We start from the raw sequence: 288358 nt of genomic DNA on the forward strand, positions 1-288358 counted from the left end.
GGATCTGATCGCCTCCGCCACTACCGACGGCTCTGGTAAGCGACGGAGGGCACCGGAGAGCGGCGGGAGGGGGGGCCCCTTTCACGCCGCCGATAAAAGTGATCTTGTGGCGAATCCGCTGTAGAGACCACTATTATCAGAAACCGGACCTCCCGCTGAAGAAGAGGATACCGGGGTTATGGCAGCTAGCTGCTGCCATAACAAAGATATCCCTCTTCAAAGAGAAGATGTATATTGGCGTGCGATGGTTCGGAAGTGGCTAATATGCATAACATAAATATTTATTGGTTTAACCACTTTCCTGCCCAGACCAATTTTCAGCTTTCAGTGCTGTCGCACTTTGAATGACAATTGCGCGGTTATCCATCACTGTACCCAAACTAAATTTTTATCATTTTGTTCCCACAAATAGAGCTTTCTTTTGGTGGCATTTGATCACCTCTGCGGTTTTTATTTTTTGTTAAACAAATAAAAAAAGACCAAAAATTTTGAAAGAAATAAAACTTTTGCTTTTATTTCTTTTATAAAATTTTGTAAATAAGTAAGTTTTCTCTTTCACTGATGGGCACTGATAAGGCGGCACCGATGAGGTGGAACCAATGAGCGGGCACTGACAATGGGCACTGATATGCAGCACTGATGGGCATTAATAGGCGGCACTGATGGGCACTGATATGCAGCACTGATGGGCATTAATAGGCGGCACTGATGGGCACTCATGGGTGGCACTGGTGGGCACTGATAGGTGACACTGATGGGCACAGAAAGGCTGCAAAGATGGGTTCTTATGGGTGGCACTGATAGGCAGCACTGCTGGGAACTGATGGGCACTGATAGGCGGCACTGATGGCACTGATAGGCGGCACTGCTGCGCACTGATGGGCACTGATACGCGGCACTGATATGAGGCACTGATAGGCATCCCTGGTGGCACTGGCAGTGGTAGGTATTGTGAGTGGGCACTGATTGGCAGCTGCCTGGGCACAGATTAGTATTTTCCTGGGAGTCTAGGGGGGGCATACCTGGTGGTCCAGTATGGATGGCCATCCTGGTGGTCCTGGGCGGCATGATGGTGGTCCTGGGCGGGATCCGAGGGGGGGGCTGTGCTGATAAGCAATCAGCACAGACCCCCCCCTGTCAGGAGAGCAGCCGATCGTCTCTCCTCTACTCACGTCTGTCAGACGCGAGTGAGGAAAAGCCGATCACCGGCTCTTCCTATTTACATCGTGATCAGCCATGATTGGACACGGCTGATCACGTGGTAGAGTCTTCCTCAGAGACTCTTTACCTAGATCGGAGTTGCGGTGTGTCAGACTGACACACCGCAACAACGATCGCCGCGATGCGCGCCCCCGGGGGTGTGCTGCGGCTTACTTTCCTGAGGACGTCATATGACGCCCAGTCAGGATATTGAAACCACTTTGCCGCCGTCATTCTGCTCTATGGCGGGCGGCAAGTGGATAAAAGTAAGTTCCCATACATGGAGGAATAATGAAAACACCGGCCACGTATGGGAATTTACTTTTAAACCAATAAATCTTTGGATTCACATGATGGAGCTCTCTTTATTTTCTTTGAGTGGGACATCCTTAGACATCAGAAGAGAGAGAGCCTGTAGGATCACAGATCTTTGGCCGCACCACAACCTTAAGGCCCTCACAGGGTAATCAGCCACAAGTGCTACTGGCCTTTCTAAAGGTCCAATGTATCTGGTAAGCAGGCATTCCTTACATTCGGTGGTGGTCTCATATGGTGTCCATTGCACAGGGGATTACATTGTGTCTGAGAGTCTACATATGGACTAAAAGCTCAAGATTTTGACACTCTTGCTTACCTATCACCCTGTTCTTTACCTCATTCTTCATCCAATAAGGAGGACTGTGTAGCATCAGATGTTTTAAGCTGTATATGCTTTTATATTTCTCTTCTGTAATAAGGAGGACTGTTTACTACTGGATATTTGATGCTGTACACGTTGGGAGGACTTTTTATCAGTAGATATTTATGTTATGCATATTAGTTGAGCGCGACTCTGTTCCAGCTTATGTTGTTTTTTTGTGATATCACACATTTGAGTTGCTGCTGTTTATTTTAGCAATTTTTTTCTCCCATATGCATTACAATGGATGCACCTAAACAATTTTAAAGTGTTGATAACTATTGACTCAGATCCACACAGTATGAGACCTCTCCAAGATCCTGCGTATTCAAATGCAATAGGTAACTAAGCATCTATTCACTGATAGCTGTAGCAGAAAAAAAAGAGTATAAAGTCTGCTACAATCCTCACTCTAACTACAATGTAACTAAAGGGGGTTGAACGAGGTCAAATATACCTGGGGCTTTGTATAACTAGAGCTGTTCAGCATTCTGGCAGAGTGGTGGCAATAGCAAGGCTGTTGTAGGTATGTGCCAGTACCTCTTGGTGGAGTTGGGGTACCCCTGAAGGTGGTAACGTGCTTTGCCAATTAATCAGATTTACTAAGTGTAACAGTAGAATGGGGTATGAAAAAATGTATCAGTTGCACTCCACTCTTAGCTGTTCTTGCCATATATATTAGTTGTCAACAAAGTGTCTGCATACATCAATGCCTCCACCTGGGAACCAACCTTCATTGATGCATTTTGCCATGCCTGGCTTGCTCACAAGGATAGAAGAGGATAGGGATAACCCCCCCCCATATCCTTGTGAGCAAGGCAGGGGTGGTGAAACACATCAAAGGTTGGTTCCCAGATGAAGACATTGTTGCATGCAGTTACTCTGCAGATAATCAATAAATACAGCAAAAGGAACTAAGAGTGGAGTGTGGCTGATACATTTTTCATATTTCTGATGGGGAGTGGTGATGAACTACAGTGGCCAGCAACCAAACTGTCCATGTAGAAGACGGGCAAGTCTTGAGTGGAACTGTGGATTTGGGTACGTCCCTAGTAGAATGGGGTGACGCATTCTCCTCACCGCGCATCAAAACCCACTAGGGCCTAAAATACAGATACACATCGATCATAATTAATGACGTCTGATACATGCCAAAGCAAAAAATAAGCTAATCCACTGATGTGTCTGCTCCTGATGGAGACTCACCACGAATGACTGCTACCCTCGTGACATCATTGCCCAAAGGTTGTCATGTCCATGTTTAGTCAAGGATGTCACCAGGAATACCCTACCTGGATAAGTCATTTTTATTTTTTAATATTTTTAAAATATTACTGTCAATTCATGAATTTACAAAACAATGTGGCTTGACACTCCGTACAAGGCATGATCATTCGATTTTGGTATAGTATGTACACAACTTTCGACATCCGGTTCAGATTTTGCAAACGTAAATTTCCGAAGGAACAAACTTTGATCATATGTGAATAGACTGAATGATTTTGGTTTAATGTGTACTGTTTTCACATGGTTTTTGTACGAGAAAAGTCAGATAAGAAAGACTGATCAGACATGATCAGAAACAATAAACAACAAAAAAAAGCCTTTGTCATCAGAGAATTTTCGCAAATTAGTTCCTTCCTCGGTTCCGACTAGCTGTGAAACAACACCATGCTATCGTCCACCTGATTTTCTTATAATGTGTACCCACCTTAACTCAAAGAATGTTCTATTTGTGTGGAGGTGAGTTTTCTAACCTGAACTAGAATATTTCTTCAAAGTACTTAACACTGAGTAAATCTACTCTGAGCTAATTCACTATCTGCTAAAATGCTGCAGTCCAAGTTAAATCTAGTTCCAGAAGATGGTTGCCATAGTCCATCTACTCTGGATCATCTCAAAAGGTCTCAATACACACTGAAAAATAAAGTACTCATAATAAATCTGCCCACCCAGACGCGTCACTCATTCATAGTCCTCTGTGAATGGAAAACTACAAGGTCTGGCAGCCCTTGCGGCTGTTGGCTTGTAGTTTTCAATGAACTACGATGACGCTGTGGTCGTTCGTTAGGTCTTCCTGTCAGATTGTATCAGCTTCCTGGTTGTCATGCGATAACCCTCCCTTGCTCTGTCCAAAATTTAAAAAAACATCAAAATGATATAGTAATCTTGCAAAATCAAAAAAAAATGTAGATGGGCTAATCTCCCGCTGCACCCACATTTGTCAGAATACCTAAACATTGACTGAATCTGACTGAATACAAGCGTTATTTGGTTGGGAAATTTCCGCCTGGCTCTTTGGACTTTCAGATGGAAAGGTGTTAGGGTGGAGGGAGCCGGCACGGCTTGAAATTCAGCCTGTGTATCAGGCACCAATCAAAATTCGCTCTCTTTATATGACCTGCCTTAGTTAGGAGAGACTTCCTGTTGTGTCCACAGGACAGGAAGTGAAGGGAAATCATTTGAATGGGATACAGATAGCAAAAATTTGACTCTATTCAAAATGGAAATAAAAAGTTTTGGTCTTTAGATACACTTTAATAACCAGGCAGAGAACACCTTTAAGTCCTCTAAGTTAGCACTGTATGGCTGAAGGTCTGTGGAAAACATTGAATACGTCAGCAGCCACCATGTCTGAGAAACCAAAGTGGGGTGAGTGAGGGAGCCTGACAATCCCATATCTTGTGTGTGGAGATGGGAGAAGTGGCACCTCTGTGAAAGATGACTGGGGCTGCAATGTATGTCTGCCAATGAGCACACAATGCCGGGGCTGTGTGGATTTCCCATGCACTGAAACTATTTGTACAGTGAAGGGGGTCAGTGTGGATTTTCCTAGCAGGGGAGAAGAAGGAGGAGGAGGAGGAGGGGGGCACATATCTCTCTGCCAGCACACTGTGGAGAGCAGTGGGCGGAGCCGTCTGGGCCGTCTGTGCCCGGCAGCTTCTGCGCAGGCGCACCTCCCCGCATTCCAGCATGGCGCTGCAGCCCGGCAGTGGGAGAACTGCGCACTGAGATTGCAGCGGCCCCGGGGAAACCACGGCGCAGGAAGACGGACACCGGGCGACCTTGCGTCTTCTTCACCCCGTCACCCCCCCCCCTCCTCCTCCTCCTCTTGGCCCCCCTGCCTCGGCTTCCTACCGACCGCACCCAGGTAAGCACCGCTACGCTTCGCTGACACCGCATTCCAGCTGAACAGTACGGGACACCGGCTCCCGGTATGCCTGGCCTGGTCACATGACCAGGGGGACTCATCGTCGTCATAATAATAATGCAGTTGGCACCTGATTGCAGCCTGTTGCTGATTAGGGGTACATTTGTGATCTGGGGCTGTAGTCACTCCCTTTTTTTTTTTAATTCTTTTTTTTTTTTTTTTTATTATTGGAAAGATCTGATTGGTTGCATCTTCACTTTGGTTAATCAGTTTAAAAAAAAAAAAAAATATATATCTTTTTTCCTTCTATGGTTTGAGTTGGCCAGAGAATGCATGTGATTTTTTTTTTTTTGGTGTTGCAAGGGTTAAAGAGAGGAAGGCAGGGGTTAATAGCCCCGATGGGGGTGATGGATGTGCCCCCAGTCTGCAGCGCCCCTACCTTTGCCTCCTGGAAATGCCACGTAGGCTGCAGACAGCTCTGCGCCTCCCCCCCCCCCTCCTCCTCTCTCACTCCTTGTAGATTCCTCTCCCCCCCCCCCCCCCCCCCCAATCACAGCGCTCTCTCTCTGGTTTTTAGAAGTCTTCCTCCCAGCCATTCCTATTTATTTTATTCAGGGATCTCCTTGAGGCGGCTCAGTCTTCACCCCCTCTTCCTCGCTCCAAGTCATAACAAAGGGCTATTGACTTTTCAGGTGACGTCACCCTCATGGACAGTTACTTGTTGCAGGCGGGCTCCAATGTCAGTGGGGGGGGTAAAGTGAATGCCTTGTGGGGGCCAGAGTCTAGGATTAGGGCTATTCAGGAACTGAATGAGCTTCTGGATTGTCAATTACTGCCACCCCCTCCTCAAGAATCTCAGTCCCATCACTTCCACAGATGGAAGCCACCGCTCCTTTTTTTGTTGTCATTGTAAATATTTGCAGCAGAAGTTTGGGGGGCCAAAATATTTGGTTTTGTTTGGTGTTAATGTTTTTCTTGAAGGGATGTTAGGGTAAGGAGAGCATGGCTGGAAAGTTTAGAGCAAATTGAAATGCTGATTGTCTTCATCAACGGGTAACAAAGCAAGAATTCTACAACCCAGGCTTGTCACAGCGGAATTCAACCTAGAGACAACAATGTAATATATCGCCGCTTACCAGTTCTTAGATGTGGTGTTGTTTGTTTTTTTTTTTTTTAAGCGGAACCATGCTCGCCTTAGTTCTGGAGATGTGGCGTCCCCACTTGCCATTGACATCTTCTGGTGGCCAGTTTCTGGGTATCAATTGCCAGACCAAGATGACATCACTCCAGTGTATGTGCGGGAGTTCAAATCAACTCAGCATTGCTGAACATCTACAATGAATTGTGTATGCGCAGCTCACTGTGCAGAGATGGACAGGCAGGTAAGTAACTTTAATGCAGAAGAGACTTAGGCTGCACATACCTTATTCAGTTTCCCTTTTTAGATTTACCAAAACCACATAATATGAGGTCAAACCTAAACACTATTTCAATTGTAAGCAATCGGGCAGGCCCTTACACTATATAGCTGAAGGTAAATCTGAAGAAAATTGAATAGGAAAATTGTAAAATGTATGGCCAGCCTAAGTCTCTTCTGAATTAAAGCTACTTGTCTGCCTGTCCATCCCTGCGCATGCACAACTCATTGTAGAAGTTCCGCAATGCTGAGTTTTTATTTATTTATTTAAGTTACTTATATAGCGCCGTCAATTTACGCAGGTCAGTCTAAAGGAAATTGATTAAGAAAATTTGTTTATTGTATGGCCAGCCTTAGCATGTCTCTTCTGCATTACAAATACTGCCTGTTCACCCATGTTATGTTTTATTTTCATAAAGTTCTTTTTTTTTCCCAGTTCACACTGGTGCGACTTGTCATGAGATTTGGAACTTTCAAATCGCATGACAAGTCGCACCCCATTGCTGGCAATAGAACCATTCATGTTGCGATTTATGAAAGGTTCCTATGCTACTTTTTACCAGTTTCATTGTGACTTGCATAGACTTCTGTTAATTGAAGTCACAAGCCGCAATGAAATCGACAGTGCATTTTGTGCTGAAGTAGCACGATTTCAAAGCCGCACCGATGTGATCCAAGGCTAAGTGCTGGTTTAGATGTGCAAAGCCCTTGCTGCCTCTCTGAAAATAGATCATGGTAGATCACTGTTGACTGGTTGCATGTTGCCGCTTTACTGTCACCTCCACCTTCCAAGTTACATCCCTCATCAGCTGCTGTTATTCTCTCCCCAACTACTTCTGAGTTCTGAATTTTTGACCTCTTGATTGACTGGTGGTGGAATGACTTCATACTGCATATGCACACAGGAGTCGGTCATTCAAACACAGCCAGAGTGTGTTGAGAATGCACACTGAGCTGTGCATGCGCAACTCAGTGTGCATTCAATAGAAAATTGTGAGCAGACAGGTAAGTGTTTGTTATTGCAGAAGAGACATTGCATGCCCTTCTACAATCAAGAGCCACCTACTCACAGTTGTTAATAGTAAAGTTTAGTTGGGGGGGTTTAATTTTTGCCACGTGTATTGTCCTTGGAGACGGCAAGCCCTGTTTTTTTTTTGGGGGGGGGGGGGATGTTGGTTAATACCGCAGCTAAGCCACCTGCTTTTTACTGCCCCATGGCACTTATTATAAATGAGCCCTCAGGCCTTTTTTCCCTTTATTTTCTCCTGGAGACTCCGCCGGTAAGTCTGTTTAATTTTTTAGCTTCCGTTTTTACAGACCAAACTGTCCAGGAAAAGTAGCAGTTAGAGGTTTTAGACATGTAATACTGAGAGGGGTGTTTACAGTGGTCAGCTTTTATTCATTTAGGCCCGTTTCACACTGGATTGGCCCCAGTACGGGTGTATCCATGGTTTTTACACGTTTTAACCATGGTCCCATAGACTTCCTATTAGGTTGTGCGTTTTCTGAAAGTGCACCAAAGATGCAGCATGCAGGGTTCTCAGTGTGCGTTCAGAAAAAGCGCAACCTAAAGAAAAAGAAAAATCTATGGGCTTGCAGCCAAAACCATGGCTACAGTGGCCAAAGAGCAGCAATGTGAAACCAGCCTTTTGAAAAATCTTTATCCCAAAAGGGGAAAAAAAGCTGTTACTGTAACTACTTGTAAAGTGTGAGCTGGAGTTTGGCTTTAATTTGTTAGCCAAGTCCATATAACTCTGCTAGTCTAACATTATCCACAGGTTGAAAATGCTGCTGTCCCAAGGTATCTCTATTGCTCCTCCATTCGAAGTTGACACACCCAAGGCAAGACGTTTTTTTATTGGCAAGATCCCTAGGTGAAAACAAAGAAGAAATAGCCTAAAGAAAGCTAATGTAGTTAACAAATTTTATCTTTATGTTTTTTTTTTTCTGCATGTGAGCACCCTAAATATTGGTGTTCTGTGGTATAAGGAATGGACTTTTTTTTTTTTTTGGATAGAGGAGGGAATAGAACTCCTGCCAGTCTTTGTTTTTGTTTTTTTTTTTTTTTGCTGACTGTTTAGTTTTGGGGAAATTTCCCATTGCTTTGTGCCAGAGATGCAACAGGAAGTTAGAGGAAATCTCTCAAAGTGAGAGGAGTTCCCCCCTTAGGTCCTCTTCAACCCTGAGGGATTTGAAGCTCATTTCCCAAAGCAGTTCTATGCTCATTATCCCAGGTGCTTAAGCTCTCAACTACAAGACATTAAAGGGGTTGTAAAGCTTCTTCCTTTTTTTAAATTTTTTTTTATAACAAACATGGCCTACTTACCTCCTCTGTGCAAGGGTTTTGCACAGAGTTGCCCGATCCTCCTCTTCTGCGCCCCCCCCCCCCAGCTCATGGCTCTTCCCTCATATGGAGTGCCCCCTGGGAGACCCGCTTTCCAAGGGCACACTCGTGCGGGCATGCTCCATTCGTTGACACAGACAGTAAGACTCGGCCCGGCTCCTGTGCCAATGGATTTGATTGACAGCGGGAACTAATGGCTCCTGCTGCTGTCAATCGGTCCAATGAGGACTCGAGAAAGCGGCTGGAGCTGTTGGGCTTGATCTCATAGCTGAAAATATCGGGTTCAGGTAAGTAAAACGGGGGGCTGCTGCACTACAGAAGGTTTTTCACCTTAATCTATTAAGGTGAAAAACCTTGAGGGTTTACAACTGTTTTTAATAGTACAACTGAGCTAGTAAGAATTGCCTATGTAGCGTTAGTCTCCTGGGGTCACAGCAGGACTGATATACAAGTGGTGTGTTGTCCATACCACCGGCATTCTAGTTATCAATTAGTTTTGCGGATGATGTGTAAGTTGGAGAGCTGTTGGGTAGGCAGAGTTTAGGTGCAGGGTAGAAAGTCAGGGCCTCACCAGCAAACACATTTTCACTAATTTCCTATTGCAGAGAGACAAGGAACAGATGGGAAATCTCCCCTTTAATAGTGTTGTTACTGTATTGGTTTTCCCCACTTGGAAATTTCCTGTTATGTTGGTTGGAAAATTTTAAGTTCCCCCTATTTTTTGTCCTGTGGCATTGGTCACCAGAAAATGTCCCTGATGAGGAACAAGTAATCAATAAAAACCTGTCAGGTTTTGACCCTCCACTTTTCAAATGTAAAAAGTTTTAGCTTTTTTGTTTTTTGTCTTATACAAGGTGGTTTCTCATAGTAAAAGGTTGTTTTTTTTTTTTTTTTTTTTTGTTTTTTTTTTGTTTTGTTTTGTTCTTGACTGGCCTCATTTAGAGGTAGTCGTTTTAATTTTTTTTTATCCAGAACAAGGAAAAGTGACAATGTATAATTGTGTTTAATATAGGTCAGCAATCACCTTAGCACCAAAAACTTTTTAGAAAGCCACGAAGGCGCTGCTTTCAAAGTCATTATAGTTAATAGAAAAACAAAAACTAGCTGTGATTTGTATAGATCTGTTGGCTACCTGGCTCCTAGGATTGTCCAGACCAACCTTTTCCCACCAGGGATCCTCCAAAGGCTGCAAGTGACTTTGAAGAGAGAAAAGTGGCAGACAATCTAATGGATTCCTCTATTCTTGCTAAGAAGCATGGGTAAAAGAGTCTCATCTGCTGACTCTTGTATTCTGACAGCTGGCACGTATGGCTATTAGAATACCTGAACAGTGTCCGCATCTGATTGGATGCAGTCACTGTTCGGCTGTCAGTGTTTGCATTGGCTCCACATTAAATTTTCATTAGGAATCGGCTCAAAATTTAGCTGTTTATATGGCAGGTTTTAGGCCCTGTTCACACCTTAGCGATTTTCTGCTTATAGCACTAAAACGCTTTATCAAGTCAAATTATATTAATTTCAATGACCCCTGTTCACACCTGAGTGTTCTGTCACCTGAAGCAAAATGCCTTTCATTCAAAGTATGTGAGCTTCTTTTTGGCAGATTACAAGTGTTTTCTGCTCAAATAGCAGCTCTACACCCATAATTTCCTCTCCTCCCCATAGTTCTTTCTTTTTGCTAAACAAAAAACCCTTGTAATATACTTCTAAAAAGCTTTAAAAATGCTTGGGGAAAAAGCTGCAAAACGCTTTAAAAGAAAATGCCTGAAAAAAGCAGGTACATCGCTACGCTCAGGTGTGAATGGAGCTTCAGGGATCACTTAAAATTTCAGTTTATTTGTTTAAACTCATAATTTTCACTTGGTAATAGAGGAGGGGGTTTGGGTACATCACATTATTTTTTTTTTTTACCTTTAAAACTTTCTGCAAGCTATTGATCACTCAAATGTACTGATGAAGATATCATTTTTGGAGGGGGTTTCCTGAAACGTGAAAGCTTTTTCAAGGTTTTTCCTCCTTGGTAAAAAGGTTGAGTAAGGCTGCTCCAGTTCCTTTGTAGGATGTTTTAATACTTTAGCGGAGAAAGGTCTCAAAATTGTTGTAGTAGAATGTCCAAAAGTTATCAAGCAAAGAAAAAAAAAAAAAAAGAACTTTCATTGGTTGAGGATCTCATTATGCTTTGTTGTTGTATTAGTAACTATCAGAAATTATCTGCTGAAGGCTGCAGCAGTAAGATAAAGGTACATTTACATATTTACATCAGTGGTTTGTAATAATTGGAATATTTGTGATTATGAGGGGTTAGGCTGGATTTAGTAAAAGTAAACTTTTAAAAAGTTTTTGCTAATATTGGATACGGTGGATAAGGATTTTAAAAAAGCGCATAATTAGATGCCACTGCAGCCCAACCGTGCATGTGACTTGCAACGTGCTGGTGTGAATGAGCACTGACTGTACAGTGTAACTTTGTCGCAGCTCTCAAAAAAAAAAAAAAAAAAAGGCAGGACCAATGGGTTGATCTGTGTGAGTCACGCATGCGCAGCTAAATAAAATCCACTGCTCGGATGAAGGCATTGTCAAACGATTTATGAATGGAGGAGGTGGATCTTTTATTCACTCATTCATAGATCACTTTTCGTTCATAGACGCTATAGTGTGGATTCTATGAATGGAGGTGGTGGACCTTTTTAATGCATCCACCTGTCCTCTCCTCTATTCATAAATTGTGTTTTATTCATATAAGCTATAGTACAGTTACTAATTTGGAAGGGGGGGTAGGGGGGGTTTGGAAAATGCATGCACCCTTGATGAGTGCACATGTAGGTACCTTGTCTCTATTAACCCCCATGGCGCTGGACGATTATGGCGGAGGGAGGGTAGGGGGCCTTCGGAGGAGGAAGATTTTAACTAAGTTTGCAGCCATAAGATCAAGGGACTCGTAACACTGACTGTAAGGCCCCTTTCACACTGGGGCGTGGGGGCGTCGGCGGTAAAACAGCCCTATTTTTAGCGCTGTTTTACCGTCGTTTTTGCGGCGGTATTCGTCCGCTAGCGGTGCGGTTTTAACCCCCACTGGCAGCCGAAAAAGGGTTAAAACCGCTCGTACAGCGCGGCTATAGCCGCGCTGTCCCATTGATTTCAATGGGCAGGAGTGGTTTAGGAGCGGTGAACACACCGCTCCTTCACCGCTCCAAAGATGCGGCTGACAGGACTTTTTTTACCGTCCTGCCAGCGCACCGCTTCAGTGTGAAAGCCCTCGGGCTTTCACACTGAACAAACAGCGGGGGGCGGTTTGCAGGCGGTATTTTTAGCGCAATAACGCCTGCAAACCGCCCCAGTGTGAAAGGGGCCTAAGAAATGTCCATTGTACCGATTTTTTTTTTTTTTTTTTTTTTAATAATGTTTTGACTAAACTTAGGCTTTAACATTGAAAATGTGACATACTGGATCTTTAATACAATGCAATATGTGCTAATTTAGAGGAAGGTCTGTTAGTCCACATGTGTAGTACCTAAAATATTCATTTTACTGTGTAATGGGCTCTCTTTAAAAGGTATCTAAATCAAAAAACCCTTTATTTATGGACTGGAATTTTCACTGGGACTTTGCTTTAGTTTTTCTATTTATTATTTTTTTTCATCTGAAAATTTGAAAATTATAAGTTATTCCATTAGTGCTGCAATTATTTTGTATTCTTGCTTGTATTGCTGCATTTTCCCCAATAACCCTTATCTGGAAATGAGTGTCCTTCTCAGAATGCTAGCAATGCCAACAAGAGGAAATGACTGACTCAACATTCTGTCCAAATATAGGTTTTTTATCACACAAGTGAGGTGGATTAGGCTGCTGTAAGTTTAACTGTGTGCTTGCTTGACTAGGAAAGGCTGTGTGCTCGACAAGGAAATTAATTTATAAATATGCATATATTTATATATACATTTAGCGAAAAATACTCACAGGATTGCGTTATTTAAAGTGGAAGTAAACCCTTTTTTTTTTAACTTGTACCTACAGGTAAGCCATTTATAAAGCTTACCTGTAGTGAATATCTCCTAAACTTGCACTGTTTAGGAGATATTCACACTGCAGCCGGTGACGTTACTGGCACATGCACTCTGAAGGGACAGCATACCCGTGTGCCATCCCTTCAGAGCTCCATGCCGCGGTCCGTGACTCCAGTGTATAAGCACAGAAGTGACGTCATCGTGGCACGGGCAATCAGACTTCCAGAGGACTTGAGCCTTGAAGGAAGCACGGATGAAGATGGAAGCCGTGACATCGTGCCGCTGGAGACCTTTTTTCTAAAAAGGAAAAAAAAAAGTGCACTTTACTATCACTTTAATTTCTGCTCATTGACCATGCTGGATATGCACTACTTACTGCGCTGTATAAAAAAAGATCTGTGTACTTATCTCTTTTTCATCCACTCTGGTTTGGTCACATGCTGCTGTAGGGGAGAGGAGGGAGCACTAACAATGGCAGGGCCATTGGAGCCTATGAGTGCCATCACGGCTTTCATTTTAATGAAAGTTGCAGATTGAAAAATACTGATTTTTTTTTTTTTCAAATACATACTTTTTTTACTGCAGTTATCTAGCCGGTCCACTGATCCTAGGGCCGTGCCTCCTCTTTCTCGACATCAAGGGTGTAGGCTTTCCTCGACTGACTGGAGCTCAGTCCAGGAGTACTGGGATCCCAGACTTTGATAATGCACCCGCAGGTGTGTGTCAGTGATAGGCTGGCATCACAGGAGATGGGTAGGATGATGCTCACTGTCATTTAGCCCAAAGAGGACCCGTGACAATAGACAGAGGAGGAGGTTGAGGACAGTATGGGGAGGGCAAACAGAACTTGGCAATTTTTTTCTCTCAGGCAGAAGGAATTGGTGTTCTACTTTTAAAGCATATAAGAGTTTTTTTAATAATTGGATTTAGATTTAATTCAAAGGAAACCTGTTAAGAGCGAGTTTGGAGGCCAACCTCTCCTCCTAAAAATGCTATTTTTTTGGGTGTTATGCTTAATCACTGTCTATTGTACATTCTGGGCTATTGACCCAGAACAATAGTGCAGGAGTTTTGACCATTATAATTTGCACGCTAGTTCTAGGTCACTGATTTAGAAGGTATTGAAACCAGAAGAACAGAATTCTAACCAGGCAACTGACATATTCAGAAGGACAGCATTGGCAGCCTGGATATATTTCTCTACACAGGTTTCCTTTAATATGTCAATCTTATCTTCTCCTTCTGCAGATGCTGAGACCCCAGACCTGGGGATTGTTTACATCCCACACCTCAAGTCCTTTTGTCTCCTGCCTGGCCAGTAGAGTCCTATAAAATTATTTCATGGTGCTCATTCACCTTCATCTCCCAGCTGGTGATGAAGGGGGACAAGCCCTACAGGTTTCTATGGGGATCTACTGTGTGGGCAAGAGACAAGAGGATTGGCAGCATGGTATGTAAACCACCTCTGCTGTAGGCTGCGTTGCTTGGGTCTTGGTGATAAGTAATTATCTGCAGAGAGGAATTGAAGAGAAGGATCGATTAGCTTAGGTCATGGGCAAAAAGAATAAGTGCCCAGTGTTCAAGTTTGTAAGCATGGCTCATTAGTAGGGTTTTTTTGTGTCTTCAGTCCTGGAAACGCTACATCAACCACAGGTGACAGTCCCACCAACTCTCATAGCTCTGCAGCACCATAGTAATCACCACCATCATAATCTAGGACTAATGAGCAATTAGTAAAGCATGGCTTTATTTTTCTGAACAATTGTACACTGGTGTAATTGTACACTGGGAGCCGATCAAGTATGCCTTCGTCAAAAAATGCTGACAAGGGCCATGAGAGAGATGAGCAGTAGGGATGAGCTCATCCGTATGCTACTACTCCTCCACTGTCCAGTCACAGGTTGGGGTGGTGACAAAGCGTTATTGCTTAACCGCGACAGGGCTGAAGCTGGGTACAAATCGCTCAAACGGTCAATTCAGCAGAAATCTGTCAACTTTTAGCCTGTGTATACAGCTTCTTGTCCAACAGAAGCTGTTCTCGTGACCTGCTTCTGTCGAACGAGCATGCTGGAAGAATGTCATCCAATCAGCGCTCAGTCAGTGGCTGCAAGCGCTGATTACTGTTCTGGCAGAGAGAGGGGGGCAGTCCTTCTGTCAGAACACAATAGCTCAGCAGGGAGATTGCCGTACTAACATTGGATATGTTAGTACGGCGATGCCTGCTGGGTTAAACAAAAAAGAAACGTCCCGTGTGTACCCAGCATAAGTCTGGTCACCAGCCTTGCTGTGCTGTCTGCCAGGAATATTTAAATCTCAGGACTGGCTGAATAGAAGCTCCAAGCTCCATTTATGTGTAATTTTACTGTGTTATATACAAGAACTGTCTGTTGCCCTAAGTTGGCTAGTTGGACTTTTCCCTTTAGTTTTATAGGAAACGAGAGTTTGGTTGCTGTAGGTGACACAGAAAGTTCTTTAGTTTGACGATTTATATTAAAAGGTCCCTTGTTCGCTATAAAAGTCACACTTTACTCTACTCTCCAGCTGTTCCCACCTATGATATAATGATGTTCTCATTCCTGACCAGTATGGACTTAGTCCCAGTTGAACAGCTGTGCAGTTGGCATATTCCCCCCTTTCATATGATTCAGCCTCCACTTATCAATTCTCTAAGCAGCCCTAGCCGTCTGTATTGTATTCCATTACAATGAATCAAAATCCGCCTTGTAAAATTCCATGCAATCCCTGTATGCTGCCGACACTGTTGTTACTGACTGCAGCGTATGTCTGCAAATACTCTTCCATTTTTCCTTTTTTTTTCCATGGAACATGCCATCACAAGTGGGATGCTTAGGTGAACCTGCTTCTATATTGTTGTAACAAGTTTAATGCCCCCAATCAGTTAATCTTCCCTAGGCTGTATTCAGGCAATACCTTGCCAATGACATTGAAGAATGAACGTCTAGAAGTGTTTCCTGGCAGACCTTCGGCTCTCCTATAAATAGCCTTTTCAAAAATGAGTAAGCTAATACTCTGCAGGGTTGGCTTTATTTTTTTTTTCGCTTATATAGATGCTCTTTTCCCATAGACAAACAGTGACTTCCTTGTTCTCTCTAAGATATCAGATCTCCTTAGCTTATCGTTCTGATATTCAGTGATTAGCTGCCACTCTGCAATGCAAAGACGTTTTTGTGCTGAAAATGGCCATTGTATAGAGATTGGAACGAGACGAAAGATGTTAAGTGGCTTTATGCTATATTATTTTTAAGCTGTTATTTACGAGCAAAGCTGAAATTTTCGGTATTTTAGACCATATTCATTCTGATATATTGCAGTGGGTACAGTGCTGTAAAACTTGCCTCATCAGATAAACCTGTTGGTGTTTTGTTTGTGTTTGGAGAACCTAAAGATGGAAGAAAATGCCAACTACCTGGAAGATTGGTGAGATCTTACCATGCATAGATTTTTAGTATGACCTTGTACTAGAGACTTTCACCCTCAATGGGAATTCAGCACTATACATTGCAATGGTAGAAGCATTGTGATGTTTAGGACTAGCTGCACTGTGAAAGCTACAGCACTGATTTTGGTTTCCTTTTGTTTTTGTTTTTTTAAGTGTTACTAAACCCAGGACCCTGCATTCACTATATCTGGTCCCCCCACAGGACACAGAACATGGAAGTACAATTATTTTAGTAAATATAAACTGCTAAATACCTTTTCTCATTGGCAGTATATAGCAGTCTTGTGTCACTTCTATCAGTGTCTAGTTGAAGCTTGTAGGAGGGGTTTTAATTCTGCTCTGTCCTTTGAGCCTGCGGGACCCCTGACCCTCTGTCTGGACAGTGCTGATTGTCCCTGTGTTGATCACATGCACCCTCCCAAGAAATAAAAAAAAAACTCTTTAGCAATACACACCAAAGTAAGCATGTACAGAGTGACTCCAATGCCCTTGTATGATCAGGAGATGGATTGGGGACAGTGGAAGAAGGGGAGGATCAGAGAAGACACGTTCAAACCCACTTTTTACACAATGCACAGGGTTCCACGGTATATATAACAAGCGTGCTTTACCGCATATACAGATTAATTTTACTGTTGGGGGTTTAGTAACACTTTAAGTTAGCTTTTTGGGAGGGGTATTTAGATTATTCAAGTTTCATGCACTTGAAATTCACCTTTATACAAGCTTATTTGGGACCTTTTGGGATAATAATATAGCACCTGGCATTGATCACAAGCTCTAAGGGTGTCACCCACATCCTTGCTTTACTACTGCCTATGTGACTGAAGTGGAGGAAGAATGCAGTTTTTCAGTGGCTGAATTCTTCTATCAGGGAAGCTCCTTTTAAAAATAGTGACGCATGGATGATGACAGGCCCAAGGCTTATATTTTTATAAAAACAAGTTGGCAGTTGCAGCTCTGAGTTCTTTTTTTGATGGGTTTCATTAGAACGAACCTGTCACTGCTCAGTGTCTGCATTTGAGGCCACATTCTTGTCATATTGGGGCAAGTGTAGCCACTGCGTCCTAATAGAGATGAATGGGCTGCCTGCACTAGGGATGCAGAAAGAAAACGTCCTGTTCCTGGTATATAGGCCTTGGCAGCCGTGTGAACAAGGCCTTAGTGAAGAGCAAAGGTTCAGAACCCAAATCTGGTCGCTGTGAGAAGGTCAACTTTGTCTTAAAGGATAACTAATGGGAAATGGCAGAGCTCTGCCCATCAGAATGGCCTAGTTGTTGGCCGTAATGACACGACCCTGAGGTGGCTGCAAATGTGTGCGTTGGAATTTCTTTTTACTCCAACCAAGGAACAGCTAGTTAATTTGCTGACTAATTTGCTGAAATATGCAGAACACATGAAGCTCTTGGTGTAGTGGAAATCTGTGATTTTTTTATTTACCTTTTGGTCTTCTATCAGTATGGAGCATTTTATTGCTATCAGACGCTTGACTACTTTTCCTTAACTCTGTGCTAGTCACAACATTGATAAAAGAACCATGCAATTAGGACTTATGTAGTCTAGTCTTCTCACAAAACCCAATAACAATCTTCTGAAGGGTTGCCATGGGAACGCTATGTAACAAAAATGACTTTACAACATCTGTCATCAAAATGTGCTGAAGTAATCCCGTGAAGTGAAAAATCCTGGAGCAGAGTCGTGCCTTGCACTTTCAAAGAATATGACTTCTGCGCCTTTAAAAAAAAAAAAAAAGAAAGCAGTTTTGGTGTGAAGAGATAGAGGTGACGTGACCCCAGCATTCCAGACAACCTGATGTAACGTCCCAGCTTTGTACCTATTCGCTTAACTTAAAGGTTCATTTAGCATCTATAATGTTTTGCTGTGGACATTTGGTCACGTTATTTATCTGTGCAATGTTTACCTTCATTATATTTTTTTTACATTAAAAATACATTTTAAAGGATGCTGTAAATTATTAAAAAATGTAATGTTTTCCATATTCAAAAGGAAAAACTTGGTGGTTTCAGGCTGGACTAAAGCGGATACCCAATTAAATATTGAATTTAGTGTTCCAGTCTTCTGAAACTCTTGCAACTCAGTTCTTCTGAGGTCCACAAATGAGGATGTTTGCACTTTATACAGAAGTTTATTATACAGGAGGAGATCATTGCACGATTGCGAAAAATTCAGAGCGAAAATTCAAACTGCTTTTACCATGGGGAACTGTAAACACAGCTGTCTATAGATGTCTATGGAATGTTTGAATAGGCATCGTATTATGTGCTTAGAGTTCCTCTACTGCACAAGCAAAAGTTTGAGATCTCCCAGCAAGAACAGCGCTGTTGCTTGGGGGGGGGGGGGAAGTGTTACCTTGCAAAGGCTTACTTACGTGGTAAGGAACAAAACAAAGACTTAAAAGCCAAAAAAGTTATGCTACAGGTGTGACCTGTAGTGTAACTTCTTTTTCGTTTTGTCTATAAAAGTTGAATTCTTGACAAAGCGAAACTACTCCTAAGAATGCTCCCTCCCAACACCTATGCTGACTAACCTGTGTAAGAAAGATCTTTATACGAAGAGCCCTTTCACACTGGGGCAGTTTGCAGGCGTTATTGCGCTAAAAATACCGCCTGCAAACCGACCCAAAACAGCCTCTACTGTTTGTTCAGTGTGAAAGCCTGAGGGCTTTCACACTGAAGCGGTGCGCTGGCAGGAGAAGAAAAAAACTCCTGCAAGCCGCATCTTTGGAGCGGTGAAGGAGCGGTGTATTCACCGCTATGCGAGCGGTTTTAACCCTTTTTCGGCTGCCAGCGGGGGTTAAAACTGCACCGCTAGCGGCCGAATACCGCGGCTATAGACGCGCTATGCGAGCGGTTTTAACCCTTTTTCGGCCGCCAGCGGGGGTTAAAACTGCACCGCTAGCGGCCGAATACCGCCACAAAAACGTCGGTAAAACAGCGCTAAAAATAGCGCTGCTTTACCGCCTATGCCCCCACCGCCCCAGTATGAAAGGGGCCTTATTTTTACGCAGCTCCGGTCTGGTCATGTGACCCACCTCCCCTCTGTCATCTTGCGGTGCTACAGGGGGAAATAGGGACTGCCAACAACAGATGGGCCATGGTAGCCTATGGCTGATGTCATTGCTCCCAGGCATTATCAGCCATTGTTGAGCAGTCTTTCTTCTCTCCTGCAGCCGCTGCTTGCTGACACGGGAGATCATGTGACCAGACTGGAACAGTTAGATAAGTTTAGCCAGGAATTTTAATTTAAGAATTAGTTTTGTTCTTTACCAGTTTAGATTAGGTTACTGGTCAAAGCCTATACATTTATTTGTGGAAGCCGAGTTGATGACCTAGAATAATAGTAATACTCAGGGGAACTCCCTGTGGGTTTTTTGATTGACTTTTTTTTTTTTGATCATGATATCTATATGGCAAGTGATGTGTCTTGAAGCACTATAGCCTCCAGTAGAATCTTTAGCATTCCACATACTTCTGGGTTTGTTGGATTTCTGGGTCTTTCTCACCACACCGCTGTACACTGTGGTTCATCACCTAGGGACTGATAGGAGAAACCATAGAACACAGGATCCATACATGTGACAATTCTGCTGGAGCCCTTGGCTCTTGAAGAGTGTAAGGTGAGGACCTAAAGTGAAGTCTGCAGATACAGTACTGCAGATCTCAGTGAGAACAGTTCTGAGCCCTGATTGGAGAAAAGGGACAAACCTCCCTCCTCACAGTACACTGGAGCATGCACAGCTGTGGCTGTCAATCATAGGCTGTGTGATGTAGCCATCTTCCCTGTCACCTTTTTATCTCTTGGTGTCCAGAAAACCTCTCAGGAATCTTTCTATAGCAGAAATAAATACAGAGCAATGAAGGTGTATCTGTTTCTTGTTTGAGAATTGCTAAGTTGCAAGTTGACTCCCCTCAACTTTTGAGGGCAGCTATCTGTAAAGGGGAGCACTGGGTTAAGGGTAAATGAGCTTCCTGTGTTTATTATTCTTAGCTCTGTTATCCTGGTTTTCCAGCCCAGAAAATACTGATCCATTTGACTCGCCCTCAAGATGTCAAGAACGTGGAAAGTATGAAGTGCAGTTCAGTGGCACCAGTAGTTGCCTAGAAAGACAACACAAGATCAGTTTTAGGTTTCATGTACCCTTGAACTACTTTGACCGCTGGCCGTGGGAAAAAGCAAAACGTGGCAAAATCACACCGCGATTCTGCGCTCCTATCTTGAACGCGATTGTTCTGTGTTGAGGAGAGGGAGGTTAGGGGAGGTTGAATCTCCTCTAACCTCAGCAGCTCCTAAACGATCCTAAAAGCCTATGTGTACATGGACACATAGGCTGTTATGAAGTTGAGCTTAGGAGCTTTGATGTAATTTTGTCCAATATACTCACCTCCGTGTGCTTCATCAATCCCCTTCTGGATTTCTCAAATTGTCCATACATGAAGAATGGGAAGGAAGACTTGTTTCACTCGCTCACCTTGTTCTGTATTGACCCACACCTACCTATTGGTGTTTCCATTTAGCACTCTAAAATTGAAATTGATTGCATGCCTGTTGTTTCCAGTACTGAAACACCCAAAATGATTCTCATTTTCTGTGTAACACCTGCAGTGATGAAACCTAGCTTTTCTTACAGCAGCTGTGATTGTACAGTCAAATTGTGTAGTTTTAGTTAACCATTAATAGAATCCAATTAAAGTGTGAAGAGCACTGTGCCTTCTAATTAACCACGTAAGGACCAGCCTCGTTTTGGATTTTAGGTGTTTACAAGTTTAAAACAGGTTTTTCTGCTAGAAAATTACTTAGAACCCCCAAATATTGTATATGGTTTTTCTTCTAACACCCTAGAGAATACAATGGCGGTCATTGCAATACTTTTTTTTTGCACCATATTTGCGCAGCGGTCTTATAAGCGCACTTTTTTTGGAAAAAATTCACTTTTTTGAATAAAACAGTAAAGTTATCCCAATTTTTTTTATATTGTGAAATATAATGTTATGCCAAGTAAATTGATACCCAACATGTCATGCTTGAAAATTGCGCCCGCTCGTGGAATGGCGTCAAACTTTTTCCTTCAAAAATCTCCATAGGCGACGTTTAAAAAATTCTACAGGTTGCATATTTTGCGTTACAGAGGAGGTCTAAGGCTAGAATTATTGCTCTCGCTCTACCGGTCGCGGCGATACCTCACATGTGTGGTTTGACCACCGTTTTCATATGCGGGCGCTACTCGCGTATGCGTTCACTTCTGCGCGCGAGCTCGTGGGGACGGGGGTTTTTAAAAATTTTTTTTTTTAATTTTTATTTATTTTACAATATTTTATTTATTTTTACACTGTTTAAAAAAAAAAAAAAAAATTGTGTCACTTTTATTCCTATTACAAGGAATGTAAACATCCTTTGTAATAGAAAAAAGCATGGCAGGACCTCTTAAATATGAGATCTGGGGTCAAAAAGACCTCAGATCTCATATTTACACTAAAATGCAATAAAAAAAAAAAAAAAAAAAGTCATTTAGAAAAATGACATTTGAAAAAATATGCCTTTAAGAGGCGTGGACGGAAGTGACGTTTTGACGTCGCTTCCGGCCAGCAGTGTCATGGAGACGAGTGAGCGCCATCTTGGCCTCACTCGTCTCCAGACACACCACGGCACAGGACGCGATCGCCTCCGCCGCTACCGACGGCTCGGGTAAGCGGCGGAGGGCACCGGATCGCGGAGGGAGGGGGGGGGCCCTCTCCCGCCACCGATTAAAGGTGATCTCGCGGCAAATCCGCCGCAGGGACCACTTTTATCTGAAAGCCGGCCGCCACACGAAAACGGGGATACCGGGGTTATGGCAGCTAGCTGCTGCCATAACAACGATATCCCCGTACATCGTCGTGGGGCGGTCGGGAAGCGGTTAATCCCTTATCCGGTTTCCACATTATCTGTGTGCTCAGGCCACAAAGTTTTGTGAGTAAGCTGACTTTTTTCCCAAAGGTCTGAAATATTCTGAAAAAGAAGAAAATAAAACTGCGCATAGGTGAATGTGTAAACGAAAAGTGAAGCTGCAAGTTCCTATGTGTAACACAAACATAGGGTAAACAATTAAAAAATGGAACTGCGCTAATGAAACAAACTATATAGATGACAATTAACCATCATAAAGTGTAAAACCTTGTGAAAGGTATATGAAACATATATGTAGTGCACATTACTAAACATGCATTACATGGACATAAAAAAGTGCATATTCATGTGCAACAGTGCAAATTATAGAGTATGAAAAAGTCCATGAAGTTAATAGGATGGTCACCCAAGTGTTAATTAAGGTGTGGAAAAATCTTGATGATTAGGAATAAAGTGTCTGATCCACCATCACCAATGATAGTATCGCTATGTTGAGATATTGGGAGCCTCGATGTCAGATGGATCAATGGCACAATGTCTTCTCTCTACTTTCTCCCGACTCACCTCTCACCGTGAGAGGTGAGTCGGGAGGAAGTAGAGAGAAGACTATGCTGGAAGTTGCAGCATACGAGTCAACCTCGTTGCTGAGAGTTTGAGGCAATTGATCCATCTGACATCGAGGCTCCCAATATCTCAACATAGCGATACTATCTGGTTCCTTGATGGTGGTCCGGAGTAACCATTCTTAACAGCCTACTCAGACCCTCTGTAGTGGGGTCATGGGTCTCTGGTAAGCGGCCAGCATTTTCATTGGTGATGGTGGATCAGACACTTTATTCCTAATCATCAAGATTTTTCCACACCTTAATTAACACTTGGGTGACCATCCTAATAACTTCATGGACTTTTTCATACTCTATAATTTGCACTGTTGCACATGAATATGCACTTTTTTATGTCCATGTAATGCATATGTTTAGTAATGTGCACTACATATATGAAATATTCTGAACAGGAATATTTCTGATGTCATTACCTTGGCTTTAGAAGGCCACTGGTATCCCCTGCCTGTTATGTGACCACTTTCCGTCTAAAATGGCAATAAATCCACTTGGTTTGGGCAGGTACAAGCAATAAGCAGCAGCTTACAGTGAAAATATTGCAACTATGCTAAAGTCAAAAAGCACTGCTTAAATTAAAAGCTAAAGCGTGTGTTTTCGGTGATTGGGTGTTTTTTTTGCATAATTATTGTAGTCGTTACCTGTTAAGGTAATTTTTGATTTTTACATGCTTGTTCTACTTTTTTTTTTTTTTTTTTTTTTTATGCTAGAGATGTTGTGTAATAGTCATCCCACCACAGGGGTCACTGTGACTTGCAGAGCTCTTGCTGTAGACTAACTACTGTAACTTTGCTCTTGCTAGAGACTTGACATGCAAATTTACTACAAATTGGATAAGTGTCATTTAGGGCTGGGGAAAAAAATCGATTTGAATCTTGAATCAAGTCGAGAGACCAAATCGATTTAAAATTTTCAGCAAATCAACTTTTTAGTTTTTTTTTTCTTCTTTAACCGCCGGTCCTGAGGAGCTGCAAGCAGGCCGCCGTGGACTAGGCCGAAGCCACGGCCTCGCCTAAAAACTCCTGCCCGCAGCTCCTCAGGACCGACGCGGTTCTGATAAAAAAAAAACCTTCGAATTGTGAATCGAGTTTGTTTTTTTTGTTTTTTTAATCACTTTTTTTTTTTTTTTTTTTGAGAAAATCGCCCAGCTCTATTGTCAATTAGAACTTTGTACTTCAAGTGCTCTGCAATTGTACAACTTGCCAGTGAAAATGTGCAGTAAATTAACAAGACTTACAATTCAACACTGCCACAAATTTGTGGCAAGTTATCCTTGCTGGGATGCTGCTGTAGGCTCAGAGTAGATTAGTGCTTGAACAGGTGAACATGTTGGCTAAGAGGCCAACGCTGGCTATGCACGCATAACGTTAAAAAAAAAAAACCTGAGTCCTCCATCCACACTACACAGCTTGGATGGATGACTAATGCCTCATACACACGTTCCGAATATCGTATGACCGTTCTCGCTTAAGAGTCGCAAGTAGAAATTGAATAGCTAAATAAAGTCACGAAAATTCTCGTACGACAGACAAAAAAATCGGAAGTGATGTCATGTGTTGTAATGTATTTGTTTTGTATTTTCGGACGACAACTATACTGACTAAACGAAAATCGTACGATCTGGAATCGTACAAGGAAAATTTTTGTGTATGTCCAATCGGATGAACGGTCGTGATCGGCTGTTGAAAGTAGTGTATACACGAACCAAATATCGTATGATCCTTCCTCGGACGACTGTTTTCGTACTATATTCGGATCGTGTGTATGGGCAATTAGTCTGCTGCAGCTATTGTATTTTGACAGCCGACACCACCAATTGTCACAATATCCGGATAGCTGGTGCATCTTATTGGCTGCAATCGCTGTTTGGCTAGCAGTTTTCCACCTGACTCCTTCAATTCCCCAATCGAGGGATTTGTGGTGGGAGATGGCCGACATGGCCGACGCGGCCACCCACTGAATGTATTGTACCAGCTGAATGCCGAACAGTGTACACTTCAAACTGAAACCACAACCACGTGGTTGTAAACCCCATTCATGAAATCTGACCTGGGCACATACAGTATCTCAAAGTGAGTATACCTCTAAAATTTTTGTTAATATTTTATTATATCTTTTAATGTGACAACACTGAAGAAATTACACTTTGCTACAATGTAAAGTAGTGAGTGTACAGCTTGTATAACAGTGTACATTTGCTGTCCCCTCAAAATAATTCAACACACAGCCATTAATGTCTAAACCGCTGGCAACAAAAGTGAGTACACTCCTAAGTGAAAATGTCCAAATTGGACCCAAAGTGTCAATATTTTGTGTGGCCACCATTATTTTTCAGCACTGCCTTAACCCACTTGGGCATGGGGTTCACCAGAGCTTCACAGGTTGCCACTAGAGTCCTCTTCCACTCCTCCATGACAACATCATGGAGCTGGTGGATGTTGGAGACCTTGCGCTCCTCCACCTTCTGTTTGAGGATGCCCCACAGATGCTTAATAGGGTTTAGGTCTGGAGACATGCTTGGCCAGTCCATCACCTTTACCCTCAGCTTCTTTAGCAAGGCAGTGGTCATCTTGGAGGTGTGTTTGGGGTCATTATGTTGGAATACTGCCCTGCGGCCCAGTCTCCGAAGGGAAGGGATCATGCCCTGCTTTAATATGTCACAGTACATGTTGGCATTCATGGTTCCCTCAATGAACTGTAGCGCCCCAGTGCCGGTGTTCTGCCGAGAAAGTTCCCCTCGGCGGGTAAGGACACCCCTCTACTGCGCAGGCACTGCGCCGCGCAGTAGGAGCCGGCGGAAATAGCCGAATAGTTGGAAATCAGCTGTACACGGCGCCTGTAAGAGGGCCCCTCGCGGGCTCGCTTCGCTCACCACGCTTTATTCTCCCTCTAGGTCCACTTGGATGGTGGGGCTTGAACCTGGACCCAGGGCGCAGGCGCCGTGTACAGCTGATTGAAGATTTTCAGCTTCGGCTATCTTCGGCGGCTCCTAGTAGTTCGTACTGTGCCTGCGCAGTACGGGGGGGTCCTTATCCGCCGGGGGAACTTTCTCGGCAAGACACCGGCAGCACTCATATAGCCCCAGACCATGACCACTCCCACTACCTTGCTTGACTGTAGGCAAGACACACATGTCTTTGTACTCCTCACCTGGTTGCCACCACACACGCTTGACAATATCTTAACCAATTAAGTTTATCTTGGTCTCATCAGACCACAGGACATGGTTCCAGTAATCCATGTCCTTAGTCTGCTTGTCTTCAGCAAACTGTTTGCAGGCTTTCTTGTGCACCATCTTTTAGAAGAGGCTTCCTTCTGGGACGACAGCCATGCAGACTAATTTGATGCAATGTGCGGCGTATGGTCTGAGCACTGACAGGCTGACCCCCCCCCCCCCCTTCAACTTCTGCAGCAATGCTGGCAGCACTCATACGTCTATTTCCCAAAGACAACCTCTGGATATGACGCTGAGCACATGCACTCAACTTTTTTGGTCGACCATGACGAGGCCTGTTCTGAGTGGAACCTGTCCTGTTAAACCGCTGTATGGTCTTGGCCACCATGCTGCAGCTCAGTTTCAGGGTCTTGGCAATCTTCTTATAGCCTAGGCCATCTTTATGTAGAACAATTCTTTTTTTCAGATCCTGAGAAAGTTCTTTGCCATGAGATGCCATGTTGAACTTCCAGTGACCAGTATGAGAGAGTGAAAGTGATAACACTAAATTTAACACACCTGCTCCCCATTCGCTTGAGACCCTGTAACACTAATAAGTCACATGACACCGGGGAGGGAAAATGGCTAATTGTGCCCAATTTGGACATTTTTACTTAGGGGTGTATTCACTTTTGTTGCCAGCGGTTTGGACATTAATGGCTGTGTGTTGAGTTATTTTGAGGGGACAGCAAATTAAAACTGTTACACAAGCTGTACACTCACTATTTTACATTGTAGCAAAGTGTCATTTCTTCAGTGTTGTCACATGAAAAGATAAAATATTTACAAAGATATGAGGGGTGTACTAACTTTTGTGAGATACTGTATGTATGTAGTGTTCTCTCTCTCCAAAGCTCTAAATGCTGTTGGTCTCTGGTGCTCAGTTCCTCTGTTCTCAGCAGGGTCACCACTTGTTTTATTTTCTTTTAACTCTATTTTAGTCTTGATAAATAAGATCTATAACTTTACGCACAAGGAAAATTTATAGATGGCAATATAAGTAGTTGCACACGTCAGTACACCAAAAATAACCAAGATACTTTATAAAACTTGAAAGCTATCCGTGCAATAAAACAATGAAGGGCAATGCAAATATTTACATAATAGGACTACCAGCATGTTGGTAAAGTTCACGTTAACACATTAGCAGCAGTAGCTACAGTACTGGTTATATGTGCCTCCGTTTGTTCTTTGTTTTTTACTGGAAGGAGAGGCCCTGTGCCCTGGCCTGGAGCAACAGCTTAGTAGCTCACTCGGTGAGATTTTGTATCCTAGAACAGTTAAAAGCATTACAAGCACAAAGAAATGAAACTACCTCAACAGTAATTTCCATAAAAATATACATCCAGGTTTTATAATGATTTTTTAATTTTTCTTTTTAATTTAGCAAAGTTCAAAGATAACCCACAATAAAAAAAATGGACACCTTTAGGGCCTGTGTAGACAGGCTTGTGCTTGTGTTGATGGCATCAGTTTGAGATGCTTCTGCAATCATTACGAATTCATTGACAGGGTGAATTTACCATACAGTTTATCCTCTTCTAACCTGCATTTGACCCATTTTAAGCAGATTTTGCATTCCTATAGACTTGAATAGGAATGCAAAATCCATCTGAAACAAAAGACTGTCGACACAGGCTGTTAAAGAGAACCTGCCTCTAGGCTATTCATTTTAATACCAATCTGCCTATATGATTATATATGCATTTAGCAGATATTATGAATGTTTTCAACTTCAAAAGTCTCCATTGTGTAGACCACAAAAGGACTGGGACTGTTGCCGAATACCACTATCTTGAGATGTGAATATGAGGAGCCGTAGCAGACTCAGACCTGTCACTTAAAGTGGTTGTAAACTTCAGACATGAAATATGAACAAAGCACATTCTTCTATACTGTGTACTTGCCTCTATCCAAAGTACTGAGCGTGATTTCCCTTTGTTTGCTCATACTTCCATTATCTGCATGAGTCACCTCTAGGCAGTTGAGTCTAGAAGCATTTTTTGGAACGCAAAAAAATGCATTCAGGACGGATGTTCAGAGGCATTTGAAATACAAAATGCCTGTAACAGCTTATAAATGCTGCTAAACGCAGTAACTCGCGTTTAGCAGTGTTTCGTTTTCAGACATTTTTCATTTTAACATTCATTATTTTTATTCTTTTTAAACGCTTCTAAACGCAAAAGTGTCAAGTTAAATCGTTGATGAGAGGTTAAACAAGGTCCCGTGTACATGAAGCCTTACAACAGCTCGGCATGTTCCTTTGTTCTTCTGCCTATGTGGAGGAGGGGTGTGTCCCTTTCCTCCAATCACCTCTCACGAAGTGTAAGCCCAGACTCCCCACCCACTGCTGAATGAGGAAGAGAGATTTCTAACAGGATCTGCACTTTTCAAAGAGTGTAGAAAAGGGAAGACAGCAGATATACATGTAAAACCTATGTAGGGAGATTTGTTTGATCTCTGTGTATCATCTGAGGCTATTCACTTCACTGGATATATGTGAGGGTTTACATCCACTTTTAATTCATTTTTAATATTCAAAGCAAACTCGCCCATGCATCTATTTATTTATTTTGTATCCATCCTTTATTTTGTTTATTACTTTGGAAAACATCCTCCTAGCATTTCTAGAAGCGGACATCCAGAGTATGTGATTCATGTAGCATTTCCTTCCTGAATCCATCTGCTCTTCATTCAGGCATATAGGCAGGAGGGGATGCTTACATGAGAAATCTCCTCTTCCTCCAGATAAAAGAAACAAATGAAGACTCTTGGGATTTGTGACATAATTTTGGCCTAGGCCAGAAACCAGGAAGCAAATGAAAAAAAAAGTTAAAACAAGTAAATATACCTTCCTATCTATTTACTAATGCTAGCAGCATAAAGATTAAAATGTTTAATGTTGATTGAGAGAGTTAAAGTGATTGTAAGGGTTTGTATAAAAAACAATAACAAACCTCATACATGCCTTCACTGTGCAGCTCGTTTTGCACAGAGTGGCCCCGAACCTCGTCTTCTGGGGTCCCTCAGCGGCTCCTCCCTGCATCAGATAACCCCTTCGGGGAAGCGCTTCCCTGAGGGGGGTTACCTTGCGAGCGTGCTCCTGAGTCCAGCATTCGGCGTCCATAGCCACCGATTGTATGACTTGGCCCCAGTGCCCAGCGTCATTGGATTTGATTGACAGCAGCTGGAGCAAATGGCTGCGCTCCTATCAATCTACTCAATCGAGAGCCGAGAACCCTGGGCAGAGAGATGGCGGGTCAAGTTCCAGAGCTCAGGTAAATAAAACGGGGGAGCTGGGGGGGCCGGTCACTGCCAGGTCTTTTTTCACCTTAATGTTTAGGATGCATTAAGGTGAAAAAACATGAGGGTTTACAACCCCTTTAAGTTCTGCTTTAGGCTGGGTTCACTTATATGCCAGCCCAGTTTCGGTGCAGTTTCCATTCAGCGGTTCAGGTGCGAATTTGACACTGAAATCACACCTGAACCAGACTAAAACACACAGGACCTTTTTTTAATTCACACCACATTCAACCAGCCTGCATGTATTTGAACTGGCTCCTTTGAAAGCTGCTCTAGTTCACGTTATGCGAATAGGATGCGGTTTAAAACACATCTGATCCGCATATATGTCAACCGAGCCTTAAAATTCAACGTGATTCATATAGGGACTTCTCTAGCTGGATTGCCAGGTGCTGAAAATACATGCTAGAGGTTAGGCTTAAATTGATTTTCTAATAGCGAGTCTTTGCCACTATGTCACTGAAAAAGTTAAAAACTTTAGCAGGAAGAAATAAATAAAACCCCTTGACCATAAATGATGAATGTGTTCTGCACAAATATACTGCATGATGAAGCCAATCATCTAGAATTATTATACCAGCACACCTGTACCAACCACAGATAAACTTTTCAACCAAGCTAACATGAGTTCAGCAGGGTTTCATTGCTGTTGGTAACACCTACTGATCTGCCTAGACTTGAGATACATTGGTTTTCTAACCCTAATGCCCCTTTCACACTGGGGCGGTGGGGGCGTCGGCGTACAACAGCGCTGCTGTACCGTCGTTCTTGCAGCGGTATTCGGGCGTTAGCGGTGCGGTTTTAACCCCCGCTGGCGGCCGAAAAAGGGTTAAAATCCCTCGTACAGCGCGGCTATAGCCTCGGTATTGCCGCGGTATAGCCGCGCTGTCCCATTGATTTCAAGGAGTGGAGGAGTGGAGTGGAGGAGTGAATACACCGCTCCTTCACCGCTCCAAAGAAGCGGTTTGCAGGACTTTTTTCACCGTTCTGCCAGCGCACCGCTTCAGTGTGAAAGCCCTCGGGCTTTCACACTGAACAAACAGCGGAGGCTGTTTAGGGGCGGTTTGCAGGCGGTATTTTTAGCGCAATACCGCCTGCAAACCGCCCCAGTGTGAAAGGGGTCTTAGGGGAATAAAATGTACCTTTCCTACTGCTGTCAGATGGGTAGAGGTGTAATATAATGTAGTTCTTGGGATAAGTCTGGGTTACATAAGCACCCATGATCACTGCTGTGTTCTAGCATATGTTGTCCATTTATTTTACTTTTCTCTATTTATGTAACCTTAATTTTTTTTTGCCTTTCCTTCCTCCTCTACTGTACGGCCATCCGCATGGATAAATGATCCCACAGGATATATTTATGTGTGAGTCAGAATTCCATGACAGAACTGTCTGGTCCTGTGGCCTCTTAAAGCAAAGCTTCAGCAGGTTTGTTTTGTGGATTAAGGCTGAAATCTCAGGAGCATAATAATAATGGTGGTTTTTGCAGCACAGTGCTTTTCGTGTCTGGAAGAAATGGCAAAATCCCCTTCTTTCCGAATATTGGACATTGCTATATAAAATCACAGACTGAGTCTGCAGATGTCAGGGGATGATGTACTGAAGCCAGAGTTGGTCCTTTTTGGTTATGTCCATCAGTCTTTAAAGAACCTAAAACCAAAGAAGCAGGCTGTATATCTAAAGTGCCCTATTTAACAAATCCCTATTGAAATTTTATAGAAATAACAATGCTGTCCCTGTGAAAACACTTTGAAACCTGTATAGGAAAAGCTTGTACATTTCCTTATTTTCCATAGCTAGCAACCAGCTTCCAATTGTCCCATCTGCAATGAAACTGTGATACTTATTAGTTGCTACATGCTTCTGAAAACATCGAATGTACTTTTATTACACTTTACTTTTTCTGGGGTAAAACGATCAAACTTCCTAAATTGTTGTGCGTCTACGTTATCTCCTCTGAACTCACTGCAGGCAACTCTGTCTTTTAAATAGATGGGATTTTTTTATTAAAGATATTTATACAGCGGGTAAAATAAGTATTAAACACGTCACCATTTTCTAGGTAAATATATTTCTAAAGGTGGCATTGGCATGAAGTTTTCACCACATGTCGGAAACAACCCATGCAATCCATACATACAAAGAAACCGAAACAAAGAAGTACAGAAATTAAAGCGGATCTTCACACAATTTTGCAAGTTAAGCTCACTGGTTTATAAATATAGCACAGAGTGCTCCAATGGACCTTTTTTTTTTTTTTTGCTCATACCTTAAGATATGTGGCCTGGTCTATGTTGCCTGTGTTATGTCCCTGCGGCTGTGGGTGGGGATTTTGCGGGTATTCGCATCATTTCCTGTCCTCGCCGCACTGTCTCCTGGGATCTCGTGTCATTCATCCCAGGAGTCAGTGCGGAGAGCCGCCACGAAATCTCGCTGGATTTCATCACACCACACCAGGGGCGGGAACTTCCTAAGACGACACCCGTTGTGATGACAACAAAGATGTTTACGCCGCTCGGCACAGTTACCACTGAGCATGCGCGGGAACCAGCAAGGAATGCTGGTACATCTACTGTACTGGAACCAGGAAGTGATTGCTTGTGGGCTTCAAATGCCCACAAGCAAGATGAAAACTGCAGTATATTATATAAGTTACGATTTTAAAGAAAAACGGACATGGATGGAGGAAAAGAACACTAAAAGTGAGTGTGACATTAAAAAGATGGAATTTAAAAAAAAAAAAAAAAAATTGTGAGTGCACATTCACTTTAAAGTGGAGCTTTAGTCAGAAAATTAAGTCTTGCTAGATCACTACAGGCAGGCAGGTATAGGTAAAACTTAAAGTTCCTATACCGTTTTAAAATCCAGTAATAAACTGTCTCACCCTGTTCTGCACATGCTCAGTTACTCTCCATTTTTAGACACTGCTGCGTTTGTAGAGGCAGATCTGCTGACAACCTTAAAGCAGAATTAAACCTTCCTATCCTTTAGGGCTCTTTCACACATGCAGACCATTTAGGTCCGCCTGTCAATTTTCCAGGTGGACCTGAAGGGTTGCTCCATGTACCTCTGTGGAGTGACGGATGTTAGCGGTGACATATCCTCTCCACTAAATCTAGGTGGATGGAAACCCTATTTTCCATCTATCTGGCAGATCGGATGAAGACGGACAGGTGGATCCATTTTCATCCAATCCCCCATAGAGGAGAGCGGGCCTCTGTGTGCAGAGATGGACCTGTCATCTGCCGGCTCAGCGTGGATCAGCGGAGCGTTCCCTGCTGAGCAAGTGAGTCTGTGAATACGGACATGAATGTGTGAAAGGACCCTTAGGGCCCTTTCACACTGGGGCGGCGTCGGCGGTAAAGTGCCGCTATTGTAAGTGGCGATTTACCGTCGGTATTCGGCCGCTAGAGGGGCGGTTTTACCCCCCGCTAGCGGCCGAGAAAGGGTTAAAAACCACCGGAAAGCGCCTCTGAAGATGCGCTTTGCCGGCGGTATAGCCGCGCTGTCCCATTGATTTCAATGGGCAGGAGCGGTGAAGGAGCAATATACACTCAGCTCCTAAGATGCTGCTAGCAGGACTATTTTTCCTGTCCTGCTAGCGCACTGCCCTCGGGGCTTTCACACTGGAGAGACAGCAGTGGCTGTTTCGGTTTGGTTTGCAGGCACTATTATTAGCGCAATAGCGCCTGCAAACCGCTCCAGTGTGAAAGGGCCCTTACAGTCAAAGCTGCTTCTGTTTGAACTGCAACTGCCATGGTGCTGCACATGTAATCAGTAATGACACCAGCCATTTGATGGTTTGACAATTTGGTTGAGGACACAATCAAATCAAACTGTTTTGAAACTGGTAAATCGATGGGTTTAGTTCTACTTTGATTTACAGCTGGAGTTTTGGGCTTCAGCAAAATGGCAGCCTCCAGCAAGAAGGAACAGGAACAATGCTGGAGGCACTTTACAGCACACACTAATTTTGGTAGCATAATTATTCATGTAGAATGGATGTTCCATGCTTAAGAATATTTATTTTTTGTCAAGTTATGGATAAAGTTCCACTTTGTTATGTGTAATAAAATGGAATGGCACGAAAAAAGTACTGAACACGCTAACTGAAATGTATTTAATACTTCGTACAAAATCCTTTTGTTGGTAATGAGTTTCAAGACACCTCCTGTATGGAGAAACTAGGCGCATGCATTGCTCAGGTGTGATTTCAATAGTTTGTCTAAATGTTGTGCAGCAAACTTTAAACAAGCTTCAACATGCTTTTTCTTCAGCAATGGAGTCTTGCGTTGTGAGCGTGCTTTGCAAACCCTGGCGGTTGAGCGCATTACTTAGTGTTTTCTTCAAAACAATTGTACCTGTTAATTCCAGGACTTTCTGAAGCTCTCCACGAGTGCTTGGCTCTTGGACAACCTTTCTGATAGTTCTTTTCACTTCTCTCAGAAATTTTGTGGGGAGCACCTGGTCATGGCTGGTTTATGGTGAAATAATGATCTTTCCACTTATGGACTGTGGCCCCCAACAGTGCTCACTGGAACATTTAGAATTTTAGAAATCCTTCTGTAACCAATGCCATCAGTATGTTTTGCAACAATATAGTTGTGAAGGTCTTGAGAGAGCTCTTTGCTTTTACTCATCATGAGATATTTCTGGTGTGACACCTTGGTAATGAGACACCTTTTTAATAGGCCATCAGTTGAGACTGAACCAGCTGATATTAATTTGCACTGCAAAGGAGCAGGATTGCTTTCTAATTACTGATATATTTCAGCTGGTGTCTTGGCTTTCCATGCCTTTTTCTGCACTTCCTTTTTTTCATTTGTTAAATACTTTTTTCCCTTTCATCATTCTTCTTTATTAACATAACCTAATTTATGAACTTACCATATTTATCAGCGTATAACGCACATTCATTTTAAGAGGGAAGTTTCAGGGAAAAAATGTACTTTTTAAATAAGGAACTTTGAAGCAAAATAAGGGTCAGTGCCCATCTGCAGCCTCACCATTGCCATCAGTGCAGCCTGATCAATGCCCATCTGCAGCCTCACAAGTGCCATCAATGCAGCCTCATCAGTCCACATCAATGCAGCCTCACCATTGCCATCAGTGCAGCCTGATCGATGCCCATCTGCAGCCAAGAGGGGACAGGGAGGGGGGCGGGACGAGCGCCGACAGATTACATACAGTGAGAATCTCCTGTGATACACAGAACAGTGGTCCAATGGAGGCCCAGGAGACAGGAGGCAAGCAGAGTAAACAGAAGTTTACAGAGTAAACAGGAGATTCTCACTTTATGTAATCTGACGGCGCTCGTCCTGCCCCCCCCTCCCTGTCCCCTCCGAGGCAGCTAAAACTGAAGTATTGGCGTATAACACGCACGCATTATTTGCACTGATTTTTATGGTGAAAAAGTGAGTGTTATACGCCAATAAATACAGTATTTGTTTTTGGTTTCTTTGTATATGTATGGATTGCATGGGTTGTTACCGACATGTGGTGAAAATTTCATGTCAATAGACCATAAAAATGGTGATGTGTTCAATACTTATTTTACCCGCTGTGTAGTGCCAACAATTTACAGTATGCATTGCTTTACATACTATACATTTACATAAGTCCCCGCCATCAAGGAGCTTGGCATCTAAGATGCCTATCTTACATGCATACAAGCGCACACACACATACTAGGGCCTATTTGAAAAGGAGCAAATGAGTCTATCAACATGTCTTTGGAATTTTGGGAGGAAACCCACAATTGCACAAGCTCCATGAAGATGGGATTTGAACTGGGCATCCCTTGCTTTCTAAATCTTTACTTTAGCCACAATATGATGGTTCCTCTTTCCCTCTCCTCAGTGGTTCCTCCCGCTGACCCCTATGTCATTATAAGACACTTTAACGTATCATGCACACTGGATGTTAAAATAACGTTATAAAAAAGGGCAGTAGCTTTGCAATGAGTTCTCAAGATTTTTACATTAGCGTATTTTTTTTTGGATCAAAAACGTCAAATGGCTGTGAGCTGCGTTTTTTTAAGCGTTTTTTGATGTTAGAGCGTTTTTACAGCTCAAAAACTCCTCTCAGAACCTACTTGTTTTTTTATTTATTTTTTTTTTTTAAAGCCAAAAACTGCCCCAGCCAAAAACTGCCAACAGCCTATGTGTGCATGGCCCCATAAGATAACATGATGGAGAGTTTATTGACTGTAGAAAAAAATGTCAGAAGCCAAAAATGGCTGCTGTGAAAAAACGTCTAGTGTGCCTGAGGGCCTAAATGTTTCATATTTGCATAGACACTTAAATGACATTGGTTACAGGTATAGGTTTGTTTTAAGCGTGGATTTGTTTCTTGCAGACTGGTAGTGGGAGGATATGCAAGTAATTGCTTGGGGCCATATGGTTGGCCATGTCTGAACCGGTGACAATACCACATTTTTTTTTTTTGTCTACATCTGTCAGCTTATAAGCTTATTCCTTTGTTGAAATAAAGGATTTAATATGAATGACAAAATTTGTGTTGTATTCAACCAACTCAGCCAATATACGTTTATGGCTGAACTTGGCAGTGATACATGACCCTTATGTAGACCAGACATAGGAGAAATTTCAAAATCTTGTGTGTTTTGTGATCCGATGGTGCCACCATTGATTTTGAAATTCATCCAACCAAGCAAGAAAATTCTTAGTTACAATTTTTCGAAAGAAAGTTCAATCAGGATTTGACCCATGTATGGCCGGCTTTGAAGTTCAGTTTTGGATATTTTTGGTTAAAAAAATCGCAATAAGCAATTATTGATTGGTTTGTGCAAAAGTTATGACGTCTACAAAATAGGGGATAGTTTTATGGCATTTTTATTAATAATTTTTTTTTTTTTTTTACTAGTAATGGCGGCGACCAGCGTTTTATTTATTTATATATATATATATCTCTATCTATGTGTGTGTATATGTGTGTGTGTGTGTGTATATATATGTATGTATGTATATATATATATATATATATATATATATATATATATATATATATATATATATATATATATATATATATATATAATATAGAGAGAGAGAGAGAGATATTAGCGCTCTCTCTCGCTCTCTCTCTCTCGCTCTCTCTCTAGATAAAAAAAAAAAAAAATATATATTTTCTATCGTGGCTGCGACAATTATGGCGGACAGATCGGACACTTTTGGCACTATTTTGGGACCTTTCACATTTATACAGCGATCAGTGCAATTAAAAATGCATTGATTACTGTGTAAATGTGACTGGCAGTGAAGGAGTTAACCAGGAGGGGGCGCTGCAGGGGTTAAGTGTGTTTTAGGGAGTGATTCTAACTATAGGGGGGATGGGCTACGTGTGACACGACACTGATCACCGCTCACGATCACAGGGAGCTGTGATCAGTGTCATTAGGCAGAACGGGGAAATGCTTGTTTACAACACTTCCCTGTTCTTCCTCTCCGTGAGACTATCGCGGGTATCCTCACGGACATAGAGTCCGCGGGACCCGCGATCACACTCACGGAGCTTGCGGCAGGGTCACGCATGCCGCCGCCGTGCACACGGCAAATTTAAAGGGGCGTACCTGTACGCTCATTTGCCTGTCCATGCCATTCTGCCGACATAAATGTTCGTACGGTGGTCGGCAAACGGTTAATGGGAACAGCTTCTTGGAGACTAGTAAGGTTTAAAAGATAAGTTCACCTTTTGTAACCTGTTACACCCATATTTTAGGGTGTAACATGTTACTGTAGCATGGCTCCGCCTCCCCCATGCCGTGCCATTAAATCACAGTATTCTGTGAATGGAAAAACTACAAGTACCAACATCCTTTGCGTCTGTCGGCTTGTAGCTCCACATGAACTACCAGAGCGCTGTGGTAGTTTAATTCTTCCTGTCAGTTTGAAATTGCCTGCCCACACGAGATGTGAGCAGACAGCTTACACTGACAGTTTGTAGGAGTCCTGCATGGCACCGTGTGCACTGCTTTCCAAACACCTACAAAATAAAATAATAAATGCACATTTTACCTGCGAAAAATGTTCATTTTATTTTCTTTGAGTGAACTTATCCTTTAATCTGCTCGGCTTCAGTGAGTCAAGTCGCCTTCCCTGAATTCTCTGGCTTCTTCACAGGCTTTTGAAGCAGGTGGCTTATTTGTGACAGGTGCTCTTTAATTTCAATTGTCTGTTTTTTTTATGAAGTATGAGTGAGTCTGCTCTGTTAAAATGTCAGGTCGCTTGTTGATGAATGAATTTGTGATGTATTATTGAAATTCTCAAAGGCCATGGACAATGAGATGATGCAAGTGTTACGCACAGCTGTATATTTGAATAAGATTTGACATGGTTAGCTGTACATATCCAGGATCTCATTATGTCAAATCAGCTCTTAACTTCTGGAAATATCTCTGTAAAGAGTCATCCCACTGTGCCCTTTTCAGTGAAAGTCGTTCCCTCACATAGGTTACAGGGTTGTGTTTTTGAAAACAACACCTTGAAAGGGACACGATTATTAAAATATACATTTAAAATTGAATATTTATCTGTAACAGAGGCTATTCTATTTATGTCAGCTATCCCTCAGTTACAGAGAATTTTCGAGGTTTGCCCCTGGATTGTGTAATCGCTGCTTTATTTTTGCTTTGTAGATGGACCCATCACCGTGTTGGGGGCCATTGAAAACTAATTGGCACACTCATTGTGTTGAGCTTTATTTTTTGCTATGTAGATGGGCCCTTCAACATGTGTTGAGGCCATTAAAAGCAGGCATTAAAGAAAACAACAAAAATGTGTTTAAGAGGCGCGAGAGTGCCCATATTGTTACCATACGTGAGGGCTGCAAATCTTTCCATGGCGAAAGGTTTTACCCTGATTGTTTTTCTACTCATTATAGAGACAGATGAGTCCTCAAATATCTGTGCTTTAAAGGAAATGTACAAGTATTTTGATTATTATTTTTTTTTAAACATTTGTGCAGAAGCACAAACGCTTAATGAAATAATCATGCTAACTTTTAAATAAAAAATCTTTTCTGTGTATAGTTTGTGATTATATCTGTACATGGGGCAACTATATTTGGTAATTTCATGCTTGGCCTCTACTACGTCCTTTTTTGAGTGCTTGTCAAAGAGGCTATGGAGCTGCTGGATTACTTTTACAGGCGAAGGAAGAAGGTGTCTCACCCATTCCAGCCCCAATTTCGGTTTGATCTGATGCTTTGAAGGCCAGTGGAGACATCTGGGGTCTCTCTATAGGGAGGACCTGTTATGGCCCATGACATCACAAGGGATGTCCATCCCTTGTGATAGCAATAAAGTTGATCCAAAAAAAATGTAAAGGTACAGTGCAGTGTGTAAAAATAAAAAATGTAAAGCCCCCCCCCGTGCTCATGTGCAATGGCAGACACACTTGTTGGTCCCGCACTTATATGTAATCATACATGTGAGGTATTGTGAACATCATCAAGAGCAATAATTCTAGCGCCAGACCACCTGTGTAACTCTAAACTGGTAGCCTGTAAAGGCTTTTAAAGCGTCGCCTATAGAGATTTTTAGGTAACGTAGTTTGGAGCCATTTTAACGGGCATGCCCAGTTTGATGTGGTAATCTGTCGCAAAGGGGGTGGTCACCCGTTTCTTTAAGTAGAAAAGGCTTTTTTTTTTAAAAGTGGTCCTTATCCCCCACCTTTTTGGCAGAGAAGGAGTTAATATAGCTTGAAGAAAACAATTCCGTTATGGTGGGTTTATTAGAGTCACACGTTGTGTCTGTGTCATCAATCATGTATTGGTACAGAGCTGGCATCGAAAGCTTAGGATAATTATATTTCGAACGTTCTGTTTCATCTTCAGAAACATGCCAATTTCCCCCTTTCCTTTTTTTTGTACATCACAGCCTTTTGATTTCCGCTCTCACTGAGTCATCACATCTCAGATTTTTGCCTGTGGGATGGTCTTTTTTTTTTTTCAAAACTACACAATGCAAAGGTCACCCAATGTACTCTGGTCACTTGATTATTTATCAGTAAACAATCTTAAACTGCAGAGTCTTCAGAAAAACCATCCAGTTTCATGAACTGCCCAGCCTGCGCACTGAAAGTGTCTTGAATTTCCATTCTTGAATTGCAGCTGTGGAATGTTAAAATGGCATAAATTATCAGTAATTGAGTTCCAGATAGCCAAAAGCTGGATTTACATCTGCTCGATTCCTCACTTCCCTCGTGGGTTTCTGAGATACGTCAAATAGACACAATTGTTTCCTGCCTTCCTCCTTTGTCACGTCTTATGAGCAATGAGCTCCATGAATGAGGGCTATATGATCTGTTGAAAGAAAGGGGTTTGTTTTTTTTGTTTTTTTACATTTTAATAGATTAAATGGAAACTGGTATGATTTAGAGTTCCATTTTGAGGCTTCATGCACACTGGGCATAAAAAATTCTGCTTATAGAGGTGTTTGGTGTTTTTTTTCTTCCAGCTTGTAGAAGCAACTCCATGTTGGCCTATGTGTCCGTGCACATTTTGACATTTACAGGCGCATTTGAAGAGTGTTTACAGGTTAAAAAAAAAAGCTGGGGATTGTTGAGTTCGGTCAATAGGTTCATTTATTTTGAACAAAGCAGGTATGGCTGGTCTGGCAATTATGAAAAGAATGTCACTGGCTATAATGGACAAAATATACATGTGAAATTATTCAAACTTTTTTTTTTTTTTTTTGCCCTTGGACTAATAAAAACCACTAATAAAGAGTGGACGCTGAAGGTATTAAAGTGCATAAAAGGAAACCATGCCTTTGCTCATTCAGGGATACTAATTTTCCCCTTCCCTTCTTGGTACTTAGCTTTGCTTTATCATTATGCTCACTCTGCTCCATATGTCAGAACCTCCAGAAAAACCTGGTACATCTAGTTATGGGGTTGCACTTGATCTTCTCTTCCTCCCAGGACCCAGTACTTGGGCCGGAGTAGCCAATCATCACACATGGGGAGGGGAGGTTATCAATTTCAAATGGGCAAGGTGTAGATTCACTTTAAGCAAGGAAGACCGTTTTGGATGGTAGTCCCAGTAGGAGGCAGAGTAATGAAGAAAAATCCAAAGAATTGCATCTCTCAAATGTCTTCGCCAGTGGCCTGAATGAAAAAAAAACCCAACAAAGGCATTCCTCTATCTACTCAAACAAGGGGACTATCAAGCGGCTGACTTCTGTTGAGCGGGGATGGTCATACCCTGATCAGTGTTCAGTTGGTCCCTGCTGAGCCAGACAGATTTCAATCAGTGGATGGCCAGCGTTTATATTAGGTAGACTTATAACACAAAAAGTGAGCATGAAACTCAAGAATATGGGGTTTATGTTACAAATATTTTGATACACAAGGTAGCTCCAGTGTATGCCTTTTTTATTGTATCTTTTTTGTGAATACCTTGATTTGATGACGTTGAGAAGAGCTTCCTTTGTATTACTAAAAATTGGTGCAGATTTCAGTAAGCCCCTGTTCACATTGAGTGCAACTTTGAAATTGTGCTACTTCACTTGACGTAGTACGATTTCAAAGCTGCAGGTCAGTGTGATTTCAGGTGCGACTTTATGCACATATGTCTATGCAAGTCACACCTGAAATCGCAAAAAATAGCGCAGGAACCTTTTTTTTTTTTTCTTCAAATCAGTTGCACTGATTGAACAGTTCCATTGTTGACAATAGGATGCGACTTGTCATTTGATTTGGAACTGTCAAATTGCATGACAAGTCGCACTGGTGTGAACAGGGACTAATGGTCCTGAACTCATTCTGCCTAAGAGGAGTAATCTGCATATAAGATTTCAGTTGCGCTCTGTACTGGTTGGTATTTGATGGAGTCTATATAAGTACTTTATGCCTCACAGCGTCAGTGAGAATGTGAATTGGGAAAAAGGGCCAGTTCAAACCAGTACGTTATAGCGCAGCTGTAAAACTCAGATCAACAGAAGGACATCTGAGGAACCATAATTTCCAATGTGTTCTATTCACACCACAGTGTTACGTTGCATTAAAATGCAAAATGTATGTCGACAGACATCAGAAAGTATGTCAGTGGATGTCAGCGCGTGTTAACACGCCTAAAATGGATGGAAATGTACATGCATTTTAGCGCATCAGTGTAAACTGGTCCTATAGGCCAGTGTTGGAGCTCATGTTCCTCTCCAACTTTGGAGTGCAGACAGCTAGTATCAAATGCATAAAAAGCTACTTTTTAAAGTACATTTTGTCCGAATTGGCCTATGATTGTTGCATATCTAGTCTTTTGTGGCTTCATTACATGCTAAACTGTCATTAGGAAGCTGTTTGAGGTTACTATGTAACATGCTGCAAGTTAATGTATGTTTATCTTATCTTGTGTTGTCAGCACCATAACACTTGAGATAATGAATATGTACCTGCGGATTACTTGCTGCGTTATCATAGAAGAGATTAGGAAACCCTCCAACGGCTAACTGACCTGGAAAAAGTCAGTTTAAAGAATTTGATTAACTTCTCTATCCAAAAAGTGTCATAATTACATGGTTTATGCTTCTATTGTTAGTGTTGACGATGTTTTACTACTTGATAATTGAACAGCCATAGAAAAATTCACCCTGAGTAAGGATGGGCTCGGGCGTGTTCGCACAGCCCACATGCAGAGCCGCCAGGAAGTCGGCACGGCGCTGCGCTAATCACAGGCAGTGAGACATTTTCCCGCTGTGCGGCTGCAGAGATCGGGAAATGTCTCACTGCCTGTGATTAACGCAGCGCCGTGAGACTTCCTGGCGGGCTCTGCACGTGGGCTGTGTGAACACGCCCGAGCCCATCCTTAATTCTGATCATGAAAACTGGTGAGACATCTGCTGGTTCTTCTTTAAATCTGGTAGTGTTTGCTCCCTTTTTTGATCTTCCAGTGATGTGTGGTGTATGATTGTTGTGCATGTGTGGTGAAGAGACTGTTCCTTTCCTTTAGAGAAAAGTAAGTGACCTTTGATCAGTCAGATCTTTACTACGGTGGAAAATCTCTGAATGAGCTAATGAGCATTTTCAAAAAGCTTAGTGCTTGAAAAATAAAGGTTAGTCCTTGAAAAAGCTGATATTTCGTCCAACAAGGCCATTGAGATGTTGTCAGTGTCTTGTAGCTGGAGATCATAGATGTGTTCTGCATTTTGGAGAAATGTGTCAGGAGGCATGGCACCAGCATTGGACTGTGTAATGGCTGTGTTGTATAGGTCTAGGAGTTTTGGTAGAGGTATCCTGGTCATGAGTGATTTAAGATGTACCAATAACATGCGTCTAGGTAAATTGGCCCTAGTATGTGTGTGTGTATGCATGTTAGGTGGAGCCCTTTGATCTTAAGCTCCAGCGGAACTTTACCCCTGACAACAAAATTGTTCTCCACCTCCTGGTGGAGGGAGATTTCTACAGCATAGTTGGCAAGTACAGAATCGCTGTATATGTAAAAATATGTAAAGTGGTTGGAGGGAAGCTTCAGAATGGCAAAGATGTTTTAATACAAATTATGTGAGCAGACTGCAGTTCCTCTTTAAGGGCAGGGACTGGTGTGAATGTACAATATATGCAAAGTCCTGCGTAAATTGTCACCACTAATAAATGCCTAATAGTATCCGTTGAGTCTGAATTTCTCTGTCTTCAAGACCTTTGGTATTATATCACAACTCTGTCCTGAACCTCACTTTCTGGGTCTCCCCTGCAGGTATTATTTTAATGGAAAAAAAAAAACTGAGCCTTTACAATCACTTTAAACACATTGTATTTGTGTATTGTGCTGTAGATGAGGATCAGATGACTTTTTATGGCAGACTACTGCAGAAACCCAGTTACTTCAAAGTGGCTGACACATTTTCTTACCACTGTGCACTATTCTTCCACCTTTGTAGTCTTAGGGTTCATTTGCACTTGTGGTTAGGGAATGGTAAGAACATCCCATACTTGGGTGGATGCAGCCTTGGTCTGATGCTGCCTCTGTCCCCCTCCAGCTCCAAGACTGAGAACTGAGTGATCAAACACCGCTGATTGCTCAGTTCTCACATCTCCATGAGTAGAGTTGGTGACTGTCAGTCACCGCTCTCAGCTCTGTCCCAAAGCCGCCCAACACCCCCCTCCCCCCCTCCATGCTCACTGGAGCACTGGCCTGCGGAGGGAGTGGGAGCGCCTGGCTCAGGCTCTTGGCCGCTCAACCCACTGGCTGCTGAAAACTGGTCAGGAGTGCAGAACGAAGTGCACTCCTGTGATCAACAGGAGAAGTACATCCAAATGAGCTTTGGCTGTACTACTACGTTAAGCCACATTTTTACCACTCCCTAACAGCTCCCCCTTAAGCTGCAAAGGTAGTGGTGTACACATGCCCTCAAAGTGTACAGAGTTGCGCCACAACTGCATGCAAGGGGCTTGCTTTTAGGGGTTAAAATAGGCAGTGAGGAGGTGACAACGCTTCTTCCCTGTCTATCAAACGCTCTTAAAAGCGATATGGTGTTTTGCTGTACCCGTTTTCTAGGTAAACTTATCTTTGTAACTCATTAAAAGAGCACCCTATGTGGCAGAGTTTTTTTTTTTTTTTTTCCTTTTTGCCAGGGAAGAGGAGTGATTGTGGGAATATAATTGATAGTTACTAGATTTTTTAAATGTTGTCTCTTTAATACAGGAATGGATATATGGTACAAGTATATAAATATGGTCTGTTTAAAAAAATGAGGTATTACTCTATAAAAAAAAAAAAAAAAAAACTTGAAAAATCTACTGCCTGAAAATGTAGTTTCCCTTTTAAATGGCTCCGACCCGAAGGTTCTCCTGTGGAATAGATTTATACAATGCAGCCAGTCCCACTTGGGAGTCCATTTATTCTAAAGCCTGTGTTCTGGCCGATTGTGTAACTTTGCATGCTGTGAACCCTCATCCTCCAGTGAGCACATCGTTCCATGGAACATGTTGCCCAAATGTTTACTTTGTAACAAAGCGTTTGCATTCTGTCAGGGTTCACATCAGCATCAAAACAAACAGTCAGTGTGGATTCCCAGGCACAAGAGCCTGCTAAAAGGGTCACAGCGACCTTTGCTTTTTTTTCTGTGCAAACACAGGCCCGGAAACGAGGTCCTGGAGCTATTGTACCCCAGTGTTCTTTGTTAATTCTTTGTTGTAAATTTGGACAAGCGCTGGCTGGTTTTACCATGTCATTGCTTTGTGCCTCCCTTCTACCCTTTAATGTTTTTATAACTCTTTCCAGATCTTTCGCTAATTTTGTGGTTTCCTGTGTATTGATCACTTTCACTTTTGGCTTTCTTCCAGATTTTTGTGGATTATAACTCACTAAAACTAGACTGCATTTTCCACTTTGAACCTTTTTACTTTGAATATTTCCTTGTTTCCCTATTGAGAAAACTGAAGCTACAACATACTGATTTTTTTTTTTTTTTTTTTTTAATCCCTAGGCCATTTAAGCAGTGTTTATCATATCTTCTTCAGAATTGTTAAAATGAAGATGACTTTTGTATTTAAAACATGTGCCCTAATCAAACTAGAAGACTATGCAGACACTATACATTACAAGGCTACTATTGTGTGTAAAAGTCACAGGATACTGGTCGTAGTCTGAGAACACCCACCTCCTAGTCTTATCTAGGCTGTGTATTCACAACTCCACCCATCAGATACTCATCAGTCTAATTATGCACAACCCTGAGGATTGAAGTTCACACTGGTACGACATGACAGTCGTACAACTGTGGATCTGACTTTGCCCTGCGACTTGAAGTCCGACATCCCTCCAACTTCAATTAACGGGGATCCGACCTTAAGCCCGACAATGCAGGCACGATGTGTCTGGTATAAATCTTTAGGGGAACTCCACGCCAAATTTAAAAAAAAAAAAAAAAATGGCATGGATTTCCCTCCAAATTTAGAAAAAAAACAAAGCAAAAAACAATGGCATGATTCCTCCTCCAAGACCATACCAGGCCCTTCGGTCTGGCATGGATTTTAGGGGGAACCCCCGCGCCGAAAAAACAGCGTGGGGTCCCCCCCAAAATCCATACCAGACCCTTATCTGAGCACACAGCCCGGCAGGTCAGGAAAGGGGGTGGGGAGGATCGCCCCACCCCTCCTGAACAATACCAGGCCACATGCCCTCAACATGGGGGGGGGGGGGGGGGGAGGCCCTCTTCCCGACAAACTTTGCCCTCTTTAGAACCATCTGCCTGCATTGTACTGCAGATGGGTAGCTCATACAGGCACAGCGATGTACCTGTACCTCTTCCAGGTACCGGGCGTGCACGTGCCCCCCCTTTAACAAAGATTTTTAGTAAAAAGCCCCTGCTCAGTAGTAGCCTCCCAGCTTTGCTGATCCCCCAGCTCAGTAGTAGCCCCCAGCTTTACTGATCCCAAGCTCAGTAGTAGCCCCCAGCTCAGTAGTAGCCCCCAGCTTTGCTGATCCCCCAGCTCAGTAGTAGCCCCCCAGCTTTGCTGATCTCCCAGCTCAGTAGTAGCCCCCAGCTTTACTGATCCCAAGCTCAGTTGTAGCCCCCAGCTTTACTGATCCCAAGCTCAGTAGTAGCCCCCAGCTTTGCTGATCCCCCAGCTCAGTAGTAGCCCCCCAGCTCAGTAGTAGCCCCCCAGCTTTGCTAATCCCCCAGCTCAGTAGTAGCCCCCCAGCTTTGCTGATCTCCCAGCTCAGTAGTAGCCCCCCAGCTTTGCTGATCTCCCAGCTCAGTAGTAGCCCCCAGCTTTACTGATCCCAAGCTCAGTAGTAGCCCCCCAGCTTTGCTGATCTCCCAGCTCAGTAGTAGCCCCCCAGCTTTGCTGATCTCCCAGCTCAGTAGTAGCCCCCAGCTTTACTGATCCCAAGCTCAGTAGTAGCCCCCCAGCTTTGCTGATCTCCCAGCTCAGTAGTAGCCCCCAGCTTTGCTGATCCCAAGCTCAGTAGTAGCCCCCAGCTTTACTGATCCCAAGTTCAGTAGTAGCCCCCAGCTTTGCTGATCCCCCAGCTCAGTAGTAGCCCCCCAGCTTTGCTGATCTCCCAGCTCAGTAGTAGCCCCCAGCTTTACTGATCCCAAGCTCAGTAGTAGCCCCCAGCTTTACTGATCCCAAGCTCAGTAGTAGCCCCCAGCTTTGCTGATCCCCCAGCTCAGTAGTAGCCCCCAGCTCAGTAGTAGCCCCCAGCTTTGCTGATCCCCCAGCTCAGTAGTAGCCCCCCAGCTTTGCTGATCTCCCAGCTCAGTAGTAGCCCCCAGCTTTACTGATCCCAAGCTCAGTAGTAGCCCCCAGCTTTACTGATCCCAAGCTCAGTAGTAGCCCCCAGCTTTGCTGATCCCCCAGCTCAGTAGTAGCCCCCAGCTTTGCTGATCCCCCAGCTCAGTAGTAGCCCCCAGCTTTACTGATCCCAAGCTCAGTAGTAGCCCCCAGCTTTGCTGATCCCCCAGCTCAGTAGTAGCCCCCAGCTTTGCTGATCCCCCAGCTCAGTAGTAGCCCCCAGCTTTGCTGATCCCCCAGCTCAGTAGTAGCCCCCAGCTTTGCTGATCCCCCAGCTCAGTAGTAGCCCCCAGCTTTGCTGATCCCCCAGCTCAGTAGTAGCCCCCAGCTTTGCTGATCCCCCAGCTCAGTAGTAGCCCCCAGCTTTGCTGATCCCCCAGCTCAGTAGTAGCCCCCAGCTTTGCTGATCCCCCAGCTCAGTAGTAGCCCCCAGCTTTGCTGATCCTCCTCTCTCTCTCTGGTCCCCACTCACCTCCCACTATATTGCTCTCACGTGCATTGCATGTGACATTCTCCTACTCCGGTCTGCTAGCTCTGCTGATCCTCCTCCGCTCGGTCCTCTTTACGTACCCAGCTCACTTTCCGCTATAGCATTCCCATGTTGCACTGCATGTGTGCCCTCTGGTAGTTGCTCCAGTCTGGACCCCGCTCACTTTTCTGCTGCTCAACGCAGCACACCATATGTGACGTCTACACCAGACACTCCCAGTGCATCGTATTGCATACCTGCAATACCTCCAAAAAAAAGTAAAGCTAACTCTGAATAAAAGCCCCTCAAAAGTTGCAGGTGCTGTTAGCAAGCTTTGTCATAGACTTCTATGGAAGCTTTGGAGCCGCTTTGAAGCACCAAGAAAGTGACACGGGGAATCATTTTTGAAGCAAAGCATACACAATTTGTGAACAGGATTGTAAGCTTACTGTTTTGTTTATTGACAGGCGCTTTAATTGGCATTTAGAGTGATTTAAAGTGTCCAATGCCACATTTTTGAAGCAAGTGTAAATAACTCCTTCTGCTCCTAAAGCATTACTGAACCCAAAACCGTAAAATCAGTAATGTGGTAAAGTGTGCTTGTCATACTTACTATGGAACCTAATAGGGTTAATCCTCTGCATTGTGTAAAAAGACTGTTTGAGCCTGTCTTCTCTGATCCTCCTGTTCTTCCATGGTCCCCAAGCCATCTCCTGATAGAACAGAGCCTTGGGAGCAAGCTGCACATGCTCAGTTTAGTGTGTATTGCTAGAGGGTTTTTTCTTTTCTTTGGAGAGTACGTGTGATCAACACTGTGCAGACAGAGGGTCAGGGATCCTGCGGCCTCATAGGACAGTCAGAGTACAATGAAAACTCCTCCTACTATCAGCCACTGATAGAAGTCAGATATAAAAGGCCCAAATGAATGCAGCTATATAGGTATTAAATTAAAGCCCAACTCCATAAATGAAATGAAAACCAACCATTGTAAATCCATTACCTTGCTCTAGCGTTTTGGTTGCAAACACCTCTTTTTAGGCCCTCCTGCAGTGTAATAGGGGAAAGTCACCTTTTCCTCTGAGCCAAGCTGATTTATTGTCCTGAAGACTAGACATGTATCCTTGCTATCTTCTTGGACACTGGTTCCCTCACCGCCCCCATGTGTTCTCCTACCTGTGGAGCCTATGAGAGAGGACCCAGGTGCTGGAATTGTCCCCTGCACCAATAGAAGGTGTACACATCATGCAGGCAGTGTTATAGACGTCTAAGGAAGGACCCGCACAGATAAACACTCAGGGGTGCGCTTGGAGATCTGTGCAGGTCTGTGTAGCCAGCTGCCTGCTATTGATTTCATCATGCTGCCTGCATACCTCTGCATGGAACACCTGAGCATCCCACACAGGTGAAGACAACCCTTGTCATAGTTGTATGGGTCCATATGCTTGAATAAATGAGATCTGAATGTGCATTTAAAATACAAGCAGTGTGAGTACCTTAATTTGAGTTAGTATCATCATGTTGCAGCCCTTGTACAGCAGAGTTCAGGGTGGGGAAGTAGAAGCAGCACAAGGAGCCAATCGTGTGTGCTGCAGTGCAAGGAGCATGCTGATAGGAGGAGGTGGCAGAGTGATAAGCTCATCATTGTGTTGCTTTCACTGTCCATTCTCAAGTTGCGGTGGAAAGGGAGACCTAAAAGTGAAACTTATGCAGAGAAAGATTAGGTTCCCCCCTGGACTAGCAGAGCTGTGTAAATTTTAGGACTGGGTGTACAGAAATACAAATCTACAAATCCTTTGAGCGGGTAAAGCAGCTCTCATATATGTATTTAATCTGTATATTTAGTGGTTTACTTGAGATTTAGCTTCCATAATCCTTGCTCTTTGCAGTTCCATATGACATAAGCTCAGAGACACCCCACTTCTCTTTTCCATATTCACATCTTTGCAAGTGTCAGGGTGATGATTCGTAACTTTGTTTTCTGGGGAAGAAAAAGAAAAGCGTTGGCCTCAGTCACACTTGTGCAGCCTAGTTTTTGTTATCGTCAGATGGTTGTGAAATCATTTCGGAAGAAGCAGCATCTCAAGTCTGTGTTACATAATAAACTAATGCTTGTGACACCCTGGGACTTCCTAAAAAAAATGACATGGTCTCTGATGAAAGTGAATTTATGTTCCATGCAAGACTTGCTCACAACAAAGTACAACCAGCCTCTGGAAGTTAAAGTAGAGATCCTGGCTATTCCTTACTATGCTTAACCACTTACCGCCCACCATATAGCAATATGACGTCGGCAAAGTGGTTTCAATATCCTGACAGGGCGTCATATGTCGTCCAGCAGGACATCAAGCCGATGCGCGCCCCCGGGGACACGCATCACGGCGATTGTCGTTGTGGTGTGCCCGTCAGTCTCTGACGGAGACTCTTTACTACGTGATCAGCCGTGTCCAGTCACAGCTAATCACGATGTAAACAGGAAGAGCCCGTGATTGGCTTTTCCTCACTCGCGTCTGTCAGAGTAGAGGAGAGACGATCGGCTGCTCCTCTGACAGGTAGGGTCTGTGCTGATTGATTATCAGCGCAGCCCCCCCCCCCCCAGGATGACCACACTGGACCACCAGGGATGCCAATCAGTGCCCACAATGGGCATCACTGATTGGCAGGTATTTTGTAACAGAAACAAAAAAAAACATTTTTTTCCCTGAATTTATTATTTTTTTTTATTTGTTTAAAAAATCCCAGAGGTGATCAAATACCACCAAAAGAATGCTCTATTTGTGGTAAAAAAAGATAAAAATTTAGTTTGGGTACAGTGTTGTATGACCGCGCAATTGTCATTCAAAGTGCGACAGAGCTGAAAGCTGAAAATTGGTCTGGGCAGGAAGGTGTATAAGTGCCTGGTATTGAAGTGGTTAAACCTGCTCCCACCCCCTTCCAAATCCTATTCTAAATACCCTGTGGAACTGGGGTCTCCGAACTTTCTAAACAAGGGGCCAGTTTTCTGTCCTTCAGACGACTTAAGGGGGTAGGGTGCTGGCCACTGGGAGTAGAAGAGGGCCTGACATCTGGAAAGAATAATGCCCCATCGTTTGTGTCAATGGGAGGAATTGTGCCTCATCGTTTGTGTCAGTGGAAGGAATTGCGCCCCATTGTTGGTGTCAGTGGGAGGAATTGCGCCCTATCGGTGTCAGTGGGAGGAATTGCGCCCTATCGGTGTCAGTGGGAGGAATTGCGCCCTATCGGTGTCAGTGGGAGGAATTGCGCCCTATCGGTGTCAGTGGGAGGAATTGCGCCCTATCGGTGTCAGTGGGAGGAATTGCGCCCTATCGGTGTCAGTGGGAGGAATTGCGCCCTATCGTTGGTGTCAGTGGGAGGAATTGCGCCCTATCGTTGGTGTCAGTGGGAGGAATTGCGCCTCATCGTTGGTGTCAGTGGGAGGAATTGCGCCTCATCGTTGGTGTCAGTGGGAGGAATTGCGCCTCATCGTTGGTGTCAGTGGGAGGAATTGCGCCTCATCGTTGGTGTCAGTGGGAGGAATTGTGCCCCCATCGTTGGTGTCAGTGGGAGAAATTGTGCCCCCATCGTTGGTGTCAGTGGGAGAAATTGTGCCCCCATCGTTGGTGTCAGTGGGAGGAATCGTGCCCCTTCAGGGTAGGGGATGAAATATTACCCCAGGGGCCCGATAAAAGCAAGAAAACATCCGTATTTGGCCCCCCGGACCACAGTTTGGAGACCACTGCTGTAGAAGGAAGATAATTATACTTATCCACAGGGTGCTCCTGTCTGCTCACATGATCAGCTGTTAGCAATGGCTTCACTGTAGAGGAGGGATAGCCAACAGTGGTTGCCCCATAGTAAGCCTATGGGTCATCAAACAGGCATTGCAGCCATTGTCGGCGATCTCTCCTCTCCACTGAAACCAGCTGCTGGGGAGATCATGTTATCAGATTGGAGCGACATCAGAATAGGTAGGCATCTTCCTTTCACAGGGTAGTTAGAATTGGATTTAGAAGGGGGTGGGAGCAGGTTTAAGCATAGTTAGGAACAGTCTGTAATTCCACTTTAAAGCAGTTTGGGTTTTGGCAAGAAGTGAGCAATAGCAAAACATAGGAAAGGAATGGTGTGTGTTTTTTTGTTTTTTGTTTTTTTTGTGGTTAGATATTTTGTAATGGAGATCAAATTCTGTTAGTTCATCTTGGCCTGTCAAATGTTTGTCATATGTTTAAAAAAAAAATGTAAAAGAATCCTGTCAAGCTACCTCATAAATTATTGGATATTCCTTGTTACACATAACTGTTTTAACACAGAACCACAACCTTTTATTTGCTTTTTATTTCAAAATAGTTTTAACAAAGACTCCTTCCTTTCTCCCATCAACCCAGTGTTGCTGTGGGAATCCCTCCCGCAGTGCTATTGTGTTCTGCTGGCAGAGATCCTTTCCCATCGGCAGCATACAATGATCACTACTGGCAGCTATATCTGCTGGCAGTTATTGGGGGGGGGGGGGGGGGGGGGGGAGAGACCCCCGACAGGCTGGTTGTACTGAAGTGGATGGATCAACTTCTGCACAACCTGCCTGCCCATAGACTGATCAAAATTTATCTGGTTCCTGCTGAACCAGCCCAATTTCGATCCATCAATGGCTGGCTTAAGTCTAACAGCAGTGAAGCAATACTGACAAAACAGTTGGAACATAATGCAGTGTGTGCGCCACTGATAGCTCTTCTTTACAAATAAGCAAAACCTTCAGCCTTCAATTGTTCTTTGAATACAGCCTGTTGTTTGCATATGGGTTAAACACTAATGTATTTTATTCCATCCATGTTAACAAATGTTTCAATGTGAAATTGTGCTAAGGGCGAGTGGGCCACTAAACTCTTTAGGCCGGCCATAGCCACTTTATTTCCCCATCAACACAGACAGTGTGGGGGTAGGAGAACACACAGATTATTGCTAGCATCTATAACAACTGCTAGCAATAATCACATAGAAAATCTGGCAGACTGGTTGTACACAAGTTAATCGATTTAGTCAACTTGGGTACATTGAATCTTGGCCAGTTCCGCCAAGATTCAAACCATCTATGGTTGGCTTTAGGTACTGGGCTTAAAGACAGTTACCATCTCTAAAGTCTAGTACGCACTACTACTTTTTTTTTTTTTTTTCGTTCAGCCCAGCAGGCTGAATGTAAAAAAAAAACAAAAAAAAAAAAAAAGACAATTCAGGTGGAGGCGCTGTACTAACTATCCAAGTTCAGTACAGCGATCTACTCGTACTACTGTACTATTGTATTCTAAGGACGGGGTGGGGTGGTTCTCCAGGACACTCCGGTCAGTGCGCTGTTATAGGCCAAGAGTGCCGATAGCCAGACCTTATTCGGTCATGCCCCTTTGACGGAAGCCAGCCTGGCTGCAGTGCACACGGGCCGAACGTCGGCCGGTTTTTATTTGACCCATGTGTGCTAGGCTTAAGGGTTGAAGCTGTACAGTGTTGACCTTTTTCGTTTCTTTTCATATTCAAGGTTCAGCTCTTTGGTCCCTGTTCCTCTTTGTAGCGTGAGAACTTTGAATGCTGTCCAGAATCAGTTAAGCGTATTATGCCTGGAACCACAAGAAAGAGGTGGGCAAAGTTCTCCGGTGATCTTGTAGAATTTGTTTTAGAGTGAGTGCAAACCATGCCCAAGCACAGAACTCTCCATAGATGACGGAGCACAGAAGTAGGCATCACTGTGGTCTGGTTGTCAGCAATGATGTAAGTTTGCCTGGGAACACTTTCCTATAGCCCAGATAGTAGGGGAAGAGGGGACAATCTAACTTGGGCATGGTTCAGTTCAACCTGGCCCATTGTGAATGCACATGTCTGGGCAGAAAAAAAAGCACATTGTGTACATCTCTGCAAAACATGCACAGTTCTCCCTGTTTTGTCTATAAAGAAAAAAAAAAAGGCAAAATGTTTTTTGTGCCTACCAGAAATGCAGTGAGCTCCTAAAGTGACACTAAACTCCATTTTATTCCATCAACGTGTCTAAATTATTAGGTATATGGCTCTGTTTTTTGTTTAAAAAAGTCTCTTCCTGTTTTTCAGGCTTATTTTTTGTTTGCTCCCACTGTTGCACCTCACCGCTAATAGTGTAAAGTGAGCAGTTTCTGGTCACACGCTCTGCTTTATGTGTAATATAGGTGGATTAAAGGCAGCAGTTTTTTTTACCCTGATGCATTTTCTGCATTAAGGTAAAACACCATCTGCACTCAGTTCCCCAGGCCTTCCAGCCCCTCCTTTTACTTACCCGATCTACTAGTCCGATCTTAAACAAGCAAAGTGCACGAGAGCAGAGGCGCTTTCCCTCCTCATTGACTCAGACAGCAGCGAGAGCCATTGGCTCCCGCTGCTGTCAGTCACAGCCAGTGATGAGGGTGCGGGGGGCAGGGCTGAGTCCCACTGTCTGTTACTATTCAGACAGACAGAGAGGTTCGGGAGTGAGCCCGCTTGAATCCTGGCATAACAAGTGGCTTTCTATGGGCACTTGGCGCCGGTGGGTGACCTTTGAAGAGGAGGATCTGAAAAGTGGCTTGCTGTGGGGGCACCCAGTAAGGAGGGGGGGGGGCCATAAGCATTGGTGGGGTACCTGAGAAGAGGAGGAGGAACCTTTGCACAGAGCTAGTAAGTATAACATGTTTGTTATTTTTTGTTTGTTATATTTTTTTCTCTTTAAAATAAAAAATAAAGTTTAGAAACACTTTAAATTCCCTTAGAACTTAATGTACCTGCACCTAGATGTGAATTGTATTTTGGGGCAAGCAGGAGAGGGTTGGCTATATTCACATAGCCACCCTAGAAAAGGAAGTCTGAGAATAGCAGAAAAAGCTTGTGCTTGAGAGATGAAACAAAGGAAGAAAGATATAGAAGGCACATTCTTCTTATATTTAAACATATTGAATTTTTGTATTTTATAAATACAATGTAAGTTTTTAGTGTCACTTTAACTTCCTGTAATGAGCTGACAATGATGTTACTGAACTAAGCAGTTCAACTAAATTCTCTTCTATTGGACTACAAAACACCCCATTATGTTATGGAAATGAGTAGAGAGGGTGTCCAGCAGGGGAGAACTCAGCCAGAGCTAACAGAACTATTAGACAGCCAGGCAGCTAGCATTTTTTCAGAAGCTGACAGCAGTAGCAGCCTTTGTTTTTCACCTTGCAATTATTTTCACACCCTGTCCTGGAATTATGAGGACGCATTTGAGATCCTGACACCTACTTGGTCTTTATTTTTTTTTTCTTTCTAAATGGTGTGCGTACCTATCCGTCTAGACTAAATGGGGGGGTATAATGACATTGTCAGCGGGTTTTGTTTGGACAGGGCTAGAATGTAGGCCGTGTGTTTTTCATCAGTGCCTCTTATACAGTAACTGCATGTTCTGGCTGACAGGAGAGATAATCCATATTTCACGTTTGATATTTCAGTAGCTACTCCTCAGACTGAGCCTTGCACTGTATACTTTACGGTTTGAGACTTTTATCCTGTTTACCGTCGTCACTCGTTTTGCCTTTTGGAAAAAAATGTAATGTAAGGTATAATTAGAATACCACGCCTGTTTGCTGTGTTTTCCCTTGGCGCTTTTCTGTAACAATTTATGCTCCTGACACCTTAAAAACAAAGCGGTTCTTTCCTTCATTTAATGTATGGAAGGTGGGACTGAGGGAAGTGCGTAAACTTTTTATTGCCTGTATCCTTTGGAAAAACACCCATGAAGGCTTCTTTTTAATTAAAGCAATTCTTTATTTTTTGTTTCATAAGTCCATTGTATACAAATGCATGCAGTGTATCTAGTACTTTAATTGTATGTGGCTTGCGCTAATTTGTGTTTTTTGTCCTAGGAAATATTTTTCTGAAATTCAAGATGTTTATTGACTTGGATTTCAGGGGTCAGTAGCATTCATTGTGATAAGTATTCCATTTCAGTAGGGATTTGGTGAATTCTTGACCTTAAATAGTACTTTAGGATTTCCTGTATGAGTTTGTGTGTACATGGGTGGGCTGCCCAGCCCCCCACTAAAAGGGGAACAGTATTGTCTTCCTGTTAAGGACACTTAGTGCATGTATCCCAGTTTTGTGCTGACTAATCTTGGTATTTATAAGGTATTCGGTTTCCTCAAGCCTACAGCTCTGTTATTTCAAGAATGACACTTGGAGATTCCTAGCCTTAGGCAATATGTGCAATGAGGGGAAATGCTTTTGTTTGCCCATATCATTTATGCAAATTTAGGTATAGTGTAATTATTGAAGTTGAAAATATTCCTACAGAGCCACAAAGGATATAATTCTACTTTGTGTGCATCAGATGTGTTTGAAACCCCAGATATTACCATGGAGTGCTGGCTTTATTACTAAGAAGTCAAAAACAGTTGCCCCTGGGATTTCTTTTAGGAGGCCACACAAGATATGTATAAAATATATAAAAGTTAAAGCGGAGTACCACCCAAAAGTGGAACCTGCGCTCATTGGTCTCCTCCCTCACTCCGGTGCCACATTTGGCACCTTTTCGCACCTCCCCACTTCTGGGAGTCCAGGCCGATGCGAATTACATCACAGCACGGCTCCCCCTCCTCCTTCCCCGCTGCCGGGCCAGTAGAAGAGCGCAGCACTGCCAACGCCACCATTCAGTCCAGCGGTGCCGACATCGCTGGGCTCCAGGACAGGTATGTGTCCTATTAAAAGTTAGCTGCAGTAATGAGTAGCTGCTGGCTTTTAATTTTTGCAGGGGTTGGCGGACCTCCTTTAGGGCACCTTCACACTGAGGGGCAGTGTTTTTTTTAGTGGCGCTTTACTGTCGTTTTAATTGCACTAGGAAGCTCCTGCCCAGAGGTAAAGTTTCACAGTGAATTAGAGAACTGGAAGAAACATGAAAAGCACACCAAGATTCAAGGAAAAATACACAGGCCTGCTTTGTTTTAGACACTGTTTGCTTTTTCTGAAATTCGGCTTTAAGTAAGAGCTTGGCTGTAAGGTTAGACACAAAATATGGCACTTGCTTCAAATATTATTTCATGGTTCTGTCCGCCTATATATTAAATATTCTCCCTTTGCACACAGGGCCTTTCATGATTAGCAGATAGAATTAAGGAGTATCTAAACCAAAAAACAAAACGGTAATCTATATTGAGCTTAATAGTCCTTAAATGGGTACATTTTTTTTTTTTTTTTTCTTTTTCATGAATCCTGTGAATAACACTTTTTCCCTGGGTGGCCATGCACGATTATTCACAGCTTCTATGGAAGGAGCCACGCAGGCATGTCCACCTTTTGTTCAAAATAACTCTTTTTTAAAAAAAAAATGATTTGGAATGCCAATGAAAGGAAGAGTGGAGGCACCAGGAAAGGCAAAATACAAGTAATAAAATTACAATAAACTTCAGCTTTAAGAGACTGGTGTTAACTCACGCTGTAATAGTGCAACCAAAATTGAAATAACAAGTTGAACTGACTCCTTGATATTGGCCCAAGTTGCTACTAGATAAAAGGGGGTTGTTTGGAAGGGGTGGTTAAATAAAATGCTCACCCAACCTGTTTGAGCTCTCCTCTCCTAAATGACGGTGTGCTTATTGGCGAGTGATTGCTTTTTTTTATGCACCATCCATCCAGAAAGGATAGCTATTACATTACATCAGCTTTAGGCTGCCAAATGCTGTGCTGGAAGAGAGTAAAATCAGATTAGGATTTTAGGCCTTGCACAGCTTGGTACAAAACAGTTTTCCATCCGGACTATGAATTTTTCAGTTGGTAATTTTTTTTGCAGTTTTTCCGAGCTTGACACATGTTTTCCTTTTTAATGCAATTTTTCCATTTAGTAACACAATCTTTCCCAGACTTGAGACAATACTGATGGAAATACACCACATGATGTACATCTCTATTACTAAGTATTGTACAAGGGACACTGCTTCTCACAAGCCAACCCAGCCTTCAGTTACCTCTATTTAAAGGATGAGTTCACCTTTGGTAATATGTTACAGCAGTATTCAGTGTGTAACATGTTACTAAAGCAGCAGCTGTCCCCCCCCCCCCCCCCCCCCCCCCGATTCCTCATTGCGATAGCAGATAGGGAACCTTTACCCGTACCTGCTGCACGATTTAAAAACCACGCAGCTGTGTGGTGCTCTGTTTACACAACCGCATCAGTCATTCAAAGTCCTGTCTGTCAGTGTGGCAGACAACTTCTAGTTCTAAGTGAACTGGGAGGGCGCTGGTGAGCCTGAGTTTTTTTTCCTGCTCTCCAGTATCTGTCTTCCCATACGGGAGGTACAGACAGACCGTGTACTGAGAGTCTGCAGGTGCCTGACATTGCGGCTGTGATCTGCTGATCGCAAATGCAATGCTTCACCGGCTCCTAAGAAAAAAAAAAAGTGAATTTATCTTTTTAAGGGCTTGACTTCAGGCAGGATTTACAACAGCTTTTTTTTTTTTTTTTTTGCATAATCTGTGATTTTTAAAGGTACGATGTTTGAGATTTAAAAATACAACAACAGTTTGAAAGTGTCCCTTTTTATTTACATAGGTTGAAAAAAGACAGGTTCATCCAGTTAAACCAATAAAAAAATAAAATAAATAAATACTATCCCATATACACAATCCTTCACCCACAGTTGATCCAGTGGAAGGTGAAAAATCCCCAGCAAAGCATGATTCAATTAGCTACAGCAGGGGAAAACATTTCTTCCTGATCCCCCAAGAGGCAATCGGAATTTCCCTGACTTAACTTTACCTATAAATGACAGTACACGGTAATATTATGTACATTAAGGAAAGAATCCTGGCCAGGACCACCTCTGGAGGGAGTCTATTCCAAATTTTCACAGCTCTTACTTTGAAGAAACCTTTCCATAAGCATGGTTTGCTCAGAGAAAACAAGGTTTTATGTAATATTTTTATAAATATCGAAGGTTCTTCTATTGGTGACCATAGACAATCAGTTTCTTCCCCAGCAAAAATGGATAAGGGTAGCAATGCCTAAATGCATGAGAATACACTGCATTACTTTGCAAAATAGCCCAAACTGTCTGCGTAGTGCATTGAAAAACAGGATTGGCGGGTTGCTCAGATGTCCTCAAACAAGCTTGACTGAGGGGTTTGAGTAAATCTGAATTGCCAAATCCTCACAAATTGTTGTTGAATCCAGAAAAGTAGATGCGATCCTTAATGGCTGTTTTCCATATGTTGACGGCTTACCGTTAGGACAATTCACATTTTATACATGTGTGTTATCATGCGCTGCTTTATTTTTCAGGGTCCGTCCGCTAATTTCCTAAAGGCCCTGAATGTGTGTCCATTAAACAAAAAAGGTATCTGACCCTTGTTGTCGAAACCCCCCCCCCCCCAATGTACCACCGTTCTTTTGCTAGTGAATCCATTATTATCCATTTATTTTACGTTCTAAAGAGATGGGAAGGTAGGCTAATTGAACAAGACTTGTGTCCACCCAAAACAGAAATATCTATTCTAAAATCTCGATTTTAATCTCTTAGACCTCAAAAATTGATGGTTGGACCCCGTTTTACATGTAAATGAGATTACAAATAATGCTGGGGGAAGTTTGCTATTCACATAATGAGAAAAAGTCCCAATTACAATTTGAGGAAAAGCATTTTGCTAACTGTGGCAACCCCCTGGTGTTTTTACAAAGGCATTTCCTATAACTTCAGGTTTTAACTCTGTTTTATAATGCTGCTCAAGGAGGCTTAAATGTGACATACCGGAAACCAGCAACATGTAAAAATATATCTAAGGGCAAACATTTTGTTGTATTTTAGATAGAGTAGTAAATAGATAACTGTTCCCTTCACAATTTTTTTTTTTTGCTTACCATCTTGTAGACACATTTAAAAAAGAGAGGAAGGTTCTCCAAAGTAAAGCTGGTCATATGGGTCTTTTTTTTTTTTTTTTTTTCCAGATAGGTCCAAAGAAAAAATGGATTCCTCCATCCTCCCAAGTGAGGTGGATGGAGGTATCCCCTGCTCTTCGAGAGAAGTTTTCCAATAATCCTTTTCGACAGAAGTTGTTTTAACAACCAGACGTATTTCAGTCCATCTATGGGCAGCTTAAGTTTTTTGCCTTTTTGTCCATTTTTGGGAAAAATTTGTGTCCCCTTGGAATATTTTCTTTCTCAAAGTTTCGGTTATTTCCCCACTTAGTCTTTGTGGTCATCACAGCAGTAGGAGTGAATCACCCTATCATGGACACAGGAACAATAAAAACCTGTGTTAGAACCCATCACCGTTGTGTGTGTGTGTGTGTGTGTGTGTGTGTGTGTAGTAGTATTATTATACAGGGGATATATACTGTACAGACTATAGCAAGCAGCCCTGCCTTGTGCTAGCCATAGATTTCAGGGGCAGCCAGTCTTCATGCGTGATAATTTCAGGCAAAATGAACACCCACTGTGGGATAATATGCAGCGTAATATTACAACCCCAATTTCTGAAAACGTATGTATGATCTACATAAAAACAAAATGCAATGATTTACAAATGTTATAAATCTCTATTCACAATACAAAATAGAAAGCACGTTGAATGCTTAAAACTAAGAAAATGTACCTTTTTTAGAAAAAAAATAAAATAAGGTCATTTTGAAATTGATGGCAGCAACATGTCTTAAAGTTGGGACAGGGCAACAAAAAGCTGGTAAAGTAAGTGGTACTAACAAGGAAGAGCTGGAATAACATTTTGCAGATAATTTTGTTAATTGTGCAGAGAGAGGTTCACCAATCTGAAAAGCTGTGTCTTAAAATTGTCAACCATTTCAAAATAATGTTCAACATAAAGTTGTGAAGACCTTAAATATATCATCATCTACAGTACATAATGCTTTAAGTTTCAGAGAATCTGTACATATATTTGCGCACAAGGGACAAGGCCAAAATGCAAAATTGCATGCCCATGATCTTTGGCCCTCAGATGGCACTGCATTAAAAAAGACCTGATCCTGTGATGGACATCATTTCATGGGTTCAGGAATACTTCAAAAAATCGCTGTGAACACAGTTCGCGTACTATCCAAAAATGCAAGTTAAAGCTCTATTATGCAAAGAAGCAGCCATATCTGAACATGCTCCAGAAACACCACCACCTTTGGGCCAAAGCTCATTTAAAATGGTCTTTTGGAAAGTGGTCAGACAAATCAAAATTTGACATTCTTTTTAGCTACCATGGACTCTGCATCCTCCCGACTAGAGTTCAGAAGCCTGCATCTCTGATGGCATGGGGGTGCGTTAGTGTGTATTGAATCCGCAGCTTGTACACCTGGGAAAAAACATCGTTCAGCATTGATGGTGCATGTTCAGGTTTTAGAGCAGCATATGCTCCCATCCGGACAATGTCTTTTTCAGGGCAGGCATTGCATATCTCAGCAGGACAATGCTAAACCGTATAATGCATCTATTACAAAAGTATGGCTTCGTAGTAGAAAAGTCCGGGTGCTTAACTGGCCTGCCTGCAATCCAGACCGTTCACCATTTGCAAATATTTGGCGCATCTTGAAACAAAAGGTTTGATAGACGATCCAGAACTGGTGAGCCATTTGAATCCTATATTAGGCAAAAATGTACCAACATTCCTTTCCCAAAGCTCCAGCAACTGGTCTCCTCTGTGCCCAGATGCTTACAAAGTGTTCCTATGGCCTCATGCACACTGGACGTTTTTACAGCTGCTGTTTTTGGCTTCAGATGTTTTTTTCTGTAGCCACTAAACTCCCTAGCATGTTATTCTATGTGTCCATGCCCACATAGGCTGTTATCGGTGTTTTTTGTCAGGGGCGTTTTCTGGCTGTAAGAAACCCACAACTTATAACCTCCAGTGTGCATGAACCCTAAAAGATGAGGGGATGCTACACTTTAGTAAACATGGCCCTGTCCCAACTATTTTGAGACCTGTTGCTGCCGTCCATTTCAAAATTACCTTATGTTTTCTTAAACTGGTACATTTTTTTTCTGTTTTCTAATTTTATGAATAAAAATGGGTTTATTAGATTTGTCAATTATTGCATTCTGTTTTTATGTAGATTTTACAGTGCCCCAACTTTTTTGAAATTGGGGTTGAAATGTTATGCAGATAGGAGCTGTATGCTTCACTGGCATTTTTGCTGTGTACGAAGTAAAGAGGAGTGTGAATCTTGGAATCTTTTTCATATAAAGGCAGTGTTATTTTAAATTGAGTTGAGTGTTTTACTAATCTTCAGTATAGTGCAAATATTTGTGGATTTTTGTTTTTTAGTGTGTGTATATATATATATATATATATATGTATATGTATGTGTGTGTGTGTGTGTGTGTGTGTGTGTGTGTGTGTGTGTGTGTGTGTACACACACACACCTGTTGGCTCTATAAAATCCTGTGATATATCTGTCTGCAATATACTCAACAATTTGCGTAATGTTTTTAAAAATAAAGGCAGTAGTTAAAATACAATTCAGTTCAAGAGAATTCAGAGGACTGTGTTTGTGAGAGCAAACAATTTAAAAATGCAATGCTGAAGAACTGTTTACTTTTTTTTAATCTTTTTTTTATTTTTTGTTTTTGTAACATTTTGTCTTTGTTTTAATCTTCTTTTTTTGGGGGGCAACTTTGTGTTGTAAACTCTTTTTTGCGGCAATAGTTTGCACTTAAACAATATACCCGCTCACAAACTTACAAACAAATAGTTTAGTGTTAAATGGACCATTTAGGATTTAATTGGTGAGAAAGGTTAATTATTCACAGTAACATTTAATTATTCCCTGGTTTTGTTAAGCATTGTGCAATCAATGAATTAGGGATTGACAGTGTGCCAGTAAGCAAGTGTAAGAAAATATGAGAGATTTCATCTTTGAGCAAATTCCACTGCAGAGTAACTCACAAAGACTCTATTTAGAACTTTTGTGAACCATTTGTCAATTGGTCAGATTCAAGAACAAAGACTGCACCCCGTTTTAAAGTTAATCTGTCATCTGCGCAAAAAAAACAGTAGAAACCATTATATGTATTTTGTGCCAATTTTTGGCCTGCATTTACTTGTACGTTTTTATGTAGTGACCTATGTTCAGTTAACCATGGAGGCAAGCACATGTCCCCTGAGAGCTGATGATGGTTATCAGGTCCATCAGATCAATGTTGGCATTTAAATGGAAATGTATACAGAAAGTTTGTAGGCTGCCATCTCTGAATTCATGTCTGTGTCACCGATTTTCCTCTGACCTCTCGATCTGCATGCTTGTCCAAGGTCAGTGTCTCAGAAGTGTGTACGCCACCTGGTCCAACAGAAGCCTGTCGAAGGGCCATGACCGAAAAAGATCTGCCGATCTGCATCTGATCAGCGCTCTCAGCCAAAGACTAAGCGCACTGACCGGTGTGTTCTGGTGTGTGTGTGTGGGGGGGGGGGGCATTCCCCCATCAGGACGCAATAGCTCAGTGGGGGAGATCGCTGTACTAAGATTGCATAGTTAGTACAGCAGCCCCTCCCGAGCTCTTCTTTTTTTTTTTTTTTCGTTCAGACTGCTGGTTTAAACAAAAAAAATTGTGTGTACCAGGCTTTAAAGTGGGGTTCCACCCAAAAAAACAAAAATACCTGAAAAATTCTAAAAAAAAAAAAAAAAAAACCCAAAAAAATTTGGATATTTTTTTTTTTTTTTTTACTTACCTCTAAATGCCTGTTGCTAGGTGGTCCCTCGTAGTCTGCCTCTTCCTTTGCCTGGGCTGGTGACATCACTTGCCCCTCGGCACAGGAAGGGCTCGGCTCTGCTCCCTCCCTCCTGTCAATCATCTGGGACCCATTACAGGTCCCAGGTGATTGAGCGGCCAATCACGGTGCGCGGCGCCGCTCGCGCATGCGCAGTGGGTGCCAGGCTGTGAAGCCACAGCCGGGCGCCCACAGTTGAAATGCCGACGAGCGGGGGGGGGGGGGGGGGCGAGCGGGGCTTTGATCCCCCGCATCGCTGGACCCTGGGACAGGTAAGTGTCCAATTAAAAGTCAGCAGCTGCAGTATTTGTAGCTGCTGACTTTTATTTTTTTTTTTTTTTTTAATGGACCCCCTGGGTGGAACTCCTCTTTAACAATGAACTCATCTTATGTTCCTTTTTGATCTGTTAAATATGCCGCTAAAAGAGTTTTTTTTGTTTGATAAGTGAAAAAATACCCGTTGATCCTGCTAAAAATCTTGTGAGATAACTTCCTATTCTCTCTCTCCCTGTGCTGACTGTTATCAGTTAGCAATGTTCCCAGCTCTCTGTGGACTACAGAACACATCCCATTTATTTTATTTTTAGTTCAGTGGAAAGGGATATGTTCTGTAGTCCTGAAAGAGGTCCTGTCCTTGGGTGACAATGCTGTTCCTCCATAGACACACAGTACAGTGTCTAAGCATTGTTGCCTTAAAGAGGAACTAAACCCTGATGGGTTTTACTTCCTCTTTTTTTTCCTCTGCAAAGTAAAAGCATAATGGGCTAGTATGCATTGCATATGTTGCACTTACCTACAAACGAAGCCCGCGATGTCCCCGCTGGTGGCTGCATCCATCTTCACCCCTTTTCCTTCCGGGGCCGTGGACTCCGGCTCTTTGACTGGGCAGAGTTGCGTGACGTCACTTCCGTGCATGCGCGTGGGAGGTGCTGGTCACGGCACGGGCCCTTTAGAAACGGCATGGTCATGCCCTACCTTCAGTTCTCATGCGCCAATGATGTCGGCGCAAGCGTATATGGTAAATATCTCCTAAACCATGCAGGTTTAGGAGATATTTCCAGTACCTACAGATAAGCCTTATTATAGGCTTACCTGTAGGTAAAAGTGGTGTAACTAGGTTTACAACCACTTTAAGACAATAGGGTTCATTTACTAAAACTGGAGTTGTGCAAAATCTGGTGCAGCTGTGCATGGTAGCCAATCAGCCTCTAACTTCAGCTTGCTCAATTAAAGTATAACTAAAGGCAAAACTTTTTATTTTTTCGTTTTTGGATAGAGTGGAGAGGCATTACAATGCTTGTCAGTTTTTATTGCTGTCTGTGCCCCTGATAGGGAGATTCACCCTCTCTATTTGTCCTGTTTACCATTATCATTGAAAGTGAACATTAAAGAAGGTTGTCCCCAGAATAATAGGGGAGAAACCTTCCAATGGGGGCACTAGTTCTGGTGACCTGGGGGTTTGTGGGGATTTACTGTTTTGGCTATGGGACAGGAAGTGCAGGGAAATCTCTGCAATGGGGCACAGATAAGAAAAAAAATATGACAGGGTTTATAGCCCTCCCTTACTCTGTCCAAAATGGAAAAAATAGTTTTGCCTATAGTTCTACTTTAAGCTTTGACAAAAAAAAACAAAAAACTGCAAGCTGTTTGGTTTTAATGCAGAGTGCACCTGTTTTTGCCCACTCGAGGTTTGGTAAATCGACCCCAATGTGTCTTAGCGATCGGATGACCAGGTGAAAAACAGAAAAAAATGGTGAAGCCGCCATGTCTAAGGACTGTTAAGCAGATGTTGAAGTTTAAAGTGCAAGTCCACCCTAACACTAAAATCCCTGCATTTACAGACATCCACACTCTAACACTAACCTATCTAGCCCTGTAAAAAAGAAATCCGTATACATAACTTTTTTTTTTAAGCCAATCCTATCCGGTCTCCAGCGGCGGAAGCTCTGCAGAGGACATAGCCGACAATGGCTGTGTAATGAATGGGGAGTGACATCACCCATTGACTTACTATGGAGCTTCCGTTGGCTGTGTCCTCTGCACCCACCTCCACAGAGAAGCCATCTCTGACAGCTCAGCATGGGATCAGGTCTGATCGGCTTCAAACAAGGTATGTATACTGGTTTCTTCCTTACAGGGCTAGATAGGTTATTGTTAGATCGTGGATGTCTGTAGATGCAGGGATTTTAGTGTTGGGGTGGACTTACACTTTAATCTTTTTGCGTTTGCTTTCTCGGGTTCTTCCTTTCCCTTTCCCTTTCATCATGCTAATGAAACCTTTAGATAAAACTTTTGTTTTCATCACATACTTTTTTTTTTTTTTTTTTTGGACCCAGTAATGTTCTCACTGAATCTGTGCTTTCCTGTGCAATGCTGGCAGTTTGACTAGTTGGGAGGGAGGGCCAACAGAATGCTGTGCATAGCTTCTAATAATATAGCACCCTGCTATAGTACTTCTCTCAAGCCTTCAGTCCCAAGAGTGAGCTGGCTCTTGGGAGGAGTTAGACAAATATCAAAATGTCTTGATGGGTAGATGGTAGTCTGGAAGAGTGGTCGTTTTATGGTTTGCTACATTTGCATGCAGACCACATTCCGGAACATCTACATGTAATTAAGAGCCTCCGTACTTTGAAAGAACTGAAATCCAGTGAAAGAAGAGTTTCAGGCCAGAGATAGGAATGCTGGGGAGGAAAGAGTTAGATAATGCTGCACTTCTGCCAGCCAGGAAATGAGGCACGCTCATGATCTGATCTGAACTGATTTGAAGCAGCTTCTAATGCAGACTGTGAGAACTTTAAAGTGGTTGTATACTGTTGGACATTTTTTTTTCTTCTTCCTGCGAGGTAAAGTCATAATGTGCTAGTATGCATCGCATATTAGCACATTATGTGAAACTTACCTGGAAACTAAGCTGTTCCAGCACCGCATGCCAGTGCTCTAGCCGCTCCCATTTTCACCCGTCTTGCTTCCTGGTTCGCGGGCTCTGGCTCTGTGATTGGCTGGAGCAGCGATGACATCACTCTTGCACATGTTCGCAGGAGCCACTGTTGACGGCACGGGGCTCGGAAGAAACGGCACCTATGGCCTTTCCTTCAGCATGCCACTGGCTGCATGTAATGTAAATATCTCCTAAACGGTACACATTTAGGAGATATCTACACTAGCTATAGTAAGCCTTATTATAGGCCTACCTATAGGTAAATGTTAGCAGAGGAAGTTTACAACAATGGCAGCACCCATATTCCTATTATCATAGGTTTACTTTAAAAGCTAAATTCTCAATTTATGTATTAGAACCCTCTAGGTTTTCGGGAGCTTTTTGGAGTCAGTAACCATACGTCGTGCAGTTAATTACCTAGCCACATGTGGCTTAGGATAATGAAGTGTATGCTAGCTTTAAGATTCACTAGAAACCATATGAGTTTTACAAAAAAAAAATCTTAGTAGGCAATGGGCCTCCTGTTACTTAGATTAAGAGTGTTCTTCAACTAGGAGAACCCCTTTATTTTATTTGACAAGGTTGTCAAAAGCAGGGGCACACTTTTTATTTGGTTTAGAAAACCCCTTCAAATACCCCTTTCAAACACTGTGGTTGTTTCTGTGCAAGCCTCAGGCAACTGTGCTGCTAAGACCTCCAGATGTTTCTGATCTGAAAGTAACGTGACAGAAACTTCAGTTTATATAAACCATCGAGGTAGGTATTGGGACAGCAGATGCTTTGTTACTAGTCTAGTTTTTCACAAAGGGTGTTTTTAGATTAAACAATTTGAATATATGAGCTATTTTCCTCTGTTAACAAAGACGGGATTTTCCCAGTACCTCCGTGCTTTTGTGTCTGGCTTTGTTTAGCACGTCTGAAAAGAAGAAACCAAATAAGCACAGCATGTTCAAAGCATAAAGTTATTTTAAAAGTGCTTATTAATGATCATCAATGAAAAAAAGTCAATACTCTTGAGATGTACTTTGAGGCTAATATTGATCACTATTGCAGCATTGCCTGGGTCTTGTTGGCTTTGTCTGTGCTTTATAGTTTTGTTGCTGTGCAGAATGATAGGAGCATGCATAGGCCCATACCTATGTGTTTTACCTGCTTAACACTATTAATAGCTCAAAAACATTAACCTCTTCAACCCCAGGTTTTACACCCTTCACGACCAGACCATTTTTTTCTATTTAGCACTGCACTTTTAACTGGCCCTGCAACGCTGTACCTGAACAAAATTTGTATATTTTTTTTTTTCACACAAATAGAGCTTTCTTTTGGTTGTATTTGATCACCACTGGATATTTATTTTTTGCAATATAAATGAAAAAAGACAAAAAAAAAAACTATTTTGAAAATAAACCTATTTTTTTCTACTTTTACTCGGACGGCTGACTGCCAGTGACACTAATTCAGTGATCAGTGCTAATAATTTGCACTGTCACTGTACTTATGACGTTGGCTGGTAAGTGATCAAGAGGTATTAGATTTGCGCTCTTTAAATATCTACTTGCCGTTCTTATGTAAGAAATGTTGAGAGCAATGTCTGATGGGCTGTATATGTTTGGTATGAGGAGAACACTTTTATTGGTTCCTGCTCCAACTTCTGCAATCCTGACCTAGATGAGGATGGCACTGCTTGCCCTGCCCCCTCTTCCCTCCTGAGACATGTCCTATGTCCCAGGAGGCTGCGGGACCATTTACAGAGCACTGTGCGAGCTCACATGTGCAATGGGGGGGCTAGCAGTAGTTAGCCAAAGCCAGCTCCCATATCCAAGATGGCGGCTTTAAGAACCCGCATCTGTAAGAAGAACTGACTGCACAAAGACAGAGATGGACTCTAGGCAATGGTGAGTACCTGATATATTTTTTTTTTTTTTTAAGTCGGCAGCTATAGTATTTATTTTTTGTAGCTGCTGACTTAGAAGTTTTAGGACCATGTCAGATGAACAACTCTGCCGCTGGTAACACATTGCTATTGATAGACTCATCCAAGGAAAGGGAGCCGCTAGTTGTAATAGAGTCACTCTCTCACTGGGCCAAACACTATTCCAAGTGACATCTTGCTTGTCCAACCAGTGAGGGAACAACTCCTTATAAAAAGTCAATCGGCCTCTTAGCCATTCTGTTAATGGTATGTGTCAGGTTCATTTCGTTGTCAGGTTCAGACTTAGTATACACACATTGAAATCTGACTGGTTCAACAGGACCTGGCCCAACTTTATTCTGTTTGTCCTCCTTTTTGTTCAACAGAAGCCGATTGGTATGTTAGTCTTAGTCGCTGCCAGAATGCAATAGCACAGCAAACATCGTTTGTGTGGATGCAGGAATCTGAGTATTTTACTATTCATTCAACCTGTGAGTGTGTTGTGGGATCAAGTCATTTTTTTTTTTCTTTCAACGCGCCGCTGAATGAAAAATGACACATCTATGGCTGGCTAAATCTCGCCAATCTGTTTGTGGCCAAATGGGAGGAGGATGTTGTCTATTCTGAACACAGACCGTCACTCATACTGTGGGCCAGATATATAGACGACATCCTCCTCCTATGGGAGGGCACCCCCGAATCTCTCAAAGATTTTCTTCACATTCCTTAATGATAATGACCGGGTTATCTCATTGACATATGAATTTAGTTCTTCAAGAATTCATTTCTTGGACCTCGAGATAGATTTGTTTAGGCCAATTTAAGTTTCAGACATATTTTAAAAGTACGGTTTGAAACAGCTTCATACCTACAGATAGCTGTCACCATCAGTCATGGCTACAATCTGTTCCTCGGAGTCAGTTTTTAAGACTGCGTAGAAACTGTGCAGATGTGGACACCTATCTTGCCCAAGCATCCACTCTTAAACAGAGATTTATAGAGAAGGGATACGACCAGATGTCAATAACCTCAGAATTACATAAGGTGGCAATGGTAGATAGGAGCTCTTTACTTACAAAGAAACCCCCTCTTGAACCAGACAATTCTTATAAATGCTCTATGCTCACTGCGTTTTCAGTCCAGCATAGAGAGATTAAAATCATCATCAGTCGTCATTGGGATATTCTCAAGAACAATCATATCCTGGGAACTGTGCTTCCGGAATGTCCGAAAGTCATATTTAGGGGTGCACCCTCCCTACGAAGCAAAAATCTATCCCAATACTATCAATCCTCCCACACGCCCTTCATTTTTTCATAACTTGGTGGGCTATTTTCCTTGCAAGAAATGTGTAGCATGCCAGCACAACTCATGTGGGAGACGCAAAAGTTTGGCATTTAGGTCTAGTGTCACCAATTGAGTGTATCCCATCAAAACATTTTGCACCTGTGCTACCAAACACGTTGTGTACATGATCACCTGCCCCTGTGGAAAACAGTATGTGGGGCGCATGAATCGTGCATTTTCCGTGAGGGTAGGTGAACATATCGCCAGGATTAAGGGAGGTGATATTAAACATTACGTGCCAAGACATTATAGAGAACATCGTGGTCGAGATCCCAGGGGTTCACAACTCCTTATTATGGATAAGTATATTCCTCCGTGGAGAGGAGGGGCTATGACCAGAGGCGTCTCATGTTTAGAAACGTATTGGATATACCAGCTGCAGACTTGCTCCCCCTTTGGATTAAACATCGAGTGGGATATCAACCCTAATCAAGCATAAAATTTTAGAATTTTGGATATTATCTGGGTGCAATTGGTACATTTAGAATATTTTTGCCGTTTATATGCCCCATCATATATTTTCATGTTTTTATCAACTGAGTCTCTGTACTAATTCCTTATTAAAATAATTCCTTTTTATTGTCTTTTTGTTATTACATTGGACCTTATTGTGAACATCTGGGATATACCTCAAATATTTCTTCTATAATTTTTTAAAAATGTTTTATGTCTTTTACGATTTTTATATTTACACATCATGATATGTATTTATTTTTTTCCCCTTAATTATGTCAAACACACTGTCTGTAATTATTCCACATGAAACAATTAAGATGTAAACGCCTGGTAACATAGTTTCTTCAGGTAGATGGCGTTGTTTCTGAGATCTGACTCCGAGATTCTTGTCTGATTTATGAACGGCGCCATTTTGCTAGTTGTTTTTAGGCCGTTTATATTTGACCTCAATCAACTCATGTTTCCTGCCTGTTTAAACGAGGCTAGGGACATACACATGTGGATGTTACTAATCTTAGTCTCTGCTGATGACACAGTCTCTGGACTGTGACACAGTCTCTGGAATTCACCTCTTTCCGGTTTGTGTCTCACTAGCGACGGCGCCATTTAACTTGACTTTACGTCACTTCCGCTTCCAGTTTACCACAACCAGGCTTGAGACGCACGTGGAGGCGCCATCCTGACCAAAACCAGAAGTGACTTTAGATCATACAGTGTGACAGACAGAGCTGCTGTTCATCAAGGGGTTATCCATTACCTATAAATAGACATTAACTACAGTGGATCAGCACCCCAGATGATGCCTTATGAGGCGAAACGCGTCAGTATGCTATGCTGATTCCACTGTTATTGTCCTCTTATAAACGCTTTTTGTGGCAATGTGTGTATTTCTCTTGTTTATATATTAAATATCCATTATTCCTTATGGAATTACGCTAAGTGCCTTCCTTCTTTTCTTTGTTTATCTAAATGGTTGGGCTGATTGCCTATTTTTATCTAATCTGCTGATATCCACTGTCTTGAACATCCCTCTAAAGGTTGTGTCCATACAGTGAGCCTGAATCATCCCGGGTACTTCACAAAGCTTGATTGACTCATTAGGTGTATACCTATATGAGTTCAATCCCTCTGGTAAACGATTGGTGCTTCTGGTGGTGGATCTCCTTTCAATTCACATAACTATTTTTGATGCACATCTATGACCCAACTGACTGTCGCTAATTCTATTGGACCATATATTTGTACTTTTCTCTGTCCCCAAGTTTCACTTATGGACACTTTCTTGTATTTTTGTATATTGAGTTTATGTTATTAGTATACTTATTTTTTTCATTATATTGATTTTAGTTTAGCTCTGAAATCGTTCATTTGTTAGCACTGCACTTTTCCAAATTTTTAACATTTTACAATTGATTTACTACTGTGCTGGCTGCTATTGTGGTTTCTAGACAGCACGGTATATTTGTTTTTATAGTTTACTGGCTAAAGAAGTGACTGTACTTTTTAAGTATGCAAAGCAGCGAATATAAAATTGTTTAGTCAAGGAAGTGATGTGAGTATATGATGCAATTCATGTGAAATCTGGTGGTATCAGCCATGACAATGGAAAGGAAGTTGACCTTTTTAATTCAGTCTCAGCTCTGTTATATTGATGTCGGCTTAATCACTGATTGCAACATCCTTTGCATATATCTTCAATTCAATTGTGTAGGCTTCTACTGCATCAGTTCACTGCATGTAAACTTGAAAAATGACTGCAGTGAGCTTGCTCTGCAGCACAGTGTTCTTTTGTTTTATTCTTGTGGAGTAATGCCAGATAAATGTAATATGGCATAACAAATTTCCTGTATCCTGTTATCTCATTTTTTATTTTTGTATTTTTTTCATGAGAAAGCTGGACTACATTTTTCTCTAAAAATGATGTTGTTGTATAAGGTTTGGGTTAAGGTTAAACTCTAGCCTTACCACAAAATTGTAAGTTTGTATGCTGTGCCTTGTGTACTGCTTTGAATTTCCTATCTTAAGTGAATTGCTGTGGTAACCACTCGCCTTCCAACCTCTCCATTGACACCCAGTGCTATGTAGACCCCTCATCAGCGGTCGTAGATGCACTAATGCTAGGGGTATGTTATCAACCCAGCATCGGTGGTCATTACTAGGAGTGGTCTGTATAGTCATGCAGCCCACCCAGTAATAGCTGCTTCCTATGATGCCAGGGTTTCAGAACATTCAAATCCCTTTTTTATATGTAATGTAAAATTGTGTAATTAAATGTGATCATATTTTGTGTAGCTTTCATGGTGTACACAATAACCAAATCAATGCAGTTTGTATGTTTTAGTAGGTCACTATTTTATTCATTTTTTTCCTTTTTTTAATGCAATGAGTGTAAATACTTTAACTCGACCTGGAATCATCCTCTTGCTATTCTCTGTACAGCATACTGGAATATGGAAAAGCAGCATATGGAGCCAGTTAGTTGTTCTGCAGTGCAAGGAGCACACTGATAGGAGGAAAGAACAAAGTGACAGTGAGCTGAACGCATCACTCCTTTCACTGTCCAGTCTCAGGGTGGGGGTAGTGAGGAGGCCTGTAAGTGATAGAGAACTGCACAAGAGGAAGATCAGGTTCCCTCTGCTGTCATACAGGACTGTGAATTGTGGCAGGTCTGTTTAAATCTCAGGACTGGATTTACAGAAAGACAAATCCCACTGAAGGGTAGAACTGCTTTTATATATGTATTTCATCCATGTATTTGCTTGGAGTATAGCTTTAGGGTCCATTCATGCTACAATGTGGTTTGGGAAACACGCATAACGTGCCAAGTTTCTAGTACCACATTTAAATTGCAATGCCCTTGCGATCTGCAGTGGGTGTCAGTGCAAAGTTAATGACACCCCAAACACAGGTACAAAAGTACCATGCAATCCAGTTGCAGTGTGTTTCCAAAAGTTAAAAGATCATTCTATAGTGATTCACTGTGTGTTTTTTATATATTATTCATAAAGGTAGAAGTTGGCAGTCCTCTTCTGCCTGGCTGTACTTGCTGTTCACAGAATTACACACTGAGCTTACAAGACTGTATGCAGCATCAAGGAAAAAAAAAGTTTGTCACTCCTAGGAACGCAAGGGAGTTTTCAGAAATTTTTATTGCATTGTGTTATCCCATATAAAATGTTAAAACAGGTAAACGGAGTTCTAGCTGAGTAGGAAATGGCTGACTGTAAAAAGTAAACATGGCATTTTATTTTATCATTTGCAGGTGGTGGATGCAAACATCTGTCGATGAATGATTATTTCAACCATGATGGCCGACCAGCCTCCTCCATTGGAAGCCACAACTTTACTGAATGACGTACCACTCGTACCACACATGGTGAATGGTGACAGTACTCAACAGGTAAGAGCGCACCTTTTGACATCTAACATGCAGCTCTATAGTTGGATCTACGATCAGAAAATTTATAGAAGTAGTTGGGATTTTAGTGGTAATGTCTGAATATTTCAAGAGCTTAACATTTTCCAATAAAACTATTAAAAAGAATAGGTCCATCACAGTGGATTTCTTGTTTTTGGGTGAACCCAGATGGCTGCTTCAGCATAGTTCACAATAACAAGCTTCTGTTTGAAGATTCCATAATGGCTGCTCTGTAAATCTAAGGATTTGGTCTAGTAGTCTATGTTGAGGTTGTCTGATCCACTCAGTCTAGAATCTGTATTTGGTCAAACGATCGAATACGATTGATATGGACCAATTTAATTTGTATGTTCCATTAATCTGAGGGAGCTTGATGTGCCTGTTTGTGGGGAATTATATTTGATGATGGGTGTAACGAAAAAATTAAGAACCAGTCACTCCAACCTAAAGCTTCACCTTACAGTTTTGATTGTACAATCTTTGTTAAATCTACCCAGAACTATGTGGTGCAAGGGTCTACCTGATTAGATACAGATTGATTGGTTAGCATAAGTAGGTGCTCGTATTGCATAGTTTTGGTAGATCTAAACTTATTTGTACAAAAATGTTATGGTCAGATTATAACATGTATGGTGACCTTAAGAGTAAACCGGTTGGTTTCCTTTACAACTTGATCGACTAGCCCTGCATTGTAATAAACAGTTTGCGGGTTTGCTTAACTCACCGCACACACCTTTCTGCTGTCATTCTACCTGGCCTGCTTCTTCCACTCCTTTACTGGCCTTCTTCCCTCCCAGACTTCTCCCCCACCCCCAGTCAATGCGTTCTTCTCCCGACCATATTTTTCCCCAGTCAGGGTTACTCTTGCTCCTTCCCTGACTCCAAGCAACCTCTGGGAGTTTCTGCAATGAATACTGTAGGTTGGTTTTCAGACTCATTCATGACATGAATGGGTTTTTGAAGGTAAACAAAGCCATTCATGTGAATGTCAGCAAGTGAAACGAGGAAAAGGATGACTAGTATGGATAGATTTGTTTACAAACACAAATCCATTCATAAATGTTAAAAAAAAAAAAAAAAAGACAAAAGCAGTGTAAAGAACAACAAAAAAAGACAAAATGGAATAGATTTTTTTATTTTCCTTCTAGTTTTTTTTTTTATGTTTCTTGGTGTATTTTATTACTTGAGGCATTTTACACACAAAAGCCCATATTAACCGCTTCCAGTCAGGGTTAATTCTGACATTTCTCATCTACATTTTTTTTTTTCTTTACTAAGAACCCCAAGGATTATACATTTTCTAAAAACAGAGGCCTTGGAGAATTAAACAATGGTTGTTGCAATTTTTTATGTCAAGCGATATTTGCACAACCGTTTATCAAGCGCATATTTTCAGGAAAACATGCACTTGCGAGCGTTTTTGCATTTGCATGTGAACACAAGGGATGGGGACACTTTACATTTTCTGTTTGAATTTTACTATTCTTTTTATTTAAATGCAGTATTTTTTTTACTCCTTTAATATTTTATTTTATTTGGATCCATTTTATTGCTATCATAAGGGATGAACAACAACATCCCTTGTGATAGCATGGGCAGTGACAGGTACACTTTATTGAGAGATCTGCGGTATTAGACCCCTTTCCTCTCATCTGCCTTCAAAAGCATCTGATCAACTCAAGATTGGTTTGATCAGATGCTTGCCTAGCCGATTATGGCTAATAAACAACCAAAATATGCGTAATACACATCGCTTCCGGCTTCATTTGTCACAGAGAAGGGTAAGGAAGGGACGCCTGGTCGCTTTTACAGTAAACCCCATTGCCGGCTGAAAATATTGATACCAGGATCACGACTACAGTGCATAATCATTTGTTCCCTAGTACGTGTGGGTACATCCCAAGGACGGGAAATGCTTAAAAAGAGACATCAATGCAAGTGTTGTGTGTGTATGTGACCATAGTTAGTTATGCTAACTAAATTGGACAACATGGTTGTAAAAGGTATATACAAATTAGCCAGTATTGGGTAAATCCTTTATTTTGAGATACATTTGCCGAATATGGTTAGAATAGGGTTTAAACATATTTTGTTCTTGTGATCTGTACTTGGGTCATATGCTGTCACACTTGAAGCATTTTTCTGAGATCCAGATGGGATCAAACAACGTTGTTCCGGTTGAAGTTGGAGTCGGACTAGTACTTAATGAACTATTATCACTTCTTTTCACTTCATTGGTCAGTGGCATTTAGTTTTCTCACAGTCACTGTAGCACAACCATCCGTAGCATTCACAAGTCTTAAGTGGTTTTGGTTTAGAGCACTTCTAAGAAGTGTGATACTGAAGTGAATGCAGAGGTCAGACATCAAGCTCAGGTGGCAGAATTACCAGCTATGTTGTGCTCTCTTATGAGTTTTTCTGACCTGGTCCGTCATGCATAGCACAAACAATCTTATATACTTAGTACAGACGGTACAATTTAGTGCTGCATTTTATTACATACATTTCTGTCATTTTTATTGTAGGAGTACAAAAATATATATTTTTTAAAGGAAGTATGAACAATAGCAGTTAATGGCACCAAGAATATAACCTCCTGTTTTTAAGTGTTTCATTACAATAAGGCCCCGTTCACATGGGGTGAAATCCGCTTCGCTGAGCAGAGGGGGTAGATGACAGGCCTGTTCCACTCTGCTCTGTTAATGCAGAGCCAACGCAGCCTGCTCTGCTCTATGGACAGATCCCCTTCCATATATATTTTTTTTTTTTTTTGCAGATCAGATTGAAGGTAGGCAGGTGTAAACAGAAACCAGTTGTTTACACTTGCCAGTCCATAGCAGTTCAGTAGGGCCCAGCCAAATTTTTCATCTGTGTTCGTCCCCCTCAGTTGAACAAGTTGCTGTCAGAATATTATGTCCCACTAGGGGGATTCCTCCATCCACCTCTTTTGTTTGGATATAGGAATCAGCTCCCTGGACGAATTAAAAAAAAAAAAATCTAACTTTAAACCAACTCTCAGCCACATTCTAAGCCTAATCTATCTAACCGTGAAAAGTTAAAAATCGCAGTACTTACCCTTTCTGCAGCCGTTAGTCTCGTGCTGAGCCATCAGCAGCAGCTTCAGTGTTTAGGAGTGGCAGCTGACAACGGAAGCCCCATAGTAATTCTATGGGTGACATCACATCCCAGCCGTTTCCGGCTTACTCCTGCACACAGAGGGCACTGCTGGAGACCGGACCGGAGTGGCTGCAGAATAGGTAAGTATAGTGATTTTTCTTTATATTTTTTTTCTTTACAGGGCTAGATAATTTGGCTTAGAATGTGGCTGAGAGTAGGTTTAGAGTGAGTTAGGTTTTGCCTTTACTTCCACTTTAAGTGCCATTCTTGCGTGTTTTATTAGGAATAATGTATTTTCTGCAGTCTGCAAGCACTGGCAATGCACCTGGCAGGCAGAGACCACTTCATTTTGTCTGGGCAAAGTGATTTGAGGATCAGAGCAGCATTTCTGGCAAGAAAGGAGAACCTTTCTTTTTTCTTTTGTGTACCCTTCCCATCACTAGAACAGGGTGAGTCAGCTTACCCAACACACAGTGTAATATGGCACCCATAGCTGGAGACTAAACAGCACTCTCACACTGCTTGTATTGGCTTTCCCTCGATTTTCCATGACTTCACGCTGCTAATTACATGTGGGTAGCGGCAGCCAGGAATAATGCCATAAATCTCCCTGTAACATGGCTGGACTTTTTAACTCCCCTCCTGACTCTTCCATTCTTCCCCATCATAATTTATAAAACTGGGACTGCTGATTGTACTAGCAAGTCTGAAATGAATTTCCACGCAAATAAACTTCACATTGGCAGCCTGAATAGACAAATTACCTCTCTGCAACTGTGAAACAGATGTTTTCTTGTTTAAATCCTTCAGTTGCGCAACATTGCAGCTGAAATAAGCTTCTAATTGTTGAGCTTTTCTCTGATACACCCGCCAGTGACAGGATGGCCACACTCGGAAAGCAGCAGCTGTGCAAAGTAGAAGTACTGTTTACTTATCTCCCATTTTAAAGGCACAAGATCCCTTTGGCAGATCAGAAAATGGGGAAAAAAATCACATCAGATTTATGCGTACGTAGTCTAATATATACTAGAGTTAGACCTAGTGTGCCTAGTGACAGAATTTACATACATACGATTCAATGAGATCGCCAAAAATAAACGTCCAAGACGTTTGGCACTCTCCTTAGGTTGTTCAAATGTGGATTCTAAACTCTGGGTCCTTCCCCTTTTTTCCTTCCTTTTTGTGAGTGCTGCTGCTGAATCTGAGCCGGTTTCAGTGACCCTGAGAAAATCTGGTTCCAGCACTCTGTCTGTTCTTGTGCTCAATTGTTTTGCTGCAATACAAGTCTCTGTGATGACACTTGTGGTAGGGGTTGTAGCTGGATATCAGTTATACCAGCATACAGCACTGGGGTGTAAATCAGGAAGCAATATTTTTACTAAGACAATAAAGGTATATAAAACCCAACCCTGGCCAAAAAAAAAAAATGCCTTGCAGTTTAGCTTTGTCCCGAATTGCAAGGGTTGATAGCTCGTTTTGTCCAGGGGAGCGGAGAAAGAATTCTGCTGATCTGTTCCTCCACTCTCCCAGCAGACAGCGCTTCCCCGGTGGTGGACTGTCCCTTGGTGTCCTAACCTCCAGAGCAGGGATGTGGATCCTGCTGTAGTCTTGAGTACGCTATAGAGTATGGGTGTGCAGAAGCTGTGAGAAGTTGGAGGATTGGGTAAGAATATTTTATTTTGGGGTGCATTCACACCTGCGAATGCACCCGAAACTGATTACATGCGAGAACCCCCAGTGGAGCTACCTGGCAATTAGCTACGGGAGGCAGCCCCATTGAAAGCAATCAGAGGCTTCTTGCATGTAATTGCTGGCAGACAGTCTGGGTCCAGGGCTGATCACTCACATGTGATCACAGCTTGAATGGTTTACTTATGAGTGGCCGTAATTAGCTGTAGGAGCCAGCAGCCTCTCATTGCTTTCAGTGGGGTTGCCTCCTGCAGCTAATCAACGGGTACCCCCTGTTGAGGTTCTCACATCGGTGACTGGTGCATTTAGAGCCAGCAGCCTCTCATTGCTTTCAATAGCTTTGCCTCCTGTAGCTAATCACCGGGAACCCCCTCCTGAGGTTCTCACATCGGGGTTGCGTGCATTTATAGGTGTGAATGCACCCATATTGTTCTCCTAGACATAAGCGAGAAGTGGGGGATCAGGTAAGTTTATTTCCTGTTGGGGTGCATTCACACCTGCGAATGCACCTGAAACGGATTACATGCGAGCTCCCCCAATGGAGCTTCCTGACGATTAGCTGTAGGAGGCAGCCCCATTGAAAGCAATGGGAGGCAGCTGGCTCCTGCAACTAATCGCTGCCACTCGCATACCATCGCTGCATGAGCGATTACATGTAAGTGGTAGCAATTAGCTGCAGGAGCCAGCAGACTCTCATTGCTTTCAGTGGGGTTGCCTCCCACAGCTAATCGCCGGATACCCCTGTTGAGGTTCTCACTTTGGTGTCTGGTGCACTTATAGGTGTGACATAAAGAGCGATTGGCCTTTGCAGTGCGGGCCCAGCCCCTACAAGGGATCATTTTTTTTATTTAAACTTCGTCACAAATCATAACAAGTAGGGATAAGGAACAGTAGATGACTGGAAAGGTGTAAAGCTGGCCATGCACGACTGTCGGCACTGTCCAGTTTAGCAAACTTTGATTGAAAAATCGAAGACGCTGGGTAGTAAATTGTCAGCCAAATTATGACTGCTGGCAGCTTGTTACGTAAAATGCAGATTAGGTAAGCTTCCATTGCACAGCTTACATATTATTAGGTGGCTTGAAAGACAGACTTTAAAGTAATTTCACAGTACTAAGTCTTCCCTTTAGGTTAAGGGACTATTACTAATTTTAGTTCTTTACTGAAACTGGAAACCCCTTTTAATATGTGTACATTTTTTCTTCCTCTCTTATATGCATTTCCTTAACAGTAAATGTCTACTTGGCTGTTATATTAGCCTTCATTGTCTCAGCATTATTAGGAAAACAATGGAGGAACCAGTTTTATGTAGTGAACTGGCGTTCAATTCTCTGGAATCTAGTGCCCTGACATGTAACATAACCCAACAGACTCGCCCATCAAAAGAAAACCTGCACTGCAAGATATGTGTAGGCTGCCGCTCTTGACCTTTTTCTGAAAAAGCTGCAGTTGAAATAGTTTATGAACCTTTTAGAACTATTTGGATGAATGGCAAGTGAAATGCGGCCTGGTCTTCAACTAAATTAATTTATTAAACTAATAAACTAACTGAACTCTTTCATGTTTTTGTTGAACACCCTGTTCAAAGATTCAGTCTAGGGCTAGGAATCTCTATATTTAGTTACTAGTAGAACCTTCCATAAAGGCATTGTACACTGTCAAAAGTTTGTAATTCTTAACTAGGTTTTTGTGTAGTTGTATTTCCTGTTGTTTGCCTTACCTAGTAATGATAGGTTTGCATGTTGTGGCTGTAGTTTGTGATGTAGTTGCTGATCAAATCCACTCTGTCCATGTATTCGTTCACCTAGCTTGCCCCTATTCACCAACGAAATTGTCAAAGATAAGTGCCAGTTCTTAGAATACAGAGGTCATGCATTAAGCTGTGCAGTGCCATGAAACATCGGACATAGGAATGTGGTGATTTTCCTGTACTATAGGCTGTGTGTACAGGACATCAAATAGCACCATGAAACCACATGAGCAAAGCACGTCTTATGCAGGTGAAAAACACAAAGCACAGGTAAGAAGATTTACAATGCCCTTTAATGGCTAAGTTCACCTTACATCTCACCAAAGCCCCCCTACCCCTCAACCGGGGTGAATAAAAAAGGAAATAAAGAAACATTGTAATATTTTAAAGTTAAATTGGCGAAATAATAATAAATAAATAAAATAAAAAAAACATACACTGACTGTCCACATCCCCCATATATATATATATATATATATATATATATATATATATATATATATATATATATATATATATATATATATATATATATATATTGCATAATGTGCCACTGTCACATCATGACGTTATAGAAAAAGTATCGGGAATCGGTATCAGCGAGTACTTGAGAAAAAAAATATCGGTACTTGTACTAGGTTTCAAAAAAGTGGTTTTGGTGGCAAAGATGAACATACTTAATAGTTGAGTGGTCATAAAGTTATAGCCAGGAGCAGACTGACCATTCAGGCACTCGGGCACTGCCCGAGGGCCCCATGCCACTAAGGGGCCCCATCAGGGTTGCCAGCCCCAATAAAACCAAGGACAGTATGTAAAAATCTGTGTTTTTTTAAAAATCCCAAGATTATAGCTGCCCTGCCTTTCCAGTACCTTTTCAGTGTATACTGTGTGTGTGTGTATACTGTATGTATGTTTGTGTTTACTGTGTGGCCCCATAATCTATTGCCGGGGGGCTCCATAATCTCCTCTTGGCCAGGGGCCCCATAATCTTCTCGTATTGCCTGGGGGCCCCATAATCTTCTCGTATTGCCTGGGGGCCCCATAATCTTCTCGTATTGCCTGGGGGCCCCATAATCTTCTCGTATTGCCTGGGGGCCCCATAATCTTCTCGTATTGCCTGGGGGCCCCATAATCTTCTCGTATTGCCTGGGGGCCCCATAATCTTCTCCTATTGCCTGGGGGCCCCATAATCTTCTTTTGCCTGGGGGCCTCATGAGTTGTCAGTCCGCCCCTGGTTATAGCTGATGCAAGAGCTGCAATCTTGCAGGTACTCACAGGCAAACTACAACAAATGCAATTGCCATTTTGCCTCTGCTGTACAGCACATTTTACCATTAACTGTGTCATCTGCATCCTGTCTTTTCCAAAACCACTGGTATTCCTTTCCCTGATGTGGTCAGCACTAGTAGATTGAGGTTTAGCCTAAGTGTAAAGAGACTTTCTTCCCATCTCTCTGCCAATGACATTGGCTGGGCCCACTGAATAGGCTCACTTTGTTCTTTAGGACCCCACTGCAGCTGCACAGACTGTATGTCCATCCCTGAGGCAGGGTCTTGCAGGAGGCTAGGTGCCTATTAAAATTAGGCTAGGCAAGGCAATCTATCGTCGGCATGTAAAAGGACTGGCGGTCTTGGCAGCCACTAGCTTTCTGGTATCTGTAATCCATCTGCAAATTGAGGTGTAGGCCTCATGCACACGAGACGCTGTTAAACTCGTGTTCAGAGGCAGTTGGACACTTTTTTCAACTGCCCCTGAACCCATTCAATGTTATCCTATGTGTCCATGTACACAGTCTCGTTTTTAGGCAGTTGCGTTTAACCTCATTTTTCTAGAAGCAAAAAAATGGGTTCAGACGCAAAAGTTTTCCACGTTTCAGACTCCAAACGTGGCTAAACGCCAGTACAGCGTTTAGCAGCGTTTGTATTTATAAGTGTTTTTCAAGGAACATTTTATGACCCAACTTTGGGGCCCCATATCTCGGAGCCACTTGGTGCTAGGAACCCCAAATTTGGTAACACAGTTGGACTAACACTATAACATATCCAAATTTGGGGTTCCTAGCATAAAGTGGCCCTGAGATATGGGGCCCCAAAATCAGGTCGGAAAATGTCATTCTCTGCTGCAGAAGTGCTTGACATTTTGCAACCCGACTTTGGGGCCCCGTATCTCGGTTATATGTTGTAGTGCTAGTTCCACAGTGTTAGCACACCAAATTTGGGGTTCCTAGCACCAAGTGGCCCGAGATACGGGGCCCCAAAGTTGGGTCGCAAAATGTCATTCTCTGCTCTGCAGGCGCTTCTAGACGCGAAGGCGGCTAAACGTGGCATGCAAACGCGGCAAAACGTGTTCAGCAGAGTTTGCACCGGCGTCTCGTGTGCATGAGGCCGTAAATACTGATGCCTGTAAATCTGCAGAAAATAGTTCATTTTGTTCTGATGTAACACGAGCTCTTCCAAACAGCCTTTGTGTTTGCAGGTAATTGTGGTACAAGTCAACCCGGGGGAAACCTTTACAATCCGCACAGAAGATGGTCACATTCAGTGTATCCCAGGTAAGGAAAACATTGTTATATTGTCTCCCTGCAGTTGTGGGGTTTTCCATGCTCACTGCTACAATGAATGAGAAATTGACACGCCACAAAACTTGTACAGCTTCCTGGAACTCTGAGGCTGCTGCTTATCAACATATTTTGTATTCTGCCTGGTGCTGTGCTATATGTAAACTTAGTGACACTTAACCACTAATGGTTTTCTTCGTAAAACCAAGCATGTACAAAACATCAAATTTACTATAAAATTTATTATTTCCAGGCAAGAGATGGGTGGGATTCCCCAAATCTAAATTCACATTTTATATGGGCTGTTGTGTCGTCATTGTAAACTTTTTTCTTTTTTTTTTTTATTATGAAACAGTTGTACTTATAAGGGCTATGAGGTGCATCAAACTAAAGGAACCAATCAGAACTTATTTTCTGTAGTGTTCCTGGGCTAAGCTATTTAAAGTGAATTTGTGAGATCAGAAACATTGATAATTTCTTGTTACAAGTGACAGACCTGAAGTTGTCATAGTCTTGGCTTCACTTATTCGCCTAAAACATATATGCAACAATTAATGTCTGGACATTCATCTCACCTGCTTGTTTCAGGTCAGGTCCTCACTAAGTAATAAAGTAAAGTCATGATGGCATCCCTAGGAACTTGAACCTCTACACATGTCAGCATTGGCAGCTGCTATACTTCTACCATCACATTTGCACTTTAAGGCCCCTTTCACACGTGGCAGAATCAATCCAAGCAGATCCGCCTGGTCAGCGGGGGATCTCTCCGCTGATCCCTGCTGAGCAGGCAGATGACAGGTCTGTGTTCACTCTGCATAGCCCACTGTTCTTTATGGGGCGGTCGGATGGAAACAGACATCCAATTACCATCCGATCCACCCGGTGGATGACGAACATATTCCCATCTGTTTGTAGTGGACCGTATCAGATTGAATGCCGGCGGGTGACAGCGGACACATGTCCGATGACAACCGCCGCCCTTTAGAGAACAATGGGTGGTCTGATCGGTCCACTGGTGTGAAAGGGGCCCAAGGCTGAGATGTTTATAGTTCAGATTCGGGAGCAGTATTGATCTTCGTACCTTTTTTGTTAATTCACCATAACAATTATTAAAGTTTTTTTTTTTTTTTTAGGTTAAAATTGTGTTTTTACATACCACTGTGTAGTGCAGTAACTGCCACCTTTACTGCCCTACAGCCAAAACTGTACCCTGGCCTAGGCCGACAAGGCCCAGGCCTAGGGCAGCACTTTTCAGGGGGGCAGCACGGAAAGAGTCCCTGTCGGCTTGCACTACACTGTTAGTGTAGCGCCAGTCTTATGGGGTGGACTGGGAAATTAGTCTTGTGCCCCCATAAAGCAGCCGCACTGCTTCCGGTATGCGGGCAGCTGGTCGGCATTCCGCAAATGGTGGGGAGGGGGGGGGGTTGCCGCTTCTAATTTTGACTGTCCTATTCTCCGGGACCACAAACCTTCCCCACCTGAAAATTTCAGGGTGAGTCTTAAACAGCAAGGGGTGGGTCATATTTAAATTAGGGGGTGCACAAGTTTAGTCAGGCCTAGGGCAGCACAAAACCTAAATACACTACTGCCTACAGCCACCAATTAGATTTGAGTCTGGCTTGAAAAACAACAGATATAAATGTAATATAAATAGTGTAACACTAACACTGTTGGTGTAGTGATCTCCCCCACTGTGCTTTTGAATTCTGACGGGGGTGCACCCCCCTCCCAGCCAAAATACACTGATCAGCACCTGCAGCCATCAGCTACAAGTGCTAGTCAGATGCTGGTTTTCCAGCATGTCCCTTTATCAAAAGCCAGTTATTAGACCTGCTGTACATGCTGAACGCAAGACGTCCTGTTCCTGCTGGATTGGTCGATTTTTGGACATTGTGTACCCAGCTTTGGAGCTTTTGTCAGGTTCATAAATGCTGTACCAAGGAGATTTTTGTCAGGCTTTTTGGGATTTTGGGTGATTAGTCAAGAAGCAGAATCCACAAACCTTACATATCCAGTGAAAAGGTGACACCAATGGAAGGATATTGCCAGGCATGGTATGGACACTCTGTTAAGTTTTATATTGGTGTTTACCTTCCTGTCCTGATGAATTATTGTCAAAAGGATAAAAAGGGAGGAGATATTTTTTCCAATGTGGTCACAGATGGAGATTAAATCCAGGAAGCAGCATGTGTAATTAAACCTAAGATTATATCAATTTAAAAAACTGCTTCTTTTGCCTTTGTTTTGTTAGTTTTTCTTTTTTTTTCGCTAAAGAAATTTCATGAAGGGCATTTTGGGGTCACGTGGAAATATTACAATATTAAAAAATATATATCTATAGCTGCCAATTTTAAAATGTATTGCCACCTCTCACTTTATATATTTTTGCCTTGTTTTTGTGCTTCTTTCTTCCCCCTATAGGTCCAGCACATGTTCCCATGATGTCCCCAAATGGTTCTATGCCTCCGATATTTGTGCCACCTGGTTATGTGTCTCAGGTATGATTTGTTTTTATTGTTTATTGCGTTGGGATTCTAACTAAAATTCTTAGTTTAACAAACCTTGCCGGTCCTTGAACACTCTAGGGATCTTGATCATTCATCTGAAAGTCAATAATGCACGTTGGGAAAATTTTAGCATCTTCTATTCTAATCGGGTCTAATAAAATTTACAGTTTTCATAATTTTCTTTCTTCTCTGCCCTTTAAGCATATGTTTAAAAACTTTAAACATTGTTCTAGTTTCCCTTTTAATATCACCAACTCATCAGCAAAAAAAGCTACATATATTTTAATTATTCAAAATGGCTGGTGCTTGCCTGGGTTTCACTCAACTATTAATGGCCACTTGCTTGATACTCCATGCAAAGTCCAGTCTGGTATATGGAATCAAAATCTGCAGTCTGTCGCTTCTGTCGCTGCAAATAAAGCAGCATATTGTCCATTTAAGATTTTGCTTGACTAGAATGATCTAGCCTGCCAATGGATTGTGCGGTTTCTTACAGAGTTATGTAGGACACAGAGAGCACCTTCACATAGTAACAAATTGGTCTTAAACTGGGAGTTTGCATTTATTATAATGTAGGGAGTCCATTTAAAAAGCGAGAATCTGAAATTATGCTGAAATGATCCACAGAATAGTAAATATTGCCAACCATTTTAAACCAGTATGAAATGGTAAGTGGTAGTGTTCATTGCACCTTTTAGTATACACTCACCGGCCACTTTATTAGATATATCTTGCTAGTACCGGGTTTATCCTCCGTTTTGCCTTAATTCTTTGTTGCATCGATTCAACAAGGTGTTGGAAACATTCCTCAGAGATTTTGGTCCATATTGACATGATAGCATCACATAGTTGCTGCAGATTTGTCGGCTGCACATCCATGATGCGAATCTCCCATTCCACCACATCTCAAAGGTGCTCTATTGGAATGAGATCTGGTGACTGTGGGGGCCATTGGAGTACAGTGACCTCATTGTCATGTTCAAGAAACCAGTGGTGAGATGATTTGAGCTTTGTGACATGGTGCTTTTTCCAGCTGGACGTAGCCATCAGAAGGTGGGTACACTGTAGTCATAAAAGGATGAACATGGTCAGCAACAATACTCAGGTAGGCTTTGGTGATTAGACAATGCTCAATTAGTACTAAGGGGTACAAAGTGTGCCAAGAAAATATCCCCCCACCATTAGACCACCACCAGCCTGAACCATTGATACAAGGCAGGGGGGATCCATGCTTTCATGGTTATGCCAAATTCTGACCCTACCATCTGAATGTTGCAGCTGAAATCAAGACTCCTCAGACCAGGCAACGTTTTTCCACGTTTGTGTGCACACACCCTCCACCAGATATACCCTCACCTTAAGGGCTTTATAAATAAGCCTGTAGTTAATATCAACAGCTTGAAAGATCCTCCTGTAATTCCTTTTTCTTATGGTGGCTATTTAACTTAAATACAGATCACGGATCGCCTTCTCCTGGTAATAGCGCAGATTGAAAGCCACTACTCCTGGTGTTTCAAAAAGCCTTTATCTCCAACACACCAGACCTGTCTGCTCCCCAGGATGCCCATTCTCCTCTGACATCAGCAAGGCATTTTTGTCCACACAACTGCCCCTTGCTGGATATTTTCTCTTTTTTTGGACCATTCTCTGTAACCTGAAGAGATGGTTTTGCGTGAAAATCCTAGTAAATCAGCAGTTTTTGAAATACTGAGACCAGCCTGTTTGGCAACAACAACCATGCCACATTCAAAGTCACTTAAATCCTCTTTCTTCCACATTCTGATGCTTGGTTTGAACTTCAGCAAGTTGTCTTCACCACATCTAGATGCATTTGCTGCCATGTGATTGGCTGATTAGCAATTTGTGTTACCAAGCAATTGATCAGGTGACCCTAATAAAGTGCCCGGTGAGTGTATATTGTCTCCTTCGTGGGTGGTACCGAGGTATGAATTTCGATAATTGGCTGTGGACTTTCATCAGGCAAGGGTTTCCCACAACCATGTGACTGTCAGCGATGGAATAATTTGCTTTTATGTCCCTCAGTGACAATTTCAGCAAGATTTTGGCATAAATAGCCATACCACATCCGTTATTCTTGTTTTGGGCTGGGAAGAAATTGCTGTGATAACATTTTGAAGCCAAACAAAATATAAAGCAAGGCTAAGGCTCAGATTAATAGCAAAGATTCAAGGGAAGAAGATTCATCTTTAGAAATCAGAAATAGTAACGTTTACCCATGGCAATTTGGTAAATCGGCTTTCATTTGTTTGCCCATCCAAACAAGATGAAAGCTCTTAGAGCTTCTTATTTGAAGCCTTCTTAAACAGATTATAGCTACATATCACTATATAGCAAGCCAAAAAAACAAGTGCTTAACCATTAGATGGGGCCATGCAAATACTCTTATTCCTCATTGGATAACTCTCCATCCAGGTATAGCTTTTAGATTATCAGTCATCTGAATGTAAACGAAAATTTTTTTTTTAATGAAGACTTCTACCTGGTACAGCAGAGGAGGTCAATTCATCTGTGCCCATTCTTGCCACAGAGAGTTAATCCAGCTTTGAGCAATCCTCTTGCCCTTTTTTACTAGGCTAAATACCGACACACAGAGAAATTTGTGTCGCCACATGCCCCACTGCTGCGATTGACATCTGATTTCTTTCTCTCATGCACGAGCATGAGAGCTGAGGGAGTGTGTCTATGATTCCAGCTTCACTTTCCTCCTCCTTTCTTCTCAGGCTCTCCCAGGATTCGCTGCTCCATACCTCAGCATGATTGGGCATGCTGAATTAATGTTGTGCCTTTCCTGAGTTTTGACTGGATGGATGGCCAAGTAGATGTAACGTGCGCACATTCACTGGGGGGCGTGCGCACGCTCTGCTTGTGCTGTGCACACAGTATGGGCTGATATGTGCACTTTTCATTGTCCATGCGCGAGCATCGGCCTTGCAACGCTGCCTGGTGAGGGGGGAGTGTGGAGGTGGGCGGTGAGTCGTGTGATGTCATGACTCCACCCCCAGCATCAGCAAAGAGACCCACCCACCATAAGGACCAACTAATACTGTGTCTTTCATTTGTACAGGGCGATCGGTGGGTTTACATCCACTTTAAAATATAATTCCTTAAAATCTTTTTACCTTTATTTGGTTTGTCTGAGGCTGATTCTTTGAGCCTAATCTGAGGGCCGACTGCCCCCCTGAGAGTCTGATAGTTGCTTAAAGCTGTAATAAACCCAAGACCCAAAATGTAATATATTGTACTTCACCAGTCATTAGATGTGGTGGCTGCATTAGTTTTCTTGCTTTTCCCTCTGTTTTTACCTGGTGATCCGGCCAGAAACACACCTTCTGTATTAGAGTGCTCCCACTCTGCATGAAGGAACTCAGGGGCACCTTTGGACAGCAGTGTTGTCAGCCTGGAGATGGGGGAGTGTTAAATTTCCTAGCAGATCTATATACACTAAGAAATTGAAGCCAGACTCCAGCTCAGTTACACAAGCAGTTAGAGCAAACCGTTTGTTTTCTGATTTGTTTTACCTTAATAAAAAAAAGCTGACCATTGTAAGCACCCCTGTCAGTGATGAATGACACTTCCCTACTCTATCCAAACACACACACATGCTTTTACTGTGCATACGCTTTAACTTTCAAAATTGTTCTTTGGAAATAGTAGTTGGATTCCAGATGGATTCTGTGAGCCAAGTCTTTTTTCCTCTGTAGTTTCTGTAATAAGAACCTGTCATTTGTCCTATTTATACATTGAAGAATAAGATCTTGTGGGCCATTTAAGGGTAGTGTACAGCCTTTTAATGATTTCTCAACATGTCATAGATTGGCTTGAATAGAATAACTGTATAAAATGTTAAAATATATTTTGTATAGAGTGTTTACAATAACCCAAATACAGAAGATCAAACATTTATAAATGTAAAAGTCACATAAAAATGTCATTAAGGCAAATACTGCAATAACAACCCAAAAGTATGTGCTTGATTTAACTAAACCGCACATTCCCTTTTGAGTCCTCATTTTTGTTTTTATAGTAATAAAATATATATATATATATATCATTTTATACATTTTCAGGTTGTAGAAGAAAATGGAGTGCGTAAGGTGTTGGTCTTGCCACATTCAACAGAGTTCCACCCGTCATTGCACCCCCCTCCACCTCACGTGACACATTTTATGCACCATCACCCCGCTCTACTTCCTCACCCTCCACATCACGTCTTCTCACAAGTGGCAAGCACAGGAGAGCTACCACCACAGTTTATACACCAGCACCCCCCACCCCCACCGCACATTTTCCAAGAACAAGGTATGTATTGTTGGGTTTCTTCAGCCTTTGGCAAAGCATTTTCAGCTAAAGTGTAACTTCAGCTTTTAATATATTCCATCTTTATCATTTGCTATGTGTTTTTTTTTTTTTTTTTTTTTTTTTTTTTTTTTTTTTTGTGTGTATGTAGTTACCTGCCTTTACCTTTTTTGCTATAGGTGAAAAGTAGCTAAGTGGACTTTTTTGAGGAACAGTGCAGAAAGCCTAATTTGAAAAATGATGCATCTTGTAGATTAGATTTTATTTAATTTTTATTCAACACAACACAGGACAGGTTTTTTAAATGGCAGTACCCTTTTAGCAGTGGGATGTGTTTAAAGCGGTAGTAAATTCTCTCTTAAAAAAAAAATTCACCTGGGGCAATATAATGTGCTAGTATGCACCGCATACTAGCACATTATGAAAGACTTGCTTTAACATGAAGCCCTCAAGCAGCGCACTCTCACTGCTGCAGAGGCTTCCATCTTTACCCGTTCTTAGTTTCGGGGACTTTGGGCATTTGATTTGCCGAGCAGTGATGACGTCACTACCATGCATGCAGGAGTCTCAGCCGTGGCACACAGCTCTGAAGGAATGGCACAGGTATGCTGTTCCTTCTGAGCGCATGCGCTGGTGGCGTCACCGGATGCTGCTTGCAAAAATCTCTCCTAAACTGTGCATGTTTAGGAGATAGTCGTTTTACCTACAAGTAAGCTTTGTTATAAGCTTACCTGTAGGTAAAAAAAAATAACATTTCAGGGTTTATTACCACTTTAAAGACATGGAGCTTCTATGTATGTACAGAACGCACTGAAAGCCAATCTTAACTATTGCTTAACAAAATTAGGATCTTTCCACATAACAGCTGAACTAAAAAATTTTAAAAGCTAAGCATATGGATAAATATTATGTATTAAGCTCTGTAGCTCAAGGTAAAATTTACACACAAAAATGGATCAAAGCAGGGACTCATCACTTATAGGACTTCTCTGTTGAGGTTTTTATCAGACATGGGTGACCCCTAAGGCATGGAGCTTCTGCTGTGCTTACTATAGATGATCTGTAGTGCTCTGTGAATCCTTTGTTGTATATTAAATGTTTATTACCTATCACAGATCCCTCATATTGGAAATGCCCAATATACTGTATATGTGAGTGCACATACCTTCAGATATTTTCCTGAATTCATTGGGAACGCCACTCATGGGGGTTCTCTGATTTATAAATTAAAATATTTCCCTGTTCTAAAGAGTGCTTACCTGCCCCTCTTGTGCATTGCTTCTGGTCCATCACTATGATGGGTGGGATTACTCTCCAGTAGTAGAGTTTGGGATTTGGCTTTACAATGCATGTTCATATTCAGCTTGTTTGCATTTGCACTGTAACTACCGATGCAACAAAAAAACAAAGCAAAAATGATCTGTTCACTCATTTAAACCCTGGAGGAAGCGATCACAAGCTGCTTGATTTAGGTAGTAGTTCACAAACTGTTAGGCAGTTTCTGCATAAGTCCCTGCCCTGTGATTTGGACAACCAGCTGTAGAAAGCAGAATTTTAGTCTAGGAAGATCACTGACTTATTTGATCTGATTGTGGTCTGAGACATGCTCTGTAACTCTCTCCTGCTTCCAGTCATTATTAAGGATATATTTTAAAATACTGTCTTAAAAGTACAATAGTCCTTGAAAAAAAAAATCTATAGATTATATTATATATATCTCTCTCTCTCTCTCTCTCTCTCTCTCTCTCTCTCTCTCTCTCTCTCTCTCTCTCTCTCTCTCTCTCTCTCTCTCTCTCTCTCTCTCTCTCTCTCTCTCTCTCTCTCTCTCAAAAAAAAATATATATATACATATACATTTTTTAACTTGCGATTTGCTTTAAGCAGACACTTGTTGGATAGAAATGAGATGGATTTATAAAAACCAGCTGGAACTGGTGCTGTTGCCTGTCAAACTTTCAGCCTTCTTAAATCATCCCCCCAAGCTCTAATGTACATTGATTCAGCTCTTAAAATATCATCTTAATTATATTTCTTGAGTGTCTGTTAAATTTTTCATGATTTTTAATATGCATTAATTTTTTTCACTTTCAGAACCTCGGTCCCATGGTAGAATGAATTTTCCTCCAAGGGATGAGAGAAGCATGAAAATTAAAAGGTTAAAAGAGCGACAGATTAGCTCCCACAATAACAGTAAACTGCACAGTCCACCCTCCTCTCCGCACAAAGCACACATTGCTACCAACTCACATATGCAGAATGGATACTCTAAAGGACAGCACCTTACAGGGGGACCCATTAAACTAAAGCAAGCTATACGGACACGGAGCAGTCCTCCAGCAGAGAATGACAGCACGGGTATGTTTTATAGTACATTTGTGATCTGTAAAAGGTCTGCCAAACATAAAACGGGAAACTTCTACATTATTTTATGTCTATACTCTTATGTAATAGGATTGCATTAACCTTCACATTTAGAGGAGTTCTGTCATTGTTCTGGTTGCTATTAGTGCTTAACACTTACCTTTTATACACACTTGCCAGAAACATTTTCAGCATCCCAATCAAGCCTTGCAAGGCACCAGTAATGATATGCAAATACAGGCATTTTTCCTTTAACACTACCTTTGCAATCCATGTCGCTGTCATTTCTGCCAATTCATGTACTGAAGATGCCACTTTGGACTTTTTTTGTGATCTGTGCTATAGTGCAAACAGGTTTAGAACCCAAGCAGTATTTTATTTTTGGTGACTATCCAATAGGTTGAAAAGCCTACTGGCTACTTACAATCCCCTTCGGCAAACCTACAGTGTTCTTCCTCTGTGGACATTATGAAGCCAGCGGAGGTTGGCCTAATGACCAAGGAATATGGGTGAAGCTGGCAACTTAGATGCAAATATGCGGTTGCTAAGCTTCAACAAATGAAAGATTCTTAGTCTACAAATGATTCAAACTTCCTGGACCCCGTAACCCAAATGTTTAGTTCATACGTTTTCTCAAATTCAGGGTCTCAGAAAGAAGTAAATGACGACTAAGATAGGGTAACCAGAGAACAGTGAAGTTCATTTGTTTTTTTTTATGTTAGTTACTAAAGATGAACTTTGAGTGAGGGTTAGGAGCAAGTGTTCCATGGTAGGAAATGGTCATAACTCCTGTAATCTTTTTATTTTTGTCTTTGTGGCCTGTGCTCTTGTTGGAGAGATCAGCCTTAACTTTCTGGCCAGTGAAGTCTCTCCAATGGGACACAGTGAAAAATACCTGACATGGGTTCTAACTGTTCATACATTATCAAGAGAAAAAAAAATATTACAACAATTTTACTAGAGGTATGTCAGTCTAATTTATATCCACCTGCCCTAGTCTTGGCGCTTCATATGAACCTATTTTTGTTTGTATCTCTTACACAATTGTTCCTGGTAAATGAACTCTTATGTACCTCACTGTGATTGCACAGCACTTGGCAACACCTGTGGAGGCCCATAAGGAAGTGTGGAATGAGATTTTCAGGATGAGTTATTAGTCATGTTGAGCAATACTTACTGTTGCATCTCTCCTGTTCATTGGAAGATTATGCAAATTCTGGTTCCCCGCAGACTAGAGAGTAACATCTGTGCTTTTTACACATACACTAACTGTTAAATCAATACCAGTTGGCGGTTTCCTAAAAGCCAAAGATAAAAATAAAGTCCCAAAACAATCTGTGCCAGAAGGCATATTGTGCACGCATGTGATTAAAATATATATATATTTTTTTTAATTTTGTCCTCCTTAGATGGAGAAGCAGAGCCGAAAAAGCTACAAGATTTAAACCCCATCATGAGCAAGCCTGTGGTAAGTGTATTCTTATTTTATATTATGCAGAAATTTTCACCTGTCACCATTGCAGAGTCCTTTTTTTTTTGACATGGAACTTTTGTTTTTAATGAGGTAATGCTCCATTAAATTAGGACTAATGGTCTTATGGAGAGTGTAAGGTGCAAACTGTAACATCTTATGCATCTGTTGTATTAAATCCAGGATTGTAAATTGATTCTAAACATCGCTAATCCTTGTTCTTTAGACCAGATGTGATGTAGAGTGATGTTAACCTAAAACCGATTGGAACCACTGTTTATCCATTACATATGGTATAATTTATCAGATTTTTTTTTAACCCTAATCATTAGCGAATTGGCTGCCTTACTGACTCAGTGTAGTCAAAGAAGTAATAAAGAGAGCTCCAACTAGAACAACAATTCATTTTAATTAGGGTTGCACCGATACCAATACTAGTTTCGGTGTCGGTGCCAATACCAAGCATTGTACTTGGGCAAATGCTCCGGCACCTGGGCATTCAGGGGTGATCAGTGTGGGAGTTACAAGCATCGATCTCCCTGTAAAGATTTTAATTAAGAATCTGACAGCTGCTTCTTCTCCTCCTCCCTTGGCTTTCAGCTGCTTTATTGAAATCTACACAGGTAGATCAGTGCTTGTAACTCCCCTCGTATCCTCCAGTCTCCCTCTGTGTCGTCCTCTGTGCGCCTTCTGTCTCCCTTGGTAGCTCCGCTCCTGTCTCCCTCGGTAGCTCCGCTCCTGCCTCCCTCGGTAGCTCCGCTCCTGCCTCCCTCGGTAGCTCCGCTCTTGCCTCCCTCGGTAGCTCCGCTCCTGCCTCCCTCGGTAGCTCCGCTCCTGCCTCCCTCGGTAGCTCCGCTCCTGCCTCCCTCGGTAGCTCCGCTCCTGCCTCCCTCGGTAGCTCCGCTCCTGCCTCCCTCGGTAGCTCCGCTCCTGCCTCCCTCGGTAGCTCCGCTCCTGCCTCCCTCGGTAGCTCCGCTCCTGCCTCCCTCGGTTGCTCCCCTCCTGCCTCCCTCGGTTGCTCCCCTCCTGCCTCCCTTTGTGTCCGCCCCTTTGTCCTCAATCTGTCAGGATGGACAGCTGAGGAAGGAGCCGATAAATCTGTCATTTACCAGCTCCTAACTTTTCTGAATGAACAGAGTCAGTGATTACTGACTCTGTCCATTCATACCTGAGCATCGTAAACTGTTTTTACGATGCATTAGTTTATGGATGGAGAGGAGCCTCGGTCTCCTGTTCATTCATCTCCAGTGCAGCTGAGGCTAAAGAGAAAATGGCCTGGGGAATCTGTGTTCTCAGTCCCTTTCCCTGTCTCAAAAGGGAGATGTCAGGGGTCTGTTAAGACTCCTGATATCTCACCAAAGCCCCCCAACATAGGTGATAAAGAAGTAAAAAAAGAATTGTAATATTTAAAAGGTTAAATTGTAAAAATAATAAAAAATAAAATAAAAAACACACTGACCCCCCCCCCCCCCAAAAGAGCGTAAAAAAAAAAAAAAAAAGTTAAAAAAAAAAAAAATTAAAAATAGAAAACTGCTGATGCTGTTCACATGTCATCAGTGCTGCATATTAGTGCCACTGTCACATGACATTAAAAAAAAAAAGTATCGATAATCGATATCAGCGAGTACTTGAGAAAAGTATCAGAACTTTTACACCGTCTTACAAAAGAGGTATCGGTGCAACCCTATTTTATTAATCGTTCCATTAGTTAACCAAAAACCGATCCTTTTTGGTGGATTTACAGAGGGTCCCTTGATCAAGGCTGAAAGATACACCTATTAAAAAAAAAGAATAATCAAAAGTGCTCATTTTAAAGGCTTGTATGCAAGTTATTGTCATAAAAAGTGTTTGGGGACCTGGGTCCTGCTCCAGGGGACATGTATCAATGCAAAAAAATTTTTAAAAACGGCTGTTTTTTCAGGAGCAGTGATTTTAATAATGCTTAAAGTGAAACTATAAAAGTGAAATATTCCTTTAAATTTCGTACCTGGGCGGCCTCTATAGTATGCCTGTAAAGTGGCGCATTTTTCCCGTGTTTAGAACAGTCCCTGCACAAAATGACATTTCTAAAGGAAAAAAAAGTCATTTAAAAGTACTTGCGGCTATAATGAATTGTCGGTCCCGGCAAAACAGATAAAAGTCATTAAAAAAAACGGCATGGGACCCCCCCAGTCCATTACCAGGCCCTTTGGGTCTGGTAGGAATATTAAGGGGAACCCCCAAACCAATATTTAAAAAAAAATTGAGTGGGGGTCCCCCCAAATTCCATACCAGGCCCTTCAGGTCTGGTATGGATATTAAGGGGAACCCTGCCCCAATTTTTTCTTTTTTTTTTAAATGGCGTAGGGGTCCCCCTCAAAATCCATACCAGAGCTGTCTGGTATGGATTTGAAGGGGAACCCCATGCCAAAATTAAAAGAAAAAAAATGGCGTGGGGGTCCCCCCAAAAATCCATACAAGACCCTTATCCAAGCACGCAACCTGGCAGGCTGCAGAAAAAGAGGGGGAGGACAAGAGAGTGCCCCCCCCCCCCCCCCCCCCGAACTGTACCAGGCCACATGCCCTTAACATGGGGAGGGTGCTTTGGGATAGCCCCACAAAGCACCTTGTCCCCAGGTTGATGGGGACAAGAGCCTCATCCCCACAACCCTTGCCCGGTGGTTGTGGGGGTCTGCGGGTAGGGACTTATCGGAATCTGGAAGCCCCTGTTAAGGGGACCCCCTTATTCCGCCCCCCCCCCCCCCCTGTTTGAAATGGTAACGGGTACATTGTAACCGTATCATTTCACAAAAAAAGTGTGCAGGGACTGTTCTAAACATAGGGAAAAATGTGCCACTTTACAGGCATACTATAGACACCCCCCAGATACAAAATCTAAAGGAATATTTCACTTTTGTTTCACTTTAAGCATTATTAAAATCACTGCTCCCGAAAAAACAGCAGTTTTTAAAACTTTTTATTGCATTGATACATGTCCCTGGGGTAGGACCCAGGTCCCCAAACACTTTTTATGACAATAACTTGCATATAAGCCTTTAAAATGAACACTCTTGATTTTGCATGGTAATGTCCCATAGACTTTAACGGTGTTCCGGCGGCTTTCAAATCTGCCCCGAACGCCGCATATTCAGTGTTCTGTAGAACATCCGAACAACCAAAGTTCGGCCCGAACTTATGCTCCGGCCGAACCGTTCGCCCATCCCTAATTGTAACTGCCCATGCAGCTTTATGCTCTTTGCTGGGCTGCTTGGTGAAGCTGTGAAAGTGAAGAATAATATTATAAATAGGCATGTGAAATTAAAAGTGAATTCATACATGAAATACTGTCATCAATCAAACGTATTGTTTATCGGTACACATGATTTTTTGCAGTAATGGTCATGTAAAGTTGACATCTCTGTTGTGTGTTTGTGTGTGTGTGTAGCCTGGTTCAGTGGATCCTGTCCCAGACAAAACACAATTTATGACCAGCTAAATAGGGAATTGCAGAAACCTTACAGTGCCATTTCTAAGCTGATCTCTATGAAATCTATATTCAACAAATATACACTTACACAGGCTCTCAAGTACGGTAGGTCACGTTAATGAGAGCTCTTTTTTTTATTTGCGCTCTGCACAGTAAATCGGTGTACATTTCAAGCTGCAGCCTTTCTATACTTTCATCTGAATTATTTGGTTGCTACAAGTGTCTGGTTTTCTCTCTGTGCTTCATGAGGGTATTTAAGGACAAAAGTTCAATCCAGTGGCATGACTTCATCTCATTAACAATGCTTACTTAAGTGGCACTTCCTGAATAATCGAATAATATGGCGATTCTTTTCAGTTTCCCACTCTTATTAAAAGCCGGTGCCCTGGAACACTTTTATTTCCCTTAACAAATATATTTGATTTTTGTTTGACGACCATAAGCATCTCGTTTTACGTTCAATATGATTCGTTTGGAGAATCATTACAAACGTTGAAATATGTGTTTAAAAATGTAATGATTAAAGTAAAAATATAGCTGTCTTTTTTTTGTTTGTTTTTTTTTTTGTTTTAAAGAAAGTAAAGTCCCATGCACACCTTTAAATAGATGTAAACCATTATCTGGAGATTCTTGGTTTGTTGAAATACTGTGCATCATAAACAGTTGTGATTTATTTTTATTATGAATACTATTTTTTAAGAAAATATAGTTTTTTGCTTATTATTTTTTGCATTGCAATGCTGCTGATCCCCTCCAGTTGCTTTGCAGCCACCTTTTGTCTCAAAGCCATTTCTCCAATGGCAGTTATATGCCACTAGTCAGGCTAGGATTCCCGATGATGTTAACAAGGAAATGTGCCAGCACAGTTGCTTATAATCTCTACCATTGGACCATGTGACAGTATAACAATGTAGAATAGCAGTTAAGAGACAGTGACAGAACTTGTTCACCCCATAATGCTCTCTTTCTGCTCACAGAGACAGCAGCGGGAGCCACTTGCTTCTTGCTGCTGTCAGTCAAATCCTGGGAGTAGGATGAGTTGTGCTGTGTCTGTCAAATGATGTAGACGGGCCAGCTCAGGCTTGGGCCTGCAGTTGCGTTCCCATAGGAAGTGGCTTCCTGTGGTCGTGCCTGGAGCGCTAGCGGGGGACCCCAGAAGAGGAGGTTCGGGGCCACTCTGTGCAATACCCATTGCACAGAGCAGGTAAGTGTATCATGTTTGTTATTTTCCACAACAAAAAAAATAGCTTTTACAAATGCTTTAAAGCGGAATTAAACTTCCTTTTAACTTCAAACAAATTTAAAAAAAAAAAGCCGATGGGGTTTTTATAATAAAAGGGGCCCTGGCGGTCTCTTCTGTCCTGAATAGTTCTCTCTGTCTGTCAGTGGTAATGTACACTGAGCCTTGCACGCAGAGTACATTTATGGCACCGGTCTGTGCCTTGATGAAGTGACTCAAGTGCTCATGCACAGGAGTGACATTGTTGCGGACGGCCATCAAGCAGCTCAATGGAGTGAACCCAGTAGAAAGACCAGGCAAGGATGGAAGCCCCCAGTGACCAGCTGTGCTGGAGGCCTTTGTTTAACAGGTGAGTCTGCCGTAATGTGCTAATATGCAGTGCATATTTGAACATTATAGGCTACACCTCCAGAGGGTGCTTTAAAAATAAAAAAACATTTAGTGGAGTTTAATTCTGCTTGAAAGTCACCCTGTTGTCCTAAAAAGACACAAGGAGCACCTGTAGGTCTGGAAGAAAATAGAGTGCTTTTGCAGATTGCTAAAAAAAAAATTCTCCTGGTGAGAATTTGTGGATGGGTTTGCATCATATATGCCAAGGTATATTTGGGATAAGAGCAGAGACTATGGCTTATTTTTATTGTCTTTGTTATACAGACAAATAACGGTGTACTAGATTATATAAGATTACAAATTTAGGGTTTATGGCCGGTCTTGTACTCCCTTTTTGATTGGCTATAGCCCATCTTGTATGTATTAGTTTTTATACCCTGATGACACTTTCTCCTACAATTAATAATGATTGTTTCCAGTTTAGCATAACGTTTCCCTGTTTTTAATTTTTACTTCTTAGGTTTCCAGCTTGGAAGCAAGGTCTGCTTTGTTATCGTGGAGTGTTCAGATTGCTTCTGAAAACAGAGAAAGTCCCACGACTCTAGTACAAAGAAGATTTGTATATGATGTGACTGTGTCCAACAATGGAAAAAATGGAAAGTTCAAGCCTGCCTACTCGTGAGTACATGCTGCATCTGACCAGCTGCTTCGTTCATAACTATTATAGGGAGGTGATGGTTTCAGTGCACAGAAGACTTCTACAAATTACACGATGCCTACCGGACCAGTGAGCATGAAGACATTGAAACGATAAGAGCCAGCAGTATATAGTATTTTGGTGGCTATAAAAAAAAAAAAAGATCTGTGAAAGCATGTGGTTTAAGGATATCCTAGATGTGTTTGTAAAACTATACTTTTTTTCTTGCCTGGCAAAATAAAGTGGCTGTGTCTAAGCTGCTTGAAACATGGAGTGCCACTAAGTGTTTGTAAAAAAATTGTTCCTATATATACTTTAGTGTATGAACAGTATTATAAAAATTTACAAAATTACAGAATTAAGTGGTCATTTCTTCATATGCACATCTGCAATTATTAGTGTCTTTATTATATTAGATGTAATTTATAAAAGCAGACATAGCCTGTTCAGCCCTCATCTTGTGTCTCATCCCTTTAGTTTTGATAACACCATCTCACTATAGGGTTTATCATACATCAGTAATCCTAACCTGCTGTTTACTTGAGTTGAAGTACATTTGTATCATAGCACACTAGAGCTGCACGATTAATCGTCAATAATCGTTATCGCAATTTTTTTCCTGTTGCGATCTTCACAAAAGTGTTTCACGATTCTTGCTATGCAAAGAATTCTCTCTGCTGTTCTGAAGCCACAGCTGTCAAAAGAAAGGAAAAAAAAATGGGCAGTCTACCAAGAATCACAACATTCTTTAGCAGTGGAACTTAAGTATAAACATTGTAACAATTTGTCAAAGGAATAGACTTTGTGTGTAAATGAGGAAAGTTTAACCACTTAAACACTAAACCTTTTTCTGACATCTATTGGTTTCAAGTTAAAATATTTTATTTTTTTTTTTGCTATAAAATTCCTTAGAACCCCCAAACATTATATATATATTTTTTAGTAGAGACCCTGGAGAATAAAATGGTGGTTGTTGCAATATTTTATGCCACACTGTATTTGTGCAGCGGTCTTTCAAATGCAATTTTTTTGGAAAAAATTACTTTAATGAATTAAAAACAAAAAACTAACCAGTAAAGTTAACCCAATTTTTTTGTACAATGTGAAAGATTTTACATCGTGAGAATCGTGATCTTTTTATTCTAAGCAAAAAAATTGTGATTCTCATTTTGGCCAGAATCGTGCAGCTCTATAGCACATCCCTCAGTCTTCTCTTAAAGTCCCCCAATTTAGTGAGCTATTGCTCACCTAATTACCCAGCTGCCTGTCTAAAATCTTTGGGGTCTGGACTTGTGTATGGACTATGCTTCAAATGGCTGGAGATATCTCCCTGAATCGGAAACAGCGCAGTGTAAGACTAGGGGTTAGGGTGGCGTGGGAAAAAAAAGTATGGATAATGTAAGTAATGGAACACAGCCACCATTACTGCTCGAAGTATAACTGCAGAAGTTTAACAAGCTACACCCCAAAATTTTACCTCCAAGGGGGGGTTGGAACCTCTGTCAGGTTTTACCGCACCTTGTGGCCCTTTTGGGGGGATATCTCCTCACTTCCTGTTCTTGAGAATGTCATCAGGGCAAGACATGAGAGGCAATTTTCAAAAAGTGACCCAGACAGCTGTCTACTTTTTTTTTAATTGTAGACTAGGGAAAAATTATGAATTATTGCTTCCCATTAGCGGATTTTCCTTCTCTTTTGGTCACTTTTTTCTCCCTCATGAAGCTTAGCCAGCAATAACAATCTGAATAAAGGTTATGGTGGTAGCCGGGGTGTGAAGCCTATGTGCTGTTCATATTAGCAGGTCCAACTTCCATACAGTGTCAAAAGCTAGCTTTACAAACATATTTGTGAATTGTATCTTAAAAATAACTTTGCTAGTCAGTATGCACAGGGAGGATAATGTATTATTGCTGTATTAGAAAATTGAATTGTATTGCAACTGTACTGTCTGCCCTCATGTTTTAAAGCATTGTGCAAACTGTTGGCGCTATATGAATCCTGTAAAATAATTATTATTATTTTTGTATAGAGGAGAAGCTACGACATGTACACTGACTGACCTTCGACCAGCAACCGACTATCATGTCAGGTATATATCCTGCAAGACCTACAGTCATTATCTTATAAATAGAACTTGATATAGGCTTGTGCTGAGCAAATCATTTATTCGGCTATATTTGGGGCAAGTATTTTATACACTTTACATGTGCGTTAATCCTTCCTCATGGGATTTTGCATTGTGATATCTTTACCATGGCCGCATAAGCACCCGTACCAGGGCCAGTTTGGTTAGAAGTTTTTATTACCCTACCAATGTGTTGAAGGAACCAGAACACCTGGGGGATGGCACAAACAAGAACATACAATTTTCCTTTTCTAACCCTATTGGTCACCATGCTGCCAATGGTTACTGGTTAGACCATGACTGGGTGACCTGTTTTGGTATTTTTGAATAATAATAGATTTTCCTTTTTTTGTTTTTTTTGTTTTTTTTTCATAAGGAGTGTGCACCTACTACTACATCATTATTATTTAGTTACAAAGAATGTTGGCTACAGCAAATGCTTAACTCTGCATATGAATATTTTTACACTTTGTTTTTTTGAGATGATGGTTTCCTTCAAAAAAAAAAATTTTTTTTTTTCATTTAGGGTATCTGCAACATGTCTGCCTTTAGAAGGATCCATTTCTGAATTAGTGAGTTTTACTACCGAAAGCTGTGAGCCAGATTCGCCAGCACCACCAAAACTTCTCACCCGCACCCGAAATTGCCTAAATCTACAGTGGAAGGTAGGCATACACCTCTAATAGTATTCTGCTCTCATGATGCCAGATTAAAATATTCACTTTTACTCATTGAAATGTTTTTTAATATAATGAGTTTAAATCCTATATCCTCAGTGAAAGGTAACACATCTGTTAATCGTCTGTCCCTTTAAAAATTCTGGGTTCAATTATTAACCACTTGCTGACCGCGCAATGTGCATATACTGCCAATGTGCGAGCCGGCTGTACAAAATGGTGTATATATACACATGGTTCTGCATTTCTGGATGGGGGGCGCATGCCCGTTTCATCACAGCACATGCAGATCACCGGGTCCCGGCCAGTGATTGAACGCCGGTGATCGGCTCGAAGTCTCACAGAACACAGCTCTGTGAGTGTAAACAGCACAGAGCTGTGTTCAGTGACAAGGGATCTAGTTGTTTTTTTTGCATCGCCCTAGATGTTAACCCCTTCCTGCTCAGTGTCAGTACAGTGACAGTGCATATTATTAGCACTGATCACTGTAATAATAGCAACTTGAGATATCCGTGCCAGGTAGTCCCCACTAAGTTTTGTTTTCTAAATAACAGTCTGGAGACTGTAAGATTACCATTGGAGAGTGAAAATTGATCCATTGTGGTGGACATGAGGAGTGATTTCTCTATGCTTTTATATTCATCTTTGAGGTGAGCAGGCACTTTAGCTGGTGGAGGTGTGCACTGAATATTGGTCCTTTTGAGGACGAACACACACATCGGTTATTGTTTCGGAAGCATTGACACAAAAAAACTGTGTTTTTTTTTTTTTTTTCTAATTTTTTGACATTTTTAATTTTGAATTTAAAATATTTTTTTTAACACAAAATGTTTAATATAAATTTTGTATGCACATTTAATGACAGCGCTGCACTATTTAGAAAACAATATTACATTTGGTGTGGTGTATCACTGTAAGTGTTCAGCAGCTGTGCAGTCACATATATCGGTGATTTTACACATTTACCTTGTTATAGGAGGAAGTAATTTTATTTTGGCGCTGATTGTTTTTTTTCACAATTTATATTAGTTCCCACTAAGTGTCAGTGTCAGATTGCACACTGTCCCGCTATAAGTTGCTGATTCCCGCCATTACGAGTATAAATAAAAATTCCAGTATATATCCCATAGTTTGTAGACTCTAGGACTTTCACGCAAACCAATCAATATACACTTATTGGGATTTTTTTTTTTTTTTTTTTTTTTACCAAGGACATGTAGCAGAAAACATTTTGCCCAAAATTTTGCTTTGTCTAGAATTACACTTTAAAGTTTTCACCCTTAGTCATTACCAAAATGTAAAATCAATTTGTTTTACAGGCTTCGAATGACAATGGATCAAAAATAAATGGCTTCCTCTTGGAATGGGATGAGGTATTCATGTTTAATTATGATATTCTGTAAGAGGCAGATTATAACAGTAGTTTAAAAATATTAAACATATATATAATATGTAATATATATAACATCTATAAAGGCACTCCTGCATGAAGCACGGTCTGCATTTTAACTGGCATGACAACATAACCCCAATATACTTTTCCACTGCTGTCCCATTACAAGGAAGACAACTGCTAATGTGTTTTAGCTCTTGATTTCATCAGGTTATTTTGTTAAATCCTTTCCACAAGTGTAATTCTCACAGTAATTGGTTGTGTTTCAGTATTTGTATTCACTGACATGTTTTCCTTCTTTAAGGGTAAACAAGGGCCATTTAAAGAATGCTACTTTGGTCACCTTAAACAATACAAGTTAACAAAACTGTTGCCTTCTACAAGATATGCCTTCAGAATAGCTGCCAAAAATGATATTGGAATGAGGTAAGCCAAATTTATAACAAGCCTTACTGTACCTGTTTGTTGAACTTAAAGTGACACTAAGCTCTGGTTTAAAAAAAAACTCTATTAATGTATGCATTAACTAAAAGAAGTACCCTCTCTTGCTCTCAGGCTCCTCCAAATCTCCCAATCCCTTTTTTTTGTTTCTTATTTTTTGCTGTGGTCCAACTTCCTGTTAGGGCCCTTTCACACTGGGGCGGTTTGCAAGCGCTATTGCACTAATAATAGCGCCTGCAAACCGACCCGAAACAGCCGCTGCTGTCTCTCCAGTGTGAAAGCCCCGAGGGCTTTCACATGGAGCGGTGCGCTAGCAGGACGGGAAAAAAAGTCCTGCTAGCAGCATCTTCGGAACGGTGAAGGAGCGGAGTATATACCGCTCCTGCCCATTGAAATCAATGGGACAGCGCGGCTATACCGCCGGCAAAGCGCCTCTGCTGAGGTGCTTTCCGGTGGTTTTTAACCCTTTCTCGGCTGCTAGCGGGGGGGTAAAACTGCCCTGCTAGCGGCCGAATTCCAACAGGAAAGCGTCGCTTACAATAGCGGCGCTTTACCGCCGACCCCACCCCAGTGTGAAAGGGCCCTTAGAGGATGCTGCATGTCATCCATTTTTCCGCTTTGTGTCAAAATGTAGCCACACTCTCTTGTGCACTGCACAGATGGATTAGGGACTGTGGGGATTTGTAGTGTGCATATAGCAGAGCACGTGAATACACAGGCAAGGTGTACACAGCATATATTCTTCTCAAATGAAATGTCCACTGATATATAAGCAGCATTACTGATCTTCTGAAAGTGCTAGCTGCCTGGCTGTCATGTTAACTCCCCGGTTTCAATAAGTCCTGAGTGACAGACACAGCCACTATGCTGATTAGGTATTCTGTAGTTTGCTTTTTCTGGGTCAGTATTAAGGCCTGAGACTGCCAAGCAACTAGTGTGAGCTCCTGAATTTGACTTGTATCAGCCTCTTGTAATCTTTGCTGTTGTCTTTATTGGTCTGTACTGTAACAGTGTGATTCCCTTCTGCTGTGGAAAATAGCAGTTAGAAACTCTAAGCTTCATTCTGATTGGTGGCTGTATTATTGAGTCTGACAATTTACAGTAAAATGTTTATACGTGAGCACTCTTGACACATGATTACTTAAAGTGGTTGTAAACATTTTTTAACTATAATAAGGCTTACCTGTAGGTATAGTGACTCCTAAACTTGCTCTGTGTAGGAGATATTCACAATGCATGCAGCCGGTGATGTCACCAGCGCATTTGCTCTGATGGGACGGCATACTGTCTCCTCAGAGCTCCATACCGCGGTCCATAATGTCATCGCGGCTCGGCCAATTGAACAGCCTGAGCTTGGAAGAAAGACCCGGTGAAGATGTAAGCCCAATCGGCAGTGACAGTGCGCTGCTAGAGGGCTTTGTTCCAAGGTAAGTATTTCATGCTGTGCTGGTATGTGATGCATGCTAGCACATTATGCCTTTGCCTTGCAGGGGATTAAAAAAAAAAAAAAAGTGTGGTTTACTACCGCATTAAGTACAAGTACTGTATATACTCGAGTATAAGCCATGGCACCTAATTTTACCACAGAAAACTGGGAAAACTTATTGACTCAAGCATAAGTCTAGGGTGGAAAATGCAGCAGCTACTGGATAAACAGTGCCCATTTGCAGCCTCACTGTGCCCATCTGCAGCTGTACCTTTGATAACTTAAACAGCGGGTGTCTCCCGCTGTGTCATGCAATCTGTTCGGCGGCCATCCACTGTAACAAAGCCCCGCCGCCTCCTCGTCCGTGATAGACAAAACACTGATTCGGTTTCCCAGCATTGTATCAGTGTTCCATCTATCACGGACGAGGAGGAGGTGGGGCTTTGTTACAGTGGATGGCTGCTGAACAGAATGCTTGACTCAGCAGGGAGACACCAGCTGTTTAAGTTATCAAAGGTGAGGCTGAACCCTTACTCGAGTATAAGCTGAGGGGGGCTTTTTCAGCATAAAAAATGTGCTGAAAAAGTCGGCTTATACTCGAGTATATATGGTACATAAAAACACATGCGAGTCTGGTTGCTTGTAAATATAAAGTATTAATTAGAAAAAAACTGTGACTTTAAATGTTTGACAAACGCCTTTCACTTTCTCCCAGCAAATTAAGTTTTTGAATGAACAGTGCTTGTGGTAATGCATTGTGCAGTGTACTCAGCATATGTTAGATGCCAAAGAGTAGAGCCTAGTGTAGGATAATGCAAAGCCACTGCAAGAGTTGCATCGTTACTGGCTGCAGTATGACTGGAAAAGGAAGGCCGTGGCAGCTGAGGAATCTTGGTAGAAAGATGGTATGAGTGACTTTGTTGTAGCAAGAAAGCAGTGTTGTCATAACTGGAACAGTGCATACTCAGCAGGAATTTTTCCATAATGTGCAAGTCCTCCTATTAAACCCTCAGTCACACTCAAAAAACAAATACTATCTCAATTTTTTTTTTTGCAAACATTTTCTGGGAGAGAAAGTCCCCAATGTTGAGGTGTACGGTCGTTTAACATATTACTGAATAAAAGAATTGGTCATAAGGCTATCAACTGCAGTTTTGTGATTAGTTTGGGTTCTCAGAATAAAACATATAATGTGAATACATTTATCTTCTAGTGGATTTAGTGAAACAGTGGTCGTCTACACAGCAGGGAGTGTGCCACCTGCCCCATTGCCACCAAGACTCAGACAAGCGGGTATCACTTGGCTTTGTTTAGAATGGAGTCAACCCAGTGAGATGACCTCAGATGAGACACTAACGTATATCCTTGAAATGGAAGAGGAGGGGTCGGTACGTAATCTTGTAAACATTTTGATTTCTTCAAGCTTAGAATTTAACAGCTGCTCAGTAATGAGTTTGTCGCCTAGAAAAAACTGCCATCATTTTCTATTGATATAATATTGCTCAGCTGGTGGTGGGTATTTATAATTAAGTTGATTATTTTTAGAAAACCATTCTAAACTAAAATCTAAGAGCTGAAATTTAGACATGCATTTTCTTTATTTCAGGGTTATGGCTTTAAACCTAGACAAAACAGTGAAGATCTTATATGCACTTTAAAAAATCTGAGAAGAAATACTTCATTTAAGTTTAGGGTAAGTTATTACCTCATTTTGATGTTAAAGAGTCCTTAATCTTCATTTTAAAATTTTTTTATGTTTGAAATCAGAACTTTGTGTTGTCCTCAAAGCTGGGCTGATTCCCTTTATTGTGTTGCTGGTTTAGAAATTAAAGGGTTCTGTTTGGTTGAATGCCCTTGACAACACCGCCAACAGTTTTTATTTTCCATTCTCTTTAACACGTTTACTTGGCGTTCACCTCCTTGCATTTCCTTCCTATTTACCTTAAAAAATGTAGGCTTTGTGTAAACTGCACAGTGATCACACTCTTTTACTGCAGTAAAATCATGTGTGCTATGAAGGATTTTGGTGGGTCACCTGTCAATACATTAAATTACACCTTTTATCACACCTAAGATTTCAACTTTAAATTGTTGCTGAGTGACTTGCTGACTTCCTTAGGTATTTCCATAATAGAACATACCAACATGAATTCTGAAATCTGCTCTACTGCTACAGGTGTTGCCCTTGTGCATTTTCTATACTTTATTGTGCATAAATAACCAGGAGTGTCTAGCTGAAAGAACAACCTTATGGCATTTTATGAAGGGCAGTGACAAACTGCTACAGAGAATTTCACCACTGAAGTTCAATATAAGAATCTAACAAGATGTTTTAGGCAGTCACAGCTTTTTGAAACCAAATAGATTAGCTTTAGTTCTACTTGGCCTTCAGCTTCCATTAACTAGTTATCTATTCAAAGTACTACTCCAGGTCAGTTTGGCTGTACCAACCAACAGTAGGGGCCAGGCAAGTAATGAGAGTCATACACTCTCCAGTTCACAGCCACTGGTAAACATGCTGCACACATCGGCGTTTTGATATAAATTTATTGTTCGATGCAATTCTTAAACTCCATTGGATTCTCCCCAACATAGGGATTAAATGTAGAGCTCTTTACCTTTAAAGTGGTTGTAAAAGCAGAAGGTTTTTGATCTTAATGCATTCTGTGCATTAAGATATAAAACCACCTGTGTGTAGCAGCCCCCCCCCCAAATACCCCCTAATTACCTACCTGAGCCCCACCTCTCTCCAGCGATGTCCATGATCCTCTCTGCCACTCAGGACACTCCTCCTGAGACAGAGCAGCGACGCCATTGGCTCCCGCGGCTGTCTGTCAAAGTCAGTCAGCCAATCAGGGGAGAGGGGTCAGGTCGGGGCTCCGTGTCTGAGTGGATACACGGAGCTCTGACTCAGTTTGGGTGCCCCCTGTAGCAAGCTGCTGGCTGAGAGGCACTCAAAGGGAGGGGCTACGAACAGCTAAGAGAGACCCAAGAAGAGGAGGATCCAGGCTGCTCTGTGCAAAGCCAACTGCACAGGGGAGGCAAGTATAACATGTTTGTTTTTTTTAAAAAAAAAACGAGCCTTTACAATCACTTTTTAAGCCCTGTGTTAGGGCAAAATGTATTAAATAAGAACTCTGGTGAAAGTTTTTTTTCTTTTTTTTTTCTTTTCCCATGCAGTGGGGCTATGCTCACACCGCATGAGTTAACTGTTCATTTTTGCCTAGGGGTGATGAGAGCTGAGATATTCTTATCTAATCTTGTGATCCTGCGAGCAGAAGTCTGGTCCCCATCTCACCTAACCTCCGCCATCCTCCTCCATGCAGTTTTCCAAAGATGTACCTTTTTATAAAAAAAAAAAAAAAAAAAAAGAACTAGTTCTTAAGCAACAGTCAAGTCACTGTGACTAGGCCTCAGAAAGAGCATCTTAAGGAAATGTTAAGCCAGAGAGTGGTGATTCAGTGATCACCCACTGGGACTGTTGTAATACTGTGTATATATAAATGTTTTTGTGTCTTGCAGGTATTTGCGGTAAACAGTGAAGGCAAAAGTAGTCCTAGCGATATAGTAGAATATTCAACGTCTCCTGATAAGCCAGGTCCTCCATGCAAACCAAATACAAAGGGAAAGATCCATGCACACAGTATCAAAGTTATATGGGGTAAGTCAAGTCCGCCCCCCCCCCCCCACCTCTCGCTTAAAATAAACTGGTGCTTGAATATGTAAGGCAAAGCAACATGCTCCCCTGTAGCGGCTTATACTTTCATTTGCACCCCTGCCGCTCTGAGATTATGAGCAAGAAGTTATTTGACACTGACACAGTACTCTCTCCCTGTCCCTATATGAGAATGCTGGATGCCTAATCGGTCAATTTTTAAGCTCCAGTACTGTCCCTTGGGAAGTAGGGGAGCGAGTCAGACACCTGCTTATCCAGAAATACCATGTACATCACTTTACTTCATTGGGCAAACCAGACTGGGAATAAAATGAAATTCTTGCTTCTCACTGTGGGCACAAGTACAGATTCATTTGAATGTTTGTGTCTAGTGACTCCTACGAGGGACTTTCAAGTCAAAACTGGGACTTTTGAGTTTAAATAATAAAAAAACAAATTTCTAGGAGTGGAAACTGTATTTATTTTTCAACATACTTCCCTGCTACATTTATACACCTATCCCAGCGTTTAATGCCTGAAAAACTTTGGCATAGAAAGATTTGTTAGTACGCCTGAACTATCCTAGGACAGCCTGTTTGTGATTGTGTTCACCTTTCTGACAGAAAGATTTGTCTCTTGTGCAATTGCACGACGATGTGTTGATTATCCAGGATCAGGCATTCCACAAGCTGAATGTTCACAGGAATGACTGCTGTGTGCTGGGACCTACCATGGCTGGGATCGTCGCTGATGGATGTACGGTCACCTTTGACATGTGTACACCATTCAGATGTCTTACTGCGGCTAAGCGTCTCATCACTGTACTGTCCTTGAAGTCTTCCGTAGATATCCATGGGTTTTACGCCTTCGTTCACAAGAAACTTCATCACTGCTCGCTGTTCTGTGCATGAAAAACACTGTTGTCTGCCATCTTGAATAATGGTCTCTGGACTGGACCGCGACATGTGCGCTGCCTATCAGTAATAGGACACACTTGCCACTTACTACTGTGTGTAGTATTGCCACGCTAGCATCCCTCTTTTATACCTGTAAAATGAAAAGTCCCGGTTTGACTTGAAAGCCCCTCGTAGTATTTGTGGAAGATGCCAGGAGCACCATACCACAAGCAAGGGTGGCTTTCTGCATAAAATGTAGTTATCCTTTATTAATATTTATTCATTTGACAGTTGCCACTCCTAAGTGGTTCCAGAAGAGGGTGGACATCCACCAAAACAAACTCATATAATTTAGGACTGATTCCTCCCCGACCCCCCGTCTTATTTTTATTTTTATTTTTTTCAAGATGTTCCAAAGGACAATGGTGGCTCAGAAATCCTTCAGTATTTCCTTGAAGTTGCAGAAAGTACAAGTGGTGAGTAGCTTGTGTGTTTGTATTGTTAAGGTTCAAGCATTGTGCTTTTTAGAATGTTTTTTCAATTCTATCTCTTCTGTCTCTGGTCTAAAATCTTTAAGCCTTTTTCAGCTACTATACATAAAGTAATTTTAATCATTGTTTAGCATTTCTGAAAATTCAGTAGTTCCATGGATAATTTTTTCCCTTTTTAACAGGTAACAAATGGGATTTGGTTTACAGTGGGTCCTATAGAGAACATGTATGCGATCATCTCAAGCCTGGTACTTTCTATAGATTCCGAGTGTCCTGTGCCAACATTGTAGGCTCAAGTCAAGTAAGTGAATCAATGTATTACAACGAAATTAACTTTTTTTTAAATTATTAATAGATACTTTAAGCTTTTTAATGGCTTTATGTGTATTTTGGAAACCTATTGTCACACTGGCCTTCGTGATTCTTACAGCTAGTCTGTTCTTTAATTGCTGGAGATGTTCCTCCTTTTTATATATCTCCAAGATGGGGCATAGATAACTTCTTAGATGTTACAGATCTCATCTTTTGAATCTTTGAGATTTTATATATATATATATGTGTGTGTGTGTGTGTGTATATATATATATATATATATATATATATATATATATATATATATATATATATATATATGTACTCTTTGTTATATTGCAGCCATTTGCTAAAATCATTTAAGTTCATTTTTTCCCCTCATTAATGTACACACAGCACCCCATATTGACAGAAAAACACAGAATTGTTGACATTTTTGCAGATTTATTAAAAAAGAAAAACTGGAATATCACATGGTCCTAAGTATTCAGACCCTTTGCTGTGACACTCATTTATTTAACTCAGGTGCTGTCCATTTCTTCTGATCATCCTAGAGATGGTTCTACACCTTCATTTGAGTCCAGCTGTGTTTGATTATACTGATTGGACTTGATTAGGAAAGCCACACACGTGTCTATATAAGACCTTACAGCTCACAGTGCATGTCAGAGCAAATGAGAATCATGAGGTTAAGGCTGGGTTCACACTGGTGCGACACGACAGCCGTCCTACTTTGGATCCGACTTTGCCCTGCGACATGAAGCCGGCATGTGTCCGACTTTCAATGAACGGGGATCCGACTTGGATCCCCGCCAATGCCGGCACTGTGTTTGGTATGAATCTTTAGGGGGGAACTCCGCGCCAAATTTTAAATAAAAAACCGGCATGGGTTCCCCCTCCAGAGGCATACCAGGCCCTTGGGTCTGGTATGGACCTTGAGGGGAACCCCCTACGCCGAAAAAACGGCGTGGGGGGTCGCCCCCAATCCATACCAGACCCTTATCCGAGCACGCAGCCCGGCCGGACAGGAATGGGGGTGGGGACGAGCGAGCGCCCCCCCCCCTCCTGAACCGTACCAGGCCGCATGCCCTCAACATGGGGGGTGATGCCTTGGGGGAGGGGGGCGCGCTGCGGCCCCCCCACCCCAAAGCACCTTGTCCCCATGTCGATGAGGACAAGGGCCTCTTCCCGACAACCCTGGCCGTTGGTTGTCGGGGTCTGCGGGCGGGGGGCTTATCGGAATCCGGGAGCCCCCTTTAATAAGGGAGCCCCCAGATCCCGGCCCCCCACCCTATGTGAATGAGTATGGGGTACAGCGTACCCCTACCCATTCACCTAGGAAAAAAGTGTCAATTTAAAAAAAAACACTACACAGATTTTTAAAGCATTTTATTAGACAGCTCCGGGGGTCTTCTTCCAACTTCGGGGGTCTCTCCGGTTCTTCTCCACGCTCTCCGGATCTTCTGCCGGGCTCCTCCGCTCTCTTCTGCTCTTTTGCCGCTCTTTTGCTAAAGCGGAGGAGCCCGGTCTTCAATCTTCTGCCTTCTGCCTTCTGCCTTCTGCCTTCTGCCCTCTTCTCCTGATGTTGACACGACGCTCTCTGGGGCTAGAATGCTCTCTGTGCGCTCTGCTCTGACTTATATAGGCGGTGACCCCGCCCCCTTATGCCGTCACAGTCCCTGGGCATGCTGGGACTGTGACGTTTTAGGGGGCGTGGTCATCGGGTGATGACCACGCCCCCTAAAACGTCACAGTCCCAGCATGCCCAGGGACTGTGACGGCATAAGGGGGCGGGGTCACCGCCTATATAAGTCAGAGCAGAGCGCACAGAGAGCATTCTAGCCCCAGAGAGCGTCGTGTCAACATCAGGAGAAGAGGGCAGAAGGCAGAAGGCAGAAGGCAGAAGATTGAAGACCGGGCTCCTCCGCTTTAGCAAAAGAGCGGCAAAAGAGCAGAAGAGAGCGGAGGAGCCCGGCAGAAGATCCGGAGAGCGTGGAGAAGAACCGGAGAGACCCCCGAAGTCGGAAGAAGACCCCCGGAGCTGTCTAATAAAATGCTTTAAAAATCTGTGTAGTGTTTTTTTTTTAAATTGACACTTTTTTCCTAGGTGAATGGGTAGGGGTACGCTGTACCCCATACTCATTCACATAGGGTGGGGGGCCGGGATCTGGGGGCTCCCTTATTAAAGGGGGCTCCCGGATTCCGATAAGCCCCCCGCCCGCAGACCCCGACAACCAACGGCCAGGGTTGTCGGGAAGAGGCCCTTGTCCTCATCAACATGGGGACAAGGTGCTTTGGGGTGGGGGGCCGCAGCGCGCCCCCTCCCCCAAAGCACCAATCCCCCATGTTGAGGGCATGCGGCCTGGTACGGCTCAGGAGGGGGGGGGGCGCTCGCTCGTCCCCACCCCCATTCCTGTCCGGCCGGGCTGCGTGCTCGGATAAGGGTCTGGTATGGATTGGGGGGGACCCCCACGCCGTTTTTATCGGCGTAGGGGGTTCCCCTCAAGGTCCATACCAGACCCAAGGGCCTGGTATGCTCTTGGAGGGGGAACCCATGCCGGTTTTTTATTTAAAATTTGGCGCGGAGTTCCCCCTCAAGAACATCTGAGCACAAGTCGCGTGCCAAAGTCGGATCATGCAAGACGGCAATCCGACTTTGATCCGACTTCAATGATAGTCAATAGACTGAAGTAGGATCAAAGTCGGACCAAAGTAGTACAGGGAGCATTTCTAAAGTCGGAACGACTTGTGTCGGACCAGTTAGGACGGCTCCCATAGGGAAACATTAAATTTCACACGTCATGCGACATGAGCTCCCAATGTCGGAGCGTTTGTCGGACCAGTGTGAACCCAGCCTAAAGGAGCTGCCTGAAGAGTTTAGAGACAGAATTGTGGCAAGGCACAGATCTGGCCAAGGTTACAAAAAAATTTCTGCTGCACTTAAGGTTCTTAAGAGCACAGTGGCCTCCATAATCCTTAAATGGAAGATGTTTGGGACGACCAGAACCCTTCCTAGAGCTGGCCGTCCGGCCAAACTGAGCTATCGGGGGAGAAGAGCCTTGGTGAGAGAGGTAAAGAAGAACCCAAAGGTCACTGTGGCTGAGCTCCAGAGATGCAGTCGGGAGATGGGGGAAAGTTGTAGAAAGTCAACCACCACTGCAGCCCTCCACCAGTCGGGGCTTTATGGCAGAGTGGGCCCGACGGAAGCCTCTCCTCAGTGCCAGACACATGAAAGCCCGCATGGAGTTTGCTTAAAAACACCTGAAGGACTCCCAAGATGGGAGAAATAAGATTCTCTGGTCTGATGAAACCAAGATAGAACTTTTTGGCCTTAATTCTAAGCGGTGGAGAAAAACAGACACTGCTCATCACCTGTCCAATACAGTCCCAACAGTGAAGCTTGGTGGTGGCAGCATCATGCTGTGGGGGTGTTTTTTAGCTGCAAGGACAGGACGACTGGTTGCAATCGAGGGAAAGATGAATGCGGCCAAGTACAGGGATATCCTGGACGAAAACCTCCAGAGTGCTCAGGACCTCACACTGGGCCGAAGGTTTACCTTCCAACAAGACAATGACACACAGCACACAGCTAAAATAATGAAGGAGTGGCTTCACAACAACTCCGTGACTGTTCTTGAATGGCCCAGCCAGAACCCTGACTTAAACCCAATTAAGCATCTCTGGAGAGACCTAAAAATGGCTGTCCACCAACGTTTACCATCCAACCTGACAGAACTGGAGAGGATCTGCAAGGAGGAATGGCACAGGATCCCCAAATCCAGGTGTGAAAAACTTGTTGCATCTTTCCCAAAAAGACTCATGGCTGTATTAGATCAAAAGGGTGCTTCTACTAAACACTGAGCAAAGGGTCTGAATACTTAGGACCATGTGATATTTCAGTTTTTCTTTTTTAATAAATCTGCAAAAATGTCGACAATGTTTTTCTGTCAATATGGGGTGCTGGCAAGACTTAGGGTGGTGGGGGCCCCTGGGCTTGAGTCACTTTCGGGCCCTACCTTTTCGGGCCCTAGCTGAAAGCTGAAAAATGGCCTGGGCAGGAATGGGGTGTAAGTGCCCTGTAGGCAAGTGGTTAAAGGCTGAATTTTTATGTAAATAACAAACCTGTCATACTGTGGTTTTGCACATGGCATCCCTGATCCTCCTTTTCCCCGAGTCCCCCGATGACGTTCCTGGTCCCTCCCTCCTGCTGAGGGGTGCCCGAGTAGGGTCAGTCCTCAGCCGCTGCTCTGTCTGTCCATACAGACACACAGCGCGACTCACCCCCCATTGGCTCACTGGCTGTGATTGACCATAGCGGGAGCCAATGTCTGCCAACGAGGAGGCACAGACCCCCTGGAGCCACTGCTCTCATGCACATCACTGGATTGAGATGGGGCTCAGCTAAGTATTAAGGGGTGCTGGGGGGGCTGCTGCAAACAGAAGTTTTTTTTCCCTTCATGCATAGAATGCAAAACCGTAAAAAACCTAGAGCATTTACAACCACTTTAAGAATTTTGTCATTTTAACTTGTTGAAAGGTGTGCTGCGCTTTTGTCAAATATAAGCAAGGATGGAATGCGAAAAGATGATAACATGATCACATTATAAAGGACACACATGCCAGAGTTTGTTTAGTTTATTTCTTCCTAGATAAGAGTCCTGCCATGTATAATGATACTCTTTACTGTAAAAATAATGATAGACTTCCCCTCTTCTAGTATAGTATCCAGATAGCCTGTTAAAAGCTGAGCCTCAGAAAGATAGGGGAAAAACCTCACTGATGAATGCAGTCATGTATTAAAAAACAAAAAAACTGAATTTGACTTAATACTATTCTACTATCCTTCTACTATCCTTCTATTATTCTCTGCACTACAACACTCTTGGGGAAGCAGTAGGGGCCATTTAGATGTGCTGCATGGACATGTGCTGACATAATGACAGGATAAGAGAGATGGGCTCATTGGTCTACTGTTCTTTCACTGTCAGACTGGCTGTTATACTGCAGGCAGTAGAAAAAGGTAAGGTCACTAATCTGGCTCTGCTATCTGGCAGGGGTTTTTAATTGTAGGACCGGAGGTACTAAAATACAAATCCTTTAGCAAGTAAAGCAGTCCCCATATTTAAAGCTGATTACATGGAGTTTAGCTTTACCAACTGTATATTATAGGAGGCAGTGATGACTTTGTTATGAAACAGATTGTATAACGAAAGTGTGCCATATACAATGAGTCTTTCCATTTCTTTATAGGTTTCTGATACATTAACAGTACAGACAGCCATTGTCCCACCAGGTCCATGCCATCCACCTCGGTTAGCTAGCAAAGCCAAACCCAAGGAATTAAGCCTACAATGGGGTGAGTTTTAGCTCCTTTTCTTTCTTTTTTTTTTTTTTGTGAGTAACTTTTGCGTACTTGTGACAGATCCAAAGTACAAGTGCAGTTGCTGCAGGCCTAAGATCCACCAATAGTGCCGGGGGGGCCTAGCAGTGTATTTTTAAAGAACCAGACACAGATGGCACACGCTGCTATAACCTGCCTAAGTCACAACAGTCCTCAGTCTTCTTTAACACCTTCAGGTGTGTCACCCTCTTCTGTCTTATCCAGAGAAAAATTCTCTGACACCAAGTCTGAATTTATGGGGCTGCAGCTACTTTTGTGCAGTCAACTGAGGTTGAAAAGGATTGTAACCTATTCTCTTTTCAGAAGCTGGTGCTGGAAGGCTGCATCTGCAGAATTTAAACAAATGGATACCATCTCAGTCTTTATTAAAGCAGTCTGCACATGCCAACACCCTAGGAGTCTTCTGCTTAAGCTATGCCTAAAGATTCCAGCACCTGAAACCTGTTTTGTACAGTGATAGGTCTATTCCAGATAAAGTCCTCCACCCAACCATATTGTCCAGCAAATATCCTATTGAGGCAGTGTCGGTAAAAAAAGGGGCCATCTCAATAGTGGACATGGCCATTTCTCGACTTAACAAGACTGAATGTCCTTGTAAAGGACAACCCAGTGCTTAAAGACCCTGTGGATAAGGCTATATTTTCCCTTTCCGTCATTTCAGGACAGCCACAATAGAGAGATAGTCTCCTCCCCTTCCTCTGGAAACACTGCGCCAGCCCATAAAATCTCTCCTCCCCTGCCAGACCTCAGTTATTAGTGTTTCCTCCGGTGGGGAGACACTGTGCAGAGGAACCAGGCCGGGTGCAGTCAGGGAGACTGTGGCCTCTTTCTAAGAAAATCATCCCTAGGGAAGCAGGGGCTTCCAGGATGAAGAGTGGCGGTACATACCGCAGCTGAAAGCCACCCCTTCCTTGCCGAGCGCGGCATCAGGTCGTGGGGGACCCCTATCGCGTCCACAGGGCCGCAGCAGGGAGACAGTCCGCTCTCCCCTGTATCCATACAGGCCGCAAAATTTGGAACCAGCGGGCCGGACGACGGGTGACGTCATTTCCGGCGGGGGGGCGGACGCTTTCCCTTTGAACCGCGACTTCCTGTTCCGGGTCGCGGGGCTGATAGGGGGCCGGGCTCAGGCTGGAGTGAGTCGCTTCACATGTACACAGTGTGAGACTCTACACAGGCAACCACCTGCAGTCATGTCTGAGGCAGATGCTGCAGCTCATTCGGACGCTGTCTCCAGCCTTCCAAAGGTAAGAGTTCCCTGGGGAGGGGTCCTCTCTATCTAAGGTTTGCTCTCCCTCTTGTATGGTTCCTTACTTAGAGGGAGGGCAGTCCCCCTGGGTGGTCAGGGGGTGGGGGGGTGAGCGCAGTTCCCTTAAGATGGATCTGGTACTCCCCCAGGGTTGTTTCCACTTAAACTTGCTGGAAGTAATATGGTTTTTTTGTATGTATTTTCAGAAATCTACAGAAAAAACAAAGTCCACTCATGTCTCTAAAAGGAAGTGTGCCTCTTGTAGAGACAGTTTAGGGGAAGCATGGACTAAAGTTTTGTGTAAAGAGTGCATAGACTCCCTGGTTAAGGAAAGGGAATCTGAACAGCAGTCTGGGTTGGCAGCTTCTGTGAAAGAGCTGTCATCCACCTTTTCATCTTTTAAAACCTTTTTTGAGACGTTCAAGCTTCCCTCTAAACCCATTCAGCAGGACACAACCCCGCCTCATGCTCAGGGCTCTGCACCTGCCAGATCTACCAAATTAGTTATGGCAGAGGAGATGTCAGGCCCTCCGGGGTGGAGCAGAGGCAACCGGACAGTGGCACGTCTGATTCCCATGAGGAATCAGAAGGGGAGGACCAGGACGGGGAGTCCAGGAAAATCTCCAGGTATAAATTGTCCCTGGATGAGGTGGAAGATCTCTTGGGGGCAATATATACAACCCTCGGGATACACGAGGATAAAAAGCCCCTATCTCTCCACGACCTTATGTATAAGGGCTTGGGAGATCAAAAAAGAAAAGTTTTTCCAGTACATGAAGTACTGGTGGAAACGATTAAGAAGGAGTGGCAGGATCCTGAGAGGAAACCCTTCTTTTCTAGCTCCCTTAAGAGAAGGTTTCCATTTTCAGAGGATCCAGCGTCCATTTGGAATAAAAATCCCAAGTTGGATGCCGCCTTCTCTCAGGTCTCTAGACACACAGACCTGGCATTCGAGGATATGGGGGTGGGAGGAAGACTGGGGGCCTTCCTTCCACAGTGGGAGACCCTCTCACCCAATCGATTCATCCTGGGGGTCATAAGAAGGGGGTATCTCTTGGAATTCTCAAGACCACCCCCGCAAAGGTTCCTTGTTACGAAGCTTCCCAGCTGCACAGCAAGGGCCGAAGCTTTGGTGGACGCCCTGAAGGAACTGGAGATTCAGAACGTAGTTCACAGAGTACCAAGGGGGCAGGAAGGAGAGGGGTTCTATTCCCACGTATTTGTGGTGAAAAAGCCCTCGGGGAAATTCAGACTGATTCTGAATTTAAAACCCTTAAACAGGTCAATTTGCTACAAAAGGTTCCGCATGGAGTCAATCTTTACGGTCAGGGCCCTGCTACCACACAACTGTTATATGGTGTCTCTGGATCTCAGAGACGCATATTTACACGTCCCTATCGCAGAAACCTCCCAGAGGTTCCTCCGTTTAGCAGTAGACCTGCAGGGCACAATACTGCATCTGCAGTTTCAAGCGCTGCCCTTCGGGCTATCCTCCTCGCCCCGCATATTCACAAAGGTACTGGCAGAGGCGTTGGCCTTCCTGCGACTCCAGGGGGTATCAGTTATAGCCTATCTGGACGACCTGCTTCTTTTTGCAGTATCCCCAGAACAGTTGATCAGAGACCTCGATCTAACCAAGAGGGTTCTAACAGGTTTGGGGTGGCTGCTGAACTTAGAAAAGTCCAGTCTCATTCCCTCACAGCGCATTGTGTACCTGGGGTACCTGTTGGACACTACGCTCTCGAGAGTTTTTCTTCCAAGGGAAAAAATTCTAAAACTGGACAGAGCAGTTCTCTCCCTCCAGTGCAACCATCTGGTGTCCAAGAGGTCCATAATGTCAACATTAGGCCTTCTAACTTCTACTCTTCCAGCAGTGCAGTGGGCAGGATTACATTTTCGCCCCCTACAATCATATGTACTAAGAGTATGGGACCACAGTCAGAGGGATCTAGACACCTTAGTACAGGTTCCCCATCAAATAAAGAGATCTCTTTGGTGGTGGAGGAAGGAAGTGAACTTGTCACAGGGACGTCTGTGGCTCATCCCAGTCCCACAGATCCTAACCACGGATGCAAGTGGCAAGGGCTGGGGGGCACATCTGGGATCCCTTCTAGCGCAGGGCACATGGAAGGGCGACGAGCTGCAGAGATCTTCCAATTGGAAAGAGCTGAGGGCAGTAGGCCTAGCTCTCAGATTCTTCAAAAAGGAACTCCAGGGCCACCATGTACAGGTACGGTCGGACAACTCATCCACCGTGGCCTATATAAACAAGCAGGGAGGCACCAGGAGCGGAAGTCTGCTGGCCCTAGCAGAAGACATTCTAAGCTGGGCCGAGTCCAACACTCTCTCACTCTCAGCGGTTTTTCTGAGAGGGGAGAGGAATATAATCGCAGATTTTCTCAGCCGGAGGAGTCTAAAGGAAGGAGATTGGGCCCTCAACCAGGAGGTTTTCAATCTCATATCCGAGAAATGGGGACCCCCGGAAGTGGATCTTTTCGCTTCAAAAGACAACGCGAAAACCCCCTGTTTTTTCTCCCTAAACGCAGGGGAAGGAGCACTGGGAGTGGACGCATTATCTCAGAGTTGGCATTTCAGGACATGTTATGCCTTCCCTCCTCCGGTACTATTACCGGCGGTTCTGAGGAAGTTTCAATTAGAGAGCACCTCTCTTATTCTGGTAGCTCCACATTGGCCGAAAAGGGCATGGTTTTCAATCCTCAGTCAGTTAGCAGCGGAACCTCCCCTTTTCCTTCCACCTCGAAAGGATCTTCTGTCGCAGGGTCCAGTCCTCTGCCCACAGGTGCAGCAGTGGAAATTAGCGGCCTGGCTACTGAGGAGGGTATATTAAGATCCAAGGGGTTTTCAGAGAGCTTGATCTCTACCCTCCTCAACAGTAGGAAAAAGGAGACCCGTAAGATTTACAAAAAGGTCTGGCTCCTTTTCAACAAATGGTGCATAGAAAACTCCTTCTCGGTGCAGAGTCCCGTAGCTGTGTTGGAATTTCTGCAGTGTGGAGCGGACAAGGGTTTATCTGTAGCTACCCTTAAAAGTCAGGTTTCAGCACTCTGTGCTTACCTGGAGAAGTCTCTGGCTACCAATCCATGGGTGGTCAGATTCTTTAAGGCACTGTCAAGACAGAGACCTACCAGGGGTCCTCCCTTTCCCGGGTGGGACCTATCTCTGGTTTTACAGAGCCTTACGGGAAGTCCCTTTGAGCCATTGGGCAAGTGCCTGTTAAGGGAACTTACCCTAAAAACAGTATTTTTAGTTGCAGTGACAACTGCCAGGAGGGTCAGCGAAATTGAGGCGTTATCAATTAGACCTCCTTTTTGTGTTATTTTGCCAGACAGGATAGTCCTTAAGACTGATCCAGCTTTTTTGCCTAAGGTGGCGTCAGGCTTTCATAGAAGCCAGGAAGTAGTCCTACCCTCGTTTTGTCCCAATCCTTCAGGTGAAAGGGAACTAAAATTTCATTTTTTAGATGTAAGGAGGTGTATCCTACAATACCTAGAGATGACTAAAACAATAAGGAAGTCTGATTCTCTATTTATTTTATTTTCTGGGGCCAGAAAGGGTCTCAGAGCGTCCCGACGCACGATTGCCAGGTGGCTTAGATTAGCTATTGGGCAGGCATATTCTTTAGCAGGGAAGGAGGTCCCTAGAGGCATAAAGGCACACTCCATCAGAGCAGTGGCAACTTCCCAGGCAGAGAAGGCTGGAGCAACGCCAGAGCAAATATGCAAGGCAGCGACATGGTCCAGCTACTCCGCTTTCGTTAGACATTACAGAGTGGACCTGGTGGCGGCAGGTGAGCAGGCTTTTGGGCGAAAAGTTCTGCAAGCTGTAGTCCCACCCTAATTGGTAAGTGCTCGATTATCCTCTCTATTGTGGCTGTCCTGAAATGACGGAAAGGGAAAATTAAAGTTACGTACCGGTAACGTCTTTTCCTGTAGTCTTTCAGGACAGCCCTAGTTACCCACCCTAAGCTTGGGGGGGTCTTATTAAAGACCAGAACGCAATATGGTAATGATATTGATTGGTATGTTATTAATGTGTTCTTGTGTCTCCCCAGCTGGCCGGAGGTACTCTTGAAAGAACTGAGGTCTGGCAGGGGAGGAGAGATTTTATGGGCTGGCGCAGTGTTTCCAGAGGAAGGGGAGGAGACTATCTCTCTATTGTGGCTGTCCTGAAAGACTACAGGAAAAGACGTTACCGGTACGTAACTTTAATTTTCCCACTTGCGTGTCTGTCCTGTGTTGCAACCTGCCATTGCGGTCATGTCCCACTGCCAGACCTTATTTGTCTGGTCCAGGAATGTGTCTCTAAATCCTGCAGCTATTCTAACTGATCCTTCTGTCCTCCCGCAACTGGAACTCATGCCTGTGGCCCTATTCTCCTTCTGTATTGATGGGCTAGCAGATATTATATGCCAAATCTCCACAATGGTCCTCCTCTTGGTACATATGCAGAGGACCCTTTTGCTCAAATGTTGGTCTTCAGAGCATCAATGCAGGAAACGCCTCTTATGTATGCTTTTTGACGGGGAATGCCTCTTTGACAAATTCCTTGAACAGCTTGATGAAGGCTGACACTGGGGAGAAGTGTACCCTTTATCCTCAGCAAAAGAAGTCAAAACCTCAATCTGAGAAACCCTCTACATTCGAGGCTCAAAAAAGTTCCTTAGTTTCTCCCAGGCCGCCAGGGCAAAGCCTGGTTCTCTGTTCTATCGTAAGCCCTGAACCTCCAAATCCACAAACAAGTTCTTCTCACAATGAAGTTGGTGGCACCCTCACTTGTGAGAGGGGATTTTAGCAGATCTATCAGTCAGTGTCCAACAGACTGCCCAGACCCTACAGAGTTTTGTGTGGATCCTAAAATTTCCAGAAATCTGTGCTGTAACCATTTAATCACTGAGTATTTAGACGGGATCCTGGATCTGGCCCCGTCTAAGGTTTTTCTTTCACATGATAAACTGCAGACTCTCCATTCTCATGTTTGAACAATCTGGGAGCCAACCAACTCCCTCTGCATTTGCATGAGGGATTCTGGGCTTAAAGTGGATGTAAACCCTCACATATACCCAGTGAAGTGAACAGCCTCAGATGATACACAGGGATGAAACAAATCTCCCTACATAAGTTTTACATGCATATCTGCTGTCTTCAGCTCTATATATTCTTTAGAAAGTTCAGATCGTGTTAGGAGATTTTCTCTTCCTGTTCAACATGGCTGTATGCCCAGGCTTCACTGCAAAGACAGATGATTGGAGGAAAGGCACACACCCCCTCTCCTCTTAGGAAGAGACTTACAGATCTATTCGTTCAATAGTTCAGCATTCTGCTAATCTATAGCCTCCTCCCCAACACAAAAATCAGGCCGCTTTTATCACCTGTGACGGACAGCTTATCAGAAGTTCTCATGCTGATAACAGAAGAACAGAGCAGGAGACAGCTACGAACAGATAGTTCAGATAGTGAGATAAGAAAACACTACAGATATGTGTGCCCAGCTCACACTTCATGAATCTGGTTTACATCCACTTTAATGGTGGCTACTTTTGAAGCCATTACATTTGCCCAGTTTTACGCCAGACCTTTGTAATTTAACATTATGCCTGTACGAGACAAGCAGGCTCAGACTGTGGCATATGCTGTACCAACAAAACCAGGCTTGCCATGGCCTGGTGGATGACGATTCAAACACTGGGGTTGGGTAAATCTTTCCTCCTACTGGTCTGGAGGGTTCTGACAGGTGCCAGCCTACTGAGCTGGTGAATAATCCTGGATACTCTGTAAGTGCAAGAGACTTGATTGTCAGCAGAAGCTCATCTCCAGATCAGTGTTCCTAAACTATTTGATTATCCCTTCAATGCTGAACCTCTCGGTTTGCATCTGACTGCGCCCAGGTTCGGGCACCCTGTCCCTAACCGCAGGTGACTGCTTGGTGTGCGACTACATGCAAACAGCAGTGGCACCTGTCAGCCTGGCAATACTTTGTACAAGTTGAGCGACCGCAGTTAAAATCATGCACCTGCCATTCTAGCCGCAAGAATCTGCAGATTTTTGCCATAGAATCCAGTGTATGTGGCTAAATGGTTGTGTGAAAGTCTCGTAAAGGTTGTAGCTAAAATACAGTTGATATGCAGGATTTTCCAGCCAAAAGATTTTTTTTATTCTGTTCAGTCTTTTAATTCAGACATCCCTACCAGATAACACAGCCAGTTCCTAGACTTAGTACAAAAACACACCCTGCCTTGTCACTAGACAAGGAAGGAAACAGCAACAGTCTGAGGTAAGCCTCTACACTTTCATTCCCTCCACCCCAACCAAAGTTGAGCATTACTGAAAGTGGATGTCAAGACACATTAAGTTATGTTGGCTAGTTCCATATATAATAAATGTAGTTAAATATTAAGAAACTTTATTGGTTGAAAATATATTTTTAACCGCTTCAGCCCCAGAAGATTTTACCCCCTTCCTGACCAGAGCACTTTTTACAGTTTGGTACTGCGTCACTTTAACTGACAATTGGTGGTCACGCAATTGTGTACCCAAAGGAAATTTGCGTCCTTTTTTTCCCCCACAAATAGAGCTTTCTTTTGGTGGTATTTCATCACCTCTGCAGTTTTTATTTTTTGCGCTATAAACAAAAAGTGACAATTTTGGGAAAAAAAAAAAAAAACCTTTTTTAATTTTTGCTGTAATAAATATCCCCAAAAATGTTTTTAAAAAACAAATTTCTTCATCAGTTTAGACCAATATATATTCTTCTACATATTTTTGGGAAAAAGAATCACAATAAGCATATATTGATTGGTTTGCACAAAAGATAGCCTCTACAAACTATGGGAAAGATTTTTGGCATTTTTATGGCATTTTTATTTATTTTTTACTAGTAATGGTGGTGATCTGCAGTACTGCGACATTGCGGCTAACAGATCAGACACTTTTGACACATTTTAGTGTCCATTGATGTTTATACAGCGATCAGTGTTATAAAAATGCACTGATTACTGTGTAAATGTCACTGGCAGGGAAGGGTTTAACACTAGGGGGCAATCAAGGTGTTAACTGTGTTCCCTAGTTAGTGTTTCTAACTGTATGGAGATAGGACTGACTGGGGGTGGAGGCATATCGCTGTTCCCACTTAGTAGGAAAAAAACGATGTCTCCTCTCCCCTGACAGAACAGGGATTTGTGTATTTACACACACAAATCCCCTGTGCTGGCGCTCGTGCCCGTGCTCCCTAGAGGCTCTTAAAGTTACAACATACCTATACGGGGTTTCGCCCAGCAGAGCCATTTTGCCGACGTATATCGGCGTGAGCCGGTCGGCAAGTGGTTAATTTGTTTGGACTTTAGGCCATAACTACATCATATGTAAAAATGTCTATAGCAATGACAGCTAAAGTGTAGTTGTACCGCCAAGGCCGCAATGTAGCCAGAGAACATGTATTTACTGAAAGAGAGTTGGATTTCTGCAATATGATGCCTTCTGGGCTTATTCAAGAGCTGTGACACATTAAAGCCCTTTATCTAAAAGTCCTGCTTTAGGAAATGTAGATGCTCCCAGAACCTCGGGTTCAACGTTTTACTAGGACCTTTGCATATTACACTGTATGCGTAATTTCTGAAAGTTGTACTTTATATATAATTGTTCTCTGTCTTATTGTGAATGGACAAGTGATAGTTAAACTGAGCTGAACAACTAATTATCTTATTACAGAGCCTCCAAGTTTGAATGGTGGGTCGGCAATAACCGCTTACACTGTAGAGATGTCAAAGACCGAACAGGAGGACCGTGGTGCTGTGTACCAAGGCCCTGATCTAGAATGCACCGTCGGCAATCTGCTACCTGGGCAGACTTATTGTTTCTGGGTAAAAGCTGCAAATAAAGCTGGGGTAAGGTTTAAAATAAAATAAACAAATAAGTCTGTACACCAATTAGATCTCTGTGATAATTTAATAGTTTTTCTTTGTAGAATGGGCCCTTTTCTGAAGCAGCAGCGTTCAGTACAGCACCAGGGCCTCCAGAGAGGTGTAAAGTTCCATTATTAATCTGCAAGAGTGCAAGTTGTGTGCTAGCAAGTTGGGAGGTGAGTATGTCTTGGCATTACATATACTTAATCCAAATATTAATTTAATATTTATTCTTCAGCCATGCTATTTCCTGTAATTAATGAAAACTGTTCTTAAATTCTATAAAATAATTCACAATATTAATCTTAAAGTTGTTGCAGCTCACAATAAAAAGACTACAATTATACACAAACTGATGATATTAATTACAATTGTAACTATTGTCACGCTTTGAATTATTGCAGTCAAAGGAGAATTCCAGGTATGAATATTTTATATGTGGTTACGTTGGTCCAGGGTGGACCAAAGTATCTATGCGTATACTATAACTGACTGATGCCCCTGGAAGCTGGCAATCCCTGACGTAAACACTGCTACTGCAGTGATCTCCACTCCTGTCTTACTTGCCCTGCCCCGCACAGCTGCATCATTGATTTACAGCAGTGGTCAGCAGCCGGCCCGCCGCTGCCACTTAATGTCTGGCCCGTCAGTGCACGTGATGAATTCACGTGCACCAGGACCGCGGACATTTTAACCCCTTCACGCCAACCGTTTGCAAATATGCGGCCGCAGTTCGTCCGGGCTCTCCCGTCCCAGCGACCAGCCAGCATGTCCGACTGCTGGCTGGAGACTTGAACGAAGCCGGAATCGGCTTCAATCGGGTCTCGGATCTAGTAACCCGGAAGCGATGTCATGACATCACTTCTGGTTTACAGGAGGCTTAAAGGCGCCGAATTAAAAAAAAAATTACAGTATTCATACAAGCCAAACTTGGCGTTTTGAATGCTTTTAAGTGCAAAGGAGGGATTTGGGGTCTTGTATACCCTAGATCCCTCCATAAAGAGTACCTGTCACTGCCTATTACTGTCACAAGGGATGTTTACATTTCTTCTGACACTAATAAAAGTGATCATAATTTTTTTTTCAAGGGTACAGTATAAAAAAACTGAGAAAAATAAAATAAATGTAAAGCACCCCAACTGTCCGTGCTTACACAGCTGGGGGGGACTGTGTAATTTAAAAGGGGCCAGAGGTGCAATGGGCTGTGTAATGTAAAGGCCCAGAGGTGCAGGGAGCTGTGTAATGTTAAGGGGGCCAGAGGTGCGGGGGCTGGTATCTTCATTCATTAGCAGGTGAATGAACGTACATTAAATCTGGCCCTTAAGTGAAAAAAGGTTCCTGACCCCTATTTACAGCGATCTGGGAATGAATGAACTACAAATCTCATCTGCCACTGTGGCAGACAGCTTGAACTATGAACACGATAATCGTTGCCCCTGCAGTTCATTGACTTTTCCTGCAGTTCTGTAACTGTCTGCCCATCCAGGGTTTGAGCAGATAGCTGTACTGCATGTCTGCATGAGCCTGATTTTGCACCCTTGATCCACTAATCACAGGTGCTATGTTTTGCAGGCCCCAGTGTAAAAAAAAAAATAATAGTAAAAAATGTACATTTTTGTTTGCTTGCAAAATCATGTGCATTTATTTATTTTTACTACAGGTGTCCTCATCTTTTAACATATTGTCCTTTGCTAGGCTCAAATATTCATATGACATGTGACTATTCTTTAGATCTCTTATGGATACCAGTACATGGGGCAATCCACCTAGGTAGTTTACTTTTTTAAAACATTTTATGTTTTGTAATATTTAAGAACAGATACAAGGGCATGTGCTAGGAGGTATGTATGTGTGGTTGTGTTGAGAAATGTTTTTTAAATTGCTATTGTGAAGTGTACCTTGATACATTTTGTTGTATGTATACAATGACAATAAAGTATCCTGTAATTTTAGGGAAGTAGATACTGCAAAAAACAATTTTTGATTTCTAAAACTGCTCATGTGATTAGGCTGTAGGGAAAGATGTTTCAGTAAACTTACACAGATTGAAGTAGCAGATCCTGCAGGCTAATAGGGTAAACCCCATCTGTTTATATTGCTACTTGAGGGAATTTATGGACTACTTTCTTACTTGGTTTGCTCCATTAAGAATTTGAATGGTTTTGCTAAATTTATCCTATTCGCTGTCTCCTTTTAAGTAATATATTACTTTTATATTTACAGTTTATTCTGCTAAACTCATTATACACCACTGTTTCCAAATATTAAGGGGATTAAAGGAAACCCATGCTGAAAGATTTGTGTAGACTTCTTTTGTTGACCTTTTGTCAAAATGCTAGTTTCCTGGCTGCCACGCTGACTAGAAGTTTTAGTGCTAAGTTGGGAAAGCTTAAAAGGATGAAAAAATGAATCCACACGTTAATGGATGTGTTCTTTTTCTATGTCAGCAACTCAGAAATGGATGCCTTTGACAACCAGGCAACTTAGTTTTCAGAAGGATGTAGACGATGGCAGTCTGCATATTTTTATTTAATCTAGGTTTCCTTTGGAAAAGTATTTTCCAGTTTAAAGTTGACCTTGTGCTTTGCCCATGCAGGCTAACCTAACTGTCACACTTCTCTGCAGCACATACATGCCTTCCTTGCACTCCTCCGCCACTTCATTAGGCTGAGTGTGCAGAGAAGAAGCCCCATTGTAAGCTCCAGGTCCACTAAAGACCCTTTCCCCATATGTGACAGTAGCTGTCTGACTGGCCTATCACCAAGTACCAGTGCTGTTACCACAGAGAAAGGGGATTAGGTCACATGCTCCCTTTTCTGCAGGCGGCCAGAAAGAATCGGTGGGTGTGAGCAAAGGTAAAGAAAATGTGTAGTTTGGGAGAGGGCAGTTAAGTAAACCTGTTGCTTTGCCCTACGTAGGGAAAGCACAGGTTTACTTTACAGAAGTCCTTTAACTATTTTGGCACTAGAGCAATGTTTTCAGTTTTTCACACATTTAAAAATCAGCATTTTGGTTATAAAATTATTTAAAACCTTCAGTACATTATATATACATTATATATTTTCTGACAGCAGAGGACCTGTACAATAAAAAGATGGTTGTTGCAATTTTTTGTCAAAGTACTTGGTCAACTGTTTATTAAACATATATATTCAGGAGAATCTATAATAAAATTAAATTTAGTGCTAACACACAATATTATACCCAATTGTTTTGTAAAATTATTAAAGATGAGGCTGTTTCAAGTAAATAGATATCAAACATTATCAACTTTTTAAGTAACATTTATCTCTGTGTGTACTTTCTTGGTAGCCGACAAAGTCCCATTAGACTCAACTCTTGTTAATTTAATATATCAAACATGTCAAGTCTTAAAATTGCTTGTGCCTGTGATATTGCAAAAAACACAGTACCCACAAAGCTCCTTCGGATGACACTTTAAAAGCCTTTACAACTCATCAGTTTAGAATTAATTGTGAGTTCTGGTGCTAGAATTATTGCTCTCACTCCATGGCAATACCTCACGTGTGGTGCAATCACAATTTACATACATGCATTTGCAGCTGTGTGGGGGTTACGTTTAATTTTTTTGGTTTGTTTGTTTGCTCTTTTTATATGTCCTATTGTAATTTCATCTTTTTTTTTTTAACCAATTGTAATTTCATCTTTTTTTTTTAACTTTACTGTTCTCAGATGGAGTTAACAAATCCCCATGTGATAGCATTGGGCAGGTGACAGTCGTTATAGAGACATTGGAAGTCTAATATACCAATGTCTCTTCTGCCCTCCAAAGCATCTAATGGAACAAATCTGCTCCTTTACATGCTTCCCTGGCTTTATCAGCCAGTAACTGTAGGCTCTTAAACCTAAGTGACAAAATAATTGTCACTTCTGTTTTCTTCCAGGCAGAGGAGATCAAGTAAATTGGTTGCTCCCACCTGCCATTTTGAAGCCCTGCAATGTGCTCCTGGGCTCCCGTTATGAGTCAGAAAGCCCAGCAACCACGCAGGGAGGTTGGGGGTTCACTACACCACCTGCGTGCACTGTGAAAGTTAAGGGGAGCTACACAGCCATCAGCTTTTGCCTAACCATTCACTCTTTGGATGTACGTAGTACATCCAAAGGGCTGAACTAATTAAAAATTATTCATATCTAGACTGAAAATGCAGACTTTTATAGTGAAAAGTCAGCTTTTAATTTGTTATGTGATCATACGTCCTGACAATGTCTATACAATGAAAAATGCTGAGCCCCTTTAATGCAGGTAATACTGGCAGGCAGATTTAAAAAAAAAAAAAAAAAAACACCAGTAAACATTAAAACAGTTGCAGCTAGTACCAGTACCTACATAAGACTTGATATTAGCTTCGAGTAATCCTCTGTTCAGCAGCAATGGTGTCATGGAGGGCTAGCACCAGGAACCATTCATACTTTGCTGCATGTGCCTGCAGTAAATGTGCTGCCAAGAGAAGAGGGCATTGAGCAGAGTGATGTACCATTGTGCATCTGCTCTTTTATTGTCCAGCCAGCATACTGGGGTGTATTCTTGAGGAAGCTGTGCTACTATAGAGGTTGGGGACATGCTTGTACTATCTGGAATGAGTGATTCTATCTCAAGATCAGCTTATCAAAATGACCCTTTAGGTACAACAGATTCCTTGAATCAGAAAATAAAAAAACATAGGGGTGAAACTTGTTTGATTTCTAACTCTCCCCTTTTACACGTAGGTTCCTGGATGTAATGGATCAGAAATTACCGAATACCGACTGGAGTGGGGAAGAATGGAAGGTTGTATGCAAGTACTTTATACAGGTTCATCTTCAAGCTATGATATCAAAGGACTTACACCAGCTACAACATATTACTGTCGAGTTCAGGTTTGTAGCGTACCGCCTGGTTAATAATTTTCTGCTAGAAATGTGGTTACTACATTTTAGTACAAAGTGTGAGGGTTTATTATGTTTTCTCTTATAGGCTGGCAACATAGCAGGCATTGGCCTGTTTGGAGACACTGCAGTTATTACTACACCACCATCGATACCTGCTGCAGTGGTTGATCTGCAGGTTGTTGATGAAGAGCTCCTGGAAACTCCTCTTCCTTCCTCATCAGAGTGCCTTGCTCTTCATTGGACAGAGCCATGCTGCAATGGGTCAGATATTATAGGATACACTATAGAATATGGAGAGAAGCAGCAGATCTCAGTGGAGAATGTCACTAGCTGTATCCTAACTAATCTTATCCCTGACCGCACTTACAGGTAACTTCCTATGGAAAACTTGGAACTTACAGTTTTTTTAATTGCCCCTAATTTGTCATCTATCCGTACTAAAATGCACAAAGAACTTTTTGCATTTCTGATTTGCCAAGTAGAAAATGTCTCATGTCCAACTGCATACTGCAGAACATATCTAAGTGAAATATTTATTATATACAATTCAGAAGAATCAACTTTTTTTATATAATAATGGTTCTGCTCATTGAGCGGTAATTTTGATCATTATTTTAGATTTGTGGATAAAGTAATCAGATAAACCAATTAGAGTGCAACAAACCTTTTTTTTTTTTTTTTTTTTTTGCCTAAGCAGGAAAAAGTATAAGGTCCGCTTAGCTTTCCCATGTAGTCTTCTTTTCTTGCACTACCAACTGGGTGCAGTGTGAAATAGATACCCAGAACTTTGGGTATGTGTGAGCAACTGAATTACTCCCTGGCTCGCATATGTCAGGGCAAGATGCCTGGCAATAGCCATACATGGTCAAGAGAGACTAAAGCACCTGGTAAATATGGTGCTTATGCAGGGACTTTTTTATTTTATTTTAGGATAGGGTAGAAAAGATTAGAAAGGTGCAAGTTTATGAATTTTATTCGGCAGATTTTCAGTCCCAGGAGCTTGGAAGACAAAAGTGCCACTCCACTGGTAAAGGTCCAGAAGAAATTATTTGTGTTTGAAAAGATGTTCTGACGGGTTAATGGGGGCTTCATTCAACAGGGCTGGAAAAATAGAGAATTAGAATCTGGACAGAGCTGAAGAATCTGCAAGACATTTCGTTGCTGAGTATTAATTATATTGGCTTTTTCAACTCTCATTGGGCTGCCAAACCTTCAGATCATATCAAAGTTTTCTCACGTCCCTTACCTGTGGAGTGGCATTTTTGTCCTCCAGGTACCTTCAGGAACGCAAAACTTAAACGCGGTTTTAACCCTTCCACTCGCCAAAAATTTACGTTGAGTTTTAATTGTAAATTGAACCTGTCCTTTAAAAACGAAACCAGTGTACAGACTAAATTGTTTTGCGATTTCTCAAAGTATTGCTCACGTTAACAATGTGATAAGGTGATCATTTATTATACTTTATATAACTGCATGTCATTTTTTTTTTCCCCTCAGAATACGAATTCAGGCCATAAACTTATTAGGATCGGGTCCTTACAGTTCCTATATTAAAGCCAAAACAAAACCTCCACCTCCAAACCCCCCTCATCTGGAATGTGTGGTCTTCAGTCACCAGAGCCTTAAACTAAAATGGGGGGATGGATCTAGCAAAGCTTTAGCCACAGAAACATCACTGTACAATTTACAAATGGAGGACAAACTAAGTAGGTGAGTAGAATGGCAGAGCTTTGCAGCTGATTAATGTGTACTTCACCTCTCTAATTTGTCTGCCATTAGTAGAGTATGTCCGCATGGTTACTGTTTAACAAGACCAAATTACCAGGCTTCAGTGATAGTTGCAGCTAATGGACAACAAATCAACTAATTAATCTTGCAACAGTCCACTTATGTTTGCTTATTACTTCCAGTATGTTGCATTTGTTCCTTTCCAAATTAGAACTAAACTTGCTAGTTCATAAGCAGTTTAATTTTCCTATAATGTATTTACAGACCAAGAAAAAGTCAATAACTGCTGAAATAGTTGGCCTTCAGTTACACTATCCAGTTCCCCAGCTTTTTGGGCACACTCAGCTTTAGGTGCCACCAGGGACTTCTGGAACTAGTTGGTCTACTTGCACTGCTAGCAAGTTTTCAGGATAATGACTTTCAATGATAAAGTAGGGAATCTCAAATGTACCATATAAGTGCTTTTTAAAATGTAGTGGTCCAAAGTAGAGCTGATGCAGATTTCAGGTAGGTATAAACCCTAACCTAATGACCGGATGACCAGATGTTATTTTAATGAAGGCTGAAGATTTGAAAATAATGAAAAACATTTGCATTTACATTAACATACTAAAGTCTATATGGGATTTTACTACCTGGGTTTTCATATATTTTTATACATTCATATGAAAGCAGGAGTCCTGTTGTTGTGGAGCTCTGTTAGCCCTAGAATTTCTGTTAATTGGATTGCTACATACACAATTATAATGTCATTAATTTAATTCCACTTGTGTTGCAATTGTGAACTGTAATAAACTACTTTGTATTAATGTGTTCTTTTTATCAGGTTTTATACAATCTACAATGGTCCCTGCCATACATACAAGGTGCAAAGACTAAATGAATCCACTACATATAACTTCAGAATACAGGCATATAATGAATCTGGAGATGGGTCATTTTCCGAAGTTTTCAGTTTTGCCACAACCAAATCTCTTCCTCCAGCATTAAAAGGTATTATCATTAGTGTGTTCTAATGGTTATTACCAAGTGAAATGTAATGCTTTTTAATGTGTTAATTTCATACTAGCTCATTATGCCTTTGTCCTGCAGGGTGTTTTTGTTTTTTTTTTTTTTTTTTTTTTTTTTTTTTTTAAGAGGGGGTTTAATTCCTCTTTAAAGCCTCTCAAAAGCTGCAAGTGCTTCAAGCGAGCTTTGTCATAGACTTCTAATACTACTTATAAATTTTGAAGCAAAGCAAACGCAAGGTGTAATCAGGACTGTAAGCTAACCATTTTATTTAGTGACGGGGCCTTGACGGGCGTTGAGGGAGCTTTAAAAAAGCATGTCCAATGCCATGTTTTGAAGCCTATGTAATAATCATCTTCTTGTTTTGCAGCACCTAGAATACAGCAGATTGACAGCAATTCTTGTGAAGTATCTTGGGAGCCTTTACAGCCAATGAGGGGAGATGCAATTGTTTACATCCTTCAGCTCACCAATGGAAAAGAGGTTGATCAGGTACTTGTTAGTTCCTTTAATGCGGATTATCTCATAGTCCTTATAATGGCTTTTAAAGCTTTACATTTTCATTGTAAATTATAGTGTATTTTTAATCTGTGTACATTTTTACATGCATGCCAAGCTGGTCCAGTAAAAGTGAGAACTGGGAGAAACTGTACTGAGAAGGTGCTTACAAGGATCGCCATATATTTATGTGGTTTAAACATCTTTCCCCAAAATAAAAGAAACAACGTAGCTGCAATTGCAGGGTTTGATTTCAATGTATTTGTTACTTATATGTAGGGCTGCAACGAACGATTATTTTCATAATCGATTAGTTGGCTGATTAATGTTTCGATTAATCGGTTAATAATCTTAATAAAAAGTGTGGTGTATAATTTAGTTAATACGTAAAGTTTAAAAAAAAAAAAGGCAATTTATTCTTGTATTTCTCTATGCAGTGGTAAATATAAATAACCAACTATATGGTTAGGGAGCAAAATCTCTAATCCACTCTGAGAATAACAGACTGAAGAGTTATTACTGTATATACTATTAGAGGAGATATACTGTATATACGATTAGAGGAGATATACTGTATATACAATTAGTGGAGATCTACTGTATATACTATTAAAGGGTGAATCTGGTAAATATAATCAGACTCAGAGATCAATTTTTTTTATTTAAAGAAAAAAAAGTTAAAGAGTGTTTTGCCGATTTTCAAACAGAACTGTAATATATGCTGGCCATACAAAAACAATGTCTTCCTTAAAAAAAAAAATGTAGTTTTAAGAACGTTCGTTCGGTTTCTCTAATCGTTAGTGGGGTCAAATCGACGTTAGTTTTCTACCACAGTGACAGGAGAATTTATAAATAATAGAAAACTTTTTTCAGACAGTGTATGTGGTTTTCGTTCAGAAATTACATTCATTTTAAAAACACAATGTTAAAAGCAAGTAAAAAATGTCAAACAACTTTCTTTCATTCAGCGAATGTACAAAGATCTTTCGTATAAATATTCTTGTCTGAAAATTGATATGTGTGTTCAGCATAAGGCTCAGTACACACCTATGCAGTTTGCTTTTGATCTGTTTCTGCAGTGCGTTTTGATTTTTGCGCACGTGATTTTGCTGCTATTTGCGTTTTTGCATTTTTTTTTGGCCAATTTGTTATTGGGTAGATTTAAAACACACATTGCTGCAAAAACACATTACATGCTTTTCTGCACCTTCTCCATTGAAGTATATTGAACCAAAAAAGCACTGTTTGGGTAAAAAAATAGTCCCTGACCCTTTCCAAATAGGCAGCAGCTGAAAAAAAGCATAGATGTGAATGTGTCCCATAGGAAAACATGTAAATGAATTGTAGTGCATTAATGCAAAAAGCACCAAAAAACACATAGGTGTAAACCAGGTCTAAGACGTTTAGTAACATAATGGGGTCAAAAAAATAAAATTAGCCCTTTTTTAGTACAAAAAAAGCAGATAATCGCTACTGTAAGGGGTTCATTTTTTACTGTGAATATAAAATATACAGTAGCGATTTGCTCTTTTTGTACTGTAAAGGGCTATTTTTTTTTTTTAATCCCATTATGTTACTGGCCGATTAATCGATTTATGAAAATAGTAATCGATTCATTTCATAATTGATTAGTTGTCGATTAATTGTTTCGGCCCTACTTATATGCAATTTATTTGTTAATTAAAGTCCATTTAAAATTATGTATGTATCTATCTAAAATTCCCCTGTCTGCAGAGTGGCAAAACTAGTGAGCAGCTAAGTCTCTCCACTTGTTATATGAAAGAATCAGCAAACTATGCAACAGAGATCGTTAGGGGGGTTGAATCGAGATTGCGATTAATTGTGCAGCTCTAATTGTCACTCTGTTAAAATAAGTGGAAAATCAATTGATCTACTAGTGGAGTTAATAAAACTATTCTGTTATTACTAAATCTTCTTTTTTTCCCAAATAAAAAAAAAAATGGCATACACAGAAGGATTGTATTACATAGACAGTAAGAAAAGAAAAGTAATTACATAGAAAAGTAATCCTATTGCTGAAGACAAATGAAATGAGAGACCTAGAGTATCATCGGTTGAGAAACCATGAAACCAAAAGACAGGCTGAATCTTATGAGTCATTTTTGCTTCTGCCCTTGGTTGCACTTTAAAGACACCATGCAAAAGATTAAGAAATTAGTATTATAGTTTCCTTTTTATAATGTTTCTAGTGACATTTCTTTCTTGTTTAATCAGGTATACAAAGGAACAGACACCTTGTACTCTTTCACAAACTTTCAGACAAACTGTGAATACCGTTTTAGAGTTTGTGCGGCACGGCAATACCAGGACACCAATGGATTGCAAGAATTGTGTGGTCCCTACAGCCCAAGCACCACATTCTCATCTCAAAGACAAGAGTTAGATCTGCCCTGTGCTAACACTGCATCAGATGCCATGAAAATCAAGAAGAAGCCTCTCAGCGATGAGCAGTTTGCCTTTTTGCTCCTCCTCGTGTTTGCCCTTGTTGCATTCCTCTTTGCCATCATCATCCAGTACTTTGTAATTAAATAGATTTTAAGTGCCGTGTTCCAGAGATAACTCCTAAAGATTTTTTTTTTTTTTCGATATTTATGTTTAATTATTCTAATTAAATTTATAGATGGAAATGATTGTATTATATATAAGTGCATTTCCATTCTTGCTGCTCACTCATTAAAAGGTTGGATTAGTAGAATCCTCCAATTTGTGGAACATAAAACATCATGCAACTCTTAGGGAACTGTACAATCCTGTGTTCTAGAGCCATGGTGTTAAATGCCTTAAAACAAACTCAAAGGTCAAGACGGTGCTCTTCGCTTATATAATGGACCATTTGCTTTAAAAGCACGTCCCTTTCAAATGTTCAGCTTTGCATGGCGTAACCTACAAAAAAAGGATTAGGTTTGTTACTTAAGTAACTGTATTTATGCTGACCTGTGGCCTTAGCAGAGAAGAGCTAAATCAAACTGCACCTTTATAAAATAGACATGGTAGCATTTACAAATATCTAAAATGTTGGATGAAGATTATTATGGTATACCGTTAGTTTTGCCTAGCAAATATTCTGCGTTGCACATCTTTTTTAATTTTTTTTTTTTTTTCTGCAAATGACAAATTCATTTATTGATAATTTTGTAAAGAAGTAAGCATAACATACCTTTGCATTCAGGTAAAAGTTTTTCATGCTTCTCCAATATGTAAAAGGTGTCATTGCTGCATGTATTTTGAGACAGTTGGCATTGTTTGTGTTGTGCAGCCTGTGGCGTTTTGGGTAAAATAAGGCTCACCAACACCAAAAGTTTCTTGCTGTACCTTATAGTGGAACGGCTAGTAGAAGATCACCAGTGTGTGTGGGATTAGAACTTCGTTTTTTTGGGGGGGGTTTTTTGTTGTTTCTGGTCCTTTTTCTTTATGTTTCGGTCTATAAACATTTTTGGGGAGTCAGTAAATCCATTGTAATAAATTGAAAATAATTTTCTATGAAACTCTTAGCAAGAGTACAATAAAGCGGGAGTCTACATTGAGTGTTTGCTAAATCAAAAGCAAAGTTAGTAATAACTTACCCCTTGGGAAAAAAAAAAAACAGGCCCCGCCCCCAATCCCCCACCCCCCGAATTTGGTGTTGCCAAGTCCTCTTGCTAACTGGCCACCTCCACTTTGTTGTCTTTCTGTGGCTGTTGTCAGTGTAAATGTTATAGTTATGAGGAGCATTTGAGAAGACTGTTACGAAGCACTGTGATTAATTTTTATTGAATTAATGAGACGTGGAGTTGTAGGGCTTGTTCACACTTCTGCGCTGTAAGCTGCATACAGTTTCATTGCGGGTCTAACACGAGTTTGTACATGCATTGTAGCATGTTTTTTTTTTTTTTTTTTTTTTTTTTTTAAATTAGCATTGGAGGAAGTTTTTTACACTTTTCTTTGTTTTTTTCTTAAGAGCAAAGTTTTTATGTTCATGTTGTGGATGCATGATACAAGCATTGTATGTACGCATTCATTTTTCTAGGCTTAATTGTGCTCCTTAACATGATCTAAGGCTGGCCATACATGTTCAATTTCTGGTATAATTTTCCTTTAGATTTACCAAAAACCATATAATATGAGGTCAAAACTAAACTTTCAATTGTATCCAATTAGGCAGGCCCTTGAGATACTTAGTTTAAGGTAAATCTAAAAGAAAATTGAACAAGAGAATTGAACATGTATGGTCAGCCTAAGGCATATACAGTTGTTGACAGACAGCATTGCAGTGCTGTGATCTACCTCCATTCACTTCAGTTTATTTTTTTTAGTGTCCTCTGGTTTACATGCTGTGGAGGCATGCATGAACTGCAGGGATCCGCATAAGTGTCAACAAGTGAAAGCAAGCGTTTAGTACTGGGACTGCTGGCTTTTTTATATAGTTACATAGTTAGTAAGGTTGAATAAAGACACCAGTCCATCCAGTTCAACCTGACTGAGTGTGGGTGCGTATCTACAATCATCCCTATTTATTTAAGGTACCCATAAAGCGCTGCCAATTCACGCAGCGCTCCACACATACATCGTACACCCACATTGGTCCCTACCCTCAAGGGGCCCACAATCCAAGGTCGCCAACTCACATTCATATACTAGGGCCAATTTTTGAACAGAAGCTAATTAACCTACCAGCATGTCTTTGGAGTGTGGGAGGAAACCAGAGTACCCGAAGGAAACCCACGCAGGCACAGGGAGAACATGCAAACTCCAAGCAGGTAGTGTCGTGATTGGGATTTGAACCAGTGATCCTTTTTACTGCTAGGCGAGAGCGCTACCCACTACACCACTGTGCTGCCCTAAAAGCTTATAGCTTATGTAGTCTGCCACAAGCGGGGTACTAAGAAAAGTATAATGTGTCTTAGTTAAATTGTGTAGTTCATTTTTTTTTTTCTGTATGACTAAAGTGGAGATGGATTGAAACCCCCTATTAGTTTACATTTGGCTACTTGTATCACACAGGGACGATTTAGCTTCACTTCCTGTGCTGGAATTGCAACAGGAAATGAAAGAAAAGATTCACTGTAAATTGAGCAGAGTTTACCTCGTAGATGTCACCAGTACATTTGTCCCCATGGGATGATTAACCCTTTTGGTGACAGCTTTAACAGTTTGGATCCCTCCCCCTATTTGTCTTGATGACAATGGTCAACCACTTCAGCCCCAGAAGGGTTTACCCACTTCCTGACCAGGCCATTTTTTGCGATACGGCACTGCGTCGCATTAACTGACAATTGCACAGTCATGCAATGCTGTTCACAAACAAAATTGATGTACTTTTTTCCCCACAAATAGAGCTTTCTTTTGGTGGTATTTGATCACCTCTGCGGTTTTTATTTTTTGTGCTATAAACAAAAAAATCCTGACAATTTTTTGAAAAAAAAAAATGTTTACGTTTTGCTATAATATCCCCAAAAAAATAAAAATAAAATTTCTTCATCAGCTTGGTCCAATATGTATTCTACATGTTTTTGGTAAAAAAAAAAGTCTACAAGATAGGGGATAGATTTATGGCATTTTTTTTGTGGGACTGCGATGTGGCGGACAGATCGGACACTTTTGACACTTTTTTGGGACCATTGACATCTATACAGCGATCAGTGCTATAAAAATGCACTGATTACTGTGTAAATGTCACTGGCAGGGAAGGGGTTAAATGTGTTTCCTGGGAGGTGTTTCTAACTGGGGGGGGATGGGACTGACTGGAGGAGGAGAGAGATCGATGTTCCTGATCAATAGGAACAGCAGATCTCTCTCTCTTCCCCTGTCAAAACAGGGATCTGTCTGTTTACATTGACATCCCCATTCTGGCTCTCTGTGGCGTGATCGCGGGTGGCCAGCGGACATCGGCTCCAGAGTCATGCTGCGGGTGCGCGCGTCTCCAACAGCTCTTAAAGCGGGCAACGTACACCTACGGCGGTTTGCCAAATATGCTGCAGAAATCTCCCTCCACTGAGTCTGGCTGCAACCATTTTAACTGTGGACAGCTGAAGCTGCTGCCTGTTCGCTTCCTGGATTTAAACAGACACACAGAGGGAGAGAGCTGCACATGATGTCATAAGCCAAGGCTTTTTACTAGACAAGAAACAGGAAGTGGGCTGTATAAGGTATTTACTAGCAGAAAAAAAATTTTTTACTATCCAAAGTTAAAACAAGGGCAGAAGATTTAATGGATGGAAAGATGAAAAAATTACTGAAGTTCCGCTTTTGAAGTGCTTTTAGATTAGGTTGAATAACACCCCCATTAACGTATTAAATAGCTGTTACACTTACCTATATGTGTCTCTTCAGAGCCTGTTGGAAGTCTGGTGCATTCTGGGTTTGCCAGTAGAATATCATAAGTGATAAGCATGTTAACCAGGATATGAATTGCTCACATCCTTATGGATAGAAATGATCACAGGGTATTGCAGACATTTTAAAAGGAGCTTATTGCAGAATCTATACATGTGTCAACATGAAAGTGTAAGGTAGTATTACATGATGTCTATAAAGGCTTTAGTTCAGTATGTTTTGTTTAGGTAATAGGTCTGTTTAGTACCTTCTGTTGTCGATACGTCACTCACTGCTAATTGAAGAGTCGAAACTGTGTTAGAAAAATAGCATATAAAACGGACTTTTGAATACAAGGGCCATTCACAGCTGCAAACAACTGAGCACCAGACATACTCTGTAATCTGCTCTGTGCTCTAAAATTTTATATATTAAAATTTAAAGACCCTTTTGTGACCCTTCTAAATGCAACTGTTCTAGTCCGTGCAGGACTCTAATTTACAGTAAGGAAACCGGCACATTGGCTCAGAGAATTGGATATTAATAACATGGGGAAAAAAAACCTTAGCATTCACCCTAACCACAAAGAGAACTACAACTACCTTTTGTTTTAAGGTAAAACAAGCCGTTCACATGGTTTACTAACAAGAAAGTAGTATATCCCTTTAACAAAGTTCTTTAACTGAACATGGGGATCGCCACCTTTTGAAATGGCTTGTTTTTTAGGCTAGAGCTTTGGACATACAGAGAATTTTCACTGTTGCTAACCTGGAACAGGCTGTTCAGGGCAGTGAAAACTGCAGTTCCAAAAATGTTGAAATGCTTGGATTGGAGAGGTTGGCATTGGCAAGCCCAAGTGTTTCCTTCAGTGAATACAGTAGGTTCCAAGGCTGTTATGGTTTGATGTCACTTATATTTGGTCTTGCTGACTTCTATTTTCTTGTCACATTTTTAAAGAATAAGTGCACTTTCAGACACTGCACTTAATCTGTTTGCTTTAAGCAGATTCCACCTCCCTCTCCAGAGATGCACACATACCTCGATCAGAAAGCTGTGGCCTCAGGGAAATGTTTACATCCCACGCTGCAAGTCCTCTGTCTTCTGACCTGTGAGGTTCCATAGACTGACCTGCGAGTCCCATAGTCTTCTATAGGGGTTTACTGTACAGGTGTGACCAGAAGACTGAGGACTTTTAATTGAAATCCAAAGTCCTCTGAAAATACAAATCAAGGGGTGTGTCATATATGCACCTGTCAAAAGTGCCTACTATACCTTCCCTTGCTGCCTTCTCACCCTATTTATATACGCTGTACTAAAGCTTCCATGAATGGAGGACAGGCAGGTGAATGAAAGGTCTGCCTCCTCCATTCATAGAAGGTTTTTCATTAGTGGAAGCTATAGTACAGCTTCTATGAATGGAGGACGTGGTCAAAAAGCACAGGTATTATTGGTACTCTTGACAAGTATATATGTAAGGTCCCTTGGTTCGTATAATCACCACAGAAATATTACTGCGGTAGAGAGTGGGGGGGGGGGGGGCAGAGGATCACAACTAAACCCACAGTCAGCAGCACAAGGAACACTTTGCATTGATTGTAAGATGATTGCATTGATTTTTTTTTTTTATATATCAAACTTTGACTTTGACAAGTTTTTGCAGATTTCACGTATCAAATAACTTGACAAGCCTCATATGCATTCGGGTACATTTTCTGCAGTTGTAAGAGTTAGGCCGGCCATAGATGGTGTGAATTTCTTTCCTGCAACCATGGATTGCAGAAGAGAAATGTGCATGATTCCCCGGTCAACACAGGTAGTGTTGACGGGAATCCCTCCTGCTAAGCAATTGGTTTCTCCCGGCGGAGGGGGTGGGCAGGGGAAACTGTCCCCACCGGGAGAAGATTGATTATACCTAGTGTCAGTAGCAGCCGCTTGCAATAATCGCAAGCAAATCCTGCAGGCTGGTTGTGTACCCAATTTGATCGACCGATCAACTTGGTATATTCAGCCTGCCTATTAATGGTTCAAATCTTGGCCGGTTCCTGCTGAGCTGCTTGAGATTCAAACAATTTATGGCCAGCCTAACTACAATTTCCTTGTTTTAATATACTCTGACATTATTTGATTTTGTATTTATTTGTTTAGGACAGGGTTGGACAACAGGCAAGGAAATAGGGAATATGTCCTCTTTATTGATAGAAAAAGGTGTATCAGCTACCACACTTTTAAACTTTTTGGATTTGTCCAACCCAGCCTTAGTACTTGCAGAACATTTTTTTGTTTTGTTGAACGTATAGAAGAATTGAAACACCTGTTCGTTTTTTGTTTTTTTGCTCCCTGTCTTCCTTTTGGAAAACGCACACCTTTTCTTTTTGTGCTGACACCATTGTCTCTGAAATTGAAAGGGATGGGAAATCCAAAAATTTACAGTTGCCTGCAGAGCAAAAATGGAAAAGAAATCTTACAATGGGCACACCTGTTTTGGTGACAACTGTCCAAGCAGGGAAGAATTCCCCTCACTTTCTGTATCTGGGGCAGGAAGTGAAGGGAAAGTTTCCCAAGGGGACATAAAGCAACCCATCTCTATTGAAAACTAAAATAAAAAAGTGTTGGCTATACTCAAACTTTAATCTGAAGAATGGTTATCTATGCATTAACCTTGTGGTCCAGATTTTAATTGCAGTCTGTTGTAACCCGTGAAAATTCCAGATTATCTGAAATAAATCAAAGCAGTGCTGCCTGTACCTTTTAATAGGAGCCAAGAATGCTCTGCAGGGCAGACTTTTATGGCGCTAATTCCTAGTGAATAGTGGCATTATGTTAGTGGAGCCTGCAGACCAACACTGATTTAGATGGTGGGTATGCCTTTATAAAGTTTCTAAAGCATATTTAAACCCAAAAAGAGAAAGTAATATTGCTGTTTGCCAGTCATTAGATTTAGTGGCTGTTTTGTTTGTTTTTCTTCTGCTTTTTTTTTTTTTTTTTTTCACCTGGTAATCTTGCAGTTAAAACACTTCCTGTCCTTGTCTTCAAATATGTCTGCCTTTGTTCATCTCCACTGCATGCAAGATAGGCAGATTAGTAATTTACAGAAGAGAGAGACATTCATTTTTTTTTTTTTTTCAATGCTTCAGTTCAACTCGCAGGAAATTACAAGGACACTGCATTTTTAGCAAGATCAACAGGTACTTGCTGAAAAAGTTATCTTAAAAACTATTGCAGCCACCACATCTAGGAACTAGTAAACTATATAATGTGTTTTTGTTTGTGGGTTTAATTATCCTTTTTCATCTTCATGTATGCAACATTGTTAACTTAAATGTTGTGTACTGCATTGGCTACACTGATTAAAACTACCTGCCAGTTTATGTACTATTAATTTAAGCATTAATTGTTCAATTTCCATAGCTGAGTGTAATTTTCCTACAGAATAATGCTTGTACCACTGCAGTATAATTGACATTAAGATCCTTCTCTATACCTGGACTTTGTATCTGTTTTTATTGTTTTGACCTGCTTTGCATTTCATTCATGTGCTAGAAAATGTCTAAAATGTCTGTGCTTCTCAAGAATATATTGCAGCACTTTCTGAAAAAGCACAGATGTATCTTCTTGGAGGAAAAAAAGTGCATTTATTATAAATGTTACACTATTTGGCTCAAACTGAGCAAATGTTTTTATATTGTCTGTAATCTAAAAAAAAAAAAATATTAAACCGCACGTTTTTTTTAAGAGTTGCCCATATTATGTATTATCTACTAACCTAAATATTTTTACATATAAGATGTTTTTGTAAGAAATTATCATGCTGAAAATATATAAATATATATATAAATATACATTCCATCACTTTATATTTGAGATTTTTTTAATCTCTCAGTGTATTTTTTTTTTTTTTTTATTTAGAATGCTTTATATTGGTTTTAAAACACAGATTACAACTGTGTTAGCATAAGTTGCATAATGTTAAAATTATGTTTCAAGAAATTATAACTGAGGTCAGACTCCTCACTTTTATAACATATTAAAAAAAAATGCAGTTCTACAATGAAATTATTTGTAGATTAAAGGTTGTAGTGTTAAGAACTGAATGCTAGTTATATTTGTCTGGGACAGTCTTACTGACCGAAAACATATGCTAAAGAAAAATCTGTATTTATGTGCATTGGTTGAAACATATTAAATGGTTTATGTATTTGTTTCATGTCAATCTATGAATATTCCTGCATATCATTTCATGTATGAAAATTTTATAGAGACGTGTATTGCCACTTTCTTTACAGTAGATGTATGGTGCAATCTAAAAAAAAAAAAATGAAAACTTTTTCTCCACAAATATACTCTTTGTATGGTATTTTATTTATTTTTGATTTTTAACATCATAAAAAGTGTAACGTTTAAATGTACTGTCACCTGTAGCATAAACAAATACTGTCTCAAAGTGAAAATCATTTTCAATCTTATATAAGCATTTACTAACTCTACTGTGATGTTCCATCTTGTAAGGAACGCGTTCAATACATTTTGTATGTGTCTGTGTGCGTGTGTGTATGTCAGTCTATGCATAAGTTTTGTACACACATCAATCTCTTTAGTCTACAGGCATGTTTACAATTATTCCATTTTTTGTTTTTACATTTTATATTTAAATTTGCTATATTTCCATTGCCAAAGGCTTCTTTTTTTCTTTAGAAAACGTACATTTTGACAACCCACCTGAAGCATTAGTTTTTGTTGTTTTTTTTTTTTTTTTTTTTTTTTTATATATATATAGATGTTCATAAATAATTACATTTCAGTTTTTAGTATGCATTTTTAAACAAATCAATATTATTCAAAAAAATAAAAGCTGTTACTGATTACATTAGCACACTGCCATTCATTTATACTGGATATCAGTGGCCACATTTGTTAAGTGATGGACTGGGATACATATTTTCTGTATTTTACAAAGAGAGAATTCTGCAAAAAAAAAATCTTTTAGTAAATATAGAAACATTTAGTCCCATTTTGATCTTAGTAAATCTGGTTTAGTTTTTTCATTTACCGGTTATTATACATTCCAAATTTATGTACTTTAGTGGTGTTCTTGTTAGATATATGTTGCTTTGTATTTTTCATTGTAATATTGGGTATCTTTGACAATATAAAGATACCTTGCATATGTATTACTAAATTGTTACTATAAAATAGATAATATATTTAATGTCTAATAAAAAAGTATAAAAACCGTTATGCAAAATGTTTACCTATTTTAATTTTGTAATTTATATTAGGGTTTTTGTTTTTTTTGTTTTTTATCCATAAAATACAAGAAATTATTTATTTTTAACAAAAACCTAAAGCCTATTTAAACCCAAGAACATAGATGTGGTGGCTGCATTATGCTGGCTTCACATCACTCTGGGACATTAAATGAATGGGCTGCTTAATCCAATTAGGCTGCCAATGTAACCGAGCAGATGAAGAATGTACCTGCAGTTTTTTGGTTTGTTTTTTTATGTAGACCACCAAACCGGAAAGTGCATTTGAGTGTTGCGGGCCGCTAAAACACGTGCAGTGAGAAGTCATTTGAAATGAATAGGAACATATGTAACATTTGTTGCTGCACTGCATAGGTGTGAAGCTCATTAGGCTTTTCTTTCTACCTGGAGATTGTGCCAGTGACACATTTATTGTGTTCCTAGCGCTCAGTCACTGTACTGTTTGGAATAGCATCTTTGACCTAAAAAAAGTATGTTAGGAATACAAAACACCTCCCCAGTACATAATGGGAGGTGTTCTGTTGTTCAGAAGGAACTGTTAACAATTAACTGATTACTAGCAGAAATCACAGGAAGTTATTGCTTCAAAAGATTTATGGTAGTTTTTATTAAAAAAAAAAAAATTGCAGCACTTACTGAACAGATATGAGAAAATTGCAATTGTTTATTTGTATACTGTATCAGGATAAGATGAGACAGGACTACTTTACACCTTCAATCTCCTTTCACCATAACATAGAGAGATGGGCTTCTGTGGTCCTTGGAGATAACTAGAAGTAATGTAATTGATGAGAATGCAGCACAGGATGGTATTAACTGGCAAGATTTCTGGCAATGTTAACAGGTATTTTTTGAATAATCAATGCAATTAATTGACTAATACATTTTAGAACTGTTTTTCTGCCTGTGGAGATGTTTTTTCCTAAATATAAATTCATATGTAGAGAATTTGTGGTTTTATGATCTGAATAAAAATGGCGTAACTTTTGCACTGTCATTGTGATAATTATAGTCACAGTTGACCTCAGTAACTTTGCTATGCTTTCTACCTTAACTCTTGAATTGGCAAAAATTGACAATTTCATTGTATTGCCTTATGATGTTTTAATAATACTGAGGTTTTTTTTCACTCCTAACAAGTTTTCCCAAATTGTGCTGGCACCTCCTCCAACAGGAATAGGAAGCGCATGCCAAAAAATAAAGCCTTGTACACCCTGCTAGTTTTTTTTTTTCGTTCAACCCAGCGGCTGAATGGAAAAAAACTGACAGCTTTACTTAATAATCCGATGTTAGTACAGCGATCTGCACTGCTGCTCTATTGTGTTTTTCCAGAACACTCTTGTCAGCGCTTTCAGCCATTGGCTGAGAGTGCTGATCAGGAGACCTTTTTCGTTTATGTCCCATTCGGCCGGCTTCTATCGGGCCAGCTGCTGTACACTTGTGTCAAATGTCCAATTGTTGCCCCACATTTGGCCTGTGTGTACGTGGTTTAAGGAAGTCCTTCTGCCGAACTTGCAAGTTATTGTGTTTTCTCCTTCTGGATGAGATGCCCTGCTTGGAACCTGGTGAAAGGCTTATCTCAGGATTTTTGCCTGCTGTCCTCCACTCAGTCCCCTTTGCCTCACCCTACTTGATGGTGTGGGGTTCTTGCCTCCCAGTCCTTTTCTCTTTACTGGCAGGAAAAGGTCTGAGCCCACTCCCTTTTCAGTGCCTGAGGAAGGCCAGTACTGGGAGGTGGATTACCCCCTTGGTGGACTGCCTGGGGCTTGTGTGATTTCCTTCTGGCAACAGTAAGGGAACATTCCTGCTGGGTAGATGCACCAGGTTGAGTTTACTTGACCAGAGGCACTGGGCACCAAGTCTGGGTGGGATGATGTTGCCTGAGCACACCAGCTCCTCTCCTGGTTCTGGGGTTGAGAAAGTGCAAGGAAAAGTGGGCTTGCTAGCCTCTTCTGGGCAAGTCTCATAGGGAAGGTGGTCCAAACGCTAGATAACAATTTTTTGAGCTTTCTCCAGCTATGATCAACTCAGGAGTAGACAGAATCTCCAGTGTTGACAGGCACCTGTGGCACCAGCAAAATGAAGGTAAGCTTTTGTGCTACTATTCCCCCTCCCAGGAGGTTTGTGCAGGTAAGGTTATCATGGAGGATCTTTGCAGCGGATGTTTTTTCACCCAAAGATCTCCCAGATTAAATGGATAGTTCACCTTTACAAAAAACTGCTTTGAGGCACACCTTGCCTGTATAGTTAGTTTTCTGGTAAAGGTGAACCAACCCTCTTAACTTTGGTCAAAGTTGCACAGTTTGTATCTATAGGCTCCCCTTGCCTGCATAGGCAGCTTTTGATAAATGTGAACTAACCCCTTAATGGTACAGACTGTTAAAGTGACCAGATGAAATTTAGGCACTCCCTATGGAATGGTGGGTAGGGCTTGTAACTTGAACCTATGTACAGGGGTCAGAAGTATGTAATGTACAGTGTGTAGATGCCAGGAGTGGGTAACAGAGTGTAGGGGTCAGGATAAACAGGATAAAGCAAGGTACACAGTGTAGGGGAGGGATGTGACTAAATCATAGGCCCCATAGAAAAATGTTTATGGGGCCCTTTGCTAAACTGATGGAAAAAAGCCATTGAACAACATGCTGCCTTATGTCGGTGGTCAGTAGGAGGAAGAATGCCCACTTACATTGGCGGTCAGTGGATAAAACAACATCCACCTACACCAGCCTTTTTCAACCAGAGTGCCTCCAGGTTTCTTCAGGGGTGCCTTGGCAAAATGGTTAAAAATTGCCCAAACAAAATAAAGGACAGAGACATGGATAGATGGGTGAATTTGCATTGAATATTAAAAGTGAATTAAATAGCATTTTCGGCTTGAGGTACTCAGATAAAGTTTAGTTTCACTTTATATGTTACCTCAACATATATCATATTCCTGATATGTGTCTGTTAGTATACACTTGTTAAAAAGGATCTCCTTTTTTGGTGATGCATTTTCTGTTCCTTTTGAAGAAGGTGCACGTCTCATGTGCTTTTCTGGAAGACTCCTGGAAATCACTGGTAAGTTTAACTCTGTATTTATTTTCACCATCACAAGTCTGTGTACTTAATAGGGAAAATTTCCCTTACTTCCCCTGTCCGTGAGACAGGAAGATAGAGGAAATCTCCCCAGCAGTAAAACCAGACAAAATTGTATCCTTTGTTCACATCCACCAAAAATTCAAAAATATATTCTGATTAAAATTTCACTTTATGAAGAAGGGTTTTACATTTCTGCCATAAAAAAAGCAGAATAAAATGGAGTTTAGGTTATTCATTTAATCAAAAATACCATCATTTTTAATCAACCTTTTAGAAACTTGAAGTAGAAGCTTTTTTTTTTTTTTTCTAAAAAAAAAATGTTCATTCTTTTATTTTAAGCCGCTGTATGGCACTACTACGCATCATTGCACTAGACTGGCTTCTTGATGTTGGCACATCACATCATCAGAGGACTATGTATGGCACAATATGTCAGCAAGGCTGCTTCTAATCTCAACCGGGAGGCACAGTTGGGAGACTGTGGTCACCCTTTAACTGGATGTGCCTGAAAATTAACCTTTATGGCAGGATCACCATGTATTTTTTTTTTTTTTTTAATGAAAACTGCAGCTTTCAAAATATTGAAAACAACTCTTATTACAGATTACTGTACATGAGATCTTCATGACAAGCAGTAATATATTTATGTATATTTTTTTTATTAGACATTGAGGAAATTACTTGAAAGAAGTGATCTCTGTCCCTTCCATAGATGCCTGCTCACTCCTTGTGCTGTTCCTAAGCTGTGAATGTTGTCTTGGTTTGAAGATCTTGCTCATGGCAGCCCTGTATTTCTGTGACATAATGTTGTACAACATTGGATTAATGGAGGCGCTCAGGTAGAAAAGAACCATAGATATGAGGTTAAAGTACTGTGTAAAATGATAAAACACAAATTCTCCCATTCCTGTCCAGGCAAACAAGAGACGACCAATGTGGTAAGGAAGCCAGCACAGCACAAAGGAGAGAACGACGAAAGCTGTAAGAAACCAAAATAGAACTTTATTGGTTGGTTCTCTGGTCCCCAAAAATCAAGAATGCCCAAATAGCAGACATTACTCTTTGTTTTGGGGGTATTTTTTGCATAACATTAATAAACACTAAATTAATGAAAGGAAATTATGAAATGTCTCTCTAGTTGGTACATATTTAAGTAAAATAACCAAAGATGTTCTTAAGAACGGAAGATACTTGGAAAAAATGGGTATGACTAAAATGGCTCTTTTAAGTTTCTAAGAGAATTTAAATATTCTGTTCATTTAGATCAGCCTTTCTCAACCTTTTTATCCTAGAGGAACCCCTAAAAAAATTTTCAGGTCTCGTGGAACCCTTACCAAAACCAGTTCAGCTGAGTCAATAGGAAAAATGCATCATAACTGGTGGTCAGTTGGAAAAATTCCACCCTTACAGGCAGTTAAAAAGATCATTGGTGTTATGCCGCTGGCTTTACCAAGTGACATTGGCCCTGGGAATATGCTTGCACTATCAAATGGTAGGTCAATCGGCCACAGCTCAAGGAACCCCTAGCAATCTGGAGGAACCCTGGTTGAGAATGGCTGGTTTAAAGTATATCAACAACATATTTTAGTAGTGTGGGAGGATAGGAACCCTTGTTGGGTTTTTATTGTTTGTATTCATTTTGGGGAAATGCACTCCGTATTTGTTCTGGGAACCACTGTTACTAGGACTGAAAGTGAGGGAAATGTTGAATTTCCATTTATACAGGAATGAAGGGGAAATCTAGGTGAGAATTAAGGGTAGATTTGGCTCACTTTGGAGAGATTTGCTCAGTTTTGGCTTTATATATATATATATATATAGCTTCAGTTCTATACTTGCTGCTCCAGTATACAAGAGATTCTGTCAGTTTGCCCAATCATAACAAAGAGGGTGGCATTTCATTTGTGTTTTGGCGTTTGCCTGCACTATGGTTCTCATGTAAAGTTTCCTATGAGCAACGATAGACAGTCAAAAATGGGCTCCTGTGCAAAAAAAATTTTTGGGCCTTCAATTTAATAGCTGTCCACGCACGCTTATTCCTTATGTAAATTTAGACAAATAACCCAAACCACGAGCAATGTTGGGGCATCTTGAACAATGCCTACCTTCCTTAGAAGTGAGCAGTGTCTAGGCCTATGTGACAACAAGAGGGGGTCCCAGCTCTCACCTGCCCTACATATAGTATAAACTGGTGCACTGCATTATGGCTGCAGTACCAAGATGACGCTGCTTTTGAAAACTGACTCCTTAATGCTTGTATTATGTGGGATACCCCGAAGCAAAAAATGTAAACCTGTACTCCAGGAAGTTCCTAAGAGGCTTAACATTTTTCTCACAGCTCTAAAATTAGCAAGCTCAAAGCTGAAATGGGGGCTAAACAAATATTGCTTGAATACAAGAAGCATGTATGTTCTTACTTGAATATAGATGTATTTCTTCCAGATCTGTGCAATAATCCAGCATAAAATAACTCCTACACATGACCTCTATGCAGCAGTTTCCCATATAAATAAAAAATGGTCACTGCTGCTCTCTCCCTTTGCTCGGGGTGAATAGTCTTGTATTCCCCTAGGGTCCCACCCACAGCTTTGCTCAGGGTATGTACAACATATCCTTGATGCCACTGCTACTTTTTACAAGGTATTAACCGGGTTTGCAACTGTATTTAGCTTACACAAAGTGGATTTTATATCTTTTGATATCGCTTATTGCTATAAATGTCTCCTTATTAAAGCCTTTTGCATATCAATAGACAGGTTTCAACAAAATAAAAGCAATCAAAGCACATTCTGCTGTGAAAGCTTTTGATTATCTGGCTACAGTGTGTTCTCTACACTTGGACAGAAGCCTAAATCATGACCCGTTTGTTAGAAAAAGACATTTTATGGTTTTGTCCAACAGTAACTCCGCTAGTAATTGCTATCACACTGTAGAGCAGGGTTTTTCAACCGGGGTTCTGCAAAGAGTCCTCAGGGTTGCCGTGGGCACATCCTGGTCTGAGCACTACTCTGTGTAAACGCCTGTGCAGTACGTTTCTGCAAGAAAAGAGCACAGCCCGCGCGGCTCTCTCCTGCCTGCAGCTAAGGCTTGGTTCACGCCTATGCGAATTGAATGTGGGTTTCCCCGCATCCAATTCGCATAGCAGGAGAATGTGACTGGCTCCCTATTGCTGCGGAGCGCACTGCACAGAAAGGCTGTGCATCTTTGGCTCCTTTTCAGGGCCGAATTCAGGCATAGCGTCGTCCCTGAAACGGGGGAACAGGGACGCACAGCGCTCCTGTGCGATCCACAGCAGGCTCCAGTGTAAACCCGACCTAAGTGTACTATTGCAAAGCAGAAAGCTGTGTTGGCCACCTGCCCGTGTCCTACAAACTGATGGCATCATTGGTTGTTTAGGACAGGTCGAGTGGCACTACAGCTTTCTGCTTTGCTGGTAATAGTGCACATAGCTGCAGAAGGGAGGAGAGAGCTGTGCGCGCTGTGCTCCCTCTCTCCTTGCAGAGCCACACTGCACAGGTGTTAACACACACAGCCCACAGTTGGGGAACGCAGAGTGGGAGGAAAAAGAGCAGCAGCTGATCATATTTTACTGGGAGAGGATACAGAGCAGTAGGTAGTCATCCATTTGGAAATGAAGGAATAGAAAGCAGCGGCGAGAACTGACTGTGAAACTGGGGGGGGGGGGGGGGGACACTGCGGAGTTAAGCACAGCCCACATTTGTTCTGGGAGAGGGGATTGTGATGGGTGCTAGGAGGGGGGATTTGAGGGGGGTTGTGCTAGGAGGAGGAAATTGGGGGGGGGGGGGGGGGTTGTGCTAGGAGGGAGGATTTGGAGGAGTTATAACCTAAGATCACTGAGCTTTGCCTCACAGACTACGTTTTGGGGCTTGTTCACTCCAGGTGCAGTGAGGATATTGTAGGTTTTCTTGTACCTCACAAAAATGTGCTGCCTTTTGCAGTTGCATGTGGGTGAAATTATTTCTTAATGACACCCCACGCATCTAGCAAATGCGTGTACATTCGTGCCCATTAAAAAAATATGACTACGGCGAACACGTAAAAAAGCGCACCTCCTGGTGTGAACGAACTCTCAGATTGATGGGATTGTGCACAGTTCTAAAGGATGCCCTGTCTGAAAAAAGGTTGAAAAACACTGCTGTAGAGTACATTGCTTTGATGGACATATGCGAAGTGCTTGCTTTTTTTTATTCTGGCCTTCAGCATGAAATGAAGAACATTTCATGGACATATGGAACTTGCATTTGGATGGATTTTTTGTAGTTAAAATAATGTTGTTTTTCTAACTTTTATCATGAAATGAAGGATTGTCAAAGGACAAATTTTGTTTTATGTCTGTTGGTTCTAGACAACACAGCTCCCATTAAACATTTTCATCCAATCAGGCATTGAGTCTTCTTCCACCTACTTCTTTTTGACAGGTGTTTTCAACATTCATGGCAGGTATTGCTGTAGCTCACAAAAAGAACAACCTGAGATTATGAAGTCAACTGTTGACCAGTGCCAATTTTATACTTCCTCTCCTCTACTCTAGTCCAACTTTTCTTTACTCCCCCCACCCCCCCTCTGTTACTGACTGGTCAAATGGTATAGCCACACAAGGCATGCAGAGGCTGGGGAAAAAAATGCTAAAAGAGGCAATTTGCCTCGGTACATAAGTACTCATGGAACCAACTACTGAAAGAAAAGGACAAAGTGTCACCCTATTCTGCTAACAGTTTGATTCTAAGTGTGTGGACTCGGCTCGCAACATGAAATTAGGGCTCCTTCTGCACTCATTTATACCTAGGGCACCAGTAAAAAGACTTCCCCTGCAGCCAGCACTTAACCCTAATTTTTGATGCTCTGGCTTATGGGCAGTACCTTGGTGTCTTGACATACAATGCAGGGATAGTGGTCCTGCATTTTACTTGACATCAGAGTCTCTTTGAATGCTAGAGCGTCTTAGAGAAGAGACTGCGGCGGCCTATCTAATAAAGAGGGGTTAGGTAAGTAAAAGTCCTTGTTACTGTTACCCTGGGAATAAATGAGCATTTAACCCTTGCAGTGCAAGAGAATCCCCGCTGCAAGGGAATTTTTTGTTTTCCCTGGAGTTCGGCTTTAGGGTTTGTGTTTAGCTGTTTTCCCATTAAAGGCAGGACAGAAAAATGTGGCAGTGTGTCACTGTTTTGCATGGAATGAGTAAGGATAGGAAATACTAAAAGGTATTTTTAGGAGACGTTCACATTTATGTAAATCATATGTGTTCCCACACCTGCAGGCAAATCGTGCTACTCTTTAGCAGACACGCAGGGATGCTATTAATTTCAGTGTAGAGATGCTTTTGAGATGGTGCAGGGACTTTTTTTTCCTGTTTCCTGCAGCTACAGCAGCCTGTTCAAATGAATAGGCTGCAGAGGCCACGCAAACTTGGCATGCAGGAAATGGCTAGATGTGAACCTAGCCTTAGAAAGGTTATGCTTGTTTTAAAGCACATTGCCAGATGAGAAACTTTATCTATTATTTCCTATCTGTTCATCAATGTCAAGAAGTGGTTACTATATCCCTGGTCGTATAAGGGCTTGCTTATGCCAGTGGACGCACATTATGGTTCGTATGATGTGTGTCATTATAACACATTGCAGCGTTGATGATTTAAAGTGTTATTTCAAGTTAATAAACTTAATTTAACTCAACAACAGCACTTTGCAATGCGCTGCCGAGCGTTGTAATGCCTTGTTGTGCACTGGGTTGCATAAAAGTGCAGACTGCAACTCAACACCAAAGAACTTGAACAACAAAGAACAGGGCACATTTCTCAGTGCCTTTGCATTGCCAATGCACCTGTTATGTACGAAGGAGCCCTGAATGATAAATTATACAGCAGTAGCTGCTTTCGTATTTTTACCTGGATAGGTTTTATTTAATAGGGTGTTTTCAAAAGCATGTGCAACCAGTGTGCCCACAATATGTGAATTAGGAAACAATCTCTCAACAAGGGACATTTATTAAAACCGGTGTACAGAGAATCTGGTACAGCTATCATAGTAACCAATCAGCTTCTAGGTTTTATTATTTAATTGAACAAGCTGAAGTTGAAGCTGATTGGTTACCAGGGACAGCTGCACCAGATTCTGTGGATGATGGGTTCTGCAGTACTTTGTCCAAATAAATTCAGTAGTTTAAATTTTGACTAATAAATTACAAAAAAAAACAGCACTAGGTATTTCTTTCTACTTATAAACATAAAGGATTCTTTGGAAAACATTTGTACAAAAAAGTACCACTAATAAATGTCAAGGGGTACTTGATAATGTAATCTACACCAGTGGGTAATCATTTTTTTTTATAAAGTAGCACATGCTTTATCATTTTTGGTACATACTGGAGAGTTAAACCACCTGACCTATCTCTATGGTCTAGCTCTATCTCTGGTGAGATCTCTGTAATAGTGTTCCTGTGTCCATTATTACAGGGTCCCTATACCCATGACTAATTTTTGTTTACATTTTATACTGTATGGTCAAAAGTTTGTGAACATCTAACCATAACACTTAATACCTTATTGATACCTCAAAACCACAGGCATTAATATGAAGTTGCTCCCCACCCTTTGCAGATCTATCACACACTGTTCTCTTAAGGCTTGTACACACGGTACGAAAATCAGAAGGGAAAAGTCTGAAGACGAGCTATCTGCGCATTTTCGGATCGTTAGTACAGTGCTTTCGACAGACTATTTGACTTTTACGTCAGACAAAAGCTGGATGTGTAGGCTATAAAATTTTTGTCTGATATGAACGCAACATCTGATTTTCAAATGGTCAGTACAGAAATCCGTCACACAAAAGTCGAAAGTACAAACACGCATGCTCGGAATCGAGAAACGACTGGGAAGAGTTTGGTCTTGTAAACTACCGCTCGTAATCTAGTATTAACATTCGTGACGCGGCAATTGAATGTAAAAATTCTCATCTTCTTTAACGGGATAATAATGAAGCTGCTTTGCATGTAGTTATGCCAAAAGTATTTTAAAATGCATTTGTTTTGTATGATCTGAAAATCGCGAATCAACGCTCACCAAACTTCTACTAGCATGAAATTAGCAGAAGGGCCCCAAAGGGTGGCGCTTGAGAAATGGACTTCCTCTTTATACTCTCATAGTACGTCACTACGTTCGTGTTTGTCAAATACGGATAATTAGTATGCTAGGCAAAATTTGCACACGCCCTTTTGACAAAAATCAAACGCTCGGTCGTCCAACAATCAGACCATGTGTACGAGGCCTTAGACCCCATACACACAGATCTTCTGCAGATTTGTCTTCAGATTTACCAAAACCATATAATATGAGGTCAAACCTTAGGAGTTTCAATTTGTATGCAATCAGGCAGGCCTTTGCACTACATAGTTTTGGTAAATCTGAAAACAAAAATCTGCAGACAATCTAATAGTGTGTATGGGGCTTAAGAAACACTTTTCACAAAATTTTTTAGTTTGTTGAAATTGTTGCCCTATCAACCAGAACAGCATTTGTCAGGTCAGGTGCTGATTTTGGACAAGAAGACTGGTTCACAAATCGGCATTCAATAGGATTGAGGTTAATGCTCTGTGCAAGTCACTTGAGTTCTTTCACATCAAACTTATTGAACCAGGTCTTTATTGACCTAGTTTTGTGAACCGGAGCAGAGTCATGACTGAACAGCAAAGGGTTTTCCCCAAACTGCTGCTTTAAAGTTTTAAGTACTCATGTCCTAATATCTTAGTATGCTGTAGCAATACCAGTACCTTTCACTGGAAACAGCTGAATGCAATAATTTGGAAGGGTGTTCTTTTACTTCTGGTCATATGGGTGGGTGTGATGGTTAGGTCTTCGCAACATTTTGGCCCCTTTCACACTGGGGCGGTTTGCAGGCATTATTGCGCTAAAAATAGCACCTTCAAACCGACCTAAAACTGCCGCTGCTGTTTCTCCAGTGTGAAAGCCCAAGGGCTTTCACACTGAAGCGGAGCACTGGCAGGAGAGAAAAAAAACTGCAAACAGCATCTTTGGAGCTGTGAAGGAGCGGTGTATTCACCGCTCCTGCCCATTGAAATCAATGGGGCAGCGCGGCTATACCGCCGCTGTAGCGGCACTATGCGAGCAGTTTTAACCCTTTTTCGGCCGCCAGCGGGGGGGGGTTAAAACCGCACCGCTAGCGGCCGAATACCGCGGCAAAAACCGCCGACGCCCCCACTGCCCCAGTGTGAAAGGGGCCTTAGACCATATATTGCTCACTCAAATCACCACGCTCCACTTACAACAAAAATACCCTTTTTCGGTGGACTAGCCCTTTAGTAAAGTTGTCAAATACTTTTAGGGTCTATGCACACTGGGCTTAAAAAATGCTGCTTCTACAGGAATTTAGAATTTTGCCTGTAGAAACAGCTCAATTATATCCTATGTGTCCATGCACATTAGGACATTTAGGGACATATTTTAAGCTCAGCTTTTAGAGGCAGGCATTTTTGAGAGAAGTTTACTGGCCAAAAAGTGACGCAGTGGCGAATCGCAAAAAGTGCTCTGCTCAGGAAGGGGGTAAAATCTTCCGGGGCTGAAGCGGTTAAAAAAGGCCTGGATTATTTCCTTAATGTACATAATATAAGTGGCTACTAACATTTATAGGTAAAGTTGATCCAGGGAATATCACATTGCCTCTCAGGAGAGGAAGGAATTATTTCTCCTGCTGGAGAAAATTGGATCATGCTTTGCTGGGGTTTTTTGCCTTCCTCTGGATCAGCTGTGAGTTATGGGAGTCTGGGTTATGAATATCTTTCATAAAGGAGAAGAATGAAGGTAAATGTGTGGGCCATAACAACTTTTCAAAAAATTACAGCTTGAATGTACCTGCTAATGATTACGTTGCTTCGAACACTTGAAGCATGTTGTAGAATTTTTCACATGCAACTCCAGGTGAGACCAGGCTCCATAATCACATCTAAGGTGCTGGCTTGGCTCGTCTCTACTGGAGACCAGCTACTGGAATGCTGCACACTGATAAATGAAATAGTATTCTTCCCTTATTAAAATAGCCAGCAGAAACACGGTGTATTCTGACATGTTTCACGATAGGAACAGTGCCGTTTCAATGAAAATATTGCTGGTACAACAATGTTTATGGATGAACATAATGGGATTTATTTACTAAAGCTGGAGAATGCAAAATCGGGCTCAATTCTGCAAAGAAACCAACCAGCTTCTAGGTTTTATTGCCAAAGCTTAATTGAACAAGCTGTGGTTAGAAGCTGATTGGTTTCTATGCAGAAGTGTGCCTGATTTTGCACTCTCCAGCTTGAGTAAATAAATCCCAAAGCTTCTTTATTGTGCAAAATCTTACAGATGTAGAACAACTTACCCAGCATTTTAACTGTTTGTTTATGGTGTTTCCCTCGGTTTATGGCACTTGGCTCCTGAATGCCATGTGTGTTCCTCGAAAGCTTCTTACAGATAAGTCCATAAAGTAGAATTAGAAAGAGAGTGGGTATGAAAAAGTATATGGTGGATATCCAAGTGACAATCCGCAGAAGACCATTTTGGGTGGAGCTTTCCAAGTGCCTGCATTCCATAGTTTCGGCAGACTGAGTTCCAAGAGGGTGTTCTACACCAAACAGAAATAAAACTGGTCCTGAAGTTACCAAGGCAATGGACCACAAAATACCAATAATAATTTTTATCCTCTTTTTAGTGATCATAATCTTGGCCTTCAATGGATAACAAATTGCCAGATAGCGCTCCACACTCATGGTAGTGATGTGAAGAATAGTACTGTGCGTACAGGTCTCGCTCAGGTAGATCAGAAACTTGCAAATAAAGTCCCCAAATATATATGGCTTGTACTTCCAAATCCTGTACAGATCTGAGGGCAGACCAAGGAAAATAAGAATGTCGGAGACAGCCATACTGAAAAGGTACATGTTAACTGTAGATCGCATGTCTCTGTACCTCTTGAATATAAAAATTGTTATCAGGTTCCCTGTCACACCCAAAACAAACAACGCAGTGCAAATGATAGTAACTGGAATGAGGATTTCAACTTCAAACAATGAAGATGTATGGTCCACAGTGTCATTTGTAGAACTTCCAGATCTGTTATTTGTATTATTAACACTCATGTCTTCCTCTTGATCTTGCCAAAGATTGCTGTTTGATGAACAGTCCTTAGAAATACGCCTCTTAGCCAGCGTTTCCATTAAATGCAGCATCAAAGCATAAAATGTGTGTGGAGGTGGGTCAACTTGGCACAGTAGAGCAGTAAGCGGCATCCTTGAAAAATGCCATTAGAAATATGTATTGCCAGTTTCGCATTGTTCCTATGTGGTTTCTATGCATGGTTCATCCCTTAGGCTTGTTCTCTAATAGGAAAAGAGTGCCACTAATGCTCCCATGGATCTCCCCTTATTTGATAAAAAAAGTATTTTAATGTTCAATTAGCAGATTAAAAACATGCCCTTTAGTACTTTAACAGTCCATTAACCTCTGCTAAATCACATTTGTCACAATTTTTGAGTGAGTGTCTTTATTGTGCTTTACATCAAGCATGAAAGATAAATATGCTTTTTTTAAAAACAATCTATCTTCACTTTCTGTCCTTTAGGCTGATGATGTTGCCACATCACAAAGGTTTAAAGAGTAATTTAAGAAAATACATGGTCATATAGCAAGCCTAAATTCTCAAATTTCTTTCTTTTTTTTTTTTTTTTTTTGCTGCTGAGATCTCTTGATGAGTGCTGTAAGGGTCTGGCATTTGAATTGTGAGATTTTTGCTATGTACAGTAAGTGCACAGTTTTAGGGCTCAGTTTAGTGTTTGAAACTAAGTTTGGGGCTAATTTAGGGTCAAGAGCTGGGGAGACCCTTTCAAAGGTTAGGTTTAGAATCAGAGTTAAGAGGAAAGATAAGGTTAGGTGTCAGGATTAGGTTTTGTGTTAGAGGTTCATTTTGAGTAAAGTTAAAAGATTATGTTAACCACTGAATTAATTGGGCTGCGTAGGACCCAAAAAAAAACCAGCGCACAACACCATTCCAATTTTATCCTGCTCCTAATGCATCTAAAAGCTCATGGCAATTGACCAAACCAACTAAGATAAAAAAAGGTAAAAAGAACATTTAAATGATAATGATAAAAGAAAACAATGGCAGCCATATGGTACACACAATCCTGAGGGTAATTGTTTAAGTGAGGATCTAGCACTAGCATGAAAGAAAGTAATGTGGGTAGCCCAAAAATCCTAATATGCAGTGATCTAACTATGAGGGTGCTGTTTTTGGACCAGAGCGTGTGCTCTCTTTAATCACTGAAAGACAAGAGCGCAAACCCCATAGTGTAGTACAGGGGCGGCCTGTCCATTAAGGGTGCAGGGCACCGCCTCCTCTCTCCAGCCACCCCCTCTATGAATAATGGATAGATTCATGCATAGCATGAATCTATCCCTGGCTGCCACGCCACCCCCTATTCAGGCATCCGGCCCCTTTTCAGATCCCGGGCGCCTGAATTATAGCGGCAGGGTGTATTTTTGAAGCACCTGAACTCGGAGCGCAAAGCATTGCGCTCGGAGTCCACCCAGGTGTGTTTGAAAAGCGAATTAATATTCGATTTTCTAACACTGAACCGCCTCTCCGCCAATCAGGAAGTGCGGGTCTGTTACCTGTCACCTGATTGGCTGAAGGCACAGGCGCTGCTATTGGATGCCTGTCAGGGGGAGGGGAGGAGATGCATGGAGGACACAGCTCGCCGCTGCCTGACCTGCTGCAAGGTCCCACAGCTCACCGCCGTCACCTGCTGCCTGACTCGCCACTGAGATAGGGTAAGTGCCGGTCAGATGGTGAGCGGGCGGGGGGGTCACAGTGGCAACTTTTGATGGTCACAGTGGCTGCAATTGATGGCACAGTGGCTGCATTTGATGGGCACAGTGAGGCTGCAATTGATGTTTATTTTTCAGTATTTTTCAGTTTATTTGCGCCCCCCCCCCAAAAAAAAAAAAGTGAGCTCCAGCCACCACTGGTGTAGTATATTAAGCAGAAAGCATCTATTAAATTAATAAAATACACTCACAAAGATAACATGTTCTAGGCATAACAGTCTGGGTTGCCTGGAAGTCGGGAGTAATGGAGTGTAAACGAGGATTCCTGTCTTGGCCGCTGGCAAGGGGATGAGAGTACACCTGTGATGGAAAAAAGCCGCTGTCACTGGAGGAACACTGTCACTAATACACAACTTCAGAGGTGGAGGATACAGGAATGCGTTTACAAGCTTCTTCCTCAGCCTGTCAGGCTACTTTGGGTTTGCCTTGCAAGTACTGGCACGTGACCTGTTGCCCTGTGAACTGTTGTCTCCCTGGCTTTAACCCACTGTTCATTTGCACCCCTGAATATCCCAATAAACAGCCCATGCATCATTTGCTGCTCAGTGATTGTAGTATTCTAGTCTGCATCTCCCCAAGGTAATACTTAAAATCTGGCCTGTTAGTGGGTCCTGAGGACAGGAGTTGAGAACCACTGCTCTAAACGATGAGCTTAAAATATGCTTCTAAACGTCCTAATATGCATGGACACATAGGATAACACTGAGCTGCTTCTACAGGCAGAAAGAAAGTGCAAAACTCCTGTAAAAGCAGTGTTTTTTAAACCCAGTGTGCATGGGCCCTAAAACGCAACATACCATTCAATCCTTACTAGGTCTTTTCTGTTAATATATTTTGAGTGTTTTTCCATTATTTTGTCTACTCCTGTAAATGCATTTTCATTATTAAGTTGATTGAATCCTAATTACTCAACTAAGTAATAATAAATAACTAAATAAATAAAAATATAAAATAAAAAAATATAAATAATAATAAATAAGCGTTAACATGTAAATTTAATTTTAAAGTAATTCTCAATGTAATTAAATCTACAGTTTTTATTAAAGTCTATCTAATCCCCAAAACAAAAATTAAATATAATGCAGTTTACCGGTCTTTAGATTTGGTGGCTGCATTTGTTTGTGTTTATCAACTTGGTGATCCTGCCAGTAACTTCCTGTCCTAGGGTGACAAAGCTTACTCGCCGTACATTATTGGTGGAGCAGCAGAGTTATCACCCTATCCTGCTCTCCTGATTTTGAACTACTAAGTTCCTTGTACCAATAAGAGCCCTTTCACACTGGGGCGGGGGGCGGCGTCGGCGGTAAAACGCCGCTATTATTAGCGGCGTTTTACTGTCGGTATGCGGCCGCTAGCGGGGCGGTTTTACCCCCCGCTAGCGGCCGAGAAAGGGTTAAATACCACCGCAAAGCGCCTCTGCAGAGGCACTTTGCCGGCGGTATAGCCGCGCCGTCCCATTGATTTCAATGGGCAGGAGCGGTAAAGGACCGGTATACACACCGCTCCTTCACCGCTCCGAAGATGCTGCTGGCAGGACTTTTTTTACTGTCCTGCCAGCGCATCGCTCCAGTGTGAGAGCCCTCGGGGCTTTCAACTGGAATGCAATCAGCGGCATTTTCGGGTCGGTTTGCAGGCGCTATTATTAGTGCAATAGCGCCTGCAAACCGCCCCAGTGTGAAAGGGCTCTAAGGTATCTAGGGCTCCTTCCAAGCCTGAAAGGCTGTCATCCATCATGAGAACTTTACACATCTTGGGGAGGGGGGAGAGAAATTCCATGTCTTCAAGCACAGATTGGAAATCCACCATGCCTGGGAGATTCCAACCTTGCAGACACAGGGGAGGGGTCCAAGGACTGAACCTGTTTGTCCCACACTGCAGGCACAAACTGAAGGTTGACCTTGGGACTAAATGGCCTGCGCACAGAAGTGGAGGGACAGAACTTCCTGGGCAGGAAGATCCTGGACAGAGCCATATTCACTATCAGGCCCAGAACTAGATGATGAGTTGTTTCCAGTGATGACTTCCACAAACTAAGAATCAAACAGAAGCTCTACAGAAACTGCACTATTTGCTGGACATTGGCTTACAGGATAGGGAGGACTGATACATGCACAGAAGCTCATCAAGGTAGCCTATATTTATCTTCTGGGAACAGAGTACAGCTGAGACTAGGGCAAGCACCCTGTAGAAAACTCAGGGGACCATAGACGGGCCAAAGCAAGAGGTGACATAATTGGTAGTGCCGATTGCCCACCCCAAAACGCAGATAGCATTAGTTAGGAGGAAAGATAGGAATGTGCAAATAAGCCTCCCAAATGTATGTTGAAGCCAGAAAATCCTCCAAAACGAGGGAGGCAATGACTGATCTGATTGATTCCATATGGAACGTTTTAACCTGCAGAAGGTGAGAGTTTTCAAAGCCAGAATGGGCTGAATTACTCCAGCTTGGAAACTGTGAATAGATTTTAGTAAAAACTTTAAAAGTGTTTCTCATTCAGGACTAGGGTAATGACCCCCTGAAAAAGGAGCTGCTGAACAACAGCAAGAATATCAGCCCATCTGAGCGGAGAGTGGGACAAATTTAAAAGCAGTGAGGAGACAGAGCCTTAAACTTCAGTTTGTAGCCCCTGGAAATGACACTCTTGACCCATACATATATTTTCTGGAACCAGGAGGCTGAGAAGGCTGACAAGTGAGGACACACCTTCATTGGGACGTATGGTACAATCTTGAACTTGGAGATGGAGGCTTGAGGGGACAAAAAAGGAACTTTTTCTAACCTCAGAGGTAGAAGGGCTAACCGTGGAGAGTACTTTTGCCTTCTGTGATCCCTTTGATGTGTTTATCCAAGGAGGGACCAAACAGGTGTTCTCCTTCAAGGGGCAGACATTCTAGGCATTTCTTGCATAGGGGTTCAGCTGACCAGCATTTGAGCTAAAGATTCCACATATGGACAGAGGAAAAGCTCACCCTGGAGATTTGGCAGAGCGTGTCCACCAAGGCGGTGGTATAAAGCCATGGATGGAGCTAGGGTTTTGACCCATGCACTTAGTCCAGGCAATCGAAGCCTGACAAACCAACCAGCCATAGAAGCAACTGGGGGTTGCATAGCAGGGCCTGCCAAGACACAAAGGGCTTTAAAGAGGGCCTCCAACCTTTTATATATTGAGTCCTTGAACACAGATTATTCTCTACAGCAGTGGTCATCAACCCTGTCCTCAGGGCCCACTAACAGGCCAGGTTTGCAAGATAACTGAAATACATCATAAGTGATATAATTTGCTGCTCAGTGATTGCAGTATTCTAGTCTGCATCTACCCAAGGTAATACATAAAACCTGGCCTGTTAGTGGGCCTTGAGGACAGGGTTGGTAACCACTGTTCTACAGGCATGAGCAGGGTCTTGTTTAAACAAGAGATGGCAATCTCCACAAAAGGGACTTTCTATTTGTGTGGGAAAGCTCTCTTTGAATAGGATATTGCAAACAAAATGAGGAGAAAATAGTTTCTCAGGGTGAGGCCAGTCACCATTTAGGACAGGTTCCAAGACTGATTGGACAGGAAAGGTTTTAGCATGCTTGGGAGCAATTGAAAGGGCACCCCACGTGGGTGTACAGAGTGAGAGAAAAACATCATAATTTTACTGGCAATCCTTTATAGGGCAGAGGTAAGCTTCTTTCAGTAGAGATAAGGCAGGGCCGGTGCTACCACTAGGCAGCCACCTAGGGCGCACTGCTGCCTAGGGGCGCTCGGCCGCTGATTTCCTCATCTGTGTCTGCATGCTCTGCAGGCTGCAGCATGTAACTAACTCAGACTCAGGCAGCTGCTTCGTCTGGCCAGTAGTGTAATTAGAGGCGCAGCACTGGAGCCATCACTAGAGGAAGCAGAGCTGATGCTTTCTGTATAGTGCCACCTCCTGTTACATGGGCAGACAAAAGGTGTGGAGCCAATGGGGGCGGCAAAATGAGGTTTCGCCTAGGGTGTCAAAAATCCTTGCACCAGCCCTGAGAGAAGGGGTCCACCATCTAGGGAACATTAGTAAAAAACTAAGGCTAACTGGGTGTAGGAGGGGTTACATAGAGATAAGAGGATGTCCCTTTGTTTTTGCGTGTCCAATCAGCAGACAATAGCGGAACATAACCCATGGTTTAAGACTAATGGGTCAGTTGGTATGTTGGTTCATGTTCATTTTGAGTGATTTGCATACGATTTTGGGTGTCGCTTAATGCCAGCCCATTCACTTGAAAGAAGCTCCTGCTCCTTTTCCGGGTACAAGCTTCAAGCAATTTTGAAAGGCGCAATTTTACACGCAACCTTTTGCAGCAGAATTGCATCAAGCTTGGGTGCCATTATGGGATAATGGCCCTGATTATCAGTGTACATGTCCCTTTTAGAGAAGCCGGTTATTAGCTCTCTTCTCCTCTCCTCATGTTGTACAGGGAATGGGCTGTGGTGTGGGTGTCAACTGGGGGCAGGGCCAGTAGGGGGCCCCATGATAAAAAATGGTGGCGCGAATGGACACAGTGGCTGAGGTTTGGTAGTAACAGATCTCCCTCCTCCATCAGTTGATGTAGATCCTGGGGCTCTCCCTAACCTGCATTGACAGCTCGGAGAGTGGCAGAATGGGGCAGATTGACTCACCTTCTCCCTGCTGACATCCAGGGGAAAGCAGTGCTGAGACCTGGACATCGCAGCCACCTACCTCCCGCCACCTGGGACATGAGCAGTTCCACCGATCGTAGCGGAGCTCAAGGGGAGAGGAAAGGCTGGGCCCAGGGTGGGGAGGAGAAGGGATCTGTGCCAGGTGGCACTAGGAGCAGTATTTCAGCATGGTAGAGAGATCAAGAGGAGGAGCAGGGAGGGGGTCTCCATCAACTATCAGTGTGCTGTAAAATCTTACTATATGGCTGAGACCAAGTGATGTAGGATAGCACTCCCAACACTTAGTACTGCCAGCCCCACAGCTACGGGGAGCCATGCTGTCATCCTCACTGACCTACCTACTGCCCCATTCACCTCTTCTTCCAGCACTACAATTGCCCTGTTTGTACAACGTAATGCCCCAGAGTCCTACTGCCCCCAAGCCAAGCACCGGTTGTGGGCTGCCTAGTATCTACAGAGCCTCACCTGTAAGTCCCACATCAGGAGGGAGAAGTGTGTACCTTGATCGCCCCCTAGTGTTTAATCCCTTCCCTGCCAGTGTCATTTGCACAGTAATCAGTGGCTATTTGTAGCTCTGATCGCTGTATAAATGTCAATGGTCCCAAAATAGTGTCAAAAGTGTCCAATCTGTCCGCCATAATGTCACAGTCCCACAGATCGCCACCACTAGTAAAAAAAAAAATTAATAATAAAAATGCCATAAATCCATCAACTATTTTGTAGAGGCTATAACTTTTGCACAAACCAATCAATGAACACTTATCGCAAATTTTTTTTTACCAAAAATATGTAGAATACATATCGGCCTAAACTGTGGAAGAAATTTGTTTTATTATATATTTTTTGGGGATATTTATTATAGCAAAATGTAAAAATTATTGTTTTTTTTTCAAAATTGATGGTCTTTTTTTGTTTATAGCCCAAAATATAAAAACCGCAGAGGTGATCAAATACCACCAAAAAGAAAGCTCTATTTGTGGAAAAAGAGGGCGTCAATTTTGTTTTGGTACAGCGTCGCACGACTGCGCAATTGTCAGCTAAAGCAACGCAGTGCCGAATCGCAAAAAAATGCTCTGGTCAGCTCAGGAAGGGGGTAAATCCTTCCGGGGCTGAAGTGGTTAAAAATAAGTGTAAAATGCAAGACATCGGTGGGTGTAACAAGATGTTCGCTTGCCCCCTTCCCACTCTATCGTTACTGTGAGCGAGTGTGGGGTGTAGCAAGATGGCAGCGACGAAACGTCACTTCCGTTACACATTAGAGTTGCCACGTTTTCTAAAACGCTAAACCCGATCACTTTAGTGACACACAGCAAAAAAAAAAACATTTTTTTAGCATACACTATAGGATTTTAACAGACTTGGGACACCTTTGGGCGCTCCAAAGAGAATAGTAATGTGGCGTGCATAGTGCCCCATTACCCACCCATCAGGCCCTGTTCCTAGCCACATTCCTGTCTGAATCTCGTATCCAGGTTTCAGATGGTCTGAAATCCGGACACATGATTCAAAACCCAAACTGTCCGGGTAACCCTATTACACATTTTAATAGGTCGCCAAATCTGATAAAACACCGGCATTCTGTCAGATTAGCAAACCTGTGAGATCAGCAGGTTTTTACAATTCAACATCTAAACAGTCCATCGGATTTCTAAATACTGTATTTTACCATATAAGCTCCGTTTACTGTTAAAAATAAATGTGAAATGCATGACTCTGGTGGGTGTAAAAAGATGTCTGCTTGCCGCCTTCTCACTGTATCCTTACTATTGAGGAGTGTGGGGTGTAGCAAGATGGCGACTACGGAACGTCACTTCCGTTACAAATTCTGACGGGTCGCCAAATCTGATGAAACTGTACAGAGCCTAACACCGCTTCACGCAGATATCACGCTTGATCCAGCAGATGGCGCTATGCGTAGAAACAAGGCGAGCACTCTGCCTCAACAAAGATGGCTGCTCTAACCTACCAGACCGAGGGCGCTTCCGTCTGTTCTTAGTTTCAACCGGAAGTGGTTCGGTGTGGAGTGTAAGAGACTATGGAGCAAGCGAAGATGGCTTCTCCTAAGAGTGCGCCGAAGGATGCTCAGGTAATGGTTGTGTGTGGAGCGGGAGGGTGTATACGGGGGAAGCTGGGCCGAGTGAAAGTGAAACTAATCCGGTGTCCGCCATCATGGCTGTCCGCAGTGGTGCATTGAGTGAGGATGGTCATAGTGGTTTCATTTACATCACAAGGTTACTGGTACATAATGGGAAGCCTGCAATGCTCTCCATTCATTGGAATGGGCTGCCCTATCAGCAACAAAGTAGCTCATGGAGCGCTGTGCTGTGTTCTGGTGTTTTGTCGTGTGACAAAATGAATGAATGATTCCTAACCGTGTCCATCAACAAATCAGAATCATGCACACTTGGCGTAAAAAAATGCCAGTTTTACCTATTTTACATTTTTTTTTCTTGCCTCTAAATGCCTGTCTATGTGTACAAAGGCATTTCCAGACAGGAAAAAAAAAACACCATGACATGTGCGTTCAGGAGTATGGATGACCTGAACACCCCCTGGTTCGGTTCACAGCAGAACATGCAAAAAATTAGTGCGAACACCATTAAAGTCTATGGGACACTAATGTGAAAAATCAAAAGTGCTAATTTTAAGGGTTAATATGCAAGTTATTGTCATAAAAAGTGTTTGGGGACCTGGGTCCTGCCCCAGGGGACATGGATCAATGCAAACAAAAGTTTTAAAAACGGCCGTTTTTTTCGGGAGCAGTGATTTTAATAATGCTTAAAGTCAAACAATAAAAGTGAAATATTACTTAAAATTTCGTACCTGGGGGGTGTCTATAGTATGCCTGTAAAGGGGCGCATGTTTCCCGTGTTTAGAACAGTCCCTGCACAAAATGACATTTCTAAATGGAAAAAAAGTCATTCAAAACTACTCGCGGCTGTAATGAATTGTCGGGTCTCGGCAATACAGATAAAAGTCATTGAAAAAAAGGCATTGGACCCCCCCCCCAGTCCATTACCAGGCCATTTAGGTCTGGTATGAATATTAAGGGAAACCCCAAACTAAAATTAAAAAAAAAAAAAAATTGCGTGGGGGTCCCCCCAAATTCCATACCAGGCTCTTCAGGTCTGGTATGGATTTTAAGGGGAACCCCTGCTAACATTTTTTTTTTAAAAATGGCGTGGGGGGCCCCCCCAAAATCCATACCAGACCCTTATCCGAGCATGCAACCTGGCAGGCCGCAGGAAAAGAGGGGGGATGAGAGAGCGCCCCCCCTCCTGAACCATACCAGGCCACATGCCCTCAACATGGGGAGGGCACCTTGTCCCCATGTTGATGAGGACAAGGGCCTCATCCCTACAACCCTTGCCCGGTGGTTGTGGGGGTCTGTGGGCGGGGGGCTTATCGGAATCTGGAAGCCCCCTTTAACAAGGGGACCCCCAGATTTCCCCCCCCCCCTTTTGAAATGGTGACGGGTACCAATTCACAAAAAAGTGTCAAAATGTTAAACCACAAGACACACCCTGGGTCAAGTCCTTTATTTAAAAATAAAAATGTCCTTCGAAGTCTGTTCATCTTCCTCTATGGCTCCGCCGACGGACCGAAAAATAAAACAAAATTGATCCGCCTCCATGGGAAGCACCCACCTTATGGCGCTTCAGCGCAATGACAGTTCTTTTATAACTGAGGGCTGGCCACACGGTGATGTACCGGGTGACCCCGCCCCCTCTGTCGCAATGGGACGTCCCAATGGCTTCCCCGTGCCTCAGAGGGGGGCGGGGCCACCCGGGTACGTAAAATTAGCATTTTTGATTTCTCCCATAGACTTTTAAAGGGTGTTCCGCGGCGTTCGAATTTGCTGGAAACACCCCAAATTGTTCGCTATTGGGTGAACAGGTGACTCGACTCGAACATCAGGCTCATCCCTACTCAGGAGAGGAGCGTTCCGCCAGAAAAAAAAAAGCCGAACGCCCCTAGTGCGTTGAGTGTGACAACAGAGGGCGGGGTTCGGGCGGTCCGCCCCGGGAGCCACCCATAAGGGGGTGTCAAGTCGCCCGCCTTGCCTCTCCTGGCCCTGGGACAGTGCTGCCTGCATAGTCTAAAGTTGATTAAAAAAAAAAAAAAAAATCACTTGCCAGCCCCTTCTACACGGCTCCTCCTGTGTCAGTGTCGTCATAAAACAAAGCTTGTAAATATCTCCATAGCTCAGTTTTTTTTTTTTCTGGCTGCTCTACTCCTCCTCTTAGCTTTAGATTGGAGGAGGAGAGCGGTCACATGACCATCTATGTAATGTCAGAGAGCAGTCATGTGACCAGGTCAGTGGAAAAAACTGAGCTAGTGAGGTATATAGAGACTTGGTTTTACAGTATGAGTGACACAGGGGGAACAGTGTGGAAGGGGCTGGTAGTGACTTTTTTCTTAACTGTAGAGAATGCTGGCAGCGCTGTCCCAGGAGACTGGGGGACTCCTGGGATTGCAGGGGGAGGGGGGCTGTGTACTTGGATGGGGGGCTGTGTACTGTGCAGAGGGAGGGGGACTATGTACTGTGAAAAATTTGTTTCCTTAAACTTCCCTCTTAAAATTGGGGTGCATGTTATACGCCGATAAATACGGTATTTGAAATCAAATCTTTGTTATTTTATGGCAATAACTTGGTGTGGACGGATTTCTGCCAGTCACAGGCGGTGTCACACTCCTCCAGCCTGTGTCTTAGAATAAGAGGGAGGTAAAGCATCAATCTACATGTAATATCTCACCCTTATTGTGTTTAGCTGGTTAGTGGGCATGGAGGGGAGGGAGTGGGCTGTCATTTACTACTGTGTAACTCTATAGTCAGATGGGCTTCTCAGATGTGATGGGGAGGAAATGTTCAGTATAAAAACTTACTGAAAACTGAGCATGTGCAGAGTTGCCACCACAGCTGCAAAATCCCTAGCTGAATTGGAGACGTGGACAGAAGGTGGAGAGAGAACAGCAGGATCAACCATGTTTTTTGCAGCTTACAGAAAATCTCATAGTGACTGAGTATGAACAGCATACACCATTTCTTTATAGTTTTCTATGATGTGGGTTTGGTGACACTTTAACTGTGATAGGTCTTGTTCCTCCCACAAGCTTTGACTGGACAGTGAAAGGAGAAGTAGCAGATCGATCAGCTCATCTGTCGTTCTGCTCTCTCCTCCTATTGACATGTTCCTTGTTGGCACATGAGCTCTGAGGCACATATTTCTTTTTGCAATAAAAAATAAGTTGATTATTTAAAAAAAAAAAATTTTTAGCTTTGCCAAATAGTTTTCTGACATATACTTGTTTCTCCAGCTAAGTTGGATGAATTGATGGAAGTTAGACCCTTGTGATGTGGTATCCTGTATTGATCAGATTGTAATAGTCTAATATTTATGAAATCATTCTGTTTACAGGTCATGGCCCAGATATTAAAGGATATGGGTATTACCGAGTATGAACCAAGAGTTATCAACCAGATGTTGGAATTCACATACAGTAAGTAAAAATGGCTGAATTAATGTAATTCCTGAACTCATTGGAAGTTTTCTGGCTTCCCCTAAACTGCTCCTAGTGTGTATTAGTGTGTGATGCAGAAAGTAAGCAAAGCTCCATTTGCACAGGTGTTCAGCCTCACTGCAAATCCCATTGGCAAGATTCCTTCGGTTGCGATTGACAGCTGTGTGTGGCTAGCAGAAGCCACTGAGTCAGTGGACATAGGTATTCATGATCGTTCACAGCAGACAGCAATTACCTGCAGTGATCGCAGCAGGACGCACTTTGTGCTATCTGCACACAGCTCTCAATCCCAGCCACAGGAATCAATCGACTCTTGCTGCATGATTCTGCATCGTGGCTAAATGCACATGGAGCCTAAAGGCCCGTACACTCGATCCGAAAATTGTACGAAAAATAACACTTTCGAAGGGAACGTACGATAATCGAAATGTTAGTACAGAGCTTTCGAGCGCCGATCACAACAGTTCATCCGATATCCAATCGGACATGCACGAAAATTATTTTCGTACGATACCAGGTCGTGCAAATTCCGTTTTTAATCGGTACAGTTTTCGTCCGAAAATACAATACAAAATACACTACAACACATGACATCACTTCCGAATTTTTTTATTCTGTCGTACGAGAATATTCGTAACTTTAGTAAACTCTTCATGTTCGATATGCGACTAGCATGCAAAAAAAACAATAAAAAAAAAAACGATCTGTCATCCTATTTTCAGATCGTGTGTACGGGGCTTTAGGAGTAGAGTTTTTTTTGTAATGGGGTTGTATTATGAAGGATAGAGTGGTAGATTTGGGGTAGAGTGAGCAGAATAGCATTGACTTGCCATACACAAGATGTTAGGTTCCATCCCACTTCCTATAATTAAATTGAACATGTAGAAGGCATAAGAAGTTGGTGATTTAAAAAAAAAAAATAAGTAATGTATGGGACATAGGATTCCCAGCTCCGATGGGCTTTTGTTCTAATGTAGCCTATCTCTGTACGTGCCTTGAAAGTTACAGATTATTAATATAGGAATCTGTTCAGCCCTCATGCCCTGTTGCTGCTGAGAGCTCCATATTAACACCTGTGGTTCTTGGCAATGCCATAGAAAATACCTCCTTTGTTTTAATGTAATTAAGACATCTCACTTTTCCTTCTAGGATATGTAACCACAATACTGGAAGATGCAAAAATTTACTCAAGTCATGCTAAGAAGAACAATATTGATGCAGATGATGTCAGACTTGCCATACAGTGTCGGACAGACCAATCTTTTACCGCTCCACCTCCAAGAGATGTAAGTAAAACATATAAAAGCTTCTCTCTGTACGGTCATGTATGTGTCCTATAATCCCTCTCATACAGTTTACAATGCACTCTATGGAGCATGAGGCGATCCTTTCTCTCCTTTCAGAAGTGCATCACACAGCGCCCCTTCTCACATTCTACATTTCATGTTTTATAGCTTTCTTCCTCGCACTATACAATGCATATCATAGCCCTTCTCACATTGTACAGTGCACATCATAGCCTCCATCCTCACACTATACAGTACATATAATGTTCTCCTCGCACATTTCATAGCCCTCTTTCTCCTCCTCAGTACTCTGTAGTGCAGGGGTAGGCAACCCTTGAGAGGTGGAGATCTACCTGAATGATCAAAGATCACTGAGGATTAGTATCTATCTATCTATCTATCTATCTATCTATCTATCTATCTATCTATCTATCTATCTATCTATCTATCTATCTATCTATCCTACTAAATAGTAAGGAAAACTTAGAGAAATATGATAAGATGTCACTGTAAAAATATAAACTTTGCCTATCTTAAAAGTTGACGGTGCATGGACTGGTGTCAGTAATGCAGTGGATCGTGTCAGTAGTTTTTTTACATTCTTTTTAGCAGCCCTATTGGGGGGTTTGGTGAAATATCAGGGGTCTAAACAGGCCCTTGATGTCTCACTTTTGAGATAGAGAAAGAAGATTAAGGACACAGTCCTCGACTTCCATCTCTGCAGCCTCAACTGCACAGAAAAAATGTACAGGAAGAGCTCTGCACATTCTCCCTTTTTGTTCACAAACTGAAGCATAGTACACAGTTTACTATGATTCAGTTATGAACACAGTGAGTGATTGGTACCGATCACTCTGTGTGTTCATTCAGAAAACGAAGGGGCCTGTAAATGACATATTTACCAACCCCTTCCCATGCTCTCCATCCTCAAGTTTCCCCGCAGCAGCTGGTGGGAGAAGAGGAGGGGATGTTGGCGGTACTACTTTGGGGGATGGGAGGGGGCGTGGGCAGGGGCGCGCACAGGGGGCCTGGGCAGCAGAAAGAAGGGGAACCTGGATAGGAGAAGCTAGGGCAGAGGTGGCATTTACTGGAACCGATCGCCTTTCCTTTTGGCAGTAGCTGAATGCTGGGAGAAGAGGAGAAGCCACCTTTCAGCTGCTGCAGGAGGGGATTTGTTTCTGTAAATTTCACCGCCAAACCTGTCCACGTTCCAGGGGACAGCAAGGAAGGGATACAATCTATCTGTTGCCTACCCGCGATTAACAGTATGCTGACCCCGCTGTAGTGCATGTCATAGCCATCCTGTTCTGTCTTAAACTTTACAGTATATATGCCAAAACTCCCCTGCACCCCCTCTCTATGCGATATAATTACACATCTGCATTGTTTATCTCCTGCAACTTCTTTGCAGTCACTTACTGTCTACATGCCATAGAGCAACTGCTTTGCATCATTTCTCACAGCAGGTTTTCGAATGATACCAACATTGGAACATGCCTGTACACTTGTAGTCTCTAGAAGGTGAACATATTAAGGGTGGCAACGAAGGTGAATGCAGAGCATTGTCACCTTTATAATAGAAAGTGCCTGTGCAAGGACCTTCAGGGCAGAATTGGCAGCTTAACCGCTTGCCGACCGCCGCATGTACGTCGGCAGAATGGCACGGCTGCGCAAATGGGTGTACCTGTAGGTCCCTTTGAATTTGCCGCTGTGTGGTCGCGTGTGTGCCGCGAGCTCCGTGAGTGTGTTCGTGGGTCTCGTGGACTCTATGTCCGCAGGGATACCCGCGATCATCTCACGGAGCTGAAGAACGGGGAAATGCTAATGTAAACAAGCATTTCCCCGTTCTGCCTAGTGACACTGTCACTGTTCACAGCTTCCTGTAATCGGGAGTGGTGATCAGTGATGTGTCACAAGTAGCCCCTCCCCCCACAGTTAGAACACATCCCTAGGACACACTTAACCCCTGCAGCGCTCCCTCCTGGTTAACCCCTTCACTGCCAGTTACATTTACACAGTAATCAATGCATTTTTAATCGCACCGATCGCTGTATAAATGTGAATGGTCCCAAATTAGCGCCAGAAGTGTCCAATCTGTCCGCCATAATGTCGCAGTCACGATAAAAATTGCTGATCGCCGCCATTACTAGTAAAAAAAAAAAGTTATTAATAAAAATGCCATAACTATCCCGACGCTATAACTTTTGCGCAAAGAAATCAATAAACGCTTATTGCGATTCTTTTTTTTTTTTCTTATCGCCTCAATTAGAGGACGAACGGGGAGATGCTGATGTAAACAGCATCTCCCCGTTCTGCCTAGTGACAAGTGTCACTGATCACAGCTCCCTGTCATCGGGAGCAGTGATCAGCGTAGTGACACAGCTAGCCCATCCCCCCTACAGTTAGAATCACTCCCCTAGGACACACTTAACCCCTCCCCGCCCCCTAGTGGTTAACCCCTTTACTGCCAGTGTCATTTACACAGTAATCAGTGCATTTTTAATCGCACTGATCGCTGTATAAATGACAATGGTCCCAAAAATGTGTCAAAAATGTCCGACATGTCCTCCATAACATCGCAGTCACAATAAAAATCGCTGGTCACCGCCATTACTAGTAAAAAAAAAAAAAAAAAATTAATAAAAATGCCATAAAACTATCCCCTATTTTGTAAACGCTATAACTTTTGCAGGAAACCAATCAAACGCTTATTGCGTTTATTTTTTTTTTTACCAAAAATATGTAGAAGAATACGATCGGCCTAAACTGAGGGAAAAAAAATGTTTTTTTTAGATATTTTGGGGGGATATTTATTATATCAAAATGTAAAAAATAATGTGTTTTTTTTTCAAAATTGTTGCTCTTATTTTGTTTATAGCGCAAAAAATAAAAATTGCGGAGGTGATCAAATACCACCAAAAGAAAGCTCTATTTGTAGGGAAAAAAAAGGACGTTAATTTTGTTTGAGAGCCACGTCGCACGACCGCGTAATTGTCAGTTAAAGCGACGCAGTGCCGAATCGCAAAAAGTGCTCTGGTCAGGAAGGGGGTAAAATCTTCCGGGGCTGAATCGGTTAACATGTTAACTTATGAGATTTTAATAACTGGGATTGCATCTACCTTTAGGCTCTTTGATGCAAATATTTGTTCAGTTTAAATATTGCAATCATTTATACTGCCAATTTTAATTTTCTATTGCATTTGTTTTATCTAGATATTTGTATAAATGCTAATTTTATTCTACTTTTATGTACATTATACCTATTTTTTTTGTTTCATAGTTTTTATTAGATATTGCAAGACAGAAGAACCAGACACCACTTCCCTTAATAAAACCTTACGCAGGACCCAGACTGCCTCCGGACAGATACTGTCTGACAGCACCAAACTATCGGCTTAAAACAATACAAAAAAAGGTATCGCTTGTGCTGGTTTTTGGAAAGCTCTGTAAAAACAGCTGGCTGATAGTAGTGGGGGTTGTTGTATTTATTTATTTTTTTTTTGGTTGATTTGTGAGTGCAAATGTTTTCCAACACCTTGTACATAAGTGTTTCCTGGTGCCCTCTGGCTAAACTTGGCAAATGAATTGTTATTGCTCAAATAAACATTGGGTATCTGTAATGGAAAATTGACACAATAGCAAATCTGTGTTGGTGTACAAAATTTTGAACAGTATGGTACAAATAGCATGGTAGCAAAAGCATTTTCATGTAGCTTTATATTTTTTTTTCTTTTTGTCAAATTTTGTATTTTCAGGATGTTGTAAGCTTCTTGCTCACCTGTAATTGATGTAACGTTATGTTTTCCTCTCCTAGTACCCAACTTCGGCAAGTAGAATAACAGTGCCAAGACTTAGTGTAGGAGCTGTGACGAGCAGGCCAAGCACTCCTACATTAGGTAAGCCTGTCATGGCTAATTAAACGCTCTACTTTACATTATTTGCATTGAAACTGGTGGGATACCTCAAATGCTTTTTCAGAAAAAAGAAACATTTTATGTCAAAAAACACTAAGTAATTTAACTCTGCTTTCGCCTGATGATTGTTTCATTGAACTCACTTAAAAATGCATGTCAAGGCACATCTTGGCACACAAGGTTATTTGTATCGATGTTGATGTACAATGTTTGACACGGGTTGCCATGCTTAGATTAATTTCCATTGATTTCAATGGGAAACACATTAGCTAAAAACATATTAATAATTGAAAATATGTGAAGAGGCCAATACTAATTGCTCCCTTTGAGAGGTAAACTTTAGCAAAAGTTAAAGAATAGTTCACCTTTACAAAAAACCTTCCTATGCAGGTAAGGGATGTTTGTATATAAAAACAAACTGTGCAGCTCTGACCAGGGTGGATTTGATTTAAATCAAGTCTATTTAAATCACTAGTAAAAAGGCTTGATTTAAATCAACTTGATTTATATCATAATTTTTAAAGAGCAACTGTCAACTGTCCCACAGCGGCTCCTCCTCTGACCTGCTGTTGACTTACCAACAGCCCCATTCACTTAAATAGGATGGCTGGTGATGCGGCAGTGACGCAACAAGGTGAGGGACGTGGCGGCAGCAGGTCAGTGCTACCATAATGGATCTGAAATGACAGGTGCTCTTAAAATGTAAGGACTCATTCTTGCTGGTAGTTAGAATCTTTTAATATTTGCAAACAAAATGAAGGTTTACTATTTAGAATAATAAGTTGTCGGGTTAGTAAAACAGTGATATCAGTACTGATTCAATCATGCAGTTTTGCAAAACAATGGGATAAAAGAATATTCCTCAACTTTGTTTTATCTTATGGTTACTGTGAAATTGTGTGACTGTCAATGCAGTGCATGTTATCTCAGCTTGCAGAGCTTGGATTCATTGAATGAGTTTACCAAAATCTTTAATATTGCAGAATATACAGCCTCGTGCTACATAACTAAGCTCCATTTAATGTTGAATAAACTAAATTATTATTGTATCTTAAATGGAAAACTATGTTTAGATGCATTTTATTAAAATAAATTTGACAATCAAGAAAATCCAATTTTTTTAACCACTTAAGGACTAGCCTCGTTTTGGATTTTAGGTGTTTACATGTTTAAAACAGGTTTTTTTGCTAGAAAATAACTTAGAACTCCCAAACGTTATATATCGTTTTTTTTTCGAACACCCTAGAGAATAAAATGGCAGTCATTGCAATATTTTTTTTCGCACCGTATTTGCTCAGCGGTCTTCTAAGCGCACTTTTTTTGGAAAAAATTCACTTTTTTGAATACAAAAATAAGACAACAGTAAAGTTAGTCCAATTTTTTTTTTTATATTGTGAAATATGTTACGCCAAGTAAATTGATACCCAACATGTCATGCTTCAAAACTGCGCCCGCTCATGGAATGGCGTCAAACTTTTACCCTTAAAAATCTCCATAGGTGACGTTTAAAAAATTCTACAGGTTGCATGTTTTGCGTTACAGAGGAGGTCTAGGGCTAGAATTATTGCTCTAGCTCTACCGGTCACAGCGGTACCTCACGTGTGGTTTGACCACCGTTTTCATATGCGGGCGCTACTCACGTATGCGTTCGCTTCTGCGCTCGAGCTTGTCAGGACAGGGCGCTTTAAAAAAAATGTTTTTTTTCTTATTTTATTTTAATTATTTTTTCACTTTTTTTTAAAAAAAAATTTGGATCACTTTTATTCCTATTACAAGGAATGTAAACATCCCTTGTAATAGAAAAAAGTATGACAGGTCCTCTTAAATATGAGATCTGGGGTCAAAAAGTCCTCAGATCTCATATTTACACTAAAATGCAAAAAAAAAAGTTGTTTAAAAAAAATATGCCTTTAAGACATATGGGTGGAGCTGACGTAATGACGTCGCTTCCGCCGTCCTACAGTATGGAGACAGGTGGGCGCCATTTTAGCCTCACTCGTCTCCATACCGAAGAACTGACAGGTCCCGATCGCCTCCGCCGCTACCGACGGCGGCGGAGGGCGTGGGAGAGCGGCGGGAGGGGGGGTGGAACCTCTCCCGCCGCCGATAACGGTGATCTTGTGGCGAATCCGCCGTGGAGACCACCATTATCGGAAACCCGACCGGCTCCTGTAAAGATGGATACCTCGGTTGTGGCAGCAGCTGCTGCCATTACCGAGATATCCCTCTTCAAAGTGCCAACGTATATGTACAGGAGCCAGTCGGTAAGTGGTTAATAAAAATCAGCATTTTTTTTTTTTTAATTATTGATTTTTATCCACCCTGGCTCTGACTAAAGATGGTAGCCTTGCTATAGGTGTATATTTACGTATGTCCTGAAACCTGACTGGAATACTCCCAGAACGTTGCTAAGTGAGGCCTAGTGGTCACTGCTCACCTCCGCCATCACAGGATTGAGCTCTTTCTCTCCCCTAATGCAGTAGCTCTGAGTTTAGCATTTGGGAGCTCAATCCTGTGATGGAGGAGGTGAATAGTGATGACTAGGCCTCACTTAGCAACGTCCTGGGAGTATTCCAGTCAGGCTACATAAGGTATGTAAATGGCTTTCACCTAATAGCAAGGGCTTTATTCAACTTTAATTAAAGTTGCACAGTTTGTTTTTATCTACAGATGCCCCTTATCTGCATAGGCAGTTTGGTGGGAAAGGTGAATTATCCCTTTAATGTACAGAGTGACATAATTATTTTTCTGCATTTTAATTTGGCCTTATTTGGTTTGAAATCTATGCTTTTATTTCAGACATGTTTTGGATACCAAATGTTTGTGTACTGTTGTTGAGCACCAATGAGCTTTGCATTCTATACAGAAGAGATATGACTTTCACCTAATATACAGTAATTGAAGCAATGGAGTTTATTTACTAAAACTGGAGAATGCAGAATCTAGTGCAGCACTGCACACAGTCAACTTCCATTTTTGTCAAAGCTTAACCACATGCCGACCAGCCGCCACAGTTGTACGGCAGCAGAATGGCATGGCTGGGCGAAACAACATTATGTAACGTCGCTTCGCTCGCCCCCCCGTGCCGATGCGAGTGCCCAGCGGTCTCAATCACCGCCGGGCTCCCGTGATGGCCTCTGAGACACGGAGAACCTGGAATTGTGTGTAAACACACAGTTTCCGGTTCTCTGGGGGGAGAACAGACAGATCGTCTGTTCATACAGAGTATGAACAGATGATCTGTTATCTTCCCTGCACAGTCCCCACCCCCCTTCAGTTAGAACACAAACTTGGACACACTTAACCCCTTCACTGCCCCTTAGTGTTAACCCCTTCACTGCCAGTGACATTTTTACAGTAATCAATGCATTTTTAATCACACTGTGTCAAAATTGTCCGACGTGTCCGCCATAATGTCGCAGTCATGATAAAAATCGCAGATTTGCGCCATTACTAGTAAAAAAAATGAATAAAAATGCTATAAATCTATCCCCTATTTTGTAGACGCTATAACTTTTGCGCAAACCAATCAATATACGCTTATTGCGGGGTTTTTTTGTTTTTTTGTTTTTTTTTTTTACCAAAAATATGTAGAAGAATACATATTGGCCTAAACTGAGGAAAAAAATTGTTTTTTTTATATATTTTTGAGGGATATTTTATTATAGCAAAAAGTAAAAAATAATGTTTTTTTTTTTTTTTTTCCAAAATTGTCGCTCCTTCTTCTTTTTTTTTTTTTTTTTTTTTTTTTTTTTTTTTTTTTTTTTGTTTATAGCGCAAAAAATAAAAACCACAGAAGTGATCAAATACCTCCAAAAGGAACGTTGGTGCTGGCCACCCTTCCTTCAGCCTGAGCAGCTGCAAGCTAAAAACAGTCAAATAACACTGTTGGTAAAGTGACATTTCCACTACCTGGCTTAACCACTTGCCCACTGGGCACCTAAACCCCCTTCTTAACCAGGCCAATTTTCAACTAGCAGTGCTCTCACATTTTGAATGACAATTACTCAGTCATGCAACACTGTACCCACATGACATTTTTGTCTTTTTTTTTTTTCACACAAATAGAGCTTTCTTTTGGTGGTATTTAATCGCCTCTGGGTTTTATTTATTTAACATTTTGTAAAAAAAAATGCATTTTTCTTCATATCTGTTATAACATTTTGCAAATTTGTACGTTTTCTTTATAAATTGTGGCCAAATTTTATACTGCTACATATCTTTGGTAAAAATAACCCAAATCAGTGTAAATTATTTGGTCTTTGTGAAAGTTATAGTCTACAAGCTATGGTGCCAATCACTGAAAATTGATCACACCTGATGTACGGCCTCATCTCTTGAGACACTAACAAGCCAGGACAGTACAAATACCCCACAAATTTACCCCTTTTTTGGAAAGTAGACATTCCAAGGTATTAAGAGGCATGGCAAGTTTTTTCACATTGTAATTTTTATCCCACAATTCTTAGCAAAATGAAGTGTTTGTGTGTTTTTTTTTTTTTTTTTTTTTTACCACAAAATTGTCATATTAACAGGTTATTTCTCTCACATGGCATATGCGTAACACAAATTTAACTCCAAAATACATTCTGCTACTCCTCCTGAGTATGGCGATACCATATGTGTGAGACTTTTACACAGCCTAGCCACATACAGAGGCTCAACATGCAGGGAGCACCTTCAGGTGTTCTAGAGACATAAATTACACATTAAATTTCCTGACAATCTATCACACTTATGAAGGCCCCGGAGCACCAGGACAATGGAAAGTCCCACGAAATGACCCCATTTTGGAAAGAAAACGCCCCAACTTATATTCTATGAGGCATAGTGAGTCTTTTGAACATGTCATTTTTTTTTTCCTCAAATCGTCTTTCAGGACAACCTTGAAGAGTGCGAAGTTCCGCCCATTTTCCAGAAAACACATGCAGCCTTTAAATCCCTCCTCTTCCACCATGGCTTCAGTTGTGTTTCCTCCACCATGGTGGAAGCGCATGCTGGAACCAGGGAGCTGCTCTCTCTCCAAGGTGGAGGGAGAAGGCTTACCTTTTGTGTTTTGTTGTGAAGTGACCATCCCAGTACCCCCCCAGTACGGGCACGGGGGGGGGGGGGGTGTTTGAGTCCCCGGTCTCTCCAGCTCAGGGGATGCAAGGGCCCGCAGGAGGCGTCGGCGTCTGTGTGCCCAGGGTCCGCTGACATGGCCCTGGTGGCTGGGCAGGTGCCGCTGCTGGTCGGCGCATCCCACGTGTCGGTTCCGGGTCCCGGCTGGCAGGTGACGTCATGTCTGGTGATGCGGCTTCCTGCGGGGGCGTGGCGCAAGTTGTTCCAAGCGTCTGGAACGCGGAGACTAGGGGGCGGGTCTGTCGACCGGTGCTTCCGGTTCCTGCCCATGATGGGACCGGGAAATTCAAAAACCAGATGTTTTTTTCTTTTCATACATCACGGGACACAGAGCCATAGTAGTTACTATGTGGGTTATAGGCCACCTTCAGGTGACACTGGCACACCCTAAGACAGGAAGTCCACTCCCTATATAACCACTCCCACTACTGGGATTACCTCAGTTTTTTTTCGCCAGTGTCTTAGGTGTTGGTCACAAGTAAAGACGTGCTGTGCTGAGCTCCACTGGAGCAATCCTTGCTGGAGCTAGCTATGTAGCCGGATCCATTCAAAGTGTCTTTTCAGGCCGAATTGAATGGTACTTGGGCCTAGTGGCGGAAGAAGGTTTGGCCTGTAATGCTTCTCTTTTTTAGAGAGCTAGACCCCGGGATCCAGAGCTTTGTTTTTTTTTCAGCCATAAAGCTTTTTTCTGGCAGGGTGTTTTACAGGTCCAGGAGTGTGGGGTCCCCGGTTCCTGAAGGTTTTGTAACGGAGCCCACCGTGAGAGGTGAAGATTGGGTCTGTTGGTTTTTATCACAGAAAGCCCTGCAGCAGGAAAGGTAAGTGGAGGTTTCTAAAGAATTTTTACATTTCTTATGAAATGTCTCCTTTAAAAAAGTAAATGTTGTCATGCCTGAGTCACCAATGGGGTCTGTATAGAGCACGTACCTTGTCATGCTTTCCTCAAAGATCATGCTTTGTCACAGAAGCAGCAGGCTTCTCTCCAGCGAGCAGCTCAGACCTCGGGTGAGATTGGGGGGGATTTTCTTCCACGAAACACCCCCCACCTGGGCAAAGCTCTTTCCCTTCTTCCTGCAAGGGGGAAGCCAAAAATGATTGGTGATGCCACTCCGGTTTTTCACCGCCTCTGCACGGCGGCTAGTTACAGGTCTCCTCCTCACCATCTCCCCCCCCACACACACACACACACGCACGCACGCACGCTGATTCCGTCAGATCGGAGGCCCGTGCTCGCGCGGGAAAACCCTCTTTTGAAAAGGGGGGGGGGGGCGCGCGCGCGAGGTGGTGGAAGGGGCGGGGCTTAGCCCAGCGTTGGAGTCCACCAACGTCCAGCGCGGGAGTATGTTTAAAAGCTGGCTGCAGATGTCGGAGGGACACAATAGCAAAAAAGGGGCATATAAGAGGTTGGTGACACAAGCAATCCCTGACACATTTACTAAAAGCATTAGGCTGAGCGTTAATAGCAGTGGCTGGACTATTGCTCAAGCAGTAGATGCGATTTCTTCTGATACTACCTCTGCTTTTGTGCATCGGGCTAAGGTCAGAAGGGGGGGTTGAAACACCCCCAAAAAAGGGCTAAAAGGGTCTCCCTCAAGCTCTGGAAAGCCTACTCATCTCTACAATGGCATCCTCCCCTGAGTGGGGGTGGCTGGTCAGAATGAGAATCGGGGCCATGAAATGTTTTCAGCTGTTCAACACTGCAGCCCCTGTTTATGTTACTAAAGGTCTTTTTTCCTCAGCCATGATAGGATTGAAAAAAAAAAAAGTTAGCTGCTTTAATAGCATCCCAGTGTGGGACAAAATGCGACAGGTTCTCTTCTATTACCCAGGACCCTCAAACTGAGGAACTGGGTGGCGGGAAAAGATGAATTCCCTCAGGGGACCGTGGTGAGGCTGATGACTCCTCTTCTGAGGTGTCAAATGCGGGGGGGGGATCTGCTTTTACAATCTGCTAAGATTGATGGTACAATTTCTTGGTGAATGGTCCGCTCCACATTTATGTACCCTTAACTGAGTGTTTGGGTTCACTAAAGCCTCCTCATGCTGTGCATGCCTTTCCTGTCCATTCGTTGCTGGAAAAGCTTTTTGTATCTTAGTGGATCACCCAGATAAGCATTTTTTCCCTCCTAAAAAGTTTTTTCACACTTTATCCTATGGAGGAACAAATTCACTAGAAGTGGGATATACCAGCAATTAACAATGCTATATCCTCTGTGAATAAAAGTTTGACTTGTCCGGCAGACAATGCCCAAATGCTTAGGGATCCAACGGATAAAAAGTTGGAATTCCTATTAAAAAAAAAAACACTTTTTTTCTCTGGCGGATTGAGTGTCTCACACTGCGCTGATAGTATTTGGTTAATCGTTGAGAGACCAGTTTAAACAGGTGCTCAAGATTATCCTGTTCAGCAGGCCCAGGATCTGGCAAGCTACTAGCAGCTTTATGTTTGCAATAGTTGCTATGAGAGATTCTACCCCCTTCGCTAAGCGCCATGCAAGAAGCTGCTGGCTAGTCTTCCTTTTTGCGCTGAAACGGCTGTTTGGGGATGATTTCGGTAATACATCCAAAGAAATTCTAGTGGAAAGTACCCCTTTGCCATTTAAGAAAAGGAGTAAACTTATTTCATTTTAAAAAGCTCCTTCTCCTGTGCCAGGGGCATCAACCTCCTGGCAGTCATGACGGCCTCCGCCGTCAAGTTCAAAAGGTAATCCTCAGGGTCAACCCCAGGGACAAAAGAGGTCTTGAGGGTGGAAACCTACAAAATACTAAAGCCTCCTTATGAGGAGGTGCCCCTGCTCGCTCGAGTAGGGGGAATACTTCTGCAGTTCTCAAGGATCTGGCAGGAAGAGTGTCAAGACAGATGGGGGACTTCCTCAATCGCTCCAGGGTACAAACTGGAATTCCAAGAGTTCTCGTCTCCTTGTGTTCTCAGATCAAGCGTTCCTAAGGATCCAGAGAAAAAAGTCTTTCTTTCAAACATTGGACCATCTCTGGCAAAAAGTGATCATGGTGGTCCCCATGTAAGAGCAGGGGTTGGTGTTTGGTTCAAACCTTCTTTTTGTTTTTTTCACTGTGCCAAAACCGAATGGACATTCTGGAGCTCAAAAATCTAATTCGATTCCTGAATATACCTGCTCTTTTTTCGCATGGAGTCAATCCAATCAGTTGTTTCCATCCTACAAGGAGGAGAACTTCTGGCATCAATCAATATCAAAGATGCATACCTCCATGTGCCTATTTCCTTGCTCACCAGTAATATCTACTTTTTAAGGTAGAAAATCTTCATTTTCAGTGTGTAACTCTGCTTTTCGGTCTAGCTACTGCACCTTGAGTGTTTACAAAGGTTCTGGCCCCTCCTCTAGCCAGATTTAAGGACCCAAATTATAACAATTATAGTTTACCTAGATGATTTGTTCTTGATAGACCAGTCGGTAGCCCGCTTAGACCAAAGTATGGTCACCACATTCAACTACCTGGCATACCTAGGTTGGATTCTCAACCTAGAAGAAATCTTCCTTAAAACCATGAAGAAGGCTAAAATACTTGGGATCTGATCATAGATACACCCAGAAAAGGGTATTCTTGCCCCAGGAAAAGATCAGTGCCATAAAGGAACTGATTCAGGTGGTCGAAGCAAGATGAATTCTTCTATTCAGCTTTGTATGATTTTGTTGGGAAAGATGGGGGCTTAATTCGAGGCTGTTCCTTATGCTTAGTTTCATTCCAGACTGCTGCAAAACAGTATCCTATCGGCTTGGAATAAAAGGGTCAAAGCTCTAGATTTCCCATTGTGTCTGACTCCAAAGGTGCGCCGGAGCCTCAGTTTATGGTTAATAACCAAAGATCTGCAAAGGGGAAAATCCTTCCTTCACTTACCTGGGAAGTGGTAACAACATATGCCAACCTTTTTTGGGTTTGGGAGCAGTCCTGGAAGAGGCAACCGTCCAAGAGAAGTGGCCAAGATCAGAAATGGCTTTGCCCATTAACATTCTAGAAATTCAGGCAGAGCACTTGGTCCTGAGGTCCTGAACATTCAGTTTATGGAATTGTCCTGCCAGGATTCAATCCGACAATGCCACAGCAATGGCCTATATCAATCACCAAGGGGGCACAAGAAGTTGTGCGGCCCAGAGAGAGGTGAATCATATCCTATCGGCAGTCTTCGTTTTACAAATAGAAAATTGGCAGGCGGACTACTTGAGTTGCCAGCAGTTGTTCCCTGGGGAATGGTTCCTTCACCCCGATATCTTCCTGTCAATATGTCAAAGATGGGGGATCCCAGACGTAGATCTGTTTGCGTCCAGGTTCAACAAAGAAATGGACAACTTTGTGTCAAGAACAAAGGATCCGCTATCATGCGAAACAGATGCCTTGCTATTCCCGTGGATTCGGTTCTCACTGATTTATGCATTCCCTCCTATTCTGCCTGCGTCCACGACTTCTTCGCAGGATCAAGCAGGAAGGGAAGTTGGTGATTCTTGTGGCCCAGGAGATCTTGGTATGCAGAGTTCTTAAAGATGGCGGTAGCGGACCCATGGACCCTACTGCCACAACCAGACCTTCTCTCGCAAGGTCCGGTATTCCATCCTACTTTACAAACGCTATATTTAACGGTTTGGCTATTGAGACCCACATTCTGAAGAGGCATGGGCTGTCAGGTTCAGTGGTGTCTACTCTGGTTAATGCAAGGAACCCGGCCTCCAGAGTCAGATATTATAGAGTCTGCAAGGCATATGTCTCCTGGTGTGAATCCAGGGGTTGGCACCCCAGGAAGTATGTCATAGGTAGAATCCTTGACCTTCTACAGATGGGATTAGAAATAAATCTGGTCTTGGGTACTATCAAAGGCCAGGTTTCAGCCTTATCAGTATTATTTCAGCAACCACTTGCTTCACTCTTTTTTGTTTTGTAGCTTTATTCAGGGGTTAACACGGCTTAATCCTCCGGTTAGGTCACCCCTGGACCATTGGGACTTGAATTTAGTCCTGTCGGCATTACAGAAACAGCCTTTTGAGCCGATACGACATATTCCCTTGGTCCTTTTGACAAGGAAACGTTTTTCTGGTAGCCATATCTTCTGCAAGAAGGGTATCAGAGTTGGCTGCTCTTTCTTGTAAAGAGCCATATTTAATTATTCACAAGGATAAGGTTGTATTGCGTCCTCATCCTAGTTTTCTGCCGAAGGTAGTGTCAGGTTTTTTTTTAAACCAGGATATTGTTCTACCTTCATTTTTCCCAGAAACCCATTCTGTGCAAGAAAGTCACTACATTCTCTTGATGTGGTGAGAGCAGGCAAAATCTATTTGAAGGCGACTGCTCAAAACTGATGTTTTGTTTGGGTTGCCTGAAGGTCCTAAAAGAGGACAGGCAGCATTGAAATCTACTATATCTAAATGGATTCGACAAGTGATTGTTCAACCTTATGGTTTAAAGAGAAAAGTTCCACCTTTTCATATTAAAGCGCACTCCACCAGGGCTGGTAATACTTCCTGGGCAGTGGATCACCAAGCCTCCATGGCTCAAATCTGTAAGGCCACAACTTGGTGTTCAGTCCATACATTTATCAGATTCTATCAAGTAGATGTAAAAGGTCATGGGGATAACGCCTTTGGGCGCAGTGTGCTGCAGGCAGCAGTATAAGCCCTCTGATCTCATGATGCCCTACTTTTGTTGTGTCTCCCTCCCTTCAGTTGGCATTGCTATGGGACATCCCACATAGTAACTACTATGGCTCTGTGTACCGTGATGTACGATAAGATAATAGGATTTTTATAACAGCTTACCTGTAAAATCCTTTTCTTTGAAGTACATTACAGGTACAGGTCCCTCCCTTCTTTCTGTTATACATGTGTATTGCTTTGCTACAAAAAAATGAGGTACTCCCAGTAGTGGGAGTGGTTATATTCGGAGTGGACTTTCTGTCTTAGGGTGTGCCAGTGTCCCATCACCTGAAGGTGGCCTATAACCCACATAATAACTACTATGGCTCTGTGTCCCGTGATGTACTTCAAAGAAAAGGATTTTACAGGTAAGCTGTTATAAAAATCCTATCTTCTCAGTACTCCGCTGCGCTCTCTGCTAAGATGTAGGAGAGACCGACAGCTACAGCAGAAGCAGGCGCCCTAGGCACCGGTCAGGCCCAGGTAAGAGGGGTACAGTGGTACCTTTATTCTTGTCCATATGGGCTTATGTTGTGTTTGTTTTTTGGATCCTCCCTGCAGGGAGCCTGTGGCTGCACAGTCAGAGGTTACTCCGCTCAGACCCTGCAGTCTGGACTTGGTAGTTGCTGAGGAGATTGCACTGCTCGGGGCACTGTTTCCTTCTGTCTGGTGGTGGTCTAGTTGTGCACTAAGGGTTGATAAGTTGTCAGGGGGCCCTTAGGTGATTTTCATTTTTTCGCATTACAGGAAAAAGCTTTAGGAAAATCCAAGCATTCAAACCTACCAAGTCAGAGGAAATGTCCTTCCTGCAAGAACCCCCTCAGAGATTCGTGGCAGAAGGCAACGTGCAGTTCCTGTATTAAGGAATTTGATAGAAGAGGAAACCTCCCAGCAATACAAGGATTTGTTCTCTTGAGTACGGTAACTTATGAACCCATTGAGTTTGGTCAAGTCCATGCTGGTTCAGAGCCCAGCAGGCCAGGTTGAGCCCCAGCATCCACCATCGAACCCTAGGGCATCCACCTCTAGCCCAGTAGAGGTCGTGGACTCAGGTGATGAGGGGGCAAGTACTTTTCCCTCCCTCAGGGATTCAGATGAGGAGGATGATAGCTGAGCCTCTAGGTACAAACTATCTTTGGAGGAAGTGGATGACCTTCTGAGAGTGATTTGCACTACCCTCAAGATCCAGGAGGAAAAGGTGCAACTATCGGTTCATGATAAAATGTACCAAGGACTAGACGACACTAAACATAGTGTTCCCAGTCTATAGAATCTTGTCGGACACAGTAAAGAGAGAGTGGAAGGACCTTGAAAGGGGCCCCTTCTTTTCCAAGACCCTTAGGAGAAGGTTTCCCTTCGAAGATGAGTCAGAGCTATGGAATAAGAAACCCCGGGTAGATGCCGCATTCTCGCAGGTTTCCCGTCGCACAGACCTAGCATTTGAGGATATGGGGGCGCTGAAGAATGCGATGGACAAGAGAGCGGATTCCCTCTTGGGGAAAAAAGCGCGAGATGAAGGCAGTGAAGTACATGGCTGATGCATCAGCCGAATCAGTTAAGATGTCAGCAAGTTCGTCAGCGCTAGTGAATTCAGCCAGACGTGCTGTCTGTTTAAAAACTTGGTCTGGTGACACAGCCTCCAAGATTAAGCTATGTGGCTTACCTTTTTCGGGTGATCTTCTTTTCGGTCCAGACCTGGAAACAGTCCTGGATAGGACAGCCGACAAGAAAAAGGCTTTTCCTTCCAAAAAGAAAAAACTATCAAAGAATTTTCGTGCTGTTCAACAGCCCCACAAAAGTAAGGCTCAAGACCACAAGAACCACTGGGTCTCCCAAAGAGGTAAGGGAGGAGGAGTTCTCTTTAGATCTCTCCCAGACCAGCCCCTAAAAACAAATGACGATCTTACCCCAGTAGGGGGAAGATTGTCTGCCTTTCGCCTACAGTGGAACAAAACAACTTCAAGCCTGTTTGTGAAGAGCGTCATCTCCCAGGGATACAGTCTGGAGTTTTCAGAGGCCCCCCCGAGCAGATATTGTTACGACCCTTCTAAAGGATCAACAGAAGCTTCCGCAATGATGAGCCTGCTTCAGAATCTAAATCAACAGGAGGTGATTATCTAGGTCCCAAAACATCAGGAAGGTTGAGTCTTCTATTCCCACCCTTCTTGGTGAAAAATCCTTCGGGAAAGTATTGGTTGATTCTGAACTTAAAGATCCTAAACGGATCGATCTGTTACAAACATTTTTGGATTCGCACGATCCATTCAATAACGAATTTGCTGACTCCAGACTGTTTCATGGCATCCCTAAAACATTAGGGATGCCTATTTACATGTCCCGATAGCTCAAGCTTCCCAACACTTTCTCCGCCTAGCCCTCAACCCAGGGACTTCAGTTTGGCATCTCCAATTCAGTGCCCTGCCATTCGGACTTTCATCCTCCCCCAGGATCTTTACAAAAATAATGGCGGAAGCCCTGGAGCCTCTGAAGCTAACAGGGATTTTGATCATCCCATACCAGGACGACCTGTTTTTTGCGGACTCCAAAGAACAAGTCTTGACAAATCTTCAGGTGTCTCAGACTGACCTCAAGAACCTAGGGTTGCTCCTGAATCTAGAACCAATGCAGGAGTTGAGGTTTCTGGGCTATATGATAAACTCATTGCTACAAGGAGTTTTTCTGTCACAAGAGAAGATTGAGAAGATCCAATCTGCAGTGAGATTCAAACCAATCTCTCAATTTCAGTTCTATCAGCCATGGCAGTCTTAGGACTTCTCACGGCGTCGATCGCAGCTGTACAGTGGGCCAGATTTCATTCCAGGCCTCTTCAGATGAATATCTTACAAAGATGGTCACACCAGGAGTCATTAGAGAAACAAATCAAACGTACCTCAAATTTAAAATGGGCGCTCTGGTGGCAGGAAGTGGTTAAAAGAGCCAAAGTATTCATAAACGACGATCTTGGCATTTTGAATACTTAGGAGTGGAGGGGTTTGGGGCCTGTTATGCCTCATTTCCACTGAGTGGATCGGTTCTGGTCAGTACAGTTTGAATGGCCTAGAATGGTCCGGTCTATTCTGGTGAGCGTTTCTACTGCAAGTGGGGACCACAAGGGGCCATACAGGGTTTAGAAAAAATGCCTCAGCATAGCACAGCAGAGGGTTTTCTGTCAGCCAATCAGTGGAATGTATTGTAGCTCCGCCCTAACCGAAACCGTTCCATTTTCTATGGCCCCACATCTGAAGCAGGACCCTGAATGGAGCGGTACGGTTCGGTTGTATGGGCCGCTTTCATAATGGAAACACCCAAAATAGCGTACCGTACCGAACTGATCCGCTCAGTGGAAACAAGGCATTAGACTCTTGATCCCTTCATAAAGAGTACCTGTCACTGCCTATTACTGTCACAAGGGATGTTTACATTCCTTGTGACGGCAATAAAAGTGATCAGATTTTTTTTTTAAAGGGACAGTGTTAAATAAAATTAGAAAAAACTCTCTTAAAGCACCCCATCCCTCCGTGCTCGCACGCCAAAGAAAACACATACATAAGTCGCACCACACATGTAAACAGTGTTCAAATCACACTTGTGAGGTATCGCCACAATTGTTAGAGCGAGATAAAGAATTCTAGCGCAAGACCTCCTCTAACTCCAAACAGGTAACCGTTAAAAAAATTTTCAAGCGTTGTCATGGAGATTTTTAAGTACCGCAGTTTGTCGCCATACCACGAGTATGCCCATGTTGGGTATCTATTTACTTTGCATAACATCATCTTTCACATTATACACAAAAATCTGACTTTATGGTTTATTTTTTATTTTTCTTTCAATTCATTGAAGTTTATTTTTTCACCAAAAATTGCGTTTGAAAGACCGCTGCGCAAATTCAGTGTGACATAAAATATTGAAACAAACGCCATTTTATTCTCTAGGGTCTCTGCTAAAAAATATATATATAATGTTTTGGGGGTTCTAAGTAATTTTCTAGCAGAAAATACTGATTTTACCTTGTAAACCACAAATGTCAAAATTGGTCTGCTCTTGAAGTGGTTAAAATTATTTTTTTCCCCCCCAAAAATTGCATTTTTAAAACCCCTCGCAAATACAGTGGAGGTTATAAGTAATTTTCTAGCAAAAAATACTGATTTAACCACTTCCCTACGAGGGCAATTCTGACATTTCTCTCCTACATGTAAAAATCATCATTTTTTTGCTAGAAAATTACATAGAACCCCCAAACATTATATATGTTTTTTTAGCAAAGACCCTAGAGAATACAATGGCGGTTGTTGCAACTTTTTATCTCACACAGTATTTGCGCAGGAATTTTTTGAATGCGTTTTTTTTTGGGAAAAAAACAGTTTTGTGTTTAAAAAAAACAAAAAAAAAACAAAACGGTAAAGTTAGCCCAATGTTTTTGCATTTTGTGAAAGATGAAGTTACGCCGAGTAAATAGATACCTAACATGTCACGCTTCAAAATTGCACACGCTCGTGGAATGGCGCCAATGTTCGGTACTTAATAATCAACATAGGCGACGCTTGAAATTTTTTTACTGGTTACATGTTTTGAGTAACAGAGGAGGTCTAGGGACAAAATGATTGCTCTCGCTCCAACGTTCGCGGCGATACCTCACATGTATGGTTTGAACACCTTTTTCATATGTGGGTGGGACTTACGTATGCGTTCGCTTCTGTGTGCGAGCACACGGGGACAGCGACACTTTAAAAATTTTTTATTTTTTTTTTTTTTATTTGGACACTTTTTTGAAAAAAAAAAATTGATCACTTTTATTCCTATTACAAGGAATGTAATAGGAATATAACATGACAGGTGCTCTTAATAGTGAAATATGGGGTCAATAAGACCCCATATCTCACCACTAGGCTGGGAAGCCTGAAATAAAAAAAGAAAAAAAATAAATAAAATGATCACCGCTTCCCAGCCGAAGCGGCGCCGTTTTTTTTTAATGGAGAGGCCGGGCGTGACGTCATAACATCGCGCCCAGCCTCCGGTGATCATAGAGACTCCGGCGACCATCTGGTCCGCTGGAAATCTCTATGATCTGCATCTGCCGCCGGCAGATCCGCTCTCCGCCTCAACGATCGTAACGGTGAGTCGGAACAAGCACCGGAGGGTGGCGGGAGGGCCACTATGATCATTCCTATGGTGTAGAGATTCGCTGGCTGAAACCGGCAATATCTGAATGATGTCTGTAACTACAGGCATCATTCAGATATACCCGCTCAAAGCCCAGGACGTCATATGACGGTGGGCGGGCGGGAAGTGGTTAAACTTGTAAACAAAGTGCCAGAAAAGGCCTGGTCTTCAAGTGGTTAACTCTTTATTAAAACAAATGCAAAGTGGCTACATGACACTTAATTTGCAGAGCATCCTTTACTTTCTAAAGAAGAATTCTCCCAGTAATGAAAGTCAATACAAAATGTCTCTGTATATAGCTGTGGCTACGTTTTGTCTTTAGGGTGAGTGTAATTTTGCGTTTAGTTTTTGATAGTCTATTAACAGTGCAAGCTTCCTAATAAAGCATTAACATTAAAATAGGCCTGGCAAAAAGCTGTAGCCACAAGCTCTACCTGCTACCTGAACAACAAATACTTGCACTTAAAAGTGTGTTTTACTTTCAGTTTAAACAAAAAAATTTTTTTTCCCCATGAATATGATATGGGTAAGGGTCGGTTCACACTGCTGTGATGTGGGAACCCTGCAAATCTACTGCAGGTTCCTGCATCTCATGTTTCTCGGCGGAAGTTCACACTGCCCTAAGCGAACTGCTGGGAGTGTCGGGTAAAAGTTAATGACACCCCCAAATCCGTTCGCATATCGCAGTGCAATCTGCAAACTTGGACAGGAATCGTATCGCATGGGTGTGAACGCTCATGCGATCTGATTCTGCTGCGGACAAAAAAAAGGGTCCTGTGTGAGTTTGATGTGAATTCATACGATCTTTATGGCTGAAATCACATCGCACAGATATCGCATGTGATTTTTACTGCAGTGCGGTGTGAATCACATCCGATCTCTGACATCGCACCAGTGTGAACCGGCTCTAAAGGAAAAATATATAAAAATATATAAAAATACTATACATTCCCTTTTGTACAGTCTAGCATTGCTAGTTTAACTCTCAAACTATGATTTCGCACTGAGCATTTTCTGTTTAAAATTGTATTATTTTATTTTATATCTTGTTTCAGGGACCCCTGCAGCCCAAACTATGTCTGTTTCCAAGGTTGGGACACCAGTGTCTTTGGCAGGTCAGCGGTTTACAGTTCAGATCCCCACCTCACAGACAACAGTGAAAACAGGTTAGTAAATCTCTCCCACTTCTTTTCATAGTGATGGTTAATATATGTGAAAGTCCTGCTTTGGTAATAAAAAAGGCTATTTTTTTTTTTTTTTTTTTTTACCTTGAAGCAATTTTCATTTGCTTTAAGAAATAAAAAAAGGATAACTGTTGTAGCCACTGTTAGACAGTGGCTTATTAATTAATGTACATAGAAAACAGATCAAAAGTAAATGAAATCCAGACAGAGCTTGCTGTGAAGATGGGTAGAAAAGAACTACATTATAAGATTATCCTGAGGATTTAATAGACTCTCAAGCCAGAGACCGAAGGCTTAGACTTCCAAGCTTCCAGATTTAATAATGACTCTGTGAGAAATTACTGAATGCTGAATTAACCTGACATAGACACCAAATAGGATTGGGTATGTTCAATAAGGGGTCTGCAGTTGTGCTCATAAGGTTAAATACCCTGGCAAAATGTTTGATTTCTTGGCCATTTTTCAGAGAATATGAATGATAACACACAAACTTTTCTTTCACTCATGGTTAGTGTTTGGCTAAAGCCATTTATTATCAATTAACTGTGTTTTACTCTTTTTAAATCATAATGACAACAGAAGCTACCCAAATGACCCTGATCAAAAGTTTACATACCCTGGTGATTTTGGCCTGATAACATGCACACAAGTTGAGACAAAGGGGTTTGAATGGCTATTAAAGGTAACCATCCTCACCTGTGATCTGTTTGCTTGTAACTAGTGTGTGTAGGTCAATGAGTTTTTGGACTCCTGACAGACCTTTGCATCTTTCATCCAGTGCTGCACTGACGTTTCTGGATTGAGTCATGGGAAAAGCAAAAGAATTGTCAAAGGATCTGTGGGAAAAGGTAGTTGAACTGTATAAAACAGGAAAGGGATATAAAAAGATATCCAAGGAATTGAAAATGCCAATCAGCAGTTTTCAAACTCTCAAGAAGTGGAAAATGAGGGGTTCTGTTGAAACCAAATCACGGTCAGGTAGATCAACTAAAATTTCAGCCACAACTGCCAGGAAAATTGCTCGGGCTGCAAAGAAAAACCCAAAAATAACTTCAGGTGAAATACAGGACTCTCTGAAAACATGTGCTGTGGCTGTTTCAAGAGGCACTTGAAAAAAGATGGGCTGCATGGTCGAGTCACCAGAAGAAAGCCATTACTACGCAAATGCCGCAAAGTATACCACTTACAATACGCCAAACAGCACAGAGACAAACCTCAAACCTTCAGGCATAAAGTAATTTGGAGTGATGAGACCAAAATTGAGCTTTTTGGCCACACCCATAACCACTACATTTGGAGAGGAGTCAACAAGGCCTTTGATGAAAAGTACACCATTCCTACTGAGAAACACGGAGGTGGATCGCTGATGTTTTGGTGATGTGTGAGCTACAAAGGCACAGGAAATTTGGTCAAAATTGCTGGCAAGATGAATGCACTATGTTATCAAAAGATACTGGAGGAACATGGGACGTACTTGGACATTCCAACATGACAATGATCCAAAACACAAGGCCAAGACGACCTGTCATTGGCTACAGCAGAATAAACTGAAGGTTCTGGAGTGGCCATCTTAGTCTCCTGACCTCAATATCATTGAGCCACTCTGGGGAGTTCTCAAACGTGCAGTTCATGCAAGACAGCCCAAGAATTTACAGGAACTGGAGGCTTTTTGCCAAGAGAAATGGGCAGCTTTACCATCTGAGAAGATAGAGGCTCATCCACAAATACCACAAAAGACTTCAAGCTATCATTGATGTTAAAGGGGGCAATACACGGTATTAAGAACTGGGGTATGTAAACTTTTGATCAGGGTCATTTGGGTAGTTTCTGTTGTGATTATGGTTTTAAAAAGAGTAAACACAGTTGATTTGATAAATGGCTTCAGCCAAACACTAACCATGAGTGAAAAAAGTTTGTGTTATCATTCATAAGCTCTGAAAAATGGCCAAGAAAACATAAATTCTACCAGGGTATGTAAACTTATGAGCACAACTGTATTTATAAATGTTTTCACACAAGATTCACACAACTTTCATCCAAGATTTGCACATTTTTCTAACTGGATTTAATTAGAAAAATGTGTGAATCCTGGGTAAAATTATGAATCTTTTGTGTGAAAACACACACCCCATCAGCCATAACATTATGACTGGTAAAGTGAAAAACATTTGATTATCTCATGACAATGGCATCTGACAGTGGGGTGGGATATATAAGGGAGCAAGTGAACATGTTGTCCCTGAAGTTGATGTGTTGAAAATAGAAAAACGGGCAAGCGCAAGGATTTTAGCGACTTTGACGACTCCAAACTGCAACTCTTTTTGGGATGTCTCCGGTGGTCAGGACCTGGAAAACCAGTGAACCAGCAACAGGGTCATGAACAGCCAAAGCTTTATTGATTCATGTGGGGGGCGAAGGTTGGCCTGTGTAGTATGATCCAATAGGAGGGCTACTGTAGCTGAAATTGCTGAAAAAAATTGAAGCTGGTTCCAAGAGAAAGGTATCAGAACACAAAGTGCATAGCTGCAGACTAGTCAGGTGGCCATGCTGACCAATGTCTACAGCCAAAGGTGCCTGCAATGGGCACATGAGCTCCAGAACTTGACCACAGAGCAGTGGAAGGAGGTGGCCTGGTCTGATGACTTTAAGAATGGTTTAAGAAACACAACAATGCGTTCAGGGTGTTGCACATCTGTGGAATGTGCGGAAAAAACAAGTCTGATCTATGGAGGCCCCAACTCATAACTCTCAGGACTTAAAGGATCTGCTCCTGATGGCAGATACCACAGCATACCTTCAGAGGTCTGGTGGAGTCCATGCCTCCATGAGTTATGTTGGGTGGTCATACCATGAGTTACTTTTAAAGTGACGTTTTGTTGCTTTACAGCCTGAAATGAAGACACGCAGTTTTTATTTTATTCAGCTGTAACTTGTAACATCCAAGTGAAATATATAATGGCAACATGTCAGAAAAATGTCAAACAGAATCACTGAGTTGGAAAAAGGATCACCCCTTCCTTAAAATGACTTGTAAACCCAGTCAGATGTAGCTAAGCACCTTTTCAATGGGATACAAAGCCATTTGACCTTCAACTGTGATCATTTTGATTAGCTCAGCATGAAAAGAACTTTCCTGGAGCATTTCAGTCCCTGATAGTGCAACTGAAACAGTCAACTATGGGTGGCCAGGCACTGTCAAAAGATCTCCAGGATAAAGTTGTGGACAGGCACAAGTCTGGAGATCGATACAAAAAAATTAAAGGGCTTTAGCAATGCCTAGAAGCACAGTGAAGTCTATTATTAACAAGTGGAAGGTATTTGGTACAACACAGACCTTCTCTGGATCAGGATGTCACTCCAAACTGGATGAAAGTGTCGGGATGAAACTGGTCAGAGGCGCTCTCAAGAGGCCTACAGCAACTCTAAAGCAGTTGTAGGAATTTATGACAGTGGTCATTGTGTGCATTTGACAATAATATCACAAATTGTCAAAAAATGTGGCTTGTATGGGAGGGTTGCAAGAAAGCCATTCAAGAAAGGCCACATGCAGTCACGACTGAGCTTTTCCAAAATGCACCTTGAAGATTCCGAGGCCACATGGAAAAACATGTTCTGGTCAGATCAGACTAAAATTGAAATATTTGGCTTAAACATTGCCAGACATATCGTTTGGTGTTGAGGCCTTATAATTCAATTTTAGTTTGACCATAGCGCATTTTTTCACGTGGCCTCAGAATCTTCAAGGTACATTTTAAGGTGATCAGATGAAACTAAAATTTATTTGGCCTCAACACCAAACAATATGTCTGGCAGAAATCCAATACATGATAGAAAATATGAAACGGCCCTAGCAGCCTATATTAATCAATAAACATCATGGTGATTAGTGCCATATACATCAATATGTTTGTGCCATACAAAATCAGAATGCAACAAAATTTATATAATATGCACAAATCTATAAAGTGCTTATATGGAAAAAAGTGCAATGGTGCTCCAAACTTGCAAAGTAAGAGGTGTCTCCCCCTTCGGTAGCCCCACTCGCCAAAAACAATGGACCCTCAGCTTCGCAGTCTGGGGTAAAAAAGGCAGTGATCTATTGATCTGGGGATGTGTAGGAGGGTTCCTCAGAAACTCTTCCAAGAAGGTACTTTATAACAGAAAGCTTACACCACACTCCATGGATGGGGAAATAAAGAAAAAGCTCATAGTGAAATACCGCTAAAATAAGTTATCAAGAGCATTAAAGGCGCCACTTACAGAGATATCTGGCAAAAACAGGCATCAGTGAAAACATCCGAGTTCGCCGCTGTATGGCGTGCGTTCCACGGAGGCGGAAATTGCGTCGACGTGTTTCCCCTCCAGGGCGTCATCAAAGGACATGTCATGTATATGGCACTAATCACCATGATGATGATTGAACAATATATGCTGCTAGTGCTGTTTCATATTTTCTATCACTTTTAAGGTTACAGCACCTTTGCACAGCGGCTGCAGTTCTGTGTGTTATTTTCCCATATTGACTTTCAGGACAGCAACCTGAGAGACCTTGGCTCCTCCCTTCCTAGGAAACACCGCCCAGCCTAGATTTAAAAGGCATGCTTCCCCGCCGGCTCCAAAGTTTTGTTGTTTCCTCCGGCAAGGAGACACTGCGAGGAGCTGTGGCTAAAGACAGCCAGGGAGGCTGAAGCCTGTATGTCCAGGAAGGAGACAGAGGTCTCTGGGGACTAGTGGTGCTATGCCTCGGAGAGGGGTTACTTGGCAGCCACACTGTTGTTTCTGTTGCCACCCCAGCTCTCCGAAAGTTGTGTCGTGGGATGCTTCAGGTACTCAGTGGAGACTTAGGAGGAGGCGCTGTCGTTGCCCCCCCGCGCACTCTGGTGCGAGCCGTGATGGAGCTCACAACGGGGCCAGGTGGCGGGTGACGTCAATTTCGGCAGGGGGTGTGCACCTCTCCTTGATCCGTGGCTTCCGGTTCCAGCTGCGAGTGCTGAAGGCGGGCTGGGCTTTGGCTGATGGGGACCCGGAAAGGTCACACAGGTGGTTGGAGGGCCCAGAGGCAAGACCATCCTTTTCACAGCGGGAGCATGTCAGAGGCAGGGGCCATCCTGGCGCCTTCTGGCGTTGCCGACATCAGCCATCTTAAGGTAAGGAGGACTTGGGGGTTGCGTCCCTTACCTGTCTATTACCTGTAGCTCCACAGGTGGGGTTCCCTTTTGATGTTCGGAGGGGAGGAGGCATATGGGACCCGGGGGCTGGTGGTTCTATGTGCTCTCTTGGGGGGGGTCCCTACGGGTCTGGCTGGTGGAGGGGACAAGGTCCCAGGGTTTGGACATCCTCACAGAAACAGGAGGTGGGTGGTAAATCCCACAGCCCCAGACTGTACCTCACCAGCGGTAGTAGCGTACCGTACCCTCTTCTTCTGGTCACCCCCTCCGGGGGACCGGATATTTCCATTTTTTTGTTGCATACAAGTCAGCCCCATTAGTGCGATCACATAGACGACATGTTGGCGTACTTTTCCCTTCCGGCAGCATGGCTGGTATGTCTAGGGGAAAGAAGGAAGCCACAGCGTGTGAGGGGGCGGAGCTATTGCGCTCCAAGCTGGCCCACAGAAAGCATCCAGCGGGGTTACTTCCGGGACGTATGACGTCATCAGCGGGCGCCGGAGACGCTGGTCACAGTCTCCATATGGCGCAAACCGGGAGCATGGATGGTAGCTCAGAGGCTAAGGGCTCTGATTGGTCTGCTGTGACCTGAGTTCAAATCCCAATGAGGGAAAGCTGTTCGTATCCTAGGTACTGCACAGCACCTGCACCTTCTGCTGGACATGTGGCAGCTCTGTGGCCTAGAGGTGAGAACTTCGGCTTGGCATCCCTACTGGTCTGGTTTTCAAAAGGGGAAGACCCAGCAGCGGCTGGGGACCACCAAAGGGGTGGGATGGACTCTTCTGCAATGCCTGCACAGGCAGCTGAAGCAGATCATCCCAGCACTTCACAGGTAAGCCTGAAGTGTTTGTACTTTCCATGCACATCCTTTTGAGTGTTTTTTTCCCCCTTGTGACCAGTAGGGACTGGTTGAAGGGGAATCTTTTTTTTTTTTTTTTTTTTTTTTTTTTTTTTCTCACTCTCCTACACGAGGTGTATGGAGTAGGTATGGCTGAAATAGCACTGTCTGGGAAAACAGGAGGCTGGCCACTGAAAGGCAAGTCATGGCTCACAATCAGTGCAGCCATGGGAGTCTGCCTGGAGACATAGGATCTTGTCCTCATGTTGGCTCCTTCTGACCTTTTGACAAGTCACTTTATGAAGTGGGTCAGCGGTTAACATTTTAGCTCTGGGTCACTGATTTGATGGGGCTGAGAGTCCGTTCCCTAAATGATCTCCTGGTGACTCGGGCGTGTCTAGCCAGGGGTGAAGGCCTGGGTGGCTGACACTTCTGCTTGGCAACACTGGGGTGGTTAGTTCAGATCCCTCAACATTCTAGTGCTTGCATCAAGGTGTGGGTTCTCCCTGTGCTTCTGTGGGGTATCTTACATGCCCAAACTCAGGCTGGCATTTGATATACCTGACACATTGGCTGGGTAGAATGCACTCATGACCAGAAGGGTCTGCTCAGAGTCTGCACTATAGGCACTGCAGTGAAAACTTTGCCTGTGTAGGACCAGCAAACCAGCTCGCCTAAAACTTTCAGGCAGGGGTCCTCAGGTTCTCCTGGTCAGCTTACAAACAGTGAAGAAAAAGAGTTTGCATTGAAGGTGTTGCACCTAAACTGTGCCTTAAATACTGAGGTCATGAGTTTGAATACCAACCAAGATGGCACCCTGCATGTTTCACTAGTATTTTGATGTTACAGGGTTGCTGGCTGGATGGTGCTTGATGGCCACATCACCTGTATGCACCTGATATAGGAAACTAAACAGGGGATCTCTGATGACCAGGGCCCGATATCAGGGGGGTAGCCCCCTCTATGGCATCACGGAGGGTTAAAGGCTTTCAGGTGACCAGACCCTAGTAAAATACACAGGTTTCTAGAACACTTGTTAAGAAGTGGGAGAAGGCCTGGATGGTGATTCCAGTAGACCCCTTCATTACAAAATTTCTCTGGAGGAGGTGGTTGCAGGAGGACAACAAAAACACTCCTGCTGCACGACCAGGGATAGAGCAGTGGAAAAGGGCGTTCCTGTTCATTAGGTCTGATGGAAGCCGGGGAAGTCTAGGGTTCAGCTTCTCGGAAGGCTTTGGTTCGGTACCCTCTGCTCCCTCCAGACGTAGTTTTTTTCCACAGATCCAGACTTACCGGCCTAGTCCTGGGAGACGGAGGGGTATTGTTGGATTCCACGCTCAATAGAATGAAAGGGGTGTTGCGCATCTCAGAATATTGTCTGACACAATTGCAGACACACAATAATGCACGGTCGGTAAGAGGACAGCAGCCCCCCAAGTGGTGGGTGACGAACTGCATGTCTAAGACTGTGCGATATCCCTCCCACAGGGGACCTGTTCTTTGTCCTGGGCCGGAGGCAATTCTTGATTCGCATAACAGACAGGAACAGAGCCCTTCCTGTGAAATTAAAGGGTGGCCCAGGTAGGAAGGCTGGGCTATGGCCACAGCACCCTGAATGCACCCGATCTCATTTGGTGACAGAAGTTATGACTAAACTCAGTGGAGTCCTCTTCTTGCAGTTGCAGGCACTTCCATAGGAACCATCTATAGGGCGGTTAACCCTGGGATCTCTAGTTTCCCCCAGGAACTCTGGTTTCCTCCCATAAAACCTTAGAGCTGGAATTTTCCCCAGGTGCTATGCCATCTCGCCCACCCATAGTCTTACTGGTGGGCATAGAACACTTCTCTCTTTCTCATTGTATCACACTGGCTTAAAGGACCACGGTTCTCTATCCTGAAGGCTCTGGGAACCGGGTGGTCTGGCTACTAAGAGAGATCCCTTAAGATTATATTTTATGCTCCACTTACCTGAGATTTGGAGGCATTACGGCAGCTGAACCAGTGTTAGGTCTGCAGTTTTCCAAGTAGGACCAAACTTTACTCATTGTAGCCCCTCGTGGGATCTTCCTTTTGAACTTTGGTTCATGTGTCAATAAGGGCTTTCCTTTCTTAAAGTAAGGGTTAAAATCTCTAGCAGTACCTGGGCAAGATGACATTAGCTAACAATCGGACAAGCCTATATGTAGGGAGATCTCAGAGAAGCTGATGCTACTCCACGTCAGATCTGTGCAGCCGCAAAGTGCTTCAGTTCTCCTACCTTTTACCTGACACTAGAGGCTGATCTTGTTGTCAGCAAAGGGATCAGGCTCTTTGGACACAGAGTCCTGTAAGCCGTAGTCCCACCCGAAGGGTAAGTGCTCTCGCTTATCCTCTCATAGGTTACAGTCCTGAAAGACGATGTGGGAAAATTAGAGTTACTTACTGGTAACGTCTTTTCCGGGAGTCTTTCAGGACAGCACCGTGTACCCACCCTTGCTGGTTTTTCTTTTTGGGTTGCTGACTCAGGAACCATCAAAATGCAATTTAAGGTGTATGATGTGTTCTTGTGTCTCCCCAGCTGGCCGGAGTTGCTCTTGAAGAACTGAGGAACTGGCGGGGAAGCATGCCTTTTTAAATCAAGGCTGGGCGGTGTTTCCTAAGAAGGGAGGAGCCGAGGTCTTTCATAGGTTGCTGTCCTGAAAGACTCCCATAAAAGATGTTACCAGTAAGTAACTAATTTTATATATTTATTTTGATTTAGCACCTTAGCGCAAGTTTTTGAATAGTTTTAGAAATCCAATACAGCTCACCATTCAAATACCACCATTCCTACAGTAAAGCATGGAGGTGGTAATATCTTTAGCCCCGGAGCATTATGCTGCATAAGGACCAGAGGACTTTTTCCAATTTGGCACTGCGTCGCTTTAACTGCTAATTGCGCGGTCATGCAATGCTGTACCCAAACGAAATTTGCATCCTTTTCTTCCCACAAATAGAGCTTTCTTTTGATGGTATTTGATCACCTCTGCCGTTTTTATTTTTTGCGCTATAAACGGAAAAAGACCGAAAATTTTGAAAAAAAAAAAAGATATTTTCTACTTTTTGTTATAAAAAAAATCCAATAAACTCAATTTTAGTCATACATTTAGGCCAAAATGTATTCGGCCACATGTCTTTGGTAAAAAAAATGTCAATAAGCGTATATTTATTGGTTTGCGCAAAAGTTATAGCGTCTACAAACTAGGGTACATTTTCTAGAATTTACACAGCTTTTAGTTTATGACTGCCTATGTCATTTCTTGAGGTGCTAAAATGGCAGGGCAGTACAACCCCCCCCCAAATGACCCCATTTTGGAAAGTAGACACCCCAAGGAAATTGCTGAGAGGCATGTTGAACCCATTGAATATTTATTTTTATTTGTCCCAAGTGATTGAGTAATGACAAAAAAAAAAATTACAAAAAGTTGTCACTAAATGATATATTGCTCACACAGGCCATGGGCCTATGTGGAATTGCACCCCAAAATACACTCAGCTGCTTCTCCTGAGTACGGGGATACCACATGTGTGGGACTTTTTGGGAGGCTAGCCACGTACGGGGCCCCGAAAACCAATCACCGCCTTCAGGATTTCTAAGGGCGTACATTTTTGATTTCACTCCTCACTACCTATCACAGTTTTGAAGGCCATAAAATGCCCAGATGGCACAACCCCCCCCCCCCCCCCCAAATGACCCCATTTTGGAAAGTAGACACCCCAAGCTATTTGCTGAGAGGCATGTTGAGTCCATGGAATATTTTATATTTTGACACAAGTTGCGGGAAAGTGACACTTTTTTTTTTTGCACAAAGTTGTCACTAAATGATATATTGCTCACACAGGCCATGGGCATATGTGGAATTGCACCCCAAAATACATTTAGCTGCTTCTCCTGAGTATGGGGATACCACATGTGTGGGACTTTTTGGGAGCCTAGCTGCGTACGGGACCCCGAAAACCAATCACCGCCTTCAGGATTTCTAAGGGTGTAAATTTTTGATTTCACTCTTCACTGCCTATCACAGTTTCGGAGGCCATGGAATGCCCAGGTGGCACAAACCCCCCCCAAATGACCCCATTTTGGAAAGTAGACACCCCAAGCTATTTGCTGAGAGGCATGGTGAGTATTTTGCAGCTCTCATTTGTTTTTGAAAATGAAGAAAGACAAGAAAAAACTTTTTTTTTTTTTTTCTTTTTTCAATTTTTAAAACTTTGTGACAAAAAGTGAGGTCTGCAAAATACTCACTATACCTCTTAGCAAATAGCTTGGGGTGTCTACTTTCCAAAATGGGGTCATTTGGGGGGGGGTTGTGCCACCTGGGCATTCCATGGCCTCAGAAACTGTGATAGGCAGTGAAGAATGAAATCAAAAATTTACGCCCTTAGAAAGCCTGAAGGCAGTGCTTGGTTTTCGGGGTCCTGTACGCGGCTAGGCTCCCAAAAAGTCTCACACATGTGGTATCCCCGTACTCAGGAGAAGCAGCAGAATGTATTTTGGGGTGTAATTTCACATATTCCCAAGGCATGTTTGAGCAATATATCATTTAGTGACAACTTTGTGCAAAAAAAAAAAAAAAAAATTTGTCTCTTTCCCACAACGTGTGTCACAATATAAAATATTCCATGGACTCGACATGACTCTCAGCAAATAGCTTGGGGTGTCCACTTTCCAAAATGGGGTCATTTGGGGGGGGGGGTTTGAACTGTCCTGGCATTTTATGCACAACATTTAGAAGCTTATGTCACACATCACCCACTCTTCTATCCACTTGAAGACAAAGCCCTTTCTGACACTTTTTGTTTACATAAAAAAATTATTATTTTATTTTGCAAGAAAATTACTTTGAACCCCCAAACATTATATATTTTTTTAAAGCAAATGCCCTACAGATTAAAATGGTGGGTGTTTCGTTTTTTTTTTTCACACAGTATTTGCGCAGCGATTTTTCAAACGCATTTTTTGGGGAAAAAACACACTTTTTTACATTTTAATGCACTAAAACGCACTATATTGCCCAAATGTTTGATGGAATAAAAAAGATGATCTTAGGCCGAGTACATGGATACCAAACATGACATGCTTTACAATCGTGCACAAACGTGCAGTGGCAACAAAATAAATACATTTTTAAAAGCCTTTACAGGTTACCGCTTTAGATTTACAGAGGAGGTCTACTGCTAAAATTACTGCCCTCGATCTGACCTTCGCGGTGATACCTCACATGCATGGTGCAATTGCTGTTTACGTTTGACGACAGACCGCCGCTTGCGTTCGCCTTAGCGCGAGTGCAGGGGGCGACAGGGGTGCTTTTTTTTTTTTTTTTTTCTTTATTATTTTTTTGCTTTTTTATCTTATTTTTAAACTGTTCCTTTCATTTTTATTGTTATCTCAGAGAATGTAAATATCCCCTTTGATAGCAATAGGTAGTGACAGGTACTCTTTTTTTTTTTTTTTTTTTGAAAAAATTGGAGTCTATTAGACCCTAGATCTCTCCTCTGCCCTCAAAGCATCTGACCACACCAAGATCGGTGTGATAAAATGCTTTCCCAATTTCCCAGTGGCGCTGTTTACATCCGGCAAAATCTAAATCATGAAATGCTCATAGCTTCCGGTTTCTTAGGCCATAGAGATGTTTGGAGCCACTCTGGTCTCTGATCAGCTCTATGGTCAGCTGGCTGAATCACCGGCTGCATTCTCAGGTTCCCTGTTGAGACAGGAGAGCCAGAGAAAAACACGGAAGACGGTGGGGGGGGGGGGGGCATTCCCTCCCACGGCTTGTAAAAGCAGTCTAGAGGCTAATTAGCCGCTAGGATTGCTTTTACATGAAAGCCGACCGCTGGCTGAAAAGAATGATACCAAGATGATACCTAAACCTGCAGGCATTCTGGTATAACCACTCAGTCGTAAATGGCGTACCTGAAGACAAAAAGATAGTTAACAATAAAACACAGTAAACGGTAAAGTATAAAAAATTGCATACCTGAAAAGCAAACATGATAAAACATAATAACAATAAAACATTGCAGAATATAATACAGTAAAAAAGAGCAGAACAATAGAGAGAGAGAGAGAACAATAAAACGACAACTATTTTTTTTTTATTTTATATATTTATTTTTTTTTACACTTTTTTTTGTAACTAACTTTTATAACTGTAACCGGTTCCAGGTTCGGGTCTCTCAAAATGCGATGGCATCTTGGGAGACCCTGTGAAAGTGTGTCCTAGTCTGTGTAATGCTGTACCCTACGCTAATACTCAACTAGTGAATGGTAGCGTTCAAAACATTCACCAATGCAAAGACCAGGATTGTCAGGACAGGAGGGACAATAAAAGCGGGTGTCACGCCTATATCCGCGCTTGCTGCAGACACGACATCTTTTTTGGGGGTGTTTCGTTGGGTAGGGGTACTCGGGAGGACATAAAGAAAATGCCTCTCATGCAGCCGACTGCATTTGGTTGGGGATGTGAATGGGGGAAGTACGGGCGCTGCAGAAGTGTTGGGTTCCCAATTAGGATTGGCGAATGCAGCAGGAAAGGCATTATGGGCACGATGGGCCTGTGTTTGTCTTCTTGGTGGCAGCGGGACACTACTTGTGCTTGCCACCTCACCAGCTTGAACTGCACTTATAGGACTCGCCACGTCACCAAGTGTTACTGCAGTGCTGGTTTGACTACGACCGGGGTGTACTAGGCCGCTGGTGCTTGCCAGTTCACCAAAACGCTACCAAAAAAACTGTTAGCGATCACAGGGATCAGGACTGACTCTGCAAACGCTGCAGTTATGCGTTTAGTGTTTTGTAAGTGACAGTGATCGATCGATACTGCACTTGGGTGGGCTGGGCTGGGCCGGGCCGGGCGGAGGGGCAAAACGCAGGTGTCTGGGCTGATCCCGCTAACACTGCGTTTTTGAGAACCCTAAACTGCTGGGGACACTAGTATAGATCTGATTGGATCAGATATTGATCCGTTCAGATACTATACCACTAAGGGAGGCGTACGGTGCGTGAGTGGGTGTTAGTGGTACTGGCGCTAACCTGACGCTGCCTGGGGCTGGTGCTTGCCAGTTCACCAAAACGCTACCAAAAAAACTGTTAGCGATCGCAGGGATCAGGCCTGACTCTGCGAACGCTGCAGTTACGTGTTTAGTGTTTTGTAAGTCACAGTGATCGATCGATACTGCACTTGGGTGGGCTGGGCGGAGGGGCAAAACGCAGGTGCTAGCAGGTATCTGGGCTGATCCTACTAACACTGCGTTTTTGGGAACCCTAAACTGCTGGGGATGCTAGTATAGATCTGATCGGATCAGATACTATACCACTAAGGGAGGTGTACGGTGCGTGCATGGGTGTTAGTGGTACTGGCGCTAACCTGACACTGCCTGGGGCTGGTGTTTGCCAGTTCACCAAAACGCTACCAAAAAAAACTGTTAGCGATCGCAGGGATCAGGCCTGACTCTGCAAACACTGCAGTTATGCGTTTAGTGTTTTGTAAGTGACAGTGATCGATCGATACTGCACTTGGGTGGGCTGGGCCGGGCAGAGGGGCAAATTGCAGGTGCTAGCAGGTATCTGGGCTGATCCCGCTAACACTGCGTTTTTGGGAACCCCAAACTGCTGGGGACGCTAGTATAGATCTGATCGGATCAGATATTGATCCGTTCAGATACTATACCACTAAGGGAGGCGTATGCTGCGTGCGTGGGTGTTAGCGGTACTGGCGCTAATCTGACTCTGCCTGGGGCGACGCATATCACCGCCGGGCGATCAGGGGGCTAAACCTTTATTCGGTAATAAACAGTGGGTGCCCTGACACTATAAAAAAATAAACGAACTAACCAGCGTCACCCGTAACGGTTATATGGTGATCAGTGGTGAAAGGGTTAACTAGGGGGCAATCAAGGGGTTAAAACATTTTATTAGGTAGTATATGGGGGTCCCTGTCGCTATAAAACGCTGACTGCGAACCTAAATATTTACGTCCCTAACTAGCGTCACCAGCAACACTAATACAGAGATCAGAATAATGATCGCTTAGCGACACTGGTGACGGGGGGTGATCAAGGGGTTAAAACTTTATTAGGGGGGTTAGGGGGGTATCCTAGACCTAAAGGGGGCTAACAGTAACTGCCCTAACACAGTAACTGTCACAAACTGACACCATGCAGTAAAAAAAAAAAAAAAACTGCTTGGTGTCAGTGTGACGGGGGGGGGGGGGGGTGATTAGGGGGTGATCGGGGGGTAAAGGGGGGTGTTTTGTGTGCCTGGCATGTTCTACTGTATGTATGTGTTTGTGCACTCACATTGAAGTCTTCTCTCCTCGGCGCCGGAATGGAAAATACCGAGCCGAGGAGAGATGACATAATTTCCTTTGCTGCTGTTTAGCATACAGCAGCAAAGAATGATTTGATTGGCCGGCGGCGATCGCGAGGGGGGGGCCACGAACAGATGGTCTCCCCCTCATCTCTGATCGCCGCTGGTCAGAAGCGGACTGCCTCGGGCACCGTGGGGGGGTCCGATTGGACCCCCCGCCCGCGGGAGGCAGATCACGTATATGTACATGATTCTGCCTGCCCGTGCCATTCTGCCGACGTAAATCGGCGCGAGGCGGTCCTTAAGTGGTTAAAGGGTTGTTTCTCTGCAGCAGGGACTGAAGCCCTTGTCAGAATAGAAGAAAAATAAATGTGGCAAAATACTGTCACATTCTTGAAGAAAATCTGCTGCCTTTTGCAAGAAAGTTGTCAATGGGAAGAATGTTACCTTCCAGCACGACAATGACCCAAAGCACACAGCAAAAATGACCACACTGTGGTTGAAGGAGAAAAGGGTGAATGTCCTTGCATGGCTTAGTCAGAGCCCAGACTTCAGCCCCATTGAAAATCTGTGGAATGACTTTAAGACTGCAATCCACAAAAGGTCACCATCAAATTTATCTGAACTCAAGCAGTTCTGCAAAGAAGATTGGACAAATATTGTGAAGTCTGGATGTGCAAAGTTAGTAGAGACATAGCCCAACAGTCTAAAAGCTGTAATTAAAACAAAAGGTGGTTCAAAAAAATACTGACACAAGGGGGTGATCCTTTTCCCAACTCCAGTGATTTCTGTTTTTGAATTTTTTTATTTTTTTCTGACATGTTGGTTTTTTTTATATCTTCCACTTGAATGTTTTAAAGGATAAACCTTTTTCCCAAAAAAAAAAAAAAAATTATAAATGCTCATGTGTTTTTTTTTTTATTTTTTTATTTTTTTTGCAGATAGAAATGTGCATTTATGTTTTGTTGCAGGAGCCTGTAAAGCATTGCGGATCAGATCTCCTGCAGATTTGTCACTGTTCCGTCTTCCTCGTATAAGGAAGCCTAAACATGCTGACAGTGCCGTGGTAGTTCATGATAAACTACAAGCTGACAACCGCAAAGGCTGCCGGGACTTGTAGTTTTCCATTAATAGAGAGCTGTGAATGAGTGGCGCAGCCAGGTGGGTAGAGACCCGCACGGCCAGGTTTTTTTTTTTTTAATTTTGACAGACAGCAGGGAGGAGAAGATTCCCTGCTAGCTGTCAGTGGGAGGTGTGGGGGCCGGTGCATTCGTAAAATGTTACATCCCAACAATGGGTGTAACATGTTATGAAAGGTGAACTTCTCCTTTATGTTGCACTGACTGTCGGTCTTCATTTCAGACTGCAAAGCAACAAAATGTGTTTATTTTAAAAGGGGGTGATTCTTTTTTATACCCACTGTGTGTGTGTGTCTATCACTATCTCTCCTCTATCCCTCCTCATCATGCTTTGCCCGTTTATTCCCCCATACCTTCCTGGCATATACTTGGCTTTCCTTCACCCCCTTCTGATTGCAGTACTGAAGCAGTGACTGCAACAGGGAGAGCACTGCTCCCACAGAGTGTGATGACCCCTCTTCTCAGCTGCCTGTGTCCAGAATTTTTGGGCTGGCACTGAGGAGCAATTAAGTAAGAAATGTGCATTGACGATTCTTGCACACACTTAAATGTAAGTTTCCTAATTTTTTGATTTGCTTTAAAAAATATAGTTTTCACCAGTGCACAGAAGTAATGGTTACTTGCAAAAATTGCCATCTATTCCATTTTAAGTGTGCTTTAGTTCCTAATAAAGTTAAAGTAGACACCCAGAAATGTCATTATGGTGAGGTACTTATTAGTACAAACTGCAAATTGCTGATGTCGCTTTTGGATGGCACTATATAGAAAAATCTATATAATAATGCATATAAATGTATTACTACAGAATGCATTGCAGCTTGTAAAGCAGTATTCATTGTTGTGTTTTTTTTTTTTTTTTTTTCTTTATTTTGTAGCCACTCCTACAACAACAGTTCAGAATGTCTTGATCAACCCTTCCTTGATTGGATCAAAAAACATACTCATAACTACAAATATGGTGCCATCACAGAACGCAACAAGTGAATCTAATTCATTAAAGCGGAAACATGAAGATGACGAGGACTATGATGGAATATAAACTCTATTTGCAACAATGAGAATGTACATAACAAGAAGGATTAGTAATTTTTAACATTTTGTGGACTGAGATTAAAAAGTATAAGCATTGCGATAAACAGGACTCGAAATACTTTGTGTTTTTTTTTTTTTTTTTTTTTTTGTGTTAATTTTTTTTTGGGGGGGGGGGGGGGGGGACAAACTGAACATGATTCTCATTCAAGACTTCATTCTTTTGCTTAATGTATTTAAGTTTGCTTTTGGATAAGGTACTGTTTCCGCTGTGTGTTTTTTTTTTTTTTTTTTTTTAATCCTAGATCTGTCATCTATATCAGGGTCTTTAAAATACAGTCCAAAAATGCTGGGCCAAAGCTAGCGTGCTGTAATATTTTATCCAGTTCTCTGATGTAAGAGGGGACTTTTTTGGGGGCTCTGATGGGCTTACATCAAAGTAAAGTTTATTTTTAATTTCTTTGCTTTTGTTTTACTGCATTTTTTTAATGTTGTTCTAAATCTTCTCAACCTCTAATATGGTCAAAAAAAACTCCAGGTAAAATGTATTAGTGGTTGTAAAGCCTTAAGGCATTTTCACCTTAATGCATTCTATGCATTAAGGTTGAAAACCTGCTGTGCTGCAGCATGCCCCTCCTTTTTCTTACCTGAGCCCAAACTGATCCAGCTATGTGCACAAGCACAGCGGCTTGTGGAAAGTGGCTTTCCGTGGAGGCACCAAATGAAGAGGAGGGGCAGGGGCCTTGAGCATCAGTGGGGGGGGGACCCTAGGAGAAGAGGATGGGGGCTGCTCTGTGCAAAAGCATTGCCTAGAGCAGGTAAGTATAGGCATGTTTACTATTTTAATACACAAAAAAACAACTTTACAACCACTTTAATTTAAATTAGATTTGTTCGTTTATAGACCTATAATACTAAACGGTTTGGAGACCCCTGCTCTATATCATGTTATTTCATACATATTTGCAACTAGAGGTCGGCCGATATTTGGTGTTTTTTACTTAATCGGCATCGGCCGATTGTGCTGATAAAAAAGGCCGATATAACTTCAGCACGACTTGCAAATGACTTCTGTAACAGAAGTCAATACAAGTTGCCTGAAATCTTCTGTGAAGCGACTTCTGTCCTCTCTGGGCAGCCTGCCATATCTGATAAAAAGAACCTGAAGAGATACAATGTTTACACTTATAAATGAGCTGAACTCCTGTGTAGAAGTTCTCAGTTTAACCATTTAAAGACTAAATCTTTTCTGACATTTGTTGCTTACAAGTAAAAATCCTGTATTTTCTGCTAGAAACTCACTTAGAACCCCCAAACATTTTATATATATATATATATATATATATATATATATATATATATATATATATATATTGAGCAGAGACCCTAGGGAATAAAATAGCGGTTGTTGCAATATTTTAGGTCACACAGTATTTGCGCAGCGGTCTTTCAAATGCAATTTAAAAAAAAAAAATACTCCTAATAAATTGAAAAAAAAAACTAAGCAGTAAAGTTAGCCCATTTTTTTCATCCAAAAGTTTACCTGTTTTTGTGTATTTAATATTTAAGATATAGTTTGTTTGTTTTTTTTTTTTTAATCTAAATTCTACATACAAGTGAACTGATTGGAAGTTTGTTTTGTTTAATGGTAAAAGTAAATACTGCGCTTACACTAAGTGGCAAAAGCTGCGACTAAAAAGTAGTAAACCATAAATCGTATAAAAATCAGAAAGTCGCGCTAAAAACTGAAGATGACAACAAGAAGTGTCAAAAAAATCTCATACAAATATGAGAGTGAGTGATGGTCATTGAGTGATTTATGTGCTTGTCAATGTAATTAAACACTGTGAAAAATGAAAAATATAATAAATATAAAATAAATCAGAAAATGACAATTAATTGATAGGACACAGATATTAACTCCTATGTCCAAAAGGAAGAATCGATAATAAGTGACACAATCACTGACAAATAAATATCTCAAGTGACAAAAAAAAGGAGATAATGTGACACATCTATGGAAACTAAACCATAATTAATATACAAAAACAATATAGAGATAAAGAAAAATAAACTCAAAAAAAGTCCATAACTCAAATGAAAAAGTAATAATTAAAGTCCATCCATGCTAGATGACATGCATGAAACCAAGTTTGTCTCCAAGTGCTCTGTGAAAATGGAACATAAACTTGCTGTGATGACAGTAGAGTGCGCAGATAGACCTCCACCTCTTAATAAAAATGCTGCCTCTTACCAGATGGAATTGGTCTCTTACTAACAGGAGACCTCAAGGGCGGATGGCTGCAACCCCAGCCAGGGATCTTTAAACAGGCACTTTAGCGTCCAAATCCAGGGACTCACTCCAACTCACATCTAGTGATAATAACAGCTAATGATGATAATTGGGAGGCCTTCTTTGACTGTGCTTATTGTAGCCAGACACAAAGAGATGACAGGCAGTCTGTTTGAGCTCTGTGCACTTGGCTCAAATTATATATGTTCCTGTTTGACCTGTACATCCCATTTCATTGGATAAAATCACTGAATAATTGCCGAATCTGTTGGATCTCAGATTATAGAGATCTAAAAGGCTTGTTGCATTTGCCTGCCGGCTTCTGTGATCTCCACCTGGGTAACCCAGGTGGAGATCACAGAAGCCGGCAGGCAAATGCAACAAGCCTTTTAGATCTCTATAATCTGAGATCCAACAGATTCGGCAATTATTCAGTGATTTTATCCAATGAAATGGGATGTACAGGTCAAACAGGAACATATATAATTTGAGCCAAGTGCACAGAGCTCAAACAGACTGCCTGTCATCTCTTTGTGTCTGGCTACAATAAGCACAGTCAAAGAAGGCCTCCCAATTATCATCATTAGCTGTTATTATCACTAGATGTGAGTTGGAGTGAGTCCCTGGATTTGGACGCTAAAGTGCCTGTTTAAAGATCCCTGGCTGGGGTTGCAGCCATCCGCCCTTGAGGTCTCCTGTTAGTAAGAGACCAATTCCATCTGGTAAGAGGCAGCATTTTTATTAAGAGGTGGAGGTCTATCTGCGCACTCTACTGTCATCACAGCAAGTTTATGTTCCATTTTCACAGAGCACTTGGAGACAAACTTGGTTTCATGCATGTCATCTAGCATGGATGGACTTTAATTATTACTTTTTCATTTGAGTTATGGACTTTTTTTGAGTTTATTTTTCTTTATCTCTATATTGTTTTTGTATATTAATTATGGTTTAGTTTCCATAGATGTGTCACATTATCTCCTTTTTTTTGTCACTTGAGATATTTATTTGTCAGTGATTGTGTCACTTATTATCGATTCTTCCTTTTGGACATAGGAGTTAATATCTGTGTCCTATCAATTAATTGTCATTTTCTGATTTATTTTATATTTATTATATTTTTCATTTTTCACAGTGTTTAATTACATTGACAAGCACATAAATCACTCAATGACCATCACTCACTCTCATATTTGTATGAGATTTTTTTGACACTGTTTTGTTTAATAAATGTTTAAATGTAAAACATTTTCTGTATCACTTAAGGTTGCTTGCACACTAGAGCGGGCATGCGTTGACGGTAAAACGCTGCTGGTTTTAGCTGCGCTTTACCGTCATTTTAGCTGCGCTATTCAGCTGCTAGCGGGCGCTTATAACCCAGCTGAGGAAGGGGTTAAATGCACCCCTGAAGCGCCGCTTTCTAAACGCTTTGCGGGTGCTTCGGCAGCGGTGCGCATTCATTTCAATGGGCAGGAGTGGTGGTATACACCGCTCCAAAGATGCTGCTTGCAGGGCTTTTTTTTAACATCCTGCCAGCGCATCGCCTCTGTGTGAAAGCACCCCGTCTTTCACACTGAGACTGCAGGGGAGCCGTTTTACAGGCGCTATTTTTAGCCCAAAAGCGCCTGAAAAACGCCCCACTGTGAAAGGATTCTAACTGTTAGATTTTATGAGATGAAGCAAAAGGGAAAAAAAAAAAAATCGGCCTAATATTTTGGCCAAAAAAAATCGGCATCACATATCGGCCACCGCGATTTCTAAATATCGGCATCGGCCAGAGAAAAACCCATATCGGTCGACCTCTATTTGCAACCACTAGATGGCACACTTGTCTCTGTGCTAGGCAGTACATTTTTTTCACCTGCTAAGCATTTTTGTGCATGAAATCAGACCCCAGTAATAAAGTAAAGTAAAAGAGAGAGGCACAGAAAGTTTGGTAAGGGTAATAGCAGGCATATTTTGGATGCTTGTATATTGGCACTAAAGATGTGGAATGTACCAGTATCATAGCTGTGGGGCACGTAAAGGATTTCATGTGAGAAAGGTAACAGCAGCTAGTTAAATACGCTTTGGTGGGGCACATTCCAGAGAATGGTTAAGTCCCACTGAAACATCAATCTAGCAATAAACTGGCTACTTTCCTACCTCTCTTGTGAAGTCCTGTGAGTGCTTATAGCTATGATATTGAGATAGATATGTGTATATACAATGTATATAGACTACAGTGTAAACATTTGCATAAACACCATGGTGTGACATCCAAATACATTTTATGACAATGTTGTTCAGTAGCAGTATCTTGGCACTGCTTTGTTTTGGAACAGGTTGATTGTGCAAATAGAGGCGTTCTATATTTTTGTTGAGCAGAAGGTCAGTAAGGAGGAGTTGATTTGGAATGGGGTTCTAGAGGACTAGGTGTTGGCTCTGTGTCTTATGGACACATAGAATGGGGCTCGGGAGCGAGCACTCACCAGTGCCTCCATAGGAAGCAGCTTGCTTTTGGGGGCACTGGTCAAGGGAAAGGAGCCAAGAGGAGTGCCTGCAGTGGACCAGAGAAGACGAGGATCAGGGCTGCTCTGTGCAAAACTATTGCACAGAGCACGTAAGTATGATGTCTATTTTATTTAAAATAGAACCCGAACCTTTTTGAATCGCTTTTAAGGTAAAAGGTGTACTTTTATGGCGGGGTTAAATGTTTGGAGGAAATAAAGGGTTACATTTAAGGATTAGGTGAGACGGGGTTAAATAATGCTCAAGCTTAGTTTACTTTTTTTTTTTTTTTTATAGCAGCTTAGTACTAGGTAGTTCTTGTAGGAGTTTTGCGGGGAACCCCCCCCGAAAAGTCAGTAATGAACATGCAGAATGTGTATGGTTGTATCTTCAGTTTATCATTTTTTAGCTGTGTTTGGAATGAACTTAATTTATGCAAACGGGTTATGTTTTTCTTGCTTATTCATTTGTGTGTATGCTTGATACCATGCTTATTTATTCTCAAAATTGTGTATGAGTCTACCTTCATACATCAAGGATAAAATTATTTTTTTTTTTTTTAAAAGGATCGAAGGCCTTTAAGGTCCTGAAAATGCAATTTTAGTGACCTAAAGATGTGAAGGCTCTCTTCAGCTCCATCTCTCACCACAAGGGTCTCCAGCTTATCATCTGTGGGGTTTTTTTCCCATCAAAGTAATCAGTATATGCAGGAACAGTCTGATTTTGTGCTAAACATTTTTGAATTGATTTTGTATCATAATGTTCTTTGGTAACTTTCACTACCTCCAGGTACAGGGTGTAGCAATTGGAACATGTGCTCCATCCTACATTAATCTGTACATGGGGGAGTCGGAGAGATCTTTTCTTCTCTCTTGAGACCTCTAAATACATTGACCATATTTTGACTTGGTTTTGTTACATTGGTGACATCTTTCTAATTTGGGATGGTCCAGTCAAACTATTGCATGAATGTCTGACTGTCTTTATTGTAAACACCTTCCATTTTAAATTCACAATGACCTATGATATGTCCAAGATTACTCTCTTGGAATGTACCCCCAATGATATGTTGGTAAGCAATTTGTTTGGAAAACTTACAGCAGGTAACACAATCCTCAGGGCAGACCGTTTACACTCAAGAGAATTCATCAAGTTTATCCCTTTTATAGTCAGTATCTGCACTGAAGACTTAATTGTCAAACTGAGGACAAATTTTGAGAGGCGACATCTGCTCTGAAAGGTCCCATGCACACTGGCTTAAACCTTGCTGCTTCTACAGGAGTTTTGTGTTCTGCCTGTAGAAGCAGTTAAGTGTAGCCTATGTGTCCATGCACATTAGGACAATTACTCTAAACTCTGTACAAAAAATGCTCTATATGAGTTTTTTTTTTTCTGCCAGGGGGAACAGACTTTTTTTTTTTTAAGGGCAGTGTGCATGGAGCCTAAGAGTGAATAATTAATGGGGAATATTGTAAATCCTGCCTGCATAAAGCATACAATAAGGGGAAAGGTCAATCTTGTTCTGAGTTGCTTTTTAAGACAAAAGAGAAAAATACTGAGGATACCTCAAAGGGCATTATTAGGGGTTTTACTGCCTGACATGAACTGGTGAGACAGTCTGTCAAAAAATTCTGGCACCTTCTTAACATCAGATCCAGAAATTGGCAAGTTTGTGTCCAAACCACAAAAGAACATTTAGGCTAACCCTTATACAATTCGCATAGCAGGAGATTGTGACCTGCTCTCTATGGAGCCGGTTCACACATCTCTGCAGTGGCTCCAGTGCAAATTGCTCAGGAGCCCTGTGCGTCATTTGGTCTGTTTCAGGTGCAAATTCAGGCTTAAATCTGAATGAATGAATGAGTTACTTGTATAGCGCTACCTATGCGAACTGAATCGCCTCAGGGCGCTTTTTGCCGCCGGTGTCCATCTGCGGTATAGCGCGGCCTTTGCCCCATGGGGTCCTGACAGGCTTACAATCTGACCTGAAACAGTGAATGGAAATGCACCGGACTCTTGCTGTGAGCCGCTGCGTGCTCTAATGTGAACCCAGCCTTAGAGGAGCACCATCTCTTTGTGATGATCAGCACTTTTAAACTAGAATGGGGTAGGGACCTGTGTACCATCCTGGGCACCTTTTTAGGTGTGGTGGCTGACCTTACTGACCATTTATGTGGGTTGAGAGACGCCCTACATTGCCCAATGGTATGAATCATAGGTATAAACATTTTGTTAACTGTAAAGGGGTTATTTACCTCATGGTGTGCTTCTGTGGTTTATTTACCTCATGGTGTCTCCCTAATAAAACCAAATGTAAATTATAGTGACGCATATATGATCATTGTCATGCGGCCAAATTGGGTGACATATATTCTCCCATAGGCAAACGTAGCTAATCACCTCGAATATGTGTTTCCAAAGTTACAATTTCTTGCACTGGAAAGGGCGCACCCCAATTATGGGGGTGGTTACTGGCATAAGGTCCTTTTTACAAAAAGAATTGAGATGGATTTTATGGATATGGATGGATACTTAAAGCTACAGAGATTCTTGGTCTCAATGTCAGCTATAGGCCCTTCCTTGAGGGGTTTATAGCTGGCCATCTGGAGATCTATCTTTAAATTTCTGATCAATAAACTATTAACTGGATTCAGATTGTATTTTTTTTTTTTTTTTAGTTATGGCAGTTCTCTTTAGTTATAAGTATATTTTCTTGTTTAATGTAGATTTTGTGCCTTGCATAGGTTATATATTTGTTTTGTTGATGCTGTGTTTGTTGTAATTATAATGTTTGATGCTTCCTCTTGGGAAATTCCTTAAAGTCTGTACTTGGCTGTTTTACTGGGTGCTTTGCAGAGATGACATCCAGCATGTGTGGGTTCTTGCCTTGGGGTATCCGCTTCTATAGCTTCCCAGAGGCGGGAGTTCATTCTGTGTTTCCTGCCTCAGTTCGCCCTCTCCCAATTTTTGGGTGTGGTCTCTCCTGGTAGGTTTTGCTGAAGGGAGCTGGACAAACTGCAGGTGCTGGCGTCATTTCCTGCACAATGTCTTCACAGTGTCATTGTGATGCCAGAAATGACATCACACCTGTAGATGACAAGGAGCGCCTCCTATACAATGGGAAGTGCACTCACTTCCGCCCCTTGTCATTTGGCGTATGGCATCAGGTTATCCAGGATTGGACACATGACCCATGTGGTGTTCTACTGAGCCCACCCCTATTCCCTTTTTATATGGTGGAAAGCAAGTTTTGTCCAGTTGTTTTGCTTATTTGATCTAGGGAGGTCTGTATGGGATGCCTCCTTCATTAGAGAGGATAACATATTTACATGCTTTACTAAATACAGGTGAGACCTTGGATCCGTATAGCCTATACTAACTTCGGTGTTATGAGCTGGGTTGGTTCTTTTGCTTTTATTTTTCATTAGCTGTTTTTCTAACTACATTGGCATAGTTATAGCCTTGTTGCTTTCTTCTGGGGGTATTATGCTTGCTTGTTTCTGATGCCTTATGCTTCATAACACCCTTACTGGCCTATATAATTGTAACAACATGAAACCTATAGGTAAGTCCCCCACGTATCTGCTGTTCAGCAGTGATGATAGTGTGGGGCATTTATATTTATGCGATAAATATTTTTTCAAATTTAAGACCTCTGTTGGATTAATATTGCAGAAATTCCACCAATGTACCGCTGTGGAAGAGCTACAACTGAAACTAGTTGAATTCCATATGTAATTTATCAAAATGTGATTGTAATGGTAACAACCATATGGAATATATGGTGTTTGGTGGGCTTAACAAAAGATATGAATGTATCAGCTAACATTTTTTTTAATTTTGGTGTTTTATTGAAGTTAGTAATAATGGTCACATTTTATGTTTTTTTTTTTTTTTTTTTTTTTTTTTTTTTTTTTTTTTATATGAATGTTTTTTATGCCTTAAGAATCATGCATGGGGTGTCTTTCAAATTTTTGTTTGCTTTATTAAAAAGCCAGCTCTGCTTAAATCATGTTTCCATTTTTGTTGCTATTTGGCAATTGAATCCTTTGTTTTTTGTTAGTCATGGTGATCTAAGACTGGATTCACATCTATGCATGTTGCTTTTGAGCGTTTCTGGAGTTTTTTTTGTGATGCTTGCCACGTTTTTGAGCAGCATTTTTGCAGTGTTTTTACGGTATTTTTGCCGCGTTTTGCGTTTTTTTTTTTTTTTTTTTTTTTTACTGTATACAGTCTAAAAAAAAAAAAAAGTGCCAAAAACGCAAACCGCTGTAAAAACGCTGCACTTGCGTTTTTGATGCTGGTCCATTGAATTCTATTATATGCAAGATGCTGCATTTTGCATGAAAAAAAGTCCCTGACCCTTTCCAAAAACGCAGAAGTACAAAAATGCATTGATGTGAACATGTTCCATAGGAACCCATGTTAAAAAATTCCCATGCATTTCTGCAAAATGCATCAAAAAACGCGCTAGTGTGAATCAAGCCTAAGAAGGAATGCTTTCCCTGCAGTAGTTTGTGAAATCGTCCCATCCACAAAGATATGGAGAAAATGCCCCTTTCTTGCAGGTGACTTACTTGGTAATATTTATGCTGCTCTGCTAAACTAACCCCAAAATGCTCAACCTGTTTACGTTCCTTGTGAAAATGCGATTTATATATGGTACAACAAGATCAACAGTAATGACTTCTACTTAAAAAGTGCAGGGTTACTTTAAAAAAAGCATGCATTAGGTTCCATTTATGTAGGCTATTAGCACACCCTGCAATTTCCAGCAGCAAGAATCTGCAAATTCCTAAGTCTGGAATGATAGGTGTGTGTGAAGAAATGTTTGCTTAGCCTATACAATGAAATGATAGGCTGGTGGCAGCCGCAGCTATTTGTGACTGCATTCAGCGATTAACTGCAGTGATTGTGGCTGGAATGACTCTTGATATAGCCTGTACAGAAAAAATGTAGGGCTGTTACTGATTAAAATTTTCGTGTTCGATTAATCGATTTTTTTTTTTTAATCGATCGACTAATTTTGATTAATTATAACGCACATACAGATCCAACTACTTTTAGCTGACGTCATGCGTAGCTCCTCCCCCGTACGCATTACGCTCAATCAGAACTTCCTCGGCAGGGCTATGGCGTCACCCTACAGTCTATTTAAATAGCACCGTTGTGCATCAGGGGGACCGATGGAGAGCCAGAGACACCCATCACCTGCTGAGACAGCAAAGTGTCAGCTCTTTGGAAAAAAGTGCCCTCTTCATGTTTCTTGATTGCTGGATAACCAATCAATGTCAGTTCATCGTCAAACTGACTTACAGCCAGGAAAGCCCTCAAAGATGTTGATTTTCATAGCCAAGTCCAGGATTTACATAGATGTTTATCTGAAAACTTTGACCAGTGAGAACAATCAAATTGTTAGGATCGGTCTTCCTCAATTTTATGATTTCACGGACATCGACGTCACCGGACTCCTCCCCCCTTCCCTTCGTTAGCAGACGTAGGCACTTGGGGAAGGGGGGAGGAGTCCGGTGACATCAATGTCCGTGATGTTACCGGATCTCCGACGGAACTCCCTGAAGACCCGGAAGCCGGCGGAGAGATGAGTACCGATTAAAAGAATTTTGATCAATCAAAAAAATTAACAATCGAGGAATTAATGTTTAATTTTCCGAGCCCTAAAAAAAATGCATTAAAAAAATGCTAACCAATGTACAGAAAAGCAGCGCATGTTCAAAAAATTCCTGCTCAAAGTGTTAATTCACCTCTACAGAAAATCTGTAAGGTGACCTTACATTGGACCCCTAGTCCCACTGCACCAGAGTCCTGCGATCCCCCACCGTCAGACCAGGACACCACTTCACTGGTCTGTGGATTTGAAATCCCTGCATCTTAATCTCCTATCCATACCTCTTAGCGTGTATGGACAAGGCATTCTAATTGGTCAGCACCATCCATGTGACGGTGCTGACCAATCAGAATCAGTCTAGTCCATCCTGTCAGCACTGCAAAGAGAGGCACAAACCACTGGGATTTCAAATTCTGGGATTGCGGGACTGGGGGAAGATGAGAGGGTCCAGTGTAAGGTCACACTACAGATTTTTCTTAATCGTACATCATGGGACACCGAGCCATAGTAATTACTATGTGGGTTATAGGCCACCTTCAGGTGATGGACACTGGCACACCCTAAGACAGGAAGTCCACTCCCCATAGAACCCCTCCCACTACTGGGAGTACCTCAGTTTTTTCGTCAGTGTCTAAGGTGTTGGTCATGAGTAAAGATGTGCTGTGCTGAGCTCCACTGGAGCAATCCTTGCTGGGGCTAGCTATGCAGCCAGATCCATTCAAAGTGTCTTTTTAGGCCAAATTGAATGGTACCCGGGCCTCGTGGCAGAAGAAACTAGGTTTAGCCTGTAACGCTTCCCTTTCTAGAGAGCTGGACCCTGGGATCCAGTGCTTTTGGTTTTTTTCAGCCATAAGTTTCTTCTGGTGGGGTGCTATTACGGGTCCAGGAGTGCAGTTCCCCTGATAAAAAGTGGGCCCAATTCCTGAAGGTTTTTTAAACGGAACCCACCGTGAGGGGTGAAGATTGGGTCTGTTGGTTTTACCACAGAAATCCCTGCGGCGGAAAGGTAAGTGGAGATTTCTAAGAAATTTTAAAGTTTCTTATGAAATGTCTCCTTTAAAAAGTAAATGTCATGCCTAAAAGTCACCACTGGGGGCTGTATAGAGCACGTACCCTTGTCATGCTTTCTCAGATCATGCTGTGTCAGCAGAAGCTGCAGCTTCCTCCGGCTAGCAGTCACAGGACTCCGGTAAGATATTGGGGGGGGGGGGATTTTTCTCTAAAAACACCCCCCACCCGGACAAAAGCTCTCCCCCTCTCTCTCTCAGTAGAGGGAGAAGCCAGAACGATCGGCGGATGCCGCTCCATTCTCCACCACCTCTGTACGACTGTTTGTCGCTGCCCTCCCCCCACACACGTCGATACTGTCAGATCGGAGGCCCGCGCTCACGCGGGCAAACGCTCTTTTTTTTTTTAAAAAGAAGAGGGGAGCATGGTGTGAACACGGAGTGGGCATTGGCGTGCAGCAACGTCCAACGCAGGGGTACTTTTAAAAGGCTCCTTTTTTTGATGACTGCAGCTGTCGGAGAGACACAAAAGCTAAAAAGGGGCATGTAAGTGGTGACACAGGCATTCCTTTGGCACATTTACTGAAGCATCAGGCTGAGCGTTAATAGCAGCGACAGTTGCTGGACTATTTGCTCAAGCAGTGAATGTGATTTCTTCTAAAGGCTAGCGGCTTTAATCGCATCCCAGAATGGGATAAAATGTGAAAGGTCCCTTTCCATTACCCAGGACCTGCAAACTGAGGATTTGGGGGCGGCAGAAGATGAATTTCCCTCGGGACCTTGGAGAGGCTGATGACTCCTCTTCTGAGGGGTCAAATCCAGGAGGATCAGCTTCACAATCTGAAAGATTGATGGTGCATTTTTGCTACTCTTCATTGAGTCGGTTGATTTGCCCGCTTTTTGTTTGGGTTCACTAAAGCCTCCCCAAGCTGCGCATGCCTTTCCTGTCCATTCATTGCTGGAAAGGCTTATGTATTCTGAGTGGGATCACCCAGATAAGCATTTTTCTCCTATAACACTTTATCCTATGGAGGAAAAATACACTAAGAAATGGGAGATACCAGCAATTGTTGCTGCTATATCCTCTGTGAATGAAAGTTTGACTTGTCCGGTAGACAATGCTTATATGCTTAGGGATCCAATGGATAAGAAGTTGGAATTTCTATTATATAAAAAAACTCAACCTGCGCTAGCAGCAAATGGTGTATGTCAATCATTGAGAGACCAGTTTAAACAGGTGCTCAGGGTTATTCCTGAACAGAAGGCCAGGATTTAGCTGAGTTACCAGTGGCATTATGTTTAGCAATAGACGCCATGAGAGATTCTGTTCTTCAAGCCTCGCGCCTTACGCTTGGGCTGGTGCATAGGCATAGAATCTTGTGGTTGAAAGATTAGTCAGCCGAAGCGTAATGCAAAGCTCCTGGCTAGTTTTCCTTTTCAGTTAACAGCTGTTTGGGGATGATTTGGATAAATACATCCAAAAAATTTCTAGTGGAAAAAAGTACCCTTTTGCTAGTTAGGAAGAGGAGTAATCGTATTTCATTTAAACAAGCTCCTTCTCCAGGGTCAGGAGCATCTGCCTCCAGGCAGTCGCAACGGCCTCCGCCGTAAAGTTCAAGAGGGGAATTAGAGCCTCCTCGCTCGAAGTGGGAGGAAGACTTCTGCATTTCTCACGGGTCTGGTAGGAAGAGTGTCGGGAGCCTATGGCCACATCACCCTGGAAGCGCCCAATCTCGTCTGATCTCAGAGGTTAAGCAGGATCGGGCCTAGTCAGTACCTGGATGGGGGACCACCTGGGAATACCAGGTGCTGTAGGCTGCAGATGGGTGACTTCCTCAATAACTCTAAGATACAAGCTTGAGTTCCGAAAGTCCCCGTCTCCTCGTTTTCTCAGATTCCGGAGGAAAAGAAATCTTTCAAGCATTGGACCATCTTTTGTCTAAAAAAAAAAAATGATCTTAGTGGTTCTCATGCAAGAGCAGGGATTGGGGTTTTATTTAAACCTTTTCACGGTTCCAAAACCAAATGGGTACGTCGGACCCATTCTAGATCTCAAAGATCTAAACCGGTTTCTGAATATCTGATCTTTTCGCATGGAGTCAATCTGATCAGTGGTCTCCGTTCTACAAGGTGGAGAACTTCTGGCGTCAATAGACATCAGGGATGCATACCTCCATGTACCTATATATCCCGCTCACCAGAAATATATACGTTTTCGAGTTAGAAAATCTTTGTTTTCAGTTTGTAGCTCTGCCTTTTGGTATAGCTACTGCATCTGGAGTATTTACAAAGGTCCTGGCCCCTCCTGTAGCCAGATTAAGGGCCCAAGGTATAATGATTATAGCTTACCTAGACAATCTGCTCTTGATAGACCAGTCGGTAGCCCGCTTAGACCAAAGTATGATCCACATTCAACTACCTGTAATACCTAAGTTGGATTCTCAACCTAGAGAAATCCTCCTTAAAAAAAACAAGGAGATTAGAATACCTGGGTCTGATTATTGATACAGCCCAGAAAAGGGTATTCTTGCCCCAGGCAAGGATCAGGGCCATAAAGGAACTGATTCAGGTGGTCAAGGCAAAGAAGAATCTTTCTATTCGACTTTGCATGAAGTTGTTGGGAAAGATGGTGGCTTCATTCAAGGCCGTTCCTTATGCTTTGTTTCATTTGAGGCTGCTGCAAACAGTATCTTATCGGCTTGGAACAAGAAGATCCAAGCTCTAGATTTCCCAATGTATCTGTCTCTAGGGTGCGCTGAAGCCTCAGTTGGTGGTTAATAACCAAGAATCTGCAGAAGGGAAAATCTTTCCTACCGGTTACCTGGAAGATGGCAACAATGACCTTTCCCATCAACATTCTAGAGATCTGGGCCCTGAGGGCCTGGACATTCAGGTTACGGAATTTTCCTGTCAGGATCCAATCCGACAATGCCACAGCAGTGGCCTATATCCATTACCAAGGGGGGCACAAGAAGGCGTGCGGCACAGAGAGCGGTGAATCATATCTTAACTTGGGCAGAAAACAATGTCAAGGACTGTACTATCAAAGGCCAAGCTTTGGCCTTATCGGTATTATTTCAACAACCACTTGCTTCGCATTCTTTGGTTCGTAGCTTATTCAGGGAGTAACGCAGCTTAATCCTCACCCCTGAACCCTTGGAACTTGAATTTAGTTATGTCAGCATTGCTGAAACAGCCTTTTTGAGCCGATACAGCATATTCCCTTGATCCTTTTGACAAGGAAACTAATTTTCTAGTAGCCATATCTTCTGCAAGAAGGGTATCTGAGTTGGCTGCTCTTTAGTTTCTACCGAACCTTAATTTTTCCCAGAACCCTGTTCTACGGAAGGGAAATTACTACATTTTCTCGATGTGGTGAGAGCACTCAAGGTCTACTTGAAGGCGACTGCTCAGATTTGAAAAACGGATGTTTTGTTGTGCTGCCTGAAGGTCTTAGAAAAAGGACAAGCAGCATCAAAATCTACTATTTCTAAATGGATTCAGCAAGTAACTGTTCAGGCTTATCGTTTAAAGAGGAGGATTCCACCCTCTCAAATCAAAAGCGCACTCCACTAGGACTGTTAGTACTTCATGGGAGTGCATCACCAAGCTTCCATGGTTCAAATCTGCAAGGCCTCAACTTGGTCTTCTTCAGTCCATACATTTAACAGATTTTATCAGTTAAATATAAAAAGGCATGAGGATATCGCCTTTTGGGCGTAGTGTGCAGGCAGCAGTATAAGTCCTCTAGTCTCATGTTGCCCTAATTCTGTTGTGTCTTCCTCCCCTCAGTTGGCATTGCTCTGGGGGACATCCCACATAGTAATTACTATGGCTCTGTGTCCTGTGATGTACGATTAACCCTACTCCTACCCAAAGGCATAAACTGTTTCCCAATCAGGCCAATAACCTTAATGTACCTCAAAGTTCACCGTTAAGGAAAAATAGGATTTTTATAACAGCTTACCTGTAAAATCCTTTTCTTTGAAGTACATCACGGGACACAGAGGTCCCTCCCCTCTTTCTGGTATACACGTGTATTGCTTTGCTACAAAAACTGAGGTACTCCCAGTAGTGGGAGGGGTTATATAGGGAGCGGACTTCCTCTCTTAGGGTGTGCCAGTGTCCATCACCTGAAGGTGGCCTATAACCCGCATAGTTTTTACTATGGCTCTGTGTCCCTTGATGTACCTCAAAGAAAAGGATTTTATGGGTAAGCTGTTAGAAAAACCCTATTTTTCCTTAACGGTGAACTTTGAGGTACATTAAGGTTATTGGCCTGATTGGGAAATTGTTTATGCCTTTGGGTAGGAGTAGGAATTTTTAGAGACCCCTAGCTGACAGATTTATTTTTCTCTTGAATGTTCCCTCACTTTTGAACTTTTATGCTCTGCTGATCTGAGTGTGCCTGAAAGACAGCCAGATGGTAGACAAGCCTCAGAAATGTTAATGTGGAATTCCAGGATATACCTAACTAGTATTAAAAATGCTCCCTCCCACTCCTAACAACTATGCTGACTAACCTGGGTATGAACAATGTACAGTAAATACTTAATTTCAGGACACCTCAGTCTGGCCCTGTGATCCAGCTCCTCTGTATCAGAAGCGGTGGTTACAAGTTAGAGGGGGTGTCACCGCTGCCAGACATTACCAGCTGTTGAGTGCTTTCTCCTCTTCTCTGGCCTGAAAATAGATAAGTATATGCTTCTTTCTTACACAGGGTGGTGGTGGTGGGGGGGGATTTTTAAGATTATTTAGGTATAACATGGAATTCCACTTTAAATCTTGCCTCCATATCCGGCTGCCCCAGAGTCAATGGTCTTTCTCAGTGTTTGATATATAGATTAGGAAATGGTGCATGTTTCTGAAATATCATGCCATAAAAAAAAAAATTGGCTATATAGAATGACAACGTTCCAGAGTTTGTTTTGTACACAGCATGTTCTCACTAGAAATGAGGGCAAACTGCCCTGTTCACCTTGTACCAGCACTTGGCAAGAGTCCATTCAATTAGATTGTTAGCGGAAAAACACAATGCAGTTTTTATTGTAAAGCTATAATGATAACATTGACTACATGATAAATTGAATTACCCGACAATTTTTTGTGTCGTAGAAGACTTTTCTTACATGATAAAATGGATGTAGCATAACAAGACCACAACCTCCAGCTAACATTAGCAATAAAACCGATGTGTTACATGGAGAAATTATGCTGTTCTACTGCCAAGCAACTTGGTACGCAGAGAACAAAAGCTTTCTGTGATTGGCCCCCAAAAATTTGTATTATGTAATGATACCTTGTATCCAATGCTGTTCATACAGTCAGATAATGTTTTATGCAATTTTGTTAGATCAATCTTTATCTGTTTTAGTGTTAGGGATTGACCTGTTTGGATTTAAAATGAGTCTAAAGTTCAAACTGTATTTTTAATTTTTGGGTAGGAAATGGTTAAACACTTGTCAAGTTTTGATTGCTGTATATGTCCCATTGGAGAGATTTTCCTCTGTTTTGTCTTTTCCATTGACAACTCAGATTTCTCCTCAGCTTTGGGCCAGATGACAGTGATAAAAAGGACAAATAGGAAGGTTGAATCTCCCCAACGTGGATATAGGGTTAAAAGCTTTTTTTATTTTTTTATTTTTACTCTGCTGATTCAAGTAGCATCTTCAGCTCACTTCTGTGGTTTTTATTTTTTGCGCCATAAACAAAAGAAGAGCAACGATTATGAAATAAACGCAATATTTTTTACTTTTTGCGATAATAAATATCCCCCAAAAATATATAAAATATTTTTTTTCCCTCAGTTTACATATTTTTTGTAAAAAAAATTGCAATAAACGTACATTGATTGGTTTGCGCAAAAGTTATAGCGTCTACAAAATAGAGGATAGTTTTATGGCATTTCATTTTTTTTTTTTTTTTTATTATTAGTAATGTCGACGATCTGTGATTTTTATCGGGACTGCAACATTATGGTGGACACATCAGACACTTTTGACACAATTTTGGGACCATTGTCATTTATGCAGCGATCAGTGCTATAAAAATGCACCGATTACTGTGTAAATTACACTAACAGTGAAGGGGTGAACCACTAGAGGTGATGAAGGGGTTAAGTGTGTCCTAGGGAGTGATTCTAACTGGGGGGGGTTGGTTTCAAGTCACACGACAGCGATCACCGCTCCCGATGACAGGGAGCAGTGATCTCTGTCATGACACAAGGCAGAACGGGAAAATGCCTTGTTTACATAAGCACTTCCCCATTCTGTGGCTCCGTGACATGATTGCCGGGAGACCGGCGGACATAGAGTCCGCCGGTTCCACGGGCATGGTCACACTTTACACGGCGGGTACGCGCCTGCTATCCCCACCCCTCTTAAAGGGGACTTACATGTATGCATATTTGCCCACCGCCGCCATTGTGCTGATGTATATTGGTGTGCAGCGATCACAAGTGGTTAACATACCCCCAAATAACTAGTACCTTTTTAGGCCTGATTCACACACATGCATTTTTTTTGATGCTTTTTGCAGAAACGCACTACAGTCCTTTTAACATGGTTTCCTATGAGACATATTCACATCTACGCTTTTTTCAACTGCTACATTTTTGGAAAGGGTCAGTGACTTTTTTTTTTTTTTTAATGTAAAAACTGTGCTTTTTTGGTACTGTGGACTTAAATGGAGAAGCTGCAGAAAAGGATGTAGTGCATTTTTGCCGCGATTTGCATTTTTTAATCAAATTGGCCAAAAAAAAGCATAAACGCAAATTACCGTAAAAATGCACTACATGCTTTTCTGCAGCTTCTCAATTGTCTTTGGAACCAAAAAAAGCACTGTTTTGCATGTAAAAAAAGTCCCTGACCCTTTCTAAAAATGCAGTGGTTTGAAAAAAGTATAGATGTGAATGTGTCCCTTAGGAAACTATGTTAAAATGACTGCTGTGCGTTTCTGCAAAAAATGCATAGGTGTGAAGGAGGTCAGCAGTGGCAACCTACAAACTTCTCTTATGTCTGGTGTGATTGCAAGGAAACTTTTACCCTCTTTGCCCTATGCCCACCCAGCATCCCCAGCCTTTTTGTCTAGATCAGGCGTCTCAAACCGGCGGCTCTCCAGCAGTTGTAAAACTACAAGTCCCATCATCCCTCTGCCTGTTCGAGTCATGCTTGTAACTGTCAGCCTTGCAATGCATCATGGGACTTGTAGTTTCGCAACAGCTGGAGGGCCGCCAGTTTGAAACCCCTGGTCTAGATCCCACTGATAGCTATGTTATCATTTAGTATAGCTTTCATTTGACCACAGAACATGAAAACCTACCACTTCTTTATTCTGGGTCATCACTATAGACCTCCTTGTTTGGGATGGCCCTACTGATAGCAAAGCTATGGCCGATATAGCTTTCCGAGTGAACTGATCACACCATAAGGATGCCCCTTTCTGTCAGAATCATCGCCAGAAACAAACAAAAAAATACTTTAAAAAAAAAACACCAAATGCAGCCTCACCATGCCCACCAAATGCAGCCTCACCGTGCCCATCAAATACAGTCAACTGTGCCATCAAGTTCAGCCAGGTGCGTCTCCTGGCTGTCACTTCATCAACCCCCCCCCCTCCTCTCCTGGAGTGATGGGGCTCTCCTCCTACTATTCTGCAGTGGCGGGAAGCGGTGGCTCCAGTTTCCGCTTGGCTCCTCAGGCTTCCTCCGCCGTGTCTCCTCTTCTGCCAGACAAAGCATTAGGCATTCAATAGGGTCGCCTAAGGCTTTGGCCAATCGGGAGACAGGTCTCACTGACCTGCCTCCTGATTGGCAGGGAGGAAAGTTGGTGGGAAAATAGCAAAATAGCGAAACTATGTCACACAACCGGGTGGGCTCAGGACGCAGTGCTCTATTAGAGCTATTGGAGTCTATGGCTCTAATCACGTGCTTCAAAATACACCCCCCGCCATAGTATTTCATGCGTTGCATATAAAGCAATCATTTGTCATTATACTGACTGATGAAAAATTAACCACTTGCCAACCGCAATATCTATATGTATATGTGAAGATATCAGCCATAACCCTGGTATCTCTTTTTTTTCAGCTGGCGGCTGGCTTTCTTGGAGATTTTTAAGTACCGTATTTTCTTGCCATCCCCCGAGTGTGCACAATTTTAAAGCATGAAATCTTAAGTATATATTTACTTGGCAAAACATCATCTTTCACATTTTACAAAAAAATTGGGGTATATAGTGTGTGTTTTTTAAAATGTATTTAAATGTATTTTATCCCAAAATACTGCATTTGAAAAAACGCTGTGCAAATATCGTGTGACAAAACAAATTGCAACTTATTTCCTAGGGCAGTGATGGCGAACCTTGGCACCCCAGATGTTTTGGAACTGCATTTCCCATGATGCTCATGCACTCTTTGTAGTTGAGCCTCATGGGAAATGTAGTTCCAAAACATCTGGGATGCCAAGGTTCGCCATCACTGCCCTAGGGTCTCTGCTAAAAAAAAAAAAAAAAAAAAAAAAAAAGTTTGGGGGTTCTAAGTAATTTTCTAGCAAAAAATACTGATTTAAACAAAAAGTGAAAGAAAAAGCCTGGTCTTCAAGTGGTTAAATCTGTAGCTTCAGGAAGTTGGTTGCATTATTTTTTTCAAATTTGCAGAATGCGATTTAAATGTCTTAGTATTTTCTTATACGTAAATAACAGCACCAAAGTGTATATTAAACACACGATGGTTCGGAATATAGAGAAAAGTATAACTCTGCATCAATATTATGTGGCCCATCAGGCAATTTGTAGAACTTTAAAATAAATATGTTTAAGATATTTGGGTGAATTGTAATGTACAGAGCCAGTATTTGCATCAAGATTACCATAAATATAATTGTCTTCAACTATTTGTAGCATTGTGCAGGAATTTTTTTTTCCACATGGGCTGTAGCTCCAAACTGTTCCTAATTTGCAGAAATGTTTGATTTTTCAGCCGAAAAAAGGGAAGGGATGCAAAAAGGGAATATATTTTTCAGGTATGGGCATGTTTTTGGATGCCACCATACCCATAGGAACTTTAATTGGGGGAATCTAGGTTTCCCTCTGTTTGAATGGCAAAACAAACACTTTAATGAATAAGGGGTGCAACTGCACTCCGGTTATACGTCCACAGTTCTATTGCAGTGTTTCTTGTTTTATTTTGTATATTGTTATTAAGAGTTATTTTACCAACATATCCTAGGGTCCCCCACTTCAATTGTTACTGTATTATGCACATGTAATCACTAGATGGCAGCATTATAAAAGTTAAATAAAGCTGTGTCCTCGCAGATCAGAATTTACAAGCTCACCTGTAAGAAAACATTATGATAAAACTGTTATGTTGTACAAATGACAGAATTAAGTATGACGCACCTGGTAAATGCAGTAATTCTTAAGGTGTGTTTATTTAATTATCCATTGCAACATTTCAATTTAGATCTTAAGTAACTAAGTTTAAAATAAAAATACAGAATTCTTATCAACCCAGTTCAGGCTTTTCTTCCCCTTGCAGATTTAATTAATATTCAACTGATATTGTGTGCAAAATTTAGATTTAGCTGTTGAGTCAGCTGCCTGCTGTAGCATATCACTGTGTAGACAGGCAAAAACAATGTTCCAGAAATAGTACTGCTTAAAGTATAACTCCACCTTTTTGACAGTTAGGCCTTATTCTATTATGTTCTTGAACTATCTGCTGCTCCAAAAACTAAGAAGTTGCATTGTTTCTAATTCGTTTTTGCAGACACAGCTGCCCGTTGTTACATATTCTCTGTTAAGAATAGTCTATAATATCAGAATGTTCTACCATCAAATGTTTGCCAAGACAACCCCAGAGTATGTGTTAGATTTGTACACACCAAAATCTATTAATGTATTCCAGTAATAGCTTTATACAGGCCTTTCTCAATCGAAGGTCCATGAAACCATGAGATATGCTATGACATAGCTAAGGGTTCATTGAGCAGTGAGCTATGACAGATTGATGTCCCAAGTGTGACAGTACCTGCAAAGTTTCAGCACTGATGTCACTAAGTAGAACCAGCAAAATTGAGCCTCTTCTCTTCTCTCTTAGGTAAGTAAACACTGGCACCATCTTTTTTTTCTCTTTTTAGATATAGTAAAATCTTCGGTTGCGAACATAATTAGTTCCGTAAACGTGTTTTTAATCTAAAGGACACGTACAGTGCCTTGAAAAAGTATTCACACCCCACATTTTGTCACGTTGCAACCAAAAACATAAATTTATTTTTTGGGGCTTTTATGTGATAGACCAACACAAAGTGGCACATAATTGTGAAGTGGAATAAAATGACAAATGGTTTTAAAATTTTTTTTACAAATAAATATCTGAAATGTGTGGTGTGCATATGTATTCAGCCCCCTTTTACTTTGATACCCATAACTAAAAATCTAGTGGAACCAATTGCCTTCAGAAGTCACCTAATTAGTAAATAGAGTCCCCCTGTGTGTAATTTAATCTCAGTATAAATACGGCTGTTCTGTGAAGCCCTCAAAAGTTAGTTGGAGAACCTTAAGCCTCGTACACACGATCAGATTTTTGGCAGGGAATTGTGTGATGACAGACTGTTGGCCTAAAATCCGACCGTTTGTACGCTCCATCAGACAATTGTCCAACTTTCCACCAACAAATGTTGGATGGCAGGCTAGTAAATTTTCGGCGGACAACGGTCTGTTGTCAGATTTTCCTATCGTGCGTACACCAGTCCGTCACACAAAAGTCCAAAGTACAAATACGCATGCTCAGGATCAATGCTCACCAAACAAGACATTAGTAGAAGCTGCCCAAAGGGTGGCGTTCGAGCTGAAATTTCACGTAGTACGTCACAATTGTGTACCGTTTGTATGCAAGACAAGTTCCTGGCACACGCCCTTTGGACAAAAGTATGACGCTTTTGTCTGCCAAAAATCCAATCGTATGTACGAGGCTTTAGTGAACAAACAGCATCATGAAGACTAAGGAATGCACCAGACAGGTCAGGGATAAAGTTGTGGAGAAAGAAGCACTTCAATGCTGGCCACTTTCACCCCATTTCCTGCCCAGGCAAATTTTCAGCTTTTAGTGCTGTCGCATTTTTTAATGACAATTTAACGGTCATGCAACACTGTACCCAAATTACATTTTTATAGTTTTTTCCCCACAAGTGGAGCTTTCTTTTGGTGGTATTTAATTACCACTGTGTGTTTTTTATTTTTGCTAAACAAATAGAAAAAAGTCAAACGAAGAAGAACTTCATTTTTTTCAAAAATTTAGGTTATAAACTTTTGTAAATAAGTAAGTTTTCTCCTTCACTGATGATGTGGCACTGATATGCAGCACTGATAGGCATCCCTGGTGGGCTCTAGTGGGCATCCTTGATGGGTCTGCGCTGATTATCAGCGTAGACCCCCTGTCAGGAGAGCCGCTGATTGGCTCTCCTCTACTTGCATCTTGTCAGCGCGAATAGAGGAAAAGTTGAATAACGGCACTTCCTGGTTATGATGTGACCAGCTGTGATTGGACACAGCTGATCACATGGTAAAGAGCCTACGTCATAGGCTCTTTACCAAGATCGGAGATGCAGTGTGTCAGAGCGACACATCACAATACCGATCGATTGTCAACACAGGGGCTCACGCGCGGCTTATCCTGCTGGACGTCATATGACCTCCAGTCAGGATCATAGAGCCACTCTGCGACCGTCAGTCTGCATGCAAGGGGCGGGAAGTGGTTAAAGCAGGGTTAGGTTAGAAAAAAAACATCCCAAGCTTTGAACATCTCACGGAGCAGTGTTCAATCCCAAGAATGGAAAGAGTATGGCACAACTGCAAACCTACCAAGACATGGCCGTCCCCCTAAACTGACAGGCCGGGCCAGGAGAGCATTAATCAGAGAAGCAACCAAGAGGCCCATGGTGACTGTGGAGGAGCTGCAGAGATACACAGCTCAGGTGAAAAAATCTGTCCACAGGACAACTTTAGTCGTGCACGCCACAAATCTGGCCTTTATGGAAGAGTGGCAAGAAGAAAGCCATAAGAAGTCCCGTTTGCAAGAAGCCATGTGGGGGGGACACAGCAAACATGTAAAAGAAGGTGTTCCGGGCAGATGAAACCAAAATGTAACCTTTTTGGTTCAAAAGCAAAATGCTATGTGTGGCGGAAAACGAACACTGCACATCACCCTGAACACACCATCCCAAACATGAAACATGGCAGCATCATAATGTGGAGATGCTTTTCTTTAGCAGGGACAGGGAAGCTGTTCAGAGTTAATGGGAAGATGGATGGAGCCAAATACAGAGCAATCTTAGATGAAAACCTGTAGTGCCGCATACACACGGCTGGACTTCCTGACAGAAAAAGTCCGATGGGAGCTTTCGGTCGGACGTTCTGACCGTGTGTATGCCCCATTGTACTTTTTCTGTCGGCATTTCCGACGGACTCAGATATAGAACATGTTCTAAATCTTTCCATCGGAAATGCCCGTTGGCAAGTCCGGCCGTGTGTACGCGGCATTAGAGTCTGCAAAAGACTTGAGACTGGTGTGGCGGTTCACCTTCCAGCAGGACAATGACCCTAAACATACAGCCAGAGGTACAATGGAATGGTTTAGGTCAAAGCATATTCATGTTTTAGAATGGCCCAGTCAAAGTCCAAACCTAAATCCAAGACAAGATTTAAAAATTGCTATTCACGGACACTCTCCATCCAATCTGACAGAGCTTGAGCTATTTTCCAAAGAAACTGATAGACATACCCAAAAAGACTTGCAGCTGTAATTGCAGCCAAGTTGTGGTTCTACAAAGTATTAACTCAGCGGGGCTGAATACAAATGCACACCATACTTTTTAGATATTTATTTGTAAAAAAAATTGGAAACCAATTATCATTTTCCTTCCACTTCACAATTATGTGCCACTTTGTGTTGGTCTATCACATAAAATCCCCAAAAAATACATTTAAGCCTCCCTCATGTACACTGCTGCTGGTAAATGGATGTTTAGGAGCAGTTGGGCATTTTTTCAGCTGCCCCTGAACTCTCAGCACATGTACACTGAGTCGTTTATAGTCTTTTCCAGGCAGTTGAGGTTAGAAGCATTTTTTGGAAAGCAAAAAAATGCGTTCAGGACGGATGTGCAGAGGCATTTGAAATGCCAAATGCCTGTAACAGCTTGCAAACGCGGTAACTCGCGTTTAGCCGCATTTTATTTATAGGTGTTTTTAATGGGGATACATTTCTGACCATTTGCAATGCAAAAAACCTATGCTAAACGTGGCACAACAGACGTTTTTGAACGTCGCTTTCTAGCTGTTAAGTTTCATCGTTCAGGAGAGGTTTTAAAACGTCCCGTGTACATGAAGCCTTACATTTTTGGTTGTAGCATGACAAAATGTGGAAAACTTCAAGGAGGTATGAATACTTTTTTAAGGCACTCTATGTGAAAGCGAATTTCCCCATAAGAAATAATGTAAAAAAATTATTACAGCAATGCAAAGTACAGTATAAAGTGTACTGTAAAAATAAAACAAATTAACTTGCACTTCAGGAGCTACAGAGTATAAAAGAGAAGAGAGGCGGTTCACACTGCCGTGACCTGAAATTCAGCATGACTTTGCCAGGCAACTTCAAGGCAACTTCAGGGGATGCCTGGGTAATCTTCCTGTAATGTCGGTACCAAATCACATCAATTAAGATAAGGATCCAACTTCCATTAAAGTCTATGGGCACAAGTCGGATAGAATTAACCTTGAAGTAGTACAGGAACCTTTTCTAAAGTCGGTGTGACTTCAGTAGTGCTAATTAAGACAGCTCTCATTGACTTAAATGGGATCTCACATGTCACGCGACTTGAGTCTCACAAGTTGGATCCCAAGTCACGGCAGTGTGAACCGAGCTCTATACGTGACGTGATGCTAATCGTCTTGATGTAACGAGCCCCTTGCTCGCTCGATTCCACTCTCCCGACACTCCTCTGCAGCTATAGAATCAGATTGCAGATCGCAACATCTGATTGTTCGGTCATCCAATGCTCCGGGATTAGAACTACAGCTATGTGCCGTTCTAACCCAGTTGTGATAGCTCAGAACAAACACCAGGCAGGCTGTTTGTAAGTTCAACCAGGAATCTCCTTTATTGCAAAATACAGGCTCTTTTATACACTAAAAGAGGAGGTGCAGATCCTGCTCATATTACTCACAATACAGCTGTAACCTAATTAACATGAGCTAATTAACTAATCCCTTTAGACAGCCTAGATGACTCAGACATGACCTTTAGGCCAGACTGGCCGTCTTGTAGTTCAGAGAACCCAATTAACATTATCACAATAGCAGAGTTAATTAACACAAACAACAATGGGGATCTAATGACTCTTAGATCCTATACTAGAGACTTATTTACAATACACATTCTAGCAGGCAACAGACAGACAGGCAGCTGGAATTGATGACATTAGCATTTAACAGTAGGAGTCCCAATGGTATGAATCAGTTAGGCCTTATTCTATTATGTTCTTGAACTATCTGCTGCTCCAAAAACTAAGAAGTTGCATTGTTTCTAATTCGTTTTTGCAGACACAGCTGCCCGTTGTTACATATTCTCTGTCAAGAATAGTCTATAATATCAGAATATTCTACCATCAAATGTTTGCCAAGACAACCCCAGAGTATGTGTTAGATTTGTACACACCAAAATCTATTAATGTATTCCAGTAATAGCTTTATACAGGCCTTTCTCAATCGAAGGTCCATGAAACCATGAGATATGCTATGACATAGCTAAGGGTTCATTGAGCAGTGAGCTATGACAGATTGATGTCCCAAGTGTGACAGTACCTGCAAAGTTTCAGCACTGATGTCACTAAGTAGAACCAGCAAAATTGAGCCTCTTCTCTTCTCTCTTAGGTAAGTAAACACTGGCACCATCCTTTTTTTCTCTTTTTAGATATAGTAAAATCTTCGGTTGCGAACATAATTAGTTCCGTAAACGTGTTTTTAATCTAAAGGACACGTACGAACGCCGTCTTGTAGTTCAGAGAACCCAATTAACATTATCACAATAGCAGAGTTAATTAACACAAACAACAATGGGGATCTAATGACTCTTCGATCCCATACTAGAGACTTATTTACAATACACATTCTAGCAGGCAACAGACAGACAGACAGGCAGCTGGAATTGATGACATTAGCATTTAACAGTAGGAGTCCCAATGGTATGAATCAGTCACTATTCCAATATGGCAAATCCAGGGTCCCCAGAGTCTGTGTGTCCTGGGGGACCAGGACCCGAATCCACAGTGATACCACCTCAAGGGTCCCCAGGCATACAGCTCACAAAGAGCACCATTCCCCAAATGCCATCGCCCACGATTGATCGGCAAGAGGCTAGCATTTAGTCCCCTCCAAAAGTCTCTCTCCCGGCTAGGTCTGTCACAGTCTTGCAAGACCTCTCTCGTTTATCAAGTTAAAAACTATTTATAAAATTTAGCTCATCTTGTAAAACACTCGCAGACCAAGTTACTCACAATCCAAGGTTTTACTGTATTTAAAATGAAGCATTCTTCCCACTGATCCCCATGGTAGTAGTGAATTTTTCCCACTGGCCCTTCTTGTAAAGGGGCATTCTTCCCACTGACAGCCCATGTAAGGGGCATTTTTTATCTTGTCTATCAATGTAACGTGGCACTGCACTAACCATCAGTTTAAGGGACATTCTTCCCACTGACGCCCAATGTAATGGGACATTTTTCCAACTGACCCCCAATGTCATGGGACATTCTTCCCACTGACTCCCAATGTAATGGGACATTCTTCCCACTGACCTCCAATGTGATGGCGCATTCTTGCCCCTGACCTCCTAAGTAATGGGGGACTCTTCTCACTGATCTCCAATATAATGGAGCTATCTTTCTGTTGATCTCCAGGGTAATGGGACATTCTTCTTGACCACCAATTTAAAGGGATACTAAAGAGACCTTAAATGTAAGAGGCATTGTAAAGGGTAGTTTCCTCACTGACAAAGTGATTGTCAAAAAAATACAATCAGTTATTGAACTGTTTATGCAGTTCAGCAAACATGACGGCAGAGAGAGTTATAATGTTGACTACATTTTAATATAATTTTATATAATCTAATGCCTAGGCATTGAACAAGATTTTCACTGTGCTTTTGGATGTGGTTGTAAACTTAGGCCAAATGATTCTCAGCGTTACAATCTCTATTTAAGAATTAGAAAATGTGCTGCTGGAAGCCCGTAAATGTACTTTCCTTTATTTTTGTCTAAAGACGCGTACACACGAGCGGAATGTCCGACAGAAAAAGTCAGACAGAAGCTTTTCATCGTCTGTTTTGATCGTGAGGTGTGCCTCATCTGACTTTTTTTCCCGAAAATTCTGACGGACCTAGAAATAGAACATGCTCTAAATATTTCCAACAGAACCAATTCCTATAGGGAAAACCGCTCGTCTGTATGCTGTTCCGATGGAACAAAAACGACACTTGCTCTGAAGCAAGTACGAGACGGAAGCTACTGGCTATTGAACTTCCTTTTTCTAGTCCCTTGTCACCGCATTCTGGATGGTTGGACTTTGGATTGACCGTGTTGAATGGAATTCCATTGGAGTTCCGTCGGAGAATCCTTCAGAGTTTATTCCGACGGCTAAACCGGTCGTGTGTACGCTGTGTTACACTCAGTGGGATTAAAATGTAAATAGTTCAATACACAGCCAAAATATATATTGTGTGTGTGTGTATATATGTGTGTATATATATGTGTGTATATATATATATATATATATATATATATATATATATATATATATATATATATATATATATATATATATAATATTTACTTCTACAGCCAGCAAGTGCACCTCTAGGCTCCTTTATGTATGTTTAACAGGCTACTCCTATTCCTGGCAGTTTGGTGATTTTATCTGATGAAGCTGTGTCATTCACTATTAGGCTTCATGCATACCGGATGTTAAAATAACATTATAAAAACTCCAGTGGCTTTGCAGTGAGTTTTTCAGCGTCTCTTTACGTTTATTAGCGTTTATTGCATCAAAAAATGCTGATGAGCACCGTTTTTGAGCGTTTTATCAGCAGTTTTTGACGTTGGAGCATTTTTACAGCTGGAAAACTCTTCTCAGATCCCACTAGTTTTGTTTATTTTTTTTTTTAAAGCCAAAAAACACCCCAGCCAAAAACTGCTGATAACAGTCTGTGTGTGCATGGACACGTAGGATAACATGATGGGGAGTTTATTGACTGTAGAAAAAAAAACATCTGAAGCCAAAAACAGCTGCTGTAAAAACGTCCAGTGTGCATGAGGCCTTAGGAGTACTTGATAAGACCTATTCTGGTTGGTTCTGCCCCCTGGATACCACAGGACTATAAGGAGATTCATTTACAGAGGGAAGTTCTAAATGCAAACCACTTCTGCTGTGCTCTTCCTTTAGAAAAGTCCGGAAGGGACTGTGACACAGGAGATGTTGCGCACATCGCTTGGCAAAACAACCAAGGGCACTTAGAAGGTCAGTTCACCCAGGCCGAAACATCTATTTTAGTTTTTGGCAGAGGCTGGAGTGGTAAATCACCTAACAATTTCTTACACCTCTTAGGTGTTCTGTTTGTGAGATCTCTTTGCTTGTGCTTTCAGGTTTGCACTCCTGTCAAGGATATTTCAAGGGGTGTTTCCAAATGCCATGTTAATGTGTATAACACAGTATCAAATTAGTGCATCCAATCAATATGTGTTAGTAAGTGACAAAATAACATAAAATGTTCAAATAATTACCACATACTATAAAAATCCAATAAGTGATCATATGAACCTCCACTAAGGTGAAAAAAGCTGTCTATATAGTATTTGCAATATAAGAAACAAAGTTCTTGTTGTATATAATCTTCCTAATATATGAAATAAAGTTCTTTATGTGTGAAAATAATGGTGTCTTATACCTTAAATTGCACCACCAAAGGGATATGCAGTACCCACCGGATATAAACTTGCACTGCGCATATTGACAGACAATAATAGGAATGCCTCAGAATCAGTAAGTGGTTTCTTCCACCAGAGACATGTGCAACACCCAAAGTGTCTGCCACACCGACAACTCTATTTACTCATCAAATACTGTATAACCCTGCACCATGCTTGGCCATAAATAACCATTCTTTGTGCTCTTTTAAGCATTTTTGGTGCCTTTCCCGTTCATTTTATTGGGAGATGCAATTTTGGTGCATTTTTGAAAAGCGCACCAAAGATGCAGCATCCAAGACTTTTTAAAACGCAACGCACATGCAGCTAAGTGATGTGAACAGTTCTGTAGGATTTAAAGGAAATATTTTTATTGCGTATCAAGGTAAAAATGCAGTAAAAATACATCAGTGTGAAAGGGCCCTTCAAAACCACACAAAAACGCAGCTCCTCATTGAAATAAATGGAAAACTCGGTGGAATGAAAAAATGGTTCAAAAACACATAAAAAGTGCACCATGGTTGCCTTTTTGGTAAATTTTTTGAGTCACATGTCCGTGTTTCAAATGGTTCATGCCAACTGGAAATGCACTGGACACACATAAAAAATTAATATGAGTTTTTAATGCATTTTTTCAGAGGTGCAGTTGAAAGTGCCCTAACTGGTGGTTGGAACATGACTGCACACCTGACTGCTTTCTAATGCCTATGGTTCTCCTTATTAAAGCTGGCCATAGATGAGTCCGTTTTCTTCATTCAACCAGTGGGTTGAACAAAAAAACTAGCCCGATTCCCCCATCCACCTAAAATGCGTGTCTTCCGAGGAATCTTGCCCGCTGTCTTTTGCATTCTGACAGTGGAAAAACTTCCCCAGCATCAGTATACAGAGATCAGCGCTGCTATAGAGCATACTGTATATCAAATGGAAATTTCCAACAGAGCGGTTAACCAGAATTGAATTGGTAGATCAACTTTTGTTTAACTACAGTGCCAATACAAGGACTGAATCTCGGCTAGTCCCTGCTGAAGTGACTGAATTTTGATCCATGTATGACCAGCTTAAGAAAGCATAAAAAAGAAAAATTGACAGGCTTCATTCAGCTTTTTTAAACTGAGCTCTACAAGTGCACTTGGAAGTGTAGTCGCTGTAGAAATGAGGGAAAGCTCTGCTGATTTTATCATCCAAACGTGTGCAAGCAAAAATGCTGTTTTTTTTTATTTTCCTTGCATGCCCTCCTCATATCTTCAGTGGGGTTGATTTACTAAAGGCAAATACTCTCTGCACTACAAGTGCTCTGGAAGTGAAGTCGCTGTAACTATGAGGGGAAGCTCTGCTGATTTTATCATCCAATCATGTACAAACAAAAAATGCTGTTTTTTATTTTCCTTGCATGTCCCCCTCGGATCTACAGCGACTGCACTTCCAAGTGCACTTGCATCACACTTCTAGTGCAAAGTGTATTTGCCTTTAGTAAATAAACCCCAGTGTGTGATTGGGGACCAGCATACACCTGCACCCACATGGCTGTCAAATTGTGTCCCAATTTACATGAATGGAACTGGCTGCACAGGGATGTGCAGAACATCTGTGCATCCCAGTGTGAGCAAACACGGCTCTTGCATGGGTGTACGCCTAAGCATGTCTGTGTGAACAAGGCCTTAAGTAAAGTATGGAAATGCTAGAACCTCTGTTAGCTTTATATTGTTGTCTGTTTCCCCATTCCCTATTCCCCATTGAACTCATAACACTTTCCCTAGACCTTTGGTCCCCACTGCATGTAACTTATGTAATTTCCACCTTTGCTTCCCTCTCCAACTGATACAACGGTCCTACATTTTAAAACATCACTACACAGCACCGGAGACTGTAACAGCATAATGCAAGTAATGGCCAGCACTGGCCACGGGACTGCACTGACCATGTATGTGTGTGCAAATTGACCATGCACGTGTGTTTTTCTTTATTATATTCGACATGCCAGTCCCAATCCGAGCAACTGGTGAGGGTTAAGGAAAGACCTGTTGACCAACAGTACCTTGCAAAAAATTTGTCTGGAAAATTCTATTTTTTTGCTCCATGCTAAAGGGAAAATAGCCTCATTCCCTGATTGGATGCTCCAAGAGGATATGGGGTTTGTGGAAGGGAACTTATCGGAATCTGGATGTCCCCCTTGGCAGTGCCCAGCTGCCCATGCAATTTGTTTACAGTAGTTTTGTTGTCTTTTAAGATAGTTAAAAGACACTCTCCCCCTTAAAAATGTCCCCAATGTAAGTGCTTGCCTACCCATGCTTAGGGGTTAGCGAACCTCCCTTTGGGTGCATTGAACATCCATTAAATACAATTTTGCCACATTCACTTAACCCGAACACAACCCTGCATAGAAAAAGCACATGTTTGCTTTAAATGTTAGGGTCTGTAGAGTAAATTTGCTTGTAGGTGTAGCCCTTTGAGAAACAATGATTTAGAGCATTTAGCATGGGGAATAATGGTCCCTGATGGACGAGTTGCTTTTGGTTACCATGCTGTATCCATTGTTATATAACAAACCCCATGGGTTATCAGAATACAAGGTTGGCTCAGCAAAAACACTTTGCATCTCCTTGCAGCAGTAAACAGTGATGTTTTTTTCATTCCTTTCATTAATAAGGAATATTTTTAAGCTACGTGTCAGTTCTGAGGTACTGTAGTCTGATGAATCTGGCATTTAAATCTATGTGCTTAAAACACTTCAATTAACATATGCTAGGAGAAATGACTAATGAATTGGATGAATGAATGAACGAATAAATGAAGGAATAAACAAATAAAATAAAAAAGATGAATGACACACAAGCAACAGTGCTTACCCTGTTCAATAGGCTTGACAAAATGTGCGTAACAAATTTGAAATGAATGGTTCAGTAATTCCAAATGAAATGAAATATTGTGGAACAAATATACTATAAAATATTAAGTATTTTTATTCTTGAACTATTTCTCATTTTTCAATTTAAATAGCAATGACAGTAAAGCAATCTTGCATGTACTACAGTTAAAAAAAACTGTGCAAAATAAAAGAAAACTATGTGGCCTTAAAAATGCTGCACATTGAAGTCCAAGCTTTGATTCTTACAGTTTTTAGCGTCTAACCTCCAACATTGCTGCTTCTGGCTTAAAGTGGTAGTAAACCCTCCTAAAGAAAAATGATTTTAACAATATTATAAAATAACTATTAATTTAGATTCAAATGGGCACTAGTAATAGGCTTAAAAAAAGTTCTTACTGTAGTTATTATTTATATCCGAAACGCTGCTTCTTCATAATAGCCGGCTCCATCTCAACTGTGGTCTTCTGCGTCTGAATAATTATTTATTTTCGCCCGCGGTACATTTTTGTCTCCCTAATATCGCGCATGCACAGTAAAAGCATTATCCAAGCCTCTTCTTTGTTTCCGGTTACTACAGAAACGAAGCATAGCGAATCAGTGCTTGCTTACTCCAGAAACGAAGCAGAAGCATCGCGGGATGTCGGGGCCCGACATCGACAACAGGAAATGACGCAGCCCGACATAGACACAGCATTTTTCTGGCAGGGTCTCGGCTTGCTAGAAAGATAGAATATACGGCGCATGCGCGGGTGACGACATCACTAACTAATATAGCGAAAACTCGCAAGGCAAGCAGGTAAATAAAAGATTACTTATAGCAGATTATTTTAAACACTGCAATTGCTAATACAATAGAAAGTCATAAGAATGGGTATACAACCGCTTTAAAGGGAAATCATCACTATTGTGATATAACGCATATGGTAATAAAATGCATGGTAAAATGGGTTACATGTGGTGGTGGTGTGATGCGGTGCCATTCATTCTGAATGGTCCCTCAACGCGCCGTGCCAAAGACTGTACATTGCAGTACACCAAAGTAATTAATGTGTTGTATTGTGCTGCATTACAAAAAATTCCTACGTGAGCCTTTTTTGGCACATTTTAGTGTGTTGGGCAGCCCAATCAAGTAAATGGGCTGCGTTAACACAATGCCCCACCAACATCATAGAACATCTTGTTCACGTTTTAATTACCCCCCTTAAAAAATAAAGTAAACATACTGTAACTTAATTCAGCATTTTTCTGACCAGTTATGTAATGCTCAGGTTTCCCCTTTGGATCTTATACAGCTGTGGATGGTCCTTAGTGATGCAGAGAATGGCGGTGTTAAAACTGTGGGATGAGACAAGCATGGTAGTGGCTTTTGGGAAACAAATAGCAAGTAGCAGCCTGGGGAAAAAATGGTTCCAAGTGTTCAATCAAATTCATATATGGCTGGGATACTTTGTGTCTGATTTGGTGCTACATGACTGTAAGCTTTTTGCACACTGGCATTGTGGTTAGGACCCTGATGCACATTAGGTAAAGGGACCTTGTGTCTCTGTGGCATTGGGGAGCTTGATGGACACCAACGCAAAGTACTCAGCACAGTTTTTATGCTTTTCTTCTGCTTACTTCCTGCAGTATTTGGTTGCTTCATAACTATGCTGCTTTTGCTTTTTCTGCGCTAACATTTACCTTTGCTGTTACCACCACTGCTCCAGAATTCACTTCTATTCTCATCACTATTGCATCAATGCACATTTCTGCTACAGCATTAATGTACAATCATGCCTTTGAACGCCACTGCATTGAAGTGCAATTCTGCCCTCGTCACCACTACACTGACGCATATTTATTCCGCCTGATTAACGTGCAAGTAAAAAATAAAGCAGGGCCAGCTCTTGTTGCAACATACAAGCTGGTTCATATTCCTGGTTCAGATCTAATTGGTTCTGTCATCCAGAAGAGTAAGAAAATACATATTCATGCATGCCGGTGTCATGAAAATTCATCCTCGACAAACTATTGTCATGTTTTCAAGTCATAATGGTTTTTATACAGCATGTGGCTATTTAAATTAAGTACTCAAAACCTTACATGACTCTAAAGTATAATGACCCGATCACTAAAATCTCATTAAAAAATTGATCATGTTAATGTCGTTGCATAAACTATTTTGAATATTCTCAAAAATGCAGCTTTTATTAAAAAATATACTTTGTTCGGGCATTTTTTCTGTTACAGGGTGACAACTGTCTCCCAATTGTGCTTCTGCAGCACAATACATTAGCCAGCCTGCTCTATATTTATATTTTCTCTGATCATAGTATACTATTCTGATAAGGATGATGGAACAAAATGATTATCTGTAGTCTTTAGTATTCATTTAAATCATAACGAACTGCATGCCCCTTGACCTATGGCCAGCAGGCTTAGACAGGGCCAATAAGGAGGCTTTTATCTAGAACAGCTTCCTCACTATAGCTGCCAAACTGCATATAGATACATTGGGGGCAGTTAGGAAACTATACTTTTGTAATTGCTAATTCTTTGGGCAAACATTCCATGTGCTATCTTTTGCTTTGTTATTATTGGCAGGTTTTTGTCTTTCATTTTGTTTTGTGGTTGATTTGAAGACAGCAGTCCCTTTAAGTTGCTGTCCCACCCATAGCAAACTTTTTTGCTGCAAGGCAACAGTTGGGCTGTTGGGGTTTTTATGTATTTTGGAGGTATATTCTTTAATATTTTACGTTGATAGAGCCTTTGTTTTCCAATAAACTGCTTTTTGCAGTAGAGCTTCCTTTTAAAAAAAAGTGGGCTTTTGTTTCAGGGGTGGTACTTTGATGTTTTATTTGTGGTTTTTTTATTTTATGTTGAGAGGGCCTTTTTAAGTTTTGAGTGCTTAAAGCGGAGCATTTACTTGTTGATAATCTGCAGTATCTCAATTCTTGTAGTAAAATCCCAGACTCTTTGCAGCTAGTAAATTTGGGGTTAGCCTTACTCATTAACCACTTCAGCCCCGGAAGATTTTACCCCCTTCCTGACCAGAGCACTTTTTACAATTTGGCACTGCGTTGCTTTAACTGACAATTGCCCGGTCATGCAATGCTGTACCCAAACAAAATTTGCGTCCTTTTTTTCCCACAAATAGAAATTTCTTTTGGTGGTATTTGATCACCTCTGCTTTTTTTATTTTTTGCGCTATAAACAAAAAAAGAGCGATGATTTTGAAAAAAAATAAAAATATTTTTTACTTTTTGCTATAATATATATCCTCAAAAATGTTTTTAAATAACAAATTTCATCATCAGTTTAGGCCAATATATATTCTTATACATATCTTTGGTAAAAAAAATCGCAATAAGCGTATATTGATTGGTTTGCACAAAAGTTATAGCCTCTACAAACTATGGGAAAGATTTATGGCATTTTTATTATTTATTCATTTATTTGCTAGTAATGGCAGTGATCTGTGATTTTTAGCAGTACTGCGACAGACAGATCGGACACTTTTGACACATTTTTGGGACCACTGACATACAGTGATCAGTGCTATAAATGTGCACTGATTATTGTGTAAATGTCATTGGCAGGGAAGGGGTTAACACTAAGGGGCGATCAAGGGGTTAAACGTGTGTTCCCTGGATGTATTCTAACTGTATGGAGATAGGACTAACTAGGGGATGAGACGTATCGTTGTTCCTATTTACTAGGAACAAACAATATGTCTCCTCTCCCCTGACAGCACAGGGATTTGTGTTTACACACACAAATCCCTGTGCCTGGCTCTGTGCACACAATCGCACGTGGCTGGCAGCGACTGCCGGCCACATGCAATGGGTCCCCTGCCGTGCAGCGGGCACGCACGCGCCCTCTCGTGGCTCTTAAAGAGAAACCCGTATATTTATGGGATTTTGTGCAGCGGTGCCATTGTGCCACAGTAAATGTGCATGAGCCGGTCGGGAACCAGTTAAGGACCCGTTCACACCATGGTGCATTCTACAAGGGCACAACAAAATCAATTGTTCTCTATATGCCCTGTTCATACCACAACACTACTACCACGTGCAGATTTTTTCTGTGCAGGAATTTGCAATGTGTATAAACTCCTTGAACCGCATGAAAACTGATGTAAACTGATGTCTCTGCAAGTGAAATCTGCGCGCCAGTTTTCAATCAGTTTTTCTGCACAGATGATGTGAACGAGTCCTAAAATGTTTCTGCTGCTGGCTAATTATACAGTACATTACTGTATTATCTGTGTTCTCTTAAAGTGGAATTCAAGCCTAACAGTTGTTATCCTTAAAAATGTTCCCTCACCCCTCCTCCTTCTAATCCTGCCTATCCTCTATAAAAAGGTCTGTACACTTACAATTTTTTAGTCCACTCCAGTCTGGTCACATAATTCTTCAGCTCCAGCTCCCCTGTGTAAGGGGTAGCTCAAAAAAAGCTGGGAATTCTAGGAGCTGTGCCGTCACCTATAAGCTCCCATGATGTAGCTGTTTTAGGCGCTCCCTCCTCTCTCCTGCAGCCACTGCTCACTGACACATGAGAGCCAGAACTGCAGGATCAAGTGACTAGACTGGAGTGAAGCCCCAGACTGTGCTCTTTGTCTCTAGTAAATTTGGGCCTAGCTTTACTCAATAAAATTGTCCTGCTGCTGACCAGTTTTACACTACGATATCTTCTGTTGTTTCTTAATTACATAGTTACATAGTAGGTGAGGTTAAAAAAAAGACACATGTCCATCGGGTCCAACCTATGTGTGTGATTATATGTCAATATTACATTGTAGAACCCTGTATGTTGCGGTTGTTCAGGTGCTTATCTAATAGTTTTTTGAAACTATCAATGCTCCCTGCTGAGACCACCGCCTGTGGAAGGGAATTCCACATCCTTGCCCCTCTTACAGTCTACGTAGTTTAAGGTTAAACCTCTTTTCTTCTAATTTTAATGAGTGGCCACATGTCTTGTTAAATTCTTGTAGCAAAACACCTGCTTGTACTCGTCTCTAGTACATTCTGGCATATTATCCCTGACTAAAGATTTCTTGTTACTGCACAATTTAACATTCCTGTATCCTCTACAGATATATTAATCATTGTAGTAAAGCCCCAGCTTGTGTTCTTTATTTCTATTAAATTTGGGCCCAGTCTTGCTATTAAAAATGATCCTGCTGCCAGACAATTTTATACTTTATAATTGTATTGTTCCATAACATCACGTACAGCTTGGAGTCATTCACCAAACATGTTATTTAGAGGATTTGTATTTTAAATATTGCCCTTGAAGCCACAAGCCTCTCTACAGTATTTAAAAAATGTTTTTGCATGGTTACATGTTTCTCATGGTGCTCAGTTTCCTGTACTTTTTCTTTACAGTAATGCCTTTTAGCCCTAAAATGGCCAGAATTTAAGAGACTTCAATGGGATTCACCTCAAACTTCAGGTTTACTGAATTTCAAACAAGATTCACCAAACCTTGGCGAATTGAACCTGGGCAAATTCACCCATCACTACTGGTTTGCTGTGATCTTACATGCAGATAACAATGCCAATGTGGTCATCTACATTCTAAGATTGCCTGGCAGTTTTGCTAGAATGCAAACTAACGAAAGTAATGAATGGCTTTTTCAGAGAAATCAAGAAAAACATAATTAGATGTTACAGAGGGACTATAACACAGCCCTTTAATTGTCTGTGAAAATCTGAATGCAGCATCATTGCACAGCCTGTCTGCTTTAGTGGCAATTACATGGTGATTTACTTGTGCCCCATAGATAAAATATTTGTCCTTCCTGCAGAAAAAAAAAATAGAGCAGTTTATCCATTTGTCTCCAGTTCTTTATCAAAGGATAGCTTCACTTTCAACCCACATGTCAAATTTCCCCCGAATCTCAGCCTCTGCAGCAAAAAGATTTATGTAACATTTTCTTCCAGTGTAAAGTAATAACTGCCTGCCCTGTCATAGGATCCACGCAGTGTTATTCATCCCTGGCCTTGTCCACCTGCCCATGTCTGGGTTTGTGGGAGTTTGCGTCTACTATATGACCACCTGCATCTCCATGCAATCACAGAGTCCGCTTTTAATATGGAGACCAGGGGGAAACACCAGTAGAGGTATGTCTGGTCAGCAGAGGTACCCAAAACACAGTCCTTCAGTATTTCGTATACCCCGGGTAAAAAGAAACAGGAAAGAAAGAAAAAGATTCTAGCACTTTATCCTCTCTGTAGGGTTTTCAATAAGCAGTTCATAATGTGACGCTCAGCCTATCTCCAGATTCCTTCCTTATTATATCTGCAAAACTGCATATGGTTTGTGTCCCTTAGGCTGAGCATTAACCAACAAATGACAGTACAAGAGGACATTTACCTGGGGAGAGATAGTTCATCAATACACCATCCAGTCGCTTGTTGCCAATCCTCCGGAGGAACTCTCACTTCTACTTCAGGTGCTTCTGGTTCATATGTGTGGCTCCAGGAGCGTCCTGGTCCACTCATTAAACAATGAAACAAAATAAAGGGATGGCTAGTCTGTGCTCAAGGTGCCACATCCAATAATAAAAAGCAGAAAGAGGGGGTTCCCCTAAGTGAACTTTTCAGGCAACCAAAAATATTCTAAAAATATATATGTACAAGAGTAATATAATAACAACAATTTTATTTAAACATGATTAAAATAAAATGAAACATTGATACGCCGGTTCGTTACAGTACAATTCATTATTGTCACCATAGATGAGAGATTTTTTAAAAGACCTCCTTACATCCAACGCGTTTCGGGGTACGGTGTAGTCCTTCTTCAGGGGTGTAACGGAAGGAGGAATTCATCTAAAGCATAATTCAAATATTGAATCAGTATTTTAAAATAAAAAGATATTGCCATCATAGCATATAGAGTTAAATGTTTGATTGTTATAGTGATCCACTTACATAAAGTTGAATGAAAAAAACGATTTTCAACATTTCATTATAATAACATTAAAAATGCAGATCATTAGCACAGAAATAGGAATTGCTGGTGGGGAGTGCTCCTTCAAGGCAAAGACACATTGAATATGTCTGGAACAGACATATATTTCAACAACTTGATATTGGTAAAACATCCAAAAAACGGTGAGTCTTCTGCAATTCTGGACAACAGCTGGCCAGGAGGATATACTGAGGCCGTAAGTGGATATCCCTAAAACGTATATAAGGAGGAGTGTAACTAAGATGTGGCTAAAGTAGGAGTAGAGGTATATCATATTTAAAAAGTATGCTGTATCACCATGCACATGGAAATTAACCAAATAAACCTGGTAGTATGGAGGATCTTGCTGAGAAAGTTGACCAAAGTAATGAATCAAGGTCAGCCACTACAAAAAATATAAGTAATAAATAATTGAATGAATGGGTCATATTGAGGTATAATTTAATTAGAGCCCCAAATAAGCATGTAATGGGCACTTTCTTAGAGATATAAATCAAATAGGCAAAATCCAGCAAGGAGGAGACAAAAGCAGTCTTAAAAAGACTTCTTGTTTTTGCCCATGCATTTATATGTGATGGCAGCAGTAGAAGGTATAATAATGGTAGGATTTTTTACCTGGCTTGTGAGGAGGATAGAAACAGCCAGCCGCACATCCCGAACACCAGCAGATAAGTGCTGGATGTGGAGGTGCGCCGGTGTCTTGCCGAATAAGTTCCTTCGGCGGATAGGTTCCCCCCCTGTACTGCGCAGGTGCAGCGCCTACGCAGTACGTACTACTGTCGGCCGCCGGAGATAGCCGAAGCTCAAACGCTTCAATCAGCTGTACACGGCGCCTGCGCTCTGGGTCCAGGTTCCTTCTCCACTATCCAAGTGGACCTAGAGGGGGAATCTAAAAGTGCCGAGCGCAGCGAGGCCGTGCCCGAAGCGTGGCGAGTGAAGCGTGGCGAGCGAAGCGAGCCCGCGAGGGGCCCTCTTACAGGCGCCGTGTACAGCTGATTTTCAGCTGTTCCGCTTTGGCTATTTCCGCCGGCTTCTACTGCGCATGCGCAGTAGAGGGGGGAACTAATCCGCCGAGCGGAACTTTCTCGGCAGAACACCGGCTGTATATATAAGAGGTAATTCCCAATCAGCTGTCGCAAGTAATTGTGAACAGCTGATATTGAGGGAAAGATTACTGTGCGCCCCCCCGCGCATGCGCGAACGTCCGTGCGTCGGAGCGGAGTCACGCACACACAGCCCACCGACACAGTGTGCCTCACCGGCGGACTCCGCATGTCTGCCGGAGTGGCAAGATGGAAGCTGTGGGCGGGATGTGAAACGTCCATCAGCCTCCAAAGCGCCGCCTGGATTAGACAACCAGGCGGCTTAGTGTGCCGGGCAATCATAGTGGCCAGCTGCAGCACCAGAAGTAATGCAAAGAAAGCCTCCTGCAAAAGAATTAAACAAAATATAAGGATGGTGAACATAAATGTGTGTAACTTGACATTTACATTGTAGGGGGTAATAGGATCAAATATGAGATGAAAAAATATATAAAAAAGAATGAAAGGAGAACACAACTCCACATAGGCAATTCATGCAGATGGTTAAACATATCAACAGGAAAAAGCAAAAAGGTAAACGTTACAGATGATTTGGTATGGTAATATAAGTAGAAATATCAGAAAAACATTGATAAAAATATCAAGCCTATACACTGACAATTTCATTGTCCCAATGACTTATTTATAGGTATATGTATGCATACATTGGTGTCTACGTTATCAACATATAATGTTAACAACAGAAAACAGATGCCACAATTGTTTAAAAGGGGCAATGCAGGAATATTAAACAAGCAAAAAAGGGGGAAAGAGTATGAAAGTAATTGCACCCACACAGAGAAGCTTGTCCTAATTTGATATAGTAAAAAATGGATACACCAAAGAAAGACTTATTTCTCCATCCCTCCGGAGGAAAAGCCCTCAAGGAATGGTTTATAACATATAGCCTCATTAAGGCCTGGGGGCATTGTTGCATTTAGATGGTAAATCCATCTCAGTTCCATCTGGAGTAAAATTTTATTCCAGTCACCTCCCCCTTGGGCTAGGATGTATTCAATCTAAGATCAGGAATTTGATATTAGGAAAAATGCCACCATGAACTAATGTTACACGGCGTCCGAGAGGGAGGTCGGGGTTACATACTTGCATACTGCGGATGTGTCTATAGGCCCTCCTCGAAAATTCCAGTTTCGTCTTCCCGATGTAAAAACAACTACAGCTACATTGTAGCATGTAAACCACTCCATAAGTCCTGCAATTAGCGAAGTCTTTTGGGTAAAAAACTTTTCCATTCGGGGGGATGGGATTTTTTTGCGTGAGCATATATCTACAGTAGTTACATGTACCGCACATGAATGTGCCTTTATAGCCTTTAAGTGGCTCTTCTGAACATGAATAGAGGTTTTTCTTGGACAAAATGTCCCAGAGAAGGATCTAGTGTTAACATATGCCAATATTTTTAAATATTTTTTTTAATTTGATGTTGCTGTTGGTTGAATCTGGTAATGATCCTTAGCTTATTGGTGTTTCCTTTTTCTAGATTTAGTCAAGACTTTTTTTGTAGGATCTTTTTAGAGAGGTGTGTGAAGGTGTGCTCATTAAACAATCCCCACACTTCTCAAGCAGCTACCGCCGTAGTTCTGTCTCTCCCCCAGCCTTGTACCTTGCCGAGGGTTTCCGGGGAAAGTGGAGGGGGAGGGGTGGAATCAGGCTCGAGCCGGTCCAGGCGGGCCCATGGTGCACTCCTCCGTTCGGTTCTCATACACCGCTCCTCCCACCAGCCCGCTCCTGATCAGTGGGTTTCAGGGGCTTTCATCTGCCGGGGCTTGGCGGTATCTCATCCCACTCTGCTCCTGCTGGTTCACTTGAGCCTCCTCCATACACTCTCACAGGCGCCGCCGTCAGGCCCCTCCCCTATCTCGTGTGGATCACGTCAGCATCACAGCGGTGAAAGTGTTCAGTATTAAGGAAGTTAAAGTAGTTGTAAAGGCTCAAGGTTTCTGTATTAAGATTATAAAAGACCAAAGCGCTAATGGAAATATATGGGTGATGTCGTGATTGGTATTATGTGCTGCAAATTATTAGTATTCATCTAAGTGAAATATATAAAAGTAGTAGCTTCTGGATATGTATATGTATGGAAAAACGTGTAACCACAAGTTTGGTCACTAGATGGAGTCAGCAAGTAACTCATATAAACCTATATAGAAGTAATAGGTTTGCATACCCATGTAAGTAATTGTATATAGATTTGACCAATAGAGGGAGTTAATAGTTAACATTGTATCCTACGAGAAATGAATTAGTATTGGTTTTAAGTGATTATTAATGTAAATAAGTGGATCTCATTGCTTATATTGTTCAATGATTATTTTATGAATTTGATGAGCCATTTTTAACAATAAAGTGGAAGCACAGAATCAGTATGATGATCAACCACCGTAGTCGCTATGGCAACCGGCACGCTATAAGTATGGAGCCCGACACATGGCTACCCTTGATAAAGCCACGTGACATGTGACGCAACGCGTCGGGAGGAGCCAAGTGACATCATCTGTAGTGCTTTGTAGTGCTGTGAATCATACTGGCAGATCAGAGCGAGGAAGAGATTGCGGTGGGCGGCTGACTGCTCTATGCGCTCTAATGTGGTACCTATACAGTGAGTGCACCTTGTTTTTGTTGCCATGATGCTCTAATTGATAAGTTCATTGCGCAATGAAAGTTTTCCTTATCTGTTTGCATGAACGAAATTGAATTATTGGAGCCAAAATACCAGTGGAACACCAAAAACTCAGTGAGTCATTTTAGGTGCAATTGGAATGAAGGCTGAACTCTGTCCATTAAGGGAGAAAAAACAATCTTCCATTGAACACCAGCTGTTTTTATTTTTATTTTAAAAGATAATATATGAACTTGATATTTATACTCATTGGGGATTACTATATGAATGTTTTATGAGATACCATCTACCGCATATTGGTTCAGTAGGAATATAAGCTAATTTAATTAATTACCACTATCTGTGTATACATGCAATTTCCAATTATTTATTATTAATTACAGATGTATTATCACTGAATTTTATTAGTGTATTTAGCGCACTATCTCACTTTACACATTCAAGGTTTCTGGGTTTAGCAGCCCCCCTAGCTCCCCCTCCAAAACTTGAGCCCTATCTCAATCCAGCGATGTGCACAAGAGGCTCGATCTGTCCCTCCTCATTGGCTGAGACAGCAGTGGTAGCTATAGACTCCCACTACTGTAAATCACAGCCAGGGAGCCAATAAGGAGAGAAAAGGGGCGGGGCTGAGACATGCTTCGTGTGTGAATGGGCACACAGAGCAGCGGCTCGGGAGTGCGTCTGTGAGGGAGGAGCCAGAAGAGCCAGTGGGGGACACAAGCAGAGGAGGCTCGGGGCTGCTCTGTGCAAAACAATGGCACAGAGCAGGTAAGTATACCATGTTTGTTATTTAAAAAACAAGAAAACCCCCAAGCCTTTAATATAATTTAAAGGAAACCTGTGCAGCCTAAATTAGAGAGGATACCATAGCTAGGTATCTTCTGAAAATTATATTTGCTTGGAAGGAAGGAAAACTCCTGACCTGTTCACTTGTACTTGTTCTGGGTCTGTGAAGACTTTGGATAACAGTCATACCAGTTATGCAATTGGCATTTTGAAAAGGAAAGCTTAGCAATGACAGCCTACATATTAAGAAGCGTCTGCACCGCAAAACATGTTGAGAAGAGCTGGCTATATATTTGTTTTTACCTTGCGTTAATCAGTTTATGGTGCTGGAAAGTATTGTTTTGGAAACTATAGTCTAGCTGTGAGCGAGTCATTTGTGATTTTCTGTAACAATGTTTTTTTCACTATTTTTAATAACGAACTCTGTAATAAATATTAGTTTGTTTTTAAAAAAAATCTGAATAAAGTTTATTAACAACTTTTAACAGTACAATAAACATTGCACATTCCAAAGTATTACATTTATACAATACCTTCACAGAATACAAAGTCGAATAATGTTCTTGTACATAGGCAAAGCAGGTTTATAAAACAGATTGAACCTGAGATATCATTAGTCATTATATCTCACAGTGTATGCATCCCTAGATATGGATTAGGAAGACATTCTCATCATATCTCTTCCCCAGTACTTTAAATTAAACTCACTCCAAGGGTGAGGATACATTGAGCAGTTGAGTTTCCATGTTAAGTCAAAAACCTATCAAGAATTAGGTCTAATGGAGCCAAGCCAGGGGTAGCTAGCCAGCATCCCAAGATCCTATTGAACCTGGTCGGGCTGCCTCAATGCTGATATATCAAGCACTCATATCTCAAAGTTAATCCCATATTGGCTAACCACATCTCTAAAGTTGGAGAGGTTTGAGAGATCCAATGTTGCAAGATCAGCTTTCTAGCTTGGAACAGTGCTCTGGATGGGTTACATTTAAAGAACAGCTGTGGCCCGATTCCAGGGCCTCTGACCACTGCTCCCTGTCTATATCACCCACATCCTCCACCCATTTTTCCATAGTTGTGTTGGGAAAATTCTCCAGGTACTCTGGCAGCAGCATCGCATAGCACCTGGAGATGAACCCTTTAGTGGGTGTGGATTGCTGCATCATATTTAAAAGAGGAGTGGGAAGATGCTTGCGCTTTAATGGAGTGCTGCAATTGATGGTAACCATATCTGGCTTGCATCTGGGCGAATGGGAGCAACCTGCCGTTGCTTAAAATGTGACAGAGGTGAGTAACACCATATGCCTGCCACCGAGCTGCACACTGCAGCTTTGCCAGTTCCCGGTAAGTATTGTTATTCCAGATGGGGCTGTGACTAGTAAATCCTGATACTCTTTATAGTTTTGCTTTCAATCAAATCTTATGTAGTAACCTATAGGTGGGGTACCTTTTGTTGGACTTTAAGAAGGGCTGGGCCTCAAGGGCTTCTGGGAGAGTCTGAACCTCTATACAGTGTAAAGCCACAGCTAATGTGGAATCATTGTGTGTTTACCCCTCGTCCAATACACCATTCATGCTGTTCAGCAGCTGCTGCAGCTGGGCTACCAGGTAGTACAGCCAGGGGTTCGGGAAAGCTAGGCCCCCATTATCCTTGGACCTCTGGAGTCGCTCCAGCCTGACTCTAGCAGGGCCGCAATTTCCATAGTAGCGAGCTAAATATGGAATTTACCACTCAAAATATTTTAAGGGGTATAACCACAGATGTATTGTGGAGAAAATAGAGCAGCTGGGGCATTAAGATCATTTTTGCTAAATTAGCTTTACCTGCCACAATTTCACCTTATACCTGGGAAAAAAAGAGGATAACTGGGGGTCAAGAGCTCCATTCAGCGGCAACAGGGCTGACTTGGTCCAGTTAATAGTCAAGCCTGAATAAATGCCAAATTCAGTGATTGTGTCCATTTTCGCCTGCAAAGAGGGGCCTGTGTTTCCCATCAAAAGCAGCATGTCGTTTGCATACAACATGATCTTTGCATGGAGTGCACCATATTTAAAACCCTCAACCAGAGAGCTGGTCCTAATTTTAGCCACCAGGGGTTCTATTGCAAGGGCAAATGGGGTGGGGGGGGGGAGAGGGCACCCCTGCCTAGTATCCCTACCCAGTGAAAATACCTGTGAGGTCCTGTCTCCCTCCCGGATAGCAGCCTGGGGATTATGATACCATAAACGGACCCATGCAATTAATTTCTATCCAAAGCCAAATCTTCCCAGCATTGCCCACAAATAGCACCACTTCACGCTATCAAACGCTTTGTTCACATCCAGCGACAAAAGCTCTCTCACCCCTCCGTTATCAGCTGGTGTTTGCATATTTATATAAAGTCATCTGAGGTTGACAGCAGTGGATTTATTAGGCATGAAGCCAGCTTGGTCTGCATGAACAATATCAGCAATTACTTTGTTAAGCTCCCGAGCCAGTACTTTAGCCAAAAATGTTATGTCAGCTTGTAACAAGGAAATAGATATATAGGAATTAGGCTCTATAGCTGGCTTATCAGGCTTCAAAAGCAAAATAATACTAGCCCTGTTCATGGAAGGCGGTAACCATCCATGCTCATGGGCCTCGTTAAATACTTTCAACAGCTAAGGTAAAAGGTTATCAGTTTTTTGTTGGATTACCTCCATTGGCAGCCCATAATCTCCAGGTGCTTTGGAGTTGGGAAAAGAGCTGATCGCCTCCCGGATGTCCTCTAACATAAGAGGAGCATCCAGACTTGCTCTATGAGCGTCTGATATCATCCTTTGCATAGCAGGTGAAATTTCTTACCAGAATAGCAGTGGGAGAGCCAGAAATGTGGAAATGGAAAAGGAGAGCCACCGAAATGCACTGCTGTATTATTAGTCTATAAGTGCCAATGTTAGATTGAACTTGAGTTCAGACATTTTAGCAGGTACAACCATATCCACAGACACATAATTGCAAGTTTAAAAAATGGTCAGGGTAAAAACAATCATATTTGATGAGTGGCACTGACAGACCTAAGCACTGGGTAAATAAAAACTAGGGTATATCTTTAAAGTTGTTTTAAATCCAAAAGGTTTTTTACCTTAATTCATTACTTGCATTATGGTAAAAAACCTTCCACTAGTTGTCCCCCTCCCTTAATACTTACCTGAGTTCTATATTAATCCAGCATTGTGCTCAACTATAATAGAGCTAGTTCTCTTTTTCCCTTCTCAAAAGCTCAGAGACAGCAGCAGCAGAAGACCAGAGCTGATGGCTGGAAATAACAGTATAATTTATTCATGTTGAATATTTTACATTTATCTGTTTATAAAAAGTAAAATATTTTTAAATATATTTTTCAGTTATGAACCTAAGAAAATATATAAAAAATATATTATACATTCCCTTTAAAGCAGTAGTAAACTCTCTCAAAGATACAAGATTTAAACAACATTCAAATGTAAATATCAATTAACAATAAAATGGGCACCAAGAGTGTGCCCAAAAATCATTCTTACTGTCATTTTTAATTTATATTAGAAACGTTCATCCTCAATCCTAGCCGGCGCCATAGTAACTGTGGTCTTCTGCGTCTGGTTTCTAATTGACTTCAGCCCGCAGTAGCCTTTCCTCTCCATAATCCCGCGCATGCGCAGTAATAGCCGTATCCAAGCCTCTTTACAATACTGAAAAACTATAAGCAAGTATCGCAGGATGTCGGGGCTGATGTCGACACTAGGAAATGACGCAGCCCCGACATAGACCCTGTATTTTTCCAGCAGGGTCTCTGCTTGCAAGAAGAATAGGACATATGGCGCATGTGCGCGTGCCGTCATTAGCGAGAAATATACAGAATATTTAAATAGAACTTGTCTTGCATACACACGGTCACACAAATCTTGTCGGAACTTCCGAACGTCAAGAACACGGTGACATACAACACGTACAACGGCACTATGAAAGGGAAGTTTAATAGCCAGTGCGCCACCCTTTGGGCTCCTTCTGCTAATCTCCTGTTTATCTTGTGTTAGTAGAAGTTTGGTGAGAGACAATTCGCGATTTTCAGCCTCGTGCTTTTCCGATCGTTACTGCTCTTCAGTTGTGGGTTTGTATCTGGTTTTTAGTGCTTGCCCCCCCAAAGCGCACACGAGGTCCGTATAAAATATATGGAGTATTTTGCGAGTAGGGGGGCCATTGATATGACAGAAAATGTTTAACAAATATTTAAAAAAATTTTTTTTTTGTTAAACTGAAATAACATTTCCTTTGATTTACTGCTTGTGTTTCTTTTAGCTGTCTCCTAGGTTCTCCAATGGGCTTTTTTTTGGCCATTTTCTTCAAACTTAATTTATTTGATACATGAGGTGACAATCTCTTCTTCAGCGAACTATTATTATGTTGTGGGTCTGCTACACACACCTTGTTTTTGTTGTTAATGTATGTAATGCATTACTGTTAAAAATATACATAATTTTCAGCACCATGAATGAATTTTAGTGAGTCACGAAAATGGCATGATTGTGGCAAATTATAAAGCAGTGTGGGAGTTATTTACTAAAGGAAAATCCACTTTGCACTGTGCACTTGAAACTGCACTTGAAACTGTACTGAAAGTGCACTTGTAGTCCAAAGTGGATTTGCTTTTAGTAAATAACCCCCATTTCAGTGTAAACACAAACTTAGTCCAAAAAATTATATTGAGCATTGAAGGAAGAAGCCACACATTGTTGAGTAGAAAACTTTTTACTCTGTGCACATTCACATGTGCGTTAGAAAATGGTTTTTGATCAAACCAACATATTTTAGTAATAACATTTTTGTTTTTGACAGTACAAATAGCCTTTTTTGTGTTAAAACAGGCATGTTTAAAACCATAAAACAATACACAACTCAGGAACTTAAAAAGTTCAACTTTGACAAAGTGAAGGTGATATCAGACATTAGTATGTCCAAACTGTGTTGATATTGCCTTCATCAGATGGGGTGATGTCACCCCTGTGAAAGCCAAATTTTGAACATGCACACAAATTGAGAGTCAAAATTGGGATTTTCCTCCTGATCCCATGCCTAATGTCAACATATGCTAGCTCCCATCATGGGGGATCAATGGACGTGTTTCGGGGGTGCAACCCCTTCCTCTCATCTACTTCAGTTGCGAGGAAGGGGTTGCACCCCCAAAACGCGTACCTTGATATTCCGTGATGGCAGATAGCACCTGTTGACACACTGTGTGCATCTTCAAAATTTGGCTTTCTAAAAAATATTTAAAATGTGTGAAAATAATAAAAATACAAACTAGAAGACTTTTGGGGTGTTTTAGATTCTGCCTAAAACATCAATGATGTTTTTGAGTCTTTTTTCCACATCATTGATGTCTTCCTTGATCTTCTGTAAATCACGATTGCACACCATGATCTCCCCAATGAGGACGTGTGCACTTGCACTTGTGAAATCAGATTCTTCTTCCACAACATCCACATCAACTAAAATAAAAAAAAAAACATACCATGTATTATAAATATGCAGGCATACATCTATTACCTGAAGCTGAGGTCTCAGACACTCACCTGTTGTGGTCACTATTTCACCCACTCCATAAACCTCTCCTTCCTCCACATCTTGAGGTTGTGGTGTGGGGATTTGCTTTTCTTTAGGAGGTGGGGGTCCCTGGTGTCCTCAGATGTCCCGAGTCTTTTCTCCCCTATGTGAATAAAATAAAGGTATACTTAGCACACAGATATTTGAGGCCAGAAATAGTAATATGAAACATTGCTTGGAAGTGTCATACAATTGTCTTTTTTGGCAGAGTTCCAAGCTGAAGGCATTATTTTTTTCCCTTTATAAAGCTGGAATACTTACCTTTTTTGTACAATTTTCACACATGGAGACACCTCTAGTATCCACTGGACACCTGTGTGGGACATCCTAAAAAGTTTGTTCTGGTGTCCCACACTAGTGCTCCTGTGTCCAGATGTGTAAACAGCTGTTGAGTGTCCTCTCCTTACACTGAATCAAGTTTGCATTTCATTCTAGTAAAAACCCATCTAGACAACAATATCATAAACTTCTTTTAACATAAATAGGCCTGAACAAATGTAGTTAACCTGGATCTGCCAAAAACATTGTATTAGTGGGCGAACAACGATGTTTACTATGAACGATTCCTGTGCCTACAAACCTGAAACTTGCCATTTTAAACTGTACAACAGTAAAGAAAAGCATATGGAGCAGCATGCAAGTAATAATAATAATAGGAACACACGACAACTACTTATTTTTTTTTAAGCACTCTCTTGATCTTTCTGTACTGATCCTGCTCCCTCAATTTCAGGTCTGACCAGTGTTTCCTCAATTGATCCTTGGATCGTCGTACCCCAAAATTCCTGTGCAGACTTCTCACAACTTTAGCCATGATCTTACTAATAGAAAAAGGTTACCATCCAGCTAGATCATGTATGTTGCCAACATCCCTAGATTGATAGGTGGCTTTCGTGGAAGACATTACAAGCATCTTTATCCAATGCACATCAGTACAGCTGTGTTTCAGCTTTTTATTGTGTTCACTGTGTTATGTTTATTTACTATGCTAATGTTTTGTATACATATATAAATTTTTCTATGGAATAAAATAGTTTTTACATTACGCTGTTGCCGTTAAAGTCCCACAACCTTATTTGGGGGTATTTTTTTTCACCTTAGCCATGATCTTGGCCTTTCTGACATTTGGGTTTGAGTAAGGTCCATGCTTCCCATCATCGTCGGCCCTCTTCAAGATGTCCACCATCTCCACCATCTCTTTAAAGGACATATTTGAGGCCTTAAATCTCCTCCGGGATCAGGACGTTTGGGGCTCCGGCCTTTCGTCGCTGCTGCTGCTGTCTGCATGCACTTGCTCCTTCTCCGCCATGTGCTCTCCCACTGGGCCGAAAGACAAGGGGCGGGGAATAGACTAGAAAGAACGTCAGGGAGTTTCACGCATGCGCAGTGTGGATAAAGCGTAACACACGTGCGTCGTACGTACGATCTGTGAGTGGAGGAAGGAGTAGCGGAAGCGCCGATCATTCTAACGAAGGTACAAGTTTAACTTGGTGCATCAGTGGCCTATACTGCCTCTAGATTGAAAAGTGGGGGTATGGCTGGGAAATCCTCAACAGATATGGCACCTCATCCCAGTAGGTAAAAAATGGTAGAAAGAGGTAGAGAGGGACTATAGTGGTGCCAATAGAAGGAAAGCAACAAAGAGTACTACAAATAGACAATAAAATTTTATTGTGTTTACATATATAGAAAAAAGAAAAAAGACAAGCACATAAAATTTACACACATGCAAAAATATAAGTGATACAATATTGTATCACTTATATTTTTGCATGTGTGTAAATTTTATGTGCTTGTCTTTTTTTCTATATATGTAAACACAATAAAATGTAATTGTCTTTTTTAGTACTCTTTGTTGCTTTCCTTCTATTGGCTATAGTCCCTCTCTACCTCTTTCTACCATTTTTTGCCTCTAGAATGAGGCCTATATTGAGGCCTATATTGGGACAAGATTAGGAGAGTTTAGCCTTTGTCTTGTGTTGTGTCTTGCAGAGAAAATGGATGGATTCAGTGACCACAACTTCCTCCCCCTGTTCATAAACAAGTACAGGGAGCTGCTATGTCTGTGGCAGGTGAAACATCCGCATTATAATCATAAACAAAAGAGGCAAGCAGCGCTGGAGAAACTGCTGGAGTTGGTGAAGCCGCAGATCCCCACGGCTACCATCCCCTATTTGAAGGCAAAAATTGGTGGGCTGAGGAGCACTAGGGAGCGCAAAAGGTGCAGGATTCCATGAGATCAGGAGCAGCAGCAGATGACATTTACGTCCCCAGGCTGTGGTACTATGACAGACTGCGTTGTGTTTTCTGTCAGACCAGACTGAAGTCAGGCAATCACTCTCAACCCTTCCTTCCACTCTTCCTTCCACACTTCGTTCCACCCCAGCTGAGGCTTCCGACATCCAACCTGGGCCTTCCAGCCAGGAAGAAATGGAGGAGCCCAGCTTGAGCCAGGTATAGCTTTGTTCTACATATTTCTTGTCATAAAATTAATGATGTTAACTAGATGTTATTATTGATCACTATTTGCTGATTTAATAAAGTGTTTTACATATCAATAGACAGTAGTGGCCAAAAATGTTTGGGACAAGAATGAAAAATGCTGGGGTCAGAATGATAGTATTTTCTATTTGTTAACATTCAATTTGCAACAGTCATTAGCTGAAAATTGTGTGTGATTGATGAATAAAAAAATAAAACTATGTCCCTTTTTCATACACAGCAAAGCCTCTGCCAGGAGGAGGGTGTGGAATGTGGCAGCCAGGAGGAGGCTGTGGAATGTGGCAGCCAGGAGGTGGTGGGGCAAAGTGGCAGCCAGGAGATGGCAGGGGTAAGTGGCAGCCAGGAGGTGGCCTGGCCCAGTAGCCTGACAGAATCCCAGGTCCCTCCCCTCCGTCTTCCAACCAAAAGGCCCAGGAAGGGGTGTAACGTGGAGGAGGCAGTGCTTGGGCTGATTTGGGAGGATAATGCTGCCCTCAGAACCACCCCCACTCTTCAAGAGGCCTTTGCCTCCATGGCTGCATGCAAAATGCAGGAAATAGAGGAGGGCCAACGCCTCATCTGTGAGGAAATTATGTATCTGTCCCTAAATAAGGGGTTGAGGGGCAAACTCACAAACAAAACATACCTGTGTGAGTTCGACCATTCTCCTCTTCCTCCTCCTCCTGCCACAACTCCAAAACCACAGCCTGGAGGCAAGCCTGGAAGGAAGAGTTGAAGGAAGACAAGAGTGTGATGGTCTGGGTTCAGTCTGGTCTGACAATAGACGCAGGCTGTGGTATAACCACAGCCTGGGGACATATATGTCATCTGCTGCTGTTCCTGATCTCTTATAGTCTGGGACCGGATTGTGCTCACTATTATATGGACTCCTCATGCCACCAATTTTGGCTTCGCCAATTTCATAATTTTCTCCAGCGTTGCCTTCCTCTTTATTTTATTATGACCCATAATAAACAGCTTTTTTGGATTCACAAATACTTGCCTATGTGTTTTACTTCAAAAAGGACAGTTTGTTTGTGAGTAGGCAGGTACATTTCAAAAAATACAATGTCAAATTAACAAGGGACACCAACCAACCTCCTTGAGGTTAAAAAATACAAGATAATAATGGTGTTGTGGTAACTTGACACACAAAATGAAAAAAAAAATTATGGAGATCACTTAAAAAAGTAAATAAAACAGGAGATCTTGATTTAAAAAGGAAAAAAAAAATCACTATAAAAATAAATACAAAACATTATTATGGAGATCTGACGAAAAAAATAACTAATATCATTCAGGAGATCACGAGAAATAATAAAGAAATACTTTTTTCAGAACTCTGTGTGAATATCAGCAGCAAAACAACATTATTCTAGCATTATAAAGAAGAAGAGAATTAAAAGATTTTAAAATTTGCAGCGTGACGAATGTGCTATCTCCATTACGAACGCTAGTTTTACCAGACCCAGCGCTTTCATCTTGTAATTGATTCAGATCATGCATGGAACTTTGTGCATCAGAATTGTGTACACACAATCGGAATTTACGAGAACGGATTTTGTTGTCAGAAAATTTGAGATTCAGATTTCAAATTTTGTTTGTCGGAATTTACAAGAACGGATTTTGTTGTCGGAAAATTTGAGATTCAGATCTCAAATTTTGTTTGTCGGAAATTCCGACGGAAAATGTCCGATGGAGCCTACACACGGTCGGAATTTCCGACAATAAGCTCCCATCGAACATTTGTTGTCAGAAAATCCAATCGTGTGTACGCGGCATTAGTCTGTAGGGTTCAATTTTGAGTTGGCCCACCCTTTGCAGCTTCAACTCTTCTGGGAAGGCTGTCCACAAGGTTTAGGAGTGTGTCTATGGGAATGTTTGACCATTCTTCCAGAAGCGCATCTGTGAGGTCAGGGACTGATGTGGACAAGAAGGCCTGGCTCGCAGTCTCCACTCTAATTCACCCCAAAAGGTGTTCTATCAGGTTGAGGTCAGGACTCAAGTTGTGCAGGCCAGTCAAGTTCCTACACCCCAAACTCACTCATCCATGTCTTTATGAATCTGTGTTTTAGGGAATCAGCTGAAATTCAACTATAGATTAATATAAAGTTGATCTGAGAGTATCCCACAGATTTAGTACTGTACAGGAGCCCAGAGCATGTAGTAAGCAATCGTGTAGTAAGCAATCGTTATGTTACAAATACACTTTTAATGCATATCCCTTTATATAGTGTTTGCAGAGGGTACTGGACTTTCTGAGAAGAAAGTCCAGCACTAGCTGCTCACCTTTTATCTCTTGGTGAGAATCTATATAGCACATATAAGCTACAGACAAGAGGGGGTAGGTCTTCCTCTAACTTTTTCAACTGTATGTGTGTTGTATACAGAGCTGAACTGCGGGAGATCAAATTAAAAACTGTAAAGTAGCTAAATGATTCAGCACTGTAAAGAACTACATTGAGTGCACCAAATGCTTGCGGTGGGTAAAGTTATGAAAACAATTAAAATGTAGTTTTGTACTACAAAAAAGCAATTATACACATACTTTATAAGAACCACCATTCGAAAATAACATAACATGACATTACTTCTTATGTGGTTGTTATCTTATCTTAGCTGAAATATAACTCTGCCATAATATAAAAATATATTATACATTCCCTTAAGATAAGTAAATTTACTCAAAATAAATATACACTATATTTACAAAAGTATTGGGACACCTGCCTTCACACGCACATGAACTTTAATGGCATCCCAGTCTTAGTCCGTAGGGTTCAATATTGAGTTGGTCTACCATTTGCAGCTACACAGAGTCCTGACCTTTGCACCTGCACAGAGTCCTGACCTCAACCCGATAAAACACTTTGAGATGAATAAGAGCGGAGACTGTAAGCCAGGGTCTCTCATCCAACATCAGTCCCTGACCTCACAAATGCGCTTCTGGAAGAAAAGTCAAACATTCCCATAGACACATTCCTAAACCTTGTGGACAGTATTACCAGAAGAGCTGAACATACTTGTATGTGTATGTAGAACCTCATGATCTTCATTATTGCTCTCAATCTTCTTTGTAGGGTAACTATGTCCCATTCACAACTTTACAGGGCCGTGCATTGTGGTAACACAAGTTAAACGTACATGACAATGTACTACAATGCTCTGCAGTGCACTGCTTTGCCTTTGTTGTAGCATGGCCTGCTTGAATTTACCTGCTCATCTGCATTGCCATGATCCTGTGAACCTTCCACCCCACCTGACACTCTGGGTTCAGACATCATTGCAATACCTTTAAGTAATGAGACAACACTCATTGCTTTTTTATTCTATTAATGTCTACAGTCAAGGTGTGGTTGTACAAAGAGGTAATGGTTCAACTGACTTTGGGATAGCAGCTCAAACTCAGCTGAATGACCATTTAAGAAATGTCAGTTGAGACAGAAGGCAACAACAGAATATTATATACACCTATCTACAGTAGAATACCACTTGGACATAACCTGAAAGGATAAACAAGTTAAATAGCAATACTGACAGTACTTCTAGAAAGAGAAACCCAGGCCTGCCTGTTTAACCTCTGATCCTAATGAGAGATGCAGCTAAACATGGTTGGTGTAAGGGTCCTTTAAGTAGCAATGACAGAATGTCTGCGTTGCAGATCTGATGGTCTTCACTGGCCGTCAGAGCTCATTAATTATATCCAATAGGGTGTAGTAACAGAGTGGTAGTATATCTTGTGATGACTATAGCAAAAGAGAATTATCTACTGTGTTCAAATGAAAGTGAAGCGAAGTGTTCCCAAGGTAAAGCTGTCTGTGCACAGTGTCTCAATGAAACAAAGGAAAGGTTTGCAAAGATAGGCAATGGCCCTCTGACCAATGACCTGGCCGATTCAACACCTTCCAGGTAGCAACTTCCAAATGGATGTTCTGGCTGCAGATCCGCTTGTGATCATTCCCGGACACGGAGCACAAAGCGTGGATAGCTGCACTGTAGAGATGGCGCTGATCAGATGTCCGATAAAAAGCAGGCAACATTGGATCCCTTCTCGGTCAAGTAGGAATGCTGTGGACCGCGTGGTAGGCCGCGGCCCCACACTCCCTGCATGGAGAGGTCCTTCACACACAAGGGCCAGAAGAAAGAGGGCGTGAGGCGGCTCTCTGGTTTCTTTTATAGTTCTTCCCAGCAATCTCCTTGGTGGCAGCAAAGATTCATGGGATATGTAGTCCGGATGCATAGTCATGCAGGGGAACAGTCGTCTGTTGAAACTACCAATCCCAGAATCCCTTTGGTTGGGCTCACAAATATGATGTCAGTTTGATAATGCTGGGCACTAGAGGAATAATATGGTACACAGATAGGGCAGGGAATAGCTGTTCGTTGCAATTATAGTCCATATTGCTACATCGTATGTCTGTTTTTGGGACATTGTGTAGTGTAATGCCAGCCCATTCGTTTGAATGGGCTGCCTTAATGCAGTGGTCTCCAAACTGTGGCCCTCTGGCCGGATGTAGCCCTTCGTATGCCTTTATCTGACCCTCGAGGCATTATTCCTGCCACTGACACCAACAATAGGGACCATTTTGGCAATATTGTGTATGAGAGCTGTTTTACCTGCCAAATGATTTATATTTCTGCCCATCCAGTGCTGAGTGTAGTTTCACTTTCACTTACATGCCTTTTAGCCTCCCCACCCTGTCACTGGAAAGTTAAAGAAAAAAACGGGACACTGATAGGCTCATCTCTCTCTGTCATTCTACTCTCTCCCCATATCAGCATGCTGCAGCAGAACTGGCTTGTGCTGCTTCTCCCTCCAACAAAAATGAGGAAAGGAGGGCGCACCGACCTTGTGCATTACCAATGGTAAATTTCATTAAAAGCTATAACAGCAATAATCATACTCACATACAGTGTGTAAAGGAGGCTTTTCAGTAGGTGAGACTGCATCTCTGAATGCCTGCAACCTGGACCTGATATTGGAGGGGTCAGATGGCATCACAAACGGCTAACGCGTTTCAAGGGCGTACCCTCTTTCTCAGAGCCAAAGCTCTCTGAGCTCTGCTGTACAGGGACTGCAGAAGGCTGATATCAAGTCAAATTCAGGTACTTACACTGCTTGCATTTAAAGCATGCATTTACTGGTCCATTAATGATTACAAATCAACATTAATTTATGTCTTCTATAGTTCAGTTTCAAATGGAGAAAGATCAGACCTGCGGATCTAATCCAACCACCTTCAGTGCCTCCCACACACTGCAGTGTACTCTATACACTTGCGTGGTCAGCTCACAATGTCTTTCAGAATTCTTACTCTATGACTTTCAAAGAGACCTAACTGCATAATATTACAGTGTGCAGCCTATTTCCTTTCTGGCAGGGAGCGCAATTTAAGCATTGTTCCGTGAAGCAGTCATTTAGCAACACAATGTAGAAAGATTCAGCAAGAATTTCTGGATAGTGAGAAAAGATGAAATGATATATTTATAGTGGCTGTGTCCATTCTGAGCTGATTTCGGCAGCTCATCATGAGGAATTATCCATCCAAGTGCAGCAGTTAGATTTTCTAGTTAGCATATGAACAGAGGCTTGAAGAAAGCAGCATTTAATAGAAGCAGGACATGAAGCATGACACAATAAATTTAGCAGTGGCTTTATGAAGTCACAGCTTCATTTAAACACACTGCTCGGTGCCATTCTATTCACATCTTTGTTACATGGAATAAGCTGCAATTCAACGATAGATTAATATAAAGTTGATCTGGGAGTAGCCCACAGATTAAGTGCTGTACAGGAGCCCAGACCCCACCAGTTTAAAATTGGCAGCAAAGAACTCTGGAGATAATTTGTCAGGATGGTTCATTTAATTGAAACTTTTATCTTAATTTATTTTTATTTTCTCCTTTTACAAAATTATCTTTTATACTGTTATTTCTTTACTTGTGTAGTAAATAAGTGTTATTTTAGGAATACACTTTTAATGCATATCCCTTTATATAGTGCTTGCAGAGGGTAATGGACTTTCTGAGACGAAAGCCCAGCACTAGCTGCTTGCCTTTTACTTCTTAAGGCTAGTACACATGATGAGGTTATCAGACGAATGATCGCCCGTCTTTTTTTGCATGCTAGTCTCCATATTGAAAGCGAATAGGTTACTAAAGTACAAAAATTCTCATACGACAGAAAAAAAAATTGGCAGTGATGTAATGTATTTGTAATGCATTTTTAGCTGTACTAATTACATGAAAATTGTATGATCTGGTATCGTACAAGTAAAATTTTCATGTTAGTCCCTTCGGAAAACTTTGGACGAAAGCTGTGTACTAACGATCAGATTATTGTACAATTGCGTCAAAAGCGGAATTTTTTGTGTGGTTTTCCAATCATATGTATAAGGCTAAAGTGAGAATCTGTGAGACTACCAGGTGTTTCTCTCACTTTGCAGGGATTTCCTCATACTTCCTGTTGGGAAATTGGGGCAGGAAGTGATAGGAAATCTCCCCAATGGGACACAGGGGGAAAAAAAACAAAAGTTTTGTCCCTCCTTGACTCTTCCCTTATGCTTCTCAGCTGCCACCACTCAGGTCCTGTGCCACCATCTTCCTCTGTGACATCATCAGGAGGAAGTTGTTTCTCATACATCCCAACTTTTTGAGATGGGAATGAGGGACACCTATCAGCAAAAATATGCAGGAACAGGACACACCCCCTGGCACTCCCCCTTAAAGGAGAATTGTACAAAAAAAGATTGGTTAAACCCACAAGTGTTTTTTTTTTTACCACTACTATTCCTTTATATTGGCTTTTGAAATTTACAAATGGAGCAATTTAGAAATTGGATGAAAGGTTTTGCACTGGGAAACACTTTTTGATAGACAAAAAGTGCATTTTATATACATCTATATAGATAAGACCAAAGTGAGGGACAAATGAGGAGGAATGAGGGAGAGAGGGACATTGCTCCAAATCAGGGACAGTCCTTCGAAATCAGGGACAGTTGGGAGCTATATGTTTCTTCTGGGTTTAGGCAGTTGCCTCCCAATGACACGCTACTAGGCCTATCCCCTGCCTAGGCCAGAATGAAGGAGGAGGGTAGGCTGGAACAATAATATAAAGGTAAACAAACAGAAAAAAGGGGGCAGGGGATATTTGTAGTAGATGGGGGATGAGTAACTTTTAATTCAAGTTCCGTTTTTAACATAAAAAAAAAATCTGATGCTATTTCACTTAGGCAATGGGAGATCCCTCTGGTATTCAATCTAAAATCTCCGTATTTACAACAATAACAAAATATACAAGACTGTGAAAATGTAAAAGTCATCATAAGTGACTTTAAAATAGTATTAAACCCAAAACCAAAAATGTTATATATTGCATTTTACCAATCATTAGATGTGGTGGTTGCATTCGTTTTCTTTTTTAGGCTTTTTCCCCTCTGTTTTCATCTCGTGATCTGGCCAGTAACATACCTGTTAGATGTACTAACCCAATGGTGACACTAGTTTTGATGACCCTGGTGACTACCAGGTGTTTCCCTCATACTTCCTGTTGGGAAATTGGGGCATGAATTGATGAGAAATCTCCTCAATGGGACACAGGTGGCAAAAAATAAAATAAAACAAAACAAAAAAACCTGAAAGGAGTTTTGACCCTCCTTGACTTTTCCCTTATGCTTCTCAGCTGCCACTACTCATCTTCCTCCATGACATCATCAGGAGAAAGCTGTTTCTTCTGGATTTAGGCTACTCCCCTGCCTAGGCCAGAATGAAGAATTTTTGCTGTTTATATACCTTTTTATTATTGTTCCAGCCTACCCCTGTAGGCTGGAACAATAATAAAAAGGTAAATAAACGGCAAAAAAAAAAAAAAAGGGGGGGGGGCAAGGAATACATGTAGTGGGGGGGGTTTACTTTTGAGTCAAGCTCTGTTTTTAACATTAAAAAAATCTGATGCTATTCCACTTAGGCATTCAGAGATCCCTCTGATGTTTAATATAAAATCTCTGTATTTAGAACAATAACATATTATGCAAGACTGTGAAAATGTAAATGTCATCATAAGTGACTTTAAAGCGGTAATAAATCCAAAATGTAATATATTGCATTTTACCAATCATTAGATGTGGTGGTTGCATCTGTTTTCTTTTTTAGGCTTTTTTTCCCCCTCTGTTTTCATCCGGTGATCTGGCCAGTAACATACCTATTAGGTGTACTAACAGATTTACATACACTAACAAATTGAAGCCAAACTCCAGCTCACACTGCAGTTACAGAAACAGTTACAGCAACCGTTTTTTTCTTTTGCGATAAAGGTTTTACATAAATAAATAAAAACTGGTCATCATAAGCACCCCTGTCAGTGGTATTGGTTGTCTCAACTGATACATTTGCAGGACAGCTTGTTCTGTTGAAAAACAACAGACTTACCAGCTGGATCACCAGATGAAAATAAAGGAAAGAAAGCCTGAAAAAGAAAACAAATGAAGCCATCACATCTAAGAATTGGTAATCTGCAATATAATAAATGCTTGCTTTTGGGTTTAATACCACTTTAAAGTCATGATGACTCCTAAGTCGAAACACGTCGGAAGGATATGCTGAGACCGCTGTCTTCTTTTATACAAGCGCTTGATTTTACTGCTAACACGTGAGTGTATTTCCTTTGCTTTTTATGTATTAAAATTTCCATACGGAGTTACACTATATGCCTTCCTCTTTCTTTTAATGATGGGGCTGACTGCCTATATCTACTGAGTCCATCCATACCTTACACTTGTTTGGAGGTCCATCTGAATATCATATCTGGATAGAGCATCTGATCCCCTTGGTATATTATACCACAAAGCTTGATTGACTCACTTGGTGTACACCTATTTGAGTTCAATCCCTCTGGTAAGCAGCTTCTGGTGTCTTTGGTGGTGGACCTACTATTAACTGTTATTACACCATAAATATTTGAAGTTAAAGACTGTCAGTATATTATATCCACATGTGGTTGAGGATTATCATCACACATGATTGAAGCTTGTCACTGACTTTTTTCTTCTTTTTTGGACATCACACGTCCAAGTTCCTTTGTTTATAGACATCACATGTCATAATAGAGGACTGCTTGGAGTATTTTTGAGCACATCATTTATTATTCACGTTTTTTGTACTCATATTATTTGTTATGGTTTACATGATCACATAAGCGCTGCACATTTCACCCAATTTGTCATTTTTGCAACTTTATCCACTGCTGTGCTGGCTGCTTTAGTTTTTTTTTTTTTTCTTTGAGACAGCACGGTGTATATTTGTTTATTTTTTTACAACACTGCAAAAATAACTAAAATAATATACTGCAGTTGTACTCAAAAGTTTGCATACAGTGGCAGAAATTGTGAAATTTTGGCCTTTATATTGAAAATATGACTGATCATGCCAAAAAACTGTCTTTTATTCAAGGATAGTGATCACATGAAGCCATTTATTATCACATAGTTTTTTGGCTCCTTTTAAAATCATAATGATAACAGAAATCACTCAAATTGCCCTGATCAAAAGTTTACATACCCTGGAATGTTTGGCCTTGGTACAGACACAGAAGGTGGCATACAAAGGTTAAAATGGCTATTAAAGGTTAATTTTCCACATTTGTGGCCTTTTAAATCGCAATTAGTGTCTTAGTATAAATAGGCAATGAGTTTGTTAGCTCTCACATGGATGCACTAAGCAGGCTAGATACTAAGCCATGGGAAGTAGAAAAGAACAGTCAAAAGACCTGCGTAACAAGGTAATGAAACTTTACAATGATGGAAAAGGATATAAAAAGATATCCAGAGCCTTGAATATGCCAGTCAGTACTGTTCAGTCATTTAATAAGAAGTTGCAAATTTGGCGATCTCTTGATACCAAGCCAAGGTCAGGTAGACCAAGAAAGATTTCAGCCACAACTGCCACAGGAAATGTTCGGAATACAAAGAAAAACCCACAGGTAACCTCAGGAGAAATACAGGCTGCTCTGGAAAAAGATGTCGGGGTTGTTTTTAAGGAGCACAATGCGATGATACTTGAACAAAAAAGAGCTGCATGGTCAAGTTGCCAGAAAGAAGCCTTTACTGTACAAGTTCCACAAAAAAAGCCTGGTTACAATATGCCCAAAAACACCTTGACATGCCTCATTGGGCTTTTTTGTGGCATTGGCACAGTAAAGGCTTCCTTCTGGCAGCTCAACCATGCAGCTCTTTTTTGTTCAAGTATCATTGAATTGTGCTTCTACAAAACAACCACACCATCTTTTTGGAGAGCAGCCTGAATTTCTCCTGAGGTTATCTGTGGGTTTTTCTTTGTATCCTGAGCAATTCTTACGCCAGTTGTGGCTGCCATCTTTCTTAGTCTACCTGACCTTGGCTTGGTATCAAAAGAGCTTTTGCACTTCTTAATAAGGGATTGAACTGTACTGACTGGCATATTTAAGGCTTTGGATATCTTTTTATATCCTTTTCTATCTTTGTAAAGTTTCATTACCTTGTTACGCAGGTCTTTTTTTAACTGTTCTTTTCTGCTCCCCATGGCTCAGCGTCTAGCCTGCTTAGTGCATCCATGTGAGAGCTAACAAACTCATTGACTATTTATACACAGACACTAATTGCGATTTAAAAATCCACAAATGTGGGAAATTAACCTTTAATAGCCATTTTAACCTGTGTGTGCCACCTTCTGTGTCTGTACCAAGGCCAAACATTCCAGGGTATGTAAACTTTTGATCAGGGCCATTTGGGTGATTTCTATTATTATGATTTTAAAAGGAGCCAAAAAAACAATGTGATAATAAATGGCTTCACGTGATCACTATCCTTGAATAAAAGACAGTTTTTTGGCATGATTAGTCATATTTTCAATATAAATGCCAAAATGTCACAATTTCTGCAAGGGTATGCAAACTTTTGAGCGCAACTGTATATCTCATTATAATTTACACAATAAAGTGAACCTCTTGGAAAAGAGGTATGGGAGCTGCCATTGTTGTCTGGGCAAAAAAGCAAAGATCAGGATGACAGCCCTGTAACCAGCACTTTAAAATTAAGTCATGGAAGATCCCAGGTCTCTTTTCTACCAGGTTCTCTTAAACATGTTCAATACAAACCTCTCAGACTATTTGAGATACCTTGTGTTTTAATTTCCTCCATGGGAACAACCAAATTAACTGTACAGATTGTTCTATGTGGGCTAGGGAAAACCATACGGTATAAAATACAACCCTGTATTAAGAGATCTGACAGAGCTTTAAGGGTTCAGAGTACTTCTAAATGGCATTTTTGAAGATGTGTGCTGTTTAATCAATCACGTCTGACAAAGCTGACAACATGCAGTAAATCACACACAACTATACAACGATACACAGTCTCTAGATGTAAAGCACCTACTGTATATTATTTGAAAATCTGACAAATAATATATATGTATATATATATATATATATATATATATATATATATATATATATATATATATATATACACACACACAGCATATATGAAGCGATTCAGCAAATAGTGACAGGCAGAGTATTCCACATCCTCAGGAAGAGTTACGCTGTGTTCCCTTAGATAAATGAGCAGCTTATGTACTCAGAATAAGCTCACAATATTTCTTTAACGTAAAGCTGAGCTAAAAGAAATATGAAGGCTGCCATTCCTGACCTGAGAAAGTATTGAAGCCAGTGGATCTTCAGAATGATAAGTTAAAAATGGCAGCCTTTCGCTGCAATGTACTCTAAAGTGACACTGCTACAAGAAAAAAAAAAACAACTTAAAAACAATTCTCTGCAAAAAACGTTATATTCACTGTCAAAGGACCCATTGTGACAATATTTGCTCCACTGAGGTGCTGCAGTCTGTTAGAATCTTCAGCATTTAAAGCGGAGTTCTGCTTAAAAAAAAAAAAGAAAAGTCAGCAGCTACAAATACTGCAGCTGCTGACTTTTAATAATCGGACAATTACCTGTCCCAGGGTCCAGTGATACAGGGGAAATGAAGCCACGCTCGTCTCCCCCTCCTCTCCGTGGCGCTGGCATGGTCACTGTGTGCGCCTGGCTGTGGCTTCACAGCCGGGTACCCACTGCTCATGCGCAAGCAGCACCGCGCGCCGTGACTGACCAGGCAATCATCTGGGACCTGTGACGTGTCCCAGATGATTGCCGAGAGGGAGGAGGGGGAGGTGATCTCCCTTCTGGTGCCACGGTGCGCCAGGAGGAAGTGGGAGCTTGGACCCTCTGAAAAGAGGGTACTGGCCCCCCCCCCAAAAAAAAATGACATGCCAAATGTGGCATGTCAAGGGGTCACCTCCCTTAACGCGGAAATTCCATTTTTGGGTGGAACTCCACTTTAACACTTGTAGGAGTGTCAGATGCCTGTGTCCTCCACTATGGGCTGTGGCTCCATTCACTGACCCCTACATCACTGCTGTATCCTGTAGTCGCATATGAGGATGGAAACACAGCATGCCCTAGGCATAACCTTGGCATCCGAGCATCATGGAAAATGTAGTTCCAAAACACCTGGGGTGCCAAGGTTCACCATTGCTGCCCTAGGGTGACAAAAGCATCCAACACTCCTAAAAGTGTTATAATTCATCTTCTCTTGCAGAGAACAATTTTTAAGTTTTTTTTTGGGAGGGGGGTTGATTTCAAGACAGTGTCCTTTAGGGCCATGTATATTGTTTTTAATTGTATTTTTCTTTCTTTTTAACCACTTTTATACTGCAGTACGTCATATGATGTCCTAGGCTTTGAGTGGGGATATCTGAATGAGGCCTGCAGCTACAAGGCATCATTTAGATATCATTCTTTTCCGCCGGCAATTCCCTGCATCGTAAAAACAATCATAGCGGATTCATTATTTTTTTAGGTGACGGGAGGGGACGTCCCCTTCTCCCACTGACCTCCGGTGCTTCTACCGGCTCACCCGTGCAAACGGCGAGCCGGAGAAGGAATCAGTCGGCGGTGGAAGTTCACCATAGAGAATACCGTGGACCAGATGGTCCCCAGAAGTCTCTATGACCTTTCGGAGGCTGGGCTCGACGTCCGGCCCCTGCCCTGTATACGACTGGAAAGGCTGAGATCGTTTTTCTTTTTTTATCTCAGTCTTTCCAGGCCAGAGGCGAGATCTGGGGACTTATAGACCCCAGATCTCGCTATAAAGAGGACCTGTCATGCCCTATTCCTATTACAAGGGATGTTTACATTCCTTGTAATTGTAATAAAAGTGATCAAAAAAATGTAAAGGGAAATTATAAAAATAAAAAAAAATAAAAAAATTAAATAATTTACAGCGCCCCTGTCCCTGCGTGCTCGCACGCAGAAGCGAACGCATACATACGTCACGCCCACATATGCAAACGGCATTCAAAGCACACATGTGAGGTATTTCCACGAAAGTTAGAGTGAGAGCAACAATTTTTTCCCAAGACCTCCTCTGTAACTCTAAACAGGTAACCTGTAAAAATGTTTTAAAGCGTTGCCTATGGAGATTTTTTTTTTTATAATTGACAATTTTTATTATTTTTTCCACAAAAAAGAAAGATAACAAATACAGCATTATAGCTTTGGGTACAAGGATAGAAAGAGATCGTAGTGTCACAATTCAATTTGGCACACGGTCATTCAAACATTGGGCGGTTAAGCCTGTCAATATAAACAGTTAGTGTTGGAACGGAGTGATTTTACTAGATTGTTATACATCTCATACAGTATATCCATTAGTACCCTTTACATATATATATAACGTCACAAAAAGAAAAAAAAAGAAGAAGGAAAAGAATAGAGAAAGGAGGAAAAGAAGGGGGGGGAGGGATAGCCACCCATCTCCAGACCCAGGGCAGGTCCGCAGGGGACGGGTCATAAATACATAAATGACATCTATCATTGGGTCACAGGAGTCTCAAACAGAACCCAGGGTTCCCAAATACGGTTATGCTTCTCAAGAGTATCATTTAATGAGGCCGTAAGATATTCCATTCTCTTAACATCCCTAATCCTGGAGTGTAGCTCAGTCAATGAGGGAGTCTCTATTTTTTTCCATTTCAGAGCCACTAGACAGCGTGCTGCAGTAAGCACATGAGCTAAAAGTTTTTTGGATATTTTTGAGAAGGTGATAGGTGGGAGGCCTAAGAGAAAAATCCTCGGATCGAGGAGCACTTCTGTGTCAAAGATGGACTGGAGTAGGGATTGTACAATACCCCAGTAGGGGATGATTAGAGGGCAGGTCCAATAGACATGGAATAATGTTCCTCTATCCTTATAACATCTCCAACAGCGAGAATCAGCTGTGGGGTATATGGAGTGGAGCAGGTCAGGGGTCTGATACCAATGGAGTAGAATTTTGTATTGATTCTCTTTATAAAGCGTGCATATGGAGCTTTTAGTAGCCTGGTTCCATATGAATTGCCAGGTCTTTAAGGATAAGTCTGTACCCAACGCCTGCTCCCACTTAGCCATATATGGATGTCGCGGGCCATCTGGTGAGAAATCAGTGACCAGTATTTGATAGGAGCGGGAAATCATGCCCTTAGGGGACGAGCCCTCTAAACATAACTTTTCAAAGTCTGTCAGGGGAGAAAATCTTAAATTCGACCTCAGTGACTGTGCATAATGGCGTATTTGTAGGTAACTGAAAAAGGCCTGTTTGGGAATATCAAAAGTCTTTTGCAGTTCTTGGAAGGATCGTAGTATTCTGGTTTTAGGGTCAATTAATTGTCCATAACGAAATATGGCCTTATTCATCCAGAAATGGGACATCTGTGAGGTTAAGCTGTCGGGGATATTGGGTGTAAATAGGAATGAAGTGACTGGGGAAGACGTGGTGGTGAGCGGGTATTTCAATTTGGCCCGTCGCCATAATGCACGTAAGAGAGCCATTGGTCCTAGCAGTTGTACGCCGCCCGGAGGTATATCAGAGCTCCAAAGCATGGAGTTTGGATGTATGGGGGCTAGCCATAACTTTTCTATCTGTGTCCACCTATTGTAAGCATGTAGGGTGCACCAGGAGGCTATAGGTCTTAGTTGAGCTGCTAGGTAGTACTTAGCCATGTTGGGGAACGCCAGTCCACCTTGGTTATGTGGGGCATATAGAACCGATCTAGCAATGCGGTGTCTTTTATAATTCCAGAAGAAGTTTATCAGGTCACCCTGAAGTTTTTTTAGGTGTGAGCTCGGAATGGGGATAGGGAGTGTCTCAAACAGATATAGAAGTCTAGGTAGTATCGTCATCTTCAAGGTTGCAAGTCTACCAAAAAGGGACAGTTTCAAAGATTTCCATTTATTTAGGGAGGCTCTGATAGAGGCGAACATTTGTGGAAAGTTGGCCTTGTATAGAGTATCATATGTGGGTGTAATATGTACCCCCAGGTATTTTAAGGAGGAGGACCGCCAAGAGTATGGAAAAGTTTGTGAGAGCGTTGAAAATGTATGGGGAGATAAATTAAGAGGGAGAACCTCTGTCTTGGAACTGTTAATTTTATAACCCGAGAGGGTGCTATATCTCTCCAGCTCCATTTGTAGGTTCGGGAGAGATATGTGAGGTTGGGTGAGAGTGAGGAGGACATCGTCCGCAAATAAGGAGATCTTAAAATCTCTAGTACGGACTGGTATACCATGGATACTTGGGTTATTTCTGATATGGGCTGCTAGCGGTTCAATGCATAGGGCATATAGAAGAGGGGAGAGTGGACAGCCTTGGCGGGTCCCATTAGAGATCATAAAAGTAGGGGAAGTGGCAAAATTAGTGCGAACCTGGGCTGTTGGGGTCGAGTATAGGTGGGTGATAGCTCAGAGGAACGGGCCCTCAATACCAGCCCGGTTGAGAGTCGCGAACAGGAAAGGCCAGCCCAGCCTATCAAAGGCTTTTTCGGCATCCAGACTGAGCAATATTGCCTCCATTGTGTTCCTGTTCGCAACCTCAACCAGGTCAATAACCCTCCGGGTGTTATCCCCAGCCTGTCGACAAGGGATAAAGCCCACCTGATCCCTATGGATCAGGAATGGCATGAAGTTGTTTAATCTATTTGCCAGTAGTTTCGTAAAAATTTTTAAGTCTGTATTAAGAAGTGCTATCGGTCTATAATTGGACGGAAGGGTGTGATCTTTCCCTGGTTTTGGGATTAGTGTCAGGTAGGAGTTTTGCATATCTCTGGGGATGGGTGTGTTAGAGAGAAATGAATTAAAGAGATTTGTCATATGGGGGAGTAAATGTGGTAGAAATGTCTTATAATAGAGGTATGGTAGTCCATCAGGCCCTGGGGCCTTATTATTTGGCAATAGTTTAATTGTGTCTGTTAGCTCCTCCTCTGTAATGGAGGCGTTAAGAGTCTCCAGGGCAGAGGAGGTGAGCGTAGGAGTGTCCGCTTCCGCTAAATAGGTATAGATGGCCTGAGATAAGTCAGGAGGGGGTGGGTTATGCGGAACGTTCGGGTCATTATACAATGCAGAATAAAAGTTGTGAAAAAGTTGTGCTATTTTGTTAGGGTGGGAGTGGAGGACGCCATTTGCCTCCCTAAGTTGTGTAGTGGTTGTTGTTGCTGCCTTGTCACGAAGCTGTTTCGCCAGGAGCGTATGTGGTTTGTTGGCTTTGTCGTAGTAAGTCTGTCTAAGCCTGACTAGCGCTTTTTCTATCTTCCCTATTTCGATATCTTTCAGTCCAGCCCTTACACTAGTGAGTTCTCTAAGGATTGTCAGGGATGGAGATGTGAGCAAGCGTGTTTCTAGATGCTTAAGTCTGTCTAAGAGGGCGCTGCGTGTGGCATTAGCGTTTCTTTTTAAGGCAGTGGAGAGCGATATGCATTGGCCTCGGAAGACCGCCTTGTGGGCTTCCCACAGAGATGGGGCGGAGATCTCAGAGGAGCAATTTTCCGCGAAGTACAACTTCAAAGTTTGTTCTAGTTCCATTCTGGATGGGTCATGTTTGAGTAGGCGCCAATGGCATTTACGAAGGGAGCTCGGAGAGAGTGTCAGAGAGAGTGTAATCGGTGCGTGATCCGACCAAGAGATGGCCTGGATGTCTGAGTTCGTGCATGTACGTAGAGTCGGGGCATTAACAAAAAAATAATCTAGTCGTGAGTGGGACATATGGGGATGGGAATAAAAAGTGAATTGTTTAGCTGATGGGTATGTGGTGCGCCAGGTGTCAAACAGGGCATATTTCCTAGTAAGTTGGCGAAACTGGGTGGCTGTTCTATTAGTGTTTGCTTGGGATTTCCCCTGACCCATTGAGTGTTTATCAAGACCCGGAGAGTGGACAAGGTTAAAGTCTCCTCCGATCACCAGGTATTGATGGGAGGCTTCAAACAGGCGGTCAAAGACCTTAGACAAAAAAGGGATTTGATTCGTGTTTGGGGCATAGATATTGCATAGAGTGATATTCACTCCTCTCCAGAGGCCTCGGAGGATGAGGTAATATCCCGAAGGATCAGAGTATAGGGATTGCAACTGGAAGGGGGAGCCTTGCTTAAAAAGGATTGCTACCCCTGCCCGTTTATGTGGACCAGAGGTCTGGTATATGTGAGGGTATTGCCGTCGTGCGAATGTCATGGTGCCTGTTTTATCAAGGTGGGTCTCCTGAATGAAAATAATGTCCGCTTTAGACCGTTTGAACTCTCGTAGTGCTAGGCTTCTCTTAACATTTGAGTTAAGGCCCTTCACATTTAATGAAAATATGTCAATCATGGTGGATATTTTGTGGAAGGAAACGATAGCTTACCTAGTGGGTGTAGTAGAGCCTTGGAGTATAAGAGGTCCCTATTGTGGGTTTCCATGGTGGCTGCGGTTTGGAGGCCTGCAACCCCTCGAACATGAACCCGGTCCCGGAGACGGGCGGCGCCCAAAAGATTGAGAAGGGGAAAAGAAATGGGAATAGCAGTAGGAGAAGAACATAAAAAAAGGTACAGAAAACAGGAAAAAAACACAAAGGTTAGTACGGTATTGAGGTTAGTTAACCATTCACAATATAACCCACCTACACAAAGTGATGGGGTGGGAGACTCCGAAGGGCCCCCTCTGACATCGGGGTCAAAAATGCCACTGTCAGAGAGAATAGAAAAAGGAGCCATTCGGAGAGCCCCGGGGGGGAGGAAAGGATGGACCCAAGGAGGGGAGGACAACCCTCTTCCGGGCCTGCCTGCATCTAAATCCAAAAAAAAAAAAAAAAAAAAAATTGAAAAACTAAGTAACAGAAAAAACAGGGAACCTGCATGTGTTAACTGGCAACCGACATCTATACTTATGACTTCGGATCGAATAAAAGAGTGAACCATTTAAGCTTTTGATACGTGAGATTTGGAGCAGTTGTAAGACATGTTCTATGAATTCAAAAACGATGATATAAAAGTATAAGTATAGGAAATATGAAATACCCCTCTTCATAATAGTATTCCTCTATAGTTTAACCCCTAGCAGGGGGGAAGCAAAACAGATAAACAAGGAAAAGGGGCGCCTCTGAGTATATATCAATAATCATTTATTTACAACAAACAATATCCACTCACATGGAAGACTGTAGTATTGCGTTCCGGTGCGTCTCTGAGTAGAGGAGAAGCTGGAGGACCACAAGTCTCAGCAAGTCCGTGCAGTGCTGGTCCCACATCAGGTCCTGGCAAGGATGGATGGTGGTGACTGGACACGGCAGGGGCTCCCTCAGATCTCCAGATGGCACTTCCGGGTTGTAATGGGTTTAAAACGGCATAGACCAACGGTCTGTGGGTTCCAAGGAGGGGGTAAGGGGACGCCAAAGCCGATCGCCGGGCGTGCTGCAGTATGAGGCTCGTACGGCTCCGTGGAAGAGATGGTGACGGCCGTACAGGGAGCCAGAACGAGGCCTGGAAAGCAAGCACAGCGCGGCGCCGGGCCGTGACGTCACAGCTAAACAGAGAAGAGGCGAGGGGGGAGGTAACCCTCCCATCTAGCCATGTCCCTCCTCTGAAACAGACGGTAAGAGAAAGGGGAGAGAGTGAGAGTAGGTGAGCGGGTGTAGATAGATGTAGGAGAGGGGAGATGGAGAGGGGGATGGGGGGGGGGGAGGAGAGGATAAAGATGGGAAAGAAAGGGGCGAGGGGGGAGAAGGTAGGGAAGATGAGGTTATGTGAAAAAAGAGGAGGAGCATGGGGGGGGGGAGATGGCACAACCCGACTAGTTGTGTAAGTCCTATCTAAACCTTATAAACACAATTAAACATGTATTGCTAACTCAAGAGAGAATCTGTTTGCTAAGTAAGTCCATACTTTAAATGAGTAGGATGAGCAGGATATGTCTCTAGGTTCTCAGGTAGAGAAATAGGAAGAGACAAACCGTGCTAAACTGAGGTGATACAACTGGGTGAGAGGGGAGTTCAGATGAGCAGCAGTTCATCGCTGACGAGGTGGAGGAGAAGGGCCCGCAGATCGTGGTCTTGTGCGTTTCCGGCCTGCGACTTGGATCCAAGGGTCTGGGCGAGGTGGGGGTACTGGCAACGGTTCCCATCCAGGGGTAGGTGGTACCGGGATGTCCAATTCTCTGCAGAAAAATTGAAGATCCTCCGGGTAACGGAGGGTTGTGGACTTTCCATCTTTTTTTGCCGTGAGGCTGAAGGGGAAGCCCCAATGATAGCGAAAGTCATGTTCTCTTAGCAGGGTGAGGAGTGGTTGCAAAGATCTTCTCTGTTGAAGGGTGATCCATGAGAGGTCTGGAAAAAGTTGTAGGGAGGCCCCGTCAAAATCGATAGCATGCATGTTTCGTGCCTTTCTCATAATGTCCTCTTTGAGGGTGTAGTTGTGGACCCTGCAGATCACGTCTCGTGGGCGAGATCCTGGCCCACGGGGACGCAAAGCTCGGTGTGCACGATCCAGCTTAACCCGCTGATGTTCTTGGCGACCTAGAATGCTGTTGAAAATGGCTTGCAGAGTCACATTCAGGTCTTCTTCTTGTGTCGCCTCCGGTAGACCTCTGACCCTGATGTTATTACGTCTACCTCTGTTGTCGAGGTCCTCGAGGTGACGTTGGAAGTCTCTAAGGGTGGTAGCTTGTGAAGTTAAGCGGTCATGTATTTGTGAGATTTCAATTTTAGTGTCATTTGTTTCTTCTTCTAAGGATGCGACTTTAGTGGACAGTTGATGAAGATCAGTGCGAAGCATGTTGATCTCTGTTCTACATGTGTCCCGCACTTCCTGAATTAGCATTCGGAAGTCCTGTTTTGTGGGCATGCAGCGGACGTAATCTCGCCAAGATGTACATGCTTCAGGGTCAGGGTCAAAGTCTGGTGTAGTGTGGGCATGGGAGCCCTGTACTACTGCAGAGTAGGAAGCTGGCGTGGGGGGTCCTCTCTGGGGGGGTAGTGGAGGGGAGGTAGTGCTGGAGTGCTTGGTTAGCAGTGGGCCTTGTGGGCTCCCCATATGTGAATAAGCCCCCTGAGATCCTGGTGGCTTTAGGGCCTGGGAGGATGCCGGAGCCTGGACTGTGTCCCTCTGGAGAGAGGAGAGAGAGGGGACTCTGTCCCTGTGAGGCTGGGAGCGTTGTGGCAGGGAGCGGGGGTCCCATTCTGGAGCATAGGATTCCCAGGAGGGGGATGGCTGGCTGGATGATATAGAGGGCGCAGGCCCTATGAGGCATGGGGGGAAAGTCTGCGAGAGGCTGCCCAGCATATGGCCGTCGGAGGGGGGGGGGTGATCGAAAGTTCAGTAGGGGGGATTGGAGAGTGGGTAGTGGGTAGGTCACCCTCGGATCCATACCTGTTGCTTCTGCGGTCCTCAGAGGCTTGCAGAGAAGAGGATGGTGAGATTGCTGCATGTGGCGTCGGCGCCATCTTGGCCTCGTGGTGCCCGGCCGTAGCTCCTTGCCCAAAATACTCAGTGATGAGTGGCGGGGGGACCGAGGAAGAACGGGTGGTATGTCCTCTGGGGTCCGTTTCCTTATTTTTGCGCGGTTTGCCCATGATTGATGGCGGTGAGGTGCAGGTTCCAGCTCTATGCAGGCAGGCCGGAGCGGGAGCCTCAGTGAAACACGTCTGCTCGGGAAGCCATCCAAGCCACGCCCCCTGCCTATGGAGATTTTTAAGTACCGAAGTTTGGCGCCACTCCACGAGTGTGCGCAGTTTTAAAGCACAAGATGTTAGTTATCTATTTACTCGGTGTAACATCATCTTTCACGTTATACAAAAAAATTGGGCTAACTTTAGTGTTTTATTTTTAATTCATGAAACAGTTAAAAAAAAAAAACGCATTTGAATAACTGCTGCACAAATACCGTGTGACAAAAAAGGTGGAACGACCGCCATTTTATTCCCTGGAGTCTCTGCTGAAAAAAACATATATAATATTTGGGGGTTCTAAATAATTTTCTAGCAAAAAAAATATGATTTTTACATGTAGGAGAGGAGTGCCAGAAATGGCACTGGAAGTATGGAAGTGGTATGGATAGTGTATGTTTCTAGGTAGGGTTTTGGTTTTTCAAGTATTTACATAGGGACAGCTGTATCTGCTCACTACATAATCGCATACGACTTCTTGCTTTGCAGTGCTACATGGTGATACAGGTTTTGCGCATTATTGCTTCTTTTCACAATGTATGTCTGGGAGTCAGCTGACACTATGAAAACAATGCTCCCCCTGTGGAGTTGATGCCCTATGTGAACAGCTGTTAAAGCAGACTTTAAAGTAAAAGCAAAGTCTGCTTAATAAATCTGGCCATAGATGAATAGAATTTCTAATAACAATTCTTAGACAAGTCTTAGGCTGGATTCACACCTATGCATTTTTAGTGCTTTTTGCATTTTGCAGATTTGCACTACAGTCCATTTACCATGGTTTCCTATGGAACACGTTCTGTAGTACACATCTGCAAAATGAAAAAAGCACTAAAAATGCATAAGTGTGAATCCAGCCTTAGGTAGATTTGTATGAAAATTCCCAGAACAACTTTTAACATTTGATTTTTATGATTTTGTGATGATTTTGATAGTTTTGGAATACATGTACATACACTATTAGAAAGGTGCATACACTGTTAGAAATTCCTTTTTTTTCTGCTCCTTCGAATTTTCTCATCATTGCAGTTAAAAATAAATGTCACTTTGACCCACTAATAATTCTAAAAACAAACAACCTTTCTTAGAGCCTTGTTTTCCTATGAATTTTTGGTCAAACTTCTACCCATCTGGAGCCAGCTTAAAAGGATAGTTCACCTTTACAAAAAAACTGCCTATGCAGGTAAGGGATGTTTGTAGATTAAAACAAACTGTGCAGCTCTGACTAAAGATGAAAAATACCTTTGCTATAGGTGTAGGCCATTTACATACCTTATGAATCAGTGGCAGCCCTGCATTGTGGGCGCACGGGCGTCACCCCCCGTCACCTCCCCCTCTCTGCCTATTCATGTGCCCGGCCCCTTTCAGGACATCGGACACATGAAATACTATGGCGGAGATAGGCGGGGGTGTGTATTTTGAAGCATGTGATTAGAGCCAGAGGCTCTAATAGGCTTCAAAATAGGGTGGGCTCAAGGCGCAGAGCACTGCGTCCCGATCCTACCCTGATGTGTGGCATAGAGAATGAATTTTCGCTATTTTCACACTAACGTTTCTCCCTGCCAATCAGCAGGCAGGTCAGTGAAGCCTGTCTTCCGATTGGCCAAAGCATTAGGCGATCCTATTGGATGCCTGACACTTTGGCGGAAGAGGAGACTGACGGAGGAAGCCTGAAGACGAGCCGACCGGACACAAGACCCACAGCCGCCGCTCGAGGAGAGCCACCTCGAAAGAGAGCCACCGAGGAGGAGAGCCGAAGAAAAGAGGAGAACCGCCGCTTCCCGCCGAGGAAGAGATCCGCCGAGGAAGAGAGCCCCATCACTCTAGGAGCGGTAAGTGCCACCAGACCGGCCGCGAGGTAGGGGTTAGCGAAGTGACAGCCGAGCCTGGCTGCATTTGACGGGCACAAGTGGCTGCATATGATGGGCACAAGTGGCTGCATTTGATTGGCACAAGTGGCTGCATATACTGGGCACAAGTGGCTGCATTTGATGGGCACAAGTGGCTGCATTTGACGAGCACAAGTGGCTGCATTTGACAGGCACAAATGGCTGCATATGATTGGCACAAGTGGCTGCATTTGATTGGCACAAGTGGCTGTATATACTGGCCACAAGTGGCTGTGGTTGACGGGCACAAGTGGCTGCATTTGACGGGAACAAGTGGCTGCATATGATGGGAACAAATGGCTGCAATTGATTGGCACAAGTGGCTGCATATGACGGGCACAAGTGGCTGCATATACTGGGCACAAGTGGCTGCATATGATGGGCACATGTGGCTGCATATGATGGGCACAAGTGGCTGCATTTGATGGGCACAAATGGCTGCATTTGACGGGCACACGTGGCTGCATTTGATTGGCACAAGTGGCTGCATATGATGGGAGACATACCCGCCTGTGTTCCCACTGCGAGTGTCTATTTGCATGGTGGGTGCGGGGAGGAGCCTCATCTTACTTCTCCCTATATATTGGGATGATTTGCAATGCCTGGTGCAGGTACTTAACTTGGATGGAGGCTGTGGAGACACATATTGGACCGGTGCTTAGGACTAATGCGCTGTACACACGGTCGGACATTGATCGGACATTCCGACAACAAAATCCATGTATTTTTTATGACGGATGTTGTTCTCAAACTTGTCTTGCATACACACGGTCGCACAAAGTTGTCGGAAAATCCGATCGTTCTGAACGCAGTGACGTAAAACACGTACATCGGGACTATAAACGTGGCAGTAGCCAATAGCTTTCATCTCTTAATTTATTCTGAGCATGCGTGGCACTTTGTGCATCAGATTTGTGTACACACGATCGGAATTTCCGACAACGGATTTTGTTGTCGGAAAATTTTATAGCAAGCTCTCAAACTTTGTGTGTCGGAAATTCCTATGGAAAATGTGTGATGGAGCCCACACACGGTCGGAATTTCCGACAACAAGGTTCTATCACACATTTTCCATCGGAAAATCCTATCGTGTGTACAGGGCATAAGATTTTTATCGTTCACGGTCAGTAATATGATCTGTTACTCTGTAAGATGTGGATGGTGGCCCCTGTCCTTTGGGGCTTTTTGTTTGGCGCTATCCCAGGGGCACAATTGTAATGGAAATTTTGCATGTTTATCTTTTTTCGTGGATCTCACCCACTTGCTGTGACAGATCATCTATGACGATTTGTTTATGAACAATATCATCCATTAAAGTCAGTCCTTGGTTCCCTTCAGCCTAACCTATATCATTTTAATTGTGATATGGTATTGATATCTGACATTATAATCGTAATTTGTTAGGCTACAAGTTGCCCTTGGGGGCTCCTATTTCAGCTGTAGTATGCCTGATATGTCGCCTCCATGTTTTTTCGGTTGGTCTGGAACTCCCTCCACTTGGACTAAGTACTTTAAGTTCCTGGTTCTATGTATGTGAGTACTAAATATTTACCATACTTGTACTGATTTTTTGTTTATATTTTGTGAATAATTGTAATTTGTTTTTCAGTGTAACTAGGATCTCCCGAAGAAGCCATTCTTGGCGAAATGTATAGAGATCAACACCAGCTTTCCATCTACTTATTCCTTGTGGTGTTCTGTTGCCGTAGCCCATCTGCTTCAAGGTAGAAGTGTTGTGCATTCAGAGATGGTATTCTGTATACCTTGGTTGTAACAAGTGGTTATTTGAGTTACTGTTGCCTCTCTATCATCTCAAACCGGTCTGCCCATTCTCTGACACCAACAAGGCATTTTCGTCCACACAACTGCTGCTCACTGGATATTTTCTCTTTTTTGGACCATTCTCTGTAAACCCCAGAGGTGGTTAAGCATGAAAATGCCAGTAGAGCAGCAGTTTTTGAAATACTCAGACCAGCCCGTCTGGCACCAATAACCATGACACGCTCAAAGTTACTTAAATACCCTTTCTTCCCCATTCTGATGCTCAGTTTGAAATTCAGCAACTTGTCTTCACCACATCTAGATGACTAAATGCATTGAGTTCCTGCCATGTGATTGGCTGATTAGCAATTTGTGTTACCAAGCAATTGAACAGGTGTACCTAATAAAGTGACCGGTGAGTCTAAAGATAATGGGGTTGATTTACTAAAACTGGACAGTGCAAAATCTGGTGTAGCTCTGTATAGAAACCAATCAGTTTCCAGGGTTTTTGTCAGAGCTTAACAAACTGAAGTTAGAAGCTGATTGACTACCACCATGCACAGACTGCGCCAGATTGTGCACTCTCCAGTTTTGGTATATCAAACCAGTAAGGAAAGATGGCGCAAGGTTTGGGGCATCCACAACGTTATAAAGGAAGGGCATACAATTAATATCAATCATAAAAATCCTAGATAGAAATTGGTGTATATATAAAAATAAAGTTTAGTATATACATATAGTAAAAGAGTCCCAGTTTCGTTCATAAATCCAATGGGGTACTATGACGGCACTAGTGGCAGCTCCCTTAGGAGTGAAGCAGCCTCTGGAAAACAAAGTAAAAACGGCAAGGTGCGCCAGATTAAGTGCAGTATGTAGGATGAAAGGGAATTTATGAAAATATCAGCCAAATGGCTACTCACATAGTACCCTGCTGTTACACCACTACAGCCCACTGGGACATAACCTTGGACTCCCCAAGTGACCATGGACCTTCTTTGGAGTTACATGCTTGTTTTTAATGGATACTATGTGAGTAGATATTTGGCTGATATTTTAATAAATTCCCTTTCATCCTACATACTGCACTTAGTCTGGCGCACCTTGCTGTATTCAACATGGCTGCATAACGGCAATAGATTTTATTTGACATTAGGAGTAGTTGGCCAGTGGTAATTAGGGTGATGTAAAGAAGGAAGAACATTATGGATTTAACCATAAAAAAAAAAAAAAAATGATTTTGCTTTATGACTTATGATCTTGTGGGTTTTTAATCATTTTGTAATAAAATATCGTTTTATAAATTCTGTTGTGAATTGGTACCTTAGAAGTCTGATCCTTTCTTTGTAAAGATTCTTGTATCTGCATTTGTGGATATGGTACCTAGGTTGGCCAACTTATTAATTTTAGATTACTTCTAAAATGTATGTGTAAGGAAAAACGTTTGTAGTGCATGATGTCAATATTCTTCCATCAAGATTCCTAGGAAATACAGAGAGCCTAAAACTTGCGAGAAGACACTCTAGTCCAGTGCGACAGCATCTTATTGTGAGGTTTTCTTTGGATGTGAATGTCAAATTCAGATTGAATATTGTGAGCATGAAGTTTGGATCAAATATAGTGAGCATGAAGTTTGGACCAAATAAAAGACCTTGCATTTTACAGAAAGGTCTGCTTTAAGAGGACAGTGATTGTTAATTGAGTGATTGCACCTTGTATATGCTAATGTACAACCTGATATATACGTATAATACAATAACCATGATATGAAGAAGCAAACCTGTAAAATGTCAGCCCAAAAGTCAGTTAAAAAATGACTTTAAAAATGTTCACATTGGGCCGATTTGGCATGCGATTTGACATGTCAAATCGCATGCCAAATCAGCATCTATTAATGGCAATGGCACCCTCCGAAACGGTGTTACGCCAGCTTTGTGGTGCCACACCGATTCCCAAAAGTAGTTCCTGTACTACTTTTGGCGACTTCTGGGGGGATTTGAATAGACATCTGTGCATGAAGTTGGACTGCATTGCCAGTATGAAATCCTGCGAGCTCAGCTGAACTCGCAGGATTTCAAACCTTCCCTCAATGTGAACCTGGGCTTTAGAAACAATATTGCAATGTCAAAATATACAGGAACATAGTATATTATCTTAAAAGTTCACCGTTTTTGGCATGCTTTACATTTTGAGTTATATTTAGTGATGTGCCTTTACTCCATGTCATTATTATTCATTTTACCATACATATCAGCCTCTCCCATCTTCCAGCCTGATTCTGATTTTTCTGATTTGAGGGGTGATCTGTTCTCAAAAGAGCCTCTGAATATGTCAAACACAAATGAACATTGAGGTCACCTTAGATTTTATAACTGCAGGCCATGCACAGTGGAGCTTATAGCAGCCATGACTAAACTGTGCATAGACAAGGATGTGTCACTGTATGGATCAACAAATCTGGACACCGCCTCTTCCTTGTTGTTCTTCATGTGCGCTATTTGTTGATGGTGTATATATTGCAACTCTTTGGTATGATCTTTTTGATGTGTGTTTTGACATGCATTTTGTTATACTTCAATAAAACATTTGAACAAGACAAGGATGTGTCTGACTTTATGTTTAGTCCAGGGGTTTCCAAACTTTCTAAACAAAAGGGCCAGTTTACTGTCTCCAGACTTTAGGGGGGCCAGACTGTGTCCATTGGGAGTAGAACTTGTCCTGGCATCAGTGAAAGTAAACAATGCATCATTGATATTAGGGGGAGGAATAGGACCCCATCGCTGGTGTCAGTGGGAGGAATAGTGCCCCATCGTTGGTGTCCGTTTGAGGAATAGTGCCCTATTATTGGTGTCAATGGGAGGAATAGTGCCCCATTGTTGGTGTCAATGGGAGAAATAGTGCCCCACTGTTGATGTCAGTAGCAGAAATATTGCCCCATTTTTAGTGTCAGTGGGAGAAATAGTGCCTTGTATCAGTGAAAGGAAAAGTGCCCCAAGGGCCTGATAAAGCCAGACTAAGGGCCGCATCCAGCCCCCGGGTTGCAGTTTGGAGACCACTGGTTTAGCCCTTCAGCTAATATTGAAATTAGAGGAAGAAGTTCGTAAAGAAGCCTAAAAAAATTATTAAAAGGTAATGTTAAAATATGATCCCAAATAAACAGCTATGCATATTTTAATTATACTTAAAGGGGTAGTAAACCGCAGGTATAAAAAAAAATAAATAAATAAACTCTGCAAGACAATGGCATAATGTGCTAGGACCAATCCTATTTAATTTGTTCATAAATTACCTGGAGGATGGGATAAACAATCTCTGTATTTGCGGACGATACTAAGCTAAGCAGGGCAATAACTTCCCCGCAGGATGTGGAAACCTTGCAAAAAGATCTGAACAAATTAATGGGGTGGGCAACTACATGGCAAATTAAGTTCAATGTAGAAAAATGTAAAATAATGCATTTGGGTGGTAAAAATATGAATGCAATCTATAAACTGGGGGGAGAACCTCTAGGGGAATCTAGGATGGAAAAGGACCTGGGGGTCCTAGTAGATGATAGGCTCAGCAATGGCATGCAACGCCAAGCTGCTGCTAACAAAGCAAACAGAATATTGGCATGCATTAAAAAGGGGATCAACTCCAGAGATAAAACTATAATTCTCCCACTCTACAAGACTCTGGTCCGGCCGTACCTGGAGTATGCTGTCCAGTTCTGGGCACCAGTCCTCAGGAAGGATGTACTGGAAATGGAGCGAGTACAAAGAAGGGCAACAAAGCTAATAAAGGGTCTGGAGGATATTAGTTATGAGGAAAGGTTGCAAGCACTAAACGTATTCTCTCTGCAGAAGAGACACTTGAGAGGGGATATGA

General features: G+C 42.1%; 3 protein-coding genes and 1 pseudogene across 5 annotated transcripts; 3 read left to right on the forward strand and 1 right to left on the reverse strand.

Annotated features, from left to right (window-relative positions):
* The first annotated feature begins 4830 nt into the window (after positions 1 to 4830).
* Positions 4831 to 144978, forward strand: LOC141107985 (fibronectin type-III domain-containing protein 3A-like). 3 transcript variants are annotated; one of them, XR_012235993.1, is made up of 27 exons: positions 4831 to 5030; positions 72650 to 72787; positions 81822 to 81912; positions 84340 to 84416; positions 88514 to 88745; positions 90834 to 91097; positions 92513 to 92571; positions 98131 to 98288; positions 100337 to 100396; positions 100959 to 101097; positions 102429 to 102482; positions 102807 to 102928; positions 105583 to 105757; positions 105976 to 106062; positions 107892 to 108030; positions 109328 to 109396; positions 109594 to 109712; positions 114974 to 115079; positions 124098 to 124273; positions 124354 to 124467; positions 129020 to 129169; positions 129267 to 129550; positions 130679 to 130891; positions 131736 to 131902; positions 132288 to 132409; positions 134651 to 140932; positions 141275 to 144978. XR_012235993.1 is itself a non-coding variant. In XM_073599112.1 (26 exons), the coding sequence occupies exons 2-26, from the start codon at positions 72677 to 72679 to the stop codon at positions 134966 to 134968; spliced, it is 3606 nt and encodes a 1201-aa protein (XP_073455213.1). In that variant the 5' UTR covers positions 4831 to 5030; positions 72650 to 72676; the 3' UTR covers positions 134969 to 144978. The 3 variants fall into 3 exon arrangements, 2 of the variants coding, with proteins under 2 accessions (XP_073455213.1, XP_073455214.1); XM_073599112.1 differs by having other exon boundaries at positions 134651 to 144978; XM_073599113.1 differs by having other exon boundaries at positions 81837 to 81912; positions 134651 to 144978.
* Positions 144979 to 147448: 2470 nt separating this feature from the next.
* On the reverse strand, positions 147449 to 157371 carry LOC141108978 (growth hormone secretagogue receptor type 1-like). The gene is made up of 2 exons (XM_073600934.1): positions 156465 to 157371; positions 147449 to 148051 (listed from the first exon to the last, which is right to left on the reverse strand). Exons 1-2 carry the CDS (start codon positions 157369 to 157371, stop codon positions 147750 to 147752), a joined length of 1209 nt encoding a protein of 402 aa, XP_073457035.1. The 3' UTR covers positions 147449 to 147749.
* Positions 157372 to 165579: 8208 nt separating this feature from the next.
* LOC141107987 (transcription initiation factor TFIID subunit 9-like) lies at positions 165580 to 208087 on the forward strand. Its single transcript, XM_073599114.1, has 7 exons — positions 165580 to 165715; positions 169050 to 169131; positions 170302 to 170438; positions 173719 to 173853; positions 174253 to 174334; positions 191349 to 191459; positions 207827 to 208087. The coding sequence occupies exons 1-7, from the start codon at positions 165665 to 165667 to the stop codon at positions 207988 to 207990; spliced, it is 762 nt and encodes a 253-aa protein (XP_073455215.1). The 5' UTR covers positions 165580 to 165664; the 3' UTR covers positions 207991 to 208087.
* Positions 208088 to 221092: 13005 nt separating this feature from the next.
* Positions 221093 to 221211, forward strand: LOC141109114 (5S ribosomal RNA; annotated as a pseudogene).
* The last annotated feature ends 67147 nt before the right edge of the window (positions 221212 to 288358 follow it).

Source organism: Aquarana catesbeiana, linkage group LG09, assembly GCF_042186555.1.
Source record: "Aquarana catesbeiana isolate 2022-GZ linkage group LG09, ASM4218655v1, whole genome shotgun sequence".
Taxonomy (NCBI): Eukaryota; Metazoa; Chordata; class Amphibia; order Anura; family Ranidae; genus Aquarana; species Aquarana catesbeiana.

Bases quoted from the DNA above. Each gene is read 5' to 3' on its own strand.
- LOC141107985 (XM_073599112.1), top strand. From the start codon at position 72,677: ATGATTATTTCAACCATGATGGCCGACCAGCCTCCTCCATTGGAAGCC. The intron at 106,063-107,891 runs GTAAGTTATTAC...TGTGTCTTGCAG, and splicing joins ATACTTCATTTAAGTTTAGG to GTATTTGCGGTAAACAGTGA. The intron at 131,903-132,287 runs GTATTATCATTA...CTTGTTTTGCAG, and splicing joins TCTTCCTCCAGCATTAAAAG to CACCTAGAATACAGCAGATT.
- LOC141108978 (XM_073600934.1), bottom strand. From the start codon at position 157,371: ATGCCGCTTACTGCTCTACTGTGCCAAGTTGACCCACCTCCACACACA. The intron at 148,052-156,464 runs GTAAGTTGTTCT...GGTTTCTTACAG, and splicing joins ACAAACAGTTAAAATGCTGG to CTTTCGTCGTTCTCTCCTTT.
- LOC141107987 (XM_073599114.1), top strand. From the start codon at position 165,665: ATGGAGCAAGCGAAGATGGCTTCTCCTAAGAGTGCGCCGAAGGATGCT. The intron at 170,439-173,718 runs GTAAGTAAAACA...TTTGTTTCATAG, and splicing joins CCGCTCCACCTCCAAGAGAT to TTTTTATTAGATATTGCAAG. The intron at 174,335-191,348 runs GTAAGCCTGTCA...ATCTTGTTTCAG, and splicing joins GCCAAGCACTCCTACATTAG to GGACCCCTGCAGCCCAAACT.